We start from the raw sequence: 287,408 nt of genomic DNA, 5'->3' as shown, positions 1-287,408 counted from the left end.
ATCAGCTTTGTTGTTTTTGAAGTTCCAGTATGCAGTCGCTTCTTATTTTCTCCCTTTTTTCTTTTTGTTTGTTTGTTTTGTTTTTCCTTAAATAAGCACACCTCCTCGAGATCAACCCCACGCTTCCCCATTACAGGGACACTGCAAAATGAGGAAATGAGGACGCCCCATATAACTTTAACCACCACCATCAAAGGGTACCTTCTTAGGAACACATCAAGAGTTAATATTGATGGCTGAGCAGGTTCAGATACCTGGTGTTCCTTTAAGGTGCCCTCGGGAGTACGACGCTAATGCAACACCTGATGGGCTGATGGGCTGGCGTCTTGATGTGGGTTCCCCTGAAAGCAGAGCCTGAGGCAAGTTGAATGTAGATGATGTCAGAGAAAGCAGGAGTGAGGAGGGGGAGGAGGAAATCCCAGAGATGGGCTAATAAACTCCTTACTACCAGATCAACAGGAGCTCAGTCCACAGGGGATTTTCTAAGAACTCATAGAAAAAGGATCTCAGGATTGTCCAGCTGAAAGGTCAGGAGCCTGATGTATTTTTCCACCAACTTCCATTCCTCGTTGATAAGGGACTGTGGATCCTGCAAGTCCCATCTGAGCTTGTAAATGGTTGACTGTCCTGTGGCTTTCAAAAAGTCCGGAGGCAGACAACCAGAAAGAGGCCATTGTACAAATACTTGAAGTAGGATGGGATAGGAAGAGGAACTGTCCATCTCAACTAAACTGAAAAAGGTGGGTGGAGGGAATGTGACCTGGGCATAACCGGTATCTACGACTTCCGGGAAGAATCTCATCCAGAATCATTTAGGGAAGGCTTGTTCTGTAGGGAACAGGGTGTCACTTTTGCTATTTGCTAGCTATGTGAGCTTGGGCAAACTTCTTTTTCCTCTGAACCTCAATTTCTTCATCCACAAAGTAATTATAATGGTAACTATAATTAAGTGCTCTTCTAAATAATAAATGTGTTAATATATGTGAGGTGCCTAGTGCAAGGAGGAAAACACATTAAGTTGTTATAGTATTGTTAATAAAATAATAATTATAAGAGTAATATCTCATTTGCCTCACTGGTCTCCAATTCTGGTTCACATTTATTGACTGCATTTTAGTCTTGCTCTTCTTTTGTAGCTTCTGTTTCTTCAGACAGATGATCGTTCCTTTTGGTTTATTTCCTTTCTTCCTTCTTCCTTCTAAATGCATTTGTTGAGCCCAAACTGTATTTCAGAACTTGTGCTCATTTTAGTCTATAATTCTGCTTTGTTTCTCCAGCTATGTTTAGGATTCCTTATCTGAAAAACTGGAAATTCATTGTTCACATAAATACTGACCCCAACTAACCCCTATTCTGGGCCACACAAATACTTTAAAGTCTCAGCATGCCACACTTGAAGTGCAGCCAATAGACCAGAACTGACATCCAAATGAGCATTGTTCTGTTAAAACAGTCACCTTGCAAAATTTCAGAGTTCACCTCCTCGCCCCTTCCACTCCCATCCCATGTGCACTTAAAGAATGATGCAGAGTTCGAATGTTATTTATCGTGTATTTTAAGACAAAATTGTGTTGTTTTATTTATAGGTACACGCAACAATGCAAAGAGTTACTGTACACTAAAGACCACATCTTATTCTTCTTCTGCAACCCTATCTAACCTTCGCTTAGTAAGTACATAATATTAGTTACTGAATTTATCCATTCATCAAATATTTTAAGCGCCTAATATAATGGATGCACCCCGTGCTGAGAAAGGACACAAAAGTGATTAAAATGTGATTTATGATCTCAAGATCACCATGGTCTACCAGAAGAGATAATATTAAATGTCTTTAACTATAAGAATGTGTGTCATGTGTCTGTCTTCTCTAGAAAATGGTTGAATCCTTTAGAAAAGAAACTAACTCAGGCTTGTATTCCCTATGGCATGTGGTAGGTGCCTAATAAATGTTGGTAGAAGAAGGAAATAGAAAACTCAAGTTGCTTCAGGGGAATGATGATACGCTATAAAGGCTCTTAGAAGAGTTTTGCTACGATCTGAATGTCCAAAAAACAAGAGTGGAAATTTAGTTGTCATTGTAACAGTGTTGAGAGGTGGGAGAGAGCCTTTGAGGTTATTAACCACCAGGGCTCTGCCTTCATGGAAGGCATTGCTGCCAGTATAAAAGGGTGCATTGAGCCCCCTTCTGTCTCTTGGCTCCTCTGCTCTTCACCATGTGAGGAATAATTGGTCTTCCCTCTGGAGGATCCAGCCTTCCATGCTCCATCTTGGGAGCTGTTTTCGTCAGCTTTTTCACGGTTGTAACTGAAAGACCTGATAGGAAAAATTTTAGAGGAGGAAAGGTTTACTTGGGGGCTCACGGTTTCAGAGGTCTCAGTCCATAGACAGTCCGTTGAAATCCTGGGTGGAAGCCAGCTCCATTCCTCTAGGCTCAAGGTGAAGCTGAACATCATGGCGGAAGAGTGTGATGGAAGAATGTGGCCCAGGACATGGCCAGGAAGCAGAGAGAGAGTCCACTCGCCAGACACAAAATATATAGCCCAAAGCCACACCTACCTGTCTTCAGTTACCACTCAGTCCCATCCAGGGATTAATTCACTGATTGGATCAAGGCTCTCATAATCCAATCATTTCACCTCTGGATGTTCTTACATTGTCTTACACATGAGCTCTGGAGAGACTCCTAATATTAAACCATAACAGGAGCAGAGATCAGACCCTCACCAAACACCAAATGTGCCAGTGCCTTGATAACAAACTCCCCATTCTCCAAAACTGAGTAATAAACTTCTGCTCTTTGTAAATCACCCAGTTTGCGGTGTTCTATTATGGCATCACAACATGAACTAAGACAAGTTTTATGAATGAAGTTGAATACGAAGGTGAGTAGTATTTCAAAAACCAAAAATGTGGAATAAAGAATATATCACTAGTAGAAGGAACAAAGAAAGGCACAGAGTCAGGAAATATTTATGCACACCCTATGATAAGATTTGCAGTATGATGAGAATTCAGAGTATCAGGAAACAACAGAAGAATAAGCTAGAAAGACAGTTTTAGGTTGATTGAAAAATTGAATTGTGTATAGTGATCCACTGACCATCAAGTGCAATTACCAGGGCACTGTTGAAGAAAGATTTATTACTTAACACAGAAAGGCTGCATTTTTGCTCAGTATGGAGAGGACATTGTCTGAAACAGTGATTTCTACAGTGTAGCCAAATGTTCATGAAGAAAGCTCTCTAGATATCACACATAGGAAGTGAATCTTTAGCCACAAGATGTAGTCTACAGAATTATTGAGAAATGTTTTGAACACGGTTATAATATCTATATAGGAGATTTTAATAAATAAAACTTTTCATTTAAAAATGTTCGACAATTTTTTTCTGAATCAATGCAAAACAAAAATTTTGCCACCATCTTAGCACTAAAAAGAGGTCTAAAGGTGGCCAAATAGACAATAAAACAAAGACCTGGTCTCCCTGGACATCTAAGATCAAAATAATTTGGGAGCAAAATGGCCTCGTTGGTTTGTCCATTCCCTGTTGAGAGATTTTTGAGTTGTTCCTAGTGTTGAGCAAAGATGAGAAAAGCTTCCAGCCAGGCATTATCACACACACCTGTAATCCCAGTTACGCTGGAGGCTGAGGCAGAAAGATCACAAGTTCATCCCTGCCTGGATGTATATAGCTCAGTGATAACTTACTCTTGGGCAAAGATCTGGGTTTAATCCCCAGTACCAAAAAAATAATAACAATAGTTTGGGGCAAGGTAACCAATACATCAGCAAAGTTCCTATTGTTCCCCCAAATTTAGTAATAACCACTGTTTGTCAGGCAGTGTTTTCGAAACTGGATGGAAAGAACATGGAAACCAGTTTGGTGACTATGACAGTGATTTAACATCAGATATAATGAATGGCTAAAGGTAACAACGGAAGAAATAAGAAAGAGGAAGCAGATGGGAGAGATTATGTATTAGTAAAATTGAAAAAGGATGAGATGAATAAGATCAACTGAATGTGGAGATGAGGCACAAATTGAGAACATTTCCTAAGTTTCCATCATGGATAACTGGGTGAATTATGATGCCTTCTCCTGTGTGTGTTTTCATACCTGTGGGTGTTGACAAGTGGGAGGAGGTGAGTCCAGTTTTCCTGACTTGAGAAGCATTTGGAACATCTAATAGAGACTTGAGTACAACTAGCCCACACACGCCGTGACAACAGCTGCGCCAGTTTAGACTGAAGTGGACCCTGTGTAACAGTTTTAAGAACAAAATTTGAATTCTCAAGAAGAGGTGGAGTATTTCCTCCATAAGTCTGAACAAAGAGCTCCCAGGAAGTCAATTCACTGAACATTTTTCTCTAATGCTTAGCTCCTCCGGGCCAAGTGCTCTCATTTGTCTCTGTGTCATGAGAACCAGGGCATTTGGGAAATGTTTGTTGAATCAACTAATTAACATTAGAATAAATCTCTGTCCTGTTCTCTTGGATTTAAACCACTGCTGAAGAGGAATCCAAGCCTACACACAGGGTTCCTTGGGAATCTGTAAAGAGGAAGGAGCTAGAGCAAATATCCTTTTGATTTTAAAAAGGTGAGATATCCGGAATCTTGTCAGTGGTCTCCTCCTACCCACAGCTCCTGCCCCCTGATGCCCCATGTAGAGTCTTAGACCTGAGATTAGTGCATGTTTGGAAGATGGAGAAGGAGAGGAAAGGGAGAGAAGAGGAGTAGAAAAGCTGCCATGGTTCTCATCATTGTTTGAGTGTCTTCATTCCACACAATTATGAGGCCTGGTTTTTCATTCTTTCATTCATCTTTCTCCCTTCCCTCTCTCAGCTTAATGAAGCCTAGAGTGCTTACATCTTGAAACCACGTTAATGAACTTGGCTCATCGAAGATTCTCAAAGCTGATGAAGAGGAAGAATGGAAGGAAGGGCAAACAGAAAGAAAGACTGTTGACAAAGACGGGCTCATCTAAGGGAATTTTGAAGCCCACTGAACATCAGCTTTTCCCAAAGCACTCAAGTGTTCCTAGAGAAGCTCATTAGATCCAAAACTGAGACCAGGAGTAACATTTGGAGAGAGAGAGAGAGAGAGAGAGAGAGAGAGAGAGAGAACGCCTAAATTTGGGGTCATGACAAATCTGTTCCCGAAGAATGGCCCAGTCACTAGAAGTTGAATCTGTTATGGGAAAAAATAGAAAGGAGACCTAGTAGGGAGGGAAAACTGAATGCTGAGTTAGACAGTAAGGAATAAAAATGGGCCTGAAGGCTGAGTAGATTCATATAATCTATGGAATAGATAACTGGGGGCCCCTACTAAGAGGCATCTACACATAGGTGTTCACCTCCCATTTTTAATAACAATGAAGCTTGAAATCTTGAGAAATATTCATTCCCAAAGAATTCTCTGTTGGAGCTGGAAAATCGCCTGCCTATAGCTGGTTCCCTGTGTACATGTGAACAAAAGGTTCAGTGCTCCTATTACTTACCAAAAAAAAAAAAAAATGATGAATCTCCTTTTCCACTAGGGAATGAAGGAATCAAGAGGTAGACAGCCCAGTACTTCTCCATATCCAGATGTGAAAACAGAAGTGCCCTTCATCCATATTCACTGTGCTCTTCCACAGCTTTCCTCCTGTCCCCATTCTGTACACCAATCTAGCACTTTAGAAAGAAGTAAAATTCATATTCACCTTGTTTGTTTGTTTGTTTCTGTTAAAATCCTTGAAGTAGAAAGTAGTGGGGCCCAAACTTTCTAAGCCAGGCACATGGTGGATAACTATACCTTTCTTCTCTCCAATATTGAAAAGTCCCCTCCTCCCTACATTCTCCCATATCATCTAAATAATGCATTTCACCTCAATGAAATCAGGTCATGGGGTCATCAAACTGTCCGCAGCCTTTACCTTTATAATGTCACTAGGATTACCTATCTGTACTGCCCTTGGTTGTGGTTTCATTTTTTATAGCTTAGAGCCTTGCAATTCACCTTCCCATTTACAATTTCTACTCTAGACTATAATTTGAAATCATTGCCCAGTGTAAATATCCCACCAGATACAACACTGCTCACTTCCCAATGGCCACCATGAAGGACTGTCTAGAACGTTCACTCCAAATGATGTAATGCCGAATAGGATTCCAACTAGAATATTCAAAATTTCTGTTCTCCTGAAAATCATTTATGTTTAGTCCTGTAACAATGAGCACTTGCAATGACTTAGAAAATGTGGAAGAATAAAATTATTGAGTGACATGCAATAAGCAACTGTCTGATAAACCATTAATAAGGTGCTTTACGCTTAAATCATACCATTTCATCCTGACTCCCTGTAGAGTTGCTATTGCCATCACCACACCCCTATCTCATTATGAAAACATTAAGTCTGATCACTCCTAGAGCACAGACAAAAATCTATCATAGCTCAGGGAAGGAAAAATAAAAATAAAAACCTGTACTCCTAAGGTCAGGGCAGGAACACATGCTAGACCCAGCCCATTAGCTATCTCCTCTGGTGGAAGGGAGAGAGGACCAGAACCCTAGAACCTCATGTTCAAGACCCAGGACAGAGTGCTGCCTGCGACTGAGAACTAATCAGAACAAGAGACTATGTGCCCCCCACTTCTTCCACCACCAGGTGAACAAACCCCAAGTAATAATAACAGCTGTCTGTGGCTGGAGAGGCATGATAGGGAAGACCTAAGAAGAGCACATGCTAAGAAAAACTCTGGCAAACCAGCTTAAACATAAAGTAGAGCTGGAGGAATTTGAAAGCTATTGTACATTGAGGGTATTCTAAGTTGAATCGTCCCCTTTCTCACCCAAAAAAAATAGGTGCCCTTCATAATATGACCTTATTTGGAGATGGGGTCTTTACAGAGGCAGTCATGAGGTTTTTAGGATAAGCTCTAATTCAATATGGCCAGTACCCTTATGAAAAAAAAAATAGGGACAGACACACATAGAGAACAAGTCAGAGGAAGACACACAAGAAGACGGCCATCTACAAACCAAGGATAGAGGTTAAGAATAGACCTCTATCCTCCCTGTCCAACCTGCAGACACTTTGATTTTGGACTTCTATCCTCCAGGACTATGAAATGATAACTTTCTATTGTTTAAGCCACTCCATATACAGTGATTTATTATGGCAAACCAGGACAGAGGGTGACCACAGAAAAATACAAGCCCAGGTTCAGGCCCTGACTAAATTGGCTCGCCCACTCTAATAATACCTAGGAGAAAGGAAGGCATGCCAAATATAAAGACTACTCACTTTAGTCTCTAAAGTTCTAAAACTCTCTGGCTTTTAACCAAAAACTTCTAGGCATATTTTTTAAAAAAATACAAGAAACAAAAACATTGTCAAGAGATAAAGTCCTCAATAGAATTAGATGCAAATGACACAACTGTTGGAACTGAGAAGGAATATTAAATACTGTATTAAGGGTTATAATGGTAAGGTAGACAGGATGAAAGATCAGATGAATTACTTCAGGAGAAAGATGGAAATTATAAGAAAGAAAGAAATGAAGATTCCAGAAAGAAAATACACAGCAATAGAATGAATAATGCCTTCAACAGGCCAGTCATTAGACTCAACATAGCTGGAGGGGAAAAAAAAAAATCAGCTAACTTGAGCCTAAGTCAATAGGAATTACCCAAAATAAAACACGAAGACAAAAATAGAATGATGCATCCAAGATCTGCAAGTCGATGTTAAGTGGTCTGATATACGTGTAAGTGGAAAGTCTCTAATCATTTTCCTGGAGAAGAGAAAAAGAATGATGCAGAAAAATATCTAAAGAAATAATGGTAAAGAATATTCCAAAATTAGTGACAACACCTGTCATTTGACAGGGTGAATGCCCCCAAAAACCTACCTATGCACAACATACCAAACCAAACTGCTGGAATGGAAAAACAAGGAGAAAATATTAGTAAGCAGCTAGGGAACATTCCATAGATAGGAACACAAACAAGAGTTACAGTGAACTTCCTGTCGGAAAGCATGCAAGCTAGAAGACCATGGTGCAACATTTGTTTAAGCGGGTAGCAGGAGGAATGGCCAGCCCATAATCCTACATCCAGTGAAAATACCTTTTGAAAAGTGAGGGAGAGGGCGGGGGCGGGGGCTCAGTGGTAGAGCACTTGCCTAGTACATGTGAGGCACTGGGTTCAATCCTCAGCACCACATTAAAAAAATAAAATAGAAGGTATTGCGTCCATCTACAACTGAAAAATATTTTTTAAAAAAAGAAAAATGAGGGAGAGATAAAGATTTTCTCAAACAAAAATAGACAGAATTTATTAGAATCAGATGTACACTATATGAAATTTTAAAGGAAGCTGTTCAGGTAGGAGTACGAAGCCAGGCAGGAACTCAGATCTACACAAAGAAATGAAGAATCCTGGAAATGGAATAAATAAAAGTCAATATACAATTAAATTTTGATTTTCATTGTCTAAAGGAAAACTGACTACCTAAGGCAAAGATAATAGAAATATGAAATAGCATATGTCAAAATAAAGTTTCAGTTTGCAATTGTGGACTTCAACTTACTCTCTTAGTGACTTATAGAACAAGTAGACAGAAAATTAGTAAAGATATGGAAAACCTGCACAGAGCCATCAACAAATACTAGGTAATTGATATTTATAAAACACTCTGCCCAACAAGAGTAGAATACACGTTCCATTTAAGTAGACAGGAAACATCCATCAGGATGGATTATGTTATAGGTCATTAAACAAATGTCAACGAATGTTAATAATGAATTAAAGTTATATAAAATATTTTCTCTCACCATAATATAATCAGGAAAAGCCTATACCAGAAGGATATTCGGGGAATACACCAATGTTTGAAAAATAATGTGCTTCTATATAACTCATATGTCAAAGAAAAAAATCACAAAAGAAATTAGAATGTATTTTGAGCTGAATTAAAATGAAAGCACAATACAACCTTTCTGGGGTACAGGTAAAGAAGCCCTCTTGGGGATATCTGGTAGAACTGAGGACCCACAGTACAAAAAAAAGAAAAAAGAAAATCCCCAAACCAATGACTTTCAGCTTCTACTTTAAGAAACCAGAAAAGGAAGAGAAAAATTAAATCCCAAGTGAAAGAAAAAAAGAAAGAATAAAGACTAGGGTAGAAAAAATCAATAGTTTAAAAAAAACAGAAAAGCAATAGAAAAATACATGAAAAGAAAACCCTATTCTTTAAGAAGATCAATAAAATTGACAAACCACCTGTCAGACTGATACTGAAGGAAATGTAACCCTGTGCCTATTAAAGAAATTAATTGGCAGTTAAGAATCTTCTTAAAAAGAAAACTCTGGGCTCAGATGGCTTCACTGGTGAATTCTACCAAGTACTTAAGGAAGAAATGGTATCACTCTACACAGATTTTTCCAGAAAAAAATGTAGAGGAAACACTTCTTAACTCCTTCTATATGTCCAGCTTTACTCTAATGCTCTGACAAAAGTAATTACAAGAAAATTACTGAACAATATACCCCAGGAATATTGACACAAAAGCCCTCATCAAAAATTCATCAAGAAATTCACATAGATATGTACAATTTGTATCCATTAAAATAAATTTTTTAAATAGAGAAAAAAATCAACAGTAAGTCAAAAAATACCAATTGGAATTTATCTCTTGAACCCAGAGCTGACTTAACATTTGAAAATTAATGTCATTTGCAAACCTGAAGAAAAAAACCATATGATCAGCTTGACAGATGCAGAAAAATCCTTCGGAAAAATTCCAAGTTACTCAGGACAAAAACCTTCAGCAAACAGGAATAGAAGGGAACCTCTTAACCGGATTACAGCTAATATCCTATTAGTGAAAGGAAGAACACCTTTCAGATTGGGAACAAGGCAAAACTTCCACTTTTACCACTCCCAATCAGTGATGTGGAAGAAAATATTTGCAAATCACAGATCATTGTCTTCATAACATATAAACAACTCTCAGAATGTAACAAGAAAACAAACAACTTGCTATGATGTGAACGTTTATGTCCCTCCCAAAAATTTCACCTTGAATCCTAATCCCCAAAATGTTGGCAATAAGATGTGGGACCTTTGGGGAGGTGATTCAGTTATGGGTACAGCCCTCATAAATAGGATTAGTGCCCCTTATAAAAGGGGACCCTGCCTTGCCTCTTCTACCATATAAGGACACATAAGGAGCTGTCTATGATCCAGAAAGCTGCCCTCTCCAGATGCAGACGCCTAGTCTGCCTTTGTCTATAATCTACCCAGTCTATGATATTTTGTCCTAGCAGCCCTGAAAGCACTGGAATGCAACAATATAAAGGACATGGCAAACATCTGATCAAATTCACCAAAGAAGCCATTCAGACTGAACAAAAAACCAAAATGAAAAGATTCTCAACATGATTGACATTAAGCACCTACAAGTCACAACCACAGTGAGATATTTACTCCTATTGGAATGGCTAAAAAGAAAAGAAGTAACATCACCAAGAGCTGGTGAGAATGCAGAGCAACTGGAATTCTCCTGCATTGCTGGTGGGAATGCAAAATGCTACTGGAACATTGGAAAATTATTTGGTAGTTTCACATGAAGTTAATCGTATACTTTCAGATGACACACTTACAGACATTGACACCTTCAAATGAAATGAAACAGTATGTTCACACAAAAACATGCATACAAATGTTTAGACTACTAGGGATGGAACCCAGGGCCATGTGCATGCTGGGCAGGCACTCTACCACCGAGCTACCATTCCCAGCCCGTTTTCTTTTTAATTTTGAGAGAAGATCCAACCTAAGTTGAGAAGGCTGGCCTCAAAATCGCCATCCTCCCGCCTCAGCTTCCCGAGTAGCTAGGATTACAGGCATGCACCACTAAGCCCAGCTAATAATTTTCATTGTCTTTACCAAAAACAACCCAAATGTGTCTCAACTGGGGGATGGATAAACAAATGAGGACATTTTGAGCCAGTCCTGCACGACATCTGCTCAGACAATAAGTTAGACAGACTGCTACAGTAACAAAGGAGATCTCAAGTGCTCAGACATCTGGAATATGATATCCTCAGCTGTGCAGGAGGCTAACCTAAGAAAGCTAATTACTGAGGAAAGGGGTTGAAAGATTTACCTTGTTGAAAAGAAGTCTACCAGTCTCTCTGAGACTTAGTCTAATGTAGTTTTAGAAATCATAAAAAGATACACAGATGCTGGCTTCAAGGAAGTGGATTTTGGACTCATATTGCACTTACAGTGTTTTCTCACAAGCACTTAATATGAAAAGAACTGTCTGAGAACAGGGGGAAGCCCCATCTTTCCAGGAAGAGGTTGAGTGGCCACAAATCAGGAATGCTGTAGAGGAGTTGGATGTCTACATTTTGGAGGAGACGGACTCAAATGACCTCAAATTTATCTTCCAATTCTGTTTCACCATCGCTGTATCAAGTTCTAAATGTTATTGATTTTAAGCGATTACTACTTTTTAGAATTCACTCTGGATATATTTTCTATTACTAATTGCTTTAGTTAGCTTTTGCATTGCTGTGATCAAAATTCCTGACAAGAACAAATTAGAGGAAGGAAAATTTATTTGGGACTCAGAGTGTCAGAGGTATCAGTCCCTAGATAGTCAACTCCATTGTTCTGGGCCCAAGATGTGGCAGCACATCATGGAGGAAGGACCTGTTGGAGGGAAGCTGCTCAGCCCATGTCAGAATCAGGACACAGAAAGAGAGAAAGGGGTGGGGTGAGGCCCCAGGAAAGATGCACTCTCCCAAGACACACACACACAATTACCCACCTCCCCTAACCATACCCTACCTACAGTTACCAACCCAGCCAGTCCTTTTAAGCTAGGATGGACTGATTGATTTATAGCTCTCATAATCTATTTAATTTCACCTCGGAATATTCCTCATTAACAGGATCTTTGGGGAAACACCTCATTCACATCCAAACCATAACAGAAATATTGGAAGAGAATTGTAATCTTTATTCTTCCAAAAACACTATATCTAAACAACTTCAAGCAGAAGCCATGTGCTCACTTGTAAACCATTTCCAAGAAAATTTCCTCCAGTAGTGTCTAATCATGATGTTTCAAACTTCTTTCTCAGTGTGACCTGAAATCTTCCTGATTTCTGTAGCGTGTGGGCCTGCTCTTTTGAATTCAGTTATCTGGAAGAGATTAAGAGGGTAGTTTGGATAGCTAAAGTATAACCCCATAAAGGCCACCCAGGACTTCTCCACCCCAAAGCCCATCAATGTAGAATAAAGATGTTAAAGGACAGGAACCAGGTCAATCAAGAGAGCATCAGATCTCAGTAAGCAAATCAGAATACCTTCAAGCAACCTAAGCTCAGAATCTGATGGGAAATTTGACCAAGTGCTGCCTGATTCCAAAGTCAGGCATCTAACTGCTAGGCCAGTAGTTCTCCATCAAGGGTGACTTTGCACACCATCCCAGGGGATATTTGGCAACACCTGAAGATATTGTTGGCTATCACAGCTGGGGAAAGGAAAGGGATGCTATAGGTCTCTAGCAGATAGAAGTCAGGGATGACGCTAAACATCCTGCAGTGGGCAGCAGCCCCTACAAGAAAGAATTATCCAGCACAGAATGTCAATGTTGACAAAGTTTAAGTAACCCTGTATAAATTTCACCTGAGTATGAAAAAAAAAAAATTCAAATTTGGGCACTCTTTTACTTCAGTGTGGTCTCTTTTTATACTCCATATTCTTAGTCCTGGTGCCATGCCCTTCCTTCAACACATCAACCCGGGGTCACCATATATCTGATTTCTGTCCTTTAAGAAACCGAAGTTTGCCAGGTGCAGTGGCACACACTTGTAATCCCAGAAGTTCAGGAGGCTGAGGCAGGAGGATCACCAGTTCAGGCCCCATATCAGCAACTTAGCAAGGTCCTAAGCAACATAGAGAGATCCTGCCCCAAAATAAAACATTAAAAGTTCACGGTTAAGTGCCCTTGGGTTTAATCCCTGGTTCAAAAAAAAAAAAGAGAGAGAGAAAAAAAAAAGAGTTTTGAGATGATACTCGGATCATTTTTGAAGATACACCACAGGAAGGAGAGATCTTGAAATATCTGACCCCAACTCAAAAATGCAATTAAAAATCCCTTAGCTCGGGGCTGGGGATGTGGCTCAAGCGGTAGCTCACTCGCCTGGCATGCGTGCGGCCCGGGTTCGATCCTCAGCACCACATACAAAGATGTTGTGTCCACCGATAACTAAAAAATAAAACATTAAAATTCTAAAAAAAAAAAAACAGTTTGTTTAAAAAAAAAAAAAATCCCTTAGCTCATGCAGCAGGCAGTGTGGAGCACTAAGTCCCCGGGAAGGTGCAGGTAGGGGGATGGAAGTTATGTCACCATTATCCACAAAGTGAACATTTACCTGACAATAACACATGATTTCAGAAGCAATTTCAAAAACAAGCATCTTTCCTCCCAAACTCTAGAGCTTTTCTGATTTTTATCAGCAACAAAAGAAATTTCGTTTCCAAATGCAGGTTGCATCTCTGAATATTCAAACTTCCACCTTGGGAAATTTTTTAAGCCTTCAGACAATCTCTTTTAAAGTTATAAATGAAAGTCACTCAACAGACGACAGTGCTCATGGGCCTCTTTTATCTACTGAAGAAAGACCACAGAGTGATAACTCAGGAGCCAGAGACCAAATTACTGACCTTGGGTCACCTTCCACACCACGTCTGGCCCAACCAAGATAGAAAGTCAAAAGCTTTAACTAGTTAGCAACAGCAGATGATGTAATGTGATGATATAAAGAAACCCATCAAGGGAGAATAAAAAAGCCAGGTCATATTATTCATAGATCTCTTGGAGTTTAAAAGGAACTTAAATTTGCCTTCAACCAGGCCCTTTCATGCTAAATCAGACATTCAACTTTCCCCTCCTGTCCAGAAAACAGGCAATTCCACAACCAAAGAACTGGCCCACTGGAGCTTAGAATGTCCAAATGGGTTTATTTTTCATCTGTGCATAAAGCCGAATGGGTTTTATATTTAGAGCCGCATGGGTGAACACCTAAGTCATTTCCCCCAGCTCTGTAGCTCTGATTTTCCTTTTTTATGATAATCATTACTACACCACACGGATACCTATTCACCCTCATCTTCAGTTTGGTGTCCTGGGTTCCTCCATACCAGCTTTGTTTCCCATGCAAGCCAACTCTGAATCTTTCTGAATTGCCACCAAAAGCATCAAGTGTGTAAATGACATAAATTGCCATAGCAAGGTTGTGCCATAATGGTATGTGTTATGTTTTTTCCAGAACTCACAAATTACTATCTTTATGCTCAATTCTGCTTCTCTCTTCCTTATTTTTTCTCTAAATCTGAACCATACATATGAACTATGCATTCTGAGGTATTCATTATGTACTTGGCATTGGACTACGTTGTCTTACAAATACAGTTTTTTTAGTCCCTGCATCATACCATGAGATATGCACCATTACCTCTATAGGTTCCCCCCCTCTGCATTGGGAAAAAAAAAATCACTTGATTCTATTTAACTCACAAATGATAACATCATAAGAGCTGTTTTAAGAAAGAGGGCACATGAGCATTTTGCCACCCCCCAAACTCTGTACCATCTCACTGAGCTTCTGTGCAGTCAGAATATCTTCTTTCATTGCCGTTCTGAAACAAGGGAGTTACTAATAATGGAGGAGAGGTTTAACTGATGGTTTTACACTTTATACTTTCACTATCAATTACATTTTTATGCTAACGTAACTTGGTGGTGAAAGCCGATTTTTCATTTCTTTGAAAATTTTAAACTTCAAAGTTTCATTTTGAACTTCTTAATTAGACAAATCCTCTTGCAAGTCTGCTGTGTCTCAGCACCTCATTCATATGCTCACAGAGCTTAATGTCACCCTGGCTCTGTGCACACTCCAAAACGGTTTTATCTCATGGAAGCAAGGGCCAAACTTAGGTTGCTGCTGCTGTGCAGGCTGTGTTCCCTGAGGCTCCTGGGAAGTAATGTCAGGCCTTGAGGGCTCTGCGTCACTCCTTCCACTGAAGCCCCCAGTGATGGCATGGTGCGGCCTGGGCCTGGCAGTAGAGCCCACAGCCACACCATCTGCAGCAGTTGCCATCTGAGCCGTCAGACCTGACTGCTGGGGTGCAGCAGCAGGTGTGCCAACTGCAATGGGCATGTCTATCGCCGGCAGCTAAGCTGGCGGGTTCTGGCCAGGGCCCAGCTCACGTCGGAATGGCCTAGCTGGTCAGACTTACACAGAGCATTGCAAATGCAAGGTGGCTCAGCCTCTAGAAGCGCCTCCCTCTCTAAATAAGAAAAACAAAACAAGAAAGTTTAGTAACTTAAAACACAAAAAGTAAGTGGCAGGCTTAGTTTCAAATCTATCCAACCACCAAAACCATTTTTACTACATTTTGCATACAAAATTTGTGGGTGGAAACGCTAAAAAAAACAAAAGTTATCAGTAATTGTTTCTAGAATATACATTGATGATTAATTTTATGTGTTTTTTAGTTATTGTCTATATTTTCCAGTATTTAAAATTGGGCATATGAGAGGCAGGGGATGTAGCTCAGGAGTACAGCATGTACTTTAGCAAGCACAAGGCCTTGAGTTTGATCTCCACCACCAAAAAAAAAAAAAAGTGGGGTATAAAAAACATGGTAGCAGAGACTGAATTTATGCTCACATCTAAACAACAAAAACACAAACCAGGGCTAAAAATATAGCCTTTACCTGACCAGCCAGAATAGAAATACACACGACTTACAGATCACTGGGCAGAGTACACAGCACGGTCTAGCTTCAGTGGTGGAAAATAATTATCCCTAGACTGATCACTGCTCCAAACCCACCTAATACTGCTTAAAAGCAATACCTGAGAGATTCAAGATGGCGGATTAGCAGAAGGCTGCATTTCCAGGTGGCACATGGCTCAGAATTCAAGCTGCTGCAGGACTGCTTCTCAGTAAGGTGGGTGAAAGGGAATTTACTAAAATTCAACATTGGGCAGTTAGAGAGTCTTAGAGACTAGAAATTCTGGTGCATTGAAGAAAGAATAAGAAAAATTATCTTGGAGCCAAGCCGTTTGTGGCCGTGATAGCAGCTCTAGTTCACCACAGAGGGGCGAGACAACGCAGAGAGAGAAACACAGCAGACAAATTTAGCATGGAAAAACCTGTAGAACAGAAAAGCAGCCTGAATCTAGCTGACATACAGGCCGCACAGCAAACTGGTGTTTGAAAAGCAGTCTGTGTTTCTCAACTGGCCAGGGGTGAGCTGTGGCCAGGTTGCACTCCAAGGAGACCATGCTGCAGATTGGTAATGGAGAAGTCCAGGAGATCATAGCAAATATTGTCAGACTATCCCGGGGGAGAAGTGGCGTAGAGTAGCAGAGCAGCAGAGTGGCCGACGAGGGCATGCCATATAGGTGCAGGGGCCCTGAGGTGTGGGGAGCCAGCGCCAGGTGAGCCAAGGCAGGCTGACCTGTCATCCTTTGGTGACCAGGCCTGCACACAGTACTGACACCTGCTGCAGAAGCCTATCCACACAGCACTGCGGTCCCATCCAACAACCTCAACCTCCCACTTCCTGATCTATGGCAAGAAAATGACAGTGGAGCAGACCTGAATGGAAGTCCAGACTTAAGAGTTGGCCGATACCATTAGTACCTTTCCAAACCCTAATTAGCATAAACGTGGACCAATAGCAGCGAGCCAAGTGCTATATAAAACCCTAGACTAGCACCACTGGGTCTGAGAAAAGGTATTGGCTACCCCCTTGCACTGCAAGAGTTCTGTTCCTGCTTCTATTCTTCAATAAATCCTACTCTTAAACTCATTCATCTTGGTCTGTGGATTTCATTCTTTGAATTCATGAGACAAGAACCCAGAAAGAAGAAGACATTGACAGCGAGCTGCTGAAGTCTGCTGCAATACTTCTCTGCAGCAGGGACCTGCCACCTTATGCAAATCCCACCCACCAGTAGATGCAGGAAATCAAGTTTCCTCTCAAAACTCCAGATTCCCCAGCAAGTGCCTATCATTCAGCTTAGGGTAGACCTAGCCCGTGATTGAAAGAGGCACAGAGAAGATTGTACCCAGAAGGAGTCAAGTCAGAAGTGGACCAGAGTGAAATCCACTTTCCCTTTGAGTTTGGCGGCTCACATGACCAGCTGAAGAGGGTCAGCAAACTGAATAGGTGGGCATGGAGACTGGGCATGGAGAAGTCATATACATGAGTGGTAGAGTGAGAGAGACCTGTGGAGAATTGGCTTCCCTGCCCAGTGAGCAGAATTCTAGGAAGGCTCCTGAGATCCAGACTCCTAGCAAAGATGGGCATCTGCCTGGTCCCGGGGATGTGTTGATCTAATCTCTCCAGAGCAGATACCCCTCAACAAAGTTCCAAAACCCTGATTAGAACTAAACTCCGGTTGTAGGAACTCCCCACTTAGAATTCTGGGCATGTAATCAATTCAGTCTGTCTGGACAGAACTCCAAACAGCAGTATGTCCCATTCTGTCCTACCTTATACTGGTAAGAAGGGAAGCTGGGAGCTGTTTCAACCAGCTTTAATTTTAGGTCAATCCTGCTGGCAGTTCAGTGAACATCACAAAAAGAAAAAGGAGTTAACAACCCTCAGCCCTTGGTTTCTCTAAGGGGTACATACCCCAAGAAGAAGCAGAAGAAGGACAGTGCATGGGCACTGGTCATTCATTCTCATTGACAATTTTCACTTCAGTGAAGATAATTCTTTCATTTTTCATTAAGAATATTTTTCCTCGTGTGTGTGTGTGTGTGTGTGTGTGTGTGTGTTCTTGCTCTGATTGGTTCATGAATGTATATACATAGACAGATTTGTTTCCTTTTTTCTCATTTTTAACATTTTTTTATAATTATTATTTTTCTTTGTCTTATGTGTTTTAAACTTTTTTAGTTAGAGATGACACAATATTTTATTTATTTATTTTTATGTGGTGCTGATGATTTAACCCGGTGTCTCACAGGTACTAGGCAAGCGCTCTGCCACTGAGCCACAGCCCAGCCCTTTGTCTTATCTTTTGAGGGTTAAGATTTTCACTTGTTTATTTTGGTTGGGTTTTTGTTTTTGTCTTTCTCTCCTTTTTTCTCCCTCTAATAGCCAAGTTCCCTTATTTTCTTTTTCTTTACTTACTTTGTTTCTTCCATTTATTTTTTTCTCCTCCTTCTTTATAGTCATTACTCGCTATATCTCTTCTGCTTCTCCCTGTTCACATTTGGAAGATTCTGAACATTCTTTTGCCTTCCTATCACATTTTCTTTTCTCTTAATGAACTTTATTTTTACCATATTTTAGAATTATTTGATTTATATAACTCCTGCCCCCACCATTAATGATGCTGCAGTTATTAGCATTTTGGAGGGCATAGTGAACACCTGATGTTTAATGTCAGATCTATTTCATGGCTATTTATTGTTTCTTCCTTTTGGTAATGGCTGAACCCACCATTCCTGTTTTTGTGGGAACTGGTGTTGTAGATGTCATAATACTTGTTTTAATACTGTATGTTGTTTGCTTCTGGAACACTACAAGTTCACAGGTAGAGACTCCTCTGCTGAGCTAACTCAGCTAACAGACAGTGCAACTTGCTCCACACACAAACTAAGTATGCTTAATACAAAAAAAAAAAAAATAGAAGAGACAAATTTCAAACTAATGACCAGGCTCTAAGTAGGGCCACCTAGAGAGAACCTCAGGTCCCACTCATGGACATCCATTCATATAGGGAAAAAAATGGAATTAACACACAGATTATGGACATCACACTTACAAGGGGGTCTCAATTTAGATCACTCCCATATCCCTTCAGAATGTACAGAGTTTTAAGTAAAACAAAGCAAATGCAGAAGATGTACCCTACTGACCCTGCTATGCACAACCCCATTGCAGATCTACAAAAAGGACCCTATTCTTTTGATACCTACTAATAAAGTGAAATCCTTAAACTCTGACACAATATATACTGTATCAAAATACACTAATCATCACCAAAGAACAAGCAGAGAAACTATAATTAAAAAGCCATTTGGAAATACATTGAAGAAAATCACAGCAACATAATATCCCAGAACATTTGGCAAGAGAAGAATATACCCTAAAAAAGGCTCATATATGAGAGCCATCCATTCCAACAGATACATAAAACCCAACACAGGAATACAAATTTTTTGAAAAAAACAAGGTAACATGATGCCTCCTTAAGTTCATAATTCACCAGTAACTGATTCCAAAGATACTGAAGGGGATTAAATACCAGTTAAATGATTCAAAAGAATAGTTCTAAAAATGATCAATGATGGGCTGGGGTTGTGGCTTAGAATAAGGCACTTGCCTCATATTCAGAAAAATAATTGAATTGATTAAGGATGTCAGTTCAGGATATGAATGAGAAATCTAATCAGAATATAAAGATATTGAAAAAGAACTGAACAAATATTGGAAATGAGAAAATCAATAAACAAAATAAAATATTAAGTTGAAAAACTCTCTAATATGACAGACCATGCTGAAGACACAGTCTCAGATCTGGAAGACAAAGTGGCTGGCCTTGAACATTCAGACTCTAGCTAATAAAATAAAATAAGTAACTATGACCAGAATACACAAGAACACTAGGACATTAAGAGAACATATTTAGGAATCATTGAAATTGAATAGTTATGCAGACTAATATCATGGATAACCTCTGCAGGGAAATAATAACAGAAAAGTTTCCAAACTTTGAGAATCAAATGGACATCCAGATGTAAGAGGCATTTAGAACCCCAAAGAGTATCAAAAAAGTATCTCTCCACAATATATCATATCATGTTGCCTAACATATGGAACAGGATAAAATTTTAAAAGCCTCAAATGAAAAAAGTTCAGGTCACATTTAGAGGAAGCCCATCAGAATTACTTCTGATTTCTCAGTACAAACTCTAACATCCAAGACAGCTTGAAATGATGTGTTCCAAGCCCTGGAAAAAAAATACTGTCAACCAAGACTGCTATATCCATCATAATTATCCTTCAGAATCAAAGAAGAAATTTTAAAAAAACTTCCACGATAAGCAGAAACTAAAAGAATTATTGACACCTAAACTGGCACTACAGAAAATACTTAAAGAATTACTACACACTGAAGAAATTTAAAAAATAAAAGAAAAACAGAGCTTTCAAATGGACTATTGTGATTTAGATATTAGGTCCCCCAAAATTTCATGTGTGAGACAATGCAAGAACATTCAGAGGTAAAATGGTTAGGTCATGAAAAACCTTAACATAATCAGTGATTTAATCCCCTAATGGGGATTAACTGAATGGTAAGTGAAGACAGGTAGGGTATGGCTGGAGAAGGTGGGCATAGGAGGGGTGTGCCTTTAAGGTATATATTGTGTATCTGCCAAGTGGACTCTCTCTATTTCCTTGCCATTCACACTCTTTCACCATGATGTTCTACCTCACTTTGAGCCCTGAGGAATGGAGTTGGCTATCTATAAACTGAAACCTCTGAAACTATGAATCCCCAAATAAACTTTCCTTCTTAAAATTGTTCTTATTTTTTGGACACAGCAGGGAAAAAAAGCTGATTAAAAGGAACAAATCTTATCTGAAGAGTATCTAAACAAACGAGAAATAGAATCAAATTCAATATTATAAATAAATCAAAATGTCAGGAAATACCAAACATGTCTCTATAATAACATTGAATGTAAATGATCTTAACTCTTAAAATTAAAAAACATAGGCTCGTCACTTTTCTTCCTTCCTGTTCTTCACAAATCAGCCTTCACCTCTCAGTGAGGTACCCATTCACTGCCTTGGCATTGTCTTTGGGCTTGATATATTAGAATTCTGGGTCTCTACCTAGTGGGAAATATCACTGGAAACTTGCTGGTACCCAGAAAAGGACAAACTGTACCTTGAAGAGCTTGACAGAACCCCAGAACAGCCAGTTCAGCCCCAGGCTTCTCAGAGGGCCCCCCAGACCTTGGGAAGAAGAGGGATTACTCAGTTTTCCGGGCAGCTTTCCTATGAGTAAAGCCAGGTTTGTACATTAACTTAAGCTTAAAAAAAAGTGCCTTTTTCTGCTTTAAAAATTGGAGTATGTTGTGTGAAGCAGCTGTGAACTTTTATTTTCCTAGTCTCTCTTGGCTGGTGATTTCCTTATGTACATATGCCAGAAGCAACCACCCCTCCCCACATGCCCATTGTGTGCAGAGTTGGGGCGTTCAGCGTGCTTCCCCACTGGCATACTGGAAAAGGTCTGAGTTACACTGAGCACTTTAAAACCAAAACATCTCAAAGTATGATGGGTCATTCCCAGCAAGAGCAACATGAAAGAATGTGATGCAGATGGATTAATCTAGAAAGTGATGGGTTCATTAGGACAAAGGAAAATTCTTCCAGGATCCAGAGGTGACAAGATGACAAATATTCCATATTATCCCATGCCAAGTTTGTGCTCTTGTCATATTTACAAATGACAGCAGCCTCTGTGTCTCCAGCCACAAGCACTCAAGCCTGCTTGTAAATCTAAAGATGGCAAGAATTAGAGGAGCTGGGGATGACCCAAGACCACAACTCTGGATCCCAGGAAGCAGGTATTTGCCTGTGTTGTGGCCTAAGGAGAAAGTTTGTGCTATAGCTTTGCTCACACCAGTATTCTCCCTTGCCGTTGAGAAGAAAGCATTATCTATTTACCACTTAGAACTCTGAAGCAGCCCCACCCTGTGGCTCAGTGGTTAAGCACCCCTGGATGGTACAGAGAGAGAGAGAGAGAGAGAGAGAGAGAGAGAGAGACAGACAGACAGACAGACAGACATAGAGTAGCAAAACAGAATAAAAAATAAGACCCAAGTGTATGTTGTTTGCAAGAGACTCATCTTATAGGCAAAGACAGACAGGCTGAAAGTAAAAGAACAGAAATTGGTATACCATGCAAATGGAGCCCCAAAACAAGCAGAAGTAGATACTGTCATATCTGACAAGGCAAACTTCAAGCCAAAACTAATCAGGAAAGACAGAAGTCACTTCATTCTGGTAAGGGACAATGCAACAAGAAGATATAATGACAGTAAAATTTATGTCCCAAATAGCTTGTGCACCTAGTTACATAAAAGAGACACTACTTGATTTAAAGACTCAGATAGACACCAGTACCACATCTGAGTGATTTCAACACACCTCTTTCACCACTAGATACGTCATCCAGACATAAACTCAGTAGAGACACTTCTGACCTAGAAAAATATATATATTATAAATTAAGTGACTTAACAGATATCTATAGTATGTTTAATAAAAAACAACCAAATTCATTTTCTTCTCAGATGTTTTTATGGAAATTTCTCTAAAACAGACTATATTTTAAGCTACAAAGAAACTCTTAGATTATTTTTCCTTCATCTTATCTGATCATAATGGAATGAAAGTAAAAATCAATGCCAAAATATTGCAGAAAGCAATATATACACATGGAGACTGAATAATACACTTTTGAATGATGAATGAGTGATAGAAGAAATCAGGGAAGAAATTTAGTGATACAACACACCAGAACCTCTTAGACACTAAGAAGGCAGTTCTAAGAGGAAAGTTTATAGCTATAAGTGCCTACACAAGAAAATCAGAAAGCTACCAAATAAACAACCTAATAAGACACTGCAAGGTCCTCGAGAAACAATAACAAACCAATTCCAAAACCATCAAAAGTCATGAAATCATTACTTTCAGAGCTGAAATCGATGAAATGGAGAAAAAAATATGAAGGATCAATGAAAAAAAGAGTTGTTTCTTTAAAAAAAAAATAAATAGGATTGATAAACTCTTAGCCAAATAAGCTGAATGACAAAGAAGACCCAAGTTAATAAAATTAGAGATGCAAAAAGAGAAATCAGCACAGATATCACTGAAATTGAGAAGATCATTAGAGATAATTTTGAAAACTTATACTCCAATAAATTGGAAAGCCTAGAAGCAATGTATCATTTCTAGAAACATAAGACCTACCAAAACTTAATCTAGAAAACCTAAACAGAATGATCACTAGTAATGAGATAGAGGCAGTAATAAAAAGTTTGCCAATAACAAAAAAAAATGTCATCAGATGGAGTCTCAGCTGAATTCCACCAAATCTTTAAAGAAAAACTAATGCCAATGTTTCTCAAATTATTCCATGAAACAGAAAGTTATGGAACACTTCCAAATTTACCCTATGCAGCCAGTATCACAATCATATCAAAACCAGAATAGGACACATTAAGGAAAGAAACTATAGACTAATATCCCTGATAAAATTAGATGTAAAAATCTTTAATAAAATGTTAGCAAATCATATTCAACAACATATTAAGAAGATTGTACATTATGACCAGGTTCATTTTATCCCAGGGATGTAAGAATGGTTAACATATGCAAATAAATAAATGTAATTCATCACATAAATAGAATTGAGAAAAAAATCACATAGTCATCTCAATAGGTGCAGATTAAGCCTTTGGCAAAATTCAACACCCATTCAAGAAAAAAAAAACACTGAAGAAATTATGGTTAGAAGAAAATTATCTCAACATCATAAAAGCTATATACAAAAAAAAGAGAAAATATCAGTGAAAGGGGAAAAAACTGAAAACATTTTCTTTAAAATTTGGCACAAGAAAAGGATGCTCACTCTCACCACTCCTATTTAATATAGTACTAGAAATTCTAGCCAGAGCAATTAGGCAAGAGAAGGAAATGAAAGGGATAATAACAGGAAAGGAAGTAACCTCCAAACATCAATAACCAAATTATTACTGTTTACAGATGATATGATACTATACTCAGGGGTTCCAAAAAGTTTCACCAAAAGACTACTAGAGCTAATAAACAAATTCAGAGGAAGAGCAGGAAGAAAAGATTAACATTAAACAGAGACATGAGTTGGGAGGGAAAGGGAGAGAAAAGGGAAATTGCATGGAAATGGAGGGAGACCCTCATTGTTATACAAAATTACATATAAGAGGTTGTGAGGGGAATGGGAAAATAAACAAGGACAGAAATGAATTACAGTAGAAGGGGTAGAGGGAGAAGATGGGAGGCGAGGGGAGGGGGCATAGTAGAGGATAGGAAAGGTAGCAGAATACAACAGTCACTAATATGGCATTATGTGTAACCGATGTGATTCTGCAATCTGTATTTGGGGTAAAAATGGGAGTTCATAACCCACTTGAATCTAATGTATGAAATATGATATGTCAAGAGCTTTGTAATGTTTTGAACAACCAATAAAAAAAAGAATAAAAATAAATAAATAAACAAATTCAGCATGGTAGCTGCTTAGAAAATCAACATACAAAAACCAATACCTTTCCAATATACCAATAATGAATCTACTGAGAAAGAAGAAATCAGGAAAACAATCCCATTCATAATACCCTAAAAAAAAAAATACCTAGGAATAGGGCTGGGGCTGTAGCCCAGTGGTAGAGCCCTTGCCTAGCATGTGTGAGGCACTAGGTTCTATCCTCAGCACCATATATAAACAAATAAAATAAAGATATAAAAAATACAACAGTGTTATTTTTTAAATACTTAGGAATCAGTCTAACCAAGAAGGTGAAAACCTCTGCAATGAAAACTAAAGAGAGTGGAAGAAAGAAATTGAAGAAGGCACAAGATGATGGAAGCACCTCCCATGTTCATGGATAGGCAGAATTGATATTGTTGCAATGGCCATATTACCAAAAGCAATATAGAGTCAATGCAATCCCCATCAAAATACCAATGACATTCTTCACAGAACTAGAAAAAAAAAAAAAAAAAACAGTCCTGAACTTTATTTGGAAGAATATAAGACCCAGAGTAGCCAAAGCAAGTCTAAGCCAAAAATTAGCAATGCTGTAGGCTTCACGATACCTGACTTCAAACTATACTATGGATCTATAGAAAGGAAAACTGCATGGTACTGGCATGAAAAAGAAGAAGGAGAAGAAGGAAAAGGAGAAGGAGAAGAAGACAACGAAAACCAACCCTTATACATTCTCCTTTCTTAACCTCCAAATACTTTACTTTGCCCTAAACAATATACTCCTTTCTCTCCCCTCTTCTTTCTTTATATAATTTGCAGTGATTGGTTGTGAAATATTCTGAATGTGCAATATTTTTGCACACCAAACTAGGAGAGTCTCAAGGCCTAGAAATATGTTTATTTATATACACAGATTCTAGCTTTTCCCAAGACAGACACTCAGGTATTTGTTCACTGAGCTGATGTGAACAAGGGCTTCATAAAGTATTGTGGGATTTAATGGAAATGGCAAGTCCCTGTTTTTGATTTTGCCCTTAAATCAAAAGTTACAATAGAAGAAAAGAAAAAAAGAAAAACTAAGCACCTCCCACGTGCCAACTCTGAACTAATTATTGTGAAACTGGGAATGACTTCATAATATAAAAATATCTATCCAACGGGGTAGGTTTTGATATAGTCAAAGACAAGAGAAAGATTTATTTTATAGATTTTATAAATTTAAATATTTTTTTAATTTAAGGGAATTAGCAAAGGACATGAGTTCTTTGTTAACTTCAGCACACCAAGACCAGACAGCATGGACCTGAGGGGTTTGGGGTTCCCATGGAGTTTCTTTCAGGGAGAAGGGCAACTGTGTGGATACTCATGAATTCACCCCTCTCTGTGTTTTGCTCCTGCTTGGATTCCTTCCTTTTACTCCATAATAGCATCCAGGAATATTCTATTCACTCTGAATTCCACAGTGACCACTAAGTGTGTTCTGTCTGTCTTGAATAGAGCAGGGACAGGCTGGTATATTCAAAAATAACTTCAATAGCCATCAAAAATGGGAGAGGAAGGAATAAAGGAAAATATAATAGTGGAAATTGATGGTTACATTTCCAAAGTAAAGGTTTGTGAACCTCCAAACATCAAAGAAAGTGTAAACACACATACACACACATACACACACACATACACACACATACACACACACACACAAACACAAACACACAGAGTCCACTGAAAACAGTGGGAAGTCTTGGCTGCTAAAAAGTGACAGCATCCTCTAAACAAGTCTGTGAGGTGGGCACATGTTATATACAAGGAAACTGAGACTCAAGAGTGATCAAGAGAATTGTCCAAAGTCACAAGGTTCGTTGGGAGACAAAACCTAAACCCGTGTCTGTTAGCTTGCAGAGTCTGGGTTCTTTTCATGGCACTAAGCTATCCACTGAGTCTGCTGTGTTTTGCTACACTTGCAATAGATTTCTCTTCTAATCAATACTACCTATTTTCTTAAACTAAGCCTAGTAAGTATTGATTCGTGCATAACCTTCCATTGGCAGAGGCCAGCCTTGCTGCAGAGAGGAAGATGGTCCAAAATAAATCCACATGCCCTGCATTTGTGTCCCATGTTGTGTTTGACTTGGTTTTTCCTGATGGCCAAGTCTAAATGACTCTCATCAGCATCCTAACCTGACTGTTCCATGAAGATGGGGAAAAGGTCTGAAAGAGGGAATTATGTACACTTAATCCCAACACTTGACCAGAATAACCAAGAGATGGTTTGGAAACAACGGGAGACTATATTCAAAGGCCTAAAGTTACCATTCTCCACCATGTAACATAAAACAGCAATTTTAATTCTCATCCCAGAAAGACAAAGCATAAACTCCAGTGTCTGATCCAGGACTTAAAAGGGTGGAACTGAAAAATCTGTTTCCTCATCTGTAACGGAGGCTATTATCAGGATTTAAAATAATACATATAACTTGCTCAACCCATTGTAAGATAGGTTGAAAACTGTGAAATAAATGATAGTCATTATTGTCACTGTTACTATTATTAATATGAGTAGTAGCAGTAGTAGTAATACTGCTTCAGCACGTGGACACAAGTAGTAATAGGGATGACCTGAGTGCATTATATGGGAACTTGGGAAGCAGCTCCTACCTGGGTCCTTTCCCCTTAACATAAAACTGTGTAGAGACATCTTGCCCAGAGATGTCTCTTGCCTAGAGACAAAGCACATGTACAAAGAGACAACCTCCCACTTCTCCTCGAGGGGCCACCAATCTTTTGATGAGTGATGAGGACCAGTGTCGCTAATGAGGCAGAGTGGCAGGAAGAGCGGCACGTTAAACATTCAAATCCCTGCTGCCTTTGCCAGAGCCCCAGAGTCCACATTCCCAGATCCGAAGCAAATGAAAAACAAGAGAGCAAGTAATAAGTTAACAACCCACTTCAGCGATGACTGCGTCCGTCCTGTGGAGCAGCCACTTACGTTCCTATGGTTCCCGCTCATTTGCCGGTATGTAATTCTAATCAGAACGAAAGTCTTTAATCACAGCGCCATTACAGAATCTTCTACTCTGAGCCGATTAGGACTCTCAAAAGTAAATAGCTGGTGCTTGCCAGCCTCTGCAAAGGAAACTGAGTCATCAGTTCAAAACTCTGTTCCTGATAACGCCAGGCTACAAGGCACTCTCTGTGTCTTTGCTTCATCTGAGTGTGACTTGGCCATCCACCCACCCAGGCCCCCTGATTACAGGTCTTAAGTGTCCTCCCTCTTGCTCTGACTCAGGTCAGCACACCTATCCTGGGTCTATGCTGTGCTGATCATTTAACTTCTATCTCATCTTTTCTCACTTGCAAACAGTTGGTCAAAGCATGGTGTCTCATCAAGCACTTACTGCCCCAACACAGGACAGGGCCTCTCAGGAGGTTAACCTGAGGGTGTCAGGGGGAGGGTTTGGGTGGGAGATAACAGCTTGTGGAGCAAACCAGAAAAGCAACTGAGTTTGGGTTATTTTGACGTTTGATTGAGAGTAACAAAAAGAAGAAGACCATGCTCCTGGTCTACCACATCTTTCAAAATTATTTAAAAGGGAAAATGTCATATTCACTAAAAATTCCTTTCATTGGGCCAGTTCCTAAAAGTCCACCTTGGACCCTCATCCAATGCATTGTTTGAGTTACCGTAGTAGCCCAAGCCTCCCCATCTCCATTCCAGCAGTTACCCAAGCTGAATATTCTAGATCTAGTTGACTCCTTCTTCAACTATCAAATCCTTCATACACCCACTATTTCATATGCCTTCTCCATTCAAATCATCCGTGAAATATTCCTGCCCTATATCCCCTCTCAATGGGCTCATTGAGAAAGTATTTTCTTTGTTCATCCTGCCGTTAGTATCCCATTTCAGTGGATCAAGTCATCCCCTTTGATTTCTAGAACCCACATGCTAAAATGATTTTTGAACATGCCCTGGCTTCCTCTCCTCAAATATACGTTCATGAGTTTCCCACTTGCAAGAAATCCTTAATTCACAGATTTGTTCATGAGTCCATCATCCTTAAGCATCTAGGTCCAACTCAAATGCCACGGTTTTGTTTGTTTGTTTGTTTGTTTTGTTTTGTGGTGCTGGGGATTGAATCAGGGCCTTGTGCATGCAAGGCAAGCACTCTACCAACTGAGTTATAGTCCCAGCCCACCACTGTTTTTTTTTTTTTTAAAGACATTCCTGAACTCCCAGGCAAAAGGAATCTTTCTTCCCTGAACCCTCTCTCCTAGCATTTATTATAGCGATGATCACAGACTGACCTCTTAACTGTTTCACTTTCAGCCCAACAAATCAGACTCCAAGGAGTTTGAACCCTGACAAGGTCATTTATTAAATATTATTACTTCTATATATTTATTGCACCTCCACCAGCCTTCTTTTGCTTGCTTATAAAATGGGCATAAGGATGATTCATACTTCACTGGGTGTGAGAATTTCAAACATATAAGGTCTCACGAGATCGTACATGGGAGGTACTTGACCGTCTGACACAAATGCTCACTGAACTTTAGTTGTGGTTCTTATCTAGTTGTTTCTGTGGTGGATACTCTCCAGAAAGAGTCACCCACAATTCCCTTCCTCCCTATCAATGTCCCACCTTACCCATTAAGTCCCTTACCTTCCTCTTCAGTCAGGACTGGCATTCTGACTTTCCTTGACCAATAGTATCAGAAGTGATACTATTTCTGACCCTCTCCTCAAAGAAGTATGGCAGCTTCTACCTTCTCCTTGATGAAGCTGATCATCTGGTTATGAAGAAACCTGGACTAGACTGCTGAATGATGAGACACCACAGGAAAGAGGAAGGCCACTGGAGAAATACAAGTGACGCCATATTGGATCTTTCACTCTAGCCCAACTACCAGCTCAGTGCATCTGCACGTGACACCACAAGGCAAGACAAACAGAAAAGCCTCCCAACTGAACCCCCCAAAAACCCATTTAAGGTTTGCAGGAAATCATAAATTATTACATAGATGACTAAACAATGTCCATTTGTTGTCTTTCTTATCAGGCCATAAGCTCCTTCAGAGAAAAGAGCATATGGAAGTATATCTGGGGCTGGGATTGTGGCTCAGAGGTAAAGTGCTCACCTGGCATGTCTGAGGCACAGGGTTTGATCATCAGCACCACATTAAAAAAAATAAATAAATAAAGATATTGTGTCCACCTAAAACTAAAAAACAAACATTAAAAAAAAGAAAGTATATCTGTATTGCTAACACCTGGACAGATCTAAATAAACTCATACATCAGTATACCGGGGGGTTGAGTGTCTGGGGTGACTTAGGCAGAGCATTTCAACACAAAGTTGTCAAATGAATTACTGATTTTTTTCTTCTTCTTTCCCCCACCCCTCGTACTGGGGATTGAACTCTATGCCTCCCTCAAGCTAGGCAAGCACTCTACCACCGAGCTATATCCCCAGCCCTTCTTACCTTTTTATGAGAAGACTCTACCTGAAAAATCAACACTCAGTGTAAGTAAACATCAATGCAATCTGATAGCAGAAGTGCAGAACCCCATCTTTGAAAAATCTAAGCTCAACCTCTTGGCTGAACCGGTCACTTCCGAAACAGTCTGGCTGCCTGTCAACTTCTAAGACAGAGGCAACTTGGGAAGCCTAAGAAGGAAAAGTGGAGAACTTGGATCTGTGGCAACAAGTTGAAACTGCAGAAGGAAACAGATGGCAGATAAAATGCTTCATGGAGTTTACACTTTCTACCCATTCGTTCAGTGATTGTTGCTCACCATCTGTCCTGGCTCTGTAAAGTTGGATCTTTAAGCAATGAAAGAGCTTCCTTCTGTCACTACTGAAGAAGGACACCAAATGCACCACCTCTTACCATTATACCTTCTCTGCCAGAGCCAGGCTCTGTCCCTTTAAACCTGGTGGCCCCTCCTCACATCACAAGTCCTAAAAAGAAAAAAGTCTCCGGCAGTTTTTTCTCTTTCTCAAGCTTCTTCCTGGACCATCTCCCCTTTGCTATGTTTTTGCACCTTGCACCGATGGTTTTGTTCCTAAGCTCTCTGAATCATGGTGTTTCGTTTTCCTGTAAATTTTATTGCTTCTTGTTACTATACACAAAGTAGAACCCTCATTCGTGACAGCCTAGCCAAATATTCAGAGTTAGGCCTTTGCAATCTCTGTAATCCCATATGAGGCCTCATCCCATCTGTTGGTTAACTTTGTATTGGAGGCTTTGGAAAGGGAAACTAAAAGGATCAGGGGTATGAACCTCTTAATTCAAGTAGATGTGACTGAAACCCAAAGTCAGATGTGTCCATCAGATTCACTCTGCTTTTTCTACCATATGAAAAGTCACAGCCTTCCCAGTAGTTTTGACTGATTTCCAGGGTCCTTATATTCCCACTGCTATCCTTGCTTTTAAATCCCCTGACTCCACTGAATTCTTGCTCCTGATTTGAATTATGCCACCTGTTCATTTACTGCACCTTTAAATTTCTTTCCTACATCATCAAATATTTCTCAAGTTTTTCACATGCGAATATAACTAAATCTAGTTACTGTCCTTGAAAACATAATGATCTAGTCATGGGACAGAAAAACTAACAGGCCATTAAATACTGGGTGGTAAGGGATTCTACAAGGAAATAGAATGTGCTTTGCAGGTAGCTCCTTCTGGGGTGAGCTGGGCGGTGAAAAACTGTTTCCCAGGGTAATAGAAAGCAAGGGATTCTTGGATACTTGCTACCCAAAATATAGTCATGAAATGGGCAAATCCACAATTATTAGAATTTCCAGTATCTCTCTTAATAACTTATTGATAGAACAACTGGACAGGAAAAGAGCAGAGATATGGTAATCGTGAACAACTGTCAATCAACTTGACCTACTTGACATTTATGAAACACTCAACCCATCAACTACATGATAAATATCCTTTCAAATGCATACAGAATGGTTACCAAAAAAAAAATCTATTCTGGGCCATAAATCAAGTTTCAATTATTTTTAAAGAATTCAAATCATACAACCCTCTGACCACAAGGACATTTAATTAAAAATAAATAACAGAAATATCTCTAGAAAATCCCCAAATATCTGACAACTAAATCAAACACATTTAAATAGCCCATAGGTCAAAAAAATTAAAAGAGAAATTAGGAAGTATTTGGGGCAAGATGACTATTAAAACGCTTCACACTTAAATTTGTGGAATGACACTAAGGCAATAGTAACAGAAATTTATACTAAATGCCCACATTAGAAAAGAAGAAGTTTCTCAAATCAATAACCTCTGCTTCCACCTTAGAAACTAGAAATAAGAAAAGAAAATTAAATCCAAATTAAGCAAAAGAAAGGACATAATAAAGATCACAGTGGAAGTCAATAAAATAGGGGAAAAAAACACAGTAAAGAAAAACATTGAAACCAAAAATAGCTCTTTGAAAAGATCAATAAAATTAAAAATTCCAGCCAGAATGATTAAAAGACACAAACCACTAATATCAGGAATGAGTTAGGTCACTAAAACTTCCATAGCTATTAAAGATAAAAAATAAGAATGAACAGCTTTTTGCTAATGAGTTCAAAACCTTTTATATGAAATTTAAAAAAATCCCTAATAAGACACAAAATTACTAAAGCCATTTAAAAAAAAAAAAAAAGATAAACTGAAAAACTCTATCTATGAAAGAAATTGAAGTTGCAATTAAAAAAAAAAAACAGGGCTGAGGAAATAGTCAGTGATAGAGCACTTGCCTAATACGCGTGAGGTTCTAGGTTCAATTCCTAATTTCACAAAAATAAAAATAAAAACACTCCCACAGGTGTTAAGAACAAGCTTTGGAGAAAGAGCACTCTCTTCAATAGTTTGATTTTTAAAAAAATAATAAACCAAACTTAGAAAGTCAAAGGACATGTTTTCTCTTATATATGAAAGTTAGAGAGGAAAAAGGTGGGGGGAGTGTGAAGGGGAATCTCGTGAAAACAGAAGGGAGACAGTGGACAAGAGGAGGGGGGAGGGGGAGAGAATGAGGAAAACAATAGGGAACAAAATTTGACCAAATTACATTGTTATATTGTATGCACGAATTGCACTTTTATGCATAATTATAATGCATCAATAAAAAGTTAAACATACAAGCAAGGTGGAAAAAAGTACTGTCCAGGGATTTAAAACCTTTGGACCACACTGGGCTCATCAGCTGAAAGAGAAGAGAGAGGAATGGAAGGCTTGTTAGAATTTGATGGAGATGATTCGATTCTTTAAAAATTCCCAGAAGACCTAAAAGAGGGAGGAGACTTTCAAAGTTGTCTTTAAAGCCCTTGCCTCTTTTCTCAAAGAACCTCCTTTGAGAGGAGGGTGATTCCAACAGGCAGATGGGAACTGAGCACCACAGGTAAATAAGTCATTTCACAGTTTCTTGTTTGCTTGATTTGTTTTGTTTGTTTTTGTGAAGCTGGGAATCCAATCCAGGACCTCACACATGCTAGGCAACTGCTCCACGGAGCTACATGGCCAGCCCACCCCGCCTCCATTTTTTTTTTTTTTTTTTTTTTAAGACAGGGTCTTGCTAAATTGCTCAGAGTGTCCTCAAACTGAGATCCTGCAGGTGTGCGCCACTGCAGCAGATACTTCCTAACTTTTGACTCATAGTAGGAATGCACCTGATTTTTAAGTCCCTACTATGCATGCTTCTACCTAAAAGCAATTCTTTTTCATTTTGATTTGTATATAGGTCACAAAGACCCTTTTTCATCTGGGTCCAGCTAGGATTACTATAACTTGTGTTTTGGGGATATGGGGGGTTGGGGGTTTTGTTTTATCAGCAGAGGAGTTTGGGATCTGTACTCCTCGGTCTAAGGAGGAAGTCTCCAAATCTCTAATAGGTCGAGCCAAACTCTGTGTTCCATCCAATTGTAACAGAACCCAGATGCCCTACTTTCTGTGTACTCACACACACAAACACACACACATACACACTCACCCATCCTCTAATGTACTTTTCTAACTTGCTTTTTCAACCTTTTCAATCTGCTTTTCTTAACCAGCAGCTACTCCACCCTGGAGCATGGTAGTTATTCTGGAATTTGCTCCAGACATCAGTGTAGACATACATTCAGGCCACCATCATCGCCGCAAAGATTTCCCAGTAGAAGAAATATAGCAGAATAATAGTTTGAGATATCTCTGTGAACTCTCTCCAATTTCTCTTCCTTGGAAACAAGTACATGATTGATCCTATCATCATTGCCTCAAGAGAAAAGTGATTCAAAGTAGACAGCAGATATATTACGAATCTTCCCGACATTTTTATCTAAATTTTCAGCCACAGAAAGAAGAAGTTTCAGAGGTATGGACTCATACCTCTGGACACTTTTAGCCAGATAGCTAAAAGTAAGACAGAAAATAAAGAAGAGTCCTCTTAGAGTAAAAGTCATTTATTTCCACTGGAGTGAAGGCAGAGGAAAGTGGGGAGGGAAGTGGAGAAGGAGCCCTGTGTTCCAGCAGCAATGCCTAAAAGCTTCCCGACCCTAAGAGGCTGGGTCCAATGACACATCTAAGCAAGCATGTGTGTGGGAAGCATTGGCCGAGTCCTGTGGCCTGAACATGCCAAGGATTGACCTGGAGGCACTTAACCACTGAGCTACATTTTCAACCCTTTTGTGTTTTATTTTGAGACAAGGTCTCAATAAGTTGCTCAGGGTCTCACTAAATTGCTGAGACTTGGCTTTGAACTCATGATCCTCCTGCCCCAGCCTTCCAACTCGCTGCACCACCATGCCTGGCTTAATTTTAAGGGTTAATTCTATAGACTGAGGCTATGTGCTCTTTGTCTTTCTTTGAAGCAGCTCACACAAGGCCATTCTTACCCAACTAGGGTCATAAGGGTTGTTCTTCCTTCTTGGGACTGAGGGGTACATGTCCAAATAATCATCCGCTGATTAAAAAGCAAAGCAAAACAAAACAAAACAAATTTACCCTGATTTGATCTGGACCTGGACGAAAAGGGTCTTTGTTCTTTGTTTTGTTTTTTGTTTGTTTGTTTGTTTTGTTTATTTGTTTTATTGATTTAAAAAAAAAAGAAATGACAGCAGAATGCATTACAATTCTTATTACACATATATACCACAGTTTTTCATATCTCTGGTTGTATATAAAGTATGTTGACACCCAATTCATGTCTTCATACATGTACTTTGGATAATGATGTCTATGACATTCCACCACCCTTGCTAATCCCCTGCCCCTTCCCTCTCCCTCTCACCCCTCTGCCCTATCTAGAATTTATCTATTCCTTCCATGCTTCCCCTCCCTACCCAACTATGAGTCAACTCGAAAAAGGTCTTTGCAACCTATACACAAACCAAATTGACCAGAGCTGCTTTTAGGTAGAAAATTCTACTGTGAGTCAAAAGTTAGGATGTAGCTGGGTGTGGCGGTGCACACCTGTAATCCCAGCAATTTGAGAGACTGAGGCAGGAGGATCACAGTTTGAGGCCATCCTGGGCATCTTTAAAAAAAAAAAAAAAATCACCTAAAATGCCATAAAACACCTAAGAGACATCTAAAATGCCAGAAAACATGAGCATCTCCAAGATTCCCTGGGAGAATGTACTACCAAAGACCAAATCCTCTCCTGATAATGAAGATAAGATGATTCCTGAGATAAGATCCTACTGAAGATTGTGCTGTGTTCTCTGCCTTGGGTCTTCACGTGGGAGAATTTCAAGCAAGATGAGAGACTTAGTGAAAGTACAGTAAAACTTATTAGAAGAAAAAAGAAGGGGATTAAACACTCCCAAGGGAGACAGTAGGTCTCTCAGAGAGGAGAGTGACAGCTCACTTCTTTGAGAGTTCAGCTTTATTGGGGTAGGAAGGGAGGGTTCTAGAGAATCCTGCCCAATCACTTCCTCTTAACTTTTTTGTTTGTTTAGGTTTTGGATTTTTTTCACTACCTGTGATTGAAGCCTTAGGTACTCCACCACTGAGCCACGTCCCCAGCTCCTTTCTTTTTTCTTTTTTTCAAACAAGGTCTCATTAAGATGACCAGGATGGCTTCAAACTGTGATCCTCCTGCCTCAGTCTCCCAAATTGCTGGGATTGCAGGAGTGCACCGCCACACCCAGCTATATCCTAACTTTTGACTCACAGTAGAATTTTCTACCTAAAAGCAGCTCTTGGTCAATTTGGTTTGTGTATAGGTTACAAAGACCCTTTTCATCCAGGTCCAGACCAAATCAGGGTAAATTTGGTTTGTTTTGTTTTGCTTTGTTTTTTAATCAGCAGAGGATTATTTGGACATGTACCCTGCAGTCCCAAGAAGGAAGTATGACCCCAGCTGGGTAAGAGTGGCCTTGTGTGAGCTGCTTTAAAGAAAGAAAGACTAAGAACAAATAGCCTCAGTCTATAGAAGTAACCCTTAAAATTAAGCCAGGCCTGGTGGTGCATGCCTATAATCCCAGGGAGTTGGAAGGCTGAGGCAGGAGGATCATGAGTTCAAAGCCAGCCTCAGCAGTTTAGCAAGATCCTGAGCAACTTATTGAGACCTTGTCTCAAAATAAAACATAAAAAGGGCTGGAAATGTAGCTCAGTGGTTAAGTACTGAGACACAAGAAGAAGGAGAAGGAGAAAAATTAGCCCTTTAACTCCAGTTCCCACTGCTCCCATCAACTGCTACCCCGTGTTGTTCCCTCAAGAACTGGAGACCCTGAAATCCTTTAGGGAAGTGGACATCATTGAGGTCTTTCTTTGGCTGCTTCCTACTGGTGAGGATTGTTGGCCTTGGGAACAGGAGTCTCCTGTCCTTGCTGTCTATCAGTGGGACATGGATAATTAAGAGAACTTAAGGCATTCAAGAGGTTCTTGTTAAGTTTCAGGAGCATCTACAGATGAACCCATTGAAGTGCTAGCTGAGTCTCCCCAGCTCAGGCTGATTGAGAGAAACATAATGATCAAAGAGGAGAAAATCTTAATTGCACTGTGCTATATGTAAGACAGCAGAGTATGACTTTTGTCTTACAAGTAATTATTGCCAGAATAATTAGTCACTTTTTTACCAAGATGTTTTGGAGGGCCAAGAGGTTAGTAGGTCTGTTAGATCAAGCTCACGTGGACTCAGGACAAACTTGTGATTTTGGCAGTCGTTCGTGACTAGTTACTTTTAGTCATTTGTGATAGTTATTTTCAGCCTTCATGCATAAGAACCCTTCCTTTCTACCCTCCCAGTTCTATTTCATTTTCGTGGATTGACATGACCGTCTCCATCTTGAATTTAGGATCTCTTATATCTCCCCACCTCTCCATCTTTGAGAGGTTTTTTTTCCTCAATACATTGCTGATCGATCAGCCTGTAGTAAGGTTTATGTTGTCTCTCGTTGCTGTGACACATCTGCCCCCCTCCTTGGTCTCACTCGGTCCCATGCTGCAGAAAAAGTGATGGGTGACTCTGAGTCAGTGTCATAACCCTTTTGGCCACATTTGAGCAACAAGGAGGTTTAGAAGGGGTGACTCTTAGGCCAAGCTCACCTGGATCCCACTGATAGTTTTCACCTTCTCTGTTCTGTAGGTGATGGCTAGCATCCAAAAACATGGGAACAGGTTATGTTATTAGCTGTGATACTTTCATAGAATGTTAAGAGGCAACAGTTGCACTATTTTAAAAGGAAAATACAAAGTAAAATCAATAAGAGCAAAACAAATCTAGCTTATATAGTGGTTTTGAACAGAGAAACATCATTTTTATAATGATATCAATTTTGTCACAGACTTCTATAGAAAAACCAACATGTTTGAAAAAAATGAGTCTACCCTTATCAGGAAGCTGTATTTAAGACTGGTGAGAGTCTTTTCCACAAACCTGTTTAGCAGGGTTTTAGAGAAGAATCAAAACTGTAGGTGATGGGGCAGTGATATTGGCCAAATTATATTGTTACATTGTGAGCATGTAGACATATGTAACAAATCCCACCACTAGGTACAACTATCATGCACATTAAAAAAAATGTGGAAAGAGGAAAATAAAAAAAACTGTGGATGACAAAAGACTTAGAATAGCCATGGCTAGAATTGTGATGAGAGTTTAGTAACTGAGAAGACAATTTACTTGCTTTTACCATGTGCAGAATTTTGATGTAATATGCATGACTGACAACATTATGCCAGGAGCATCAGACTTTTATAAGTTTTATGAAGTCTTTAGAATACTTATATTAATACCATGTATCATATAGCATGGTAAAATAAGAGTTGTTTACATAACCAGAGTTATAAATCAGATTTAACCAGAATTATAAAGTGGTCATTTAAGAAAATTTTAAATAGATATTTAACTTAGAACTTTAATTTGTTTTGTTTTTGTTTGTTTGTTTGTTTGTTTTTTAATATTCAGTTTTCATGTCCTTTGGGTATAGAACAAAGAGTGGGATAGCTGGGTCAAATTGTGATTCCATTCCCAGTTTTCCAAGGATTCTCCATACTGCTTTCCATATTGGCTGCACCAATTTACAGTCTCACCAGCAATGTATAAGTGTGCCTTTTTCCCCACATCCTCGCCAACACTTACTGTTGTTTGTATTCTTAATAGCTGCCATTCTGACTAGAGTGAGATAAAATCTAAGAGTAGTTTTGATTTGCATTTCTCTAATTGTTACAGATGTTGAACATTTTTTCATATGTTTGTTGATTAATTGCATATCTTCTGAGAAGTGTCTGTTCAGTTCCTTGGTCCATTTATTGATTGGGTTATTTGTTTTTTGTTGTTGTCATTTTTTTGATGTTAAAATTTTTTTGAGTTCTTTATATATTCTAGAGATTAGTGCTCTATCTGACGTGCATGTGGTAAGAATTTGTTCCCAATTAGTAAGCTCCCTATTCACCTCACTGATTGTTTCTTTTGCTGAGAAGAAGCTTTTTAGTTTGAATCCATCCCATTTATTGATTCTTGATATTAATTCTTATGCTATAGGAGTCTTATTAAAGAAGTTGGGGCCTAATCTTACATGATGGATTTTTGGGCCTACTTTTTCTTCTAGTAGATGCAATGTCTCTGGTTTAATTCCTAGATCCTTGATCCACATTGAGTTTTGTGCATGGTGAGAGATAGGGGTTTAATTTCATTTTGTTGCATATGGATTTCCAATTTCCCAGCACCATTCATTGAAGAGGCTATCTTTTATCTAATATACATTTTTGGCACCTTTGTCAAATATAAAATAACTGTAATTATGTGTGTTAGTCTCTGTGTCCTTTATTCTGTACCATTGTTCTACAAGTCTATTTTGGTGCCAATACCATGTTGTTTGTGTTATTATTGCTCTGTAGTAAAGTTTAAGCTCTGGTATAGTGATGCCACCTGCTTCACTCCTCTTCCTAAGGGTTGCTTTAGCTATTCTGGATCTCTTATTTTTCCAGATAAATTTAATGACTGTTAAATTCTATTTCTATGAGGAATGTCATTGGGATTTTGATACCCAAAGGACTTAAAAACAGCATTTTACAGAGACACAGCCACATCAATGTTTATAGCAGCACAAATTTACAATAGCTAAACTATGAAACCAACCTAGATGCCCTTCAGTAGATGAATGGATAAAGAAACTGTGGCACATATACACAATGGAAGATTATTCAGCATTAAAAGAGAATAAAATCATGACATTTGCAGATAGATGGATGGAGCTAGAGAATATAATGCTAAGTGAAATTAGCCAATTCCAGAAAATCAAATGCTGAATGATTTCTCTGATTTAAGGGTGCTGATTCTATTCTGCTGCCAAGGGGTCGGCAGTGGGAAGATTAAATGAACTCTAGATAGGGCAAAGGGGGAAAAGGGGAGGGAAGTGAAGGCAGGGGGCAGGAAACATGGTGGAATGCGATGGTCATCATTACCCTAAGTACATGTATGAAGACACAAAGGATGTGACTCTACTTTGTGTTCAACCAGAGATATGGAATTTGTGCTCTATACGTGTAATATGAATTGTAATGCATTCTGATGTCATATATAACAAATTAATTTTTTTTTATTTTTTAAAAACTCAGTTCTCCCAAGAAATTAAAAGTTAATCAAAACATTAGAAAACACAAGAAATTGCTGGGCACAGTGACTCACACCTGTAATCCTAATGGTCTGAGGAGGCTGAGGCAGGAGGATGACAAATTCAAAGCCTGTCTCAGCAACTTAGGCTGTAAGCAACTTCAGGCAATCTTGTCTCTAAATAAAAAATAAAGAGGACTGGGGATGTGGTGCGGTGGTAAATCGCCCCTGGGTTCAATCTCTGGTACCAAAAATAAATAAATAAATAACCAAGAAATTATCTTAATGATAAGATATAAAACTTTTGTTTCCAGGTCAGTTTTTATAAACCTTACCAAGAGAAAACCCATATCTTTTTTACACATTTTTATTGGTGCATTATAGTTGTACATAATGGTGGGATTTATTGCTACATATTTGCACAAGTACACAATATAACAATATAATTTGGCCATTATCATTCCCCAGTATTAACCTTTCCTCCCCTTTTCCCCCGCCCTGGTCCCTTTCCTGTACTCTACTTATTTCCCTTTGATTTTCATGAGATTCCCCCACATTTCTTTTCCTTTTTCCTCTGAAGCGTCTACATATGAGAGAAAACATACAATCCTTGACCTTCTGAGTTTGGCTTATTTCGTTTAACATAATGTTCTCATGCTCCATCCATTTTCCCGCAAATGATGTGACTTTATTTTCTTATGACAGAATAAAACTCCACTGTGTATTTATACCACATTTTCTTTATCCATTCATCTTTTGATGGACACCTAGGCTGGTTCCATAGTTTGTTTATTGTGAATTGTGCTGCTATAAACATGAGTAGGCACGTATCACTATAGTATGCTGACTTTAATGCTTTAGGACAGAGGCCAAGTGGTATTACATCTGGGTCATATGGTAGTTCCATGCCTAGTCTTTTGAGGAACCTCCATCCTGATTTCCATAGTGGTTGTACTAATTTACAATCCCACCAATGGTGTGAAAGTGTTCCTTTTTCCCCACATCCTCTCAGCATTTGTTATTCTTTGATTCTTGATGACTGCTATTCTGACTGGTATGAGATGAAATTTCGGTGTCATTTTGATTTCTCTAATGATGTATTTATTGGCCATTTGTATTTCTTCAAATACAAAGTGTTGATTTTTTGTGCAGGGTGAGAAATAAGGGTCTAGTTTCATTCTTCTACATATGGATAACCAATTTTCTCAGCACTATTTGATTTTTTTTAAAAAAAGCTGTCTTTTCTGTATGTATGTTTTTGGCATCTTTGTCAATGATCAGATGACTGTATCTATGTGGGTTTCTCTGTAAAGAGAAGAGCAGTATTTTAAGAAAACCTTGGCATTTTAAACATAGAAAAAACATTTATTAGGCTCAAATATGTTATCTTTTGTTGTATTTAGCAATTGACGTAGTATTTAACTTGCTTACAAATGACTTAGATGATATCTTCATCATAGCTTCTAGAATACCTATGAAAATCAAGATATCAGACAAGCATAGTTAACATTTAAAGTCATTTTTTGGTCAAAGAAAAACTCTATAAACCATGAACTTTGAATTATAAACAGTTTAACAGAGACAGATACAGCCCTGACTGGCTAGCTACCTGGAAAAAAAAAATGAGTAAACTAATACTTTTAAAGACATCTTTACTTCTACCTTACCAACCAATTTAAATTAACTTGTTTGCCAAAGATTTATTTAAGTCACATAAACTAAAAGGCATTTGGCTTATGTCTTTTTATATTTCTGAGCATGCAATTATCTATAAGCTAATTTGGTACCATGCAGGAACAACAGATGAATATATACATATACAAACATCATAAAAATAAAAAACAAATTTTGTGGTTGATTTACCAGGTATCAGATCCCCACAGGTAGGGGACAAGAGAATTATAGATGCTTATTACACAGAATATCTGCCATATTTAAGTTTTTAGAAACCAAAACAGAGACTGCTGTAGACTTTCATTATATGACAGAGACTATACAGGAAGGTATGTCTGGAGCAGTATAGGGTATTGATGTAACATCTGAGCAGCCATATTAAATTTTAACCGACATCTTATGTTTCGCTTTCCTGTATTTCCTCTTACCCAAACTCCCCCACCCCCATAAGTGACCTACCATAACCCTAAGCCAATCCCATGCTATTCCCACACACCTAGCTCTGATGCAAGCACCCCCAGCCTATCCCATAGCACCACAGCTACAACTCCAAACCCTACCCCACAAAAGCTGAAGCCCCTATCATCTTGGGGCCTCTCTCCTCCGTATAGAGAGATTGTAGTGGCACCTCCTTTCTCCACAGAAAAGTCTTAATTGGGCTTCTCCAGAAATCTTCACCATGGCTGATTTTAGGACTGTCACCTCAAGAGTCTCTACCAAAGAGTTCGATGTAGATAAACTTCCTATTTTTGTGTTGCCCTGTTTTACTTGGCCACTGGCTGGGAAGAAATCAGCTCTCCAGGTGCCAGACACCCCCTTACTAGTTTTTTACAAACATGTATCCAGTATGGTAGTTTGTAGGAATGTGTAAACAAGGCCTCTGGCCTTGAGCTGGGGCTTCACAGAGATGTCTACATTTCTAAGATAAGAGAAGTTACCAATTGGGCTCCATGGTAACAGCTGGCAGGGGGAGGAAAGAAAGGGGAGAAGAAACTCTCCCCTTCGCAGGTGCGGTCCTTGAAGGGACAGGAGTCCCCATTTCCCCAGAGTGTTGTAACTTTCCCAGAACAATAAGGAAAAAAAATGCTTTTGTTTGAATTTCTGCAGACTGTGAACTTCTAAGCCTCTCCTCTTACACGCTGGGTATAAAATTCTGAAACTACCTGAACTCGGGGTTCAGGGGATTGATTGATAACAGCAAAAGCTGTGCCCTCTGAACCTGGCTGCAGCCAAATAAAACTGTTTCCTGCTATCTTCAGCCTTGCCTCATCTGTCCCTACAACACGATGGCCTTTATTTGTCAGCTCTGACAAACAAACTTTTGGGTGGATCTCTGTCTGGTCCCCGTCTTCATTTTTCGCTCACCATGTAGACAAAACAAAATAAATCGGAAAAAAAGTATATTAATTTTTTTGAATAACCAATAAAAAAAAGAAATTTAAAAAAAAAAAGTATATTAATTTAGTCATGCAGAACCAAAGGTGAATTTACCCAGAAAAATCATGAGCTCAAAAAGGCAGATGTTTTTGCCAAAGAATGAAACAGCCACGTTGGCTCCAGTAAAAGAACGTGGAGCACACTTATATTAGACCAAAGTGCACTTGGAATCAGGGTAGCATCAGTCCCAATATTTTAGAGTATGAGAGTCCACCAGGTTGTAGTGGGGGTGTCTAGCAAATCAAAAAAACCTCCATCCAAATGATACAAAGTTTCTTTAGCTCAAGTTTTTACTATGAGTATCTGTGCCACAGGGGTCCACCAAGGACACTCTGACTCCCCCTTTTTTTATCAGAAAGGGGATAAGATGAAAAGCCCTAGAATTCAATCATTAGCTCCTCAGAGAATAAGGAAGTAAACAACAGGAGAAAATGTTTTAGAAGACCTTTGTTAAGAGAGAGAAAACAGAGAGAAAGGGATCCAAATTATACTTTGCAGCATAATGAAACAAATTAAGATCACTGGTTTAAGTCTTGGAGCAGCTTGAATTTTAAAAGACACTTTGTTCTCTTTGGTCTGAGACAGTGTGGGAGTTAATGCACAGATGTGTACATTCCAGCTAAGCCCTGGTCAAGATAAGCAATCCTGAATAATAAATGATCGTGGTGTCCACAGTAGGAGAAAGAGAAAGAGGGGAAAATAAAATAAACAGAAGAGCAGAAGCTACAGTAAACTGCTTTTGCAATTAACCGTATAACTTCAGTATAAAAGAAAAACCAAGCATATCATCTAGCCTTCATTTCCCGAGGGAAAAAAAGAAAAGGAAGACAAGTCCATGCTTTGGCAAGGCATCTCTTGGCTTTCAAATGATATCATGAGATCTTGGACAGTGTGATCCTAGTCCAGTGCAGGATCCTCGTTCAATCCGGAAACAGGCATCATCCCTGGTTTCATGAAGAACCACGCAACCCAGAAACAGGAGTCTCCATTTCCCCAGGAGTGTTGTATCAGGACCTGAAGCATCCCCAAGGATCCAGTGCTGTCGACTCCATTCCACTTGTGCCTTCAAAAGATCACAGGGGAAAGAAAAAGAAAGAGAGGCAATTTCTTTGAGGAGCAGAGACTGGAGGAAAAGAAGTTGAGTTTGGCAATAAGAAAAAGGTAAGGGGGAGGAGGCAAAAAAAAAAATCTTGTGAGTCAGAAACATAAAAAAGTTCAAGCGGAAACTTGATGATTGCCTTATCATTTATCAGACCGAGTCACAGCACCAGATGATGATGAAGATAAGATGGTACCTGAGAAAGACAGATCTCACCTGAGACAGGATCTCACTTGAGTTTGCATTGTGTTCTCAGCTCCTGTACCTTCACATAAGGGGATTTCAAGCAGGTGCGAGACTTAGTAAAAGTATAGCAAAGTTTATTAGAAGAAAAAGAAGGGGCAGGGGTACACCCTCAAGGGTGTTCACTTCTTTGTGAGCTCAGTTTTATTGGGATGGGAGAGAAGGTTTCTGGAGAATTCCACGCAAGCACTACCTCTTAACTTCCAACTGACAGTAGGATGGTATCCAATTTTTAAGACTCTACTGCCCAAGTTTCTACATAAAGGCAGCTCTTGGTTATTTTGATTTGTGTAAAGATCACAAAGGCCCTCTTTCAACCAGGTCCAGCCTGGATCAGGTAACTTGTTTATTTTTGTTTTGTTTTGTCTGTTTGTTATTGTTTTTGTTATCAATGGAGGAGTTTTTGGACAGATATTCCTAAACTCTAAGAAGGAAGAACAATGCTAAAAACCACAAGCTTGTTAGTCAAGAGTTGTAACATAACCGTTATCTTCCTAAGCCACCGGGGAGTTGGAATGGCCTCTTGTGAACTGCTTCAAAGGCAGAGAGCACATAGCTCAGTCTGTAGAATTAACCCTCTAAACTCCATGTTTCCTCCAGGATGTCCACCTGCTACCTCAGCAAACCCCCAAATCATAACATGCAAAGAGTTATGCTGCAGATAGTATGCATACAGAATTAGCCACAGCTGCTATAAAACAAGCTTAGGGAACACTATGCAAAATGATTCTTAGGAGGCCACAGTTTGCACCAACATTTTAAGATATGGTCTCAAAACAGAAAATAATTTTGTTCTGGATTGGGGTCGTTGCTTAGTGGTAGAGGACTTGCCTAGCCTGCAATGAGCCCTAGCCCTGGGAGGAGGAGGAGGAGGAGGAGGGGGAGGGGGAAGAGGAGGAGGGGGAGGGGGAGGGGGAGGGGAGGGTGGGGGAGGGGGAGAAAGTAAATAGGAAAGCTTATCTTGTGGGGCTGTAGAGCATAACTCAAAGCCTGTAGAGTAGAGTGCTCCTCTAGCACATGTGAGGCCCTGGGTTCTATCCTCAGCACCACATAAAATTAAATAAATAAAATAAAGATGTTGTGTTCAACTGCTTCTAAAAAATAAATTTAAAAAAAAAAATAAAAGTTGATCTTGTGATTTTGTTGGTTTAGTATGTATACAAGTCTGTATTATAAAGGTATGGGATTTTATTTTCTTAAGTAGGCACATTGCAAAGCCTAGTGAACAGGTTTATCAGGGATTTGGATAGACAGCATTAAGTGACTTGGCATTCTGAGAGATGACAAAAGAAGAAAAATTTAAAAACCCTAAAAGTAATGAGACCGGGGTTGTAGCTCAGAGGTGGAGGGCTCACCTGGTTTGTACGAAGACCTGGATGCAATCCCCAGCCCTGCTAAATAAATAAATCTAGCATACATTTCACTCCATCATACATCTATCTTTGTTCCAATTTATAAAACATTATAATTACTTTTTTATAAAATCGCTTAATTCTCTTCCAAAAGCAGAATCCAGCCTGTTGAGAACCCAGGAAGCCTGCTCATGGGTCTTGCAGCGTCTTACCGCGAGCATTCTGAGACTTTCACCACCAGATGGCAGCATCGGTCCACGGATGCTACAATCAGCCACGGCGGGACAAACAAGTTGAGAATAAGGGGCTGATTCCAAGAGCATCTTCCGATGAACGCCAGCCCTTTGCACCCTCCAGAAGTACACACGCTTCTCCCTTCATCACTGAGAGACCCTGTTACCTACATATAGGTATCGCACGTGTGTGTGTGTGTGTGTGTGTGTGTGTGTGTCGCGTTCAATCCAGGACCTCTTGCATGCTAGGCAAGAGCTCTCCTGCTGAGCTACCCCAGTTCCAGATGTGGCTCTTTTAAACCCCACCTTACACAAGACCCCTGCACTACCAGCTCTGAAGATTCAGAGAGATCTTGCCTTTGTTCCTTATTTCCTACGTTAAATACAAGTCACTGGGAATGTTGCTCATTAAATTACAGGTTGCGTGGCAGGATCTACCCACGGTCCACTGCAATGCAGGGTTGTACCCCACACATCCAGGACCTGGAGGAAACTACTAAGAGGACAGAGCAGGTGCTGGAGGGGCCAGGAGCTGCGTGGGAAATTGACTCCTTTCCTCACTTCTTCATGCAGTTTAGTCACTTCTCCATTCTCATACAACTACTAGTGGTAGAAAAGACACTTTAGTACAAATTTCATTAATTCTACACCTATTCTTTGTCTCAGCATTTCCTATAATACTGAAAAAACGAGACTATTCAGTTCTCTGAATTCAATTGCAATTGTTTTCCTTCTACAAATAGGATCCAGTCTAATTGTGTAGAAAATTTCCCACAAAAGACAAGCCCTGGTTAAACAGAATGGAGTGAAATTCTAGGCAACATGAAGTCTCACACATTCTGCCCATGAAGCCAGATTACCATCATCCCAACAGCATTTCAAATGCCTCGCACCACCTACATTTTTTAAAGTGACATGAAAGTAGCTTATTTGTTCTTAAAAGGATTAATCAATAAAATGAATTGTGCATTCTTAGTTTCAAAGAAGTCTGACCCAGAATTCTTTCTTCATGTATGTTACTGATGGCCACAGGGCTGTTATAATCAACAAATTTGGATGTGCTTAATTTGCATTAATAAAAACAAAGTTTTAAAGGATGGAAGTGATCATCTCACCCCGCTCCCCTGATGGTGCTAGATTCTTATTATGACATTTTAAGATATATTTTCTGCTTATGCATCTGGGTTTTGTCAACCAGAGAAGAGAGGTCAGGATGACCCAGGATTCAAGGTCAGATACGCCCAGAGTCTTCAGTTGTGATTCATGCCATGGGCTGAAAGAGAGGTGATTAAAGGAGATCAAGAACCTGCAGGGGATTTTTTTCTGTCTAGCTCTAGTAGTCAGATGTAGCCTTAGGAACAAAAAATAGCCTTAGTACACAGGTAGTTTATTGCACTATAAGGAAAAGCTTTGTCCCACCAGCACTGACCCACAATGGAATAGGTGGAGAACATCAATGAATCTTCGATGACCTGTAAAGCTCTGTCCAGACTTCCCGATCCACAAGCAGAAAAACTCTTCCATAGATGTGACAGGCTGTGCCAGATTCTGAGTGTTCAATGACTGCAGCTTATGATGGGCTCTGTCTGGGCCTGCTCAGGACTTCACAGGGAAAACCGACCAGGGAAACTAGGAAATTACATTTAATTTACATTATAAAGTTTAAAATATACTGTAATGCGTGAGTGACGGAATCTCTGGGTAGTCAGGGACTTTCTGAAATAAGGTTATCTCATTTGAGACCTCAATAGTGAATAGGAGTTAACTGAATAAAGAAGGCAGGGGAAAGATGATATCTCCTCTGAGAACTTTTCCTTCCTAAACAGTTTCCCATGATCTCCTTTAGACGCATGACCTTCACAAACACTAATAAAAATAAGCTGTTGTTATTAGTTATCTACTGCTGCATAAAAAGTCACCCCCATATTTTGTTACTTAAAACCACAACCGGTGATTTGCTCATGATTCTGTGTTTGGGCTGAGTTCACACGGGAGTGTCCCCCCGCTTGCCTGGGCACATTCGTGGGGCTGGGGTCTTCTGAGAGCTTGACTGGGATGGAGTCTCCTGGTGGCCTGGCATGTTTGGCAGTTGGTGTGGCATCAGCTGGGGCACCTTGGCTCTCTTCCACATGGCCATTCCCTCTCTGGAAGGCTGGACAGAGCTTTCCATGGTGGGCTCAAGTCAGGGCAGATTTCCAAGAAGGCAAAGGAGGACATTTGCAGGCACGTAGGGCCCAGGCCCTGGGACTTGGCTAGCATCATTTCTGCCACATTGGAGTGATTCAAATAAGTGATAAGGTCTATCCAGATCCACAGAATAAGGAAATTACCTCTTCCTTTCGATGGAAGGAGCTGCAAAATATTATGGTGTGTTTTCTCACTGAGAAAACCCAAATCAGAGGGATTTGGGGAAGACTCCAGAGAAGAGTAGAGCTTGAACTCAGTCCTAAAAGATGAACAGGGTTTTGTTGAGGAGAGCCTAAAAGTGGGATGGAGGGGACCTCCAAGAAGACCATGGGGATCGGCATCAAAGGATCAGGGACAAAATCTGGGGGAAAGTAGAACATCAGGAGAGCATGGTCACATCTAGTACTGCCCCCAAATGCATTTGGCTGCCTAGGTAATGAGGTAATGATCAAGTACTGACTGTTTCCCAACAAAGACAAGATCCTGAGTGATTATGTAATAAATATGGTCAATGTACTTCACCAAGAAGAAAGTTCTGGGCTGGGGATGTGGCTCAAGCGGTGGTGCGCTCACCTGGCATGCGTGCGGCCTGGGTTCGATCCTCAGCACCACATACAAACAAAGATGTTGTGTCCGCCGATAACTAAAAAATAAATATTAAAATTCCCTCTCTCTCTCTCTCTCTCTTCTCTCTCTCTCTCTCTCTCCCTCTCTCATTCTCTCTTTAAAAAAAAAAAAAAAAAAAAAGAAGAAAGTTCTAACCGGGGAAGTTAGGCGATCAAAATTTTCCTTGTGGATCTGAAATGCGATTTCACAGACACGTTCTAAAGTAGCATTCAAGCTATTGTTCCTATGAATTTGACCCAAACTTCAATCACCTGCACAGTCTCTGCTCCATGACTTGTGTGCCCACATCTGTATGAATATTGAGTCCTTGTTTTGTTTTTGTTTTTGTTTTTGTTTTTAATTAATTTTTATTGTAGGTTGTTCAAAACATTACATAGTTCTTGATATATCATATTTCACACTTTTATTCAAGTGGGATATGCGCTCCCATTTTTACCCCATATACAGATTGCAGAATCACATCAGGTGCACAACCATTGATTTACATGTTGCCATTCTGGTGTCTGTTGTATTCTGCTGCCTTTCCTATCCTCTACTATCCCCCCTCCCCCCTCCCCTCCCCTCTTCTCTCTCTACCCCCTCTACTGTAATTCATTTCTCCCCCTTATATTTTTCCTCCTTTCCCCTCACTTCCTCTTGTATGTAATTTTTTATACCCCTGAGGGTCTCCTTCCATTTACATGCAATTTCCCTTCTCTCTCCCTTTCCCTCCCACCTCTCATCCCTGTTTAATGTTAATCTTCTTCTCATGCTCTTTGTCCCTACTCTGTTCTTAGCTACTCTCCTTATATCAAAGAAGACATTTGGCATTTGTTTTTAAGGGATTGGCTAGCTTCACTTAGCATAATCTGCTCTAATGCCATGCATTTCCCTCCAAATTCTATGATTTTGTCATTTCTTAATGCAGAGTAATACTCCATTGTGTATAAATGCCACATTTTTTTTATCCATTCGTCTATTGAAGGGCATCTAGGTTGGTTCCACAGTCTTGCTATTGTGAATTGTGCTGCTATGAACATGGATGTGGCAGTGTCCCTATAGTGTGTTCTTTTTAGGTCTTTAGGGAATAGACCGAGTAGGGGAATAGTTGGATCAAAAGGTGGTTCCATTCCGAGCTTTCCAAGAAATCTCCATACTGCTTTCCAAATTGGCCGCACCAATTTGCAGTCCCACCAGCAATGTACAAGAGTACCCTTTTCCCCACATCCTCGCCAGCACTTGTTGCTGTTTGACTTCCTAATGGCTGCCAATCTTACTGGAGTGAGATGGTATCTTAGGGTGGTTTTGATTTGCATTTCTCTGACTTCTAGAGATGGTGAGCATTTTTTCATATACTTGTTGATTGATTGTATGTCCTCCTCTGAGAAATTTCTGTTCAGGTCCTTGGCCCATTTGTTGATTGGGTTATTCGTTATCTCATTGTCTAATTTTTTTAGTTCTTTGTATATTCTGGATATTAGGGCTCTGTCTGAAGTGTGAGGAGTAAAGATTTGTTCCCAGGACGTAGGCTCCCTATTTACCTCTCTTATTGTTTCTTTTGCTGAGAAAAAACTTTTTAGTTTGAGTAAGTCCCATTTGTTGATTCTAGTTATTAACTGTTGTGCTATGGGTGTCCTATTGAGGAATTTGGAGCCCGACCCCACAGTATGTAGATCATAGCCAACTTTTTCTTCTATCAGACGCCATGTCTCTGATTTGATATCAAGTTCCTTGATCCACTTTGAGTTAACTTTTGTGCATGGCGAGAGAAAGGGATTCAGTTTCATTTTGTTGCAAATGGATTTCCAGTTTTCCCAACACCATTTGTTGAAGATGCTATCCTTCTTCCATTGCATGCTTTTAGCCCCTTTATCGAATATAAGATAGTTATAGTTTTGTGGATTGGTTTCTGTGTCCTCTATTCTGTACCATTGGTCCACCCGCCTGTTTTGGTACCAGTACCATGCTGTTTTTGTTACTATTGCTCTGTAGTATAGTTTGAAGTCTGGTATAGCTATACCGCCTGATTCACACTTCCTGCTTAGCATTGTTTTTGCTATTCTGGGTCTTTTATTTTTCCATATGAATTTCATGATTGCTTTCTCTATTTCTACAAGAAATGCCGTTGGGATTTTGATTGGCATTGCATTAAACCTATAGAGAACTTTTGGTAATATCGCCATTTTGATGATGTTACTTCTACCTATCCATGAACAGGGTATATTTTTCCATCTTCTAAGATCTTCTTCTATTTCTCTCTTTAGGGTTCTGTAGTTTTCATTGTATAAGTCTTTCACCTCTTTTGTTAGGTTGATTCCCAAGTATTTTATTTTTTTTGAGGATATTGTGAATGGGGTGGTTGTCCTCATTTCCATTTCAGAGGATTTGTCGCTGATATACAGGAATGCCTTTGATTTATGCGTGTTGATTTTATAGCCTGCCACTTTGCTGAATTCATTTATTAGCTCTAATAGTTTCTTTGTAGACCCTTTTGGGTCTGCTAGGTATAGAATCATGTCATCTGCAAATAGTGATAATTTGAGTTCTTCTTTTCCTATTTTTATGCCTTTAATTTCTTTCGTCTGTCTAATTGCTCTGGCCAGTGATTCGAGAACTATGTTGAACAGAAGTGGTGAGAGAGGGCATCCCTGTCTTGTTCCAGATTTTAGAGGGAATGCCTTCAGTTTTTCTCCATTCAGAATGATGCTAGCCTGAGGCTTGGCATAGATTGCTTTTACAATATTGAGGTATGTTCCTGTTATCCCTATTTTTTCTAGAGTTTTGAACATAAAGGGATGCTGTACTTTGTCGAATGCTTTTTCCGCATCTATCGAGATGATCATATGGTTCTTATTTTTAAGCCTATTGATGTGGTGAATAACATTTATTGATTTCCGTATATTGAACCAGCCTTGCATCCCAGGGATAAATCCTACCTGATCATGGTGCACAATTTTTTTGATATGTTTTTGTATCCGGTTCGCCAGAAGTTTATTGAGGATTTTTGCATCTAGGTTCATTAGAGATATTGGTCTGTAGTTTTCTTTCTTTGAAGTGTCTTTGTCTGGTTTAGGAATCAGGGTGATGTTGGCCTCATAGAATGAATTTGGAAGTTCTCCCTCTTTTTCTATTTCCTGAAATAGCTTGAAAAGTATTGGTATTAGTTCCTCTTTAAAGGTTTTGTAAAACTCTGCTGTATACCCATCCGGTCCTGGGCTTTTCTTAGTTGGTAGTCTTTTGATGGTATCTTCTATTTCCTCAATTGATATTGGTCTGTTTAGGTTGTCAATATCCTCCTGACTCAATCTGGGCAAATCATATGACTTAAGAAATTTATCGATGCCTTCACTATCTTCTATTTTATTGGCGTATAAGGATTCAAAATAGTTTCTGATAATCTTCTGTATTTCTGAAGTGTCTGTTGTGATATTGCCTTTTTCATCCCGTATGCTGGTAATTTGAGTTCTCTCTCTTCTTCTCTTCATTAGCGTGGCTAAGGGTCTGTCGATTTTATTTATTTTTTCAAAGAACCAACTTTTAGTTTTGTCAATTTTTTCAATTGTTTCTTTCGTTTCGATTTCATTAATTTCAGCTCTGATTTTAATTATTTCTTGTCTTCTACTTCTTTTGCTGTTGTTTTGCTCTTCTTTTTCTAGGATTTTGAGTTGAAGTATTAGATCATTTATTTGTTGGTTTTTTCTTTTTCTAAGGAATGAACTCCAAGCAATAAATTTTCCTCTTAGAACTGCTTTCAATGTGTCCCATAGATTCCGATATGTTGTGTCTGTGTTTTCATTTATCTCTAAGAATTTTTTAATTTCCTCCTTGATGTCTTCTATAACCCATTGATCATTCAGTAACCTATTGTTCATTCTCCAAGTGATGCATGATTTTTCCTTACTTCTTTTATCGTTAATTTTCAATTTCATTCCATTATGGTCAGATAAGATGCATGGTATTATCTCTACTCCTTTATATTGTCTAAGAGTTGCCCTGTGACATAATATATGATCTATTTTTGAGAAGGATCCATGTGCTGCTGAGAAAAAAGTGTAACTGCTTGATGTTGGGTGGTATATTCTATATATGTCAATTAAGTCTAGGTTATTAATTGTGTTATTGAGCTCTATAGTTTCCTTATTCAACTTTTGTTTGGAAGATCTGTCCAGTGGTGAGAGAGGTGTGTTGAAGTCTCCCATGATTATTGTATGGTGGTCTATTAGACTCTTGAACTTGAGAAGAGTTTGTTTGATGAACATAGCTGCACCATTGTTTGGGGCATATATATTTATGATTGTTATGTCTTGTTGGTGTATGGTTCCCTTGAGAAGTATGTAGTGTCCCTCTTCATCCCTTTTGATTAACTTTGGCTTGAAATCTATTTTATTTGATATGAGTATGGACACTCCTGCTTGTTTCCGAAGTCCATATGAGTGATATGATTTTTCCCAACCTTTCACCTTCAGTCTATGTATGTCTTTTCCTATCAAATGCGTCTCCTGAAGGCAGCATATTGTTGGGTCTTGTTTTGTGATCCATTCTACTAGCCTGTGTCTCTTAATTGGTGAGTTTAAGCCATTAACATTTAGGGTTATTATTGAGATATGGGTTGTTCTTCCAGCCATATTTGTTTATTTATGTTACTAAACATGGTTTGTTTTCCTCTTTGATTATTCCCCCCCCTTTACTGTACTACCTCCCGCTGTTGGTTTTCATTGATATTTTCCATTTCCTCTTCCTGTAATATTTTGCCGAGGATGTTTTGAAGAGATGGTTTTCTAGCTGCAAATTCTTTTAACTTTTGTTTATCATGGAAGGTTTTAATTTCATCTTCCATCCTGAAGCTTAATTTCACGGGATACACGATTCTTGGTTGGAACCCATTTTCTTTCAGTGTTTGAAATATGTTATTCCAGGATCTTCTAGCTTTGAGAGTCTGTGTTGAAAGATCAGCTGTTATCCTGATTGGTTTACCCCTAAATGTAATCTGCTTCCTTTCCCTTGTAGCTTTTAAAATTCTCTCCTTATTCTGTATGTTGGGCATCTTCATTATAATGTGTCTAGGTGTGGATCTCTTATGATTTTGCACATTCGGCGTCCTGTAGGCTTCTAGGATTTGGGATTCTGTCTCGTTCTTCAAGTCTGGGAAGTTTTCTCGTATTATTTTGTTGAATAGATTGCTCATTCCTTTGGTTTGGACCTCGGTACCTTCCTGTATCCCAATGACTCTTAAGTTTGGTCTCTTTATGTTATCCCATATTTCTTGAATGTTCTGCTCATGGTTTCTTAACAGCTTTGCTGAGCTGTCTATGTTCTTCTCCAGTTGAAATACTTTGTCTTCATTGTCTGATGTTCTATCTTCTAAGTGTTCTACTCTGCTGGTAGTATTCTCAATTGAGTTTTTAAGTTGGTTTATTGTTTCCTGCATTTCCAGGATTTCTGTTTGTTTGTTTTTTATAACCTCTATCTCCCTGTATAATTGATCTTTTGCTTCTTGGATTTGTTTATGTAATTTATTGTCAAAGTGGTCGAAGTGGTCTTTCATTGTCTGATTTTGCTGTCTAATGTCTTCCTTGAGACTCCAGATCATCTGAAGCATGTATATCCTGAATTCTTTATCTGACATTCCATCTGCTGCAGATATTACCTCTTCTAAAGTTGAGTTGACCTGCATTGCTTGTGGTCCTTTCTTTCCTTGTCTTTTCATATTGATCGCGTTTCTTTCTGCTTGGTGAAACTGTTGTGTTATTGATTTTTCCCCCTATATATTTATATTGCTCTTGTATAGCTGCAAAGTCTCCCTCGCAGGCTTTGGCGGTGGTTCTGCCCCTCCTCCAATTGAGGCAATGTGCCTACCACGCCGGGAGGCCGCTGTGCCTGTACTTTCGATGTGCCTGATCTTTCGGTGGTCACAGGTCCGCCTACCTTGCAGGCGTGAGCAGCGGCTTTGCCCCTCCACTGGCCACTAGGCCTGTTCTGTCGGTTGCAGGTCTGTCTACCTAAAAGGCGCTGGTGGCGGCTCTGCCCCTCCCCCAACCGGGGCGATGTATCTGGCGGGCCACTGGGCCTGTTTTGTCAGTGGTCACGGTTCCGCCTACCTTGCACGTGCGTGGAGCAGCTGTGTCCCTCCGAGAGTTGCTGGGCCTAACCTGCCGGTGGGTGGCAAGTGCGCCTACCTTGCAGGCCCGGGGCTGGCTCTGCCGCTCCGCGGGTTGCTGGGCCTGATATGCTGGTGAGACGCAGGTTTGCCTACCTTGCAGGCGCCTGGCGGCTCTGCCCCTCCCCCAACCAGGGCGGGGCGATGTGTCTGGCCGTCCTCTGAGCCTGTTCTGTTGGTGGTCAGGGTACTGCCTACCTAGCAGACTCGTGGGGCAGCTGTGCCCCTCCGCAGTTTGTTGGGCCTGACCTGCTGGTGTGTGGCAAGTGCGCCTACCTTGCAGGCCCGGGGGTGGCTCTGCCGCTCCGCGGTTGCTGGGCCTGATCTGTTGGTGAGTCGCAGGTCTGTGTAACTTGCAGGCTCCCGGCGGCTCTGCCCCTCCCCCAACTGGGGCAGGGCGATGTGTCTGGCCGGCCTCTGGGCCTGTTCTGTCGGTAGTCAGGGTTCTGCCTACCTAGCAGACTCGTGGTGCAGCTGTGCCTCTCCGCAGTTTGTTGGGCCTGACCTGCCGGTGGGTGGCAAGTGCGCCTATCTTGCAGGCCCAGGGGTGGCTCTGCCGCTCCGCGGTTGCTGGGCCTGATCTGCTGGTGATTCGCAGGTCTGCCTAACTTGCAGGCGCCCGGCGGCTCTGCCCCTCCCCCAACCGGGGCGGGGCGATGTGTCTGGCCGGCCTCTGGGCCTGTTCTGTCGGTGGTCAGGGTTCTGCCTACCTAGCAGGCTCGTGGGGCGGCTGTGCCCCTCCACAGTTTGTTGGGCCTGACCTGCCGGTGGGTGGCAAGTGCCCCTACCTTGCAGGCCCGGGGGTGGCTCTGCCGCTCCGCGGATGCTGGGTCTGATCAGCTGGTGATTCGCAGGTCTGCCTAACTTGCAGGCGCCCGGCAGCTCTGCCCCTCCCCCAACCGGGGCGGGGCGATGTGTCTGGCTGGCCTCTGGGCCTGCTCTGTCGGTGGTCAGGGTTCTACCTACCTAGCAGGCTCGTGGGGCAGCTGTGCCCCTCCGCAGATTGTTGGGCCTGACCTGCCGGTGGGTGGCAAGTGCCCCTACCTTGTAGGCCCGGGGGTGGCTCTGCCGCTCCGCGGTTGCTGGGCCTGATCTGCTGGTGATTCGCAGGTCTGCGTAACTTGCAGGCGCCTGGCGGCTCTGCCCCTCCCCCAATCTGAGCGATGTGTCTGGCAGTCCACTGGGCCTGTTTTGTCGGTGGTCACAGTTCCGCCTACCTTGCACATGCGTGGAGCAGCTGTTTCATTAGTGCCTGGGCACACTCTCCTTGTTTGCCTCCCTCAGGCCCTAAGTTTGTAGAGCTTGGGGCTGAGAACCCCCAGCAAATTTGCTTACCTTCTGGTAGCCACGCCCCCGTATCTGATGCAAGAGACCTCAGTTGTCAGCACTAGTGGGAGCGGTAACCGTGAGTCCCACGCCAAGGCGAGTCGGTGTAAGAGACCTCAGTTGTCAGCACTGGTGGGAGCGGTAGCTGGGAGTCCCGCGCCGCACGGTTCCTGCCGGCTCCTGTGCCAGCGCCGCCGCGGCTCCCACCGGCTCCCGCGCCGCTGCTGCGGCTCCCGCCGGTTCCGGCCGGCTCCCGTGCCGCTGCCCCGGCTGCCGCCGGCTCCCTCGCCGCAGCCGCAGCTGCCGCCAGCTCCCGTGCCGCCCTCGGTCTGGCTATTGCGCTCACAGGAGAGCTGGGAGGGGCCCTTAAGTTTTCCCCGCTGATCTATAGCTGAAAGAGCTGTGATCAGTCAAAAAAAAAAAAAACAGAGATGATGACGTCAGCTCTCCAAGATGGTGGCCGCTGGCTTCCTCTGTGGTCTGACCGATGTGGAGAACCGAATTGGATGGCTTCCTTCCCCGTCTCAAGCCCAGAATTCAGCTCTGAGTACAGTATTTGCACAGCTGGCAGGAGCCTGCAGAATCCGTAGCGCTGTATCTTTGCATTGTTATCTTACTGTCGTTTCCCAGCGAGCAGCGCAGACTCTGGCCGCAGGGCGTTTTGCTGCATACGCAGCGTGACCCTCCCCCTTGTTTTGTTTTATTGTTGTTTGTTTGTTTGTTTTCTGGTTTTTGCTGTTGATGGGGGGAGGTTCTGTGGATTGACCCCAGGGCCACTGTATCACTAAGGGCATCTTAGCTCTCTTCCACATGGCCACTAACTATACCCCCAGCCCTTTTCATTTTTTTCTTTGGAGACAGGGTCTTGCTGAAGGGATATGAAAAATAATATTCCTACAAGACAGCTCCCCAGGAAAAACAGAGGGACAGTGTGACTTGGGAAGAGGGAGGGAAATTAGCCACACATTAAGCCTCTCCCGGTACATCCTTTCCCAGTAACACTGGACCCTGACGGAAAACGCAAACTTTCATCCTTTCCCAGGTTCATGCCCAGCATCTCCAAAACCAAACATTTACTCCTTCCCAATCCCAGCGGGTCCTGAAGGGAGGAGGCGAATACTGAAACACTGGGCCCTGGACTTTTACCCTTTCCCATTGCAGATGAGTCCTGGAAGGAGAAAAGCAAACAGTGAAGCTCTCGGTAACAGTGAGTCCCAGAGGAAGGAAGATAAGCAGTGAACACTGAGTTGTGAGCTTTTCCCACTGACAAGGAGTTTCAAACTTTTTACAACTAACTTCCTGAGTTACAATTTTAGCCTGCACAAGTTGGTCCCTAACTGTCCAAACTGCACGCCTACAGTTTCCAGTGATTAATCCGCCCTCTTTGTAAAAACCCAGATTTTCTGTAACCTGGGGGGGTCATCTTCGTACCCATAAAATGAGCCCTCCTGTGCCTGATGATTGACTTTGCTGCAAAATAAAGGAAAGCTTGCTGATCCGAGGTTTCCGTCTCCTTCCTCCATCATTTGTGTGCCATGCACTTACACTTACTAAGTCGCTTATGGCCTGAGACTGGCCTCAAACTTGCAATCCTCCTGCCTGAACCTCCCAAGTCTCTGGGATTACAGGCAAACACCACTATGGCATGAGTCCTTGTTTTGACAACATCAAATCATTTAAAGTAAAAGGAAAGGTGATATATGCTCAGCAAGTTGCAAAGACTCCCTCTGACATTATCATGGACGCTGAAACCTCAGACTCTGAGGACTATATTAAGAGAGCAGATTCAAAAGCAAATCACTAACATCTAAGCCAACACTCGTGATCCTCCAACCCAAGCTGGATTTACATGGGATTTTCTTTTTCTATTTGTCCTCAGTCAATAGGAAAAAGGTATTTTGTTGCTAAAAGATTGGAAAGAGAAAGAATTCAGACAACAAGTTCTGTAATTAATCCACTTTGGCAAAGCCCGGTTGGAAATGACAGTCTGGCAGGGTCACATGGGTCAAATGATTTAAGCCACTTAGGAGCAATTGAACATTTCTTCACATTTGTGATTGCTTTGTGAGCAGGAGCTACCATGACTCATGATTACATGCAATCACAAAAGACCACGCAATATATGATTTCACATATATGTAAAATCCAGAACACACAAATCTATAAAGTAGCTTAGTGGTTGCCTAGAACTTCAGGGGGAGGAGAGATGAGAGGAATGGAGGGTGACTACTGAAGAATATAGGTTGCCTCTGGGAGTGATGAAATGCTCAAAATCTGATTGTAGTGATAGTTGTACACTGGTGAATAAACTAAAAAATATGCATGTACACTTTGCCAGGCACAGTGGCTCATACCTGTAATTCCAATGGCTTGGGAGGCTGAAGCAAGAGGATCTCAAGTTCAAAGCCAGCCTCAGCAACTTAGCAAGGCCCTAAGCAACTCAATGAGACCCTGTCTCTAAATAAAAAATACAAAAAAGGCTGGGGGGGTGTTGCTCAGTGGTTAAGCACCCTGGGTTTAATCCCCAGTACCCCCCCAAAAAAAATTATACCCTTTAGCTGGGATAATTGTATTGTGTGTGAATTATAACTCAATAAAGCTACTCTAAAAAATTAAAGTGCAAACTTTCTTTTCCCACAATCCTGTCATTTGTGGACTGGCTGGCAACCATCCTCCAATCTAACCTTCATGTTCAGAAAGTATTCGAAACAAAGAGAAGACATATCCTCCAGGCTAAAACAAGCATAATAAATATCTTCCTCTTCCTAATTGTGTCCTTGGTTTGTTTAACCTCAAAAGAGCATCTGTTGAAGTGCTGGGCACAGTGGTGCATGTCTGTAATCCCAATGGCTCGGGAGGTTGAGACAGAAAGATGGCAGTTCAAAGCCAGCCTCAACAAAAGTGAGGCACTAAACAACTCAGTGAGATTCTGTCTCTAAATAAAATACAAAATAGGGTGGGGTTATGGCCCAGTGGTCAAGTGCCCCTGCGTTCAATCCCCAGGGCCTCCATCGAAAAAAAAGAATCCAATAACTTGAAAACTAAATGAACTGGAATTTACATTATTCAATTAATCTTAATGCTGGCAAAAGATTACCCCCTTTGTCTTGTTTTGTGGAGAGAAGCAGTCTCTTGAAGGTGGCAAGAATAAAACCTGTTGCTTCAATGTTTCTTGTGTTAGATTAGCAAGACTTAAAAGGTCATGTCCCTGGGTCTCAGTTTGACTGTTTTGCCAAAATAGGAAAGAAATCCATCTGGCACACACAGGACTAAGACTAATACTGCAATGTGAATGTGTTAGTGAATCACTTTTCTAACCAAGACTAATTACTACAACTCCAGTAGAAAGTGCCTTTGCCTAGGTCACTCATCCATTAATTAATTTGTTATTTTTTAGAAGGCATACAGATTTATTAACATGCCAAAGAAACAAGAAATCACAGGATTCTGATTACCCACAAGCCTGAAAATCCAGAATTGTACAAAACCACTTTTTCTATAGGAGAGGGAAGAATAAGACATTTCAAAGAAATAATAAATGGAAGAATTCACTTGGGATTGGTGATATACAGTGGCCTGGGACACAAAGTCCATTGAGCTTGAAGAACAGATGATGGTTTATAAATGGTTCTCTCTGGAGCCAAAATAGAGGACAGTGGCAGTGTGTCCAGGTGTGCTGGCAGACATTAACCTTTCCTCCTGCGACGGGAGCTGAGTTGGAGAGGGCTCAGAGGAAGGACCAGAGTCGTCATTTCCTCTTTGGCAGGTCTGGACTTTGGGCAAACTTTTTGAGAAAGTCTCTCCCCGCGCTGGGAAAGAGAGGAACAGGGGAATTCAGAGGGACCTTGATTCTGAGACGGGTCCTTTAGAGAAAATTGCTCAGGATGGAAGGTAGGAAGGCGGGTAGCTCAGGGGAAGAACAGTTGCTTTAACATGCAGGAGGCACTGGGTTCGATTTCCAGCGCCTGGAGGGGAAGAGCAACAATAACCCCATTAAAAATTCCAAATTGGGCTGGGGGTATAGCTCAATTGGTAGAGTGCTTATCCCTCATGCACAAGGTCCTGGGTTCAATCCCCAGCACCATAAAAAACGAATTGGAGCCAGGCATGGTGGTATGTGCCTGTCATCTCAGCAACTCTGGAAGGGGATGCAGGAGGATAGGAAGTTCAAAGCCAGCCTCAGCAACTTAGGGAGACCCTGTCTCAAAATAAAAAATAGAAAGGGCTGATGATGAGCCAGGCACTGTGGCACATGCCTGTAATCCCCAGCAGCTGGGGAGGCTGAGGCAGGAGGATCGTGAGTTCAAAACCAGTCTCAGCAAAAGCGAGACACTAAGTAACTCAGTGAGACCCTGTCTCTAAATAAAATCTGAAATAGGGCTGGGGATGTGGCTCAGTGGTTGAGTGCCCCTGAGTTCAATCCCCAGTACCAAAAAAAAAAAGAGAGAGAGAGAGAGAGAGAGAGAAACAAAGTGCTGAGAATGAGATTCAGTGGCAAAGCACCCCTGAGATCAAGCCCTAGTACCAAAAGAAAAGAAAAACTCCAAATTGCCCAGTATGCAAAAAGAAAAAAAAAAAAAAAAGCCACACTTTGGGGTTGTAGTAATAAGCTCCACCAGTAATCATTTGTCTCTCTCTTTCACTCTGTTTTTTTGAAACTCACCATGTTGTTTATCTCATTTCTTCCTTATTGTTGGAAAGCATCCCTTGTATATAAAGCATTAAAAATCATCACAACCCATGTGTTATCTGTGTCTAACTTCTCTGTCTTCTTTGCACATATAAGGAGTCAAGAGGAGTTGGAGTGAGGCTCGGAGAACAATCTTGAGATTCTGATATTGGATGGAGGCAGTATACACTAGGGTCTTGCAGCAGCTAAATGAAGTATTTTGTGGCTCCCAGAATGACCTGTGTGAACCTTAAAAGGGGGGCATATGCTGAGTTGGAATGAGGGTGTCCCACTGTTCCTGGAATGGGAGCTACGAGACAGGCGCTGTTGGGGCATCTGGGTGGTGTGTCCACATTTCTCTGGGAAGGGCTGGTCTTGATTCCAGACTCAGGAAACCACTGATGTTGAGCCTCTTGCTTTTGCTGAAGATTACATTTTTCTTTTCTGAGTGTTGCTCTACGGTTCTTGAACCAAACCTGCAGTGCTGTTGGATCTATGTTCATTTTTAAGGTCCTACCTTTCTTAAGGCTAGGATCTGGGTCTTGGTTCCTTCAGGAGAGTCCTTGGAGCCTGACATCTTGGAACCTAGATCGATCCCCTGCTCAGCTCCCACAGTAAGCCCATTCATTAATGTGTTTTCCTAACACTTCCATATACCCAAGATCAAGTTGTTTGTACATTAAGCCTCCATGTCCATATTGTTGTTGAGAATAATTCTCTCTGGATATCTCACATTTCTGCATGATCTGTATCTTCTGAGCAAAAGAGATGTTTGAATAGAAAATAGCCTTGGGAGTAAAAGGTCACAAATCTCGCCTGAGTGAGTTGGAGATGAACCTCCCTGGGAATGTCCCAGCATAGTAAAAATAAACCTTCTTCCCCCTCCCTTGGTAGACATTGGCTGACATTCCAGGGCAGTGAGTAATCTCTCTCCTCCAGAGGAGAACATGGAGAGGTCACCCGTTTCCTAATTTCAGGGTTCCTCGTCCATCAGGCACCCCCCACTGCATGTGCACATAACATCGTGTCACCCCACGGAAACTGGAGCTTGGAGAACTGACCTGGATACTGTCCTGGCTGGTGTCTCACTTTGACTCATAAAATCCTCTGTGCCACTGACCCAGGGGGTCTGTGACTTCTGACAGTGTATGTACATAAAACTGTGATAAGCTAACTGGCAGGGTTTTAAGTACAGAAAAATCTCAGACCTTTCACAATTCCTGACTTACCATTTTCTAAAATGGATAATTACAGTGCCCGTCCCTTAGGGTTTTAATCAAGACCATGTGAAAAACGCACATAAAAACACGCTGAGCTGTTATTTGTCAGTCACTGTGACCCGCTGTATTATTAATCACTCTATTAGAGACACAAAGCTAAGTACTAGGAACTCAGCAGGAACGAGGAAGGGATTTGGTGCTTGAGTTTCTAGCAATCCATCTGTGTCCTGGTTCCTCCAACCCCCTGTTGTGTAACCTAGGACAAGCCAGTTCTCCTTGGAGCCTTTGTATTCTCACCTGTAAAACTAAAAATTGAAAGAGTTTTATTAAAAATTTTTAAATGGGAGTTGGGAATTTAGCTCAGTGGCAGAGCACTTGCTTAGCATGCGCAAGACTCCAAGTTCAGTCCACAGCCCTGAATAATAAAATTAAATATAAATTTAATTTTTTTTTTGTACTAGGAATTGAATTCAGGGGCATTCAACCATTGAGACACACCCCCAGACCTATTTTGTATTTTATTTCTAGACAGGGTCTCACTGAGTTGCTTAGCACCTTGCTTTTGCTGAGGCTGGTTTTGAACTCTCTATCATCCAGCCTCAGCCTCCAGAGCCACTAGGATTATAGGCATGTGCCTCCACACCCAGCAAATTTAAATTTAAATTCAAAAATGCTCATTCTTTGGAACACGAGATTCATGAGATTATTCTTTTATAATATTTATTTTTTGGTTGTAGTTGGAAACAATACCTTTATTTCACTTATATATTTTTTTTTCATGTGGTGCTGAGGATAGAACCCAGGGTCTTGCATGTGCGAGGTGAGCGTTCTACCGTTCTACCGCTGAGCCACCATCCCAGCCCCTGAGATTATTCTTGAGGGGAGGGGCTCCATGGACACAAAAATCTGGGAAACCGCTTCTTAAAGTCTCCCATAGAAATATCTATCATGCATTTAGCAAAAGATCTGACAAGCCCTGCAAAAAAGAAACCCATTGATTTGAATTAAATCAAAGTTTCCAAAAATTATTTGACCATAGGATCTTTTTTTTTCTCGTGACATCATCATCCTGTGGATTGTATGTGGGAAATGCCAAACTATGAGATCTGATAATCTTTTTTCTCTTTATCATCATTACTTACATTGAATTTTCTTTCTGTAGTTTCAGGCTCAGATGCAAGTGGGAATGGGCTTGTTGACAAGGGCCACACTCGTCACTCGTCACATGGCACCCACAACTGTGCTGTGCAGGTCAATACGCACTCACCACTGAGCACACAAACAGGTCTCTGAGCTCCAGCATTTGTGTCCCTGCCAACTTCCCTTGTTTTCCCGTGGTTTCTGGGAAGCCCTTTTTGAGTAACCATGCTCCTGTTTTCTCACCCAGATGGAAAGCAAAACGTGGAACCAGAAGCTTTGCACTGCTTTCCCAGCAGCTCAGCCCAGTAAGAATGATAGACTGGGATCTGGAAGGTTGATCCCACTTCTGCCTGTGCCATGAACTCACCTTTGACCTGAAGCAAGTCACCTTCCTATTCAAATCCTGCATTTTTTCCATCTGGAAGGTAGAGAAGCTGAGCTACGTGGTCTCTGTGTTCTCAACCAACCTGAGAATGTTGTTCCACTCTGAATAAATCGGTTTGTCAAGACAGCCTCCTGCGGTGGCCATCTGATCCCGTGTGGCATCTTGCCCAGCCTCTGACAAATAACAACAGGAGGTGGGAACCGCTCAAGCCCTTCTGGGTTGCTTACCAGGCCAGCTCACCCCTCTGGTCAATGTCCACACCGATGTGATTATTACTCTTCAGGAAATGCTCTCTCCAATTTGGGGCCCACCCTGTATTCATGAAATCAATGGCTCGAACTGTTGCAATTCTCATATTGTCTTTCTCTTTTAAGAATTAAAAAATAAATAAATAAAAATTTAGATTTTAAAAAATAATTTAAGAATTTTTTTAAAGAATTAAAAAATTAGGGGTCTGGGGTTGTGGCTCATTGGTAGAGCACTTGCCTAGCATGTGTGAGGCACTGGGTTCGATTCTCAGCACCACATATAAACAAATAAATAAAGGTCAATCAATAACTAATAAAATTTTTTTTAATATTTTATTTACATATTAGTTTTCAGCAGACACAACATCTTTGTTTTTATGTGGTGCTGAGGATTGAACCCGGGCCGCACGCATGCCAGGTGAGCGTGCTACCACTTGAGCCACATCCCCAGCCCCAATAAAAAAATTAAAAAAAAAAAAAATTAGGGGCCGGTAGTGTGGCTCAGTGGTAGAATACTTACTCAGCATGTGTGAGGCTGAGTTCCATGCCCAGCAATGAAAAATCAAAATAGGTGGACTGAATTGGAGCAAGTTATATTCCATGCTTTTATAATTATGTCAAAATGAACCATAATAGTGTATAAAACTATACTGAACCGATAAATTCTCATCAGATCTTCAAAAGAAAAATCAGTATGTACTTTCATTTACACGTTATGTGAAGGGGTTTACTTTAACCCACAAAAGCAAAGAGAGATATACCTGGGCCTAAAAGGATAACCAGACCTCATGGCTTTGACTAAGACAAGAGAATAAGTGCATGTGGTGGCACAAGCCTAATATCAGTGACTCAGAAGGTGGAGGCAGGAGGATCGATCTCAAGTTCAAGGCCAGCCTCAGTAACTTAGTGAGACCCTGTCTCAAAATAAACAAGTAGCTTTGTGGTACACTGACTCTAGGTTCAACATCTAGTACTGGGAAGAAATAAAAAATGATACTAGAATAGCTTCAGTTCTGAGATTAAAATGTGCTCTTCATGGCTCTCAGGTGCTCAGCATGATTCAAACATAACTTACTTGGGGGAACTAAGCATTGAGGACGTGTATATGGTGCTGATTTGTTTATCCAAGTTGTACTTAGGAGGCCTGCGGGGACCTCAAATCCTTTAACTAGTGAGTACAGAGAATGTCTCCCCAGTAGAACCTCAGGCCACACGCTTGCAGGACTAGGAACACCCAAGACCTGAGTTGCATCTCAGGTTGACTCTGACTTTATTCATCTAGGACCTTGAGCCAGTCATGTGACTTCTTTGTGCCTCAGTTTCCTCTCTGTGAAATGGGGCTGATACCCCACCATGAAAACCTCACCAGGCTGCCCATCTCTCCCTGCTCTCCATACTGTACCATCTGGGGGCAACTTGACTTTGTACCTCCTTCTCCAGTGCCTTCCAACATTGACAAAAGTTGTTCCTTCTCCTGCTCAACTCCCTGCCCCACCCCCACATACACACACCACAAATAAACCTTTCCTCATTCTGCCACACTCAGCTCAAGTGTTCTTTCCTCCAGGTGGCTTTTCTTGCATCCTAAGATGGGTGTGTCTGTTCTGCACTCCTCTGCCAGTGTCCCTGCCATGTGTTACGACGCTTAGAAAACCCAAAATCAGAGTTCCCATCTTCAAGAAGCTCCCAGGCTTGTGGCAGATGCAGCGTGTTCTTTTATAATTGCCCCCTTTTGCAACATCCTCAAGGGTGGCTCCTGAGAGGCACATGGGGTTGACTGTTGAGAGTGAAGGCAAATGAGGAACAGGGACACTGAGGCACCTGAGGGACCTCATGGATGTGGGTGGACTACTGACATTATCTGCCAGCCCCTGCTTCTCTATCAGTGGGCAGACCCCACAAGGCCTCCTAAAGAACTGTGTGATGGACATTGTACTCTGTGCTGAAGGACTAGGGAGCCTCTGAAGGGTTTCAGCAAGGGAGAGGCATGATGGACTGGGTGGTTTAGAAAGATCTGGATGGATGCTCTGTGGGGAATGTCCTAAAGGGACAAGACTGGAGTCACACAGTCCAGTGAGGGGCTTTGGGTATGGCCCCAGAAAACACTGGTGGTGGTGGCCATGTGGATGATGACAAGCAGGCAGCTTACTCTTCCTGGGGTTAGAAGGGGACAGCTGGAGCCAAATCACTGCTCTGCCCCTCCCTGGCTGTGGACCTTGGGCACCAACTTCATAGGATCACTGTGAGGAATAGACAGTGAATGTTATTACTACTATTATTCCAGACATGCTCTGGAATTGACTGGGGAGTACAAGAGGTGAGAAGGAGATCAAAAATGACTCAGATTTCTGGTTCAGAGAAATGGGTAAATGCGTCAGAAATGACTCAACAATGAGTGTGTCAGGTCTTGGGAGAAGTAGGAGGACTTATTTGAGATCTGTGGGTGAGATACGTTCAAACCCTCGAATCAATCCTGGCGGCTCTGGGGCCTGATCCTTGCCCCCACAGGCAGGGCAGGGTGGGTCTAGCATAGACAGTCAGAGAGAGCAGAAATGGTTAGCAAAAGCAGTGGGCCAATAAAAAAAAAAAATGTGGCCTACATACACAATGAAATATTACTCAGCAATAAAATAAAATTATGGCATTTGCAGGTAAATGGATGGAGTTAGAGAAGATAATGCTAAGTGAAGTTAGCCAATCCCCACAAAACCAAATGCCAAATGTTTTCTCCCATATAAGGAGACTGGTTCATAGTGGGGTAGGGAGGGGGAGCATGGGAGGAATAGACAAACTCTAGATAGGGCAGAGGGGTGTGAGGGGAAGGGAGGGCACATGGGGTTAGAAATGATGGTGGAATGTGATGGACATTTTTATCCAAAGTACATGTATGAGGACACGAATTGGTGTGAATATACTTTGTATACAACCAGAGATATGAAAAACTGTGCTCTGTATGTGTAATATGAATTTTAATGCATTCCTCTGTCATATATAAACTTTTTAAAATTAAAAAAAAAAAGCAATGGGCAACTATCTGAGAGCCTGGCTAACAGATGTTCTGTGTGGCTCTGGGTAAGTCACTTCACCCTCTAGGGCCTACACTGGTATTATGTGGATAGGGGGTGGCAGTGTCCAGCCCTCATTTCCCAGTTATTACAGATGTGAAGCACAGTCTCTCTTCCTCTAAGTCCCTGCTAATGTGCTGCCCACTCCATGCCACCTCTCTGGGCTCCCTGGTCAGAAGCAATCTCTCTCCACTGCAGGCTCCCAGAACCTCTGCAATGAGCACTTCAAAGCTGTGTCTGGCCTCTACATGCCCCACAGCCCCTGGCACAGCATGAGGCATGCACAAGGACTCATCAGCCCATTTGCTGCTCTGCTCCCTGTCCCTGCAAGCAGCAGCGCGTGAGCCCAGGGCTAGTTCAGCACCTGCAGCTCCTGTTTTCATGACCTCAGTCAACAGGAGCCTGGAGTACTTCTAGTAAAAAGTCTGAGTGTGAGGCAAAACAGAAATCAGGACATACCCAGGAGCTGCATCACAAAGAGCCACAGAAGGACACTATTAGTATTTTTTCAATCATTTATTAAATGAAGTACAATGGCATGCACCTGCAGTCCCAGCTACTCAGGAGGCTGAGGCAGGAGTGTTGCCTGAGCCACAAGTTCAGAGCCAGCCTGGGCAACATAGTCAGATTCTGTTTCTTTAAAGAAACTTATTAAACTCCTTATAATTAGGTGGGGTGGGTGGGTGTGTTTATTTTTTTCTGAATAACTTTACAATACAGAGAAGTGTTTGAAGATGTTCTGTGGGTTAGTGGGAGAGGTCTCCAGATGGGTCACTGCCAGAGACCAGTATGTTCTAGGGGGCTCAGGCGATGCTCTCCCACCCCGAGGAGGGACAGAGTCCCCAGAAACTCCCCCTCCCACCTCACCCTGGACTGAGACTCCTGCAGTGAGGCAATGGCACCCCCAACACCCTTAGCTCTTCTTGGGAGACTTCGCCTCTGCCCTTGGGCAGGCTGGTGCCTTAGCATATTCTCTGCTGCTATAACAGGATAACGCAGATTGGGTAATTTATAACCATAAATTTGTCACAGTTCCTGAGGCTGAGACGTCCAAGAACATGGTGCCAGCATCTGGTGAGGGCCTTCGTGCTGTGTGGTAACATGGCGGAAAGGCTAGTGAACATGCCTGAATAGGGCTAAGAATCATGCTGAATGCATCCTTTTTAATCAGGAACCTATACCCGCCCCCAACTCATAACTAATCCACTCCCATTAATGAGTCATGATGGCAGTGTCCCTAGGACCTAATTATGTCTTAAAGGTCCCACCTCTTACAACTGTTTTAATGGCAATTAAAGTTCAATATGAAATCAAACTATGCTGAGATTTCATCTCACACCAGTTAGAATGGCGACCACAAAGTATACAAATAATAATGCAGGAGAGAATGTGAGGGGAAAGAAATATTTTCACACTGTAGTAGGATATTAAATTCTACAAGCTCTATGGAAATCAGCATGGGAGTTCCTCAGAAGTTTAGGAATTGAACCACCTATACCAATGGACCCAGCTATACCACTCCTTGATATTCATCCGAAGAATTAAAGTCCTCATACTACAGTGATACATGCATACCCATGTTTATAGCAGCACAATTTACAACAGCCAATCTATGGAACCAGCCTAGGCGCCCATCAACAGATGAATGAAAAAAGAAAATGTGGTACATATACACAATGGAGTTTTATTCAGCCATAAAGAAAAACGAAATGATGTCATTTGCAGGAAAATGAATTCCTTCAAAGCATTATGTAAAATGAAACAAGCCAAACTCAGAAAGCCAAGGGTCATATATTTTCTCTCACATGTGGAAGCTAGAGAGGAAAAAGGAAACAAGGGGGGGAGGTCTCATGAAAATAGGAGGGAGACCAGCAGGACAGAGAAGGAGACAAGGAAGAGATGGGAGAGAAGAGAAAGGGGAGGTACTGGGGACAAAACTGACCAAATAATATTATTACTGTGTGTGCATGTGCAAATATATAACAATGAATCCCCCTACTATGTATAATTATAATAATGCACCAATAAATTTAAAAAAAATTTTTTTTAAATTTTCAACATGCATTTTGGGGAAACATTTAAACCACAACATGGGGATACGAAAGGTCCTGGTCCAAAGAAAGGCATACTCTAAATTAGAGCGTCCTTTCCACTAGCACAAGCCCCTTCCCACCCAAAGCCACTGAGGCAACCCAGCAGCACCACCACCACTGTTCACCTGGTGGCTCAGCACAGCCTCCTCCATCCTCTTCAGGCACAGGAGCACACAGGGACTCTCTCTTGACAGGTTTAGAAGCTGGCACGCATCCATTCCCACACCTCTCACATGGAACACATGTGTCCAAACATGCACACATACAGACATCTGCATGGAGACACACACTGCTCACTGATTTGTGTGTGCACACAAATGTGAAAAGTTAAGGTCACATGCAATCACCCAAGTACACACCCATGCCCTCCACAGTCTCAATACACAGCTACTCACACTCACACACAGCTACATGGGCACCTCACGCTCACTCTCCTTACACAATTGGCACATTTATATAGTACATGCTGCTCAGATGCCCTGCCACACACACCATCCCCAGCCTCCTTTCCACTGAAGCACTCACTGGCCCAGTCACTCAGCAGGAGTGGGTGGATGGGATTGGGGGGAGGGGTGTCACTGCAGAGATTTAAAAGCCAGGCCCCCTTTCTCCAATTCAGGACCACTCTGCAGGGCCATTCCAGCTCCGGAGCCTGTGTCACTGAAGCAAACCAGCTCCCCGCTTCTCCCAATCTGCTTCTTCACTCCCCACACAGGCTCATCTCCAGAGCACTCCCCAGCAGTGGGAGTCTGCGCAGAACACTTCCTTTCAGTCTTCTGGCCCTGGGGGAGACTTTGGACTTCCTGCAAGCTGAGGCTGAATTCTAGAACTGACCCTAGAGCAGGGACTAGAGCAGAAGCCCCTTGATGACTCCTGGACAGGACACCAAAGCTCAAGGCTGGGCACATATCAGAGGATCTTCACAGAGGTCCGTTTTAGTGTTAAAATTGATAAAAAGGGATCTACCCTTCCCTGTGCTTTTGTTACTGGTCTCAAACCCCAGTTTGCTCTGTGACCTCTTCTGTGGGGGTTTTTAGCCCCGCCTCCGTTCCCTCCTGACCTGTGGGAGAGATTAGGGGAGCATGCCCCGACCAGGACAGGCCAAGAAAGGTAAAGATCGACTGGCCGCCCACACCCAGCCCTCCCTCCCTCCCTCCCCAGGACAATCAGGCGGACCAGGGAGAACTGTCAAAGCAGGATCTCGTTTAATGAGAAAATATACACAGCTAATGTAATGTACAGGAGCTAATCAGGGTAAAGGTCAGCAGGGTACGGAGAATTTACATCTACACCCATCCTACAGGCAGTAAGGGGAGACATGAGCTGTCCTTGAGGGCAGAAGGGTTCTGAGCCTATCCTAGAGGTGGTCACAACCCATGGCAATGCCTTCTGGCTAATTGCTAAGTGCTCTCTTAGCCACCTATGGCCCCAGGACTGGGAAGTTGCATCTTTTGTGATGCAACATGCCCCATGTTACATTATGCCCTACACTCTTCCCCTCCTTTTTTTTTTTAGTTGTAGTTGGACACAATACCCATATTTTATTTATTCATTTTTATGTGGTGCTGAGAATCGAACCCAGGGCCTTGCACATGCTAGGCAAGCGCTCTACCGCTGAGCCACAACCCCAGCCCAGTGCTACCCTCTTTTAGCCTTGGGTTTCCACACATACACTGTAGTTGGAAATCTGGAATTTGGGACCCAGGCTTCCTGTCTCTGGATCTCCATCCAACATCTATAAATGGTTGTCAGGGAATAGACTAGATCTACGCTACTTAAAATGTGGTCCCTTGGCCAGCAACAATGGCCTTACCAGGGAGCTTGTTAGAAACGCTGAATCGCAGGCATCTGGTCTGCCCAGACCTGTTCAATCAGAATCTGCATTTTAACAAGATTTCTGAGTGAATCCAAAGCACTTGACAGTGTGAGAAGCCCTGTTCTTAATGAGCTCCAAGAGCCTCCTTGGATTCTAGGGTTTTTATACTCTACAGCTTCAACAGAACTGAGGTAGGAAGGGTGGCTTTAGGTTGAGAGGAGTTGTGAGAATGGTAAAGGAGGGCTGCTCTATGACTAGGACCCCCTCACTATAGGACACTCCCTACCTCTTCTCTCTGAGGACAGCACATTACACATATATCCACCCAGAGCCCTAGACAGGCCTTTCTGAGCTCATCCTGGAAACGCTTCCTCTAGGCCTGTCTGGGGGCCAGAAGGAAATAAGAGAGGCCTGGATAAGCTCCAGAGTAGGAGAGCACTGTATCTAGTAGGTTCTAAGTGCTGGAACCTGGCACTACAAATGCCCAAACTCAAGGTCACTCAGAATGCCTAACCCAAAGACTTGCACGTTATTTTATTAAAACAACAGCAAAAAAATAAATAAATAAAACTGATAAAAGATGAATGTTTACTCCATGTTGTAAAATGCAGACACATAGATATGTCATGGTTTAGTCTGAGGGTTGGGGCAGCTGCCAGAAGCTCCTGAGACTACAGGGGTAGGTATGGCTTAAAAGATCTGCAACTGCTAAGTGACAGATCAGGACCAAAACCTGAAATGCAAAATTCAAGAATCCAACTAGAGGGCTGCATTCCTGCCCTGTCTGGTTCCTTTTTCATACCAATAATTCAAAATACTCTAATGTGTACATATGTGAATGTAATCATATACATGTATAAAATATGTGTGTATATACATGCACATCCACACGTATACAGAAAAGTCAGAGTCCAGTATAACAAATACCCACCCCTTAAATAACAAATATTAATCTTCTCTGAAATTGCGTGTGTGTCTGTGTGTGTGTGTGTCTGTGTGTGTGTGTGTGTGTTACTGGAGATTTAACCCAGAGGCACTCTACCACTGAGCTGCACCACTCAGTCCTTTTTTATTTTTATTCTGAGATGGGTCTCACTAAGTTGCTGAGATTGGCTTTAAACTTGCAGTCCTCCTCCCTGGGTCACCCACATTGCTAGGATTGCAGGCATGCACCACTGTGCCCGGCAAGTCTGTCCATTTTGATATCTATTGAATTTATTCATGTCAATCACTCTACAATGTTCCAACATGTGACTATAACAGAATATACATTTAGTACTCCACTGATGAGCATCAAGTTTCCTTCTATAAGCAATACTTCACTAACATACTTACAAATGTGTAAGGCATTTAGGGTGTATACTTCAATGTTTAATTGTTGGGTTTGGGGATAATGGTTGTTATAGGTTGAAATGTGTCCCCTAAAAAGATAAATATTCAAGTTCTAACTCAGGATCCCTGCTAATGTGATTTATCTGGAAATAGGGTCTTTACAGATGTAATCAAAGGGAGTATAGGTTAAGGTCCTGAGAGAGAGAGAGAGAGAATGTGAGTTGGAGACAGTCTATTATGGTTGGACTGGAAGGACCTGCCATGTGACCCTATGTAGCTATCTGGACTTCATCATACAGACAGTGTAGAGCCACAAAGAATAAATTAAGTTGGCAATGGCACAGTTCTATCTCAGTTTTAGAGAAGAGTGTCAGAAAATGGCACTTTTAATAGTGGACCTGTTTGACTTGCAAACTTTAATAGTGGACCTGTTTAACTTGCAAACTTTTCTCAAATTAACTCACTCTATCCTTTTAAAATTTTGTGTAGCATTTTAAAATAAATCCTTTTTAAAAAGAAAAAAATGATTTGTTCCCTTTCACACAAAATTATAAGGATCTAGCATACACCGTTTGTCATGAGTTAACCATGAGTTATTTTGTGCTTACTAAATCAGACCCTGTTTTTAGACATAATCTGCTAATCTCGGTTAATCTCACAACTGCCCCACAAAATACCCCCGCTATCCTCTCCATAACAGGGATAAGGAAGCATTCAGGAAGGTGAGATGACCTGCAGTCGGGCTGATGGTTGAGAAAGTAAGGCCACCTTTAATGACTGTTAGGGACTTGAGAAAATGTTTCACCCGTGTCAGCCTACATTTCTCACTCTTCAGATTGGTTACTAGCTGCTGCCTCTGCGCACCGGCATAATGAACTAAAGGAAGCCTGGCAAGCTCTTGGGCGCAGGGAGTACTCAACCAAGATACGCTAAAATAAAAGGGTTATCGATTTTTTTCTCCGGGACCTCTGCGGAAGTCTCGCCGCTCCACTCCCGGCCGCCAGGGGACGCTGTGACGTAGCTCAGGCACCGAGCGCGGCCGCTCTAGCCTCACCCAGGGAAGTCGCGGTCCTCACCTTCTTCAGGAGCCCGCGCCTCTGTGTCTGCGGCCACTTGCCCTCCGCTCTGTCTTGCGCTACCTACTGCCCTCTTGCCATCCACCATGGCCCTGCTGCACTCCGGCCGCATCCTCTCCGGGGCCGCTGGCGCCTTCCATCCGGGCCTTGCCGCCGCAGCCTTTACCAGAGCCAGGTAAGCGCGAAGGGATACTGAGATGGAGCAGGACAGGCCTGCCCAAAGTCAGGGGCGCCGTAGGTCATCTAGCCCTCCCCGCTTCCAAACTCAACACACACACACACACACACACACACACACACACATCTCCCTTTGTGCAACCTCCATGGTTTCCCTTCGCTGGAGGCTGAGAATTGTGTGTCCACGCCTCACAGTGATCCTCAGAGCCCCACGTCCCTTCTCTCTATTGCACCAGGCATCGCAGGAGAGCGAGCCGGCGCAACGCTCTGAGAAAGGAAGTGTGGCCCTCTGCGGCACCCGGACTCCCATTCAAGGGAAAGCGCGGTGGGGGGTGGGGTGAGGGGGTCCGAGATACCCAGTCGGCCGGGTGGGGGGCGGTGCGGGGCTGGATGAGCATGCTTGCTGCGGCGCTCGGGCCAGCCCCGCACCGATTGGCTGTGGCGCCGGGGCTGCCTCGCGCCGATTGGCTACGGCCCTGGGGGGCGCGCGTGCCCTTGACCGGCTGCCCTGGGGGGCGGCCGGGCGCACCGGTCTTAGCCTTGCTGGAGCCGGGGCGAGTTGAGCTGGACAGGGCGGCGGCTGGCTGCTGCCTGCGTGCCAGGGGGAAGGAAACGTCCTGGAGGAAGGTGCCCAGAGTGCCGGCTCTCGGACCTTGCTTTTCTCACTGCATCCCGTGACCTTGGCGTGCGGCATCCTCCAGTCGGTTTTACCACCTGTGTCCCGGCTGACCCTTTTGGTCTTTGGATGGGAAAGGACTGAAGTGTAGTGTACCCCCCCCCCGCGACTTTTTTTTCCCTAAACCCTTAGGAGGTCTGGCCGTAGGGAATCCACAGTCTTCCCATCTCTTCCATCTCGCTGTGCTCATTCATTCCGTATTTCGTAACCCCAGTTTCTCCAGGCGCTATTCCAGATAGATGCTGGCGATACAGCCGTGAACAAGTTAGAGGTAAAGACATACTTCTCTCCAAAAATGACAAGTATGTAGTTTCAAATTGTGATATGTAGGACAGAAGGAAATTTCAGAGCATAAAATAAAGTAGGAATTTCTAACTAGTGGAAACCTGATCCAGGCGATTAATTCACACAAGCCGATTTGGGGCTGCCACTTTTAAGTACTACCTAATGAGGAGCCCAATCTTAAAACCACCTCCAAGCAGATATTAACTACCAGAAGCCTATTATACGTTCTTTGACCTTTCGTTTGAATATATGCACAAGGTCTTTAAGTCAGCAGAACAGCCTGTCCTTTCCAAAGCCCCACACTCTTGGCAGTACAGTTTTGCCCTGGCTTTTCCACGTTCTTCTTCTCTCTCTGTTATTTGGTTCCTTCTTGGCTCGCTGTCAATGTGTGCTCTTTAAGCTTACCTACCTAGTGGGCCATAATTAAGAGTGATTTATGAAGAAAAATTGGGGAGCAAAAAGAAATGCTTAAAACTCTAATTAAGAGAAAGTCCATTTCACTATATGGTAATCTTAAAATAACTCTATTTTTATGGGTTTGGCTGGATGACCTGAGCTCTAGAACTAAAGTGCTTGGTGAAGTTCTCTTTTTGGTGTGACGTTTTAGTTATTCTTTCCCTTTTGAGAGCTGGTTTTTTTTTTCTCTTCTGCCTTTTCCCCATTAGAGTGCAAGTTTCATGAGCCAGGTGACCCTGCCCACACCTGTAACTTTAGCTTTTCTGGAAGGTGAGGAAGGAGGATCACAATTCTAGACCAGGCTGGGCAACTTAACATGATTCTCAAAAATTTAAAAGGGGAATGGAGGGTATATGAGAGCAGAGACCTTACCTACTTTGTTCAGTGTGGTATCACAGAACTTATATAATAGTGCCTGGCAGGTCTTTGAAAGTGAATGTTCAAATCCTATTTTTAAAACAAATATGGTATAAATGTTGAATTTTATATCAAAATCTAAACACATAGGAGGCCCATATGCTTCAAATTATGGAACAAAAAAAAGTCTTAAAATATTAGAGTATCTGATGAGGAGGAGCTGCCATTCAGATTTAAACAGTGATCTAGGATTGGGTGATAGATGCTCTGTCTGGTGGTTGTAACTATTCAAACAAGGAAGTGAGATCCTTCACTCCCTCCACAGTGGAAGTGATTTTTACTTAAAGCCAAATGCTAGAAGTGGTAAACATTAACAATTCCCACTTAAAATTTAAGTGGAAAACCCATTGAAGTTTCTTTTATTTTATTTTTAAGATTCTTTAAAAAAAAAACTCATTTTAATACGATAAAACCTAAAACCTTGGCAATTGATATTCAGAAGAACTCAGGATTTATCCAATGAAATACTTTTCATACTCAGATCATTTATGTGAAATGCTTTCTAAATTTAATATTTCATTTAGCCAAATTGTTTAAAATGAAAACAATGAACATAACTTTTGTGTTGACCTATGCATAGTGACATACTAATGTATTTTTATTTATAATGATTTGTATTTATTTGTGGTGCTAGGGATAGAAACCAAAGCCTTATGAATTTTAATTCTTATTATTTAATGTTTTTGTGAAATGACTGAAGGACCCCTTTGAAAGGCAGTGTGCAATAGTGGTACAAGAACCAGTAGTTAAAAGATCACAATTGTTGTATGATTTGTGGCTTTTTTAGCTCTGTGATCATGGGCAAGTTAATTAACTTCTCGTTTTAAAATAAGAAGAATGTGAGGAAATGCATTTTTAAAACCAGAGCACTGGATAGGCTAATATCTCCAAGAAATGCAAGGCATTTGAACTGGAAATGTTTATCTGAATACTTTGTACCTAATGTCTTTTGGTTGGCTAGTCAGTATTGCTCAAATATTGTTTGAACTGGTCAAACATTGTTTGAGGCTTTGTGCTTACGTCCAAAGGGCCTTGATAGGAATCAGTTTGTAAGCCATAGGTTATCAGCATCAATTTTATCTCCAGAGCACACTGTTTCATCTAGTGCAATTTCTTAAACATCTGCATAGTCTTTTGCATTTTAAGGAGTGGCATAATGAAGGACATAGAGGACCTGAAAAATGATTACTAAAGAAGAGCTGATCAAATTGAGTTATTGCTGCTCCTATATACAGAGTGCTTAAAATTCAATATTTTGACATTACTTTTAGCATTATTCTTAAGAGACCAGAAGACTGAAGGCAGTAGTTTCTGAGAGAATGGATTTATATGCTGAACATTTTAAAGAACTTGACAAATAAGTGCTTTTCACACGATTTAATGAGAATGGCTGGACTGGGGTTGTGGCTCTGTGGTAGGTATATGTCCATCTACAACTGAAAATATAAGAAAAAAAAAAGAAGAAGAAGAAGGATGCCTTCTGTCCTTGTGGCTAGGGACAGCTCTGTCATCATTGTATAAGAGCCTTGGAGGCAGACCACCTTTTTAAAAATGAAAGTTACTGGGCTGGGGATATAGCTCATTCCGTAGAGTGCTTGTCTCATATGCACAAGGCCCTGGGTTCAATTTCCACCACAAAAAGAAAAGAAAGTTACTTTCTAGAAGTTGCTCTTTTATAATCTAATATGCCCTTGACATTCAAAGTATTACTTTCACTCAGCAGTTAATGACAGTGATATAGATAGGCAGATGGCTACATGTTTTTTCAGGATCTGAATTGTGGATAAGAAATAACCGAGGTTTTCTTCAGGCCCAATTTAGAAGTTGTTTCAAGGTATCTGTGTTTCTTACTATTGTTTAGGTGCTAGAAATGGCCAAGCAGCCTGAAGCAACAATTAAAAAGTGGGGGGAAGTGGGGATTTTGAATTCTGACACTAGAACTTGTGAGGGGGAAGGATGATTATGATAATGTCTCCTGAAACAATTGCGGGGGGGGGGGGTAAGTAGAAGTAATTGAAAGGCAGAGAAGACCTGCACTTGATTGTGTAGTCCTATGACAATATGTCTCTTGAATTCTCAGCTGTCCTCATGAAGCTCCAAATTAGTGGTAGGGTAGTTGCAAATGAAAGTGCTGTTGTGATCTAATAACAAAATACTTGCTAACATCAAGCACTTGTTGTGTGCCAGCCTTTGTTCTGAGCTTTTTCATGCTTATATCCACCCTGCAATATAGGGGTACCATTAGGACCCATTTTATGGACAAGGAAAGATAAGACTTAAGAGGAGTCATTTCATTGCCTTCACTCATTTAGCTGGTAGGTGGCTGAGCTGCTGTTTGAATCCATGCAGTTTTCCCAAGGCAAGCTACTAAAGGAGACCATTAAAAGAAGTAAGCATCTGGGTGTGGTGGTGCACAGCTGTAATCCCTGCTACTAGGGAGGCCAGAGCTAGAGGATTGTAAATTCAAGGCCAGTCTCAGCAAAACTCTGTCTCAAATTTTTTTTTAATATTTATTTTTTAGGTGTATGTGGACACAACACAATGCCTTTATTTATTTTTTTTATGTTGTGCTGAGGATGGAACCCGGGTCCCGCGCATGCTAGGCGAGCGTTATACCGCTGAGCCACAGTCCCAGCACCCTGTCCCAAAGTTTTTTAAAATTAAAAAAAAAAAAAAAACAGACCTGGGGATGTAACTGAGTGGTATAGTGCTTGCCTAGCTTGCATGAGGCCCCAGGTTCCGTCCCCATTACTACCGTTAAGTAACAGAATTAATTGTATATACCAATCACAGCTATTGACTCTAAGGCAATTCCGAACCCAGCACAAGAGCATGAATACAACTCTGTACTGCCACGTAATACCTGCCATCCACGTGCCTCATTGGCTTGGTAGAGATTAGGTAGATGTTTACCAAGAGAACAGGAGCTGTTCAACCTGAGTGATTTGTACCCTTGCTTCCCGAGCTTTCACTTTCAGTGCAACACCAAGCTCTTTCCCATCTTCAGACATTATTCTTAAGCCTCTTCCTAGAATGGCCTTTTCCCCTTCTTTTATCCTTAGCATTCGCTCATGGGTCACCTCCTCCTGGAAGCCTTCCTAACCCTATACTCTCCTCCCTTTCCTTAAGCTCTTAAGTCCTCTCCTCAGGCTCCTATAAACCATATGCAGTGCCCTAGGCCTCTCCTTGTCTCTGTGAATCCTCTTCTCCTCGCCCCCCTCCTCCACCACACACATACACTTCTAACCTGCATTGTTTCGAGCTCCCTCAGCTCCCTCAGCTCCCTCCTGGCCATCCCCTTGGACTGCCCTGGTGGTAAGGGATGATGATTTTACATTCCCAGCTCTTCGCACATGTTAATGCACACAAATTTGGGGTTTTTTTTTTTTTGTTGTTGTTGTTGTTGTTGTTTTGTTTTGTTTTGTTTTGTTTTTTGCATTTTGATTTTTTGTTTCAGGTTTTGTACCAGGGATGCTTAATCACTGGGCTACATCCCAACAATTTTCGTTTTTTATTTTAAGACAGGGTCTCCTCAGTTGCTTGGGGCCTGGCTGAGTTGCTGAGGCTGGCATCGAACTTGCAATTCTCTTGCCTCAGCCACCTGAGTTGCTGGAATTATAGGTTTGCACCGCCACACACACTCACCCACAAGTTAATGATTAATCTAGGAAATCTGAAAGACTTTGTTTTTGTTTTTTGTGGTACTGATCATTGAACCCAAGGGCGCTTCACTATTGAGCGACATCCCCAGCCCTCTTTATTTTTTATTTTTTTATAGGGTCTCACTGAATTACTGAGGCTGGCCTCAAGCTTACAGCCTCAGTCTCTGGAGTCATTGGGATTATGGGTGTGCACTACAACACCTGGCAAGATTTCATTTTATGTAATATGAAACCATGTAAAAAGCTTCTTTCCTATTTCCTCTGAAGAAAAGGAGTAAACTAATCTTTTTAGCTTACAGCTAAAGCGCCTCAAGACCTTTTATTTATGTGGGCATAATATTAATATTTACCATATTACTTTGCTCAATATTTAACATGAGGTAAAAATCTTCATGGTAATAGTTTCATATATTAATGTATCTATTCTGCCAGAAGACTATTTGAAGAAAAGCCAATACTCTCTAGGGGCCCTCTGGAAAATATTAAAGATAATTTCAATGAAAGTCTGAAAATTTTGTTTGAATTTGATTTTTTAAAAAATTGTTATCTGAGGGGCTGAGGTTGTGGCTCAGTAGCAGAGAGCCTGCCTCACACATATGAGGCACTGGGTTCCATCCTCAGCACCACATAAAAATAAATAAATAAAATAAATATTTTTTTTTAATTGTTACATGATATTTGGCCACTTAATTAAGATAGGATTGTGAGTTCCTGAGAAATAGTCAATCAATGGTTTTCTATTTAACCAAAATGACAATAAATTTTTAAAATTAAACATAAAATTGGGCACCTTTGGAAGCCTGAGAAGGAACATTAGCTCTTTCATGCATGAAGCTCTGGGTTCAAGCCCCAGCACCCACTGCAAAAAAAAAAAAAAAAAAAAAATTTATTTATGCTAACATAAATAGCAGTTTGCAGTGTTTTCATCATTGCTATTTTCAAGTGACTCAATGATAAGTACAACAAAGTTCTTGAGTTTTAATTTCTAGTCTAATAAACATAATTATACCACACATAAATAAATGCTCTTTGAGGGGCTTCAGCCACAGCTCAATTGGCTTGCCTTTGTCACTCACCCGAGCTCCCACAATGCCAAGGGTTTGGGACCCTGCCAGCCAAAAGCCCAGGCCAAAATCCAAAAGACTCAGGCTAGGGCTTCAGCTTCAGTTCCTTCTCAGGCTTCCAAAGGTGCCCAGGCTCCATGGTTTCGGCCTCTGCCTGCCAACCTGATGGCAGAAAGACTGCTGTAACCCAGCGGCTGCCGCCTGCATGGTGCTGATGCCCTCTTGTGCTGTTTGCACAAATGAACTTAAGGCAGAAAAATAAACAAACAAAAGCTCTTTGGAGTCCTCAATAAGCTTAAAGAGTATAAAGGGATTTAAATTCAAAAAAGTTTGAGAACAACTGCTGCTTTTTTTCCTTGGAAAACAAAACACAGTCGTGTTTCTCTATCACTATTGATCCTAGCACAGTATGTTCTCAACAACATATTGATTATCTTTTAACCAAAATAACTTCTATTTCATAGAGAAAACTAAGTAGGGAGGCAATGATGCCAGCCTCCCGCTAGTTTGCATTTTAAGCAGCTCATGAACACACTGAGTACAACTTTCACAGCCACACACACACCTTCTATTCCCTCTGATGTAACAGACCATATTCTTATAATAACTCACAGCTACCCTCCCAAGAGCATGTAAAAATAAGCAAAAAATATATAAACTTTAAATTATGCTTAGTACTCAATGTGCCTATATCCTGTCTTAGAAAGAAATTATCTGAATATCCGTTGATTAGTTAAACCATTAATTAACTCATTCTAATATTAGTCTAAGATTTAGTTACCTAAAGAAGCCTCATGTGGCAGCTTACCCTTCTAATCCCAGCAATTTGGGAGGCTAAAGCAGGATTATAAGTTCAAGGCCAGTCTAAGCAGTTAAGTAAGACCTTGTCTCCAAAAAAAAAAAAAAAAAAATTTGAAGGGCTGGGGATGATCAGACTTGGTGATGCACACCTGTAATCCCAACGGCTTGGGAGGCTGAGGCTGAGGCAGGAAAATCTCTAGTTCAAAGCCAGTCTCAGCAACTTAGGCACTTAGCAACTCAGCAAGACCCTTTCTCTAATAAAATATACTTAAAAAGGGCTAGGGATGTGACTTGGTGGTTAAAAACCCCTGGGTTCAATCCCCAATACAAAAAAAAAAAAAAAATTACCTAAACGATCTTAGAAATTATCTTTCAGCTGACATTTTATAAAGTATAATTACTATTCTCCAAAAAATCTATAACCCCAGTCTAATCTTGAGAAAAACATCAAATACCAATAGAGGAATATCCTACAACATACAACCTGACGGACATTCTCCAAAACCATTCAAGGGCATCAAAAAAAAAGAGAGTCTGAAACTATCACAGCCAAGAGAAACCTAATGAGACAAGACAACTAAGTGTAGTGTGGTAAACTTGAAGGAACTCTGGAACAGAAATAAGTAAAACCTAAGAAAATTTGAATAATTAGTGGACTTAATAATGTATCTTTATGGGTTTCTTAATTGTAACAAATGTCCTATGCTAATATACAATGTTAACAATGGGGGAAACTAGGAGTGGATGAAAATTATGATTGATTTCCTATAAATATAAACTTGTTCTAACAAATCTATTAATAAGAATAGAAGTAGCTGGGCACGGTGGCACATGCCTGTAATCCCAGCAACTTGGGAGGCTGAGGCAGGAGGATCACAAGTTCAAAGCCAGCCTCAGCAGATTAGCAACTCAGTGAGACTCTGTCTCTAAATAAAATATTAAAAAGCGCTGAAGCTGTGGTTCAGTGGTTAAGCACCCCTGGGTTTGATACCCAGTACAAAAAAATAAAAGAAAGAGTAGAAGTATATAATTACTATTGAAATTAGAAGTTTGAGAGATTAATTGGTGTAATGCAAATTTATGTTTTTCATAATTTTACATTTATTTTTTTTTTAAACTGGGACAAACCCAGTAGAGCTCTAACTCTGAGCTACATCTTCAGCCATTTTTTATTTTGAGATAGAGTTTGACTAATTTACCTAGTCTGGCCTCAAATTTACCTGCCTCAGCTTCCTGAGTACCTGGGATTACAGGCTTGGGCCACTGAGCCCAGCAACATTGTTTTTCTTAAATGAATTCAGAAACACTTTAGGAATTCAAGTTCACATGAATAAATCTTTGATAATTTTAATTTAATGAAAACAGCTATGACTTTTCATGTTAAGTATAGTATAGCATTCATTTTATAACTCAAATCTTTTATTTGAGACATTTATCATCTAATTTATCTGTACTCAGAGATAGAAAGCATTTCACATCAGGCACTCAAAGTTTTTTTGTATTTTTTTTAATTAAATTAAAGTTCTGAATAACTTATAGATGCCAAGGTTATAGCTCTTCAGATACACTTTTGGTTATAGGACAACAGTAAACAAAACAAAATATTCAGGTCTGAATTTTTTTTTTTAAGCCAAAGAATTCCTAGTTGATTTAAGCTCCAAGTTTTAAAAGAAAACTAAACAAGAAGACCTAACAAAGCAGATCTCTGTCATTCTCACCCAACAGAGAATCTTTCTCTGCCGTCCTTCTACTGAGAACCTACTCATTGCTACTATAAAACAGGAACTAGTTTGTTGGCCATAACTGAACCAAAAATAAAATCAGAAGAGAGTGGGGAACACACCAGAAAAGTCATTTGAAGTTGAATTGTGGGCTGGTGTAACCCACTGGTAGAGTAGCTGCCGAGCATGTGTAATGCCCTGAGTTTAGTCTGGGGTCAGGGGGATTCTATTGCATCTTGGGCTTCACATTCACTCTGGGAGCCAAGGAAAGGTGAGATCCACTTCCCCAGCAGCACAACTCAGCCGGCCCAGTCAGGTGATTCCATTGGCATCCAGGGATGGTCTCTAAGACTGTTATAGAATGGTTGTTTTGTTTGGCTTTGCTAAGTTAAAATCATGACATACAAATATAAAATGATGACTATGTCAAACATTTTAACCCTTTAAGTATAATGGAACCAGTAGGATGTTATAACCATTTCATCCTGCCAATTTTAAATTTCTAAGCATCTTTCAACTCTCTCTCTCTCTGCCCCTACTGTCATGATCCTGGTTCTTGTCCTCATCTCTTTGTCTTAAACAACCAGCTTCTTTGTTGATCCTTCTGCATCCACTCTTACCACTCATGATTTAGTGCCCTGCTCCAAGTTCACTCACTTTGTCACTCCCCTCACATAATCACTGTCACCCTCAAAAAAAAATTTCATGTTTCTCCAGGTGTCACTACATCTGAGGCAGATCCCAGGGTGTTTAGCAAGCATCCCTAACCATGCTCTAACAGATTTGAGAACAGGACCAAACCCAGACCCCTCACAGAGGCACATGAGATTCTTGAACACCCTTTGCTTCTCTTGTTCCATCTTTTACCACTCTTAGCTTCTCACTGCCAGATGACTTGAAGTATTCTTTGGATGAGAATTCAGGTCAGGTTTAGGATGCTTTAAGAGCTTACACATGTGCCCCGTTCTCCCATAATAATCCGGATGCCCCACCTTCTGCATCTCATAGTATCTGTGTTGAAATTATTGCTCTCTACGTTTCCACAAAGTGCTCTGAAGTCTTCTGCATTCTTGGATTATCAGAACCTGTTACTGGACCCTGTGCGTAGTATGTAGACATTTGCTGAAATGGATCTTTGGCAGATCAAGGATGACTCTGCCCATGGGATCTCACTAAGTGACTGAGACAAGGTATTTCTCATTTCAGCTCTTGGTGGGCCCATGTAGAAATGGGACCCCCAGATCCCATCCTGGGAGTCACTGAAGCCTACAAGAGAGACACCAACAGCAAAAAGATGAACCTGGGAGTTGGTGCCTACCGAGATGATAATGGAAAGCCTTATGTGCTCCCTAGCGTCAGGAAGGTGAGCTTGCCATCTCCCTCAGCTGGTTAAGAAGAATGAACGGAGGGGAGCACCTGACAGCCACGGAAAGAGTACAGCCACAGCCCTGGGCTGTAGTTCCGGCATGAACTGTGTGCATTGCTTAGGTTTTCTGGTTTAGTCCTGGCTCTAAAGATGAGAGATACTGTAGTGCATGCCTGTAATCCCAGTGACTTGGGAGGCTGAGGCAGGAGGATCACAAGTTCAAGACCAGCCTAGGGAACTTAGTGACTCAAAATTAAAAAAGGCTGGGAGAAGTAGCCTTGTGGTAAGAGTACCCCTGAGTTCAATTTCCATTACTGAAAGAAACAAAAGGCAGAGGGTGGGGGTGCTAGAATCATACTGTCTTTTCCAAGATTTTAAAAACAGGCAGTGTTGTATTTAAATGTGAGGGTACACAAGAAGACCAAAAATTTAAACATTGTCTCTTGGCAAAAGGAAAATAGCCCTCTATACATGAGAGTTACTATTGTTATTTTCTGTTTCTCCCATTTTGTTTGCCTTAGAAAAACCATTGTCCACAGGTATGCGCTGTCCATCTTTCTTGCTGAACTACAGTTTTGTTTTTTGTTTTTTTTCATTCATTCTCTTAGTGACTTGGTTTCTATTTTAACTTTCATATAATTAACCCACTTAGAACAGGTTTTAAAAATTATTCATGGCTGAAATTGTAGCTCAGTAGTAGAATGCTTATTGAGCATGCACAAAGCCCTGGGTTTGATCCCCAACACCACCAAAAATATTAATTTATTTAATTTACATTCGCTATTGTTACAAGCTCCAGCGCCACCAAGCACCGTTGAACATTGCCTTATTAACACCCACTTCAGCCACGTGAGATGTAAAAACAGTTGTCCCACTGGGCATGGTGGCACATGCCTATAATCCCAGTGGCTTGGGGGGATTATGAGTACAAAGCCAGCCTCAGCACCTTAGTGAGAGGCCCTAAGCAACTCAGTGAGACCCTGTCTCTAAGTAAAATTTTTTTTTAAAGTGCTGGGGATGTGGCTCAGTGGTTAAGTGCCTCTGGGCTCAATCCCCCCAGTACAAGAGGGAAAAAAAAAAAACAAAACAGTTGCCCCTCTGTTTAACAAATGAGGAAAATGGGACTCAGGAAGGTTAAATAACTCATATAGTTGGTGAGGGACAGCCAGGCCTCTGACTCTAAAGCATGAAAATATGTGGCTATGACTATTAACTCTTGGAAGTTCCTAGACTGGCATACACCTTGAAATGCTTCCCTTTCATGTATTTAGTTTTGTCACCTTATATCTACTTTAGCTATTGCACCTAAACTTTGTTTTTGTGCATTCCAGGAATGGCATTTTATGTAAATGATTATCAGGAGAGACTGTATATCTATCCACAAAAAAATCTAGAACATAGCAAGACTTTTCTCAAAGCAAGATGACTTCCAGAATTTAACTGTAAAATATTAATTGGTAATCTTAGTTTCAGGTAGGAAGAAGAAACTAAACAGATGCATTCTTCTTTTATCTAGGCAGAGGCCCAGATTGCTGCAAAAAATTTGGACAAGGAATACCTGCCCATTGGTGGACTGGCTGAATTTTGTAAGGCATCTGCAGAACTAGCCCTGGGTGAGAACAGTGAGGTGTTGAAAAGTGGCCGGGTAAGCCAAGCACACTCTGGCATCATACAGGGTCTGCTTTTATATGTAACAAATTTAAAGTAATTTAAGCAAATTTATTAACAAATTTAAAGTAATTTAAACAATTTTAAACAAATAGGAAAAGATTTATAAGTGTGTGGTGATTGAGGTGGCTACACTTGCTATAAAGTTAAATTGGCAGTAACTAAAAAGATTTCATATAATATCAATTCTAAAAATATACTAATAATCCTAAAAATGATAGATAGGTTTGGCCCTACTTTTGCTATTAGTGTCCATGTATTTGTTCTTCTTACAGTAACTGTGCTTTAGAACTGCCTACCTGGGACTAGTTTTAACCCTATAATTAGTCCCCACACTGGTGTGCTAAACTTCCAGCTTAGATGAGAGAAGCAGGTAGAAACCACCCACAGGTGGACTGTGGGAGGCAGAACCGATCTGGTTTTGTCAGCATCCCTGTCCCAACCAGTTTGGGCATTGAAAGAAAGAAGAGCCATCCCTTGCATAAACAAATATGTAACAGATTGGGCACAATAGTACACACCTGTAATCCCAGTGTCTGGGGAGACTAAAACAGGAGAAACTCTAGTTCAAAGCCAGCCTCAGCAACTTAGTGAGACCCTGTCTCTTAATAAAATGTTAAACAGGCTGGAGATGTGACTCAGTGGTTGAGCATCCCTGGGTTGGATCCCCAGTACCCCCTCTACCAAAAAAAAAAAAAAGGTAACAGTGAGTCCCACTATTATTTGTGATTATAATACATTAATAAAAAATACAGGAAAAAATTTTAAAAGATTAAAAAATAAAAACAAAACATGTGACAAACAAAAAAGAGAAGACCACGCTCCCAGCATGTGAACTTAAGTGCATTGTGGTTTACTTTTTCTTGAAGAAAAACATGTGCTTTTTAAAGACTATATTTGCGTATTTATTTTTCTGGGTAGGCCTAGAAGGAAGACAACATATATAGGTTGGGAGTGTGGTCCAGTAGTAGAGCACTTACCTGGCATGTGCAAGACCTTAGGTTTGATTTCCAGCACCACAAAAAAAATAAATAAATAAAACATATAAACATTCTAATGTACTTACTGACTTGATTTTCAAAGAACGTTGATATTCAGAGTATCAGTTCATTTTATATAATTCTAGAGTAATAACATAATGACTGTTCTTGGTCTCTTATACTTTTTTGTGTAAATAATTCCTTCTGTATATTGGAGGAATTTTTGTGTTCTAGAAGTTTTCCATGTAACATGGATAGTACTACCAGGCCATAAGGAATTAGCTTCTCAAGAACAAAGGGTATTAAGCCAGGTGCTGTGGTGCACACTTGTAATCCCAGCAGCTTGGGAGGCTGAGGCAAGAGGATGGCAAGTTTAAAGCTAGCCTCAGCAAAAGCAAGGTACTAAGCAACTCAGTGAGATTCTGTCTCTAAATAAAATACAAAATAGGGCTGGGGATGTGGCTCGGTGGTCAAGTGCCCATGAGTTCAATCCCCAGTGCCCAAAAAAAAAAGCACAAAGGGTACTGACTAGACAGAGTAGATCCTCTCTGTGGCTAGCCACATCACTGACCACCGGCATCTCTCCAACAGTTTGTCACCGTGCAGACCATTTCTGGAACTGGCGCCTTAAGGGTCGGAGCCAATTTTATGGTGAGTCTGGAAACTCCTTTAGAAAAGAACTTTTGAGAGCAGCAGGGCTTCCTGTCGTGTGTATTTGACTGCTGACTCAGAAGTAAGTTTCCTCTTTCCACAGAGTTGGCAGATTTCTTTTTCTCTGATTTAAAAAAGAAAGTACTTAACAGGGCACCAAGAGCATTCCTGTAATTCCAGCAGCTCAGGAGGCTGAGGCAGGAGGATCGTGAATTCAAAACCAGCCTCAGCAACATAGAAAAATCTAAGCAATTCAGCGAGACCCTGTCTATTAATAAAATATTAAAAAGAGGTGGGGATATGGCTCAGTGGTTAAGTGCCTCTGGGTTGAATCCCTGATAACAAAAAAAAAGAAAGAAAGTACTTTGGAGAAAGTACATGGAAGATATAAGAATAATGAGAAATTCAGTTTATTGACCACATACTGTTACTAGGGAGCTTTGTATTTTTAACTCATTTAATCCCTGTAAGGGAAGTTCTGTTAACCCATTTTATAAGTGAAGAAAGTGAGGCCCAGATAGTCCTTGGCCACACAGCAAGGGTAACTGTCAAAGCCTGAGTCACCCACACAGTCTTGCTGCTGAGTCAGTGCATCTCTCCACCATAGAATTAAGCTGGGTTTCAGCAGAAAAAAGTGTTCTCTCAAGGAAACATACCAATGTTTTTACCTCTTTTTTTCCTTTATTTTTTCCATTCCCCTTCATCCCATCTCTTAGGAAAGATTTTTTAAGTTCAGCCGAGATGTCTTTCTACCCAAACCGTCCTGGGGAAATCATACACCCATTTTCAGGGATGCTGGCATGAAGCTACAGGGTTATCGGTACTATGACCCCAAGACTTGTGGTTTTGACTTCACAGGCGCCATAGAAGACATTTCGGTAAGTGTGGCACTCAGGGTGGGAAGGGTGAAAGAACAAGGCATAAACTTCCTTGTGGACGGGGCTAGGGAGGTGGCTCAAGCGGTAGCGCATTCTCCTGGCATGCGTGCAGCCCGGGTTCGATCCTCAGCACCACATACAAAGATGTTGTGTCCGCCAAAAAACTTAAGAAATAAATATTTTTTAAAAACTTCCTTATGGACATTTGATGTCTCCCAGCTGGGTCTTAATATCTTAAAATACTGAGAGGGAGCTAATTCCTAGAACTCAGGTTTCCTTTATTACTTACAAAATAGTGACCCCGTGGAACCTAAAAAGCTGCAAAACAGAGTCATCTCTTAGTTCCCTTTCTCTTTAGAAAATGCCAGAGCAGAGTGTTATTCTCCTGCATGCCTGTGCCCACAATCCCACAGGAGTGGACCCTCGTCCTGAACAGTGGAAGGAAATAGCGTCTATGGTAAAGGTGAGGAGAATGAACCAAAGGTGACAGTTCTGTTAAGTAACTAGCCTTGATTCTTGACTAAGTCTTAACAATAAGAGTTAATTAACCTTGAATCTGTACAAACTTTCTTCACATGATAAGCTGCCAGGAAGGGTCTCCTCATTTGCATAATTAGTAGTTCTATAATTGATGATACATGAGCAGTTTGAAAATAATTTTTGTTTCTCAGCCCAGATGTAGTGAATTCTGATAAAACCTGTCATTGGCCCATTTGCACAACAGACTGCTGGCCCAGGGTGTCTTCTGGTGGTGCCTGTGGCTGCCCTGGGCAGTGATTACTGGCACAGCCCTTATACTTTTTTTTTTTTTTTTCTCCCCTCTCCACCCTGAGTGCCACACTTACCACTTTTCCTTGGCTTTGTCATTATCACTCCCAGAGTGTAGCTGGCTATCAGAGAAGGCATCAGAATTCCTATAGAGGAAGGATTATTGTTATTCCTATTATCTTGTGTCCCCATTTTCGCTAACTTTTGTCAAATCTAAGCTGCAGAAGCCTGGCATAGTGGTGTGTGCCTGGAATCCCAGTGAATTAGGAGGCTGAGGCAAGAGATCACAAGTTCAAAGCCAGCCTCAGCAATTTAACAAGACCCTATCTCAAGATAAAAAAAAAAAAAGTCTTGGGATGTAATTCAGGGACAGAGCAACCCTGGGCTCAATCTGAGTACCACACATACACATAAACCTAAGCTACAAACAGAGTGAGACAAACAGCATGCAAAGCCATTTCAGAATGAGATGGTTCTAATGAGGCTACCCTGTGAGTCTGCCAGAATTAAGTTAATCACAGAAAAGTTTGGTCCTGTGCTACTAGACCAAAAATAATTACCCAGACTCCTCCATGGGCCTTAGAAGAGTCTTCTGTTTGACTAAGCAGCATTCTGGGTACACTTACATTAAGATTCTTTTCTTAATGTCTTTTGATTAATATGCTGATACTTAATTCTGGGAAAATTAAGACATCTTCCAAACTGCATCTGGTGAAGAAATAGGATTGGTTTTATCTGGGTAGAACAGGTGTGGTCCCAATAAGCACAAGTAACTACATAGTACATCTTCAGATGGCTACCTAAAGCTTTGGTCTTCTCATTCCTTCCCAGAAAAAGAATCTCTTTGCATTCTTTGACATGGCCTACCAAGGCTTTGCCAGTGGTGATGGTGACAAGGATGCCTGGGCTGTGCGCCACTTCATCGAACAGGGCATTAATGTTTGTCTCTGCCAATCATATGCCAAGAACATGGGCTTATATGGTAAGCTAGAGGACCCAGTGTGCTATATGTTCTGATGAACTTGAGTTTGGGTTGCATATGTATATATCCATGTTGCTCCTTACCTAGGGAGGAAAGATTGGTATAGTGGATTTTACAGATTTTTCTTTATCTTCTTCAGTGTCCTTGAATTCCTCCAGCTAAGAAAACTGATTACTGTTTCTCTAAACAAAAAGTAACTAATGCAGGAGCCAAGAAAATAGATAAAATGAAAAGAAATCTTGAATACTCAAACTTTCTGGTCACCTCAATTCACCATTCTGTCTGTTAAAAACTTTAATAAAAAAAAATTATTTTCATGGTCCCTTCTGGTGGAAACAGATAATATTCAACAAATTTAATCATGATTTGCTTTAATATATTAGATGGGAGAACTAGAAGACAAGATCCATTTTGTCTTTTCAGGTGAGCGGGTGGGAGCCTTCACCGTAGTCTGCAAAGACGCTGATGAAGCCAAAAGGGTGGAGTCACAGCTGAAGATTGTGATTCGCCCCTTGTATTCCAACCCTCCTCTCAACGGGGCCCGAATCGCCTCTACCATCTTGACTTCCCCGGATTTGCGAAAGCAGTGGTAAATATTCCTTGCCACTCCCCAGCCACCTAGGTGTTCTGACCACTGCTCCTTCAGAGCTAGTTTAAATTGACCTCTAGTGATACACAGAACCTTACAGGTTCCACATGTGAAAGGGGATAAGAAGAAAGAGAGAAGTGTGCACTTTGTCCATAGAAATAAGAAATTTCGTAATTCAGAAATACCAGTTCCTCTTACTCTCTCATCTCTATTTAATAAAATCTGCCTTTCCCTAAAATCAAGTTCAAATTGAAGTAGCATATATAGGAAAACTTCCTTCAGAAGATCATATTTTAGTTTTTGTTTTGCAGTGCTGGGGATCAAACCCAGGGCCTCACACATGCTAGGCAAGCATTCTACCACTGAGCCATCCCCAGCTCCCACATTTTTGGTTTTGTCCCAATAATACCTAGCATTGCATCAATATTTTTTCATATTTTTGGTTTTGATTCTCTGTCATCTAAGTCTTAGTACCTGTTCTCTAAATTAGTGTTACTTAATCTTTTGCGGGGGCAGGGGGCACCAGTGATTGAACCATGAGCCCCATCCCAGTCCTATTTTGTATTTTATTCACAGACAGGGTCTCACTGAGTTGCTTTGCGCACCGCGCCATTGTGGAGGCTGGCTTTGAACTCGAGATTCTCCTGCCTCAGCCTCCCGAGCCACTGGGATTACAGGCGTGCACTACCGCACCCAGCTTAATTTTTTTTTTTTAGTTGTTGATGGACCTTTATTTATTTATACACAGTACAGAGAGTCAAACCCCGTGCCTCATACATGCTAGGCAAGTGCTCTACCACTGAACTACATCCTTAGTCCTTTGTATTTTCCTTTTTTAATTTTGAAACAGGGTCTCTCTAGGGCTGGCCTGGAATTTATGATCCTTCTCCCTCAGCCTTCTGAGTTGCTGGGATTACAGGCATGCACCACTGTGCCAAGCAGATTTTTATCTTAATATGTGCATTTCAGTACATGTTTGAGAACCTATAGTGAATAAAGCTAACAGACACTGTGCTAGTAGATAACCAAAACACAGTTTGTACCTTCAGGAAGTTTAGAATCCAATGAAAAAGGTACACATGTAACATTGATAAGACAGAATGGAATAAATGCTGACTATAAGAGAGCTGCCGATTCAGGTGGAAGTTGAGGGTGTAGTGAGGACTGCTGTGTGAGCTGTGCTCAAGAGTGGGGGTTTTTTCCCTTAAAAGAAATGAAAGGACAGGGAAAATGAACAGAGAAGCCTCCCTGAGAAAAGGCACAGACAAGGGACATGCTTTGAACAGAGTGTGCATAGAAAGTTCCATGTGGTTTCTGTGGTGAAAGTACTGAGATGAAGAACATCAAAGCTGAGGGGTAGAGCCAACAAGGAGGCACCTTATTGATATTGTGAGAAGTGGGCTGCCGTTCAGTGTAGAGAGCTTGCCTAGCGTGCATGAGGCCCTGGGCTCTATCTCAACACCACAAAAAAGTAAGAGAAAATACAGATAATGTGTTTATCCTCTGGACAACAGGGAGGGTGGGGGGACTTTGCTATGGTAGCGCCACATGGGTCATACTCTTGGTGCCTTTAGGACCTGGGCCTTGAAGTGAATGGAGCAGGAAACGTACAATCATATGCCAATTGGAAAGAGGCCAGGGGTTCCACAGGCCCAACCAGTAATCACACACTAGAATTGTGCTACCAGCTTCTTGTTTTTTAGGAGAAATACAAATCTAAAATTATATGTGCCAGTTTTTTGTTTTGTTTTTCCTGGTACTGGAGATTGAATCCAGGGCCACTCAACCAAGGAGCCACATCCCCAGCTTGTTTTATTTTTTATTTTGAGGCAGGTTTTTGCTAAGTTAGAGAGGCTGGCCTCAAACTTGTGATCTTCCTGCCTCAGCCTCCTGAATTCCTACAATTACAATTACAAGTAGGCACCACTGCCCAGTGCAAGTACCCAATTTTGAAATGTTTCACTGGGTCAAAAAAACATTCCTAGGACTCTATATTTAGCCTTTTAATTGACAGTTCGTAAACTCTGTTCTAGCCATTGGGTAATATGGTCATAGAGAGATGGTTTAGGAAAGTGAACACATAACACCAGGAAGATAAACTTCATGCTTTTTCCATGGTCCAGTTAATAATCTCTGACAAGAATTTCCCACAACGCCATGAGAATGAAATAGAAGGGTAAATTCTGAGAAAGAAGAAGACTGTTTAGAATCAAGTGAGTGGTGCAGGGTGCAGTGGTCCTATAATCCCAGGAAGCTGAAGCAGGAGGATCACCAAGTTGAGGCCAGCCTATGCAACTTAGTAAGACCCTGTATCAAAATAAGAAAGGACTAGTGATGTAGCTCAACAATAGAGAATCCCTGAGTTCATTCTCCACTACCACAAAAAAAAAAAAAAAAAAAGAATCAGTGGCATGTGTGCACAGAAGAGGGCATTATCTAGTCCCCAGAACAAATTCACCTTTCTTCTCTTGTAGCACAGCACTGTTACATTAGCATTACGTTATGTGGCCCTGTTCCATAGCTGATTTTTTTACAGATTTGGCTCCTATCACCCTCTGTTAGCTTTTACAAGCAAGGACCATTTCTCAGTCCTCAGCACCTAGCACATGGCTTGGCTTGTTGTAGGTTCCCAGTGCATTGTCTTCATTGTGAAGCAGAAATGTTTATTCCACCCATGTAAAGAATAATGTCATTGGGGGCTGGAGTTGTAGCTCAGTGGTAGAGTGCGTTCCTAGCACATATGAGGTTTGATCCTTAGAGTCACATAAAACTAAACAAATACAATGAAGGCATGCTATGCATCTACAACTACAAAAAAAAAAGGAAACTTCTGGTTAAATACAGAAATTTTAAAAAAGAGAAGGAGAATAATGTCATATTTTGTTTAACCCATAGCTTTTGCCTCGGTCTTCCTAAGTTTTTGAGTGATACCTTTGCTTTCCTTAATATTCAAGTGTGTTAACTATTTTAGCTGTGTGATCAAAGAAGTACTATAATTTAAAACAGTGCTATAGCTGGACGTGATGTCACATGCCTGTATTCCCAGCTACTCAGGAGCTAAAGCAGGAGGATCATAAGTTCAAGACCAGTGAGAGCAATTTAATGAGACCCAGTCTTAAAATAAAATTTTAAAAAGGGAGATATATGTCAATGACAGAATACTTGCTGAACATATGCAAGACCCTGGGTTCAACTCCCAGTACCAAAAATTAGAAAAAACAGTGCTACAAAATAGTTTACTTCCCTGGCCAATGACAACATGTCTCCATCAAGGACTAAGAATTGAGGCAAACAGGAGAGGAACTCGGGAGGTAAAAACATTGTTGATATTTGGCAGAATGAGCTACCTCTTGGGGTCTCCTTGCAGGTTGCAGGAAGTGAAAGGCATGGCCGACCGCATCATTAGCATGCGGACCCAGCTGGTCTCTAACCTCAAGAAGGAGGGCTCCTCCCACAACTGGCAGCACATCACTGACCAGATCGGCATGTTTTGTTTCACAGGCCTAAAGCCTGAACAGGTGAGTGGACTCTAATTTCCCCACAGTTGACTAACGGATAGGTCCTTATAAACCAGAAGAATTCTGTGTAAGTTGCCTGCATGTTCAGGGTTACCCTGAAAATGTCTATTTTGGAGCCCTTTTAGGTGAAGTTAATATGTAGCTTTCATGTGTTGTTTTGGGCTTTTTTATTTTTGTTTCAATATTGGTGATTGAACCCAGAGCCTCACACATGGTATATAAGCACTCTACCACTGAGCTACAGCCTCAACGGGTTTTTTGTTTGTTTGTTTGTTTGTTTTTAATATATATACTGGGATTTGAACCCAGGGATGCTGGACCACCACTGAGCTATATTCACAATCCTTTTTATTTTTAATTTTGAGATAGCCTCACAAGGTTACTATGGCTGACCTCAAACCTGTGATCCTTCTGCCTTGGCCTCACAAGTCGCTGAGATATAGCATGCACCACCACACCTGACTTTTTTTTTTTTTTTTTTTTTTGAGACAAGGTCTCACTTAAATTGCCCAGACTGGCCTTGAACTTGGAATCCTCCTGCTTCAGCCCCCTGGGTAGCTGGGTTCACAGGCAAAAGCCAATGATGTTGATGTTTTAAGATGGAATCTTTCACTGTGTTGCCCAGGTTGGTCTAGAATTGGGCTCAAGTGATTCTTCCATCTTAGCTTCCTGAGTAACTGGGACTACAGGCATGCACCACATGCCTGGCCTGTTTTATTGCTATTGATTGCTTACTTATCTGTATCCCCCCTATAAGGCTACTTACTTCTGAGGCCCACATAACCCACCAGCTTGAGAGTTTTGAGGTTCTGGTGATGGAGTACAGGCCTGTGCATGCTAGGAAGCACTGTTCCACTAAGTTGCACCCCTAGCCCACCCAGAATGTTTTGATTGCTTGTGGCCACTGCTGGTTCTTCAAGGAAAGGTAGGAGAAATGGCTGTTCCATCTCAGAATTCATCATATCTTCTTCTGATTTTACTCTAATTTGGCTCACTGAATCTGGGAATGGGGCATAAGTGAGTGAGAAAAGAGAGCTGTTATTCTTTTTCCATTTAACAAGTTGGCTATTGGGATGTGCCAGAGCTGGGAAAATGCCCTGACGGGTATCCAAAATGTTTTCTTTCCACAGGTAGAGCGACTGATCAAGGAGTTCTCCATCTACATGACAAAGGATGGCCGCATCTCTGTGGCAGGGGTCACCTCCAGCAACGTGGCCTACCTTGCCCATGCCATCCACCAGGTCACCAAATAATTTCCTGGTGCGAGAACAGAGACAACCTTTCTGTCGTCAGCCCCTGCCGTTGTGTGATTCACATGCAGGATGAGGGAGGGTGGGGTGGATGGTGGAGAGGGTCATTTCTTTCAACCACAGTGCATAACACTTAGTGATTGGATGTGTTTCTCAGAAAAGAACATGTAGTGAGATAGGGCAGAGACATCCATGGCTGGTGTCTGGAACTCTGTGGCTTTAAACCAAACTCCCCCATCATCCTTTTATCTCCAACTTTTTTGAAAGAGTTTACATGTATAAGAAAGTCACAGTACCAAAAACCTGTCATGATGTTCAGAAGCTTTAATGAAGCACTGTGTGGTGGAAGGGGTTCCTTTACGGATCCAGCTTGAGACATAGCTCATGCTATAGGCTGAGTTGTCCCCCCATGGTGGAACATCCTATCAACAGACCATATTGCACAAATTGTGCTTTACGAAAACCAATGAGTCTGTTGCCACTGCAGCAAGGAAAATAATAGATGTTGTTTCCTGTCTTATTTAAGAAAATAAGGAAAATGTCTGTCTCTTCTTACCATTGCTGTTCTTTTCTTTAACACAAAGACCTATAACTAGCCTAGATTTCCATCCCATTCTATTGCTTGATTAACCATGAACCCCATCGTATCAGGATCTATTTAAGAATGGAGAATATAATTTTCTGCTCATGCCATACCCTCTCTTTCTTGGCAAAGAATAGTGGAGGGTAGGTGACTGCACTTTATGCCGGCATCCTCATCAGTGACTGTAATTGTCTCTTCCTGGGGTGCTGCCTCTGCCCAGCTGGACCTCTTCCTTCATTCTTTGTGGTTGTGCAGCCACTAACCTCACATCATGAGTCAGGCAAAACAGGTTAGGATCAGAAAGGAGATAGTCTGGGGTTTGTGTGCTGCCAGCCAGGCTTAGGCTTCACCCTTGGAACGATAACCACCATCTGCTCTAATCATGTAGACTTACTGCAGCTTGGTTTCTCTGTTACAATAAAATTACTGTAGCTCCAACCACCGTCTACCTTTTTCTTTAATGGGAGGAAGGGGTAGATGTCAGTGTATATTCTAGAAGTTTAGTCACATCCAGCTGACTGTAAGCCAGAGATGTGTTAGAGGTCCCAAATGATGACTCAAAGTACATCCTTTTCTTCATCATGCCATTGAGGTAAGCCAGCCCAAAGATGTCGAGAATGTGGGTGTAATTCCTTGGACCTTGTAAGACAGGTGGAGCCACACTCTGGATCCTATAGAGACAGGCAAGGGATGGAGGGGAGATGGCAGCTTCAGATGTCTAGGGGGCCAAGGAGATGATAAATAAAAATCGAAAGCTGGGGGGAAGATGATGGTTGGTAATCAGCCCTCATCCACAGAGGGAGGTGACAGCCGTGAAAATGAAAGCGCTCTGTTGTAGGTCCTAAATTTTAAAGGAAAAAAATGGAATTTTTTTTTTTGGAAGGTCTATTGATGCTTGAAAATTGGCAATGAAAAAAAAGGCAAATAATTCAGTGTTTTAAAAGTGATTTGAAAGCAAAGTCCAAACAGTAGATTGCCAATCTGCAAGCTCTGGTGTCTGCAGACGTCTAGCAGTGGCACCTGCTTGGCATCAGTCCTGCCTATAGCTATTGTGTCCACTTCTTAGTGCCAGAGGCCATTCAGGATGGGTCAGAGAAGCAATGGAGCAGGGTTCAGTCAGGCCCAGCAGCCATCTGTCAGGTTCTGACAGTTGCTGGGTAGGGAATGCAGGCTCAGCATGTGTTTTTCCCTTGCTTCACATTCCTGAGGGACAGTGCAACAGGCGAGTCACTCCTGGCCCTTTGCTCTTCTGGGTTCCTATTACTGATAGGTGAACGGGGTGGTGAAGGCGGCAGTGAACAGATTGACTCATTTGATGTCTTTTCAAAAGTATCTTAAAAGAGAAAATTAAATAAATGTATTAGCCACTCTGGAAGAGGAATACCTGCCTAGATTAGGAGAAAGTGCTTTAAATTCTCCCTGTCTGGAGCAAGTATGGCTGAAAGTTGGGTGCCAAGATCTCAACTAACTGGAAAAGAACTTCACAACCCTACTAATCTTGTTTTAAATATAAGGGTCATCAGCTCACTCTGCATTGAGCCCGATTCCTCATATGGTGTATGAACCCATACAAAAGTTCAGGCCATTTACCTACAACCCTTTTCTAGTTAACTTCCTAGTCCAGGTCTAAAGTGTCTAATGTTCTCCAACCTAATGGAGTCAGGTAGTTTGCCTGCTCAGAAAGAATAGCCATGCCTTTTATCATAATTTAAGGTAGATTAGTACCCAAATTGAGATTGTTCATTAAGAATTTTATTTGTTGTAGCCAGGTGCACCCCTAAACTACCAGCAGCTAGCTGGGGAGACTGGGCAGGAGGATTGCAAGTTCGAGGCCAGCCTCAGCAACTTAGTGAGACCCTGAATCAGAATACAAAGGGCTAGGAATTTAGCTCAGTGACAAAGAACCTCTGGGTTCAATTTTTTTTCCCAGTCTACAAGGTGATAACCAATTTTACTTATAAATTTTGATGCAGACATTCTAAGTAAAATATCAATTCCATGAATATATAAAAAGAATAACAAAAATAGGTTTATTATATCATCAATACATTATAAATAGGCACGTCTTTGAAATAGTTCTTTTCTCCTCTCCCCTTTTGCATTTCCAGCTGGGTTCAGTCACACACACACACACACACATATATAAAATTTGTTGCAGTGCTGGGGAATAAACCCAGGGCCTTGTACATGCTGGTCAAGTACTTAACCACTGAGCTATACCTCCAACCCTTTTTTTTTCTTTTTTTTTTTTTTAACGGTTGTTCAAAACATTACAAAGCTCTTGACATATCATATTTCATACATTTGATTCAAGTGGGCTGTGAACTCCCATTTTTACCCCGTATACAGATTGCAGAATCACATTGGTTACACATCCACGTTTTTACATATTGCCATACTAGTGACTGTTGTATTCTGCTACCTTTCCTATCCTCTACTATCCCCCTCCCCTCCCCTCCCATCTTCTCTCTCTACCCCATCTACTGTAATTCATTTCTCTCCCTTGATTTTTTTTCCCTTTCCCCTCACGTCCTCTTATATGTAATTTTGTATAACAATGAGGGTCTCCTTCCATATCCATGCAATTTCCCTTCTCCCTTTCCCTCCCACCTCTCGTCCCTGTTTAACGTGAATCTTTTTATCATGCTCTTCCTCCCTGCTCTGTTTTTAGTTGCTCTCCTTATATCAAAGAAGATATTTGGCATTTGTTTTTTAGGGATTGGCTAGCTTCACTTAGCATAATCTGCTCTAATGCCATCCATTTCCCTGCAAATTCCATGATTTGTCATTTTTTAGTGCTGAGTAATACTCCATTGTGTATAAATGCCACATTTTTTAATCCATTCATCTATTGAAGGGCATCTAAGTTGGTTCCACAGTCTAGCAATTGTGAATTGTGCTGCTATGAACATCAATGTAGCAGTATCCCTATAGTACGCTCTTTTAAGGTCTTCAGGGAATAGTCCGAGAAGGGCAATAGCTGGGTCAAATGGTGGTTCCATTCCCAGCTTTCCCAGGAATCTCCATACTGCTTTCCAAATTGGCCGCACCAATTTGCAGTCCCACCAGCAATGTACAAGTGTACCCTTTTCCCCACATCCTCGCCAGCACTTGTTGTTTGACTTCCTAATGGCTGCCAATCTTACTGGAGTGAGATGGTATCTTAGGGTGGTTTTGATTTGCATTTCTCTGACTGCTAGAGATGGTGAGCATTTTTTCATGTACTTGTTGATTGATTGTATGTCCCCCTCTGAGAAGTGTCTGTTCAGGTCCTTGACCCATTTGTTGATTGGGTTATTTGTTTTCTTATTGCTTAATTTTTTGAGTTCTTTGTATACTCTGGATATTAGGGCTCTATCTGAAGTGTGAGGAGTAAAGATTTGTTCCCAGGATGTAGGCTCCCTATTTACCTCTCTTATTGTTTCTCTTGCTGAGAAAAAACTTTTTAGTTTGAGTAAGTCCCATTTGTTGATTCTTGTTTTTAACTCTTGTGCTATCCTCCAACCTTTTTTATTTTTATTTTTTTATCTTTCTAGAGCTGGAGATGTAGCTCAGGGGTAGAGTACTTTTTTTTTTTTTTTTAAATAACCTTCTATACAGGGGTAGAGTACTTGCTTGGCACACCCTAGACCTTGAATTGGATATCCAGCATTGGAAAAAAAAAAATTAAAACTTCCCAAGTGATTACATATAGCTGATCAATGGACCAACCATTAAGAACTATTAAACTAAACCGTTACATCTAAATAACCAAGTTCAGCCCATTCAACCAGCTTGAGAATTTTGTTTTAAAACTTTTTCTTCAGGGCTATGGATATTTGTTTTTTTCTATAGACATTATTGTGATTTATTCAGGTTCAGTGGCACATGCCTATAATTCCAGTGACTTGGGAAGTTGAGGCAGGAGGATCATAGATTCAAGGCCAGCCTCAACAACTTAACAAGGCCCCAAGCAATTTCATGAGACCCTGTCTCAAAAAAGATCTGAGGATGTAGCACCCCTGGGTTCAGTCCCTAGTATGAAAAAATTTTATTTATTTATAGCTAGTAGTAACCGAAAGGCCAATATTTCTTGTTCAAAATGATACAAAAATGTTGAGAATACTATTTTTATTTTTATTTTTTCTCAATGATTGCAGTATTTTATATTTGTTTTAGAAAGTAAAAAAATTGGGGGCTAGAGATAGAGCTCAGTGGTAGAGTGCTTGCCTAGCATGCATGAGACCCTGTGTTGTTCAATCCCCTGCACTGGGGGGGGTGGGGATGGGGGGACAATTTCACAGAAAGTGAAAAATTCCCCTGGAGATAACAATTGGCTATATCAAATGGTCTTCCATTGATTTTCCTATGCAAACTTTTCGTGGTAGAAATGTACTTCTGTATCCTGATTTTTTCACTTAGCATATTATATACCTTTTCCCCATAAAATAAAAAGAACTCAAGTTTTTTGTTGTTGTTTTTGTTTTGTTTTGTCTTTTTGTTTGTTTTTTTAGAACCGCTTGGTGCATTGTTTAGCTTTATTGTAATTTTTTCAATTTCTTATAACAGTCTTTTTCCAGTCTTCAGCATTAGAAATAATGCTGTAGGGATTGTGGCTCAGTGGTAGAGCACTCACCTAGCATGTGTGAGATACTGGGTTCAATCCTCAGCATCACATTAAAAAAAAAATTAAGGTATTATGTCCATCTACAACTAAAACAACAACAACAAAAAGAAATAATGCTGTGGTAAGTAGGCTGCACATGTGTCAGTTGGTGCACAGCAAGTATAGCTGAAGAATTCAAATTAATTAGGGTTAGGGTTAGGGTTAGTGCTGGAATTGCTGAGGCAATAAGGTAAGTACATTTTGGAGATGTTGCCTCACTCTCCCATCACATATAAGTTGGTTTCCTTCTAGTAGCAATACATTATGATTGACTTTTGCTGATCTGGTGGGTGAAATTCTACATCTCAGTGTAGTTTTTATATGCATTTCTCTTGGAAGATTAAGCATTTATCATTCTACCTTTCAATTTTCTGTTGAAATACTGGTTGTCATCAATTTCAGGAGCTCTTAGGGATAAAAGCCATTTATGAAAGAATTGTTTTGATTCTTGCTTTACAAAAAAAAAATTTCGTGAAGGCAAATGTGATGGCACATGCCTGTAGCCCACTAGGGAGGCAGAGACCAGAGGATCATTTGAGCCCACAAGGTCAAGGCCAGCCTAGGCAACATAGCTAGACTTCCTCAAAAAAATTCTATGAAGCAAATTTAGCCAGGCACTATGGTGCACACCTGTAATCCCAGTGGCTCAGGAGGCTGAGACAAGAGGATCATGTGTTCAAAGCCAGCATCCTCAACTTAGTGGGGCCCTAAGCAACCTCATTGAGACCCTGTCTTTAAATAAAATACAAAAAATGGACTGAGGATGTGGCTCAGTGGTTAAGCACCCCTGGGCTCAATCCCCAATATTAAAAAAAAAAAAAAATTTACACAAAGTAAACCCCCTGATTAGACACTTGTGCAGTGATGTCTAGACATTTATAACAGTACTCTCTCAGACACTACATCCTTCTTCCTCTCAAAATGCGCATAGTTCCATTGTTTGCTCCACATGTAAGAAGATTGTAGATCCTGATACACAACCCAAGACCAGTTCACTCATCTGGACAAATAGGTTCCCTCTTATAATTTAAGTCTCCTTGGAAGGAGAAAACCCCAGGGCCTCATGCATACCACACAAGCACTCTATCACTGTGCTGTACTATCAGTCCTCTCCCTGCCTTTATTTTATATAGCTAGATACACTCTTCAACGTGACCTCTTAGGGCACAGAAGAAGAGAATTTGACAAACCATGTCAGCAACTGCTGACCATGAAGAGGAGGAATGGCACACCTGCAAATTTGTGATCCTTCTGCCTCAGCCTCCACAGTCACTGGGATTACAGGTGTGAGCCACCATGCCAAGCAATCTTTGTGTTATTTCTTACAATTGCTTGTAAATCTACAGTGATCTCAATAGCATTTTCTTTTTGGGGGTAGGGGAGATGAGGACAGGGGATTGAACTCAGGGTGCACAAGCACTGAGCCACATCCAAACCCTATTTTGTATTTTATTTACAGACAGGATCTCACAGTTGCTGAGGCTGGCTTTGAACTCACGATCCTCCTGCCTTAGCCTCCCTCCCTTGCGCTGGGATTAGAGACATGTGCCATCGGGCCCCAGCTCAATAGCATTTTCAATTTAAAAAATAAGACTTGGGTGTCTGAGGCATTTCCAGTGTCTCCTCATCACTGAGGATCTCTGATGCCTAGAAAGGTAAGCGTAGTGGACAGCCAGTCCCCAAAGCATAAACGAGGGAATTCTAATGCCAGAGATGCCGGGCATGGTGGTGCACACCTGTAATCCCAGCGACTCGGAAAGCTGAGGCAGGAGGATTACAAGTTCAAAGCCAGCCTGGGCAATTTAGCGAGTCCTAAGCAACAGTAATACCCTGTCTCAAAATAGAAAATAAAAAAGGGCTGGGGACTTAGCTCCGTGATAAAGCACCACTGGATTCCATCCCCTGCAGGGAAGGAAGGAAGGAAGGAAGGAAGGTGGGGGAGAAGAGAGAGAGAAAAGAAAAAAGAAAGCAAGCAAGCCAGAGATACTGTGGCACACTGCCAAGGACAGAAGCCAGGGCTCTGGACACTCATTCCTTCATTCAACAGATATTTATTGAGAGCCTACATTGCCTCAAAAACTAGTCTAGAATCTAGGCTCTGGGGTCATGGTCATGAACACTCAGGACAGCCCTCTGTTGTACAGAAGACCACAGCTCAAGGAGGTGAAAACTGACCCCGCCCCCCAACTCCTCGGTAAAAGAGACTCCTGGGTCACTGGCCCAGGAACATAGGGACACATGGCAGGAACATAGGGACAGAGACCAGTAAAAATAATGAGTCAAGCAGTTTTAGCTCGCTGGGACTCTGGACTGACAAAGATGCCAAACCTCCTAATGCTCTTCCTGGGAGGGAGAGCGGTGTTCGGCTCGGCCAAGGGCCAAATCTAAAAATAACGGGATAAACACCGGCTGGCGGGCCGCCCGGTGGCAGCCGACCACTGCGGTCAGGTTCAGGGCTCCCGGGTCGGCCAGGATTGACAGCTGCCGAAAACTACAACTCCCAGGGTGTCCTGCGCCCCGCCCAAGCCGGGCGGTCACGTGACCGCACTCACGTGGCTGCCCCGCCGGCTCGGGACCCCGCACCGTAGGTAGGTGCTGAGAGGTAGAGGCGGCGCGGGGTGGGAGCGTCAGGTTCCCGGGTGCCCGAGTGACCCCGCCGCGGCCGAGCTCTGCGGGGTCGGGAGCCGGTCCTCGCCGCGCCCAGCCTTTTGTTGCGCCACCCCTGCGCGCCTTAGCCCGGCGGGACTCCACCTAGTCCTAGGCCGGGATCGAGTCCCCCGATCGCCTCCCCAGTTACCCCCAAGTGTCCGGCCGGTCTCGCCTCAGGCCTGGGACTCGGCCCCCGCCCCTGACTTACCTCCCAGTGCAGCCCAACCCTCGTATTTCAGGGTTCCAACCCCAGGCTGGGCTGAGAACCCCCTGGGAATGGGAGCTGAGGGGCCTACTGCATGTAGACATTAGGCTTCCACCTTGACTCTGCCAGCTACCCACCGTGACCTTAGTTTAGTCGCTTTCCCTCCCTGGGCCCTTTTTCCGCTCTGATCTGGCCCTCTGTTCCACGAGTCTGTGTCAGAGCCTGTCAGGGCCCCCACCCCCTGCTGCTGAAGCCGGCCCAGAAACAGCCCACACTCTTCTCTCTCTTGACTGCAGATTTTGAGTAACATCTTGAGAAAGAAGAACTTGAGACCAGAGAGGGAAGTAAAAAGAATCTGATACCAGCCCTTTGGGGAGAAAAAGCATACTTCTTTCACCAGAATCAAGCAGGTGAGCTGGAACAATGGAACTGAGTAATTGGAGGGAGGGAAGGAGAGATCTTTGACCAATTCAGAGTCTGCAGAGGGTGGAAACTCTCAGCCTTTGAACTGATCTCCCTGAGGATCTCAGGCTGAGGTCCTGTGGTAGGAGAGGCTAGGCAGATGGTTCAGGGTTGGGGCAGGGGTGCCAAAGGAAAACCTACTGTCTGGAGAGTCAGGAAGCTGCACTGAGCTGTGTGACCTTAGACCAATCACTCAGTAGACCTCTGTCTGTGGTGTGAACAGGGACCAGGAGTTGATCTTGGATCTCCCTGGAACTATGCTGGAAGCCTGGGAGCCGCCAAGAACCTGCTGTCGCTAGTCACTGCTTTTTTTTTTTTTTTTTGCTGAGTTGGTGGCTGGAGGGCAGGTTGCATAAGAGGAAGAAGTCCAGTGGCATAGACTGATCTTTCTGAATCTGGTGCCAGCAGAGGGATGTTCCCTCTGGGACTGTGTCCCTTGGTTACATTCTTGATGATAGACATCTGAGAGCAGCTGAACTTTCCTTCTCATGAGGGGACTATTCCCAGTCTGTTTGTTCATCATGAGAAAGAGATATTGGGAAGCATTTCAAGGGGCCTTATTAACCATTCTAGACCACCAGTGGACTGATAGTATCAGAAGGGATGGCCCTACAATGGACAGTGTTCAGGTTGTCATTATGAATCTGATCAGTTCACTTCTTTTTTGGGGGGAGGGGAGGTACCAGGGATTGAACTCAGGGGCACTCAACCAATGAGCCACATCCCCAGCCCTATTTTGTATTTTATTTAGAGACAGGGTCTCACTGAGACTCTAAGCGTCTCGCAGTTTCTGAGTCTCCTTTTGCATTAGTGATCCTCCTGTCTCAGCCTCCCCAGCTGCTGGAATTATAGGTGTGTACTACCATGCCCGACTCAATTCACTTCTTTATGAGTAAGTGGGGTACAGTGTCACACACCTGTAATCTCAAAGATTTGGGAAGATGAGGCAGGAGGATCACAAGTTCAAGGCCAGCCTCAGCAAGTTTGAGGCCAGCCTAAGCAACTTAGTGTGACTCTGTCTCAAAATAAAAAATGGGCTGGGGTTGTGACTCAGTGGCAGAGCGCTTGCCTAGCATGTGTGAGGCCCTGGGTTCAATCCTCAGCACCACATTAAAATAAATAAATAAAGTAAAGGTATTGTGTCCAACTACAACTAAAAAATACATATTTAAAATAAATAAATAAAAAGGTCTGGAGATGTAGCTCAATGGTAAAGTGCTCCCAAGTTCATTCCCTAGCACAGGGCCAGGACTGGGTGGTGGGAGGGGGTAAAAACAAGATAGTAGAGAATAAAATGTAGTTTTGTGTTAATACCCTGGGATCAGGATTCAGCAAGGATAGGAAAAGGAGCTTTTAGCAGATTTTGCAGCCTGGGAGGTAATAAGCCAGAAGCAGCCTTTGGGACAGAATGCTCCTGACTCCTCACTAAGCACTCAGCCCTACCCTTTCTTGCCTTTTTTTTTTTTTTTTTTTTTTGGACAGGCCTAGTTGTTAGGGATTGAACCCAGGGTGCCTCATGCATGCTAAGCACACATTCTCTCACTGAGCTCCATTTCCCAGCCCAGCCTTTGGCCTTGATCTTGCTTTTCCTCCCAGTAGTTATCCCAGTGCCTGTGTACCTCATGCTACCTGACCAATGGCACCAGGCCAGTGTTTGATGAGTATTCTCTCTGCTTGCTTAGGATTGAGAATCATAGGCATGGTATAGGATGACAAAATGGGAAGGGATATTTCCAAACATAACAGAAGCAATGATTTGAGGTACAGAGATTATTAATGGAGATTGAGCCCCAGAATGCCCTAAACATGCACTCTGCCACTGAGATGCACCCTCAGCCTGGTGACTATTTATTGAGGACTAAGCCCTTACTATTATTAATAGACTCCATAGATGGAAAGACTCAGAGGTGAGGCAAATGCAAATGGACAGAAGCTCCAGGGCCAAACAGGCCTAGTTTTGAATCCCGGCTCCTCCACTGACTGCTATGTGACCCAGGGTAGAGTGCTTCATACCTTTGGGATTTGGTTTCCTCTTGGTAAAATAGTGATAGTCATGTCTAATCTACTTTTTAGGGCCACATTGACAATTGAATGAGATAATGCATCCCCTAGCCACAGTGGTAATGATCAACAGTGCAATGAAGACCACACATTGAGTCCCCCCAGTTTTGCGGTGTAGCTGAGAAGAGCATCCCAGGGCTGTGTAATGGCAGCACAAGAGAATGCCCGAGTGGTGCTGGGCCCTTGGGTGGCTCCAAGGAAGGCTCAGTGAGTTCTGAAGAAAAGGGGAAGACATAAGCCAGGGTGGCTGGCCAAGAGGGGCTGGGAGCATTCCAAGCATAGGATTAGTAATTATTTTCCTGGGGACACAAATGTGACAGATGTGGGGGTCTTGTCTTGTGGCAGAAATTGAAGATGGCCTGAATTTTGAAGGGCCTTGAAAGCCACACAGAATTTAGGCTGTGGGCCGCAGCGAGGCTTGCTGGGCTATAGTGCATTGAAATACCCACGGTCCATGGTGAGAGCACCAGGATGCTGCAGTCTAGAAACAGGCTGGGAAGACAGACAGGTCTGGATTCAGATCCTGCACCACAGATTCCTAGTGTATGATCCTGGGTCAGTGATTTGATCTCTCCAAACTTTTTGACCATGAGGTTGTCACGGGATTGAATGAGATAAGATAACATCCATGACACACCTCCCCCATGGTGTGTCATGGGGGCCCCTCTCCCATGCTGACATGTTAGTACTCCTGTCTTTTATGTTTAGGACTTATTTATTCTACTGCTCTATAAGGCTCTATAAGGCTGAAACAAGCAAGATTTGTACCTGATATTTCTTTCTTTTAATACTAAGGATTTAACCAAAGGATTTATAAAGCACCAAGCTACATCCCCATCCTTTTTTATTTTTATTTTGAGACAAGATCTCCTTGAGTTGCTTAGGGTCTTGCTGCATTGCTGAGGCTGGCCTTGAACTTGCAATTCTCCTGTCTCAGCCTCACAAGTTGCTGGGATTACAAGCATGTGCCTCCACACCTGGCTTGCATCTGACATTTCTGTGTCTGCCATCCCACACTGTGGAACCCATTGTGATGTTCTGAGCGGAAGTGCTCCTCAGTTTGAATCCCTGACATGTTATTTCACCTCTCAGCCTCCCCATCTCAGGATAACAGCAGTACCTGTCTTTGTCCCATCTAGGTTGACAAGAGTCCTTATAAGTTAACAGCTCTGAACAGACATTCCTTCAGCTACCACAGGATGTGGCTGTGAGGCAGAACTTTCCAGAGCCCTTGCAGGAAGAAAGAAGGCTCTGGGCCATGGCCCAGGTCAGCATCAACAGTGACTACAGCGAGTGGGGCTCAAGCACAGATGCTGGGGAGCGGGCCCGTCTGCTGCAGAGTCCCTGTGTGGACACGGCCCCCAAGAGTGAGGGCGAGGCTTCCCCAGAAGGTCTGGACAGAGGAACCACTTCCACACTTGGAGCCATCTTCATCGTTGTCAATGCCTGCCTGGGCGCAGGGCTGCTTAACTTCCCGGCAGCCTTCAGCACCGCCGGGGGCGTGGCAGCCGGGGTCACGTTGCAGATGGTGAGTGTGATACTGGCCAGAGGCTCAGCACAGGTGGGCCCTTTGGATCAGAGACAGTCAGCAGGAGACAATCTGCCCTTCTTCCTTCCCTTACACATGACAGATACTACCCATCTATTCTAGTACCCTTCACTCAGCCCAAATGAGATAGCAGAAACCTTCCTGACTATCAGATTTGGACATCACCATATTTAATTTTTTAGGCATTTCTGTGATTTTCTGGTTATGTTAAAAGAAAGGGGGTGGGGGCTGGGGTCGTAGCTCAGTGGTAGAGCATTTGCATAGCATGTGTGAGGCACTGGGTTCAGTCCTCAGCACCACATTAAAAAAATAAATAAATAAAAGGTATTGTGTTCATCTACAACTAAAAAATAATAATAAATAAATAAGTAATGATGCCAGTAGCTGGGCTCAGGAGGTTCAAAACCTTGAGGTCAGCCTGGGCAACTTAGCAAGACCCTGTCTCAAAATAAAATGTGCTAGCTGGGTGTGGTGGTCCATGCCTGTAATCCCAGTAACTCATGAGGCTGAGACAAGAGAATCACAAATTTGACACCAGCCTCAGCAACTTAATGAGACCTGTCTCAAAATTAAAAGGGCTGGGGATATGGCTCAGTAGTTAAGCACCACTGGGCTCAATCCCCAGGACCAAAAGAAGAAAAGAAAAAACAAAGAACGGGGTTACATGAAGCTGTAGCTCAGTGGTAGGGTGCTTACCTAGCATGCACAGGGCTCTAGCTTCAATCCTAGCACCACAAAAATAATATAAAATAGGACTCTTATCTTTCAGTACTACTGAAATATTTACTGACAAAATGACACATATTGGCTTCAAAGTAATCCCGAGTAGGAAGGGAAATAAAATGTAACAAGATTGTGAATTGGTTATTTTTGACGCTAAGTAATGGGCACATAGGGAACTTTACTGTTATTTTATTCTGTCTGGTCTGTCTACTTTTGTATGTTTGAAAGTTGTCACAAAACTTTGTTTAAAAAAAAAAAAAGTCTCCCCTTGGCAACCTCTAGCAATCCATTAAAATTGCCATGCAACCCGAGATCCATTCGCCGAAGCCACTTTGGGCATTGGCCCCTTAAGTGCTCAGGATGCCCTTGGCTGCCAGCTCTTCCCACACCGTCTCGCTCTGCCCCTGCCTTAGGGTATGCTGGTTTTCATCATCAGTGGCCTCGTCATCCTGGCCTACTGCTCCCAGGCCAGCAATGAGAGGACCTACCAGGAGGTGGTGTGGGCCGTGTGCGGCAAGCTGACGGGAGTGCTGTGCGAGGTGGCCATCGCCATCTACACGTTTGGCACCTGCATCGCCTTCCTCATCATCATCGGGGACCAGCAGGACAAGAGTGAGGTTCTCCCTGAAGCAACTACCTTGTCTCTCCCCCTCAATCCTGGGGGTGCTGGGGTGGAGGGAAAAGGTATTGAACATTCATCTAAGAATCCTGCCCGGCTGCTGGGTTCATCAGAGGGAGGTCCTGGGGCCCAACAGAGCAGGAGGGCTTCACCCTGTGGTGGCCTGGCATGACATTTCCTCTTTCCTCCGTGTGCAGTTATAGCTGTGATGGCAAAGGACCCCGAGGAGGCCAGCGGTGGCCCCTGGTACACAGACCGAAAGTTCACCATCAGCCTCACCGCCTTCCTCTTCATCCTGCCCCTCTCCATCCCCAGGGAGATTGGCTTCCAGAAATATGCCAGGTTTGGAGCCCCACCCCAGCCTGGGCAGGACAGAAGCTCTGCTCGTGGGCGGTTGGAGACCCTCTGTCTACTGGGCAGCTCCTTCCCTCCGTGACAACTCACCTTCTCAGGGAGCAGACGTGGGCCAGGCAGAGTAGACCAAGCTTTGCAGGGTTTCAGACCCAGGACCTTCTTTTTCTGTCACCACCAAAGGAGACAGTGGCCCTTTGCTTGGATGCAAGATGCAGTTCTAAATGTCCTTATTAAAGACTGGTGACAGCCGGGAGTGTGAGGGCAGCCTGCGGACCTGGCCTTGGCTCTCTCTTGGGGGGTAGAATTTGAGTCATTCGCGGTTGTGGGCCTGGCAGCATCTTCCGTGTGGCTCAGTGTGAAGGGAGGAGACTGGCTGCCCTGCTCGGTACCTGGCAAGCTGTGGGGTCAAGGCCTTTTCCAGGTGTAAAGGGAAGGGGCACACTTGGCTCTCCCCATGATCCCCTCACTGTCAATGTTCCAGTAATTGAACTCTCACCCTTGACCTTTGGTATCTCCTAATTCTCAAGGCCAGACCCAGAGCATGGCCTGCTGGTAGCCCTTGCCAAGTCTGACCTGCTCAGATTGGAGTTTCAGGAGCACTTGGAGCTCTGTTCTCCACCTCCACCATGATCTCTGTGCCTTAGGGCCAAATGAGTGCATATCCCAGTGGCCAGAAATGCTGATCAGGTCACTGTTGGCCATCCAGCTCCCTCCTAGCTGTGGCAGGTCTCCCTGGGACTCATTTCTCAGGCATTTCCTGAGTCTTTGCTTGGCATAGTCCCCCAGTGTTCAGGAGATGCTTGTGGGCCCTAGAGCTGAGGGTGGACCATCCCTACCCACCCAGGAATGGAATCAGACTAAGGGCAGCTGAGGCTCTGAGGAAGAAGAAATCAATCTCTCCTTCCTGGCAGCTTCCTGAGCGTCGTGGGCACCTGGTACGTCACTGCCATCATTATCATCAAATACATCTGGCCAGATAAAGAGATGACCCCAGGAGACATCCTGACCAGGTGGGTAAGGGTCCCTGGGGAAACACGAGAATAGAAGCTGCCGCCTGGGACCCAGGAGGTATTCAGAAGCCACACGGGTGCTCCTTAGCTCATCAGGGATACTTCATCTGTCACTAGGAAGGAGCGAGAGGACCTGGTCTCTTTTTGCTGGAGGGAAGAAGGAGAGCTAGAGGCAGGAGGAGACTCTGCCATGAACATCCAACAGATGAGCTGGCACTAGACCAGGCCTCAGCTTGTGGAAACTGCCAGGTGGAAAGGCACATTTTTCCATCTGTGTTTATCATCTGTATGAGGATGAAGCTGCTTTGTCATTTTTTTCCCCCCAAATTCCCCTTTTAAAGGGGGAAAAAATACATAAATAGAACAAACCAGAAAAACAAAGCCCCAATTCAGGAGCCAGGCATTCTGGCTTTTGGTCCAGGAAGGCCTTTCAGAGCCTCAGTCTGTTGGGCTGGGAAAGAAGATGTCTGTTCTTACGTATGGAGGATGCTGTCGGCCAGAGGGCAGGGTGAGCGAAGGAGGGTTGTGCTTGGGCATGGTCGACGGCTCTGAGAGGTTCACGAGCAGCTGCACTCTGTGTTTGTCCACAGGCCGGCTTCCTGGATGGCCGTGTTCAATGCCATGCCCACCATCTGCTTTGGATTTCAGGTGCCAGCTACAAGGTCCCTACTGTCCCCTTAATTCATTCACCACCGGGGCTGTAACCCATGTTACAAACAGAATGGGGGGAATCCTGGGAGGAAGGATAAAGTGGGTGCCCCAGGACTTGTCCTTTGTCCCTGGGGCCTTTGTCCCCAAGGTACATTCCTCTGGAAACTGGGGATGTGGTCATTTCCCCACCGTGACCATGCCCTTCACCCGGACAGTGCCACGTGAGCAGTGTGCCCGTCTTCAACAGCATGCGGCAACCCGAGGTGAAGACTTGGGGTGGGGTTGTGACAGCAGCCATGGTCATAGCCCTGGCTGTCTACATGGGCACAGGTAAGTACACCCCTCCAAGGACCAGGCTTTGAGTGCTCCACTCCCCCTCGTGTCGCCACGTCCTCTGGCCCAGCTTTCCTGAGGACAGCCTGCATTTCCAGTGCAGCAAGCACCCTGTAGAGATTGGCTTGCACTTGGGCTGCCCAGGGGCCACGCACTGTCAAGATGAGAGGGGCATGTCCATGCATCCATTCATCAGTTCCAAGTCAGAGCCCAATAAGTGTCAGGAGCTGTTCTCAGCATGGGGACGCGTGGAGAAAGGAAGATCTAGTCCTGCCCCTGCGAGGTGGATAGTGTCATTGGAGAGACAGTTATGAGCGAGTGAATAAGGAATCAGAAGTAGCAAGTGCCATTGTGACAGTGAAACCAGGAAGGAGTGAATGGGACCATGTGGGTGTAGCTTTCACAGAAGGCTTCTCTCTAGGAGGTGGCATTTGGGGGGATCCAAGTGACAAGAAAGTCAGAACATGAAAAGTCAAAGAGGAGTTTCCAGACCGAGGTGCTGCAGAATGCCAGGTCTCTGAGGCAGGGATAGAATGGGGCTGTGTGTAGCTGGGATCCAAGAAGTGGGGCAGGTGGCAGGAAATGGGGTGGGGGCTGGTGCTCTGGGGAGGCAGAGAGGAAGCATTTCATGGGGGGGGGGGGGCACTGCTGAGAGGCGGAGGCTCTGGCTGCTGGGTGGGTGGTTTGTATGAGGATTAGGACTGAGAGCCCTAGAGGAAGAACCCTGCCACCCTCCCTTGGAGGGGAGGGCACACACAGCTGCTGGGCCAGAACTGTTCCAGCCTCTGAAGTCACAGCCAACAGGCAAACTGGCCAAGTCCCTTGTTCTCTTGGGACTCATGTTCTGCGTGGGGAGACAGACAATACACCAATTAAAAAGACAATTCAGAGGGAGCCAGGATGGGGTGCACATGCCTGTAATCCCAGCAACTTGGGAGGCTGAGGCAGGAGGATCACAAGTTTTAGGCCAGCATAGACAACTTCTCAATAAATAATAAGGGAGCCAGACACAGTGTCACACACCTATAATCCCAGCAGCTCAGGAGGCTGAGGCAGGAGGATCGTGAGTTCAAAGCCAGCCTCAGTAACAATGAGACCCTAGGCAATTTAGCAAGCCTCTGACTCTAAATAAAAATATTAAAAAGGGCTGGGGATGTGGCTTAGTGGTAAAGCATGCCTGAGTTTAATCACCCATGGCCCCCCAACACCCCCCAAAAAAGATAATTCAAAGAGTTGCGTGATGTGAAGAAATAGAACTGGGTGACAGCCAAGTGCCTGGGGTGGGAATGATTGTGGGTACGCAGGGCAGCATTCCTTCAGCAGGGGACATCTGAACTGAGACCTGAGTGATGAGATGGCAGCGTGAAGACTGAACAGTTAGTGCAGAAGTCTGAGTCAGGAATGTGCTGGGCAAGTTCAGAGAAGGGGCATGTGGGGGGCTGGCAGGCTTCCAGCAGAGGATCTGCAAAGGCAGGAGGAGACCTCTGCTCCCAGCTCAACGCCCCCGGGACCCAGGCTAAGCCTCCAGAGCTGCTCCAGCTGCATTTATCAGGAGAGGACAGTCCACCCCGCTACCCTCGCAGGATGGCCCCAACCTAGCCCCCTGTCCCTGCATTACAGGCATCTGTGGCTTCCTGACCTTTGGAGCTGCTGTGGACCCCGATGTGCTCCTGTCCTACCCGTCCGAGGACATGGCTGTGGCTGTTGCCCGAGCCTTCATCATCCTGAGCGTGCTCACCTCCTACCCCATCCTGCACTTCTGTGGGCGGTGAGCCCCCTCCCCACGCCACCCAGACCCCCTGGAAGCCCATGGGCTTGTGTGGAACCTGTTCTGTGGAAGGAGAAACTGAAGCCCCTAGAAAAGAATCCATATCTAGGATAGTCCCCATTCCAAGCTGGGGCTCAGGAGTAGGTTTTGTCCCAGGATTACCAGAACATTCTGAGTCCTCCAGGAACCACTAACCCTCATCTTTCATGAGCTTTTAATTATTTTTTTAAATTATTCTTTGTAGTTGTAGATGGACAGCGTGCCATTATTTTATTATTTATTTCTATGCAGTACTGAGGATCAGACCCAGTGCCTCACACTTGCTAGGTAGATGCTCTGCCACTGAGCTATAGCCCCAGCCCCCGAAGTGTTCCCTTTAAAGAAAATAATAGTGTCAGTCTCCATGTGATGAAGCAAAGCACTAAGTCCTTCACAGTCACCCTCTCATCCAGCCCCAGGGTGCCCAGGACAGTGTGGGTAAGCCCAGAGATTAGGGCCTTACCCACAATCTTCCCAGTTTATGGTTTGGCTCCTGTGAGCCAGAGGTGGGGGGTTTTGAGCAGAGGTGCCCCTGAACCCCTCCTCCTGTGGACAGGGCGGTGGTCGAGGGCTTGTGGCTGCGCTACCAGGGGATGCCAGTGGAGGAGGACGTGGGGCGGGAGCAGCGGCGGCGAGTGCTGCAGACGCTGGTGTGGTTCCTGCTCACCCTGCTGCTGGCGCTCTTCATCCCTGACATCGGCAAGGTCATCTCGGTCATCGGGGGCCTGGCCGCCTGCTTCATCTTCGTCTTCCCAGGTGCGCACCCCTGGCATCCCTGTCTGATGGCCCTGTAGTACCGACTCCAAGGACCCGCTGGCCTCAGCGCCCCATGGGCTCCAAACCTGCCGGGGGGGGGTCACCCCCAGCTCTTGCACTCTCCCTTGTATTGATGAGAAAATGTGAAGTTCAGAGAGAATACAAACCTTCCCAGAGAGGTTAATGATCTCAACGAATAAGTAACAAGTCTTTTCCAACCCAAGTCAGTGGTGCCAGAGCCTGTACTTCTATGTGTTCTTCCCTATTAGAATCTGGCTGGTTCTGCTCAATACAGCCCGGAGGTCAAAGAGGCATGGTGTTGGCACCTGGATGTATAGGTAGACACGGGTCTTTTGCAGATCCCTGGGAAACAGCCCCACCTGTTTCTGTGCAGGCAATCTCCTTGAAAGCCCTTCCCACTGCACACACAGCAAGGGAGCTGCTGCTCTCTGCGTAGGTGTGCACTTGCTTCTTGGCCTGTCCTTAGAAAGCAGAGGCCAGGCTCCAGCCGGGTGTTAAGTCAGGGGCCAGAGGCAGAATTTCTGGGAGAGTAAACATGACTTTCTCTGCCACTCTCTTGGTAAGAGGGGTCTGGGATGAGGGTAGAGCCTCTGCTTCCTACAAACTCAGAGCCCACCTCTTCTCCTCCAGGTCTGTGCCTCATTCAAGCCAAACTCTCTGAGATGGAGGAGGTCAAACCAGCCAGGTAAAGCAGGGCCAGCTTGGGTCCTCTGGGAGGTGGGGTATGGGAGGCAGTAGGTGGGAGTCAGTAGAAGACAATAAGGAGTCTTTTGCATGTTTTTAAAATAATGGACTTTTAAAGCTGGGCATGGAGGTGCACACCTGTAATCCCAGCTACTCAGGAAGCTGAGTCAAGAGGATTGCAAGTTCAGTGCCAGCCTGGGCAGCTTATCAAGATCTTGTCTCAAAATAAAAGTTTTAAAAAGGGCTAGAGAATAACTCAGAGGACTTAGAAGTGGTGCATTTGTCTAGCATGTGTGAAGCCCTGGGTTCAGTCCCCAGCACTACGAAGAAAGAAGGAAGGAAGGTAATTATAGAAAACTTTAAAAATACACACAGGTCTAAAGGGAAATGAAAATCACCCTTATTCTCAGTACCAAGTAATAACCCTGTTCTGGTTTTGATACATCTATTTGCAGATGTCTGCATCCCCAGTCCTTTAATTTTTGAGACAGGGTCTCGCTAAGTTGCTTATAGTCCCACTAGGTTGCTGAGGCTGGTTTTGAACTTGCTATTCCCCTGCATTAGCCTCCCAAGTCCCTGAGATTACAGGCATGTGCCATTGCACCCAGCTTGATTCTTTTTTAATGAAATGGATCACATCTTATGTAGCTGGCTTTTTTCTGAACATCTTCCCATCAGGAGGCCTGTGCACTAATCCTGGTCCTGCCCTTAGCATCCTGTGACCAGTCAGTTCATCCATAGGTATTGGTCTCCTTACCTGTGGACTAAAGATAATACACCTGGCTGAACACACATGCCTTTTTATGGAAAAGTCCTTGACAAGTCAGAAGTGGAATAAGTAATAATGGTACCTAACTTCCATATATATGTAAGTCAGAAGAGACGTGAACAGGATGACTGATCGATTCCTTTTCATCCTCTGTTCTTCAGCTGGTGGGCATTGGTCAGTTATGGAGTCCTCTTGGTCACCCTGGGAGCCTTCATCTTTGGCCAGACCACAGCCAATGCCATCTATGTGGATCTCTTGGCATAACCACTGCCTCCCAGGAAGCACATGGCCTTGACTATTGGACCCAGGAATTCTCTCTTAGAGCTATGGGGCCACCCAAGTCCAACATCATTCCAGCTGGTGGGATGACACCAGACATCCTTTTCCAGGAATACTTCTGGGGCAGAATCAGGCCCCACACCTGTGGACAGTTCAAGTTTAGCTCCCTTCCTGCTCCCCAGCCATGGCTGCGCTATGGGTGGTGGCAAGTCTGTGTCACAAAGGAACTTCTTTCTCCTAACTCTCAACTTCATGCCTGGAACCCCCACGGGTAGAGGATCAGCAGGTACTAGAAGAACCAGTCTGATTTCCCTCTGGAGAAAGACCACATTTGAAGGGCCAGTGTCCTCCACAGAGTAGCCTGTCCTGAGTGGGGGTTGGGCATATACCCTCAGGCTCAGTGCTTGCTCCAGCCCATCAGCAGCCGTGGCCAGTATTGGCTTCTTCTAGGATCTGGCAATTTCCAAAGGTAGAGCTGGAGTCTTACAAACCGGAAGAAATAGGTAGATGCTGGCCTTGTCCATTCCCTCTTGGACCCCTGGTCAGCCTGATGGTCTCTTTCCCATGGCTAATTGGCATTTCCCAAATCTTTAGGGACTGACTTTCTCCAAACCTGATGGTCCAGGTTGAGCACCCTCTCTTCCTCCATCCCCAGGTCTCACCAACTCTAATGTTTACAAATGGCGCCAGCCTGGTTCTGAAGCCAGGGGCCGCCCATGCCACGGTGCTGTGAGTACTCCTCCATTAGCTTTCCCCACGGGCAGAGGGTGGGGTCTGCTGCTGCTTTTGGATTTCAGGTGGGCCACTCTTTTCAGAAACTCAAGGTGGGTGAAGGAGAAGGCTGGGAGCCTTTCAGACCCTCCATGCAGGCTGGGCTGGCCAAGATCCAGGTGAACCTCTGACCTCTTTTTCAGGGATTGCTCCTCTCCTCGCCACTGTTCTGCCCCCTCCCCAAGCCAGCCCTAGTCTGATGTCCCAGAGAGGACAGTGGGGTTGACATTGGTAGGCCTGGTAGTTTCCCTTGCCAGGTGATCTTGGATCACTTTCCTTTTTTGTAGCTCCATCTCTGATTTATGAACGTGTTTTGTTTTGTTCTGTCATGGGACATGGGTGCCAAGCCCTCTCTCAGTTTCCTTAGCTCCATACATCCTTCACACTTGCCCTCAGCAGCCTGTCAATCACATCAAGGTCACACCTTCATTGTCGCTCCTTCCATATTCCCATTTTGACCTCCTTGGCCCCTCACCCGCCCTTGTTCACTGTGGCAACTCCCAGGTACAGAATCAGGCTTCCTCCTCCAGGAATCCCCATATTTCCTTGATCCCTCCTGCCTAAAATCTCTGAACTGGGAGTGAGAGGGGCCCCCACCCAGTAGCTGCCACTCTGGGCAGTCCCACCTAAGCTGCGCAGGCCGGCTGGAGGCTGGTGAGGCTTTGTCCAACCTGAAGACTGGATAAGCTGCCTTTCCATGCATCTGCTCTTGAGGCCCATGTCCCTGTCCCCCGGGACCTGCCCCTTCTGCTGCTTGCTCTCGGGCTCCCGCCTAGTGGCAAGCCCCATCAAGGCTAGGAGGCCAGCCTGCTGGCAGCGCTGGGGTGCCTCCCAGTGCTGCATTTTAGGGTTGGGGGAATAATGTGGGGCCGCTGCACAGACATGGGCCAGCCAGGAAGCAGAGCTGGATCTGGCCCCTGGACCTAACCTCAGGAGCCTTCCCCGTCAGGGCCTCCCAACCTTTGTTTTGTACTTTGGACACTCTCAAGAGGGAGGATGGTGAATAAAGGGAACCTGTGCTGCTGAGCTGCATCTCCTGTGTCTGGTGCCAGGGCTCAGAGTCTGGGCCATGGGGGGAAGGAGAAGGGGCTGGGGTGAGAGGTGTGGATGGCACTTCTCCATCTGTGACCCCTGTCCCAGGAGTGGCAGCACCTCCGTGCTCTGTCTGCCCAGCTGGAACCTGAGTGACTTGGATGCCTCCCTTTTCTTCCAAGATAACTTAAAGAAAGTCTTATTTGAAGTTTCACCTGCAGTCACTTGGCCCTGTTGCTTTGGGCCGTGGTGCCCCGGTACTTGACAGGAGCACACAGCAGAGGAGGCCTGTTCATTTCATGGCTGCTGGAAAACCAGCAGGGACCTGGGTCTCAATATCCCCTTAATGGGCACACCCACAATTATTTCTCCAGCTAGGCCCCACCTCTTAAAGCATACCACCTTTTTAGATCCATAGGCTGAGGACCAGAACATGATCCTTTGGAGGACATTCTAGAGCCAAACTAATAGGCTTTAAAATTTGGGGGATACAGAAAATCTTCCTGCAGGAGGTAATGTTTGAGTCGGCCCTGAATGATAACTAGCAGTTAACTAAGTGGGGAGAGGTGGGGAGACCTCTCCAAGCAGTGGGAACTGCATGTGCAAAGACCCTGAGGTAGGAAGAACATGGCTTGAACTGAGAAGTGGACATTGTAGAGGAGCATTGCCTGGATGTGGGAGCACAGTAGAGATGAGACTTCTGGGCCTGCCTTCTGTGTCTTCTCCTTTGAGTCAAATCTAGCCATCACCCCCCATCACACTCTCCCTCTCTGTTCCAGTCATATTCAAATGAGGGTAAGGGAAGGGACTCACCCTTCAACTAGGAAAACACATTGGAGGAATTAAAGGGGGTAGAACAGCTTTGGGCCATATTCACCCTTGACTAGGGGGCCAAGAGCTAGAAGTTGGGTTTCACTTTTTCCTCGTGAACAGGGGGAAGGAAAGGTTACTTCTATGCCAAGGGCAAACTCCAGTGCCAACAGCCAGATTCATCCATTCATATTTGCACATTGTGCTCAAGACATCCCCACTTTGGTGGGCAAGGTGGTGCACACCTGTAATCCAGTAACTTGGGAAGCTGAGGCAGGAGCATCGTAAGTTTACGGCCAGCCTCAGCAACTCAGTAAGAACTTCAGCGACTTAGCAAGACCCTGTCTCAAAATTTTTCTTTTTCTTTTTCTTTTAACCAGGGATTGAACCCAGGGGCCCTTCTACTGAACCACATCCATAGTCCTTTTCATATTTTATGTTGAGACAGGGTCTTGCTGAGTTGCTGAGGCTAACTTTGAACTTGCAATCCTCCTGCCTCAGTCTCTCAAGCCATTGGAATTACAGATGTGCACCACTGTGCCCAACAAAATAAGGTGTTTTTTTTTTTAAAGGATTAAGGAGTCAGGTGTGGTGGCACACGCCTGTAATTCCAGCAATTCAGGGCCAGCCTCAGCAACTCAACTCTCTCAGCCTACTCACTGATCTCTGAACCGAAAAGGCAAGCCCAGGAACCTACAGACCCCATGCTACAAACCCCAATGTCAGATCTCAGAAGCCTTGGATCTTCTCCCATCACTCACATGGAGTGATGGGGTACACTTTACCTCCAGGCCTGTTTCTGTCTAAAATGGAAATGCCTGGTGACCTCATGAGGGAGAAGGGAGCTAGCGTAGAGAAAGTTCTTGAAACAGAATACAAGGGCTTTATAACTGAAGACCACATTTAAAAGAAATGTGAAAATTCTTTCCAGGAGGACACACACTGGGGCTTCCCTGACCACCTGGAGGATCAGGGTGCTTTTCAAACTTTAATGTGCATTCAAGACCCAAATTGCCTAGGATCTTCTTAGATTGAAAATTCTGATTCAGTAGGTCTAGCGCGGAGCCTGGGGTGCCTGTGGCTAACACTCCCAGTGAGGACAGTGCTGTTGTTCTCAGAAGCCCTCTGAGGAGCAGGGGCCTGATGGACAAAGCCAAGTCCTTGGCATCACTGAGTGAAATCTCAATGCTGCCTCTCACACTGTGAGAACTCAGGGAGTTGGTTCACCTCTCCGAACACCATTTAAGTCAGCTTTAAGGTGGGAGTTATGGTTTCCACTTTGCAGAGGTAGATATTGCAAATCCAGGGCATAATAATACATGTGGAAAGCCTGGCAGATGGAAGGAATTAGGTTGGACATTTCATTCTACTGGAAGTGTGTCAACTGCAGTTTCTTCCTTTGGTCAATAGAGGTCGCCCTTGCATAATTTCTGCTTATGGAGGAGGGGAACCTGTCGCTGAAAGGAGATTCCAAACAATTGAGTCACTAGGGCTCCTGGTGATTTGGCTGCTGCTTGGTACATCTGAGCTTTATACTAGGGCAGGGCCACCTCTAAATTATGGCCTCCAGTGTGGTGCAGAACTCAGACCAATCAAATAATCAGATACTAATTGTGTTGGTACATGGGTTAGGTAGATACAGATATTACAAACCAAGATTTGATATGGTATGATTTGATATTCAGACTGGGCGTAGTGATGCACACCTGTAATCCCAGCAACTTGGGAGACCAAGTCTGAGGATTGCATGTTCAAGGTCAGCCTCAGCAACGTAGTGAGACCCTTAGCCACTCAGCAAGACACTGTCTCAAGAGAAAAATGGTTGGGAATGTAGCTCAGTGGTAAAATGCCCCTGCCCTCAATATCCAGCACCTGCCCCCAAAATTGATGCATTAATTAAAGAGATGTTACTTAAAACAGATAAACCCTAGAATCCCAGTGGCTTAACACAATAAACATTTATGTCTGATGCAGGTGATCCTGGTCAGTACATGGACAGCAAGGCTGAGGCTTAGGTCTAGCAGGTAGGTGGTTGAAAGTTTTAGATCAGTGGTTGGCCCCTGGAGTGAATAAAGTTGAAGTCCCACCCACACCCTATTTGGGCATATCACTAGACTGATTCACCCAAGTACCCAGTGGCTGCCAGTTTGGCTCAGAGCCCAGCATCACCTTCTTCTCAGTTAAGTAGCCTTCTCTAGAAAGAAACCTTGGAGAGCCAGGCATGGTGGTGCACACCTATAATCCCAGCAGCTTGGGAGGCTGAGGCAGGAGGATTGCAAGTTCAAAGTTAGCCTCAGGAAAAAGCGAGGCACTAAGCAACTCAGTGAGACCCTATCTCTAAATGAAATACAAAATAGGAATATGGATGGGGCTCAGTGGTCCAGTGCCCCTGAGTTCAATCCCTGGTACCAAAAAAAAAAAAAAAAAAAAACCCTTGGAGAGAGGTTGCTGCCAGGCCTATAGTTCCAAGCAGCTCTGGAAGCTGTGGCAGGAGGATCACAAGTTTGAGGCCAGCCTTGGCAACTTAAGAGAGACCCTGTCTCAAAATAAAAAATTTTTTAAAAGGGCTGAAGTGGTTCAGTGGCTAAGTGCTCCTGGGTTCAATTCCAAAGTGCTCCTTTGGTTCAAGTACCAAAAATAGAAAGAAAAAGAAATTCTCATAAATGAATGATAATCTCTGATCTTATTTACCTCACCCAGGGAAGAGAAACCAATACAAAGAGAGTACTTAAAATGTAACATAAGCGCTTTAAAACCGAAGGCCATACTTATAAAAGAAATGTTAAAACAGTGTCTTCTCAAGAGGACTCCAGTCTCAGCTGGGCCCTGGCACCAGCACTGATGACTGAGATGGGCACCCGCTGCCACCTCAGCAGTGGCCTCTAAGTGAAACTAAACCATGGTGCCCCAGTGTACTCTCCGGATCAGGCTGGAGCCAGTCTCCGGCTTAGGACACTCACGTGCCCCATCCTGCTTTCCCAACTCCATCAATAAGTCAAATTTACAAGAATTCCCATCTTATCTCAGGACTTGCTTCTGGGGAGTCCACCCAGTTTTAAATCCCCTTCCTTCCTCAACTCCAGGCACATTCCAAGGATTGTGTATTCTCTACAGGGTAGCTCCTGACTCAGGAATTTGAGGCTCAATAGAGGTCAGGGGAGAGGTGGGGGGCCCAAAACAGGAGAGTGATATGAAATTCTACAGCCTGAACTAATAGGACCTCCCCTTTCTACTCTGCCTGTTCAGAAAGAATGATAATCAGAGTATAGATAAGTGCTTTATCAGGATAAGATCCTCTACCTCTGGAGAAGTTGAATGGCCCCAGAGGAAAAAACCTACAGATACCCCAATGCAAGGGCTGGGTCCTCCCTGACACCCTGTAGGGATGGCTCCAGTTGACAAATGAGCTGCAACAAACCACACAATTTCCAGCCATCAGATTCTTGGCTATGGGTGAACAAACATAGATTTTCAGAGAGCTTTAGGGAACACTTCCAACATGAGACCAAAGTAGTAATCTGAATGCAAGGCACCTCGGAGGGACAAAGTCCACACAGAAAGGAAAACCTATAGTTAATATTCTCAGAAAAGTAAAGAAAATATTTCAATTATAAAACAAGAAAGAATGCTTTAAGAAAACAACAAATTAAAAACTAGCAACTGAAAATTAAAAGTATGACAGCCAGCCAGGCACAGTGGCACATATCTGTAATTCCAGCAACTTGGAAGGCTGAGACAGGAGGATCACAAGTTTGAGGCCAGCCCAACAACTTAGAGACATTCTGCCTCAAAATGAAAAAAATAAATAAAGAGGGCTGAGAATGTAGTTCAGTGGTAAAGCAACCCTGGGTTCAATGCCCTAAAAATAAAATCAACAACAACCAAAAAGCCATTACAGAGAGATCTGGGTGTCTGGCATTACCGAGAAATTTGGATATCCAGCAACACTGTCATTCCTACTTGGAAACCATTATCTACAGTTGGCTGCACTCCCGCTCTCCAGTAAAGTTCCAACCTGGAAGCTTTGTTCGTGGATGTGCCCTGCCTGGCTCCTGGGAATAGCTGGGTTTTGGAGACATGCAATTAACCTTTAACCAAATCAATTCTAGTCTATATCAGTCCCGTCGGTGTCGGCCCCCACCCCACAACCCAGCATTCTCTGAAATGCCAGTCCATGAGCAGATGCCAGCACCAGAGCCAGCCAGCTAGCTGTCTCCCCAGCCTCTGCCTAGCAGCTCAGGTCAGGGAAGAAAGGGAACTAGCCAGAAACATGAGCCAGGGCTGGGCGAGGCTGTGACATGGACGTTACCTCTCAGCTTCACCATGAACTTTGGCAGTTCATGAATCCCGACCAACATCCTTCCTGCTTGTCTGGCAGATAATGGTTAACAGAGGCCCTGGGAGAAACCAACTTGAGCTTCTCTTGGACTGGTCCCTGGGGCACCAATATTCATCTAAGATCTGGCTGGGCCTGGTGACTCCTGCCTATAATGCCAGCAGCTGGGAAAGCTGAGGTAGGAGGATCCTGAGTTTGAAGCCAGCCTCAGCAATTTATTGAGGTACTTGCAACTCAGTGAGACCCTATCTCTAATTAAAAGACAAACAAGGACTGGGGATGTGGCTCAGTGGTTCAGCACCCCTGGGTTCAATCTCTGCTACCAAAAAGAGAGAGAGAAAGAGAGAGACAGACACTTCTGGGTGCTATATTTATGTAGCTGGACCTCACTTGCTATAGTGGCCCATGCAAGTAATTTCAGAAACCTGGGAGGCTGAGGCAGGAGGATTGCAATTTTGATGCCAACCTGGGCAATTTAACAAGGCCCTGTGTTACAAGAAATAAGAGGACTGGAGATGTATGCTTACCTAGCATGTAAAGGCCTTGGGTTTGAACCCAACACACACACACACACACACACACACACACACACACACACACACAATGTAAAAATAAAAAAGACTTGAGATATAGCTTTGTGGTAGAGTACCCCTGGCCTCAACCCCCAATACCAAAATATTAAAAACTCAAATTAGTAAAAGAAAAAAATAATTTTTTCAGTACTAGGGATTGAACCCAGAAGAACTTTACCACTGAGCTCTATCTCCAGCTCCTTTATATATATATATATTTTTTTTTTTTTCAGAGTCTGGATAAGTTGTTGAGGGTCTCCCTAAATTGCCCAGGCTGGCCTTAAACTTGCCATCCTCCTGGCTCAGCCTCCTAAATCACTGAGATTACTGGTGTGTGCCACTGTACCTGACAGTAAAATAAATAATTCCAAAAGGTGTTAGGAATACTTTCTCCTTGAGGAAAGAACATTTCATGAATGTAACTGAATCTGACTCTTTCTTTGCTAACTTAAGTTCTGGCAAAAATCTTTCTTCTTTCCTTCCTTCTCTCTTTTACCTCCTTTCCTCTCCTCTACCTCTTGCTAGTCTATATGCCTACTTGCTTTAAGACAAGCTGTCTTAAAGCACCTATGGTGTGTCACCCTGTGTCCAGGTGTGGGGACAGAGAAAGTATAGGCAGTGAGCTGAAATAGGCACCAAATCATGGAATGTTCCTGAGACATGGCCTTATAGACTAAGTTCTGAATCCTAGTTTGTTTCCTGAGGATTACTTTTCTTCTCCTAAAGGTCAACCTAACTGAGTTCTAGGTACTTTGGTTCAAGTTAATGGAGGTTTAATTGAACAGGGCTCTGACACCAGGACAGTTCTGATAAATCACAGCACAGGTGGGAATTGGCTAGACCTGGATTTGAATCCTGGTTCTTACCATTTCCCGCCAGTGGAATGTTATATAACCAGTCTTTCTGGACCACCTACTATGCACTTGGCACTGTATTGAATATTTCACAGGCATGATCTCAGTTGATCACTGAGCTCTGAAAGTATTTCATGAGAAATCCCAGGAAAAGATCTGGGTGTGGCGGTGCATGCCTGTAATCCCAACAACAGGAGGCTGAGACGGGAGGATGGCAAATTCGAGATCAGTCTGGGAAATTTAGGGAGAACTTGTCTCAAAATAGAAGGTTAAAAAAGGGCTGGGGATGTGGCTTAATGAGAGAGCGCCCCTGGGGTTCAATCCCCAGTATCAGGAAAAAAAAAAATCCCCAGGAAAGTACCTTACCTCCCAAGTTCGAATTTCTACAACTACAAAGGGGAAAAATTAGTATCTGACAGGTTGGTTCAGTGGATGAACTGAGCTCAGCATTAGAGCCCTTGGCACTATCGGGGTGTGTCACAGCAGGCATGGCGGCCACAACACACCAAATGCCACCTGTCAAGGTGCTCTGCTGAGTCATTGGGTTGTTCTTTCGTTTTCCTTTCGATTTTTTGGAAGTACTGGAGATTAACCCCAGAGCCTCATAAATGCTCTACCACTAAGTTACATGCTACACTCCCAGCATTTCTGTTGTTGTGTTGATTGTTGTTCTTTGTTTATTTTTGTTTTTGTTTTGTTTTGGTTTTACTTAAAAAATGGGAGAAGGTGGGATTTCCTCCTTTTACTTTGTTTATTTTTGTTTGTTTGTTTTGGTACTGAGTATTGAACCCAGAGATGCTCTACACTGAGCTATAACCTCAGTGCTTTTAATTTTCTTTTATTTTTTAGACAGGCTCGCTAAATTAATCAGGTTGGCCTCCTCCCGCCTCAGCATCCTGAGTACCTGGGATCAGTGTCCCACTGCACCTGACATTGAATCCCAAGCAGGGCTGCTCCCTGCCCATGAGTATCCTGCCTACCAGTAGCTAAACCTATCTTCACACAGTTAAGAGGACAGAAGTCCTCGGGTGGGGTGTGGGGGGGCCAGCCCAGGGCTACATGAGCCCTTCTTTTCACTGTTTGTCTGCCCTCAGCAGGATACAGGTGGTAAGGAAAGACCCAGCTTGCTAGTCTCCATGCCTACTTGCTGCTCAAGCTCATACAGTCTCTTTCCCTCTCTGGGCCTTGGGTATCCTTCCTCTCCAGTGGGAGAGTTGCAGCAGAAACTGCTCCATTCGGTGGCTCCAGTTGGAATTCACCACTCAGGGTCCTGCAGACACCTCCACCCTTCCCCATCACATGGCTGGCAGGGCAGGAACCAGCTGCAAGAACAAGGGCAGTCTGTTCTCAGTGAGAACCCCAGAAAGCAAAGGGAAGACAACCTACCCTTGCCATCACAGGAGAGGCCCACTTCTAAGCGGTAGGCAGTTTCCTGATCACAGCACTGGCAATGGAATTCACTGGATCTTTGTTTATTAAGAATTGCTGGGAGCGGTGGTGCACACCTGTAATCCCAGTGGTTGAGGAGGATGTGGTTCAGTGGTAGAGTGCTTGTCTAGCATGTACTAGCACACACACACACAATATCAAGAACTTTAAACCAAGAGCAAGGACCTTCTAAACATAAAGCATGTGTAACTTGACAGGTCACCCACCCTTTAAAATGAGCCAACCTAGTCACCCTGGGCCACAATGCCAGAGGACCACTTTCTCTTGTACCCCTAGGCCTGTAGGTTCTCAGAGGAATTCCTCATAGGACCCTCTGGTTCTGGCTGAATGACAATCCTGGCTGTAACGCCTGCCTAGAATTCACTGTTGGTGGGACAGGAGGAATTGACCTCCTGGCCTTTTTCCTTGATAATACAAGCTGCGCTCTGGTGATGGTCCCTGAGGGGCTCAAGTTGATCTACTTCGGGTGGTAAGGGGTGGAGGCAAGGCATACTCAGACCTTCAGAGCCAAGAACTTGAGGATGGCATAAGAGCAAGCAGCTCAGAATGGAGGAAAGAGCTGGCCATGGACTCCAGAGACCTGTATCTGCCTTGATGCCATCCGGGCCAGTCACTTCCCCACTCTGGGCCCCAGTATTTCAATTGCCTGATGGTTATTTCAGGATGAGGCGAGTACAATCCCATGGAAAGGAAACATCCTGAGCGTTACTAAAAACAAGTCGGTCCACATACTTGAGTGACACAAAGATTGTGCAAATCTCATCTCCAACACCTCCCAGCTGTGGTGCCTGAGCCAGTCATTCCATCTGTAGCCCTTAGTTTCCTCATTTGTGAAATGCATAATAAGAATAGCAGGGCTGGGGATGTGGCTCAAGCGGTAGCGCACTGGCCTGGCATGCGAGGGGTGCTGGGTTCGATCCTCAGCACCACATACAAATAAAATAAAGATGTTGTGTCCACCGAAAACTAAAAATAAATATTAAAAAAATTCTCTCTCTCTATCTCTCTTCTCTCTCTCTCTCTTTTAAAAAAAAAAAAAAAAGAATAGTAGTAGCCAGGGTGCACACCTGTAATCCCAGTGACTTGGGAGGCTGAGGAAGAAGGATCACAAGTTCAAAGCCAGCCTCATCAATTTAGCAAGGCCCTAAGCAACTTAGCAAAACCTTGTCTCAAAATAAAACATAAAAAATGGACTGAGGATGTGGCTTAGTGGCCCCTGGTTTCCATTTCCAGTACCCTCCCCTCAAAAAAACCAACAACATCAAAGAAAGGATATTGGTAGGGAGAAGTTTCCGTGATGGGAGAAGTTTAGCCTAATGTGTGTCCTGGAAATAGACTGATATGAGTTCAAATTTGGGCTCTGCTATAATGTAGCCTTAGGCAAATAAACCTTTCTGAGCCTTGGTCTTCTCATCTGAAAAATGGGAATATAAATAATAATAATAATACCTACTTCGAAAGGTGTTTTGGAAAGCAGGAGGTAATTCCACATTGTATTTGGCATAAGACCTGGAAGACAAGTTCTCTCTCCACAGAGCTCCTCTCCAGAGATCCAAGGAAAGAACAGAGCCAGTAAGGAATAGTCAGGGGGAATTTGTTCTCAAAGAAACACCTCTCTTTCTCTATCTCTCTCTCTTTTTTTACTTATTTATCTTGGGGGGGGGAGGTAGGGGGTGTGTGGTGCTGGGGATCAAACCAGAGCCTAGCAGTCAGGTGCTCTACCTCAGAACTGTATGCTACATTCCCCTGCTCTAAAGAAGTCAATACACAGAAATCACTAGAACACAGAAAGCACTCACTGTTTGCTGTCATCATCTTCATTCCTGAGACGATCACGGAAATGAGACTGTGTAGGTGGAGGAGACACTCCATGCAACCTGGAAATCAGTGTTGGCTGGCTCTTCAGTTACTTCTGTGTGACTTTGGGCATTAACTTACCCCTAAACCTGAGTTTCTCACTGCGTGAAATTAAAGAGTCAGACAAAATTATCTCTGGACCTTCATCCATCTTCCTTTCTCCCTCCCTCCCTTCCTTCCTTCCTTCCTTCCCCAGGGCCTGTCTGTATTACTCAAGCTGCCAAGCTGGCCTTGAGCTCCTAGGCTGAAGCAATCCTCCTGCTTCAGCCTCCAGAGTACCTGGGACGACAGGTGCACACCACCATGCCTAGTCTAGCTTTTCTTTTCTTTTCCCTTTTCATACCAGGGATTGAACCCAAGGGCACTTAGTTTTTTATTTTCTAATCTGAAATTGGATGCATTTTTTTTGTTTGTTTTTTAGTACCTTACCATATGCCACGTCTAGGTTATCCTTGGGGGATGTTGGTAAAGGAGGCTGACCTCATGGAACCTACAATCTAGTGTAGAAGCAAACATCAAACGAGTCATTAAAAGCGTAATCAGCCAGGCACAGTGGTGCACATTTGTAATCCCAGCAGCTTGGGCGGATGAGGTAGGAGGATCATGAGTTCAAAGCCAGCCTCAGCAAATTAGTGAGGCCCTAAGCAATTCAGTGAGACCAACTCTTAAAATAAAATATAATAAAGGGCTGGAGACATGGCTCAGTGGTTAAGCATTCCTGGGTTTGCTCTACAGTACCCCCCACCCAAAGTGTGAGCAGTATGATAAAAGAGGAGGTCCAAGGGACCCCAGCAGCAGCAAGCAGGGAGATACATTTCACAGGGCCTCAGGAAAGGAGAGGGCATCCCAGGGCTGGGGATATGGCATGGGGGTCGGGGAGCACCTGCCTAACATGCATGAGGTCCTGAGTTCAAGTCTTAGTTGGAGGAAAAAAAGAAAGGATATCCAAGGCAAAGGGTGCAGTGATAATGGGGATAATGAAAACGGATGCATAAGAGGTGGGGGTGTCACATTTACAAGGGAGAATGGCAGAAGATGGAGCTGCAAGCTCTGGAGGATCTTATAACCTCACCAAGGTTAAGGACCATGAATGATACCATGTAAAAAGACCTCCACCTGGCTGCAGAGGAGCAAGAAGGCAGCTGGGGAGTCCAATACAATATGCAGATGAGGAACCTTTTGCCCCTCTGACAATGAGGGACCTTTTGCCCCTCTGACAATGAGGGACCTTTTGCCCCTCTGACAATGGAAATCTGCCCAGGCTTTTATTAGGGCTTCCATTTAGGAGGGGAGACACAGAGGGGAGACACAGCTCTAACAAGAACACCTCAGGCTGGCTAGTGAACAAAAGAAGAGAGCTTGTTTTATTGGTTCCTCGAAGGGGTGCGGATGTTAATGGCCTAAGGTGAACTCAGCCCAGGCATTTTGTCCTGTGTTAAAGATAAATTTACTGAGCAATTAAAGAGAACACATACCTAGCCAGGCATGGTGGTGCATGCCTATAAGCCTATAATCCCAGCAGCCTGGGAGGCTGAGGCAGGAGGTTCACAAATTCAAAGCCAATCTCAGAAATTTAGCGAGGCCCTAAGCAACTTATTGAGACCCTTGTCTCATAATAAAAAGTCGGGGGGAGGGGGAGGGACGAGATGTGGCTTAGTTGCCCCGGGGTTCAATTCTTGATACCAGAGAGAGAAAGAGAGAGAACACATACAGGGCCTGACCCTGACCTACATCAAGCCTCCTGCGATCTGCTGTCAAGCCACAAACCAAGGCCCAGAAGTGCTTTTCCCTTTGTCCTGAGGGTAGTTCCTGTCTCAAGTACAGATTTCACTCGCCCCTTGCCTGGGGTAGGAGATGCTATCTGGGATTCCATTTGGTCTCCGTTTGGAAGCTGCTGACCACTACCAAGCACTGCTTCGCTCCTTTAAAACATTTCCCACTTTTCCCAAGCAAGCCTTCCGTCTTTGGAGAAAGCTATGGGGGTCTGTATATGCCTCCCTGAGTGAATGAATTATCAAGGGTCGATTCTCCATCAATGTCAAGGTAAGGCTCAGACCCTGGCTAGCTGAGTGGGAGCCAACACCCTCCAAATCCTTATCCCTTGCTTTGAAGCTTCTACCATTCTACAAACTGTCACTGATCACCCAGTCGAAGTGATCAAGACACATTCTCTGCCTTCTTGGTGGGGGGCAATAGGCAATAAACATGAGCAGATATGTATTTATTTGCAGGGGATCAAACCCAGGGCCTTATAATCGCTAGGCAAGTGCGGTACCACAGAGCTGCACACCCAGCCCGGGCACACATAAACAAGTAAGGTTGATGCACAGGATGCTAAGGACTGTGAGAGGGCCACTTTAGACAGCAGGGTTGGGAAGGCTTGTGAGGAGGAAACGGATGAGCTGATTAGAAGTGGTGCAAAAAGAGCTGAGTGGTCAAGGCTGAGAGAAAAATAAGTGTAAGCAGAGGCAGAATAACCTGGTGTTGCTGGAGAAGAGAGGCTGCATGGCAGAGTGAGGAAGTACATGGGATGTGGCTGCATGTGGGTGGAGAGTGGGAAGGAGCCACATCATGGAGGCTTTTTTTTTTTTTTACAGTACTAGGGATTGAATCCAGGGTGCTCTGTCACCGAGCTTCACTCCCACCCCTTTTAATTTTTTACTTTGCCACAAGGTCTTCCTAAGTTGCTAAGGCTGGCCTCGAACTTGCAATTTTCCTACCACAGCCTCCAGAGTTGCTACGATGACAGGCATGGGCCATTGGTTTCAAGGAGGTTTGTAAACCATGACAGAAATTCTACACAAAGCCAATGGGAGAGTCTCAGCGGGATGATAGATTATGGAAGAGCAGGGAGCATACTAAAAGGAAGACCAGATAGGGCCTACACTTCAGTGGCTCAGGCAAAGAAAAGGAAGACCCATGGACTTTGAGCCGGGCGTGGTGGTGCACCTTTAGTCCCAGCTACTGTGGAGGCTGAAATGGGAGGATCACTTGGACCCAAGCATTCAGGACAGGCCTGGGCAAACATGGTGAGAGTCTCCCTAATCCCTGGGCTCCCCTGTCTCAAAAAAAAAGAGACTAGAATAATGGACTAGAATAAGAGTTTAGAGCAGAGAATAAAAAGGATTGAGCTGGGTGTGTTGGTGCACATCTGTGATTCTTTTGCTGAAAGCTCAATTCTTGTCCCCAATGTCAATCCATTAACAAGGACCCAGTTTTGAGAAAAAGGAAAAGGAAGGTTTATTGCTTTGTTAGCAAAGGAGAAACACGGGGGACTCCTGTCCCAAAGGATGTGATTCTGCCCATCGGCAGAAACAGGGGACTTTTATAGAGGTGATTCAGAAAAAATGAGATTAGGGAGGAGAGATCAGGAAGGAGAAGGTTAGGAAAAAGAAGATCAGAGAGGAGAAATTTAGGGAAAAGACGATTGGGAAAAAGAAAAAACATGTAAGTTTCAACACCACAAGGGATATGGTCAAAGCATCAAGTGAACCTTTGCTACAATTCTAGGTACTTGGGAGGATGAGAAGGAGGATCACGAGTTTGAAGTCAGCCTCAGCAATTTAGCAAGATCCTGTCTCAAAATTTAAAAAGGGTTGAGAATGTAGCTCAGTGGTAAAGCATCCCTGGGTAAAATTCCCAGTATCCCTAAATAAATAAATAGTAAAAACGGAAGTTTATCAAAATATACTCTGCTGTCATATATATCTAAAAAGAACAAATAAAAAAAATGAAAGGATAACTAATCTCTTTCTCATCTGTAAATGAAGCTAATCTGAGATTCTAAGCATGGTTTAGTGTTCATTGTGCAAGAGGCAATTCAGTTTAGTTTTTTATGTTTGGTACTGGGGATAGAACCCAGGGGGAGCTTCTACCAAGCCACATCCCCAGCTCTTTTAATATTTTATTTTGAGATAGGGTCTTGCTAAGTTACTTAGGGGCTCACTAAGTTGACCAGGCTAGCCTCGAACCTGTGATTCTCCTGCCTCAGCCTCCAGTGTTGCTGGGACTGCAGCATGTGCCACTGTACCCAGCACACCAAACTGGGTTTGAATCCTAACCCTCTCTCTGACTATGTGTCCTTGAACAAGTTCTTTATCTTCTCTGTGCCTCAGTTTCCTCATCTATAAAATGCAGCCAGGCATGGTGGTACATGCCTGTAATCCCAGTAGCTTGGGAGTCTGAGGCAGTCAGATTCAGAGTTCAAGGCCAGCCTTAGCAACCTATGGAGACCCTATCTCAAAATTAAAAAATGAAAAGGGCTGGGGTGTGACTCGGTGGTTAAACTCCCCTTGGTTCAATCTCTAGTATCAATCAATCTGTAAATAAATAAATATGCACTCAATAAGCTCTGTTTCATGGAATCATGGTGAAAAGGACTCAAAGCAATTTCTGCCGCAAAGTGATTGCTCCATCAAGGTTTGTCATCATCTTGTCACTGTCAGATGGGGACATTTACCTGTCTTTTCAGGTTTTAGAGCTTTGGAGTTGGAAATGAAATACTGACTACCAGTTGACAGAGACATCGTGATAGAGTTCAGTGACTGCCAAAACTCTTTGGCCATGATAGTCTGTGTCCTCCTTGTCCTTGTTTTGAGTACCTTGTGGCCCATCTACCTTTGAAGCAGTCGGCTTTCTGTAATCCTTGGGCCAGAGGCAGGTGATGCCACCAGGCAGGGGATTTAGATTGAACATAGTTAAATTGAGAGGGGCAGGAAGGATTTGGGGGCCATGTGGACCATGCAGTGGTCATAGAGGTAGTTGCCACTGCTGTGCTTGGTCAGAGCCTGTGTCTTTCCCCTCAGGTGCCCTCACTGACGATGTCCCCAGGCTCTGGGCATCCCCCAGCTCATCTTCTCAGGGCTTACAATTCTCCTAGCCCAACCCAAGAGGCAGAAGCACATGGTGCTTTGGCTCTCCCACTTCTAATGGGCATCACCTTCATCAAATTCCCCCTTTCAGGACCAGTTCTTTCCCAGCTCAGTGAGTTGGGTCTTCATGTTCATTAGAGCTAGTGAGGTTCCTTATCCAGCCTTGGGCGGAAAAAAAAGGTTAGTTTTGAAAACTAACTGAAATCTGCCACACTTCATTATGAGTTGACTCATCCTCCAAATTGGTAGAGGAACCTTGGTGCCTGAACCATTCAGCACTGAGTTGTGTATGCTGAAGGTCTACAGATGCAAGGATTCCTTGAAAGAAGATTTTCAGGGCTCAGCTCTTATTATTAGTCATGCAGATGCAAAAAGGTGTTTGGAGGTTGTTCGAAAAGGCAAGCTACCTGTGGTCATTTTAAATGAAGAGCCGGCATGGTGGCCCATGCCTGTGATCTCAACAGCTAAGGCAGGAGGATCACAAGTTTAAGGCCAGCCTCAACAACTGAGCAAGGCCCTAAGCAATTTAATGAGATCCTGTCTCAAAATAAAAAAATAAAAAGGGCTGGGGATGTGGCTCAGTGGTTAAGTGCCCCTGGGTTCAATCCCTGGTACCAAATAAAATAAAATAAATGAAGAGTTAGCAAATGCGGGATGGGATGTAACTCAGTGGTAGAGCACTCGTTTAGCGTGTGTGAGGTCCTGGGTTCGATTCCCAGCAGCACTGAGCAATCATTTGAAATTGGCCAAACAGCTACACAAAGAGGAGCCTGCAGGACTCTCTAGGGTAGCTGCAGTGAGAAGCCACTGGAGCTCTTAAAGCAGAGAAATTACCTTATGGTAAAGAGCACTGTTTTCTACAAGTATATTAGAATTCAACAAGAACTGATCGACACCACAGTAGCCAGATGAAAACTGCTGATTTGTTTTGCTTTTTGCTTTCTGAGTTCTTCCTTGAGACACTAGAAGCTTGCTAAAAGGCCAGCATATTTTCCAGGTTGTTACAGGACACAGACTTATCAACTCTGAAATGTTATCCTCCTCACCAGCTAGAAAGATTTTCTGCATTTTTGGATAAATCATTAGATTAAAAACAATCACTAAGCTCTGAATATTGTAAAAAAAAAAAAAAGAAAAACAAGCCTGGCGTGCCACCCACCTGTAATCCCAGCTGCTCAGGAGGCTGAGACAGGAGGATTACAAGTTCAAAGCCAGCCTCAGCAACAGAGAGGTGCTGAGCAACTCAGTGAGACCTTGTCTCTAAATAAAATACAAAGTAGGGCTGGGGATGTGGCTCAGTGGTCCAGTCCCTGAGTTCAATCCCTGGTACCAAAAGAAAAAAATACACAAACCTTCAAATCCAGCCTGTGGAATGTAGTTAAAGAAAAAAAAAAAAAAAAGAAAAAAAAAAAAATATATATATATATACACATACAGAGTAATAGAAATTAATAAACTTCCTACATCTATTTTTAAGAAAAAGAGAAAGAAATACAGAGGAAATGGGGGGACTCTCGTGGGACTGGAGGTGGCCCAGGTGGCCCCTGCTCACCCTGCCTGACTACACTCTGCCCACAGCCATGTGGCAGCCTGCAGCACTTAACCCAAGCTGCTCTGAGGACAACTGCAACCTCTTCAGCAACACAGAGGAAAGGGGCTCCAGTGGTGAGTCACCCTTTCTCCTGGAGTCTCTTTTCTTCTCAGGGGGCAGGAGGACAAAGAGGAGCTTAGAACCCCACGCTGTCCTTCCATGTCTGTAAGTACAGCACGTTCTCTTTGGTGATGTGCAGCAGGAAGATTGGTGGAGTGCATATTAATGCTTCAAGAAAATCTTTATTTCAGGACTCAGTGGTAGAGCTCTTGCCTAGTACGTGTGAGGCCCTGAGTTCCATCTGCAGCACTGCAAAACAAAAACTTATTTCCTAAGGAAAAAAATAACTGGTTTTTTTTTTTTTTTTGGTCCTGGGGCTGAGTTACTTCCCATCCTATTTTTTTTTTTTTTTTTTTGAGGTAGGGTCTAGCTAAATTGCTGAGGCTGGCCTTGTGATCCTCCTGCCTCAGCCTCCTGAGTAAAAGGATTATAGGCATGTGCCACTGCACCTGGCAAAACAAAACAAAAAACTTTTCTGAGGTGATAGTATATTGCAGGGACTCAGGAGGCTCAGGTAGGAGGATTACAAGTTCAAGGCCAGACAGGGCAATTTAGGAGACCCTAAGCGACTTAGAAAAAAAAAAAAAAAATATATATATATATATATATATTTAAAATTTAAAGTATATATATATTTACAGCAAAATTTAAAAAAAAAAAGAAAGAAAGAATAAATTTTAAATCGTATTTCTTGGGTGGTACAGTATCCAGGGATGGCAAAGCACAAGGATGTTGAGCAGAATCCTGTGGCTCTCGGGTCTCTAGGAGCTGCCAGGCAGCCCTGGATCATGATAGAGAGAGTGCTAGAGGCTTATGATTTCATTTGAACCATGTGTGACCCAGAAAAATCACAGTACTTTTCTTTGGTATTGGGTATTTGACCCAGAGATGCTCTACCCCTGAGCCACATCCCCATCCCTTTTTATTTCTTATTTTGAGACAGGGTCTCACTAAGTTTCTAAATTGCTTAGGGCCTCACTAAATTGCTGAGGCTCGCCTTAAACTTGTGAGCCTCTTGCCTCAGCCTCCCAAGTCTCTGGGATTACCGGCATGTACCTTCATGCCCAGATAGAAAAGCCCAATACTTTCAAAGAACTGGGAGTGGTAATAGAGAGTTGCCTGGAGGTCCAGGAGACAAATGAAGAGGGCCATCTGGTTATTATCAGGTTCAGGCCAACAGTACCTCTCTGTTCTTTGGAGACTCTTATCCTTGGAATCTACATTGCTGAATAAACTCACAGAAAACATCAACAAGCAGATAAAGACAAAAAGGGAGTGGCAGCTGCAATGGAGAACCTCAATTTACAGGAAATTATGGAACAGTGTGTCCTTGAACCTGACTAATAGCTGTTTAAAAAGACACTGAACTGTAATTGTTTGATATATTTGTTTAAACTCTTGGTAAAATGTAAAAGACTCATGTTTAATACATAGATGATTTGTACCTCAAAGTATTTTTAAAAGGATTATTTCTGAGCAAATTTTAATTATATAGTAGGACCTAATTTGTTCAGTGATTAACATTCTCAGAATTTGTAACACTTAAATGATCAGGCAGAAAAACATTTTCTAGTTACAATTTTGAATAAGATGAGTTACAATTTTTCTGATGCCTATTCTAATACAATTACTTTTCATGTCAAATTTCTACTGTGCCCAAATGTATTTATTTTAAATCATTACTTAGAAAATAAATAAAGTAGATGATTTTCTTTTTTTTTGTACTGAGAATTGAACCCAGGGGCACTTAACTACTGAGTCACATCCTTAGCCCTTTTAATTTTTTTATTTTAAGACAGGGTCTTGCTAAGTTGCTTAGGGCCTCACTAAATTTTTGAGGCTTGCTTTATCTTGAGATCCTCCTGCTTCAGCCTACTTACTGAACCACTAGGAGTATAGGTGTGTGCCACTGTGCTCAACCATTCTTTAAAAAAATAAATAAATAAAAATACAAATTTTACTTCTTTTTGTCTTTTAATATTTTGGGGGGGGCAGGGCCACTGGGGTTGAACCCATGTATCTCACCACTGAGCTACATCCCCAGTCCTTTTTTATTTTTCATTTTGAGAAAAGGTTTAATGCTGGCCTTGAACTGGAGATCCTCCTGCCTCAGCCTCCCAATTGCTGGGATTACAGGCATGCACCACTGTGCCCAGATGCCTTTTATGTTTGAAATGAAATATATTTTCTTCATTAACAATTCAAGTATCAGATGTGGTGACCACCTGTGGTCCCAGCTGGTCTGGAGGCTGAGGTGGGAGGATCATTTGAGCCACAAAGTTCAAGATCAGCCTGGGCAACATAACAAGACCCATTCCCCCTCACAAAAAAAATCCCCCAAACCAAAAAAACAAGCAATATAGAAGTTGGATGTGTACCATACTTACTTTTGATGTTGTTCAGAATAGCTATTATCATCCCTGTCCTGAAGACTGAGGAACAAACTCCCTTGAAGCCTCCTAGCTAGTAAGAGGCAGAGTGTGGACTAAGATGCAAGGCTTTTTATGTGTGTCCAAGAACTAGTTTGTCCCTGTGGCTGTGCAGCCTCCCAGCAGGCCCTCTCCTCCACCCTAGTCAGAGGCCTTGGCAGAACACTGAGCAGACAGGCTCTGATCCACAGAAGAGATAACATTCACTGTGCAGCAGAAGCTGGGACTCCCCCCCTCCTCCAGCAGTGTCCCCCTCACTCCCTCCTGCCTCTCCCACCGGAGGGTGGACAGATCTGAATGCAAATGACTGAGAATTCACCTGGAGGTGACTGATTTTATCACGTAAGTGACTTTCGCAAACTTCACCAATTTAATGAGACCCTGCCTCAAAATAAAGATAATAGTATTAATCATATATAATAACATACCACTATAATGATAATATTAATTATATTAATATTAATGATAGTGATCATTATATTAATAATATTCATATATTAGAATTCGTTATAACATTATTATAGTTATCATATTAATTATCAGGTATTAATATGTTAATTTTATTATATTGATTTTGTTATATTAATTATAATCATAATTATATTAATGTATGACTGCACACATGGTGTGACGCTACATCGTGTACTACCGATAAATGAAAAGTTGGGGGCTGGGATTGTGGCTCAACAGTAGAGCGCTCCTCTAGCACATGTGAGGTCCTGGGTTCGATCCTCAGCACCACATAAAAATAAATAAATAAAATAAAGGTATTGTGTCCAGCTACTTTTAAAAAATAAATATTAAAAAAAAAGTTGTACTGCAATTATGTACAATGAATCAAAATGCATTCTGCTGTCATGTATATCTAATTAAAATTAATTATTTAATGAAAAGATAATACTAATCATATATAATAATATGTTACTATAATGGTAATATTAATCATATTAACATTAACAATAGTGACAGTTATATTAATATATTTTAATTCATTATAATATGTTGTAATAGTTATTATATTAATTATTATATTAATATAATTATATTAATATATTGATTATGTTAATTAACACAATATAATTATATCAATAAAATATAATACCATAATTAGATTGTTGATCATATTAATAATAATATGTTAATATTAACAACAACAATAGATCTGGAGGTATAGCTCAGTGATAAAGCAGCCCTTGGTTCAATCCATAGTACCACAAAAAAAGGGAGGTCTATTAGAGCCAAAAAGTAGGGTCTTCTTATCTCACTCCACTCCTAATGGTATCCCCTCTGTCACCACTGGGACATGCACAGCAGAAACTTTTCAAGGCTGCATGGCCTGGCAAATTATATTGAAATAAATACATGGAAATATAAATATAAACAGCATAAAATAAAACCCAAGAAAGTGAAAAGGCAGGCTGTCACAAAGAATGGTGACAATTTAGAGGCGATGGCTACCCTAAAGCTGTGACTTGGACTAGGCTTCTTGTGCTGGTGCTTGGGTCCAAAAGTTCTGATTAGGCATTGCCAGAATACAAATATTGCACATGCCTCAGACTTCCATTTGACCCTTGACAAAGGGTAATTGTACACAGGGAGTTACTATAGATCATCGAATTTTGGTTTCCAAACAAGAATTAGCACTTCAGAGATGTTTACTGAATACTCTTTTTTTTGGTACTGGGGATTGAAACCAAAGGCACTTAACCACTGAGCTGCATACCCAGCTCTTTCTGATGTTTTATTTAAAAACTGGGGTTGTGGCTTAGTGGTAGAGCATTCGCCTACCATGCGTGAGTCACTGGGTTCTATCCTCAGCACCACATAAAAATAAAATAAAGATGTTGTGTCCACCTATAACTAAAAGATTAACATTTTTTTTTTAACAAAAGGGGTTTCCCACCAGGCTCGGTGGCAAATGCCTGTAATCCCTGTGGCTCAGGAGCCTGAGGCAGGAGGATTGCAAGTTCAAAGCCAACCTCAGCAACAGCAAGGAGCTAGCAACTCAGTGAGACCCTGTCTTTAAATAAAATACAAAATAGGGTTGGGAATGTGGCTCAGTGGTTGAGTGCCTCTGAGTTCAATCCCCACTACCCAGAAAAAATAAAGAAAGAAAGAAAGATAAAAAGTGTTTCACTTAGGGCCTCATTAAGTTTCTGAGGCTAGCTTTGAACTCATAATCAGCCTCCTCTGAGCCACTGGGATTACAGGCATGTACTACCATGCCCAGCATTTACTGAGTACTCTAACATAGGTTTCTGCCAAGAAGTTTGGCTGCCATGATGCCACAGTCTGGCTGGGCAAATAACCTGGAGGTGACAAGCAACTTGTGAAGGTTGAAACAGCGGGAGCCTCTTTATTGCAGGACAGCAGAGGTATATATACCTAACTGATTATACACAGCTTCTTTCAATTAACATAATCTAGATACAGCAATCAGCCAATATGGAATCTCCATCATCTTAATGGCTCGATGGCGTAAGCTCACAAACCACTCCTCCTGGCAAACTGCCAGGCGCCATCTTGACTTGGTTGTGGCCCTCAACACCATGAAACCTTGCACGGTTTCTGCTGTGCATGCCCAAGTGGACATGGTAGGGATACCTCTAGGAGTAGAATGGGTGACATGGGAGAACCCTAGATTTTGGGGCCTACCTAGTGGACCTCCTCTTATTTATTTATTTATTTTAAAATTTTTATATGTATAGTACTGAAGATTGAACCCAGGGACACTTTATCACTGAGCTACACCCATGGACCCTTTTCTTTATAAAATCTTTTTTTACTATATTATTATTATTATTATTATTATTATTTTTAATTTTGAGACAGGGTTAGTTTTGCTAAATTGCTGAGACTAGCCTCAAACTTTCGATCCTCCTGCCTCGGCCTTCTGAATAGCTGGGAATACAGGCATAGGTCATCATACATGGCTCAAAAAAATTTTTTTTTTAGGCTGGGCATGGAGGTACATGCCTGTTATCCCAGCAGCTTAGGAAGCTGAGGCAGCAGGATCACAGGTTTGAAGCCACACTCAACAATTTAGTGAGGCTGTAAGCATGTGGACCAGGTTGGCCCCCAGCTTCTACACTCAAGCAATATTCCTGCTTCAGCCTCCTGAGAAGCTTACTTTAGGTGTGTACCACCATCTCCAGCTTAATATTTTTTTTTTATCTCCCCTTAATATATTTTTTTTTCTGGTGCTAGGGATTGAATCCAGGATCTTGAGCATGCTAAGTGGGTGCTCTGCTACTGAGCAACATACCCAGTCCCCCACTTAAAACAACAAAAACAAAAACTATAAACTCTGGCCCATATAACATAGTCAAGCCCCCTCGCTTGATGGAATTGGGAGAATCACTTCAGTCACCGGAATTCAAGACCAACCTGGGCAATATAGTGAAGCCCACATCTCAAAAAAATTCCCCAAAACAAAAAACAAGCAATAATGAAAGTTGGATGTACACCAGACTTAATTTTGTTGCTTTTCAGAATAGGAGTTATTATCCCCATCCAGGGTTGTTGATTTCCCCACTCCTGCGGTATGACTTGGATATGGCTCCTGGCGCCAGCTCCAAGACTGCCCTCTCCTCCAAAAAGTCAATAGGCACAAATTCAGATCTCACCTTCTTTGCTGACAGCTCTGTCATTATGGGTGTCAAAATAACGGGGACCTTATCCAGAAGTATATTTGACCCTCAACCCTGAAAAGACCTCGGACTGATTTTGTTTTTGGGGGGGTACCCAGGGGCACTTAACCACTGAACCACATCCACAGTCCTTTTTATTTTTTGAGACAGGGTCTCCCTAAATGGCTGAAGCTGGCTTTGAACTTATAATCCTTCTGCCTCCACCTCCTGAGCTGCTGCAAGTACAGGTGTGCACCACCGCACCCAGCTGGACTGGTTCTTTTTAAAAAAAAAAAAATTATTTATTTTTAGGTATAAATGGACACAACACAATGCCTTTACTTTTATGTGGTGCTGAGAATCAAACCCGGGTCCTGCTTGTGCTAGGCAAGTGCTCTACCGCTGAGCCACAACCCCAGCCCCAGGACTGGTTCTTCTCTGCAAGTCCTGGCAACTTCTACAAACCTACTCTGCTCAGCTAACTCTGTTAAGAGGACACATAGCCAGTAGGGACTTTATGCTATCAACATAACAGTCACTTCCAAAGATACAGTGCTGGATGTATGCGCAATTTGGCTGCAACATCCATCACACCATTGATTCCAGGGTTGATTTGGCTGATCTGGTTGATTAGGTGGGTGTCCCTTTCCTCCCTCACTTCATGTGTGTCCCTCCCAAAGACGATGACCTTCCTCAATAGCAGGACAGTTATTTGGTCAAGGGTATGCAAGTACCTTCATTCCCCTGCTAGAACCTCCAAACAAGCTTGCAAGATCCAAAGGTACAGAACTACGTCACTACTCCAGAAGTAGTTCGTAATGTAAGATGGTGAGAGCTGGGGCTTGTAGTCTGGAAATAATCGTTATAGGTAATATGTGTTTCTACCTTTGCAACAAGTCTAATCCACAGTAGTTTCTTATCTGGACTACTTCAATTGTTAAAAAAAAAAAAAAAAAAAAAAAAAAAAAACAACTACAGGCTGGGCACGGTGGTGCACACCAGTAATCCCAGCAACTGAGGAGGCTGAGTTAGGAGGATCGCAAGTTCAAGACCAGCCTCAGCAACTTAGTGAGATCCTGTCTCAAAGAAAAAAAAATTTTTAAATGGCCGAGGATGTAGCTCTGAGGAAGAGCATGTACTCAGTAAGCATGTGTCTAGCTTGTGCAAGCCCTGGGTTCAACTACAGTTTGGGAGTGTGGGGAGGGAAACCAAGGCCAGGTTGTTTCATCCTCAGTTTAAAATCCGGTCTGGCTTTTCTTACTTGTTGAAAGCCAAAGTCCTTGCCACGGCTTCCAGGGCCAGCTTGTTCTTCCTCCTCTCTGACCATATATCTGCCACTTTCCTTCTCCAAGTCATTGCTCTGAGTCAGCCTCACCAAACTTCTGCACTTTCTGGTCTCCTGCCTGAAACTCTCTGTCACCAGATGTCTATATGGCTCCCTTTTTCACTTCATTTAGGTCTTTGCTCAAATCCTCTATCACAGAGAGGGAGTGGGGGCGGGGAGTACGGGAGAGGGAGAAGGAGAGCTATTGATTCCAAAAACAAAAATTATTGCCCACCTCTCTGTCATAACAGTACTTTGTTCTTCTTTATTATTAGTGGTATTATTTCTTTATAATTGTTTATACCCTTCCCATTCTGCCTTCCATTTAAATGCATGGCTAATGAGTACAGGAACTTTGTTGGCTTTTTTTTTTTTTTTTTGCTGCTACATGTCCTAAGATCTGACACATAGGAGCCACTAGCACACAGGTCGGCTGAATGAATGACTGAATACCTGATTTCTACTATGCAAAACATTGAATATTTTACATGTTGATCTCACTTAACCCTCACTAAGATGCTCTGGGATAGCTAGTATCACCATTGCTATCCTCATTTGCAGGTGAAGGAACTGAAGCTCAGAGAGATGGTATCATTATGGGTGTCAAAGTAACGGGGACCTTAGGTTAGCTAAGGCAGAGCTGGAATATGAACTTCAAAGGTCTGACTCTGGAGCCCAGACTGACAAAGAGTTATGATCCTGGGAGGGTGGGTATGCTACCAATTATTATTATTATTATTTTTTTACCACAAACCACAAGCTTACTGGGTACATGCTCTTCCTCAGAGCTACATCCTCTTTATTTCCTATCAGAATTATGGAACCAATAACAAGACTCAGCCCCAACTGAGCAGGGAAGATCTTTAATCTTGGCCAAGAATAGGAGAAGTGGAAGACAGACTTGCAAATCAACTTTCTGACCCTTGGGAGGTCAGGTGGTTATAAATATAAAGTAAAAGAAGCCAGATGTGGTGGTGCCTATAATCCCAGGGGATCCAGAGGCTGAGGCAGGATGATCACAAGTTTAAGGCCAGCTTCAGTAATTTAGCCAATTAGATTCTGTCTCAAAATTAAAAATAAAAAAGTCTAGGGATGTAGCTCAATGGTACTGGTGGGAAAAGATAGAGGTTAAAAGAAATGAAGGGGAGGGAAGAAAGATACACTTATAAAAGGGAGAATTCATGTATTTTCTGGTAATGGGGGAAGACTTTTCTGAAATTTGAGTGTCACTTCTTTTCATTCCTATTATGTTTCTTTCTAATCATGTCATGGTAATTGTCAACTGTCATGGTGCTGGGAGTGTCATTTAGCATGCACAAGGAATTAGAATGGAGCTAGAGGTTGTCTGGTGATCACTTTGGGAGCCATCTTAGATCCACCTGGTTTCAGCCTACCCACCTAAAGAGGGACTTCTGGTCTACAGGCATTCTGTCCTCAATGATAAATAAGATCGGGGCCGGGTAGATATTCAGCCAGATCATTGAGGCAGTACAAGGTTAGGATGAGGGAACAGGGAGGCCCAAGCAAGAAGCAACTTTTGGCTGGTTGGGAGACTAGGTTGAAAAGGGACCCCAGGAATCTCAGTTCCCAAGTTCTCTAGAGTAGACACTGTCATCCTCGGCTGGATCTCTCTGCAACCCCTGGGTTAGCTCGGGAGGGAGTATATAGACTGACCCCTTTCTTGCAAGAACTGCTGTTGGGTGGCCTGTGGGCCCTTGTCTGTAGGGAGACCAGCTTTGCTTGAAAGAAGGGAGTGAACAGATCTGTGGAAGCCCAGTTCCCTGATAGAAGGAGAAGGGTGAATTCTGGGGAATCCTGGAAAACTACAACCCTTTTCACTTCCAGAGGCTAGAAGTAATGCTCCAACAGGGTACTTTCCCTGGAAGCATTCTGCCTCAGGGAAGAAATGTCAAGAGTAGGAGGGCCTGGGAGATGATCAAAGACAAGGTATTTTTTTTTCCTTCCTTCTATGAACAAAAAAGGAGACTTTGTCCCTTCCACTATCTAAAGTTAAACTCCACCCTGATCAACCTGGCAACTCATGCATGCTAAGCAAGTACTCTACCGCTGAGCTACACTCCCAGACCAGAGATGAATTCTTTCCAAAAGACTGTCTCATTAGCAATGAAACGTGCCAATCTCTATCCCATGGGAGATAAGATTGGCACATACTGGGCAAATGCTCTGCCATTGAGCTACACCACAGCTCCAATCTCTCCATTTTCTTTCTTTCTTTCAGTATTGGGGATTGAACTTAGGTTCTTCACCACACAGCTACATCCCTAGTTCTTTTCATTTTTTTTTCTTTTTTAAAGAGAGAGAGAGAATTTTTTTTTAATATTCATTTTTTAGTTCTTGGCGGACACAACACCCCTGCCTGCATGAGGATTGAACCTGGGCCGCATGCATGCCAGGCAAGTGCGGCACCGTTTGAACCACATCCCCAGCCCTCTTTTCATTTTTTATTTTGAGATAAGATCTCACTAAGTAGTCTAGGCTGACCTCAAAATTGCCATCTTCCTGCCTTAGCTTTCCAAGTTTCTGGGATGACAGGTGTATGCCAGCACACGTGGCCTCTTCATATTTAAAACAGAGCCTTCCCATTCTCTAGCTTTAGCTCTCCTCCCCTCTCCTGGACTTACAGCCCACTTGGATCTGATTTCAGTCATGCCACAGAAATGGCTCTCTCCTCTGGGCTCAGTGGGGGCATGCCTATAATTTCAGAGACTTGGGAGGCTGAGGCAGGAGGATCCAAGTTAGAGATTAGCCTCGGGAACTTAGTGAGACCTTGTCTCAAAATAAAAAATTAAAAGAACTAGGGATGGGGCTGGGGATGTGGCTCCAGCGGTAGCGTGCTCACCTGGCATGCATGCGGCCTGGGTTCGATCCTCAGCACCACATACAAACAAAGATGTTGTGTCCGCCGAAAACTAAAAAATAAATAATAATAATAAAAAAAATTCTCTCTCTCTCTCTCTCTAAAATTAAAAAAAAAAAAAAAAAAAAGAACTAGGGATGTGGCTCAGTGATTCAGTGCCCCTAGCTTCAATCACCAGTAGCATACCACACCCTTCCCCTCCCCCCCCAAAAAAAAAACCCCCCAAAACAGAATGAACAATGGCTCTCTGCAGGATCACCATTAGCCCAGTTATCACATAACGCCAAGGACCTGGTCAGTCTCTTCCTTGCTTGACTTCCTTAGTCGCTCTGTGGCCTCTGCTTCCATAGTCCTTGAGCCTCCCGGGCTGGGCAGTTCCTCTTTTCCTTTTTTTTTCTCTGTAGACTCTTCCCTCCTGTAGCCTTGATCGCAGGTACAACTCTGTTCAGGTCTCAGGCTTCTGCTCTCTGCAGGTTCCACCAGGGCAGCTGCTACATCATTCTGTCACTCTGTTGTCCCCAATTCCCAGAGTTTTAAATCCATGGGGACCTCCAAACTCCTCTACCTGGGTGAACCACAGGTGCCTTCCATCCCCAAACTGAATTTCTATTCTCTGTCCCCAGACTCCTCCCATCTTTCTGTCTTTTCCGTGGAAAAGCACGAGTGGCAGGCAGCCCTTCGTTCTTCCCTCTCATCTTTCCTTCTCCATCAATTGCTTCTCCATCAAGTCTGATGGTTTTACCCCCCATATCTCCTGTGACTCCAGTTCTTTCCATTCCCACGGACCCCCTTCCCCTGAACTCCTTGCAGTGGCTTCCTGGCTAGTCTCCCAGCAGCTTCTCTGAGGGGTGTCAGTCCTTTCTCCACATCACAGCCAGTGTGGCCTTAAAACAGGCCACTGGGGTAGGCTGTTCAGCCCACATTTGGGGGTATAGGGAGAGGTTATTCTTTTAAGAATTCTGAAGAAAACAAAATTTCTCCTGGCTTTTTTTCTAGCCTTGCAATTTTTTCTTTTATTTTCTTACATTTTTACTTAAATTCATTTTCCATATTTTTATTGGTGCATTATAGGTATAAATACTGTTATATATATGTATATAACAATATGATATGGCCAATATCCTTCCTCAAAATTTCTCCTTTCCCGTCCCTTTTCTGCTAGCCTTGAAATTTTTGACTCATTTATTCCATAGGTAACATAGGGCCTCAAATTACTTGCTAATTACTACTTATTCTGATTTTTGCTTTTCCAAAGATTTAGAGTTAGCTCACCACTGGAGGTTTTGGATATGCCAGAGAGTCCTTTCCCTGGCCCATTTTTATGTTTTATTTTGAAACAGGGTCTCACTAAGTTGCTTAGGAACTTGCTAAATTGCTGAGGCTGGCCTTGAACTTGCCATCCTCCTGCTTCAGCCTCTGGAGTTGCTGGGATTATAGGCATGTCCCACTGTGCCCAACTAAGACAGGGAGTGCTACCTAGGTAGTCAGAACTACTGTAAATTGGGGGGATTGTGGCTCAGTGGTAGAGTGCTTGCCTGATGTATGTGAGACACTGGATTCAATTCTCAGCACCTCATACAAATAAATGAATAAAATAATGGCCTATCAACAACTAAAATTAAAAAACCTACTGTAAACTGAAGTTAAGACTCATCTGAAAAATAGGATTGAAAAACAAGATCATGAAATAATAAGGCCATGTGCTCTGCTCACCTTTTAAGCACCTCTACCTATTTTATTATTCAATTTGCACATAACTCAAGGTTCTTTGTCTTCTAGGTATCTTTTTTTTTGCTCCTCTCCCTAAACAATAGGATAAGGCTTTTGTTTCCTGGCACTTACATTTCCCTCTCTAGACTATTTTGAGAAGCAAAGAGTTTTATAAAATTCCTTCAGAGTCTGGGATGCCTAGTTAATTGCACAATGAAGGACTGGAATAAAGGCCAAGGAAAGGAACCAGATGAGTAATTAACAGATGACTAAATACTTTTGAACTTAATTATTGAGTTAAGAGGTGATTGCATCGATCCTTTGTGAAGGTCTCCAATAAAATAATTTGGGTGTGAGTTCCAGCTATGTCTTTCAGAGAAAATGAAAAGGTGCACCAGGTAATTTCCACTATCCCTTTAATGTGTAAACATTCTGTAAGTCTTTCAGCTTTCTAGTAAGGAGCCACCCAACATTCTGACACAGTTGAAGGACTTCCATCTTCAGGTTATTATGGTAGGGTACTTGGCTGAGTCCCCATGGTATGTCAAATCCTAGGAGCGACATTGGCATAGCTCCAGTGGGCACAAGGGTAAAGCTACATCGGATCCTTTTCCTGGCAAAGACAGGCTGAAGCAGAGGAAAGCAACTCAGCTTTAGTTCAGTTTAACTTTTTTTTTTTCTTTTCTTTTTTCTCTTTACAGATACTGCACATTGAACCCAGGGCCTGGAATATGCTAGTCAAGTGTTCTAACACTAAGCTACATCCTTAGTCTCTCTTTCCCCCTTTATTTATTTTAATCAATTAATTTATTTATACTTGAATTAAACTCAGAGGCACTTTGCCACTGAGCTACATCCCCAGTCCTGTTTTCTTTTTATTTTGAGACAGTGTCTAAGTTGTTCAGGGCCTTTCTAAGTTATTGAAGTTGACCTTGAATTTGGGATACTGCTGCCTCAGCCCTCAAGTTACTTCGATTACAGGCCTGCTGTTTCTACAGCATCATGCTAAGTGGCCAGGCATGGTGGTACACACCTGTAATCCCAGTGACTTGAGAAGCTGAGGCCGGAGGACCCCAAATTCAAGGCCAGCCTTAGCAAATTAGCCAGACCGTGTCTCAAAATAAAAAATAAAAGGGCTGGGGACTTAGCTCAGTAGTAAAATGTCTCTGGGTTCAACCCCAGCACCAAAAGGAAACAAAACAATATACTAAGTGAAAAAAGCCAGTCAGAAAAAGACAAATTCCACATATACAACAACTGAAATAAAAAAAAAATGGGTTATTTTTCCTTCCAGAAATGGTCCACACATTTGTATTGTATATGTGTATTCATTGATTTACCCTAAAAGCTTCTCGCTCCCAAGATGAACTGCCTTCTCCCTTTCATATGTATCTTCTTTCCTAAATAAATCTGTCCTGTTCCTGAAAAGAAATAAATAAAACGAATAATTCTGATATCCCAGGGGCTGAGGAAAAAGGGAAATGGGGATTTATTAACAATAGGCTACATCCCCAGTCCTTTACTTTTTATTTTTTGAGACAGGGTCTAAGTTGTTCAGGGCCTTACTAAGTTGTTGAGGTTGGCCTCAGGTTTTTGTTTTTGTTTTTGGTACCGGGGATTGAACCCAGGGGCATTTAGCTACTGAGCCACATTCCCCACAGTTTCACTTTCTGCAAGATGGAAAAATTTTAGAGATCTGTAGCACGACAACGCGCATAAAGTTAACACTGCTGTACGGTATACATTAGAATGATTAAGATGGTAATCATCAATTAATCAATTTTGGGTCTTGCTGTTTCCCTTGTATTCCTGAGCTCAAGTGATCCTTCTGCCTCAGTGTCCCAAGTAGCTGGGATTACAGGAATCGCTCGGCTCTACAATTTTTTTTTTTCCCTACCACAATTAAAAAAAAAAATAAGTTTTAGGCACAAAAAGTAGTATAAAACAAGATGAGCTACTGAGCCTAGCCTGAGGACAGCAGTGAGGGGGCAGAATTGGTTTATTTGAAAAAGTGCTAATCAGTTCACACTTCCTTCTCCATCCTCTCACTCATAAAATCTTACACAGATACAAATCAAGCAAAAGATGTCTTTTATACTGAAAGCAAATGACATTGAAATCCTTTTTCGTTTTTCTGTCCAGGGCTTGAGCAAGGAGAAGAGCTTGAGTTTTTACCTCTCTGCAAGGATTCTTTTCTTGAATAGAACCAGAAGAGAAAGTTCCCTCATTTAAGAAAAGCTAGCAAAGACCAGGTGGACTCCTGCGAGACTACATTCCCCAGGATGCACTGCTTCTAAACGGCGCAGCCAGTGACGAATGAAACGCGTTACTTTTGCGACAGGAATGGGGCGGGAAGCGTGACTACATATCCCAGGATGCCAAGAGCCCCAACTCTAGTACGCGCCTGGCTTGCTTTCTCCTAGCTGGTGTTCCCCGCTAAAGGAAAATGAGGTCAGGGAACCATTTCCATTGGGAATCCCCGCAGTCTACTGGACCGTGACGTTTCGAAAGAGGAAGGAAAGTGGAGGAGGACTGCTTTACTCTAACTCAAAGTAGTTCCCGCGCTGAGTAGCCAAGAGTTACGGGTCCCCTCCTGTATTTTTTGTTTCTCAAAGGGAACGCCATGCCCCCATTGGTCGAAGACCTCGAGGGCAGGTGGGAAGTCGTGGAGCCCCAAATCGAAGTTATCAGTGTCTTCCCATTGGCCCCCTCCTCGAGCGCAGGCGCGAGGACTCCGACTCCCGTCCCTAGGGGCTGGTGAACCGCAATTGGCCAAAGCCCGCGAAGTGGGAGCCTGGATTGGTAGTTGCTAGCAGAAGCCTGGTTTCTTCCTCGACTTATGCAAGTGATAGTGTGTGATTGGTTTAAATCCGCGGGCACTTGTCGGTGATTGGGTGGGAGCCAGGGGCCGGGTGCGGTCATTGGCTGGTGCTGGGGCCATCCCTCCTCAGGCGGGCAGCGAATGATGAAATGGGAACGGGGAGGGGAAAGGCCGAGACGTGAGCGCGCGACCTCCGGCGCCATTTTGTAGAGAAACAAGCGGAGTTAACCGAAGAGGGGGTCGAGGAGAGCCGGAGTCGGGGACCCAGGAGTTTCCTGTGTCCAGCGCCGCCGGAACCGCCTGAGGTGAGGTGGGCTGGAATCAAGGGCTAGGGTAGGCTGGCGGTGTCAGCCTCGGAACGCGAGTACTGGTGGGAAGAAGAATCGGGGGTGGACCTGGGGCCATTGGAAGCGTTTCCCGGAGCTCCGAGGAAAGAGGGACCACCGGGACCGGGAAGTGGAGCGAGGCGGGACAGGGCGGGCTCTCTCCCCACGGCTCGCGGAGGCTTTGCACTCTTCAGAGAAGAGGCCGGCGCAAAGGCTCCAGGAAGCTGAGGGCTGGGCGCGGGTTGAGATCCGGGGTGGCCCCCAGCTTGCGCTCGGAGGTTTAGAGGATGGCGGTGGCGGCAGTTCGGGCCCTTGGGCCTCGCTTCGCTCCAGTTGTATCCTCTTCAGACCCCACAAGTTCCTCAACTCCTTTCTCTGGGGCTCCCGAACGGGTGCAGTGGGCATCGGCCCCCGAGGCCTACCTCCTTGGGCGGCGGGGACCGTGTTTGGAGTTGTTGCAGGCTCCCAGTTCTTTTCCCGGTACTCGGAGCAGCCACTCGCCCCCCTCCTCCGTCCCCAGCACGTTGTCAAGCCCCGGTGTTTCGGGTGTCTGCGGGTGGGAGGGGCGGGCGGGAGCGAGCACTTCCTTATTACTTCTAGCCACAGGTTTTTGTTCCACTCGCGCGCCCTACTGCTTACACTTTCTCCGAAGTTGGCCCCCACCCACTCTTCCCGATGTCCGTGCAGTGGTGGCCGTTCTGCTCACCCAGGGCAAGTGTCCTCCTAGTGTTATGAGCGCTTAGGCCGGAAGGCTGGTGAGAGATTTGCTGCAGGTCTCAGATACCTTTTGCAGTACCACCCCCTCTGCAAAATTCACCCACCTGTGCTCATAGAAGTTTCTCCGCGAAGAATGTGCATTGTATATTAAAAAACCAACCAGCCAAACACTTGATATTTGTGGTTTTGAAAGTGTTGTATTTAAAATAAACTTTATATGGGAAGTGAACTTTTCCCCTGAAGTCACTGATCAGATGTCACCCCCCCCTTTTTTTTGGCGGGTGCTGGGACTCAAACCCAGGGTCCCCTAGCGTGTCGAGGAAGCCCTCTACCACTGAGCTACATCTCCAGCCCCAGATGTCACATTTTCTCGGATCTAGTAAATAGTCTTTGTTATATCTATTTATTTAGGAACTGGAGATGTAACTCAATGGTGGACTACCCACTATAAACCCAGCTCTCCCCTTTATTTTAGATAGGGTCTTACTAATTTTCAAAACTGGCTTTGAACTTGCTATACCCCTGTCTAAGCCTCCTTAGTAGCTGAGATTACAGGCATTGGCCACCACCCCCGAGATTTTCTCCCTGAAAATCGGGTAACAATACTTTATATTCCCGCCTGTTTCTCTATAATTCAATTGTCTGTTACTACATGGGGATTTTTTAAAAAATCGAGTGAGTAATTGCACTTTTTTTAAGAAACCACATTTCTCTCATGTCAGTCCCTTTGAATTCTTAAAAAAAATGAGGGAGGTCAAGTAAAAGATTTGAGAAGTAGGTCAAAAAATAAGAATACATTTGTTTTTAGTGACATGTGGATTTGATACTTCACTAATGTGTAGTCCAGGTTGGGATTCCTGCCTTTTCAAAGATTGGCTGCACAATATTTAGCGATTAATAAGATATGGTAACAGTTTAAATAATCATGTTTTAGGACATTACAAATTGTTACCTTGTCTAAAGAGAAAATGGGTTGATGATACATGAAGTTTTAGGTGGTTAGTTGTGCTTTCACTGAAATGGTGGCATACTGATAAAACTTGTTTGGAGAGTTGGTTCCTTTTCAACAATTAAGGGTCCCAGTCTTCTTAGTGAAAACAAAAGTATAGAATTCAGCACAAAGACCTGACCATTAATATCTTATCTTGGAAGTTTTAAGGGAGAGATTTTTGGAATTATGGTGGAACAGAACTGGAATGCTCTTGGTTCCTAACTCACTTGAATGGATTCCTGGCTTAGTTTTCTTTTTTTCTAGTCTCTGAATTTCTACCCCGGTTTAAATCTTGATCTCTTTAAATGGACCTTGTCAAGCTAAATACTATGACATCCTCCTTACTTTGGGTTAAACCATTTAAAAAACAAAACAAAACTATGTGAAGACAGTAAAGGAAATGCCTGCTATCTCTTCAAAACATGCTTTAAAGCCTAATCTCAAATGCCTTCATGTAGCTTTTGGTAAGTATGTTTTTGGTTACATTCTGATCTAGTTGTTTGAAGCTTTCTTTTTAACCAGCTTAAATTTATGAACTTGATCATTTCATTGTGTTAGGTAACAGATCTTTGATACCTTCCATGAAAGAGGATTTATACTTGATAATTGTGAAGGCAAATTTTTTTTTCCACCTTTTGGGTCCTGCAGTCAAACCCAGGGCCTTATGCTAAAGCTTGCACTCTGCCACTATGCTATAACCTCAGCCTGCTCTTAGTAGTGTAACTTTTTCTAAAGTATTATACTTTTTAAGTTAATGAAAGCACTAGTCTGCCATTTTGAAATACTATATATTATGAACTTTGTATATTCTTTCTTTTTTGGGGGTACTGGGGATTGAACCCAGGGGCGCTTAACCTCTGAGCCACATCCCCAGTTCTTTTTATTTTTTGAGACAGTGTCTCACTAAGTTGATAGGGCTTTGCTAAGTTGCTAAGGCTGGCTCTGACCTCCTGCCTCAGGCTCTTGAGCCTCTTGCATCTTGCAGCACCACGCCCTGCCTATTTTTCAAATGTAATGTTTTACTTATAAATTTGTAAGCATGGCTAGGAGCATTGGCACATGCCTGTAATCCCAATGATTTGGGAGGCTGAGGCAGGAAGATTGCAAATTCAAGGTTAGCCTCAGCAATTCAGTGAGACCCTCAGCAATTTAGTGAGATCCTGTTTCAGAATTATAAAGGACTGGGGGTGTAGCTCAGTGGTAAAGTTCTCATGGGTTGAATAGTGAGTACCAATAAAAAAAAAAGTGAGCATGAACAAAGCGAATAATATGAATTATTCATTGAAAAGTGTTGTTTGAGAAGGCAGTAACGAGAGGTACAGACTCAATCTGAAATCCTTTGTTGAGATTTGAAGGAACTGCAGACTTTGGGAATGTAGAACAGTACAGATTTAATGAGCACATTGCAGTTTTTAAATTTTGGAATGCTCAACATTAACTTGCAGGATACATGTCTTTTTTTTTTTTTAATTTTTTTTTAGTTGTAGATGTACACAATACCTTTACTTTATTATTTTTTTTTTAAATTTTTATGTGGTGCCGGAGATTGAACCCAGTGCCTTATGCATGCATGCTAGGCAAGCACTCTACCACTGAGCCACAACCCTGGTTCCCAGGATACATATGTGGCTTAATTTTGTTATCGTTAGAATGAAATTCCTAAAATGGTGAATGAGACATTAAACTGTACCCAGGTGCCTCAGTGACTCAAGAGGTTGAGGCAGGAGGATTGATTGCAAGTTCAAAGCCAGCTCAGCAACATAGCAAGGCCTTAAGCAACTTAGTGAGACTGAGTCTCAAAAAAAAAAAAAAAATAGAAAGGGCTGGGATGTGGCTCAGTGGTTAAGTGCCCTTCGGTTCAATCCCCAGTACCAAAAAACTAGGTGATTTTTGGTTGGGGTTTTTTTGGTGATGCTGGACTAATTATATGAAATAGGAAATGGGATGAAAGCAGTTTTTGTAAGAATCTTGAGTATTTTTAAGCTTCATATTATGATCTCAGCATTTTCTTTTTCTGAAAATTAGCTTGAAAGTTTTGTCATTTTTGATTCATAATTTCTAAACTTTAAGTGTTTTTATTGTTTACGGTGTGTTTAGATTCACAGCAAAATTGGACAGAAGGTACAGAAATACCCTACGTACTGCTTAGAACTGCTTACCCTCACATACTCATAGCTTCTCCCATTATCATTAAAACAATCATAACAACAGGGTGGTACATTTGTTACAATTGTTGGACCTAAATTGACATATTATTATCTCTCAAAGTCCATAGTTTGTTAGGTTTTACTCTCGATGTTATGTATGTGGGTTTGGAAAAATTATAATGCCTCATTTGACCATTATCAAAATAGTTGTCATAGTTGTGTGCAGTGTACACACTTGTAATCCCAGCACCTTGGGAGGCTGAGGCTGGAGGATTGCTAGTTTGAGGCCAGAGTGGGCAATTAGCAAGACCCTGTCTTGGGGGGGGCGGGAAAGGAGGGAGCGCTGGCAAAGCATTCTACTGGTGAAGTATACCTGGTTCAATCCCTGGTATTGCACATACACAAAAAATAAAAGTTGTACTGGGACTGGGGGTATAGCTTAGTGGTAGAGCACTTAACCTAGTATATATGAGTCCCTGGGTTTGATATCCAGCACCAACAAACAAGCATACAAAAAAAAAAAAGTTAAGAATAGTTGTTCTGTTATCTACTCCATAGTTATTAGGTTTCTCTTTATTACCTAAGTTACATGAATATGGTGTAAATAGTTCAATATTCTAGGAATAGTTTTTTTTTTTTCTTTTTGTGCGTGTATGTGCGCGTACTTGTATATGCGTTCTGGGAATTGAACCCAGGGGCGCTTAACCAACAAGCCACATCCCCAGCCCTTTTTATATATTTTATCCAGAGATAGGGTCTGCCTTAGTGCTTTGATAAATTGCCGAAGCTGGTTTTGAATTCTCTTATTCTCCTTAGCTGCTGGGATTTCAGACATGGATCACTGCACCTGGCTCAGTTAATTCTTTATATTATGCCAAAATGCCTCTTAAATTATTGCTTCAAAAGTATCCTTTCTCTGTTCAAAAGTCTTTCAGATACCTCCCTGTCTGTGGCAGGATTCTACACTGTATTATAGTGAAAAGATTGTTTTGTCGTGGTTTCCAAATAGGTCTTTGCTACTTTTATCTGTAATGTCATCTTCTACCAATAATATCCCTTATTGCAGTTCAAGCATAAGTGTATAGTCCATCTGTGTGTGTGCTGAGGATTGAACTCAGGGTCTTGTGCATGCTAAGCATCCCTAGCTATTGTTAATTTTTTCTTTTGGCAATGGGGATTTAACCCAAGGATGCTTTCTTTACCACTGAGTCACATTCGCAGCCCTTTTTATTTTGAGACAGGGTCTTGTAAAGTTGCTTAGGGCCCTGCTAAATTGCTGGGGCTGGCCTCAAAGTTGTGATCCTTCCAATCTCAGACTCCCAAATGGATGGGATTACAGGCCTGCATCACTACACTCAGCTCCATTGTTACTTTTATGTATAGTTTATGTATACTTTTATGTATATCACATCCTTAATCCTTTTTTTGTGTTTTGTTTTTGGCATTGGGGATTGAACCAGGGGAACTTATTCAGGGGGTGACATCCCTAGCCCTTTTCATACTTTATTTGGAGATTGGGTCTCACCAAGTTGCTTAGGGTCTACCTAAGTTGCTGAGGCTGGTTTTGAACTCTCAATCTTCTGCCTCAGCCTCCTGAGCTGCTGGCTTGTCCACTGTGCCTGGCTGTACTTCATCCGTTTTTAATTGTAAAAATGCTACTGGGAAGATGCTTCTGAATACTTGATTCCAGATTGGGAACTAGGTTCCTTTCTGATTCTGGAGTGATTCTTGCTCTTCTAGCTTATTTTTTTTTTTGGTTTACTTTTCTTTTTAATTTGCAGTATTGATTAATATTAATTAATTAATATTGCAGTACAAGTTGAACCCAGGGCCTTTTACATGCTGGGTAAGTGCTTTACCACTGAACTACACTCCCAGCCCTTTTTTAAATTTTAATTTTGAGATAGGGTCTTCATAATTTACCCAGTATGGCCTCAACTTGCCATCCTCCTTCCTCAGCCACTTGAGCAGCTGGTTTATAGGTGTAAATCACTGTGCATGGACCACTTCTTCCGTGTTTTTTTTGTTTTTTTTTTAAAGAGAGAATTTTTAATATGTATTTTTTAGTTTTCAGCGGACACATCTTTGTATGTGGTGCTGAGGATCGAACCCGGGCCGCACGCATACCAGGCGAGTGCGTTACCACTTGAGCCACATCCCCAGTCCAACTTCTTCAGTTTTTAATGATGAAGAATTTAGCTGGACACAGTGGCCCATACCTATAATCCCAGTGACTCAGGAGGCTGAGAAAAGAGGATCGCAGGTTCCAGCTTCAGCAACTTAACAAGACACTCAGCAACTTGATGAGACCTTGTCTTAAAATAAAAAATACAAAGGGCTGGGAATGTGGCTTAGTGGTAAAATGCCCTGGGTTAGATCCCCAGTACTTAAAAACAAACAAACAGTCTAGCTGGGCACAGTGGCATACTCCTATAATCCCAGCTTCTTAGGATTTGCAGGAGGGTGGCAAGTTCAAGGCCAGCTTGGGCAATTTACCTACAACCTGTCTCAATTTAAAAAAAAAAAAAAAAAAGGTGCCAGGTGCAGTGGCATGTACTTACAGTCCCAGTGACTTGGGAGGCTGAGACAGGATGACAAGTTCAAGGCCTGGCTCTGTAACTTAGCAATTTAGCGAGACTCTGTCTCAAAAAATAAGAAGGGCTGGGGATGTAGATCAGTGGTAAAGTGCCCCTGGGTTCAGTCTCCAGTACCCCCCAAAAGGGGGGAGGTAGCTCAGTATTTCCAGTAAAAATAAAAGAATGATTGGGGCTGTAGTTCAGTGGTAGAGTGCTTGCCTGCCTAGCATGTACAAGGCCCTGGTACTAGTACTGCAAAAAAATAAAAAGTTCTTAAAATGTTTACCTTTTTGTGTTGTCTGTTACTTGGCAAAATAGGTCTAATAATAACCCCAACATAACAAAAAGCCCCAAGATGTCACCTGCTTTAACAAAATAGAAATGTATTTTTTCCCCAAATAACTTTCCTTGAAGAAGTTCAATAAGTTGCTTTCTGTGTAGTAGTTCAGGAACCCAGGCTTTTTAATTTTGTAGTGTTAACTGGCAGATGGTAAAAGAACAAAAGGTTCATAAGTAGGTTGTTTTATGAGCCAATTCTAGAAATGACAGATGATTTTTGGTATTGTCTCAGTGGCTAGAGCTAAATCACATTTGCCACATCAGTGTAAAGAATCTGAGAAATATAGTCACTCTCTCTCTCTTTTTTTTGTTTTTTTTGGTTGTACTGGGGATTGAACTTTAAGGCATTATACCACAGAACTACATCTCCAGGTGCATCCCTCCTTTGGTACCACATATTGAACCCTGGGGCACTTAACCACCAACCCCACCCCTTTTTATATTTTATTTTGAGGCAGCATCTTGCTACGTTGCTGAGGCTGTCTTTGAACTTGGAACCTGCCTCAACCTCCTGAGTAGCCAGTCAGGTGTGTACCACTATACTCTGCTAGTCTAGTTCTTTACCCATGAAGAAAAAAGAGATTTGGTGAGCATCTAGCCAATGTATGCTATAATCTATTCCTTAAAATACTGAAACCATTCAAAATAGTTTCAGGATTGTCTTTGTCATAAAATCCAAAATTTTGTACGTACTAGAGAGGAAATCTATAGTTTGGTTCCTGTTACCTCCAGAAAATATTTTATCTTGGCTACTTGCCCAGATGACGTTTTGTTGGCGGTCCAGGAGCATATAGTTGTACTCAGGGCTGTTATGCAAAAGGGAAATCAGCAAAGGGAAAAGATGTATAGGGTAAAACCTGGAAGGTACCAGGCTCGTGCTTCCAAGTGTCTTCTTCCAGTGGAAATGAACTTAATTCCTCCCAGCAAAGAATTGATGCATCCTATGTGTGTTAAATATTGTGTAATAGCGAAACTTTTTTTTTTTTTTGGTACTAGAGGTTGAAACCAGAGGTGCTTTATCACTGAGCCAAATCCCCAGCCCTCTGTATTTTTTGAGACAAGATTTCCCTAAGTTGCCTAGAAACTCACTTGGTTGCTGACTTATTAGTGACTTAGGAGAGTAATATTAGTGACTTGGGAGAGCAGGAATATCACAAGTCTAGCCTCAGCAATTTAGTGAGACCCTGTCTTAAAATAAAAAATTAAATAAAAGGGCTGAGAGTATAGCTTAGTGGTGAAGCAAGCACCTCTTGGTTCAATCCCCAGTATCAGTAGAATAACAGCAACCAAAAAAAGACTCTGCCTAGGATTGTTACTCAGTAATAGTTATGTAGGTACTCTCTACCTACCACATAACAAAATTCCATCCTCCCAAAGGAAATGTTGATGTTTATATTAAGCTACATTTTGGCAATACAAGTTAAGCACAGTGAGTTACTCTTATTAGTTCTAGGGAATTGTCAGAAATCCAAGTTCTCCCACACCAGCCAAGGGACAACCTCATGAACCTTTATAAAAGTACAGTAGTCTCTGGCCATCCATGTTAATTCTTTTTCTCTATAGTAAAGCCATGTAACATCCATAGATTGGGATTTTACATAGAGAATCTTGGAATATGTAAAACTTCACTAACTTAATTTTTTTTCCCATGGTGCTGAGTTATTACATTCCCAGACCGTTTTTTTTGTTTTGTTTTTTTAGACAGGGTCTTTCTAAGACTGGCCTACCTCAGTTTCTGAGGCTGGCCTCAAACTGATCTGTTAGCCTTCCAAGATGCTGTGATTACAGGTGTGCACCATCATGCTCAGTTAATCTAGTTTTTGGTTTGTCTGTGGAAAGTTAATTTTTCAGTTTCCTCCTTTGTTATTTTCCTTTTTCTTTCTGTGGTATTGGGGACTAAGGGGTTATCTACATTCTTAGCTCTGTTTTTAGTTGTCAGTGGACCTTTATTTTATTCATATGCGGTGCTGGGAATTGAACCTAGTGCATCACAATGCTAGGCAAGTGTTCTACTCCTTAAAACCCCAGTCCCCTAGCTCTTCTTAATTTTTTATTGAAAATTTGATACTGAGTCTCCCTACATTGCTCAAACTGGCTCTGAACTTGGGATCCTCTGCTTCAGCCTCGAAGTTGTTGGGATCACAGATATGTCTTTTTTTTTTTTTTTTTTGTGGGTACCGAGGATTGAATTCAGGGGGGATGGTGGCACTCAACCACTGAGCCACATCCCCAGCCCTATTTTGATTTTATCTAGAGACAGGGTCTCACTGAGTTGCTTAGCACCTTGACATTGCTGAGGCTGGCTTTGAACTCTGGATCCTCCTGAGCTGCTAGGATTACAGGCATGCACCAGTCTTTTTTTCTTTTGTACTGGGAATTGAATCCAGGGCCTCTCACATGCAAGACAAATGCTCTGACCACTAGACTGTATACCCAGCCTTACCTGGCCTGTTTCTCATTTTTAAGAGAAACTTAAGTTTCTGACTTAAAAGTAAAGTCCAGTGACAGAATCATGCTGTTGTTCCTTGATGACTTTACTACTACCATTTTTTTAGGTTCATATAAGAGGACTAGATGGTTTAGTACCAGAGATAACCAGGTGTGAGCCACTGCTTCCTGCCCTTGCCCCATTTTATGGAAGAATTTTGATAGAGTTTCTTTAAGTTGCCCAGGCTGATCTTGAATTTAAGAATCCTCCTGCCTCAGCCTCCTTAGTAAACTGGGATTACAGCTGAGCATGCTCAGCTGTGGAGAGCTTGTTGGAAAGTGTTTTTATAGCTTTGCATTATAATACTTGGAATAAACATGGGCTGTAAATTGTTATTGTGATCCATATTTACATGTACATGATGAGGCTAGGAAGTCTTAACTTGGTGCTATTGGTATGTGCTATTGAGATTGATAAATTAAGTCATCTGTTATTTACTTTTGTGATTGTTGTATCAGATCAATAAAATTTCAGTGGGTTTTCCTGCTATTTTGTGCAGTGGAACACTTTTTTGGGCGGAGCTGGGGCTTGGGATTAAACTCAAGGCCTCATGCATTCTAAGTGCATATTTTATATCACGAGTTTGTTCCTGCCCTGTCACAGGTTATAAAGTTGTAAGCTATGTATGTATTACATAGAAGCTTTAATGAGTTCTTAGTATGGACCTTTTAGTACTTAAAAATAAATTTGTGAATAATAGATAATAGACGGTTACAATCACCAATCTCATGGGACTTACATTCTAATATGAAAAGATAGGCAAATATAAGTATGTTATACATTATGTTAGGTGATGAGATGTGGAAATACGTGGGTCACAGATGTGGTTAGTGGGTGTTGTAGTCTTGCATAGGATATTCAAGATGGTTCTCCTGGAGAAGGATTCTGCATCATTTGATGCAGAGACCTTAAAATGGACTTTTTTTTTTTTTTTTTTTTTTTTTGAGAAATAGCAAGGATGTCATTGTATTGTGGTTAAGAGAAAATAAATAGTAAGGTAGTCAAGAGTAGGAGAGGAAGCCAAGAGCGTGTCAGTGGCTACATAAATCCTGTATAACTGTTCCTAGGCTATTGTAAGGACTCAGGCTTCCACTCTGAGTCAGTGGAGGATTTTGAACTCTGCTTGACAAATCTTGAGTGAGTTTTTATATTTGAAAAGTACTTTTGTCTGGCTAGAACCTGAAAGAACAATTAGAAGGCTAGTATAGTAATCCAGGTAATAGATAATGGTTTTTAGATTATCATAGATTTGGAGAGGGTTAGAACTAATTAGATTTGGTATAGCTGAAAGGATTTCTTAAGAGAATGGTTATGGAGGAATGGAAGAGTTCAAGATTTTGACCTGAGTAATGTGTTGTTTTTTTTTTTTTTGTGGTGGTGGTACTGGGAATTGAACCCAGGGCCTTGTACATGTGAGGCAAGCACTCTACCATCTGAGCTACATCCCCAACCTTCAACCCCCATACCGGAGTAACTTTAAGATGAAATTAGTATCGACTGAGATAGGGGAAGGCTTTGCAGTCTTGTAACAGACTGTGTATGAGATGTCAGATAAAAAATTATATAGTACAAATATGGATGCCATGAGAGAGGTTTGAACTAGAGATAGAACTTTGGGAGTTGCTGGTGTATGTGTTTGTGGTACTAGGGATTGAACCTAGGGCCTTATACATACTAGATTAGTGCTCTACTATTGAACTATATCCCTAGCCTGATGTAGATAATTTGTAAAACCATAAGATTGAATTACCAAGAAAGTGATAGTCCAAGGACTCCAAAACATGAGGCCAAAAGCCTGTAATGGAGATCATCTAGGGAGGAGGGAGTGAGCCATGAGAGGTGATAGCCTGGATTACACCTATTGTTTCCTTCCCTGTGGTGCCTGGGATCCAACACATAGCCTTGTGCATACTAGAACTCTACCACTGAGCTATATCCCAAGGCATATGTAAATTGTTAAGGGTGCCCCCTTCACTTACAGAAGTGTCTAGTTTGGTTAATAAAGTATGGTTTACTGTAGTAGTAGATCCAGTAAGAGCTGAGAAATGATTATTAGTTGAATGTATTAACTTTGTAATAAAGGTGGGCTTGTTGAAATTTGTGTTTTACTATTTAACAGTCTTTAATTGTCAGTGTGGCAGTGATATAGCCCTGGGCATGGGACATTTTCTTTTAGGGAAGTGTATTGAGGATTGGACCCAGGAATGCTTTACCACTGAACATCCCCAGGCTCTGCCCCCTCCCCCTTTAATTTAATTATTATTATTTAAATTTTTGAGACAGGGTCTCACTAGGTTGCTGAGGCTGGCCTTGAATTTGGGATCCTACTACACCCTCAGCCTCCTGAGTTGTTGGGATTACAGCCGTGTTTTACTGTATCTAGTCTAGTGAATACTTTAAACAATGTAGGAAAGAATTTGACTTATGGAGTATTTACTTTCTTCTAAAGTTTCCAGTAACATTTTAGTTGCTGAGACAGAGATAAAATTTATTTAACCATTCCCCCGTTTCTAATTCTAATTTAGAATTCTGGATTTTTTAAATTACAGGTGCCATGTTTCAGAACAGAGTAAGACCCCTGGTAAAGAAGAACTGAAGACATTATACAGACACCAGATATAGTCTAATTACAAAAGAAAGCATTAACCTGCCTCTGAGGTGACTAAAGGGGAATAATGGTGATTTTGCGCCGGGCTCGGCCGCCTGCTTCCGCCCCAACCAGCAATGAATCTTGACTCGCTCTCGCTGGCCTTGTCTCAAATCAGCTACCTGGTGGACAATTTAACCAAGAAAAATTACCGAGCCAGCCAGCAGGAAATACAGCATGTAAGTAATCAAGTCAGAAAAAGAAATACCATTAAAGGAATGAGTATGCAGTAGGAATAAAGCTGTAAATTTATATGGATATGTTGCATGAAAGTTTACCTTTGCCTCTGTAAGTGATTCTTTTCACTGTAATATGTTAAAAGACATCTTATTCGAATCTTTTAAGATATTCAATGTTTTGTTAAAAAATTTTTTTTACTTGTAGATGAACATAACACCATCTATCTATCTCCTATGTATCTGTTTATTTTTATGTGATTGAACTCAGTGCCTCACACATAGTAGGCAAGTGCTCTACCACTGAATTACAACTGCAGCCCCTTTACTATTTTTTTGTATTAAAAATATTTGACGTTTGTGTGCTAGTTTTCCTTCACATAAAGAAAAGTTGAGAATACTCAAACCATAAAACTCAAATTTAAAATTTTTTTTTCTTGACTTTTATTTCTTATTTTTTGCTCCTGGGGATTGAACCCAGTTGTGCTTAATCACTAAGCCATATGCCCAGAACTTCTTATTTTTTTGAGACAGGGTCTCACTAAACTTCTTAGGGCCTTGCTAAGTTACTCAGATTGGCCTTGAACTTGTGATTGTCCTGCCTCAGCCTCCTAAGTTGCTGCGCTGGAATTACAGGCGTGTACCATCATGACCTCGTCTTTTAATTTTACTTATTTTTTGTAATTCTCTGCTACTAAGATATGTACATCCCTAGTCCTGTTAATTTTTTATTTTGAGATATGATCTTCCTGAGTTGTTCAAGCTGGCTTTGAACTTGCCATCCTGCCTCAGTTTCTCAAGTCCCCAGGTTTAGATGTGTGACATCATGTCTGTCTAAAACTTATGTATAATTCAGTAGCTTTTTAGTAGATTCAAAGTTGTGCAAATCACCACCACTATGTAGTGCTAAAACATTTTTCATCCCCCAAAATAAAGCCCTTGATTTGTTAACAGGCATTTTCCATTTCTTCCTTTCTGTTGTTGCTGACTACTAATCTGCTTTCTACTTCTGTGGATTTGCCTATTCTGAATATTATGTATGAAAGGAATTATATGCTGGGTACAGTGGCACATGCCTATGATATTAGAAACTTGGGAGGCTGAGGTAGGGGGATTGCAATTTAATAAGACCCTGTCTCAAGATAAAAAATTAAAAGATCTGGGGATGTAGTTCAGTGGTAAAGTGCCCTGCGTTCAATCCCAGTACCCAAAAAATGAATTACATTATACCGTATATGGCCTTATGTGCTTACCTTCTTTCAATCCCCCACCCTCACCCCAATGGCACCATATTGCGGAGTTATCTCCCCAGCCCTTTTATTTTTTATTTTGAGACAGGGTTTTGCCAATTTGCTAAGGTTGGTCTCCATCTTGCAATCTACTTGCTTCAGCCTCTTCAGTCATAGGGATTACAGGTGTGCATTTCAGTGCATGGCTTAAAATTTATTTACAATGTTTTGTGTGTACATTTTGCTTTTTCAGGGTCTCTTGTGTATGTATGTAATGGAATTGCTGGGTCCCATGGGAACTGTGTGTGTGTGTGTGTGTGTGCGCGCGCGCGCGCGCGCGCGCTCCTGCACGTGTGCACCCGTGTGTATATGTGCATGTGGTGCTGGGGATAGAGTTGAAGACTGTTGCCTGCTAGGCAATTTGTTTACAACTGAGTTATACATACCACCAGCCCATATTTAACATTTTGAAGAATTGCCACTTTCTCAAAGCACTGCATCATTTTTCATTTTCAGGAGCAGTGCATGAGGGTTCCAGTTTCTCCTCAAAGTCACTAACAGTCGTCATATCTGTCCTTTTTCTTTTAGCCATTCTTGTGGGTTTTGATTTGCAAATGATAACTGAGTTTTCATGTATTAATTTTTAATGTATTTTTGCAAAATACCTATTCAGATTTTTGGCTCTCAATCTTTTTTTTTTTTTTTTTGTACTGGGGATTGAACTCAGGGGCACTTAACCACTGAGCCATATCCCCAACCCTATTTTGTATTTTATTTAGAGACAGGGTCTCACTGAGTTGCTTAGCACCTCACCATTGCTAAGGCTGGTTTTGAATACACGATCCTCCTGTCTCAGCCTCCCAGGCTGCTGGGATTAAAGGCTTGAGCCACTGTGCCCCGATCGATCTTTTTTAAAATTGCTATTTATTTTTTTTTCATGATGCAGGGGATTAAAGCCAGGGGTGCTCTACACTGAGCTGCATCTCCCATCTTTGTGTGTGTGTGTATGGGGGGCGGGGGTTGGTACTGCCAATTATAATAAAGAACCCAGGGTGCTTTGCTACTGAGCTACATCCCCAACCCTTTTTTGTTTATTTTTTATTTTGAGACAGTGTCACTAAATTGCTGAGGTTGGCCTTGAACTTGCTGTTCTTCTGCTTTAGCCTCCTGAGTAGCTGGAATTATGGGGGTGCTCCATCATGTCCTATAAGTAGAATTATGGGGGTCCTGTAAGTAGAATTACTTTTTATGTAGGTTTGATTTGTGAAGTATTTCATTTAGTCTTTTTAAGACAGTTCAGTAGTATGTTTAGTTTTAGTGCATAACACTTATTTTTGTATGTATGTTTTTTTGGCCCTGGGGATTGAACTCTGGGGGCACTTAACCATTGAGCCACATCCACAACTCTTCATTCATTCATTCATTCATTCATTTTATGATATCAGGGATTGAATTCAGGGGCACTTAAACCAGTAAGCCACATTCCCAGCCCTTTTTCTTTTCTTTTCTATTCTAGTTATTTTTGGTACCAGGGATTTAACTCAGGGGCACTTACCCAACTAAGCCATATCCCCAACCCTTTTTATATTTTATTTAGAGACAGGGTCTTGGTTCAGTTGTGTAGCGTCTCGCCTTTGCTGAGGCTGACTTTGAACTCGAAATCCTCCTGCCTCAGCCTCCTAAACCGCTGAGATTACAGACGTGTGCCACTGCACCTGGCACTAGTTCTCTTTCATCTATGTATAAAATGTAATTGTACAGGTAACTTCTAGAGTTTAAAATTGAGGTTTGTGTAAGCATATACCTTTTGTTTCATTTTTCTTTCTTTTTTTTTGGTACTACTGGGTGCTTCTTTTTTTTTTAAATTTGTTTTTACGTGGTGCTGAGGATCAAATCCAGGGCCTTGCATGTGCTAGGCGAGCGCTCTACTGCTGAACCACAACCCCAGCCCCTCATTTTTCTTTTTTTTGGTACTGGGGTTGAACCCAGGGATGTTTTATCACTGAGCTACATTCTTTGCTGTTTTTTACTATTTTGAGACAGGGTCTCTGTAATTGCTTAGGGCTTTTCAAAGTCACTAAAGCTAGCCTTGAACTTGGAATCCTGAGTTGCTGGGATTATAGGTGTGCTACTGTGTTTGGCAAGTATGCTTTTTAAAATTTTTTTATTTTTAGTGTTCATGGAAATTGTGGTTATGTTTAATTTTATTTTTAAAGTAGATTATACATCAGGTTGATTAGTCTGTTTTTCCCATTTCTCTACTCCCCACCCCGTTAGTGATTAATGGGCTTCATGTGTCCTCAGATAGCCCTTTACACAGAGCTACATCCAGCCCTCTCTTACATCTAGTCTTAAAAACAGTTCCTGGAATAAATACTCATCTTGCAAGCATCAAACCTAGTTCTACCAGTATCCATTAAAGATTTTCCCTATTGGGGCTGGGGATGTGGCTCAAGCGGTAGCGTGCTCGCCTGGCATGCGTGCGGCCCGGGTTCAATCCTCAGCACCACATACAAACAAAGATGTTGTGTCCGCCAAAAACTAAAAAGAAAAATAAATATTAAAAAATCTCTCTCTCTCTCTCTCTCTCTCTCTCTTTAAAAAAAAAAAAAAGATTTTCCCTATTATTCCCTTTATTTGAATTAATTTCTTAGATAAATTCTAAAAGCTGTGTTGGTCAGTGTTTGACATAACAATTAAATGCACCTATTATTTAAGTATTTACTCTGTCTTGCGCAATTAGTTTTCAAATATTTTATGTACCTAATATATGTCTGTGTGTGAGCAAAACAGTGTTCTGTCGTTTTGTTCAACTTGGCCTTAAATTCCTAGACTAAAATGATCCTCCTACCTCAGCCTAAATAGTTGGGATTACACCCTCTGAAGTGTTGGGACTGCAGGTGTGCACTACCACACCTAATTAGTCACCTTTTTTTCCTTCCAATATTGGGAATTGAACCCAGGGGTACTCTACCACTGAGTTATATCCCAGGCCCCCCCCCTTGTTTTTTAAATATTTATTTTTTAGAAGTCGTTGGACACAATACTTTCATTTTTTTATGTGGTGCTGAGGATCGAACCTAGGGCCTCGTACCTGGTAGGCGAGCGCTCTATTGCTGAGCCATAACCCCAGCCCGATATCCCAGCCCTTTTAATTTGAGATATAGTCTTGCTAAGTTGGTGAGGCTGGGATATACTTGAATGTATTATTCTTCTGCCTCAGGCTCCTGAGTTCCTAGGATTACAGTCATATACAACAATGGTTAGGCTTAATCAACTTTTTATTGAAGTTAATGTGCACATAGAGCAATTCACAATTCATGCATACAGATGAATTTTCTTAAAACAAACATGTATCTGTTAAAACCATGCAGATCAAAAAAAATAAAAGCCAACATCTTCTAGCTTTCCTCTGTTATTTGACATACCAGTTATAACCTAGCAGTTCCACTTCGCACTTGTAGACCTGCATGTGCTCTATGATCAAAAGACATGTATCATAACATTCTCAAACTAGAAAACAACTTTGTCATCCATCAACAAGGTGTATATTATGGTGCATTGAGATTATTAACGGCACAACACGGATAAGTGAAAAATACTAAGCATTCTGTCATTTCAGTCATTCTGTGTGTAAAGTCAGTTTTCCCATTTTTATAGCAACTGTTCCATCACAGTGTTCCAGGCATTATTTTTAATGTGATTTAATAGTATTTTTCACATCCTTGCTATAGTCTTGTAGGATAGGTAGTATTGTCTTATTTTTTGTTTTTGAGACAGGGTCTTGCTAAATTGCTTAGGGCCTTTCTACATTGCTGAGGCTGGCCTCAAGTTTGTTATCCTCATCTTTCAGTCTCCGGAGCCACTGGGATTACAGGCATATACCACTGTGCCTGCCTTTGTTTTGGTTATGTATCAGGGATTTAACCCAGGGCCTCATGCTTGCTGAGCATATAATCCATCACTGAGCTACACATCAATCCTGTCTCATTTTATATTGAAGTTCAAAGATTTTATTTTGTCCATTGGTAAATGTATAAAATGGCAGATGCTAAATTTTTGTCCACAGTATTCCTTTGATGAATCCCTTTATATTTGTTCGTAGATGGCAAAAAGCAGAAGAAAATAATTCTGGATCACAAGTAATTTTTATCCCAAGTCGTCTTAACACTTGATAGCCCTACTGTAAGACATCTTCCCTGTATTGTCAGAATGACCTTTCCAAGATGTATAACTGATGATGTCTCTCTACAACTCAAAAGCTCCAATTGTCCTTCCATCCCCTTTGGAGCCAATGATTGAACCCAGAAGTGCTTTTGCCACTGAGCTACATCCCCAGCCTGTTTTATTTTTTATATATATATTTATTTATTTATTTATTCATTTTTTTTGGTATCAGGGATTTAAACCCAGGGGCATTTAACCCCTGAGCCACATCCCCAGCTTATTTTATATTTTATTTAGAGACAGGAGCTTGCTAATTGCTTAGAGTATCACTAAGTTGCTGAGGTTGACTTTGAACTCAAAATCCTCCTGTGTCAGCCTCCGGAAACACTGGGATTACAGGTGTGTACCACCACGCCCAGCCCATTTTATTTTTTACTGGAACAGGATCTCACCAAGTTACTTAGGGCCTCATTGAGTTGCTGAGACTAGCTTCAAACTTGCAATCCACATGCTTCAGCTTCCTAAGTTGCTGAGGCAAAAGTTACAATTCTTAACCTGGGCTTTTGGTGTGGTTCGTTATCTCTGAAAATGCTTTGAAATGTAGGGCATTTATAAAGTTGTAGTACCTCTGGGAGCAAGGAGGCAGACAGGACACGATTTTGGTAGAACTGTAATGCAAACTAATAAAACCTGGGACAACCACATGAGGAGTGAGTTCTATATCATACATCAAAGATGTTTCACAGTGTGCCCAAATGACTAAGCCTTTAGTGACCTGTCTTTGGATGGGGCCTGCTCCAGGAGGAGTGTGCACTTAGGCAATAGGATTCTTTAGCTGAACCAGGCATGTTGGCATCTGTAATCCCAGAGACTTGAGGCTGTGACAGGAGAATTACAAGTTTGAGGCCAGCCTGAGCAACTTGGTGAAATCCTGTCTTTAAAAAGTAAAAAGGGCTGGGGATGTGGCTCCAGTGATTAAGCGCCCCTAGTTCAGTTCCCAGTAAAGCATGTGTATATATACATGATTGTGCAACTGAGGCACATCTTGGAGGAACTGACTGTTGGGACATCTAGAACTATTTTGGAGGAGTGAATGTGGTGGTACATGTCCAAGCACTCCAGCAATTGTCTCTGTGATCTGGTTGCCTTAATGCTACATTGTAAATTGATTTATTCACCTTTCTTGCTCCCAAGTTCTTGAGGTATAGGGCTTTTTTTTTAGTTTATGTCTCCTGTTTCTGATTTAGTATTTAAATAAAACTGGAATAAAATAAGGAATAAATTAGTCATTAATTTTGAAGGTAAAACATAAGAATGTTGGTTTCAATTGATGACTGAGGTTTCAGTAAGTTTTTTTTTTAGATAAGTAAAATTTGTGTCTTCAGTAGTACCTTTGCAGACAGTCATTTAGAATGTTTAGGAATTTAGAACTGGGGTGGGAACAAAGTTCTAGTTCTTAGCACTCTCAGTTTCCTTTGGTGACAAATAAAAAAGGCAAATCCTTGGATGCTTTGTCCTAGTTTATGAGACTGATGTGCTGTAGACTGCACTAAGGAGACAGGTATAATTTATTGCCCTGCTTTGGTTGTAACTTAGTGTGATCAGATCTCATTGCTTGTCTAGGATGTTGTTCCCTTTGTTATTTCTCCTAGTGACAAGTGGGAAGGAGGAATGTTTATTGAATTTGTTAGGTATGTACATTCATTAAACACATGAGCTAGTTGGTATTGCCCCTCCCACAACTAGTGTTTGAACCCAAGACTTAACACATGGTAGGTGAAAAGCATTCTACTACCGAACTACATCCTTATTCTACACCGCCCCCACTTTTTTTTTTTTTTTTTTTTTTTTGGTTTGTCTTTGTAGTAAGGATTCAACCCAGGGGTCCTTTACCACTGAGCTACATCCCCATTTTCCCCCTTTTTAAATTTTGGGATGGGGTTCTCACTGAGTTGCCAAGGCTTGCTTTGAACTTGGGATTTTCCTGCTTCGGCCTCCCAAGTCAGTGTGATTACAGTGTGTGCCACTGAGCCCTGCAGATGAACTGTTTTTTAAAATAAAGTAACCCAAACTTAATTCATGCAGGTAATACATTAAAATTAAATACATTTAAAAAGGTAGGATGTGTTAAAAAGTTAAACATGGAGCTGGGTATGATGGCACATGCCTTTAATCCTGATTCCTTGGGAGACTGAACTAGGGGCATCACAAGCTCAAAGCTAGCCTTAGCAGTTTAGTAAGAACATCAGCAGTTTAGCCAGACCCTGTCTAAATTTAAAAGGGACCAGGGATGTGCTTCAGTGGTAAAGTGACCCCTGGGTTCAATTCTTAGTACCAAAAAACAAACAAACAAAAGAAAATTAAATATAGAGTTGTTCCTTTATTTGTATGCATATTTAGATATTCACTTAGGTATTCCAGTTACTAATCATTGTAATTTAGTAGGTTATAGTTTTCAATTTAAATGAAGGAATTTGGTACATATTTTAAAATAGAATCTTGAGCATTCTTGGGACCTTTGAGATCATGTATTAGGTAGGTGCTTTTCCATTGAGCCACATACCCAGCCCTCATCTTGGTCTTTTGAGGGAAACATTAGTTGGCCTAATAATTGTCTCTCTTTTTTGTAGTACTGGGGCACTGTACCATTGAGCTATACCCTGACCCCCCCCTTTAAATTTTGAGACAGATTCTTATTAGGTTACTGAGACTGGCTCAAACTTGGTTATTTTCAAGCCTCAGCCTCTTGAGTAGCTGGGATTACAAGTGTACGCAGCCATGCCTGAATTGGAAAGGTTCTTATTGATGGTCCAATATTTTCATCTTCAGAAGCTTGTAGAAAAGCTTTTATTTTTTAAAAAAATTTGAGACAGGGCCTCCTAAGTTGCTAAGGCTGCCCTTGAAATTGCTTCCCCCTTAACTCATTTTTTGGATGGAGGAAAATGGATATTGAAATAAGTTAAATAACATACTTTTGCATAAACTATGCTACAGGAGGATCATAAGTTTGGGAGTTGGACTGTAAATCCATATTCCTTTACTCAGAATGTTGGATTTTAGGGTAGTGGAATCTCTGTGTATTTCTCCCTATCCATCTCTGTAATGTTTGGCAGAGTTGAAGATTAAACCAGGAAAGTTTAATATGATATCCAGCCCAAAGTAGGTAAATGTGTTATTTATCTATCTATTTACTTATTTTTTGTAACAGGGATTGAATTCTGGGGTACTCAACCACTGAGCCACATCCCCAGCTCTATTTTGTATTTTATTTAGAATCAGGACTGAGACTGGCTTTAAACCTGTGATCCTCCTGCCTCGGCCTACCAAGCTGCTGGGGTTACCACGCTTAGCTATTTATAATTTTCTAATAAGGTATTGAGTAAACATTATCACTCATCAGTTTGATAAGCTCTTTTCTAGACTAGATGTGCAAACGTGAGCACAACTATATCAGTTCTTTGTTTTCATGTAACTTCTAATGACTGAACAAATTCTGACACAGTGGCAAGTGCTGTGGAGAAAAGTAAAGTAGATCTAAGGGGTTATGGTGGAGCAGGTCATGTTGCTGTTACAGGAATGGTAGTTATAGAAGGCCTCACTGAGCAGGTGACTTTAGAGCAGAAGCCTAAAGGAAGTGAAAGAACAAACCATATGTAGAAATATAGAGCTTTCCAGTTAGAGGAGATAGGAACTGTTACAAACACCGGTAGGTTTGAGGAACATCAAGAAACTAATGGAGCCCAAGTGCAGCATCTAAATCTATAGAGAGTCAAAGTTGTTGCCAGGTGTGGTGGAGCATACCTCTAATTCCAGTGACTCCAGAGGCTGAAGCAGTAGGATCGAAAACTCCAGGTTAGTCTGGAAAACTTATGAAGACCTGGTCTCAAAATTAAAAAAAATTAGGGCTTGTGTTGTAGCTCAGTGGTAGAGTGGTTGCCTAGTATGTGTGAGGCACTGGGTTTGATCCTTAGCACCACATTTAAAAAAATAAAGATATTATGTCTATCTACAACTAAAAAAAAATTAAAAGATTGGGATGTAGTTTAGGGGTAGAATGTCCCTCAATTTAATCCTCAGTGCTGCCCTTCCCCCTCACAAATAGTGAAGGTTGAGTTCATAGAGGGAATTAGAGTTACATGAAATCATTGCTTTAAAAACTCCCCTTCCTCCTAGCTGCTCGGGAGGCTGAGGCAGGAGGATCACAGATTTGAAGCCAGCCTCAGTAATTTAACAAGACTGTAGGCAACCTAGTAACACCCTATCTCACAATGAAAAATAAAAAGGGCTGCGAATGTGGTTCAGTGGTTAAGCTCCCCTGGGTTTAATCCCTGATGCCCCAAAACCAAAAAACTCTCACCTTTGGTACTGGGGGTTGAACCCAGAGGTAATTTACACTGAATTAATCTCCAGCGCTCTCCCTTTAAAATAAGTTCTTTTTTTTTTTTTTTAAATTGGTTGTACATGACAGTAGAACCCCAACCCTTTTTCTTATTTTGAGACAAGGCCTTCCTGAGGCTCACCTAATACTTTGTGATCCTTCTGCCTCAGCTTCCCAAGTTATGGTGGATACAGGCATGAATTACTGCTTCTGTCAACATTAAAACTTTGAGAAAAACTTTGTATTATAAGGGATAATCACTACTTGTTTTGCTGGTTTTCTGCCATTGACAATAGACTATAAAAAAGAATATAATAGAGAATAGAAAATAAAATAGAATCATTATATGCTTTCATCTTAATCTTATTCTAGAATGAACAAGTAATGTAATTTGGGATTTTGCCCTATGAGGTTGTTTTTTTTCTTTTCTTTCCCCACCCACACTTTTTTTTTTTTTTTTTTTTTTGTTACTAGGAATTAAACCCAGGGGTGCTTTACCACTGAGCTACATCCCCAGCCTTTTTTATTTTGAGATAGGATCTCAATAAGTTGATATGGCTGTCCTTGAATTTGCAATCTTTCTGCCTCAGCTTAAGTTGCTGGGATTATAAGCATGTGCCACTTTACCGGTCTTTTTTTTTTTTTTTTTTAACTTATTTATTTGCTTGCAGTAATGAAAATTGAACTATGGGTGTTATACTTGCTAGGAAGATTCTCTACTGCTGAGCTATACCTCCAGCCCTGTTTTGATTTTTCTAAAAACTCTTTTTTCTTTTAAACTGTACTTTTGTTCTTTTTAGATTGTGAATCGGCACGGTCCTGAGGCAGACAGGCATTTATTACGCTGCCTATTTTCTCATGTGGATTTCAGTGGCGATGGTAAAAGCAGTGGCAAAGATTTCCATCAGGTATTTGGGGTTACAGAGCTTATGTCCTCTTAGCTCTAATTGCAAATTGAATTATAGTTTTGAGCATAAAGTGCGTAGCTAACAACATCTACAGAATAGCATCCAGAAAATAATCTCAGCCAGATGACTTAATGATGTTGGGTGAATTTCCCCTTTTTCTGTCTGTCCCTTCTACCTGGGTGTAGACCTAATTTAGATTAGGAAACTGGGGCCAGGGTTGTCTGAAGCAGGAATTTGAATGTCCTGCTTGACAAGTAAGTAATGAAGAGAGGATATCTCATGTCTTTGATTGAGTCTCTTTAACTTGATTGTAAATCTTGCATAAGTTTTATCATATTGTTTGTTTTACTAATCTCAAAAGATTCTATTTTGTGTATAGGCTTTTTGCTAATAGACTTTATGAGGTTTTTTTAAAATATTTTTTTTAGTTGTAGTTGGATACAATGCCTTTATTATTGTTATGTGGTGCTGAGGATTGAACCCAACGCCTGGCACTTGCTAGGCGAGCCACAACCCCAGCCCCGACTTTATGAGTTTTAAAGAGCTGATTTTGATAATAATGTTTCTATTTTGATAACACTTTTTTGTGTGTTAGATGATGGTTAGTGCTAATGAAAACTCACTTTTTATTTTTAAAGACTCAGTTTCTGATTCAGGAGTGTGCGTCGCTGATTACAAAGCCAAATTTTATCTCAACATTGTCCTATGCCATTGATAATCCATTGCACTATCAGAAGGTTGGTATTATTTTTATCTTTAGTAGTCTTAAGAATGACATCTCTTACTAGGCTTTCCTAATAAAAAGACTCTAAGCCTTGATTTTTTAAAAATATTATTTCTTAATTAATAATTTTTAAGTAGTTACTTTGGAGTCTTTTGTACCTTTGTTATGAATTCAAGCCAGTTTACTTAATAAATAGGATCTTACTAACACCGGGTCATTTGAAGGCTTAAGCTTATCATTCCATAGTTTTAGGATATGGCATATTGTTTCTAGCAGCACCACAGGTTCTGTTACTAGTATATATTGCCATAATTGTTTGCAGTGATAATTTTAAATCTTTTTGAAAATTAAGCTTTTTTTTTAAAAAAATTTTTTCCCCTCAGAGTTTAAAGCCTGCACCCCACTTATTTGCCCAGCTGAGTAAAGTTCTCAAGTTAAGCAAAGTACAAGAGGTAAGTGATTTAAGAAAAGTAGGCAAAATTAGAATTAAAAATAGCCATTTGACTCTTTGGTTAACATAACCCCCTTCTTGTTTCAGGTGATTTTTGGTCTTGCCCTCTTGAATTCTTCCAGCTCAGATCTCAGAGGTTTTGGTGAGTTGCTTTTACTGTAAGAGCAAGATGATTGTCAGATTTTATTTTTGTGTCTGGAAAAAATATATTTTTTAATTTGCTGATGCACTTTAATTTAATTTATTTATTTATATGTGGTGCTAAAAATCGACCCCAGTGCATTATACATGCTAGGCAAGTGCTGTACCACTGAGCTATGACCCCAGCCCCCAAAATGTAAAATTACCCCTCAGTTTTTGTTTTTTTTTTTGAGGGGGGTTACTGGGGAGTGAACTCAGGGTTGCTCACCACTGATCCACATCCCCAGCCCTATTTCATATTTTATTAAGAGAGTTGCTTAGTGTCTTGCTTTTTGTTGAGGTTGGCTTTGAATTTACAGTTCTCTCATCTCAGCTGCCTGTGTCGGTGGGATTAGAGGTGTGCCATTGCACTCAGGTACCCTCAGTTTTTCATCTTTTTTTTTTATCCAAGGTATTTAGTGTTTTATTTTTGATGATTTGCAAATGATCATGATAGAGATTTTCATCTTTATCAAATGTCAGTGAATCTCTAAAGAATATTTTTATTCTTTTTTTTCCCCCCCTCAGTCCTTTTTAAAAATACAGTTCTATAGTGTTACTGTGTAACAGATCTTGGGAAACTTTATCTTGTAAAACTCCCCTGTCCCCAGCAAGCCCCTGGCCATTGATCTCTTTATACCTGTTAACTATCTCTTAAATAGAGCTATGAAAGTGTTAGAGAGTTACAGAGTGAATTGGTTGAAATGATATTACAGTGAACTAGGCCAGCCTCCACAACTCAGCAAGACTTTGTCTCAAAATAAGAAGTTGGTGAAAGAGAAGTATATTTAGATTTTATGTGGTTTTTTCCCCCCCATTGTGGTGCAGAAATAACCTGTGGTATTTTGTTTGTCTGACTTTTAGCTGCCCAGTTTATCAAACAGAAGCTTCCAGATCTTCTGCGTTCCTACATTGACGCAGACGTCAGTGGAAATCAAGAAGGTGGCTTCCAAGATATAGCAATAGAGGTCCTACACCTCCTCCTCTCCCATCTCCTCTTTGGGCAGAAGGGAGCCTTTGGAGTTGGACAGGAACAGATAGACGCTTTTCTCAAGACACTGCGCAGAGGTAAGGGGATCTTTGTAAACTATAGTAGATGATTTCCTTGGATGATCATGAATGTGTGAAAAAAATCATGGTAGAATGAGTGAAGGCAATGATTCACTTTGTTGCATGTTTATAGGTTTTGAAAGAGGAAGAGATTATTTTCTAAATTAAAATATGGAAGCCTTAGAACTTCATTAAAGGAAAAGTATAAAATAAACATTACCGCCAATAATCTTGTTACATAAGTACCGATCACAGATGAAACTTGGCATATTTACCTGTAATCATTTTTTCCCCTTTAGGGAGACTATATTATTGAGACAGGTTGTTTTAGTTTAAAAAGTTTAAAATTCTCCCCCTTTTCTGGGGAGGATTAAATTCATGGCTGTTTTACCACCAAGCTATATCCCTAGCCCCTCCACCCCTTTTCTTTTTTCTTTCTTTTTTTTCTTTTCTTTTTTTTTTTTTTTTTTTTTTTTGAGACAGGGTCTCATAGTTGCTTAGGGTTTCACTAACTTGCTGAGGCTGACCTCAGACTTGTGATCCTCCTGCTTCAGCTACCTGAGTTGCTGGGATTACAGGTGTGTGCCCCTGTGCCTGGTGGTGGTGATTTTTGATATACCTATGTTACTTCCTTTTCATATACCATTATTATTATTATTGGCATTGTCATTCCAAGTTTATTCCTCATTCTGTTAACCTCACTTTAGAGAGAAAACTATTTAAAAACAAATCTGTGATGGAGCACTGACATTATTAATCTCTATAGTTTTTGTTTACTTGTAATGTTTATATAGTGTATATAAATTCCATTAACTTTTTCAGTGAGGGGATGCTTTCTATTTGTTGATGAAATAAACAAATTGATATACTAATTGTTTCTAGTGTCTGCCTTGTGGGGGATTGATCATCCAATTGTAAAACTTAATATACAGGTTGTGAAGTAGTTAGTACATGCTGGAAACAACAAAAACTAAAAGCCTGCATATGGGCAGTTTTTGTGATATAAAACAATTTAAATTCTGGATGGTGTGAAATCATAATTTGGGTTAGCAGGTTGAAAAAATTAAACTTTATTTTGAATATGAACTTTGTGGAATATTTGGGTTTAGAAGAAGGCTTTGAGAGAGTAAAAGAGAATTGATGGTATTTCATCAGTATGGCAATTGTATGCTTTTTCTTCCCTCAGATTTTCCTCAAGAACGCTGTCCTGTGGTGCTTGCACCACTTTTATACCCTGAAAAACGGGACATTCTAATGGACAGGATCCTGCCTGATTCCGGAGGGGTTGCTAAAACCATGATGGAGAGTTCTTTGGCTGATTTCATGCAAGAAGTAGGCTATGGCTTTTGTGCAAGGTTGGTAGCAATACAAGTCAGACTTTTGATTATTCTTGTACCAAGCACAATGTTATTTTTTAATGCAAATTCCTTAGATTCTCTTTTTTAAAAAAATATTTTGATTGATTTTTGATTCAATTTGTGGTGCTGGGGATTGAACCCCGGGCCTCATACATGCCGGGCAAGTGCTTTTCCAAGTGGGCTATATCTCTTTCCCAAAGTCCTTAGATTTTTTTTTTGTTGTTGTTGTTTGTTTCTTTGTTCTTTTTAGTTATACATGACAGTAGAATGTATTTTGACTTACTATACAAACATGGAGTACAACTTCCTCTTCTGGTTGTACGTGATGTGAAATTACATTGGTTGTGTATTCATATGTGAACATAGGACAGTAATGTTTGATTTATTCTATTATCCTTCCTAATCCCATTTCTCTTCCCTTCTCTTCGTTCCCCCTTGTGTAATCCAAAGTACTTGTGTTCTTCCCTTCCCTTCCCTCATTGTGAGTTAGCATCCCCATATCAGAGCCATTTAGCTTTGGTTTTTTGGGATTGTCTGATTTCACTTAGCATGGTACTCTCTAGTTCTGTCCATTTCTGGCAAATGCCATAATCTATTTCTCTTTATGGCTGAGTAATATTCCATTGTGTATATATACCACATTTTCTTTGTTCATTCACCTTAGATTCTTTAATGTTATCTCTCAAAATTTTTGCTTTTTTGTTTTTTTGACAGTATTAGGGATTAAACCGAGGACATACATAGTGTGTGCTAGTCAAGCACTCTGTTACCGAGTTAGTGATATTTCAAGCCCTTTTTTTCTCTCTCCTCTCTATACTGCAGATTGAACTCTGAGTCATTTACATGCCAGGCAAGTGTGTTTCCACTGAGCTACATCTACAGCCAGTTTTTAAATTTTATTTTGAGACAGGGTCTCCCTATGTTGCCAAGAATAACCTTGAACTTATGAATAACCTTCTGCCTTAGCCTTTTAGCTAGTATCACAGGTGTGTGATACTATGCCCAGCTCTTTGCTTGAAAACTTTGATCTTCAACATATTAGTATTGGATCTACCTATAAACATTCTCAGGGCTATCCCTACCAGTTTCTCAAATTTAGGAATTGGAGGCTTATTCGTTTATTTGTTTGGGCTTATTTTTTTTGGTATCAGGGATTGAACTCCAGAGTACTCAACCACTGAGCCACATCCCTAGCCCTATTTTGTATTTTATTTAGAGACAGGGTCTCACCAAGTTGCTCAGCGCCTCGCCATTGCTGGCTTTGAACTTGCGATCATCCTGTCATAGCCTCCCAAGCCACTGGGATTACAGGCATGTGCCACCATACCCGGCTTTTTGTTGTTGTTGTTGTTGGGGGGGGACAGGTGGGTAACTGGGGACTTAATCCAGGGGTGCTTTGTTACTGAGCTACATCCCCAATCCTTTGTATTTTTTATTTTGAGACAGAGTCAATTCATTAAGTTGCTGTACTTAGGCTTGCAATTCTCCTGTCTCAGCCTGTGCAGTTGCTATGATAACAGGCATGTGCCACCGTGCCTGGCTCCTGAATCCAAGGTTCTCAGCCTAGTTATCAGAGTAAGCATATTTTAACTTTTGGAGAGTAAGAGAATGTTAGGCCAATGTTAGGGAACTTTGCTCTTAGTGCCTAATTTTCTCCTCCCATTCCTCAGTTTTCTCATCATGTCTTCATTTCTTGTCAGCCTTCTTTCATAACAGTGCCACTACCTCCTCTGGCAGTACTGGGGATTGAACCCAGGGACCAACCATCTACTCTAACACTTGACTGTCAATGTGACTCCTGGCCCATTTTAATTTGATTTATTTTGAGGCGGCGTCTTGCTAAGTTGCCTAGAGTGGCCTTGACCTCTTGATCCTCATCCTTCTTCCTTCACAAGTAGCTCCAATTATAGGTATATGCTATCTCACCTGGCTTTTCCTCCTGCTTTGTACTTTTATTTTTTCCTATAATAATGATTCAGCCCAGGGACACTCTATCTCTGCTATATCCTCAGCACTTTTTATTTTCTTATTTTGAGACAGGGTCTTGATCAGTTGCCTAGGCTGTCCTCCAACTTTGCAAACCTCCTTCCTCAGTGGCTGGGATTACACCTGTGAGCCACTGTGCCTAGTTCTATCCTTTACTTTTCTGTTTTCCTTACCTGTCAGGACACCAAAGGAAATTTTTAATACATTATTAGTAGCATTAGTATCACTTAGATCTTTGATATAGTGGACTGTTAATGTTTTTTCTGAGAGGAAGTTATTTTTATTTTTATACTGGAGATTTAACCCAGGGATGCTTTACCCCTGAGCTACATCCCAGCCCTTTTTAATTTTTTGTTTTTGAGACAGATTCTTGTTGCGTTGCTGAGGCTGGAGTCAAATTTGTAGTCCTGCCTCATCCTCCCAAGTCAATGGGATTACAGGCATGTGCCACCACACCTAGCACTTTTAAGTATAACTGTTAATGTTTCAAAAGCTGTTATATAAACCCACTCCCACTTATATTTGAAAAAATGAATTTATAAGTTTTAGGCATATGTACTCACTTTAATTTTTTCTAATTAACTTTCAAGATGCAGAGATCTAGGATGTATTTGCAAGGCTTTTTACATGTCAATAATCAAATTCACCTTCAGTGTAGAAATGACTTGATTTATACTGAAATTAGAAGATGCGTTAATTTCTTTGAGAAAAACCATTACTCTTGTCTATTTTCTTCTACTTCTTTACATTTCTGCCATTTTCTCATTTAAGTGGGAGATTATTATGTTTCTGAATATATAAAGGTAATAAGAAATGGATTCATTAATCTGCCTATATTATAAAACTGGTGATCCTCACCCAAGTGTTTAAATTTGTGTGTGTGTGGGGGGGTGGGTAATGGGGATTGAATCCAGGGCCTGGTGCATGCTAGGCAGGTTCTCTGCCACTGAACCACATCCCAGTCCAAGGACTCATTTATTAACTGTATTTCTTAATATTTTGGTTTTTGAGGTTGGTAGCATTTTAAATTTATATTTCTGTTTCAGTATTGAAGAATGTCGCAATATAATCATGCAGTTTGGTGTTCGGGAGGTCACAGCTGCCCAGGTTGCAAGGGTTTTAGGAATGATGGCTCGAACTCATTCAGGATTAACAGATGGTATTCCATTACAGGTTTGTTGAGTTTAGCTACTTTATTTAAGTGGGTTAATGTCCTGTTCTCTTTATTTTGTTGATTAAATTATAGTGTGATAGATAGTTGGATAGTTGGATTTGTTTAATGCAAGTTTTATTTCTACAGAGTATCTCTGCACCTGGCAGTGGGATCTGGAGTGATGGGAAAGATAAAAGTGATGGAGCTCAGGCACACACATGGAATGTGGAAGTCTTGATTGATGTTCTTAAAGAACTGGTAGGTACATGTAATCAGTTTTTTGATTTATTAATATTATATGTTTTATTAAAAAAAAGTTAAGTTTTTACAAATTCCAATTGAATAAGAGCAGCAGTGTGCTGTAATTCTCTTACTTTATAGCTTCAAAAAATAATGATGCAGGCTGGGGTTGTAGCTCAGAGAGAGTGCTTGCCTAGCATGTTTGAGGCACTGGGTTTAATCCTTAGCACCACATAAAAAATAAATAAATAAATAAAAGGTGCGTGTCTATCTACAACTAAAAAAAAAAATTCTTTTTTTTTTTTTTTTTTTTTAAATAATGATGCAAGCTATGTTGGTACACACCTGTAATCTGAACGATTTGGGAGACCAAAACAGGAAGATAGTCAGTTTTAGGCCAGTCTTAACATCTTAGACTCTGTCTTAAACTTTTTAATGGTACTGGGCATTGAACCCAGAGCTTTATTCATGGTAGGCAAATGCTCTACCACTGAACTATATCCATAGCCCCTTTTCTTTTAAAATACTTTTGTCTTTTTTTTTTGTTTTTACTTAAAAAGAAATATATGTGTGTGTGTGTGTGTGTGTGTGTATATATATATATATATACACACACATATTTATTTATTTATTTTAGTTGTAGTTGGACACAATATCTTTATTTTTAAGTGGTGCTGAGGATTGAATCCAGTGCCTCACCCGTGCAAGGCAGTTGCTCTACCACTGAGCTACAGCCCCAGCCCGTTTTTACTTTTTATACAAATATTTTTTTTAGCCGGGTGCAATGGCACACAATCTCTAATTGACACTGAATAACAGTATAGACTTTTAATTTTACCATAAGCTTTAAACTAGATTACTTTTTCCCTGGTATTTATGCCTGTAGCATTATTCAACACATGATCCATTATAGAATTCTGAATATAATATATACACTCCAACCCCTATGTTAACCACTTCTTCAAGTATCTATTAATATTTCTCATTGCTATAATAATTCTAATCACATGTAATAATCTGTTCCAACTTTTAATTGGATGAGAGGGAGTAGGTATATATCATTCTTGCTGATTGATTGATGTTACAGTCAAACAAGCACTAATATGGCAGCCCTGAGTTGCTTAGGGCCTTGCCAGGTTGCTGAGGCTGGCTTTGAACTTGTGATCCTTCTGCCTCAGCCTCTTGAACTGCTGAGATTATAGGCATGAGACACCACGCCCAGCACCCCCCACACCTGTTGGGTGTTTTTTTGTTTGTTTGTTTGTTTTGTTTTGTTGTGTTTTGTTTGGAGACACCATCTTGCTAAACTGCTTAGGGTCTTGCTAAGTTGTTGAGGCTGACATTGAACTTGAAATACTCCTGCCTTAGTCTCCAGAGTCACTGGGAGTAAAGGTGTGCATTGCTGCTTCTTTTTTCCTTTATATATTTAATTGTAAGATGATAATGCACCATAAATATTACTCTGTATTAATGAGAACCTTTGTGTGATGCATTCTGTTTTGAAACTTTCTAAGAGCTTGTGGAGGTCTTTCAAATCTTTTCAATCCTACAATATTTTTTCTTGTGTGTGTATATCTGTCGGCCTGTCTGTGTGTGCTATAGTGGGTATCAAAACCAGGGCCTCTAACATGCTAAGAACATGCTGTATCACTGAGCTACACCCCAGCCAAATTCAATAACTTACTTAAATTTCAGATTTTACTTGACCCTTCATTTCATGAAAGTTTGCATACATTAAACTTTGGAATGCTTTTTTATTTATTAGAACCCGAGTTTGAACTTCAAGGAAGTAACTTATGAACTGGACCATCCTGGATTTCAAATTCGTGACAGTAAAGGACTTCATAATGTGGTTTATGGCATTCAAAGGGGTTTGGGTATGGAAGTATTCCCAGTTGATTTCATATATAGACCTTGGAAACATGCGGAAGGCCAGGTAAGTGAACGGTATTTAACTGTAGAAGAAGAAGAAAAAAATTATTGCTATTGTATCTTCTACCCATTGATAAAGGAGTATTTGTTTTGCATAGCTTAGAAAAGCAGGCATCATCATAAATATTGAAGAAATAGTATAGTTTATTATAATCCTTTGAGGTTTTGAAATCAAGCTACTTTCTGAGTAGTTTAGTAATGTTGGTCTTCAAGATCATCTCATTTTGTACCTTTGGTCTTTCTGAAATGCCTGTTTTAAAAAAATGACCCATTATTATTATTATTATTATTGTTGTTGTTGTTGTTATTATATTATTATTATTATTGTAGTTACAGATGAACAGCATGCCTTCATTTTATTTAATTATTTTTATGTGGTGCTGAGGATTGAACCCAATGCCTTACACATGCCAGGCAAGCACTCTGCCACTGAGCCCCAGCCCTATTGCCCTTTTTTTGAGGGCAAATTAATTAAGATTTTTAATTGGAAATGTCTAATAACCCTGAGGTTAGCTTAAGGAAAATATTTTAAATTTTTATAGCATTCACAATTATGTTTGGTAGTTAGGAGTCTCTTTATTTTTGTTTCAGCTATCCTTCATTCAGCATTCCCTGATAAATCCAGAGATTTTCTGTTTTGCTGACTATCCTTGTCATACTGTTGCCACTGATATTTTGAAAGCACCACCAGAGGATGACAATCGTGAAATTGCCACATGGTAAATATTCTCGGCTCCCTCATCTTTAAAGGGTCACTTGTGATTTTTTTTTTAAATATAATCTTAACAGTAAGCAAGTATGTAGTTAATAATAGAATTAAATTAAAACAGTATTTTTAGGAGCCTACTTAAGTCTTTGTAGAGGGTGTCAGTGAATAAAATTCTTTAGTTCTCCTTTATACTAGTTACATCTCTATTTTTATAAGGTCTGCCATTAGACATTTTCTAAAGCATCAGAAATTTAGAACTATCAAATACTAGAAGGAGATTTGTGATTCTCCCTTGGTGTTAGAAGCTTATTCTTCTGTGTAGATTTGCTTGCTTGCTTTCTTTTGTAAGTTGCTCAAGATGGCCAATTTATACAGCCTTCTACTTCCAGCCCAATTATCTAGTTTTCTAAGTTCTAGTTCTAAATTTCTGAGGGAATCTGACTCTGAAACAAACTCTGAATTAGGTTCCTCGTGGTTCTCTTTGTCCAGAAATTCCTCGGGGAATCAGATAAGGATGGTGAAAGTACTTCCACATTGTTGAAATCATTCATGGCTTCAGGGAGGGGACATGACCTGGGTTATTCCAGAGGCACCTGCTTCACTGTTTCTTCAGATGATTTGTAACTGTAACCAGCTTCCTGTATCTATGGGTTCTATATCTGTCATTCAATAAACTGATGATTGAAAATATTTGGAAAGCAAACATTGTTTCTGTACTGCATAAGGATAGACTTCTGAGCAATATAGTAATAAAGTTATTTACATGATGTTTGCAGTTTAGCAGGTTTTACAAGTAAAGTAGAGATTATGTAAAGTTTTTTGGGGGATCTAGGTAGGTTATCGCCCCCTATCCCCTGCCTTACCAGGGATTGAACCCTTAGGTGCTTTCTTGTATTTCATTTACAGACAGGGTCACGCTGAGTTTCTTAGGGCTGTGCTAAGTTGCTGAGGGTGGCTTTGAATTCAGGATCCTCCTGCCTCAGCCTCTTGAGCTCCTGGGATTACAGGCGTGTGCCGCTGCACCGAGCTGGTTTTACTCTAAAGTCTCAATAGTCAACATCTTACATCTTCAACTTTACGTGCCACATTGATCTCTGTAGTAGCCACTTAACTCTGGTAGTACAAGGAATAACATGGTTGTGGCCAAAATATTATTTTTTAAATAGTCTGTGGGTGGGATTTCCCTTTTGAATATTGTTTACAACCCTGGTTTTGATAAATTGACCCTTACAGTTGTTTATTCTTCTCCCAAGTATAAGCTATAACATTGGATTTATAAGCTGGTTGTTCTTTTTCCTGTTACTCTTAATGTGTGTAGTAGTGTTTCTTCATTTTAACAGATAGACCTCTTCAATTTTTGTAAGACTTAAAAGGCATGATCACAATTGAACAAGTAATAATTCCTTAATATAGCTATTAGATTTAGGTTTCCCTCATTGGCTCAAAAATGTCTTTTACAGTTTCTGTGAGAATCCATACAAAGGTGATATAGTGTCTTTAATTTCACAAGCCTGTTTCTCTTTCCCTGCCTTGCCTCTCCCCTCTCCTATCCTGTCCTGTCCTGTGTTTCCTCATGGTGTTCAGTTTGTTTCTTTATCCACATATCCATCATGTACTCTAAGGGTAAATTTAGATCTTCAGACTTGATTTAAGTCAACCAGGCCAGGTACAGTGGCACATACCTGTAATCCTAGTAACTTGGGATGTTGAGACATGAGGATTCTAAGTTTAAGCCCAGCCTTAGTAAGTTAGTAAGACCCTGATTGTCCCTAATGAAAAGATGAAAAGAGCTAGGATATAACTCAGGCCAGCTTCAGTAATTTCATGAGACCCTGTCTCTAAAGAAAAAACTAAAAGGGTTAGGTATGTGACTCAGTGGGGATGGTAAAACACTCCTGGGCTATATCCCCATTACTGCCCCCTCCCCCCCCCCAAAAAAAAAAAGCCCAAAACAATATAATAATAATAAACCAACCAGATTGAACTTTGGGCCAGGAAACATTCATGGTGGGCATTATGGGCTTCAAACTTGGCATCACACCAGAAGTTCACACTTTCTTAAAATTTTGCATTACCAGAGTGATAAGTCTAAATTTTTTGTGGAATTTTTCTTGTGATTTGTTTGTTTGTACCAGGGATTGAACACAGAGACACTTAACCCCTGAGACACATCCTCAGCCTTTTTTATTTTGAGACAGGATCTCACTAAGTTGCTTAGGCTGGCTTTAAACTTGAGATCCTCTTGCCTCAGCCTCCCAAGTAATTGAGATTTCAGGCATGTGCCACTGTGCCTGGCTAATTTGTTTCTTTTACTTCATCCTAATCGTAAAAATTTCTCTTAGGCTTGGAGGATCTGTGGTTATGCAAACATGAAGTGGATTCATCCTGTTCTTCATCAGTTATTGCCTTTTAATGATTATGGCTTTTACTTTTCTTGGTTGGTGCTGGGAATTTAATCCAGGGCTTCCTGCAGCCTAGGCAGGTACTCTACCACTGAGCTATATCCGCATCCCCAAAAAGCACATATTTTTGAGATAAACAGAAATATTTTAAGTAATTCTCAAATGTTAAAGCATGCCAGTAGTTTGCTTTTCTTTTGGTGGCTGGTATCACTTATTTTCAAGTATATATGGGACTGGGATGAGGTTCTATTGTCAAGCTTAAATAACATATGTGGGGCCCTGGGTTTGATCCTCAGCACCAGAAAAAGAAAAGAAGAAAATGAGTATTGTAGGCTTTATATTTTCTTTGAAAAAGTATCTTTCTTTCATTTTTGTTAGGAAGAGCTTGGATTTGATTGAATCTCTATTGAGGCTTGCAGAGGTTGGGCAGTATGAGCAAGTCAAACAGCTCTTCAGCTTCCCTATCAAACACTGTCCAGACATGCTGGTATTGGCCTTACTACAAATCAACACTTCCTGGCATACCTTGCGCCATGAACTCATCTCCACTCTGATGCCAATTTTCCTTGGAAACCATCCTAACTCTGCCATTATTCTGCACTATGCGTGGCATGGGCAGGTAAGACATGACAGTTTGCTCATCATTTCTTCATCTAAATAATTGACATTCTTTGAAATCTTGAGGGATTTTCAGTAGACAAATTCATTATTAATTTTTAAGTTAGTATAAGATTCTGATGAAATCATAATGCCCTAAAATGTGTTGTATCTTTTAGGATCATGCTGGCCTTAAAATATTCCAAAAAGCAGAGAAATAAAGATAAATTTTTAAAAAAATCGAATATTAAAGCACTCTTTTGCTGGAGCACCAATATCCTTTTATTTCTTTTTTGGCACTGCAGATCAAACTCAGGGCCACTGAACTGTGTCCCTAGTGCATCCCCTGCCGCCCTCCCTTGAAGGGGATTAGATACCAGGAATTGATCCTGAGGGTACTGAAGCCACATCTCTATCCCTTTTTATTATTTTAAAACAGGGTCTCATTAAGTTACTTACAGCCTCATTAAGTTGCTGAGACTGACTTAGAACCTGAGATTCTTCTGCCTCAGCTTCCCAAGCTGCTGGGATTATAGGAATGTGCTACTACATCCAGCACCTAGCCCTTTAAAAAAATTTTTTTTTCTTTAATTTTCTACTTGATTGCCCAGGCTGACCTTGAACTTGTGCTTCCCTTGCCTCAGCCTCCCTACTAGCTAGGCTTACATATATGCTATCCATGCCTGGCTATATCTATTGTTTCTTCTTAATAACATTTTTAATGTGAAAAATATAGAAATTTTTAAGAAAATACAGTCACTTTCTCCCTATGCTTTAACTCTTCCTCTTAGTGGCTTAAAATTATTCTTATATTAGTTTATATTACATAGAAGCATATTAAAAATTAAATTTATAAAGAAAGCTCTTTAAAATAAATGAAAAATATTAGCTGTTTCATGCTAGTTACTCCTCCATCTCCAGAGACTTAATTCATATGGGAGACTTAATTTACAAAATGTTTAGCCAACCTTAAAACCAAGCATTTACAGAACTTTTCCTGATTTTTTCATAGTTCTGAGATGAAAAGGGCAGGCTGAAAGGAGCTGTCTCTCTTCAGTCCTGGTTCAGTGTTTGTTCTAGTTGGAAGATTTGCTACCCTGGATCTATTAATAGAATATTATGATTTGGATATAGTAATTGTAAGTGCCTTGTTGTGGCTTCTATGAGAACATTTCAAATGAGGACGAACTGTTTTGTTTCCATCTTCAACTGCTAGTCTTTTTTTTTTTTTTTTTTTTTTTAAATTTGGTATTAGGGATTGAACCCAGGGTGCTTAACCACAGAGCCACATCCTCAGTCTTTTGTATATTTTATTTAGAGAAAAGGTCTCACTGAGATGATTAGGGCCTCACCAAGTTGCCAAGGTTGGCCTTGAACTCCCAATCCTCCTGACTCAGCCTACCAAGCTGCTGGGATTATAGGTTTGCCCCACCATACCTGACTTAGCTGCTAATCTTTAGGTTGTTTTTTCATTTTGGCTCTTTCAGGGATAGAAGTCAAGGTCTTGCACATGTTTGGCAAGCACGCTACTAGTGATCTTTTAGGTCAGTTATGAAAGCAAGCCTATTTGTGGGTTCAAAAAGAAATTGACTGGCCATGGGGACACATGCCTGTAATCACTGTGGCTCAAGAGGTTGAGTGAGGAGAATTGCGAGTTCAAAACCATCCTCAGCAAAAGTGAGGCACTGAGGAACTCAGTGAGACCTTGTCTCTAAATAAAAATACAAAGTAGGGATGGGGATGTGGCTCAGTGGTCAAGTGCCTCTGTATCAAAAAGGAACGAAAGAAATTGAATGATTACTACGAAATGAACATGCTTGAGTTGGTTATGGTGGTGTACCCTATAATCCCAGTGATTTGGGATAGCAGTGACTTAGGATAGCAAGTTTGAGGCCAGCCTCATCAAATTAGCAAGGCCGTTAGCAAGTGTATATTATCACTTCCCAAAATACTGATACAGCACTGTATGATTCAACATGAAAGGTAATTTCCTTATAAACTATTCTTATTTTTATTTACAGACTGGTGATTTGTAGCTTTCCTTAATTTTATATGGGAGTAGTGGGGAGTGAACTTAGGGGTTCAGTTTAGTTTTACTCATCTCCAGCTTTTTTTTTTTTCTTTGAGACAGGGTCTTGCTAAGTTGCAGAGGCTGGCTTCAAACTTGACATCCTTCTGTCTTAGCTTCCCAAGTTGCTGGGATTATAGACATGTGCCACCATGCCCACTTTATAGCTTAATTTTAAGGAATTAATAATTTTGGTGCACCCACATGTTCATTCCATATTACATCTTGATCCTATCAACCTGGGAGAACAGAAGTTTTAGCTTTTATAGTGTTTATTAAAGAGGAAATCAAGGAAGAAACAGTTGAATATAAAGGCTGAAGGAAACATTCTACAGAATATGCCATGGAACTTTTGGGAAAGTTCAAGAATTTTATTTTCATTTCCATTTTGTCTGAGAAATGTCATTGATTATTTATTTTTCCACCATTGTCTTGAAATTTCTATTTGAAGGTTCACATGTTTAATTTCAAAGAGCTCATTCTTGACATCTGAAAAATTATTTTTCATACATCTTAAAGACTGAGCATGTTCTACCTTTCTGAGGAAATAAATTTATGCTTTTAAAGTTTAAAAAAAAAAAAAAAAAAAAAGAAAATGGATAAGCAGACTTATAGACACATGTAATTTTGTTGAATGATTATGAACTCGGTTTCAGAGCCATTTAGGGGAAAATAACTTTGCTTTCCCCTAAACAATGTTAATATAAATTGTATGGCCTGAACTTAGTGTTTGTACTGATACATCTGAGTTTTACCTAAGGATAACAAGAAAATTTATACCACCTATCAAAATGGATAGCAATTTATCTATTTACTTTTCTTCTTTCTTTCTTAGGGACAGTCTCCCTCAATTCGCCAACTCATTATGCATGCAATGGCAGAATGGTACATGAGAGGGGAGCAGTATGACCAGGCCAAATTGTCTCGAATACTTGATGTGGCCCAGGACTTGAAGGTGATTTCAGAATGAAATTGATTTATTCATTAATGATTTAAAAAGCTATAGATTCTTAAGGAATAATTTATATGTAACTAGGTCTTGGATAGAATGAGTTGATATAGAATTTTGCCTTTATATTCAAAGGAATAGGAAAGAGTAAATGTTTTAGTAAATGTGTTCACTTATTTTTTTATTTGTCCTCTGCATATTGCAAGGCTGTTAGCAAGTGGTAATTAAGGTTCTTTCATAAGTAATCCATGAAGTGTAATTTTGGAGAAACTATTTGTTTGTACTCTTAGCTAATTTATTAGAGTCAATAATATCTAAGAAATAGTCTGACTAAATATCATTACTCATTTGGTACATTAGTAAAGGGGATTTTGTTATGTTTATGTTAGTCTAAACCTGCATTTAGATTTTAAAAATGATTAAAGATTATTATTCAAGCTTTGAGTCTTACTTTGTTCTGGGTTTAATTATTTGTAAAAACACAGGGTAAAATTTATTTTGAAGGTAGAGTCATGTTGACCTTTCAGATATCTTATTTTAAGTTAAGACTGTTACCACTGAATTTATTAAATTGTGAACTCCCTTGTCTCACTGCCTTGCACGGTGACCAGGGAAATATTAGCATTATGTTTTATTTAGACTTGTGTGCAAAAAAGCAGAAAATAGAAAGTAGGCTACAGGAATATTGCTTGACTTGGCATTTCTATTATTCTTTTTTCTTTAGGCCTTGTCTATGCTGCTAAATGGTACTCCATTTGCCTTTGTTATTGACCTTGCTGCACTAGCTTCACGTCGTGAATACCTCAAACTTGACAAGTGGCTCACAGATAAAATTCGGGAACATGGGGTAAGCAAGTTTTATGCATTTATTTCTTCTTTGAAATTTGGTGATTAAAATGCTTAAGAAACAAGTTTTCTTTTTGTTTTTTAAGCGGTGGTAGGAATTGAACCCATGTCCTGGCTAGGCAAGTGAGTGCTCTACTAGTGAGCTACTTGTCTGACTCCAAGAATCAGCTTTATAAGATGGCAACTAAAATGTCATTTATTCTAGATTTTAGTCATATTTCTTAATTATTGTTAATGTGAAAGAAATAAGATCAATTTTAAATAAACTGAGAAACATTTCTGTTTTTAGGAGCCTTTTATTCAAGCATGCATGACTTTTTTAAAAAGACGGTGCCCTTCTATTTTGGGTGGACTTGCCCCAGAGAAAGACCAGCCCAAAAGTGCTCAACTTCCTCCTGAAACTCTGGCAACAATGTTGGCTTGTCTACAGGCTTGTGCGGGGTAAGGAGAATGTTCTAGAAAATGGATGTTTTATACTTGAATTGGATTATATTGATAGGGTTGATTTGGGGTAGGGGAGATTGAATAAAATGACTGCATTTAAAAATAATTCAGTGATTTTTAAATCCAAGTTAGTTTACTGTTTGCAGTATACATTAGATCAATTGTGTTAATTTTTTGAACGTAGTATGAGATAGGGATCCACATTCATTTTTTTGCACATGGGATATTCAGTTGTCCCTGCACCATTTTTTGAAAATACCAATAACTTTGTGGTGTCTTTTTCTTATACATGTGTTGCCTTTGATATGCTAGTATTAAAATTGCTTGTCTGTTTGCTTTGCCATATCTTAGTTTGGATGTATTTTTGACAAAATAAAGATATGCCAGTGTTCAGAAAATTCTAGTAATGAATGACATACAAAGAGGTGGGAGTATAATAGAAATTTAGCCATGTGCTCAAAGAATGCACACCTCTCCAAACCCTGCTAGGGATTATTTAACTTTGGTCTTGAGTCTCAAATGCTCGGCAAGACCTCTACCCATAGTCCCACATTTTGATTTAAAAACCAGGTTGGTTTATTGAGGTGTTGTTTTAGAAAGTAACAGGTATGTTTTTCATTGTTCTTCTCTTCTTAGGAGTGTTTCTCAGGAATTATCAGAGACCATCCTCACCATGGTAGCCAATTGCAGTAATGTTATGAATAAGGCCCGACAGCCGCCACCTGGAGTTATGCCAAAAGGACGCCCTCCTAGTGCTAGCAGCTTAGATGCCATTTCTCCTGTTCAGGTAAACTAATGCTAATGTGTCTGCATTTGTTAGTAGGCATAGAATAAAATAAGTTTCTATAGCTTCCTTAATAGTTTATTGCTGGGTAAGGTAATGTTGAGGCAGGGGGATTACAAGTTTGAGGCCAGCCTGGGCAGCGTAGTTAGACGTAGTCATGTTTCAGGCCTGGGAATGTAGCACTGTGGTAGAGTAAGCACCCTTGGGTTTGATTCCTAGTACTACTTTCACCACAAAAAGTTACTACATTTTATTTTAAAAAAATTGTTTGTTTTGAAAGTGGGAATTTGCATTGGGCTAAACCCCCGGAACCCCCACCCTTTTTGTGATATTCTTGTTGATTTGCTTAATTTGGTCTTCACTAAATTACTTAGGATATTCCCCAACTTGTGATCCCTCTTGCCTCAGCCTCCTGAGTCACTGAGATTATAGGCATATGCCGTCGTGGCACCCAATCTTTCATTTTGGACATTATGTAAATTATCTGCACATATTAATAGTATCTGTGTATATTTTAAAGAAGATCCATGAGTAAGTATGGTAGTTGAAAATAGATTTTTATCATCAACAGAACATGATTCTGACAGGAAAGAGACAAAGCCACTTAAATAGTTAAATGAAAAGGATTTCTTTTTAAAAATGAGAACTGCTTATATTCTTGAAGTAAGCACTGCCTGTGAACCTGATGTGTCTTCTTGGGTGTCATGGGCCAAGTAAAATGCTAGAGCCTAGCAACTTGTGATAACTAGGGCTCTTCAGCTCTCAATTGAACTGCTCCTTTAAAAACAAGGTACATTTAAGTTCAGTTCTCTGTCATCAATTACCCTGTTCCTTTTGGGAGCTTCTTATTCTGTTTGTTTCCGGTGGCATTGAATGGCAGATTGGGGTTTAAGGAAAGAAAAAGTTACTTATAATTCTTCAGTTGTTACTTTATAGAGGAATTTATTTCATTGTTCATAGTAATAAAGGTACAAAGGAGTGTCATAAGCTAGGAAGAATTCAAGTTTTGGTTTTAATTATCTTTAAAAAATATTTTGGTTGGATAGTATACCTTGTTTTTTTGTTAGTTTGGTATTAAAGTTAGAGCTAAACTTCACCAATCCTAAAATTCTTTTCCCCCCATGTTTTTTCAATATGTGCATTATGTTTGTAAATAAGGGTAGGATTTGTTTTTACATATTCATACATATGATATAACGATATAATTTGATATTATCCCAACTGAAGATTCTTAAGATTTTGACTTCATGTTTTGGCTGGAAGATTTATTGCTAATTTCTAATGGTTTTAGTGTATTGAAAGTCAAATAATTTGCTTGATAGATTGTTTTAAAGTAGCTTACTGGAATTTACAATGATAATAAGTCCACCAAGTCATTACTAAATAATTCGTAGTATAGCAATGGGTTAATTTATCTTTTTTGTTGTTATTATTTTTCTTTTTTTAATTTTTGTTTTTGACCTTCTAAGTTTGGTCTATTTCGCTTAATATATGGTATCAAATTCCAAACATTTTCAAATGACTTAATATATATATATATTTTTTTTAGTTGTTGATGTTTATTTTATTCATTTATGTATATATGGTGCTGAGAATTTAACCCAGTGCCTCACACATGCTAGACATGGGCTCTACCACTGAGCTACAATCCCAGCCCTGTTGTCATCCTTGAAAGTATGATAGCCTTGTTCTGTGGCTTTGGTATATTTGGGTAGGGACTAACTCTTTAAACCTATTCTTTATACATAGTTTAAAATGACTCATTTGAACAAGGGTGGTGTATGCATATAATCTCAATGAGTGAGGGAGGCTGAGGAGTATCACAGGATTGAGGCCAGCCTCTGGAACTTAGCAAGATCCTGTCTCAAAAAACAAAAACAACAAAAAAGGGCTAGGGATGTTTATTGATAGAGTCTCTGGATTCAATCCCCAATTGGGGATTGGTGGTGGAATATAAAGAGCTATTGTTAACAATTGCTTTACCCATGTCATGTCTGCCTTTCCTTGAAATACACTTTAATACACTTTTATGATATTTTTCCTTAGATTGACCCTCTTGCTGGAATGGCATCTCTTAGTATAGGTGGTTCAGCTGCCCCTCACACCCAGAGTATGCAGGGCTTTCCTCCAAATTTGGGTTCTGCATTCAGTACCCCTCAGTCACCAGCAAAAGCATTTCCACCTCTTTCAACCCCAAATCAAACAACAGCGTTCAGTGGTATTGGAGGACTTTCATCACAGCTTCCAGGTAAGGGGGAGTTGGGCACGTGCACAGATTATTTATAAATTTCATTGTGCCTTTGTATATGGTTAAGGTGTTTTGGAGTGACTGGAATGATCTACTTAATTGAAATTGTTAAAGCTGCTTCAGTGTCCCAAACTGGGAAGAGAAAAGCATACTATTTATTATTACATTCAATTCAATCTACCTGGAATGAAGAATTAGGTTATTTATACTTATGAAGTTAATTGAGCTATTCAGTAAGGATTCTGTGTTACCAAACACCAGTATGTATAATGTGTTGATCACATTGTTTTTAGATTTTGTTTGTTATTTTTTGATGCTGACGATTGGACCCAGGCCCTCCCATATGCTAATCAATATGAGTTTTGCCCCTAAATCATATCCCTCATCCATATCACAGATTTTAGAACTCCTAGCTTTATGTATCTCTCCAATTGGTGTAATTATGGTGGAAATTTTTGTGTTTATGTATAAGATTCAAGTCTTTGCCTTCAAATGATAATAAAAACCATAGAAATTTTTTTAAAAATATTTTTTCAAGTTGTAGATGGACACAATACATTTATTTATTTATTTATTTATTTTTTTGAGAGAGAATTTTAATATTTATTTTTTAGTTATCGACGGACACAACACCTTTGTATGTGGTGCTGAGGATCAAACCCGGGCCGCACGCATGTCAGGCGAGCGTGCTACCGCTTGAGCCACATCCCCAGCCCCAAGACATTTAAATTGATGGTGCTGAGGGTCAAACCCAGTGTTTCCCATGTGCTAGGGGAGCAATTTACCACTGAGCCATAACCTCAGCCCTACTTAGAACTTTTTCAGATATTCACTTTGTAACTTTACATTGAAGTAAAGCTTTACATTGAAGTAAAGGCTATTTTTTTTTGGCTTGTACCTACTTCTCTTGAGCTACAATGTTCAGGCTGTAAGATATGATTCTAAAAGTTAAGGAAGATATATTTATTATCTTGTAACATTGTTAATAGTGCTGCCATATGGTTCTAGATCTGATGGTTCACTTACTTCCTCCTATTTTATCCTATTGTCCTTGTTGCAGGACACCTATAAAAAGCTAAATATAGTATATAACACAATTTGTATTATGAGATTGAATATAATTATGGTATTATTATTACTACTACTATTTCTATATTAGTGGCTCAGAGGCTCACACATTCTAGGCAAGTGCTCCCATTGAACTATACTTATACCCAACCGTTTTATTTTTTGTTTTAAAATAGGGTTGCTCAGTTGTCATCCTCAGCTAGCGGAGTAACTGGAATTACAGTTGTTATTTACCACACCTGTGCCAGCTGCTTTTATTTTGAGTACCTTGAATAGTTTTAAATTTGCATAGTCAGAAATAAAAATGAATTAATAAAATGCTGAAAATTTTAATCATTGTCTATTTTTGTCCCCTCTTAAAGTTTTTTTTTTTTTTTTTTTTGGGTAGGGGGTGGTTGCTGGGGATTGAACCCTAAGGATGCTGATCCTTTGCTCTTTTTTTTTTTGTTGTTGTTTTATTTTGAAAAGGGTGTCTCATCTTGCTTAGGGCCTTGCTAAATTGCTGAAGTTGGTATTGAACTCACATCCTCCTTCCTCAGCCTCCGGAGTTGGAGTTGCTGGGATTACAGGTGTGCACCACCATGCCTAGCTTAGTTAGATTTTCAATAAAATTTAGATGTCTATAGAGAATCAACAATCTGACTTTTAAAAAATGAGAAGCTACATCTAAGTTGTGAATAGATTCAAGAACCCGAGTAATGATAGAAATTCTGGCTGCCTTCATTCTCTCTAGTAGGTGGTCTTGGCACAGGCAGCCTGACTGGTATAGGAACCGGGGCTCTTGGACTCCCTGCAGTGAATAATGACCCTTTTGTGCAGAGAAAACTGGGCACCTCTGGACTGAACCAGCCTACATTCCAGCAGAGTAAGATGAAACCTTGTAAGTGGTAGTGTTGTCTGTGATTGTGAAGTGTGATTGAGGTACATTAGAAATTTTATTGTGTGTCTGCTTTGTTGTCCCTAGTGTTGTATAAACAAAAACATTGACTTATGTAATGTATTGTTAGTAGAGCCATATATTGGTGTGCATCCTAGAACAATGAGAATAAATTCACAAATATGAATTATTGAAGTAAAAATTTGAGATATCACTCTACCTTTGTTTTGGATTGCCAGAGCAAAGGTAAGAAGTTCCATCTTCAGGGAGTTATTCTAAAGAGGAGGTATGGTGTTAAAAAAAGTTCTTTCTTTTTTTAAAAAATATTTTTATTAATCGATAGACCTTTATTTATTTAATTGTTCATATGTGGTGCTGAGAATCAAACACAGTGCTTCTCACATGCTTGGCAAGTGTTCTACCATTGAGCCCCAGCCCCAGCCCAAGAGCAAAGTTCTTTAACCTAAAAATTTTCTAGTATTGATTTTTGACAGCCAGAACAATGTCCTGTTTGTTTCAGTTTGCCAAGTTTATAAAGCAAAGCCCTCAAACTCATGATCTCCTTCCTATCTTTCTTAATAGCTGAGTTTTATAGGTCTCTGTAACTGTTCCCAGCTAACTTTTCTAATATAAGGAGCAGTAATTTTCATTTATCAATCAAGAAGTGCCAGGTCTCAAAATTACATGTTAATAAATCTCGTAACGACTATATATGAAGTCAAAGAGTAAGAATTGGAAAACAGTTGAATTCATTGCAGTTATCAATAATTGGTAGGAAAATGATGAGATGGAAAGGTGTATTTATCAACTTTATGTTGCTTGACCAAAAATAAAATACATAACAATATTTAACTTATTAAAGTACATTATAATATTTAACTTATTTTAAGATTATAGATTTATAATATATATATACTTTATTTTTCATAAACACTGCTATAAAATGTGTATGGTATAATTTACAGCCAGTTGTCAGTTTCACCTCCTTAGTTATAATACAAGTCAGAAGTTATCTTTATAAACCCATAAGTTTAATTGACCCTTATCTTTCTTTTCATTGGCAATAAATATTTGTGATAATAAAGATTAAAATATCAGCTGACTTGCAAATGTTAGTGTGAAAGGCTTGTCTGAATGTTATGTTTTGTAGCATGCTGTGTGTTAATAGCAGGGTGTTATGTACTCGGATTGCTTATTCTAATATGCTAGAAGATTTTTATTATGAAGTAGTAAGAATTACTAACCTCAAGTGGATTATATTAAGGGTAAGTGTTAGGAGTTTGAGCCTAGTGAACTTTTCATGTCCTGAAGAACGTTATTGAAGTAGTACTATGCAAGATAATTAATTGAAAGTCTTTTCTGTGTACCTAAAACACCTTAATATTTAAACTTGACCATATAATTCTTTGTGCATTTTCTTTCACCCACCCCACCTCTCATCCCCCTGCCCCCAATAAAGTTAGAACTGTGTTAGTCTCTCTGGCTATTTGTATTTTATGGGGAGTTGAAAAATTACTTAAATGCTTTTTTGTTTCTCACAGCGGACTTGTCTCAGGTGTGGCCCGAGGCAAATCAGCACTTTAGTAAAGAGATAGATGATGAAGCAAACAGCTATTTCCAGCGAATATATAATCACCCACCACATCCAACCATGTCAGTTGACGAGGTGAGTATTTAAAAGGACCTAATTATGAATTGTAGAGACAAATCTTGAAGAAGTGACCCTTTCAGGTTTTTTAGAAATCCAGCTTAAAGTGTTTTGTGATGTATCTGTGTATCTTTTGAAACCTTAATGTATGTCTCAACCTCTGTTTATTGATAAATGTTCTTTCTGCTTTACAAGTTTGCTGTTATAAGAATATTTGAGGAATGCTGTTACTAATAGTTTATGTATATGTTGTTTTTGTTTTGCTTTTATAGGTATTAGAAATGCTACAAAGATTTAAAGACTCTACTATAAAAAGGGAACGAGAAGTATTTAACTGTATGCTAAGGAACTTGTTTGAAGAATATCGGTTTTTCCCCCAGTATCCTGATAAAGAGTTACATATAACAGCCTGCCTGTTTGGTGGCATAATTGAAAAAGGACTGGTCACTTACATGGCTCTGGGTCTGGCCCTGCGATATGTTCTTGAAGCCTTACGCAAGCCTTTTGGATCTAAAATGTATTATTTTGGGATAGCTGCACTAGATAGATTTAAAAATAGGTGAGTGGATAGTTTTTCTGTTAAGCCACTTTCTCTTTCTCTTTTGGATATATATCACTGTTTTGCCCAAGCTGTCTTCAAACTTGTATGAGTTTATTGAAGGGATAGTAAGGGAGGGAGCACTCTCAAAGGAGAGATTGGGTCTTCTCACATAGCAGGAGGAGGCATGCCCTCAGATTTAACTGGGAGTCCCACAGAAACTTCTAGAGTCCCATTCAGGTTCACCTTTGCGGGGGTGGTGGTACTGGGGATTAAACCTAGGGGTGCTTATCTACTGAGCCACATTTCTAGTGCTTTTAAAACTTTTTATTTAGAGACAGGGTCTTACTCTGTTGCTTAGGGTCTTGCTACAGCTGGCTGTAAATTTCTGATCCTTCTGCCTTACTACCCCCCCCCCCCATTACAGGAGTGTGTCATTGTCATGGCTTATCTTTTTACTTTGACTACAGCATAGGAACTGCATAGATAGCCTCTGAGGGAACATGGTGTGGTGCTCACATAGTTGGAGATTTTAAGGAAATTGAGTTCCCCTGTTTTTTGCCTCAATTTTTTGCCCCTTCAGTCATTTTACTATCCTTTGAAAAACATTCAGCAAGTGTTTTGTTTTTTTTTTTTTTTTGGTCAGGGTGTTGATGGTTTAGTTGCCAGGGTGATTAGGGGTTTTAATAAGGTTGGGTCCTGGCTACCTGATAGGGAGTGACATGATCCTGAAATACTAGTTTTTCTGAAGGGGATATAATTATGCCTTGGGGAGATCTTAACATTTCAATCCTTGTCTTCTAGGTGCTTATCTAGCAGATAAGGCTCCCTCTGGTTTATAGTAGCCTTTCATTGTTTTTTATCTTGCTCACCCATTCAGACTGACTCGCTACTTAACATTTGTGCCTTAAGGACTTGAATCCCTAAATTCTTTTAGGGTATTTGGGCATGGTCTGGCTGCATTCTGCTGATAGAGGGCTACTTTGAGGGGAGTGGCTCAAATTCCTTGTCCTCTGCCTGGCCGGGCATGGAGAGTTAATGGTATGTAGCATCAGGGCAATCCAGAGGTCCATGTTGGTGATTGGTGGGTGACTGGACAAGGCATGTGTAGGGAAGAGATGATATTTAGATGTCAATTAAAGTTCCCAATGACTTGAGCCTTGAATGAAGCCCCACAATATTTTCTATGGTTCCAGAGATAAAGATGAGGGTAAGAGACAGAAAAGAGATCTCTTTACCCTAATGGGTGTCAAGGCTTAAAAGCTTATGATTGCTGGCCTTCAGATTCCGCAGAGGTATTGCCATCCACAAATGATAGTTGGCAAGCTTTGTTCTCCATAAGAACTGAGGGGAAAAGCTTCAGTTTTTACCCTTCAGGGGTATAGCATCTTGAGTTCTAGTCAAGATCCTTTGGTTCTCACGAAAGTGTGCTGTAGCCAAAGAACCAAGAATTAGCTCAAGATTTTAACCTCCGGTGAACAGAATCTGAAGTAGAAAAAAGAGATTTAGAAAAGGCTGAACAAAAAAAGGAACAAGATAAGAACTGGGGTAACTTATGATAAAGAGGTAGTTAACACCAAATGTTACAGGGGAGAGGCCTCTGCAAAGCTGAGGCAGCCAGAGTACCCCTCTTCAATACCAGATTCATGCCAGAAAGATTTCAGACATGTGACTCAGAGTAACAGGCTTGATGAGTTTAGTTTATTAGAGGAATAGGGAAAGGAGGCACTCTAAAAGGAGAGAGTGGGTTCTTTCAGAGAGGAGGCAGACCCTGACATACTGAAATATTCCATCATCCCTCTCAAGAAGTTCTCTGGTTTCCCTTGTAGTCAGTCTTTATACCCCACTTCTTTTTTTTTTTTTTTAAATATTTTTAATATCTTTATTTGATTATTTTTTATGTGGTGCTCAGGATCAAATCCAGGGCCTCACATGTGCTAAGCAAGCAATTTACCGCTGAGCCACAGCCCTATACCTCACTTCTAATCCCTAGAATGATCTCTCTCTCTCTCTCTCTCTCTCATATATAAATTAGTTGTAGTTGGACACAATGCCTTTGTTTTATTTATTTATTTTTATGTGGCGCTGAGGATCAAACCCAGGGCCTTGCACATGCCAGGCGAACACTTGACCACTGAACCACAACCACCACCCCCCCATTGATCTCTCTTAATTTTGTCTCAGGGACTTCCAGAGTATCATTTAAATATAGTCACAACTATGTAGCTTTGAGTCTAATGCATGTTGATACTTTTTTTTTTCTATGTAATAGTGAGGTTCATATGTATCTAACTTTAATGTTCTTCCCTTGGAATTCTCTTCAGGTTAGGTATTTATAAGTAGAGTGGGGAAAATGGCTTAGACTGAGATATGGAAGAAAGGTTTTTCTGTTCTTAATGATGAGTGAAAAAATGAATTTTTTGTTGGCAGGTTGAAGGACTATCCCCAGTATTGTCAGCACTTGGCTTCTATCAGTCACTTTATGCAGTTTCCACATCATTTACAAGAGGTAAGTGCCCTCTACATCTAATACCTTGGAGAGTGGATCTATTTTGATTTGTTTTTTGAGATTTTCAGGCATTGGCATTAAGATTCCTTAATGATTGACGTGATTTGGTTATACATTTCTTTTTGCTTCCTTTGCATCTTGACCTATTGTGTCACATCATTCTAGATGTGAAGCAACTATAAAAACTTGAATATTCTAGTATGTAGTGTATAATATAATTATATTATAATAATATTAGTCGACCTGACAATATATTTAAGCTCTAGGTTGTGATTTCCAAGCTCTGTATGCACCCCAGGTGAATTTTACTGAACACAGAATTGACAGTGTTGAACTTAATGGGTTAATAATGGAATGTGAGATTTCATTATTGGATTAACTTTCTGTATAATGATTTTGATGATTTGACTAAAGGTTTTTCTAGCTCTTTAAGCCCAATGAGGCTGGTTTTCTAGTAATTCTTTGTGTTAGTATTTATGGAAACCCGCCTGATTCTAAAAAGGATTTGGAGTGTGATTGTCGGGTATAAATTAAGAGGCAGCCCTTGACAATGGAGAATAGTACATTTTAATCTGTTTTGTATGATCTTGAAATTTGAGAACCATTGTTTTAATGGTTCATTTGGGATTTATAAACTGCATACAATTATCTTGTATTATTCAATCAGTTTATAGGACAGGAAAGCTGATGAGTCTTTTTCGAATTATATTTTCAGTTTTTTATTTTATAAAATAGATCAATTTTAAGATGTTATAAGGAATAAGAATGATAAAAAGATTTGAATTTTTTCTTTTCATCACGGTGCTGGGGATTGAAACTAGGCATTCGCTACTACTGAGCTGCATCCCTAGCCCTACAGAGCCCATTTTAAAAAAATATTTTTATTATGATAATTTTAAAATTATTTTATATATGGATTTAGTTTTTGTTGATAAGGTCAGTTGAAATAGTTTGGGAACCCTCTGTCAGCCCTCTTAATTTGTTGGGTAGGAAGGAGAGAGATTTAATATCTGTGAAATGAAAAGGAAAAAAGAACAACCCTACAGTATCCATTACTGTGTTGCTTACTGTTTATTTGGATTGGCAATGTGTAGTATTTTTTAAAATTTTGTAGTAATAGCTTTACTGAAACAAGTAACAACAGTGTTTTAGACTTACTTTTCTCATGAGGATCTAATAAAGGAGACCCAACACCCCCTGCCCTTTGGTTGTGCCGGGGTTACTAAAACCCATGTCTATGTGATTGCTAGACGAGCATTGTACCACACTGAGCCCAGTGTACAATATAAAAGAGATGAATTTACTATACAAATTTTGAAGAATTTTATAGTTTTTAAAAATAATTTATATTTTAGGTGTAGATGGATACAACACAATGCCTTTATTTTTTTGTGGTGCTGAGGATCGAACCTGGGTCCCGACCGTGTTAGGCAAGCGCTCTACCGCTGAGCCACAATCCCAGCCCAGAATTTTATAGTTTATTAAAGGGGTTAAAGAAATTTATATGCAGATATTTTATGCTGCTGTTTTTAGTTGTTTTGTTAGAATAGTTCTTAAAAAAATCTTTCGACATATTAATATTTTATCTTCAAAGGAGTTCATGGTATCCACTTAAATTTATGTGCAAGGATGAGGCAAGGGTTATGGTAGATAGATGAACCAAAGGAGTACTCTGAAATTATTTTTTACCTTCCCTCAAATCAGGGGCATATATAATTCAAAAATTTCGATTTCTATTAAGAACTCTTTTTTAATGTGTTTCTCTTTCCCTACGCTTATAGTATATCGAATATGGACAGCAGTCTAGAGACCCTCCTGTGAAAATGCAAGGCTCCATCACCACCCCTGGAAGTATTGCTTTGGCCCAGGCCCAGGCCCAGGCCCAGGTTCCAGCAAAAGCTCCTCTTGCTGGTCAGGTTAACACTATGGTAACCACTTCAACAACTACCACTGTTGCTAAAACGGTTACAGTCACCAGGCCAACTGGAGTCAGTTTTAAGAAAGATGTGCCAGTAAGTAGGTCTTTTTTTCTACCAGATTTTAAAAAAATATATTCTGATGTACCTCATAGTGAGCAGTATCTTAATTTTATTATGATACATGACTTAAAAAAGACCCTTTTGTATCTCCCCTCCCTGTATTTCCCAGAGATAGGCACTATTAATAGTATTATATGCTTGCCCATACTTCAGATGCAGTCATATCAGGTAGAGATTTCCTATAAATGAAATGGATATTTCAGTCTTCTATGGGCTTTTTTCCAAGGAAGCATTTCAACTTATTTACTTTATGTACTTTATTATTTCTTTAGCCTTCTATCAATACTACAAATATTGATACGTTGCTTGTGGCCACAGACCAAACTGAGAGAATTGTGGAGCCCCCAGAAAATATCCAAGAGAAAATTGCTTTTATCTTCAACAATCTCTCACAGTCAAATATGACACAAAAGGTGAGCGTGATGTCATTTTATAAAGGCCTTCTCCTTTTTTTCTTCTGAGTTAAGGGATTTATTTTTAACCCCCACCCCCGTTTCTTTCTTTCTTTTTTTTAAAATGACATTACTGAGGATTGACTCCAAGGTATTATGCCACTGAACTAGATCCTCATTCATTTTTATTTTTCATTTTGAGTCAGGGTCTTGCTAAGTTGTTGCCGATGGCCTTAAACTTGCTATCTTGATTTCATGTTCCTGAGTGAGATTATGGGTATATGTCATTTTGCCTGTCTTTTGACCCTAATTTTTAATATTCACTTTAAAAATAAAGGTAACAAAATCAAAGTGAGGGGAGTGTGGATCTCCAACTTGTGTTTGTGGTTTTTGTAGACACCATATAATACCAGTTTCAAATGTTCTGTTTTGCCCTGTATTGTAGACTTTTTCAAATAAACTTTGTGTATTCATGATGATGGAAGATTTTATTTGTACCTCTAGTCATAACTCAGCTCCTCCCAAAGACAGTTTATTTCTTAGATTCCCAAGAACTCAGACCTTGCAAAAAGCATAAAGAACCATGGTTGGCTTCCTGAGATAATACTTATGAATGGTAATGTTAGCCTCTAAGATTAGCTTTAAGAAAATGTGTTTAAAGATGTATGTACCTATTTTTAAATCCCAGGATAATTGATTGGGGGCAAGAATTCAGGCTTTTAGTATTTATTTGAAGAGAAGCTTCAAACTTGTAGGTGGTTCCTGGATATAAAAATACGGGAAAACACAATTCTGGTGTTAGATGTGTAATGGCAGGTAGTAGATTAGTAAATTAAGATTAGATTAGTAATTTAAGTTTGGGCATGGTGGGTGGGTGGTAGCAGCAGGAACTACAAGTTTTATCATTTATTTATTTATTTTTGGTAGTACTGGAGGTCAAACCCAGGGTCTCACACATGTCAGACAAGTGCTGTACCACTGAGCCACATCTTCAGGCCTATTTTATAGTGTTTTTTTTTTTAATTATTTATTTTGTTTAGTTGTAGTTCAGCACAACACCATTTATTTTTTATTTGTTTGTTTGTTTATCTATCTATTTATTTATTTTTATGTGGCGCTGAGGATTGAATTCCAGGGTCTCACATGTATGTGTGAGGCAAGACCTCTACCGCAGAGCCACAACCTAAGCCCCCTGTTTTTTAGTTTTAATGCTGAAGGTGATTGTAGATGTTGCAGTCCTAACCATCTACAAACTACATCTACAGTTTTAGAAGTGGTTGATTACACTACCATAGAATTGAACATACCGTACTGCATATTTCTGTCATGGGGAGAGATGAAGTGTGGTGCTTTAGTGTCATGTTAAATTTTCAAAGAGCCCTTTGCTATAGTATGATTCACAGAAACCAGACTTTATTTTATCACAGTGTGATTCTGAGCTTCCTGTGTCCTATTAATTGGCTAGGTTGAAGAATTAAAAGAAACTGTGAAGGAAGAATTTATGCCTTGGGTTTCACAATATCTAGTTATGAAGAGAGTCAGTATTGAACCAAACTTCCACAGCCTTTATTCAAACTTCCTGGATACATTGAAGAATCCTGAATTTAACAAGATGGTTCTGAATGAGACCTATAGAAACATCAAAGTAAGAGTTGGTTCTTATATTTAATTTATTTATGCAATAAAGTATAATTAGAATTTGGGCTGTATTTTGTTGCTTTTGTATATATTGTCTAGTTTAGGTATATATGGACATTGTTTCAAATGTGGAAATAAATTTCACAGAAGAATTTCAGTCATGGGTGATATTAGGTGTGCTGTTTACTTTGAATGTTATCTCTTCTTCATTTGTTTTCATCATCTCATGCATGTATTTTAGAACTTCATCATCTATTACAGTAACTCTTAATATTGCTTAACATGTCATATGCATCACCGACCGTCTTTTTTTTTTAACTTGATTTGCGGACTCCACCCCCACCCCTGTTCCTGGAATTTATTTATAATACGCTCTTAGTGCTAGCACCCTCCTACTCTTTCTTTAAAAGATCTTTTAGAAAATCATTGCATGAATATATTCTACTAGTGGATATTGAGGTTATTTATCACTATAACTGAAACAAACAATATTGTAATGGTTGTTTTCATTTGTCAAGTGCCAGATATCTCTAGACTCCTTACATATTTGTGGCGTAGTTTTGTCTTAGAGTCCTATATTATAATCTTAAGACCAAACTCTTATTCAATAAAGTTTAAGTGTTTTAATTGGTAAGCAGTTGCTTATTCTTATTCCTTAGGAGATAAAATTTGTTTTCATAAGACACTAAACCAGCATACATCTGTGATCATTCTTTTTTGAATAGTGTGGGATTGGCTTAGCATCCAGCACTATATTTAAACCTGTGGATGGGAATTTTCCCCATTCTTGGTTACGCTGTAGTGCGAAATAATTCCTGTCTCTTATGTTGCACAGCTGACTTGTATAATTCTGCTGTTGCTTTATGGAGTTAAGGAACATGACAATATTCAGGTTTTATTATCTGATAGCAGGGATAATTGAGTTACATGAAAGTTACCTCATACTTTGAGGCAAAATTTAAGGTCTTTTGACTTTTTTTAGACAAAAATTCAAATATAGCTATTCATTTAGTCAAATGTAGTAGATGCTTGTCTATTGCTTGTCTATATATGTGTTTGTGTGTGTGTGTGTGTGTGTGTGTGTGTGTGTGTGTGTGCGTGCCCATTCCCAAAACATACTGTGTAATTGTGTGATGTTTTGGTTTTCCTAGAAAAGCTAGCACTGAAGAATCCATTAAATGAATTTTAAAGTAATTCAAAAGAAGTGAATAAGCAATTTTACACTGTATTTCAGAGAGTTATTTTAGTTGACTCTAGAGATACATAATGACCTGGATATGCAGAAGACTGTAATGGATAGCTATTTTGGTTTTATTCCTCCATGTGTCTGCTGCCTCAAATAAAGGACTGATAAGCAAAACTATAATCTTGAATTTAAATCTTCATTTATGTTGAATTTAGGTCTTCAAAATAGATTTTTTTATTGAGTCTACTTTAAACATAGTTAAGGTTTTCCAGTACTTTTCTGTGGGACAGTACCCAACATTTTAAACTTGTATCCCTTTTGAGTCTTTTTTTTTTGTACCGGGGATTGAACTCGGGGCACTCAACCATGGAGCCACATCCCCAGTCCTGTTTTGTATTTTATTTAGAGACAGGGTCTCACTGAATTGTTAGTGCCTCACTATTGCAGAGACTGGTTTTGAACTCACAATTCTCCTACTTCAGCCTCCTGAGCTGCTGGGATTACAGGCATGTGCCACTGCACCTTGCTCTTTTTTGAATCTTGGACACTATATTTGTTTTATAGGTTGAGTATTCGCCATCTGAAATACACAGTACCATATTTTTTTCTCCATATTTTCCCAATATTTACATATATAATGAAATACCTTGGGGTATGAAGCCCTCATATAAACACCAGATTTATTTCATGTATACACAAACATAGAGCATGAAGATAATTTTTTATATTTTTATCATGTCTGTTTTTTTAATTGCAACTCATTACATGAGGTCAGATGTTAAGATTTCTTTTTTTTGGCTATGTCAGCCCTTTTCAAAAAGTTTCAGATTTGGAGCATTTTGTAGTTTGTAGGTTTTCATATTAGGGCTGCTCAATCTGTAACTATTTTTTAAAAATAAAAGTACTTTTGTTCTTGTTTTGCATTACTAGTGATCACACCTAGTACCTTCATACTCTAGGCAAGAGATCTACTACTGAGCTATACTTCCAGCCCCCAAAGAGGTCTTTTAAAGATAAAACATCACTGCTAATGAATACAGCAAAATATTGTTAATAAAATGTGTGGAGTAGATTTACTTTTGAGGTATGTTTTAAAGAATTGATGGTTTATTTTTAGAATAGGATAATAGAATTCTCAAACATTTAGTTTATAATTTTATTTCATAAATCCATTCTTACTTCTTAATTCTATACTGTTTCAGGTGCTCCTGACCTCTGATAAAGCTGCAGCCAATTTCTCAGATCGTTCTTTGCTGAAGAACTTGGGACATTGGCTGGGAATGATCACATTAGCTAAAAATAAACCCATCTTACATACTGTAAGTTTCAGCTAACAGTTCATGCAAAGTTTGGTAATGTTTGGGCAGTGTGCTTTGTCTAAAGATCTTGATTTATGGGGACAGTTTTAGTGATTACGAGATTTTGTACAATTTTGCCCCATGTTTTAAATTCCTCATTCTGTGCCCACAGGTCCTACATCTTTTAGTATAAAGAAAAGTCAGCATGGTGTGGATGTCACTTCTTTTTATAATACAAAACTGAAATTGGGGCTAAGATCATGGCTCAGAGGTAGAGCGCTTGCCTAGCATGTGTGAGGCCCTGGATTCAATCCTCAGCACCACATTAAAAAATAAATTAACTAATTAATTAAATAAAGGTATTGTGTTCAACTACAACTAAAAAAAAATTAAATAATAACTTAAAAAACTGAAATATTATGTTGATTGCTATTTGGGTTATGAACTTAGTGGGTTTTTTTTTTTTTTTTTTTTTTTTTTTTGGTGCTGGGGATTGAACCCAGGGCCTTAAGCATGGGAGGCAAGCACTCTACCAACTGAGCTATAGCCCTATCCCTTAATACTTTTTGAGGACTTCCGGTGTACATTGCCAGCTTTTGAACATTTTTTTTTAATTCCTTCAATCCTAGGACTTGGATGTGAAATCTTTGCTGCTAGAGGCTTATGTTAAAGGACAACAGGAGTTGCTCTATGTAGTACCCTTTGTTGCCAAAGTCCTAGAGTCCAGCATTCGTAGTGTGGTGAGTAGATGTTAATATTTTATTCATGGCTAATTTGTTAAGAGTTGGATTGTTTCAGCACAATGTTCAAGAGATTGTGTTTTTAGTTCTTATGAATTGTAAAACTAGTTTTGTTAGTTTTCCGTAGTGGATCTTAGCCAACTTTAGAAGGTGAAATTAAAATACTGACTTGGTATGGTTTGGGGTTTTTGGTGTTGGTCTAAAATATGCTATTGGTAGAAGGTTTTGTTTAGATCACATAGGTTAAAAATGTTTATCTTTTAAATATTCAAATTTAAAGTTGGTTTTGGAGCCAGTATGACATAGCTTTTCATTAGGTTTTTAGGCCACCAAACCCCTGGACAATGGCTATTATGAATGTATTAGCTGAACTACATCAGGAACATGACTTGAAGGTAAATTTGTTTTTTTATTCTTTGCAACCTTCTCTGCCTTCATATTATTAAAATGTACAGTAAAGACAGCACTATCAACAGTTGGGTTAAAAGTAGGGTGTATTTTGAATAAACTTAAATTTTCTTTTCAAAATTCAAATCAAATATTGGAATTATGCAGTTAAACTTGAAGTTTGAGATTGAGGTGCTCTGCAAGAACCTTGCATTAGACATCAATGAGCTAAAACCTGGAAGCCTCCTAAAGGATAAAGATCGCCTAAAGAACTTAGATGAACAACTCTCTGCTCCAAAGAAAGATGTCAAGCAACCAGAAGAACTCCCTCCCATCACAACTACAAGTAAGTTTGGCAGCGTATTCTTCTATTAATCCGAATGCTTTTGGTATGCCTCAATGAATACATCAAACTGTAATCGTTCCACATAGTGTGTTGCTGAAATTTTGTACACTTTTTGGTGGATCCCCTAAGCTATGAAGTAAAAGATTGTCTAGGCCCAGTCTTACTTTATTAGATGCCATCTTAGTAATTCATTAGATAGTTTTAATTAAATGTGATTTAATCAGTTGTTCCTTGTGTCCTAATCAGGCCAGTTTATCTTTCACATTGTTTGAAGTATTAGGAGTAATTCTTTGGCCTGTGTTATCACTCAGAGGAAGACCAAACCACATCAACTTACCAGGGAGACATTTTTTTTTTACCTGCATCAATATGATTGGAGGTATTGGACTGGAGTATAGGGAATGTTCATTTGTGAGGTATGATTAGAATAAACTAGCTTTTCTTTCTCTCTCAGGAACTAAGACTCTCCAGGTAAACCTAGGATTAGGCTAGATTGAAAGAAAATTTTGTCATATAGGCTAAATCAACAAGGAATGCTTGAGCCTGCTAATGTAGCTTCTCTCTTCAATTGATTTCTGTGCTTTGAGGCACTGTGTTTTGGTCACATCTTTTATATAGAATTTTGTTTTCATAATGGGAAAGTTATTTACCATCACCATTACCCCTTCCAAGAGACTAAAACCCAATTAGTTAGATAATTACCATTTAATAATACTTAATTTTATTATAAATTCAACAGATGTGACCTTTTAATCTCTTATTTTGTCACTTTACATTTAGCCACTTCTACAACACCTGCTACCAGCACTACCTGTACAGCCACAGTTCCACCACAGCCGCAGTACAGCTACCATGACATCAATGTCTATTCCCTCGCAGGCCTGGCACCACACATAACTCTTAACCCAACAGTAAGTACACACTGTTCCATTTCCCCAGCTCCTAGTTTCTCACAAAGTGTTCGGTCACTTACCTTTCCCCTTCCCTCTGAATTACTGTGTTGTAGGGTTTTGTCAGAAAGAACAAAGATCTGGAACTGCTTTGTAGTATAGTTGATTTTTTTTTTTTTTTTTTTTTTGGTCTCAAAAAAATAGTCTGAGTGATAAATAACATTCATATTGGCCCCTCTTATCCCAACCCATGATGATTAAATTAAGCCAGCAATAAAATTGTGATCTTGGATATTTCTTAAGTCAACAAACTTAATGAATACCATGGGTTTTTTTTGCTTTCATTTTTATTATTATGTCACTTTAGCTTTATTAGCCATTAGCCATTTGTTTTTGTTTTTTGTTGTTGTTGTTGTTGTTTTTTTGTTTTGTTTTTCAGATAACTGAAACTGAGCTGACATGTATATGTATATATACATATATATATATATATATATGGTTTTAAATGGGACTTAGTTTCAGTTAAGTTGTTTTGGGTGGTTGCAGGAGGCCGCTTGATCTAAATTCAATCCTTTCCCTATGCTTATTCTGTATACTTAGGGTGGTAGTTTATTGTTTTCCTCAGTCTTGTTTTCTACTTGATAACGGATTAACTGTTTTGTTCACTGACCTTCCTTTTTCAGAAACCAAAAATGTTTACAAATACAGAAGTAATATTAATACATTGAACTTTTTTTATTAAAGGGACTTTGAAAGGACTTTAAAGAGATCATATTAAACTTTTCTCCTCTCCCCCTCTGTGTAGACAAGACAGATAGGATACAGAGTGGGTACCCAGATCTAAAAATTGATTCCTCTTTGGAAACATGCCTAGTAATTTGAATATTATGTGTTCATTGTAAGAGTTCAGTAAGTTAAGGGCATCCAAGTAAGTATTAGGGCATGGTTTATACTGGAAACAAAATCGGCAGCAGTCTTTCAAATGAAGCAAGAGACCTCAGCAATCGCTATAAAATGCATACTGTTCTGAAGAATTATTTGTGGCAATAATAGTTTTTATAGGAAGCTCTTTCTCTGAAAATTTAGTTTTCCAAAGTTAATAGAGATGTTTCTTTCCAGAAAACAAATTTCTTAGGTATTATTTTAGCTTAGCAAGTAATGTGTCTATAAGTAGGTAATGGATCTTGTAAATAGTTTGCCTATTAAACTTGAATTTAAAAAGTTGACATATCTTTAATCATGGGTCACAAAGTATACTGAATCCTTAACTCTGTGTAACCCAGTTTCTGTTTCCCACCGTTTTCTTTAGTTAATTTTATGTAAAAGTCTAGTTTCTGTTAATCTTGAAGTAATTCTAAAATGTAGGTTGATTGCATATAGCTTGCTGTCTTATTTAAACAAACTGTTAAATCAATTTGTTTGCCCCTCCCTCAGATTCCATTATTTCAGGCCCATCCACAGTTGAAGCAGTGTGTGCGTCAAGCAATTGAACGAGCTGTCCAAGAGTTGGTCCATCCAGTGGTGGATCGATCAATTAAGATTGCCATGACTACTTGTGAGCAAATAGTCAGAAAGGATTTTGCCCTGGATTCTGAGGAATCTCGAATGCGAATAGCAGCTCACCACATGATGCGAAATTTGACAGCTGGAATGGCTATGATTACTTGCAGGGAACCTTTGCTGATGAGCATATCTACAAACCTAAAAAACAGTTTTGCTTCAGCCCTTCGTGTAAGTTGGTTACTTACTTAGTGTTGTAAGTTGGTTACTTACTTAGTGTATCAAAATTTATTACTGTTCATCTGTCAGAGTTTTTCGTGCCTTTGACAGTGGATGTTAACACTTGATCTTAAAATCGCCATGTTTATTTGATGTCTTCCTATGTTTGATTTTAAGTTTTGTAAGGTGAAGCACTGTGCCCTTTTTTTTTTTTTTTTTGCTTATTGTTGTATCCTCAGTGACATTTGGCAGATAATAAATAACCAAATATTTGTAAGATTTTTTGTGGGGGAGGGTACTAGGGGCACTCAACCACAGAGCCACATCTCTAGCCCTATTTTGTAATTTATTTAGAGGCAGGGTCTCAACCGAGTTGCTTTAGCACCTCACTTTTTGATGAGACTGGCTTTGAACTCATGATCCTTCTGCCTCTTTTAACAGAATAAGCTAACCATCTTGCTTCTGAGTTTTAGGTGTCATGGTTAACGATTCATTTGTTCACTGCTTTATTATCTTTACTGCATTCATAAGAAACTGAAAATGTGTAGGATATTTTCATCTTAATAGATGAGGAAGCTAATTTAAAACTATATCAAGTAGAGGCAAAACTTAAAATGAATTTGTTGCCTGCATTTCCTACTGTCTACAAGAATTGTTTTCTTTCTTTTCTTTTCCTTTATGTTTCAAATAGACTGCATCCCCACAACAAAGAGAAATGATGGATCAGGCAGCTGCTCAGTTAGCTCAGGACAATTGTGAATTAGCTTGCTGTTTTATTCAGAAGACTGCGGTTGAAAAAGCAGGCCCTGAGATGGACAAGAGATTAGCAACTGTAAGTGTTTAGCATTTGCTTTTGAAGTTGTTTTATTTTTAATTTAAGAAAATGCCTCATAACAAGAACCTCAGTGACTTTTTTTGTTTGCAGGAATTTGAATTGAGAAAACATGCTAGGCAAGAAGGGCGCAGATATTGTGATCCTGTGGTATTAACCTATCAGGCTGAACGGATGCCCGAGCAAATCAGGCTGAAAGTGAGAACTGAGGCTCTGTCTCTTCCCCTGCTTCATCTGTTTTCTTTCTTTCTTTTTGTTTTTGTTTGAACTCCTCAATGGGACTAGGATAGAAAGGCTAAATGTTGTTTCTGAGAAAGCATCTCAACTCAGTAGCACTTGTCTTTAAAGCCATCTGTGAAGGAGCTATGGAAATAGTTTAGATTCTGCCACCCTCCAAAATTGTTAAAGTGTATCGTAAAGAGTTCCTGTGCCTGTGAAGTTTTGTTTCTCAACTTGTGCTTACTCTGCTCACATTTTCTGGTACTTAATTTTTTTTTAATAGTTTTTTATTGGTACTAGCAAGTTGGTCCAGAGTCTGATACTATTTGCCGACTCCAGGGAAGTTATTTTTCAGTGGAGGCCTTTATCAGTGGAATACTTCTTGATAAATTTATGAATGAGGGTAACTAATAGGAAAATGGGAAAAGCCTCTTCTGAGCTGTTTATGGACATACATGTTCAATTATACTGTTACATGTTGTAATGACTCTTCCCAGAACCTCTGTGGTTAACTCTCTTGCAGACTTTTCAATTTCAAGAAAAGTCTTATTTGTGTAGGGGCTCCTGTTAAAATTGATTTTCTTCTTTTAAGGTTGGTGGTGTAGACCCAAAGCAGTTGGCTGTTTATGAAGAGTTTGCACGCAATGTGCCAGGCTTTTTGCCTACGAATGACCTCAGTCAGCCCACAGGATTTTTAGCTCAACCAATGAAGGTAAATACTTGCCTTGGATTAATGCATTTTATACTGTAATTTTGAATTGTTTTTGCCAGTAATTGTGTCACTTTCTTTTTTGGAACTTGAATTGTAGGTATTTGTATCAGATCAGTATGGAATATAGAATTTTTGTTAAATCTGTGAGATTGATTTAACTTTAATGGGTAGCTTAATTAGAGGAATTTGCATGGTAGACTCATGACTTACGTGGACTTGGGAGAGGTTGGAATTTTTACAAAAACAGGTGAAAATATACTGAAAACATTTTCTACTTTAAGCACTTTAGAATAAGTTGCATGCCTGAGAACTTGTTATCCTGAATCCTATGATGTGTGGTGTGTGTGTGTGTGTGTGTGTGTGTTTGAGATGTAGTCTCACTGTGTTACCCAGGCTTGCTTCAAGTCTCAGCCTCCTCCCAAGTAACTAGGATTAAAGGTGCATGCCACTGTGTGCCCAGCTGATTTTGTTTTTTTTACAAAACCATTCTCTTGTGTGACCACTATGCAAACATTTAAAATCAGGAAATTACATGAATACTTAATACCTGTCTAATTCTTAAGCCGTATTTAAGATTCAGCGAGTTGTCCGCAGTTAAAAGACCTGTTTTAGAATTGCGTAATTCATTTAAAATATTTTCTGCAATTTCCTCTTTTTTCTTGACTTTGATACCTTTGAAGATTATAAGCCAGTTAATTTTCTAGAATGGCCTAATTTGGGTTTGTCCAATGTATTCTCATGGCTAGATACTTTGCAGGGGTTAGTGGTTACGAGGGATTGAGCCCAGTGGTGCTTAACCACTGAGCCACATCCCTAGCCTGTTTTTTTGTTGTTTTTTTTTTTTTTTTAATTTTTTTTTTAAGTTGTTGATAGACCTTTATTTATTTATATATGGTGCTGAGAATTGAACCCAGTGCTTCACACATGCCAGGCAAGTGCGCTACTGCTGAGCCACAGCCCCAGCCTCCTAGTCTGTTTTATAATTTATTTTGAGACAGGGTATCCCTAAGTTACTTAGTGCTTTACTAAATTGCTAAGGCTGGCTTTGAACCTGCGATCCTCTTGACTCAGCCTCCTGAGTTGCTGGGATTATAGGCGAGTGCCACCACGCCCAGCTGGTAATAAATGTGTGTGGTTCTGAGGATCCAACTTGGGGCCTTACTTGTGCAAGGAAAATGCTCTGCCATTGAGCTACATCTTCATCCATAGGCAGCATTTTTGGTAGGAATATCCTAGAAGCGATGCAGATACTTTTGTCTTAGGCTTTAACAGTTGGTCTAAGTACTATATTTTTCATGATTAGAACTCTTTAACTTTTTTTTACCCTGTAGAGGACTTATTAGATGCCACAAGTAGTGCTGCCTATAGTCTTCTTATTGGTGTTCCTTTCTCTGATCACTTCATTTGTGTTGGTGTCTTTCAGGCTTCATGATCTTTAATACCTCTGCCCTGTGCCTGCCTTGCATCGCCTCACTTAATAGTGTTTAGACTGAATACCTCAGGAAGGGGGAATGGAAGAGGCCCTCTGTGTTTTAAGAGAATAAATATGCTAACAGAACTCTATTATGTACCTGTGTTAATGAAAAACCTTAAAATGTTTATTTTCTTCTCTAAAACAGCAAGCTTGGGCAACAGATGATGTAGCTCAGATTTATGATAAGTGCATTACTGAACTGGAGCAGCACTTACATGCCATTCCACCAACTCTGGCCATGAACCCGCAAGCTCAGGCTCTTCGAAGTCTTTTGGAGGTTGTAGTATTATCTCGAAACTCCCGGGATGCCATAGCTGCTCTTGGATTACTCCAGAAGGTTGGTTCCTAAGCTGTTACTCCTAGAAGCAGCTAGGTTTGTAAACATATAGTGATTTGTCATTGTCTATAAGCTCATACAGTTATACTTAAGATTTAAAAAAATAATAATATAAATGAAATTCTGTTACATAAATCAATAATTTTTCTCAGTATAGAATGACGTCTATAATGTCATGGCATACACTGAGATTTCTTCCCACTCCAGTCAGAATTGCAACAATCAAGAATACAAATAACAGTAAATGTTGGCAAGGATGTGGGGAAGAATATATTCTCATACTCTGCTAGTGGGATTGCAGATTGGTATAACCATTCTGGAATGCAGTATGGACATTCCTCTAAAAACTTGGAATGGAACCACCATTTGACCCAGTTATCCCACTCCTTGGTATAGATCCAGAGGAGTTCAAATCAGCATACTGTAGTGACTCAGCCATATCAACATTCATAGGTGCTCAATTCACTATATGGAACTAACCAAGGTGCCCTTCAACAGATGAATGGATAAAGAAAATGTGGTATATATACACAATGGAATATTACTCAGATTATCATGCTAGGTAAAATAAAGGTCGAAAGTTCTCTCAGATATGTGGATGCTAACCCACAACAAGGGCAAAGGGATAGAGGTTCATTGGATTAGACAGAGGGGAATGAAGGGAAGGGGGTGGGGGACATAGAACTTGGAAAGGAGGTAACAGTCTTAAGATTTTAGAAGGTCTTTTCCTGGTTCACATTGAGGTTTGATTTTGAGTTTTCATAACTGGGCTCACTACTGTGTTTCCATGGTTCTGAACTCTTTCTTTGCTCATAGGCTGTAGAGGGATTATTAGATGCCACAAGTGGTGCTGATGCTGACCTTCTGCTGCGCTATAGGGAATGCCACCTCTTGGTACTAAAAGCTCTACAGGATGGTAGGGCTTATGGATCTCCGTGGTGCAACAAACAGATCACAAGGTTAGTAGCCATTTATTTAATTAGTAATTATTGGAGTGATTGAACCCAGGGGCATTTAACCACTAAACTACATCCCAACCCTTTTTACTTTTTATTTTGAGACAGGGTCTTACTATGTTGCTCAGGGCCTTGCTAAATTGCAGAGGCTGGTCTTATACTTGGAGATCCTCTTGTCTGAGCCTCCCAGGCTGCTGGGATTACAGGCCTGCCACCAAGCCCAACTAAAGTGAATTTTAATATGCATGGTCTTGTTTTTGACTAGAAGTTTCCCCTTTTTTCTTGAAAATAAGGGAAATATTTGCATTTCCAAATTCTAAGAAGTGAGAATTGGTGAATGGTTCTTTTTTTCCCCAAGTAATCTCAACCTTTTGCCCACAATAGAAAGCCTTTACCTTGTTTTGGGACATAAAATTGTAGGTCATTTGTTTCTATGATTTCACAGCAGTAATATTCATAGGTAAATATTTTAATGGAATCTCATTTCCTAACATGTAAAGCAAAGCCTGGGCTATCTTAACATGGCCTCAAAGCATTGAGCTGTTCTACTTATATTTGTTTATGTGTGTGTATGTTCTGTTTGTTTTTTCTTTGGTGCATGCTGAGAATCCATTGTACCCCTTAGCTATACCCCCCAAAATCACTGGCTGATTTTAAACTTGGGTACTTAGTTTTGCAATTGACTCTAAATTGAAGTCATCTTTAATTTAGGAAATTTGCATTGAGTAAAATGAACTTTTTGTTTACCTGATACAATATGATTAAGCTCATGAATAAAATCATAACTTTTCTTAGGTGCCTAATTGAATGTCGAGATGAATACAAATATAACGTGGAGGCGGTGGAGTTGCTAATTCGCAATCATTTAGTTAACATGCAGCAATATGATCTTCACCTAGCTCAGGTATGGTAGGAATTTATTTGAGCCAACAAAAGGACTCGGAGTATTTTTACTCCCAGGTGTCATCTCTTTTAAATTGCATTTTCTCTGTTGTCAGTCAATGGAGAATGGTTTAAACTACATGGCCGTGGCATTTGCTATGCAATTGGTAAAAATCCTTCTGGTGGATGAAAGGAGTGTTTCCCATGTTACTGAGGCAGATCTGTTCCATACCATCGAAACCCTCATGAGGATCAATGCTCATTCCAGAGGCAACGCTCCAGAAGGGTGAGAATGAAATGCTTTGGGTTCCCTGTGCATTAGCAGTCTCCTAAGAAAGCTTTAGAAAGGAATGTGCAGACTTACTAAAACTACTGTTTAATAACTGCTTTCTACTTAGAAACACAGTGAGAGTGATTGTCACAAGTATGGAAGCTTAATTAACTGCCAGACCTTCCTGGTATAGAGCAGTACACATAAGAACTGAGTTACTATCAGAGCTGTGGTTTATACCTGACACTTAAAAGCTTTGAGTTTTTTTTTTGTTGTTGTTGTTTGTTTTTTAAACCCCAGTGAACTTAACAGAGATGAAGCATGGCACGTAACAGGCAAACAGCAAACAGTGAAGTGTTTGTTGACTCTGAATATCAACTCTATTTCAGTGGGCAGGGTTTTTGGTGAAGATAATAGCTTAAGTCTTACCATTTGTATAAGTAGAGAAGAAGAGACCAAAGATAGTTATATTTAAGTATGGAAATGCTCAAGTGAAGTGATCATTCCTTTGTGGTTTCTGTTAAATAATCAAATTGTCCAAATGTGTCTGTGTGAAATCACAATCTTGAATAGACCGATTTTTTTTCACTCTGGATTTATTGTATTAGATTGCCCCAGCTGATGGAAGTAGTGCGATCCAACTATGAAGCCATGATTGATCGTGCTCATGGAGGCCCTAACTTTATGATGCATTCTGGGATCTCTCAAGCTTCAGAGTATGATGATCCTCCAGGCCTGAGGGAGAAGGCAGAGTATCTTCTGAGGGAATGGGTGAATCTCTACCATTCAGCAGCTGCTGGCCGTGACAGTACCAAAGCTTTCTCTGCGTTTGTTGGACAGGTAGAGCTTTTGGAAAGAAAGGTGCTTTTTATTCAACATAAGTAGGATGTGATAACCTCCAGTAGTAAAGCTCAGTTATTATATACCTGTGGCTAGACAGTTATCTCCATACTCATGTAAACCAAAAATGTCACCATCATGCTTTATGCTTTACAAAATAGCCTTTGTGTTTACTAATTGATCACAGCAGTAAAGTGAGCATCCCCACACCACCCCCATTTAGTCCTATTTATCTCATTCTCGGTATGATGTACAGTGGGGTCAGATAATAACAAAGCTGCCAAATATAACTTAACTAGTTTGATAATCTAGTAGTGATGGATTATAGGCTACTAAGTAATTGAAACTCTTTTATCTCATATAAAAAATAAGGTAAAATAATTATTTAAGTGATATAGTATTTTTTATTTTTAAAGTTAAAGTAGGTTATCTCCCTAAACATGTTCTTTTGGAAAATAGTTTTAGTATTTCCATTCATAAATTGGTGCAAATTGGAATTTTAGTGTTAGAAACCAAGCCAAAAACTAGCCCACAACCAAGGTTTAACAGGAATTTTTGTGGATAGGATGAAATAAAATATGGAACATAGTATCATTTAGTTTCTGTTTTTTATCATCACTGGCTGCTTAGCAAATGTAAGAGATTAAGAGCACTACTAGTCAGTGTGTTCTGATTTTAATATAACTTGGCAAGAGTGGCACTTTCCTGTACTGGCCTTAGAATTACTTTAGTGGAATTAATGTTATTCAGGGTAAACTATCTGCTTATTTCTCCAAATTTTTAAACTGAAAACAGAACTTGGATAAGTTGCCAGAGAAAGATTACTAATTAGTTCCGTTTTTAAGTAAATGATATTTCAAAGTGGAAGAGTTGATTTTAAACATACAAGTTGGGTTTTCTTTTCAACATGATTGTTTCCTAGTAAAATGTACCAGGCAGATTTATCTCCTAAAAGAACCCAGGGAATTACAAAACATACCCTACTGAAAAGATGTTACTGCATGTATGTAGTTTGATATTTTTTTATTTGGATGGAGAAAAGAATTGAATTAGCTGGTTTTTATGATCATTGCTATTTCATGGGGATGGATATGGCACCTATCTCAGTTTTTTCTGCTGGCTTATTTATTTACTCTCTTTTTCTGTTTCTCTTGGAAAAAAAGATAATGTATCATACTTTTCTGTTCAGTTGTGCACCCTTTTGAGAATTCTTGTTTTCCCTTTTTGTGCTTCCTCTTTACTTTTTCGGATTTCACTGTAGATATTGAAGGCCCTTTGTCTTTACTAGGGCACATTATTATCATATTCCTACCAATTCAGCTGTCTTATTTCTTTTGAAGGGACAGGTAAATTGTTTTAAAATTTCCAAGATAACCTCGAAGCTTTCCCTCTGGGCTTGGTTTCTTTATTAAGTGAATACTGGCCTCCTTCCTCTACCTTTAAATGGGCATTTCCCTGTGGTGGTGCTGATGTGGCCCCACCCCCAAATAACACATTTTCAGCTTCATTTACAGATATCTGTCATGTAATTTATAGTTTTTTTCTATCTTTTATTTTTCCCTTTTTAAAAAGTGATTTTATTTTTTTAAATACATGATAGTGGAATGTATTACAATTCTTATTACACAGAGCACAATTTTTCATATCTCTGTTTGTATATAAAGTAGGTTGACACCCAATTCGTGTCTTCATACATGTACTTTGGATAATGATCTTCATCACATTCCACCATCCTTACTAATCCCCTGCCTCCTCCCTTTCCCTTCCTATCTTATAAATAGGCTTTCCTTTTCTCCTTTAATGTAACAATTTGTTACATTTAAGTAGCTAGACATGATCTGAGTTTTTTCATAACATACATACTTTATATAAATCAGTGATTGGGGGGTTACCTAGATGGAGTTTTGGAAGCTTTGTTATTGGGTAAGTCAGTAATTACTGACAATTATCTTTAATTCTATGAGAAGCAAAAATATATGTAATTTATTTTCCTCCTGGGAGAAAGATGAATTGTCCAGAACGGTTTATTATGACCTCAGGAGTTACTACTGAAAGTTTATTTTGTTTACATAGTTAATTTTACAAATTATTTGGTGATACCCTCATATTCAAAATAGCCGTAATATTATCTCTCATTCAATTTTCATCTTTTCATCCATGAAACTTAAAAATCAGAGGAATTCTGTCATGATTTCTTAATGAGAAGACATTCTCATGGCAGCTTTTCTTTTTCTTTTTCTTTTTTTTTTTTTTTTAAGTAAGAATTAGAAATGTGATAATAGAACGAATTAGTATTTCTTACTCATGAAAATTAAGGTGTACAAAGTTTGTGTGTATTGTCTCATTGTGTCTGTTTTTGTTCCCATAATATAGATGCACCAGCAAGGAATACTGAAGACTGATGACCTCATAACAAGGTTCTTTCGTCTATGCACTGAAATGTGTGTTGAAATCAGTTACCGTGCTCAAGCTGAGCAGCAGCACAATCCTGCTGCTAATCCCACCATGATCCGAGCCAAGTGCTATCACAACCTGGATGCCTTTGTCCGACTCATTGCACTGCTAGTGAAACACTCAGGGGAGGCCACCAATACTGTCACAAAGATTAATCTGCTAAACAAGGTCTGAAGTTTTTTATATTCAAAGTCTATATCAGTGTGTCTGTGATAAGCCCTCCCCAAATTATTTTGTAACAGTTCTTTTCTGTCCTGAAATTAAATTCAGAGATAACATGTGAACATATCCAACAATTATAGAAGATATAGTTCTTACCTGAAATTTTAAATATATATTTCAGTATGTTAATGCTTTGTTAATGATTATAGTAGAAGATATTTTGGTAGTATTAGATTTAGATTTGCCCTGTGCACAATGTCATTGGGAATTAATTGATAGCTAGAAACATCTATGGCTAACAGATGGGCAATTCCAATACAAAGGATAACATTTAGTCCTTGACCTGATATATAGAGAGGGATTTTTGGAAATTCGATTATTAAAGTAGTGTAAAAATATATGTGAGCTGGGTGCAATCGCACATGTCTATAATCCCAGGCAGGAGGATTGAGAATTCAATGCCAGCCTCAGCAATTGGCATTTAGAGACCCTGTCTCTAAATAGAATACTTAAAAAAGTGGTGGGGATGTGGCTTAGTGGTTAAATGCCCCTGGGTTCAATCCCCAGGACCACACACACCACCAAATAGTGGTGAAAGTGTACTTAAGCTTTTGGTCTTCAGGAAATAACAGATGGGTTCTTCATGTCCTTCACTGTTTAATGAGCAAATCTAGCAGCATTCAAAGTTTTGTGAAACACCTCTGCAGCCTATGCAACAACAGCTCTACTGACAACTACTAAATACCAGTAGGGTGTACACCTGTTTGCTAATTTGTCAACTTCAGATCAGACCAGAAGAATTAGATTATTGATTAGGTTGACATGGTAAAATGTGAGGGGCCATCCTGATTTTTAGAACTCTTAGAAGAACCAGTGGGCATTTGTGGAGAATTTCCAGGTCTGATCCAAGGATATTGAAATTCAAAGAAAACACATAGAACACTGCAGGCCAAGTCAAACTAATGTATATCCCCTTCAGTTGCCAGGATATAGTTTTACATTTATATAGTTTGTATCCTCTCCTTTAACATACTTCTTATAAACACAGAGCAAAAGCACCATAACTTACAAGTGACAAGTGAATTGAAATGAATTATGTGTACAACTTAAAAGTTATATTCTGTGTATTGTACACAGGTCCTTGGTATAGTAGTGGGAGTTCTCCTACAGGATCATGATGTTCGGCAAAGTGAATTTCAGCAGCTTCCTTACCATCGAATTTTTATCATGCTGCTCTTAGAGCTTAATGCACCTGAACATGTGTTGGAAACCATTAATTTCCAGACACTCACAGCTTTCTGGTGAGTATTGTTGGGTTTATTAGAGACTTAAGTTCTGCTGGTTTGAGTGTAGTAAAATCATAGGAGTAGAAGGAACGTCATGTGTTTTGAGGCATGTGGATTGTTTTGATTTGTAAATCAACATGCACTTTTAAGTTTTCATGTAGTTTTTGCTATATTTCAATTTGGGCTTCTAACTAAAGAGTTTTTGTTTTGTTTTGTGTTTTTCTCCCTTTCTTTCAGCAATACATTCCACATCTTGAGGCCTACCAAAGCTCCTGGCTTTGTATATGCCTGGCTTGAACTGATCTCCCATCGGATATTTATTGCAAGAATGCTGGCACATACGCCACAGCAGAAGGTGTGGCTGCAGTTTATCTCCTCCAGATGAAGACTGTAACTACCCGGGGCTTATATATCAGTACTGCTTATAGATTGCTATTAGTTATTTAGTAGTCATTGTACTTCTTCCAACCTTATTTGAGAGAATTATTTATTTTATTTAATGTAGAGTCAATGTTGTAAAAACAGGCTTCATGAGTACTTGACTATCTCTTCCTGAAAGCTATTCCTTGGTTATTCAGTGTTACTTTTCCTTCCAACTTTGTTGTGGACCACTTGTGATAGGCTTTTGTTGTAATGTATTGTTGCTTCATACATAGCAATGATTCTAAAACATGATTGTGAGAGTTGGATTTTGGTTTTGTTTCTAAAATTGAAATCCCTCAACAGCTAGATAAAAGTCTCTAGGTAACAGGACTCTGGAGCTTGCTAGTTTCATGTTTGTATTCTTAAATGCTGAAAACTCTCATAATTAAGATTAAAGAGTATGGTAGTCCATGTTGTTGTCCCATCCCAACCCCCAACCCCAACTCTGCATGTGCATGCTTAAGATTAAGGACCATGGTGCTAAATTCCCCACTGTCCCCCTACTGTGTATTGAATTCAGGGCCTGCTAGGCAAGTGATCTATCAATGAGCTACACTCTTCACCCTAGTTTGCTTTATTTAAAGGACTAATACCAACTTCTGTTATAGGGTTTCTTAGTCTAATTGGGAATATGTACCACAGCTAATAAAAGAAGTATTTTTCTTATCTTGCAATAAAATGTCAAATGAGTACTATAGAAAGTACCTTTGTTTGCCCTGTCAGACCAGAAAAAGATGTGACTACTGTGTGCTAAACTGAACTTGGCCAAAACAGGTGAAAGATAAATGAACTTGTTTTATTTGGAGAAGGGCATTCCAGGAGGAGGGAACACAGAATATTGAAAGAAAGTATACAAAAATGAACCTGAATGGTAGGGTTGGGAGACAGTAATCAAGCCAATTTTTGCTGAAAGAAAATTCATGTTGTAAATTAATGGGAGTAGAAATGGAAATAGTTAACCCAGGACTTAATTAAAAGAAGGACTTAAGAAAACAGATCTCTAGCTATCAGTTTCTCAGGGTTTTTCTTTTGTGTGTAGTGCTGTGGATTGAACCCAGGGCCTTATGCATGTGAGGAAAGCATTTTACCAATTGAGCTATATCCCAGCCCCAGTTTCTCAGTTTTATATCTGAAATTTCTTTGAGATCTCTCCTCTTCTTCCCTTTTTAATTTTCTTAGGCATGAGGACAAATAATGTCCTGAAACCTATGGAACCAGTTTGTTCCAAATACCATTTCCCACTACTTTAATAGTCACTTAGGCTTTTCTAATGGCAATCAGTCTGGGAGAAATACTCACTAGTATGCCCTATTTACATTAGTATGAAGAAGAAAAATCACAGTGTAGCTGCTTGGGCATTTTTTTTAGTGGCTATACAACATCTTGGGTATAATTATGACTTATATACATTTCTTTCTTTCAGGGATGGCCCATGTATGCACAGCTACTTATTGATTTATTCAAATATTTAGCGCCTTTCCTTAGAAATGTGGAACTCACCAAACCCATGCAGATTCTCTACAAGGTAATTTGGATTTTTAAGATAATTTTCAGAACTAAAAAAACCACTTTAACCTAGAAATACAAAGTATAATTGTACGTTCAGAAAAGTACTAAAATCCAATGTACTTATATAAATGAACTCCTAGGTCCTAGGGTATTCGAATGTTGAACTTCATTAGAGACTCTTTTTGAAATTCAAGTATTAGTTTGTACTTTTCAGCAATAGATCAATTACTCTTTATCCACATCTTGTCATATCTGATATATACGTGTGTGTGTGTGTGTGTGTGTGTGTGTGTGTGTTTGTACAAGCCATTTAGCCATGCAGTAGAATTTCATTGTTTTAATTGGCATTTTCTTAATGATTTTTAAACGAGATTTTCATGTGTAGGTCAGCCTCTTTGTGATGATCCTCTTTTAATATTTTATTCCTGTTTTGTTGATATTGTTGGGTTTTTTATTTTTATTAACTTTTAATTTCTTTCTAGGTTTTGTTTTTTGATGGTGCTGGGGATTAAACCCAGGGCCCCCAAACCCTGCTTTTAAAAGCATATCTTAGTTTAACTGGGACTAAATCACAGTTAATAAAAGTCTCTCTCATCTTGCATTTAAATGACAGTTGAATTCTATAGAAACTACCTTTGTTTGACCCTTGTTTGTGAAGATCCTCTTTAAATACTTTGCTTATGTTTGTATTGGATTGTTTTGTATTTTTCTTATATATTTTTCCTGTTATTTTCTGGTGTTTTTGGTTTACTGCAGTGCTGGGGATCAAATCCAGGGCCTTGTGCATACTAAGCAAGTGTTCTACCACTGAGTAATGCTCCCAGCCCCTTATTTTATTTCTTAAATAAAAATTCTTCATGTATTGTGGATATAAACCTTTTGCTGTTATTGTTCAAATATTTCCCACTCTTAGGATTGTCTTCACTCCCTTAGAGGAAGATATTATTGGAAGAAGCTTTAAATTTACTCTAGTCAAAGCTAACCAGTTTTCTAAACTAAATATAACCTTTTGTGATTTGTATAAGAAATCTTTGCCTGTCCTAAGTTCTGTGTACCGTTTGTGTATTCAAATTTTCAAGTTCCTTAGCATACATTTATTTAATATTCTTAAACTGTTTTTTATGTCTTTAAGATCTGTAGTAGTTGTTCTTTTTAATTTCCTGATAGTATGATTTTGGGGTTTTCTCCGGTCTTGATAGGATTTATCATTAACCCTTTAAAAGAACTTTTGGTTTTATTTATTTTCATACCCCTTTTCAGTACTTCAAAAATTTTTAAAAACAGTATATTTTAGGTTCTTTGGTTTTAGTTAGTAGTTCTTTTTCTGCCTTCTTAAAATAGATGCTTAACACTATTTTAATATATATATACTTCAATGATGCAAAAATTTATGGGCTTTAATTAACACTAATTAATTTATTAAAATATTCACATCCAGAAATCATGAAAAACTAGACATTAGCAGTCTATAGCCTTAGTTAAAAATATATATGTTAGCTTTTTTTACTTGAGATAATTCATAATAGAAGAATTGTTACTTTTTTATTGTGGGTTGTTTTGTTTTAATAGGGTACTCTAAGAGTGCTGCTGGTTCTTTTGCATGATTTTCCTGAGTTCCTTTGTGATTACCATTATGGGTTCTGTGATGTGATCCCACCTAATTGTATCCAGTTAAGAAATTTGATTTTGAGTGCCTTCCCAAGAAATATGAGGCTCCCAGACCCTTTCACTCCTAATTTGAAGGTAAAGTTCAAGAAAAAGTTCTTTTCTCTGATAAGAAGTCAATTTCACTCCCTTCTCCCTGATATGTACACATTGTGTTAGATAAGGGGGGAAACTATTATGTTATTGTGCCTGTTGAGTAACATTGCTGCAGCTGAATATTGGTTCACAGTATTTTTCTAGTTGCTATTTAAAAACTCATTTTGATCGTGAATTTAGCCATATTTTCAGAGCCCCAACCTAAAAATGGACCAGATATTTCCTGTCAGACTTCCCATATGACAGAGACTTATAGGACAAGACTTTCGTTTGTATTTTACATATTTCATGGTATGTGCGCGTGTATTTAAATTGTTGATGTAAGGAGAAGGAGTCATTTTGAAATGGATACTAGAAATTTTTATGTATTTTCTATTCCCTTCACCCCGCCCCCATCTAAATTTCTAAAAAATGTGTAATATCTTCTATTCTCTAGGGCATTGGGTGGTGAGCAAGGAAACTCCTTCTGGACTCTTAATTTTGAAATCTAAATTTAAGAAAAATTGGTTCATGGTACTAACTAGACCTCTCCACAGTACTATCTTGCCTTATTTTAGAAAGGAAAAACATTTTACAGACTAAGGAAATTCCTATCATTTTTATTTTGTATTCTAAGGGAGATGAAGTAATAGAAAGTGACAGTCCCCTCTTCAGAATATTTGTTGTGTAATTTTAGGAGGAAAAAAACCAGCCCTGTCACTTTCTAGTATAGATAAAATTTGTTGTCAGCTCCTGATTGATCTGGTTTTGATTTTTGGCTTTTGTGGCAGGTGGACATGTTGAGTGAAATTAACATTGCACCTCGGATTCTTACCAATTTCACTGGAGTGATGCCACCTCAGTTCAAAAAGGATTTGGATTCCTATCTTAAAACTCGATCACCGGTCACTTTTCTGTCTGATCTGCGCAGCAATCTACAGGTTAACTGGTTTGGCTTAACTCTGCTATGTCTTCCATAGAAAGCATCATTCTGTGTGTCGTCCGTTTCAGGAGTTAGTATTTTCAGCCTGATTTAAAGGTTTAGAGACATTTTCATATTTCTTAGTTATATATTTTACTGGTTGATTTCATCAGTGAGATAAGGCTATAGCTTTAGATTAGACAACCTGCAGTGGGATTGTTTTGGGTCCACCCTCCCCACAAGAATAGGCCATTTAGTCATTCCCTGTTTGTACTCTCAAGATTTTCCTAAATAAATGAATTCTGGTTCAATTTGGTATATAGAAAGAATGACTTCAATTATCTTTCCAATCCTGCCACACCATGTGACCACAATTTTCTCCCTATCCAAATCTTTTTTTTTCCCCCCTTCTTCTTCCTTTGCAGTACTGGTGATGGAGGCCAAGGGCCCTCTACCACCACTAAGCTCCATCCCTACCCCATCCGCCTTTGAGTTGGGGTCCGAGTTGCTGATTCTGGCCTTGAATTTGTGATATTTTTGCCTCAGCTTCCTATGTAGCTAGGATTTTAGGCATTTGTCATCAAATCTGCCACTGAGATCTTCATTGTAACTGCATGTTTTGGCTTGATAAACTTTATTCAGAACTGTGCCATAAACATAGTGATGATATTTGTTTGGATTCTCTTTTTTTTTTTTGGGGGGAAGAACCATTATTAGGGCAGTTATATATTTGTTAATGATCTCACTGAATTAAGCAGGGTTCTATTAATTAAATCACAAAGAACACAGAGAGTAGTTTAGCCTTTCTATGGAGGCAAGTTTAGAAATATTGGTGCGAGAGTGACTTCTGTGAGTAAGTTTTCTGTTTTGCTCATTTAGGTATCCAATGAGCCTGGCAATCGCTACAACCTCCAGCTCATCAATGCACTGGTGCTCTATGTAGGGACTCAGGCTATTGCACATATCCACAACAAGGGCAGCACGCCTTCAATGAGCACCATCACCCACTCGGCACACATGGACATCTTCCAGAACCTGGCTGTGGATTTGGACACTGAGGGTGAGTGAAGCCAGCCAGACCACACAAATTTTCTGGATTTTTTGGTGACAGTCTGATCACAAAATTTAAAAATGCTTTAAGCTACAATAAAAGAATATTCTATCAGTATATTTATAGGTGTAGCTGGTTATTTCATCTTTCATTGGACATTATCTGTTCAATGTAAAAGACACCAAAAGAAATTATTCAAAATTCTGCCATATCAGTTAATATTTTGGTCTCTGTGATTATTCTAATATGCAAATAACTTAGTAGTCTATTAAAACATTGGCTTATATTACATTATTAGTCTGCTGTTTCCCAGCATTTATTGGCGCCTGCTTTCAAACATACTAAATGTGAGGTATAAAAATTTTAACAGGGGGCTGGGAGTATAGCCCAGTTGGTAGAGTGCTTGTCTTGCAAGCACAAGGCCCTGGGTTCAATCCACCAAAAAAAAAAAAAAAAAAAAAAAAAAAAAAATTTAAACAGGACTTTCCTACCTGTTTTGCAGGAAGTTCACTGTACAATTCCTATTACTTTGCATCTTTCCTAGTTGAGCTACATTTCTTTTGGTGCTCTGTATTCATTCTTACATAGTGGGAACCCCAGTTAGCTGCTAAATAACTGTTATACAGTCCTACTCATTTTAGCATATTGTACTTTAGAAGTAGTATTACTTTTCACTTTGCTGTGGATTCTTCAGAGACTAAGGAATCTTGAGTATATATATACTGCTTATTTTAGAAGGGATTCAAGAGAGCTTAAAATCAAGATTTGATGAAATTGAATATTATTAACATCCAGACCTTAGCACTAAAAGGAGGACAGCCATTAGGGAAGTGTGCAGGGTGACTATGATAGCTTCATAAACATGAGTGACATCCATATATGACTGCATGAATGCTGTGACTCTACATCATGTACAACCAGAGAATTGAAATGTACTCTATTTGTGTACAATGAATTGAAATGCATTCTGCTGTCATATATAACTAAGAGAACAATAACAAAAAAACCATGAGTAACATCATGCATGGCAGACATACAAACCCAGTTAATACTAATTCCAGTATGGCTTATTAAACTTATCATTCTCAAAGTGTGGTTTTAAAACTTTGAGGGGGATTTTCAAGACTTTCTTAGATGGGCTGTGAATAATAATAAGACAAAATTTTATTGTGGTCTGTCACAGCATATAGGAAAATTTCTGCATAGACTGCATGAAATGTGCTACAACTGATTAATTCAGTTTTCTTCCATGATGACATTAAAGGGACATGTAAAATGTTAAAACACCTTTTCACTGAATTTTTAGGCTAATTTTTTTTAATGTTATTTACATTAACTAAGTGGATTTTATAAAAAGTATTCAGCTGGGTGTGGTGGCATATACCTATCTACCAACTCTGGAGGCTATGTCAAGAGGATCATGTCTCAAAAAGTCTGGAGATACCAGTTCAGATGTAGAATACTCCTGGGTTCAGTCTCTAGCCCAGCACCACCTACCCCAGTTTAAAAACAACACAAACAAACAAAAAAAACTTTAAATTTCTAATGTTGGAATTATCACAGTAAAAACCCACGAAGAGAAACTTTCAGGGAGACCGAAAGCCTCTCTAAGAATCCCAAATCTTATTTTTCCTTCCTACATTGACCTTTTAGAGCAAGTCCTCATTAATTTCTTTAATTTCTAGGTCGGTATCTCTTCTTGAATGCAATTGCAAATCAGCTGCGGTACCCGAATAGCCACACTCACTACTTCAGCTGCACCATGCTCTACCTTTTTGCAGAGGCCAACACTGAAGCTATCCAGGAACAGATCACAAGGTAAAGAGTCATTTTCAAATTGTTCGAAATTGGCTCCTTTCTCTTCATTTAGAATTCTTAAGAGTTCTTTTCTTTGCATTCAAGTGTTTGGATATTTTTCACATGTCTAAATACCATGTTAAGTATGGGATATAGTTGTGATCAGGATCCATGCCCTCTTAATACTGTTGTTAAAATGTTAACTTTTTGTTTAAAGGGCACATTTTTATTGAGAGGCAGGAATTTCTTTGTGGTAGTGGCAGCAGTATTTTTGACAAGAGTTCTGAATCAGTACAGGCCTAATAAGTACCTCACCAAAAATCCTGATTTTTTTTTTTTTTTTTTTTTAATTATTTCTGGGTAGAAAGGAAGGTCTTAAGCAGGAGAAATAAAAGGATATATTACTAAAATACAAATCTGTTTCAGATTGCTCGGGTTATATGTAGGATTAGAGATTGGGAAATAGGTAGATTCTGGTGATATATATACTTTAAAAACTTGTCGATTCACTTAATAATAGTAATACTTGTGCTAAGTATGGTTTCTTGGATTTATATTCCAATACTTGATTTTATTATTGGATGCTTAGATGACAATGTGCCCTTTTGTGATTGTATATGAATCTGCAGTAAAGTCTTGTTCTTAATCTTCATTCTCTTAGGACAAATTTAGAATTACAGTTGGTAAGTCAAAAGACATGACTACTTAAGTAAATACTTTACACATGCACTAGTAGACTAGTAGTGTTAGAATTTTTTCCACAGCTCTCATTGGATGGTCATTTTTTGGAGGGCTATGTATTTTATGGGCTTTCCGCCTTTCATCCTATTCTGATCATCTTTCAGATAGGAACCATTATTACTTTTAGAGCTCAGGGACAGGATTCAAATCCCCAGGTATACTAATTAGTTACTGCATGCTTTACTATGCTGTGTAGGTAGGTAGATTAATTCATCTGTTTTGTTTTAATCTAGCTTTCTATTTTTATTATTTACATTAGTTATAGATGGACACAATACCTTTATTATTTATTTTTTACGTGGTGCTGAGGATTGAACCCAGGGCCTCACATGTGTGAGGAAGATAACTTTTTTTCCCCATGAAATCAAATTTTATGAAATAAGGTAATAGGCATGATCATACTTCTGTACATATTCTCTGTGTTTTAACCAACCCATTCTTCCTTTCTCCAGGGTTCTGTTGGAACGGTTGATTGTAAATAGGCCACATCCTTGGGGTCTTCTTATTACCTTCATTGAACTAATTAAAAATCCAGCGTTTAAGTTCTGGAACCACGAATTTGTACACTGTGCCCCAGAAATTGAAAAGTGAGTTAAAAGTAATTTTTAATTATCTAGCAGTGGAATGGGACAGATTTCGTTTATTCTGTCTAGCTTGGGTCATTATTAAGAAGGCAGTGGCAGCTAAAACACTAGTATTATTAGGACTAAACTTTCCTCTCAAGTAAACCTGTTATTGTTTCCATTCTTCAGGTTATTCCAGTCGGTTGCACAGTGCTGCATGGGACAGAAGCAGGCTCAGCAAGTAATGGAAGGGACAGGTGCCAGTTAGATGAACTGTATCTCTGTTGTGTCAGCCTGGTGGTCCCACTGCACCAAGTCCATAAACTGAAGAAGCCTCTCAGTTCCTCCTGACTTTTCCAGCCCTTTGGTTCTCAGGCGCCTGCCCCAACTACTGTTGGGATCAGCCTCCTGTCTATGTGGGCACGTTCCAAAGTTTAAATGCATTTTTTGACTCTTGGCCAAAATTTAGAAGATGCTGTGAATATCATTTTGAACTTGTGTAAATATATGAAAGAGAAAACTTTTGTCTGGAACTTTTTGAGTTTGTGCAAAATGTGTTCAAGGCAAGTACATAAACTGGATCCTTCAATAGGCAGCTAATGCCAATAACTTGCCAAAGGGCATAGTTCCATGTCTTTGGACACTCTACTGTCCCAAAGAATAGTTAAAAAGCCAGTTTAAGTATTATGTATTTTTGTTACCGTGGATAGGAGACCTTAAAAAAAATGACTAAAAAGATATGGATGTGATAGAATTGATATGCCAGGGCTCAAAATTGAGATGAGTTTAGCTTTGGGAAGAAGCATGCCATAGGGAAAGCAAGTCCTGCTTGAGAACATGCACCTGAGTGAGGCCAGCTCATGTTCTTATGAAGGGAAGCCAGCCCAGGCCTAAAGCTCCTATGTTTGTCCTCTCCTGATACTGGCAAACTCTGGAAAAAGGAACTAAACCTTACCAAATTGCCCTTCATAGTCATTTTACTTAGGAATGACTGCATCTTAACAAAAATCTTAAGGACCATGCAGTCCCCTTTTTATAAGGATCTTAAATGTTTTGTTGGCCCATGAGTTCTATTTTGTAGACTTCCTAGTTCCTGAGCTCTAGCTCCCCCACTTCTGGACTGAAGTTAAACATTAAAACTCATGACATACATGTTAGTCCCCTGTGCCTTTCTCAGTAGCAGCAGCTGCTAGGGTTGGTGAGAAGGAAAGTGGACAGCCTAGCCTTGAATAGCCAAGAGCCATTGGAAAACATCTTTGGAGGCACTCGGGGGCTGCGGGTGGGGCAGTACTGGAGATGGAACCCAGGAAACTTCTACTTCCTGAATGACGGCACTTTCCCAAGAAATTGTTTAGTATTTGTTGTTTCAATAGGAAAAGATAGTTGGAACAGATTTCTGTGATCAAATTGAATTATGGATGAGTCGGTATGTAAAACAATCTCAATTAATTACCCTACCTTTAATTTTGACCCTTTTTTCCCCTCCCTACCCATAAAACAACAGAGGTCTAGGGGACTGTCCTTGGTATCTTCAGGTTTATCCATTGGAAGGCATGCCATCCAGACTAAACTCAGACAACTGAAAGACCAAGTAAAGCCAATTTCAGTGATATTACTTACTAAAGTGACTTCCTCACCACAGACCCAGATTTAAATCTGCTCTTCCTCCAAAGTCCATGTTACTAAGTGCTATGAATATCATCTTTCTCCTGGCTTTTGTTAAAGTGGCTATAAAATGTGCTGTTCTTAATTACTAGCAGTAATTCCCAAATCTGTTGATTCCAACCCTAAAGTGTCTCACCTTCAAGAGTTTAGAGTAGCACCTTTGCTTCTTTTCCATTTGGTATTTAATACATGCAGAAGATCCAAACCTTCCCCTTCTTGAGCAACAAAGTGTCAGTTTAGACTAAGAAGTTAAATTATCTGCTAACTTGTCAGTTCCAGTAACTGATGTAAGATCATCTTCTGACCATACCTAACCTGTAAGGCCTGCTTTTCCCTCCAGCTGAGTTTTGCATAGGCCTCCTTATTACTGAGTACATCCTCCTCAGTTTTTAAGTCTGTGGCATAGGTCTGCAGAGTCAAAAGAACACTGTCTCGTAGAAGCTGTCTCCATGATGCTTTGAGCTTGGGGATATTTGTGACTGTTAGTCTGTCCTCTTCCCATTCATCTTCTCCCCATCCATCTCGGTCTTTAAACTCTCTGAACTCCTCAGCAGGCATGCACAGGACCTGAAAACAACCATGGGTCCGGGTCATTTAAGTACTTGCTCGTTAATCACCATTAGGGGACAATTCTCAGCCCTTTACCTTGAGTGTGGCGGCCAGTTCCTCTTCAGTTAGCACCTCCTCACGACCAATCACAAATGCACCCTCTTCCCCTACCATCTCCAGTTTGCATAAGAAATCCCAGCGCTCATATAGTCGGAGCCTTTCAGCTTCACCTTTTGTTCCTATAGATGAAATAACAGGGCCAGTCTTGGTATACGCAGGAGTTTATTTTCAATAAGTCAACCACTATTTAGCAAAGCTATTATAACCTAAGCTGCATGGGTACAGACACAGCTGTGGTTGTCAAAAGACAAATTAATGAGACAACTCACCCCGTACTGCAGCTTCACGGACAGTCACCATTTGAATGTCTGCTGTGTCATCCGTGTTGTCAGGATATGGTTCAACAAAACCATACATGTGAATAAGTTGCCAATTAGCCATTTGTCCATAAGTGTTGAAAATCTCCTGGCCTTTAGGAATGGGCCGGGTAGCCACCATCCGAAGATAATCCTGGGATGAAAGGGAGAAGCTGGAGCCATGGCCTTCTGAGGCCAACCCCATGAAGATCACACTCCTCTTAGGAAAGCCTCCAGCAGGTATACTCAGCCAGGGAATTGAGCTGTATCTACCCCCATTCTGCTTTTAGTTCCTGTCATACCCTATACTAAGGCCTAACTTTAAAAAGGTCACAACCTGTGATATTAGGTAAATTTTGTTCGTTCATCTTCTGCACTGAAAAAGTTAACTTTTAAAAATGAACTATTAGTATGAAGATGTGAAAAAAAAATGAACGATTAAACCCAGATCAATATATTAAAAGACAAGTGAAACTATTAATAGCAACATTCACTGATTTAATCAGTGAATGTTTGTCAAATATTCCTATAGAATAGAACTGACCCAAAATGGGGTCATCTTAGACTTGGGCTTGTGAACATTCGCACCTCTCCTCCTGAAAAGTACTGAGACCATAGCCATTCCAGGCTGATGTCCCCAGGGCTAACTGAGTCTTGACTCACTGACATGGCCAGAACAGCCAGTGGAAAAGGAAACATGGCTATGTATACCACCCACCACGGGCACCAAGTAAATGGTGGTAATAACGATTTATGTGAGGATTTCTTTTTTCTTTTTTTTTTGCTACCAGGGATTGAACCCCAAGGGTGTGAGTGAGCCACATTCCAAACCCTTTTAATGGTTTTTGTTTTGTTTTGTTTTGAGACAGGGTCTCACTGAGTTGCTTGCAATCCTCCTGCCTTAGCCTCCCGGCCACCACACCCAGCTTATCAGGATTTCTTGAGGGCTTTAAAATGTTTTGTGTACAGATGACTTTACTGCCTTATGTATACCACAATTACACAGAAGTTCCTTTCACCCACTCATATTTAGTACGAGTAGGAAAACTGAACCCAAGGACACTAGTTTGAATCTGATGCTCAGTCAATGCACATAACAGAAACTAGGTGGGATCCACTCACTGCAGAGTATTCTAGATTGGCATTGTGATTGGCTAAGTGGTTTAGTATGTCTGCAGCAGGCACCATCAAAGGGGAATTCGGCTCCTTTTCGTCTTCCTCTTCCTCCAGTGGTTCTTGAAAGCTGCCACAGAGAGAACTTGGCTAAGGCCCAGGTTTGGGTGGGGGACTATGAGTGGAGCTCACTGTCTTCTTCCTCCACCACCCTTATCCCTCAATGGTGTTCTAAAGAGTTGGGTCCTCCAAGATTTTACTCGCTGACCTGTAGGCCATCACAAGGGCCACTAGCTGGTGGTAGAGTTCCAGGGAGCGAACGCTGGGGCCAAAGAGATCCGGATGGGCTTCCATGAAGGGAAGCACGATGGAATAGAACTCGCTGCGAATGTTGGCCAAATCCTTCTCCACTGCCTCCGGGACACCTGTGCCTTGCAGCAGGCGCTGGCGCTCCTCTTCTGGCCTGCAGATACACCCCAGAGCAGCTCCCTTCACACCCTATCATGACCAGTGCGTGGGGGCCTTGTCCCCACCCAGGGCAGGGTGGCTGGAGCAATTAGTGAAATCGGAGCTCTTCAACCCCTCCCACTGCGCTCACCAAAACATGGGATGCTCCAAGCGGTCCAGCTGGGGCCACAGCGCAAAGTAGGGGCTCCACAGCGAGGCTGGGGCCTGCAGCTCATGGAGCAGCGCCAGCAGCAGCGGCACCCAGCCCGACTGGCTCTGCAACGTGTCTCGCTCTAGAGAAAGCACAGGAGTGAGCGCCCCGGCACGGCTCCAGGGCCTGCCTCGATGACTCCGTCCGCCAGCGTGCCCACCTCGTTCCAGCAAGCCCCGGATCGAGCAGGTGTGTGGCGACAAGAGCGCTGCCCGCGGCACCGCGAATAGCAGCTCCCCGGGCAGCACGCTTTCACGAGTCACCATGCCGTAACCGGCCACAGTGCCCTGCCGGCTCACCGCCACCTGCGAGGGGAGGAGAAACGCCAGTCAGAGCAGTCGGGGACGCGCGCCCCTCCACCCCGCCGCACTTCCACTCACCTTGGGGCTCAGCTCCAGCCCTACCCGCCCACACCAGCTCAGGAAGCCAGCCACAGGGTCGGAGTCCGGCTCGCCTCCGCCCCCCGGTTGCGCCACCTGAGATAAATGAGCCGAGTGACGAGGCCCCGCCCCGGGGAGCCCGCGGGGATGGCGGCGCGCGCGCGCGGGAGACGCGCTTTGCTTGGGGGAGGGAACGCGGAAGAGGGGAACCGGACCTGCGGCTGGGGGCGCAGTGGCGCGCGCCGGCTGCCTCCGGCCGGGGCAGAGCAATGGGCCGGGTGCCGGCCGCCCGCCACTCACCCGCGAACGCTTGGTCCGGGTCGCCATGGTCCAACTCGTGGCCCGCGCCACCGCTCCGCGTGCCCGCGCCCGCGCTTCCGGCGCTGCTGGCCCCGCCCCAACAGGATGCCGGCGGGCGGGACGTGCCGGAACCACGTGGGCCGGGTTTTGACGTCCGCGCCGAAGAGGAGTGAGGGTTTCCATCTGTTCCCAGGGCGTCCGTAACTCCGATTTCCAATTGGATTTAGAAGACGCGCAACCCGAGTGCAGGCCTATCCCCAGCCGTCTGGAGCCTGGACCCTCCGCTGCTTGCTTTCGGTCTGACCCCGAGAGCCGAGGCTTCCTGCGGTAGAAGTCTGCGTGCGAGAACAAAATCGGGATTCTTTCCGAGGGCGTGGCGGCTGTCGGTTGGCGGGCTCCCCTCAAAGGTGTCCCGGATCTCCGCCCCCGTTACCGAGGGCCACGCGACCGTGATTTGTCTGGTTGGGAGAGTTTGCGCGTTTGTTGGAGAGTGGCGTGCCCCAGCTAGCTCCGGAGTCCGCAGAACACCCCCGCTGCCCGATTTCCATCTGCCTACCGCTTGGCGGGTTTACTTACTTTCTTTTTATTAGCTGACGTGTTAGGAGGTATGTGTAAATGAGTAGTGAATGCAGCCAATTGGGATTAAACATGGAGAAGTAAATTGCTGTTAATTTTGGGAAAACGAGGCCCTGAATGGGTTACAGGTTACAAGTTTTGTAGCCAGATAAGGCCAAGTTAATTCGAGCTTGGCCTCACATGGGGCAGATCCTTTATCCTAACACGGCCAAACAGATTATCCATTATGTAGAATTGATGTTAAGATTGGTAAGGGATAGGTGGAAATGTAGAGATGAGGAAACAGCCCCTGCCCTCAACCGGCACCCTCCACCCCACCCAAGCCCAAGAAGCACTGGCCCCGGCAGCATGAACATTCTGTCTCTCGGAAAGCTTCCACACAGCATGGCCACACTTAGGTTCTTCTTAGTTTATTAGTTTTTCAGTACAGGTAACTCTTTCTACATTGACAAGGGTTTTATTTGTTTTACATTTTGTCTTCTCAAAGTCTTAGGACATCAGCCACCAGAATACACAAAATTAGGCTCTTCACTTTGTACAGAGAGGAAAATAATAAACTCCCCATTAAAAGTTCACCTTGATCAAAGAAGAGACAACCTCCAATGAAAAACCACACGCAGGAGGACCCAATATACATATATATATATATATAATGTATAGATATTTATAGATATCAGAAAGAACACAGCAAAAAAAACAAAAATACTTGCAGTTGTATCTACAGTACAAGGGTTAATTCTACCAGCTTTAAACAGTCACATTCAATATTCAAAGGAAGCACGTGAGTCAACAGAACTGAGGACAGACTACACTCCACCAGGCCCTAGAGCAATCTAGTAATGGCTTAAGATTATAGAAAGGAGGCTATGTGTGTGAGGAAATGCAGATGTTGGAGTCCTCAGCCTCAGAACATCCACATACTACCCTACTCCTTCGCAGCCCTTCATTTTTCCAGTGCTTTCCTTTCTGGGGGGAGTGGGGGTTGTGACAATTTAGTTAGGCTGAGACAAATGGCTCTGTTTTCTGGGCTGGGAGATTATACCTGGTAAGGTGGGTGGGTGGGAAATAAATGGCAACAGTCCTGGGCTTCAGGTGGCAGGAGGGGAGTTTTTCTGTATATAGGGAGCTTTTCTCTGCCTGGCCCCTTGTTTACTTCAAGAACCTTCATCTGCCACCCCAAGACCCAGCAAGCCCAGCCCGTGCCCACTCCAGCAGGTAGAGTTGGTGACATGGGGCTTTGGAGTCTTGCCGCCCTGGACCAACCTCTCCAGATAAACTTGCCTCCTCAGTGATGCCTGCTGGAGATGCTGCCACTGCACAGGAGCTCTGCTGGACAGCACGCTGCTGCTGAGTGGGTTCCTCTCTGGGACTAAGGCAAATGGGTCTAAGGAACTCTAAGCTACACTGCCTCTGGCCACCTGCTGGCTCCCACAGGTGGTAACCTTGAAGTTCTTGGGAATACAAAACATACAAGAGCAATCCCAGTCCTTTCCCTCTGTCCTCATTCAGGTCACTAGAGAGGGATAGGTAACTTCTGTCTCAGGGAGGCCTTGGCTCAGAATGGGACAGGGCCAAAAAGTGGCAGAGTATAGCCTAGAAAGCGACTGTGTTGGGGTTCCTGCCCTCAGGATTCTCTATGTCCCTAGGCCAAAAAACTCCCTTCAGCCCCTGTTTAGCCTGGGCGCTGCAGCAAAGCCACTGCTTGGTCAGAGTGCCCCCTTGTGGTCACTATCCCGATGCCTAACACCTGTACTACAAACCAGAAATGGATGTGCTTGGTGGAGTGGAGTGCGAGAGGCCTTCAGAGCTCCAGGGTCCCTGGCTGCTCTTTCCTGGCCCCCACATCAGGGTCTGAACCCAACACTGACCATCTCAAAACCCTATCCCTTCTCCAAACCTGCCTGTCCAAGGGTGGAGCCATATTCTTCCTTTAATCCAGGAATGATCCTAGATCCTGGCCCAAGAACTCCAACTCTTTTCTCATCTAACCCCATCCTCCCTGAGGCCCAGCCCTGACTGTGTCCAGGCTGTTTGTTGGATGTGAGGGCCTGATAAGCCAAGTTCACATGGGGAGTGAGATGAGGGTGGGGGATGGGGACCCCTCAAACCATCTGTAGACTTATGCTGCAGCATCTAAGGTGGATCCCCTCATTTTTTAAAAGAAGTAGCCCCATTCCCCGCCCCCCCTTTGCCCTCACAAAAATAAACTAAAGGGAAAATGAGCCGGTGCAGGGATGGCAGTGGGACCTCGATGCAGGTGGGTAGGTGTCTTGAGTGGAGCCCAGGGATTCAGCAGGATACCTCCATGGTGTGGTTGACCTGGCCCAGCCCCTCACTGCTCTCTGAGTGGGTGCAGGCCTGTGGGCGGCTGCCATCCACTGAGCTGGCACTGGTGAGAGAAGCGGTGCGAGAGCGTGCGAGACGGGTCATGCTGGCCGAGGGCACTGTGAACAGAAATGGAACAGGTGTGAGGACCGCCAGGTAGGGCGAGGCAGCAGCGGCTGGGAAAAGGATAACACAAGCAAAGCGGCCAGCGAGACCCAGTCTTCCATTGACACAGGTCCATCCCAAGCCAGGGAACTGGCACCATCAGGCCTGAGGCATGCAGGGCTGGCAACGGTGAATGGGCCAAAGGGGCTGTGGCCAGTGGGGCCTTGTGCCAGAGCTATGGCCAGGACAGGGAAGGTGCTGACCAGCCACCCCTGTTTCCAACCAGGCCTCCCCCAAGAGGATGACGGGAGCCAGATACAGTGACACCTGTAATCCCAGCTTCTGAGAAGGCTGAGATAGGAGGATTGCAAGCTAGAGGCCAGCCTGGGCAACTCAAAAAGGGCTGGGGATGTAGCTACAAACCCCAGTACTAGAATTAAAAAAGAATGATGGGATGGGGAAGCAGGATTGCTTTTGTAAAGGAGGACATATGTCATGGTTGCAAGCTGCCCATTTTTGCTCTCATTCTCACAGTTGAGACTTGCAGCCAGCAAACTTCACCCGCCTGAAATCACCTGCCCAACCACCCGCCTGCCAGCCTGTTTGGCTTGGCCAGGGCCAGCATGGCTGCCCTCAAGGCCAGACCTGGGCTCTACTTCTGAGGAAGTTCTGTTTCTAACTCCCAGAGCTCTAGAAGCCCCGCAGCCCATGGCATTCTAGAAGCAAGAGTGCTCTGAGACCCAGCCCTGAACAGGATAGAGCCCACAGTGGACCAGGATCTGCAGAAGAACAGGAATCTTCTGAGTTTTTGAGTGCAGCAGGACACAATAAGTTTCCAAATCACAGCAAGATGCAACCTGGCTGCAGCACTGCACAGAGGAAGGAGCAGGGGAGAGGCTGGAAGGGGTGTCCATGCATCAGGAGAGGGGCCACAGGGCTACCTGCTCCTCCACTCAGCCTTCGGTCCTTCAAGTATGCAACTAAGAGAGAAGAGCCAGAGAGGGGGTGGGGACAGGGAGACACAACACTGTGAAGATCATGGCTGGGCTGAGGCCAGGGCATTGAGATGGACCAAAGAGATCAGACAAACACACAGGGCCAAGCCACAGGAGCCCAGTCCTGCAAGCCCACCCAAGAGCAGCCCCTGGAAGGACCTACAGCAGGGACTAATCTCAGTCTGGCCCAAGAGAGCCTTTGGATGGGGGTTCTTATCTACCCCCCTCCCACCCTGGCCAGGGACAATGAGAGGCTCATGTGGACAAGACCTTCTGGGCCCATACTCTAGGCCTAGTGCCTTCACTATTCTGTGGGTGAAGTCTCCCCACTTACAGAACTGGGGCGGCCTGCACAACCTCCCAAATCCCTCCCAGCTCCAGCTGTCTGGTGGATTTCTTTAGGGCCCCTGAGGTCACTGGGGCAGGTGCTCATTCATCATCTCCAGAATGTTCACAGAGCTTCCTGCATGCACAGGGCCCAGCCTCAGACCCTGGAGGTGCCTCCCTGTTGGCCCTGGCCTCTCTGCTCTACTTCTCAGAGAGGCTGGCAGGCCCTGGGGCCAAGGGCTGTTATTCCTGGCCATGTCCCCACTATCTCCCAGACTCCCCCAGGTCAACCCCATCAGTTCTTCCAAAGTGATACACGCTCCAAAGACAGGTGAGGTCTGAGGAAAAAACAAGCGAGTTGGGGACAGAAAGTTTGCTTCCTGCCAGTGGGTGTGCTGGGGACGGAGATGAGAGGCGAGGGAGGGTCCCCCAGAGCCACTCAAGAGAGTGTGCATGTCTGCGTGTACCGGAGTCTCACCATCCCTGCCCCGAAGTTTCAGAAAGGATAGGGAACAGGAGCTGGTCCTTCATGTCCTGTTTCCTCAGGGTCTTCAGGTGTTCCTCCCCAGGTTTGGCTGTCTTCAGGTCTCCTAACACCCAGATGGGCCCACTTGACTTCCCTGGTCCCCAGACCCCAAGCCCACTCCCATAATGCCACTAGGTACCACCCTCCACCTGTGACAAAGGGCCTTCTCAGGTGCCCTAAGAGTCCTTATGTCTCCCGGCCCAGCAGGGGGTGAGTGACTCACCTCAAACAGGCTTCCTGGCAGGACTGAGCTCTAGGCCCTGGACTGGGAGAAGAGGCCTCTCTTTCCCAAACAGGCCAGGTACTACCCTCAGAAGAGTGCCTGAGGCTGCCTCCAAGGCACAGGGGCCTCAGCTTGGCCTGGGACATACAACTTAGAACACAGGTATAGTCCAGAGAGCACGGCTCATGGTCTGGGGTCCAGATGTATGCACTCATGTGCCCACAGGTTCCTCAGCTCCCAGATCCACCCTGTGCCAGCATGCCCCCAGCCCACCAGCCTTAGGTCGGGGTTGGGTGGAGGGATACTTACTGTAGCCCATGCCTTGCAGGAAGTATTTGAAGGCCTCAGTCAGCTTCCCTGGCTGCAGGAGAGTGGGACAGCGTAAGCTTTGATAGGCTGCCTGGGGTATGGGGGGAGGCCTCCCTTGCTCTCCCACAACTGCCCAAGTGGGCTGAGCAGGTGGTGTAAAGACAGGAGGGCAAGAGTCTCACCTGTGTGACTTGTGGGAGCCCCCCAGAATCTGCCATCTGCAAGGGAGAGAGTAGGGAGAGCTGAGCAGCCCCCACTGAGACAGGCTCTGCTGACTAGACACACTGTCCTGCTTCAGCCCTGGGTAGGACCCCAACAGGCCCCTCCCTGAGGCCATGACCACCTTGGGGGCTGGGAGGCAGGGCTCACCTTCAGGAAGGTGGTGGTGGTTGGGTCCAGTTTGGAGTTGCACTCCACCTGGGAACAAGGAGCCAGCTTCAGCAAGACCCCACCCCACCCCTGCTAAGGTGGGTTGTGTGCCCACAGCAGAGGAGGGAGGTACAGGTAGGCAGAGGCAGCCATTCCCAGGTGCTTTCCTTTCAGGCTCCCCAAGTCCTGGAGATCAGTTGGCATTCCCCCACCACACCAGGAGGGGCCCGACATCATCAGGTCCTGTTCACAAGTGCTAGTGGGACAGGGAGAGCCAGGGCCACTCAGGTGGATGGGTCTAGGGAAGCCTCAGGGTCAGGGCAGTAAGGCAAGAGGTGCTGGGGATCACCGGGAGACTGAGGCCCTGCCTGGGTCAAGATGGCAAGCGCAGCCTCATATACTGTGGTTTGCTATTTCCCAGGCACATGGGGGCTACTCTGGCTACTTCTGTGCTGAAGGGCACCCACCCCCAGTCAGCCTGCTGCCAGAGTTCCAACAGGAGAGATGACACATGGCTCCCAACACTGTGGGTGCCTGTGGTGGTCAAGGGGAACAGTGGGGTTGTGCTAGTGAATCTATTTCATAATGGGTCAAATTTTAGAAGAAGAGATCTTAGGCTCTGGGCCTAAGTGCATGGAGTCACGCAGGACTGCGCTGCTGGAGGACCAGGCTGCCAGCCAGTCCAGCCCTGTGCCAGCTTCTTCTTCTCCCCAGCTCCTTCCACCTGCAGGACGAGGGAGTGTGGCAAGATGCCTGGGAGGTAGATGGGAAGCCACCATCCAATGCATGTCCCTGAGGTTACCCTGGGCTGTATCAAAACATCGGCCCTGCTGGCCAGAGCCCAATGAGCATCCAACTCTGAATCCCACCTGAGTCAGGACACAATCCCACACTCACCACCCCATCCTCAGCAGGTGCGTTATCCCCGACTACCAGCATCACCGGGCAGCTGCGGACACAGAGGAAAAGGCTGTCTGGGCTGGGCATGGGGGACAAAGTCCAGAGCAGGCTGGAGGGCCAGCGTTCACTCACCGGAGCGTCTTGGCATTGGGCACCGTCCCAGGCCGGTTAATGTCTAGGTCTCTGCGGCTGCAGGGGAGGGGCAGAGGCAAAGGTGGGCAACCCAGGGCTGGAGGGAGAGTGCCAAAACCCAACACTGCCAACTGGTAAAACAGGGAGCCGTGAACCTGCTCTGCAGAACCTGGGCCCTTGGGCTTCCCTCGTGTGACTTCTAAACCCGACTCAGGCCAGGTGGGCTCCCAGATTTTGCCCTCTATCTCCCTCAGAGTGCTGGGATCACCCCTTTTTTTGTGATACTGGGAATTGAACCCAGGGATGCTCTACCACTAAGCCACCTTTCAGTTCTTTTTTTCTTGGGGGTGGGTACATGGATTTAACCGGGAGGGGCTTAACCACTGAGCTAAATCCCCAATGCTTTTTACGTTTTATTTAGAGACAGGGTCTCACTAAGTTGCTTAGGGCCTCGTTACATTGCTATGGCTGCCCTTGAACCTATGATCCTCCTGTCTCAGCCTCCTGAGCCACTGGGATTACAGGCATGGGCTACTGTGCCTAGGCCCAGTTCTTTTTATTTTGAGACAGGATCTTGCCAAGTTGCCCAGGCTGGCCTTGAACTTGGATTCTTCTGGTCTTAGCCTACTGAATCACTGGGATCATAGGCCTGCACCACCACACCCCAATTGGGCATTGCCATTCTTGTGGGGGAGTTTCTGCTGCTGGCCTGGCTCCTGGATCATTTGAAAGGCAGGACTAATTCGCTCTTGGTTTTCCAACTAATGTTTAATAAATACTTGCAAAAGACAGGGAAGGGAGGGAGGGAGGGCAAGTGGTGGGGGCCTGGCTACCTTCCCAAAGGACAACCCCCAAAGGACTGAAGAGTATGGCTATAATGCATAATCTCATCTGACCTCCTGCAGCTTATAGAGGTCAGCACCCAGTCTCCGTGTCTTTGGGTTGGGAATGTTGCTAATGACCCCCAGAGCTCCCAGTCAGCAAGGCCCTTCAACAAAGGCCCCAAACCCCTCTCCCCTTTATCCCCCAGGAGGGTGCACCCTGGGAAGGAAGCTACCGCTCTCTGAGGCTCCACAACCTGCTCATCATCTACAAATGGGGCATGTTGCCTCCCTGTCTCCTCCTATGGGTGACTACAGGGAGGGGACCCCCTGGCCCAAGTGCCTGCCACACCTGTTGTACATGTTCCAGAAGAGCTGCAGGTTGGCTTGGTTCACCACGTTCCCGATCTGCTGCCGGTAGCTCTGCACCAGCTCTGTGTTGTTCACAAGCTCCTCCTGTGCCCGGGGGCGCGAGGAGGGGACAAGGAGGGAGCACAAAGGGAACCTGTGGGTGTCACCTCTAGAGCAGCCCTGGCCCTGCTCCCCATGGGGGGGGGGGTGGGAGGCGGGGCCTCAAGAGGAGAGGAGAGGGGAAATCTCCCACTCCTGTGGGTCTTTCAGATGCTGGGCATCAGGGATGACAACAGAATGTGGCGCAAGACAGGTCAGATGCCAAGTAACCACGTTTGCCTCCTCCTGCTGGATGGGACGAGGGATGGTGCCAAACAGCAGCTTCCCAAGCCTCAGTGACCTTCCTCGCCCAGCCTCCCCTGTTCCGGTTTGAGGACAGCTAGGGTCTGCAGAAGCCCCCTCCCCTTACCTGGCTGAAGAGGTGGGAGAGCACCGTGTCCGGTAAAGTGCTGGTCAGGCCGGACAGCTGCGGGAGGAGGCAGCCAGTGTGAGCACCGCGCAGAGTCACCACCCTGTCCCAGGGACACCGCGCTCACCTTGGTGGCAGCCCAGTCGATCCAGCCTTTGCCATTGGGGTCAATGTTCATGAGCACCAGCCCCTCCACGAGGTCTGGGAAAATGAGCTGCAGGGAGAGGGGAGAAGGGCTGGGGGACGCGGGGAGGGATGGGGTGCAGGGAGCCCCCTTCTTCCACCTAGAAAATGGGCTGTCAAAATCCTGCCTGTCTCACAGGTGGTTAGGAAGTCAGAGGAAATTAAAATGCTTTGGAAAATCTTCAAGATGCCCTTCTTGAAGGATGGATCAACTGGCTGCAGCTGGGGATGTGCGTGGGCTGCCATGGCCCAGCCCCTATACATTCTTTGATTTATTTAGAATATATCACTGTTTCTCACCCCTTTCTTTGTGTGTGTGTGTGTGTGTGTGTGTGTGTGTGAATACACATATACTATTTATTTATTTATTTATTTTTTGCCATGCTGGGGATTGAACCCAGGGCCTTGTATTTTGGGCAAGCACTCCACCACCGGGCCACATTCCCCAGCCCCTGTTAATGATATTTTTGAAGGTGTTGCAATTGAGAGTATTAAACATCTTAAAAGTCTGAAACATGTTGCTTCTTTGCTCTTATAGAAAATAAAGCCCTTGTGGTATCAATTAGGAACTTGACCTTTTCAAAGCCTGTTCTGTATCAGACGTCATGAAAGGGATCTGAAGTTCCTGATCAACTGTGGGTCTGTGTTCAGGAAGAAACAGAAACACACAAACTCCCAGGCCTGTGCAGCCTCTGCAGGAGCACAGAGCAGCGTCCAGCGGCCACGTGATCAAGTGCTGAAACCGGGAACTGAATGAAGTTGAAAACTCTTGCTTCTTTATTTATTTATTTATTGAAGGAAAAAATGTTTTGAATGCTAAAAAATTAAGTTTGTTTTTAGAGATGAAAAGTTTTCCTGAACCCAAACATGATGTTTTTGAAACATGACTTTAAACCTCATGACCCTAATACGTGTAATATTTTGTTAAAAAATTATTCATGTTCAAATGTTACCTTAACCCTTATTTAGTGGTAGAGCAACTGATGATGTAGTAAGTTGCTAATACAAATTCTGGCTTTGGATAATCGTGAAGCAAATTATAGTTAGTAATCTTTTGAAAAAAATGTATGGAAAAAGTATCCTCTTTTTCTTGTTATAAAGTTGATTTCCTTGGAAGGAAAAAATGAAAAGGGGCTTTTCTAATCAATCAAGAGGCCAGGTGCGGTGGTACATGCACACCTGTAGTCCTCGTGACTCACAGGCTGAGGAGGAGCCTGAGTTCAAGGCCAGTCTCAGTAATTGAGTGAGACCCTCAGCAACTCAGTGAGACCTTGTCTCAAAATAAAAAGTAAAAAGGGCTGGGGACACAAGTCAATGATAAAAGGTTCTTGGATTCAATTCCCAGTACCCCCCCCCCAAAAAAAAACAACAATCTAATAAGTGAGGAGTGGGAGGAAGAAGAGGGAGAAAGGGCACAGGGAGGGGATCCTGGGTGGAGGAGAGAAACTCACTGCAAACTTGGCCAGCACGTAGGCTCCGGCTCCCACGCCAATGCCAATCACATACTTGAACCTGGTGCAGAGGACGGGTGGTCACTCTAGGGCTGTGGGTGCCATTTCCCATGACACCCATCCAGAGCGGACCCCACCCTCAACCCTCAGCTCGACATGTGCAGACGGCTCCACAGTGTGGCAGATCAGGAGGGAACTCACCCAAAGTGCTGCACCACACTGGGGAGCATGGCGGCCAGCTGCTCCATGGAGGGGAACTGGTACCTGCAGGCAGGGCAGGAGGTCAGGCCCAGCGCAGCCTGCGGGGTGGACTGGACACAGGAGAAGGGGCTCCAGGGCACCTACCCCTGAGGAAACTGCGACGCCCCCACCTGCTGTCCGGGGGCATCCACGTGGCATACCACAAAGTGCTTGGTGATCTCCTGCATGTCCTCAAAGTTGAAGAAGGTGTTGAAGCACAGCTTGTCTGCAAAGACACACCTCTCAGCTGGCTGAGCCGATGGGTAGGGGAGGGAAAGGAGGCCAGCAGCCCTGTCGGCTTGCAGCAGATGTGATCAGCCTCAGGGCCCAGCAGGGAAAGCCAAGCCAGAAGAGCTAACTGTGAGCAGGGGTTTACCAGGCCCTGTGGGAGGGCGGAGAGGGGAGGCCGTGCTGAGGGGAGGGCTGCGTGAAACCAGGCTGCACTTACGGTTGAGGCCAACATCATGGTAGGTGAGGATGGCCGGGCGGTTCCCTTTGGGGGAGCCCCGGATCACCACGTGCAGAAGGCCATAGGGCGTCTCAATGTCATGTTCCTGGAGAGAACAGATAGTGCCAGATGCTCTCAGCAGCCCCCACTCCTGGCTCTTCTGGGGAATGTGGTGGTTGGGACAGCCCAAGACTTCAGGGACTTTGGTGTGGCCGCCAGCTAGTGTCCTGTTCCCATCACCCAAGCAGCTCCCACTCCCGGGAGGAAGGGTCAGAGGCAGTACCCGTTCTCAGAGGTACTCAGCATAGCAACAACAGCAATTGCAAGCAAAGTTCTGGTCCCCTTTGTAAACCAGTCAACGGATAGTGCTGCCCGGGCCAGGCCCAGCCCCGTACCCTACACTCAGTCCTTCAGGGGCCAGGAGGCCAGGTTTCTGCATCCTGCTGCAGCCCCTCGGGATGGCTCTGCCACCCAAGCCCAAGTCCCCCACCCCCCCAGAATCCTCAAGGGCTCCCTGCTGCAGAAGGGGAATAGCCTCAGAGGCCTGCCTGGCACCCTCAGAAAACACCCAGCCCTGCCCCACAGCCCTGCCCCACAGCCCTGCCCAGGTCCCCGCTTCAGGGCCCTTGCTCCTTCCACCTTGAATGCCCTTCCGGGTAGCCCCAGCATCCAAGGTCCCCCTTCAGGCAAGGCAGGGTTAGACACCCAGCCCTCCCCCAGGCTTCTGCAGTGCAGCTCCTGCTCCTCCTGAGTCCTTGGCCTGGGTTTTGCTGCTCAGGGTCACCAGTCTTGCAGGAGGACCTGGCTTTGCCCCTTACTATGTGACTAAGCAGGGCACCTCACGGATTGCATGTTCAGCAAGGAGTGACGAGGTGCCATCCCAGTGGCCAGAGGCCACACCCTGGAAGCCACATTCTGCCTGGAGGCCTGTTCCTTTCCCGTGGTCCTCCAGGCAGCCCTCCCTGTCCACCCTCAGGGCGCATCAGATCAAGGCCTGCTCCCTGGCCACTGACTAGACACTTTTCATGTGTTGTCTCCTCTATTCCTCGAGCTGAATAGAGGCAGAGGGGGAGGAACGGAGGCCAGAAAGGAGAAGTGACTGGCCCAAGGTTGAGCCCTACTCTGAGCCTAGAGTGAGGCCGGGGCAGGGGTGGGAGTGGAGGGGTGGCATCCTTGCCACAGCCTGTCTCAGAGGCCAGGGTTGGCACCAAGGGCTGTTTTCTAAGAAGATCAAGTTTCGCCCAAGAGACCTCCTGAGCAGGCAGCCTCTGCACAGCAGCAGCCCCTGTTGGGGCGACCCTGCCACATCCACCAGTCACTCCTGTTCTGCTGGCTGTCAGCTCTGGAGGGATGAGGTTGGGGTGCACGGGGAAAAGCTCTTTGGCTGGGGGGGGGGGCTCTCTGCAGCCTCCGGGTCAGCCCTTGCCCTGCCTGGCAGAAACCAGGGCCTGAGGCACCTTCCAGATACAGACCCCCGCCCCACCCTCTGGCGATTGTGGATGAGGAAGCCCAGTCTGTCCCCTCCCTGCCCTGGTGTGTCTGCCGAGGTCCCGAGACACTCGGCAGCGGCCGCAGAACCGCCCTACTGTGTCCCACCTCCGCGGGGCGACAGGGTCTGTCCGGGAGAGGGCTGGCGGCTACCTTCCCGCGGGGCCGAGTGACCTTGACCGCTCAACGACCTCCCAGCGCTTCCTCTGACCCTTGCGGGGGAGCTCAGGCCCAACACCCCACTCCGGCAGCTCAGAGTTGGGGGTCTCCCCAAGGGCCGCAGTCTGCAAGCTCAGAGCCCCCCAACTCTCAGGGTCTGGCGCTCCCATTGGCTCTCGGTGACGTCATGCCAGAGCCCGCCCCCCCCCAGGTGGGCGCCGAGGGATGCACTGCGGCAGCAAGAGAGGGGGCTCTGACATCCCTCTCGGCCTGGCTCTCCTCGCCGTGACCTTGAGGGCTGGAGGAAGTTGGGGTCTGAGCTGGGCCTTAGCACACTGCGGGTGGTGCTGCGACTGTCAGCCGCATCAGTTATTCAGGGGACAGGGTCTGCAAGGGCGGTGGATGCTGACGTAGTGGCAAATGCAGTGGGCCATGCCATGGTCTGCCAACGGACAGGCAGGTGCGGTGGGGCTGGCCTGTCTCGCTTCTCCCTCCTTAAGGTAAAGTGGCACAGGGCCTGGGTACCTGCTGCCCTGGGGGGCAGGAGGAGGTGCCCTGGGCCCCCCACCTAGGGACATGTAGTCATCCCTCCAGCGCTGCCTTCCCCAACCTACAAAATAAGTCAGGGTCACTCCTTTTTGTCCCCTTCCCTGCAGGGTCCCCTGCCTGCAGGTCCAGATCTCTGCCCCTCTGTGCCCTGGAAAAGCAGGAGCAACTCCTAAGGTGGAGGTTGCCTGTCCTTTCGATGGCACTACTGCAGCCATCCAAACTCCCAGCAACGCCTCCAGGACAGGACCACAGTAGACACCAGGAGCACAGCCTCGGGCTCACAGCAGACCACCCTTCCCCCACTGGGTTGAGGTGGTCCCAAGGACCCAAGCAGCCACTCAGACAGGCACATGGCAGGCAGAGAACACCCACCAGGGTGTGCACACACTGGCACACAGGTCCGCACAGGCAACGAGAAGACTCGGACAGTACACTCATTCCATTTCCTGTAGATGCCACCCCTCCAGGCCACCCCCCAGGACCTGAGTAGCAGCTGCCCCCATGCATCTGCAGACCAGGTCACCAGGAAGACTGGAACCTCCTGCTATGCCCCAGTGTTTCCAGGCAACTGAGGGCAGAGCTGTCACCAGACATGGGCAGAGGATGCCTTGTCCTTCCTGCAGGTCACAAGGATGCCCTGTCCTCCCTGCGCAGCTGGCTGCCCCCAGGGCCCTCACTCACCCCATCCCAGCACTCCGGCATCTTGCCGAGGGAGGGAACTCTTCGATCAAGGAGGGCAAACAAAGGCCTGAGTCACTCGGGTCCGGAGGAAAGGGTGGCTGAGTGGGAGACAGTCTGCTCTGTGACGGGGCACAGCTCCCAGGCCATTTATATGCAGATCCTGGCCCAGCCCAGGCCCGCCCCTCCTCCCTGCAGCCACTAGCTCTCCCCGAGTCCCTGCTCTGAGATTGGCTGTTGGAGACAAACCTGGCTCCGATTGGCTTCTGAGGTCCTCGCTCACCCCAGCCTCATTCCTGCTTCTCCCGCCCCAGCAACACCTCATTCTGGATGGTCCCCAGTCCCTGCCTCGATGTTCGCCTGCCCCCCAGCACCCAGGCGCCCTCCAACAGCAGCAGTGTACATGGGATCCCAAGAAGATGGGAGTCAGGGGCCACCCTGCATTAGGTACCCAGGGGCCTCTCACAGACGCACACTGGGCAGGACCCACGGTATACACCCCAGAGGCAGAGCCCCTGACTCACCCTCTGGGAGCAAAGGGCCCAAGGCCAGACCCTAAGCCCCAGCTTCCCCAACAGGAAGGCGTGGATCTTGAGGAGACCTGAGGAATTGCTTGGGGGACAACTGGGTCATCTCCCTGCTTCAGGAGAACTGATCCTTCTCCCCTACCTGCCAAGGGCTCTCTCTCACTCTGCCCACATATATGCCCAGGGCTTGCCCATACTGCTGAAGGGAGCTTTGGGGTGGGCGTCCTGGGCAGATTGCAGGAGCAGGGCGTGGAGAACACACCAGTTCTGTACCCCACCCCGCCCCATGTAAGGGGCTTGAGGTTTCCAGAGAGAGGAGGAGGAATAGGAGGCCTTCAGTCCAAGCTGACCCGTGCCTTCCACACGGCCAGCCAGACCCTTCTCCTGGAGTCAGTGGTGTGGGGCATGGTTCCCGGGCACAGAGCTACCTCGGGCCGCCATGCCCTGGCCTCCCGGGGAGCAGGAATCTGGGTGGGGGCTAGCCTGGGACATGCAGGCAGAGGCCACAGAGGAGAAGGACAGTTGAGGGGAGCAGAGGAGGAGGGAAGGTAAGCCAGGGAGGAGACCAGAGGAGGGAGCCCTAGGGCAGAGAATGGGAGTGACAGAAAGGGCGGGTGGTGCCCCGGTTCTGTCTCACTGGTGAAGGAACACGCTGCTCACCCCAGCCTGTGCCCACAGCCCTGCTCTCGGGCTAGCCCCACTGGAAGGCAGCGGATGCTCTGACCACCGTTGCCTGCTGACCTGGTCAACACCTGCCATGTATACTATTCCTGGCCGTGTCCTCCGTCTCTGGGCACCAACAACTTTCCCTGCCCCATCTCTGACCTCTCACTTCCTAGCAAGAGTGCAGTGGTGTGGAACGGGGTCTCCCCCAGCCCCTCCAGTCTGTCCTTGCTCCCCATTTCTGCAGATACACGACACAGGAATGAGCTTGGACAGCTGAGGCGGCCTGCACAGGCCCAGTCCTGCCTGTCTGGCCCTGAGTCCTCCCATGTGCTTCTTCAAGGTGCTGGAGTTCTGCTCCCCATGTGCCCACCCAGTCCCCTCCCCACCCTTCCTGCAGGTGAGAAGCTGGCTTAGCACTGCCCCTGCATCTACCCCCAATTCTGCTCAGCTCACTGGCTGCAAATCCACAGACCTGGGCACAAGTCCTGCCCGGCCCCTAGGTGGGTCCTTGGTGAGGTTTCTATTTTCTCTGTGCCTCAGGCTTTGCAGCTGTAAGGGAGGAATTGTGCCTTCCTCGCTGAGTCGCTATAAGAATGACCACAAAACTGCCTACTTCACTCTAGACCTGACTCCACTCTGCCTCCCCTGGTAGGGAGATGAGACAATCTGCCAGCCTCTACAAACTGCTGGCCCCTACCCGGAGGTGGTGGCACAGGCCTATGATCCCAGCAACTCAGGAGGCTGAGACAGGAGGATCATAAGTTGGATGTCAGCTTCAGCAACTCTGCAAGACCCTCTCTCAAAATAAAAAGTAAAAAGGGCTGGGGATGTAGTTCAGTGGTCAAGCAACCCCTGGTTCAATCCAAAACAAAACCAAAACTACAAAAACACTCCAACTGCTGACCCCTTCTCTGGAGGCTGCGCAGTTGTGTCTGAACAAGACAGATTCAGCTTTTGCTAGCCAAATCCTGGTGCCAGCCATAGCTCTGCCACTTCTTTGCAATGTGACCTTGGGCACATCAGTCAACCTCTTGGAGGCTTCCCATCTGTAAATGGGAGAAACACGCAGCCATATGTAACCCATACAACCCTCACAAACCTACGGGAAAGGATGAGGAGACCAAGGCACAGAGAGGTCAGGTAATTTTGCTACCCAGCTAATAAAACATGGAGCTTACTAGTGCTTGGCACACTGGGCCCGAGGTCACATCACCGAGTAGCAAACACATCAGAATGTCTCCCACGTGCCAGGCTCTGTTCACGGACTTTGCACATTATCTCACTTTATCCTTTTAACATCCACTTTGCAGATGAGGCACAGAACGGTTTGGTAACCTGCCCAACACCACCCAGTTAGGTGACCACAGAACTAGGGACATACTCAGGCATCTGGCTCTGACTCCATGCACTGGTGGCCACTTGTCAGTCATTCAAGCATCTGAGGACTGGATCTATGGGTCCCGTCACCTTACAGACACTCAGCTGCCTGTGTCACTCTACAGATGAGTGACTGACTTGTGCTGGAGGCCTCATGGCTGATAAGTGGCAGGGCCAGGACCTCGGCTCAGGCCTGTGTGGTGCTTGCTGGTCTCTGTCTTGGTCCATCTCCCCTGGCTGAGCCCACCGAGGCCGAGGTCGTCATACAGCCTGCCACTGTGACTTGGGATAAAATCCATGTCGGATCCTGATCCAGATGGCGGCCATCTTTGTGACCACTTTCCTTAAAAACTAAAAAGCTGTCTCCAAGCTGTGTGACTGCGGGAGACAGGAAGGTGCCTTTTAACACGTGCCCTTCACCAAGCAAGGGGTCTTGAGAACCTGGGTGCCACTGCCAGGAGTGGAGTCCCGGGCGGGGCTTGCCTGTGCTCAGAGGCTCAGCTGAAAGGGAGCTTCCCACGCAGCAGGGGCCTCCTCCAGGCCCAGCTCCCCCCATCGCTCCTGCAGCAGGGGTGAGTGTGGCAGGGCTGGGCCTCCCCCACTTTAGGACTAGCCTGGGGGGCCGGGGCTGGCTGCTCTGGGGTTTTATCTCACCAGCTCCCTCCTCAGGGCCCATGTGCCCACCTAGTCCCTCATTGGGAGCACTGAGGACAAAGAGAATGCCCTGTCCTGTCTGCTCTGATTTCCAGCCGTCCCTTCCTATCAAGCTGGGCTGTGTCCTGGCCACATCCCTCCCATCCCTCCTCCAGGGACAATTAGTCCCCCACTGCTGAGTCCCATCCTTTCCTTCCATCTCTGAGCCCTTTGTGTTTGGAGATGGTGTTCTGGGGGGATCTGAGCATATGCATAGTGTGCCCCAAAGCCTCCCCTGGTGTCCTTGAAGAGGCGCGTGACCAAGGGACCAATGCATAGGCCCAGATCCTCATCCTTGCAGGGAGCTGCTTGCTGGGGGAGGAGCCAGAGGCAGCCCCACCTCCTGCACGTCATGCCGACGTCCAGACCACGAGGCCGGTGCTGTCATGGGGCTTGGAGACTGACCCACATCGAGGTCAGGCAGAGACAAGGACAGTGGCCTGGGGGCTATTTCCGTCTATCAGGAGGCAGGGTCTGCGTTGGTTCAGCACATTTGGATGGACGGTGGGATCTGGTCACCCAGGAAGGTTCCCCTGGTGACGGCTGTTAGTCATTTTCTGAGACCTGGAGATAAATGGTCACTAGGGGACCCAGAGGGGAGAAATGACTGGCCAAGTGAACACAGTCATCATGCAGGGGAATAAAAACAGAGGTGCAGTTTTCATGGAGAATCTGGCATCAAACTAAAGAGGACATGGTTGTCTAGGCAACTGCTGCCATGGAAACAGGAGCTATTTCAGAGTCAACCTGGCTCTCATTGGAGGAAAATGCTGATTCAGATGACAACATCCTTCCCTCCCTTCTCCGTCCTCTCTTCCCCAGGCCTCCCCTGGCTTCCCAACTGTCCTGTTCGGAGGGTCCCACTGCCTCAATCTTGGGCATCTCTCCACTGGGCAGGGGTCAGGCAGAGCTGCTGTGAGCAGTGACTGTGGGATGCCCAGCCCTGGCCACTCCAGGATGGGGGCACGTGGAATGAAGGACTAAGACATTTTGAGGCCTGGACAGGTGGGAAGAGAGGCTGGCCAGTTGTGGGTTCCATATCTAGGGAGGCCGAGCCTCAACCTACCTTCCAGTCTGTGTCCACAGCTGAGAGGAAGGTGTCAGGGTTCTCCTGTGGGAAGGCAAACAGAAGGGGTCAAGTTAGGTTCTGGTTGGCATGAGAGGCCTCTGGCGGCTCTTCCTGGAGCAGGCTGGCTTTCTGATTCCGTCCATGTCAGTGACAACGAAAGTGGCCACCAGCTCCCCAGGTGCCAGGTACTAGGCTGTCCAGTACTTAGTGGATAAGCCTATGGGTTTGCCAATTCAAAATGCAAAGATTTCTGTTATATAGGTGACAAGGATGAGACTGGGCCCAGGGCTAGAAAGTAGGAGAATTTTGGACTCCAATCCTGGCTGCTGGGCCCTCCTGCCCCCACAGACGTTCCTCAGGGTCAGACCATCAGGACACAGGGGCAGGGGCAGGAAGAGGCGCTATGATGGTCACACAGGATGGGCCCACTGAGCCCACGGGGCACAGAGTGGAGGGACTTTTCTAACCCATTAGGGGCTGTCAGGGCCCCTGCTGTGCACTCTCAAGTCATTTGAGCAAATGTGACACTGAGCCATATGCATCTTTGCTCAGTGCGGGTCCTGCCACTGGACTCCAGGTGCCACAAGGACAGGGCCATGTCTGACTGTGCTCTCAGCGCAAAGCCTGGTGGGAATGGCTCCCAAACACCCGGACCTGCATGAACAATCTGACTTCACGCATGAGGGTGACTTGGCTCAAATGCACCTGCAGGTCACCAGGCTGCGTGGACGGAGAGCCGAGTGGAGAGCTGAACCCGGGGGTGTGGCGGGGTGTCACCAGGCAGCCCTTGGGTACTGTGCCACTGGGCCTGGTTCTAGGGTGTAACTTGTCCTTTCTGGGTCCCTTCTCCTCATCTGTATGACCAGGAAGCTGGGCCAGCTCTCAGGGCCACTTCAGAGACCAGGGAAGGAAAGCCACCAGGAGACAAGCACCTGCGCAGGTAAGGCTGAGCTCTGGGCCTGCTGTGAGGAGGGCCAGACTGTGCCCATCCAGAGACCTCAGGGCAGCACTGCTGGAGCTCCGAAGGAAGGGGACGGGACTGGGAGAAGGGAACACGGTTGGGGAAAGGGGCTGGGGCTGGTTATTGATGAACCTTCTCACTCTAAGCCTGGCGGGAGGCAGGCTGGGGAAGCAGACGTGGGAGGTTTTATACCAGAGACTTTCCCTGGGGCAATTAGCTCAGGGAGAGGGGGAGGCAGCAGTTTTGTTAAAAACAAAACCTGACAAGAAGGATGAGGCAGATAATGGCGTGAGCTCTCAGGGCACGGCCCCAGGAGACGAGGCACGTGGGGGGATGGCCCCCAAAAGCAGGGAACTTGCAGGGATAATGTGAGCCAGTCTGAATCCCCCTCCCCCGAGCCATGGGAGGTGAGCCCGAACCCCAAGGAAAAGAGCGCAGTGGAAGGTCCAAGAGTGGCGTGTGGGAGACAGGGTGGCCCCCAGGCCCAGGAGAAGGAGCACCCAGCCTCCCACTGATCCCTGCACCCACCAGGCCCTGGAGTCTCCAAAGCAAGCCAGTCCAGAGAGGCAGGAGGGACGCAGGTCAACGTTAGAAGCACAACAGTCCCTCCTACCTGCAGGACATCGTTCCAGGACCCCCCTGGGACATCAAGATCAGCAGACGTTCAAATTCTCTCTACAAAGTGGTGTAATATTTGCATAGAATCCATGCACATCCTCCAGCACCCTTTAAATTAGTTCTAGATTACTTATAATACCTGATCTAAGGTAACTGTTATGTAAATAGTTGTTATACTGTATTGTTTAGGGAGAGAGTCTGCACCCACTCAGTACAGACAGGATTCTTTTTTCTAATACCTTCTCTCTGTGGTTGGTGTGGAACCTGCAGATACTGAGCTGACTGCATTCACTGCTCACTGGACTCCCAAGATTTTGCACCTGGCAAATTGCAGGAGATTTAGAAAGTGACAAAGGCAGGTCCGTTCACATGCAGCGGCAGGAGAGGCGGAATCTGTGTGTGAATGTCACAGCCTGAGAGAGAAACTGAACAGCTCTCGAAGGCACAGGGCCCCCAGTGGGCTGATACCCGATACCTGAAGACCTCGCTGGGGCCACAGAGGAGACTTCATTGGGTCTTGGACTGGGCTTTAAATGTGCCTTTGTGTCCAGGTCCCCGGCACAGGGTTATGCTGACTCAAGAAAGTAGCGAAGACTCCAGGACAGACGGACACACTTGATTCTTACACGGAGGGGTTGAGGGGAAGGGGTGTCACAGTGGCTAACTCTGGTCTGGTCCTGGTGGCCCCCAGGATGAAGAAGAGATCAGCTGCAGCAGAAGGATGGCAGGGGGGGCAGAGGGGGCAAGAGGGCTTACTGAGCCAGGAAAGGAGGGCAGCAAGGGTGGGCCAGGCAGGTAGAGGAAGGGCAGCATCTCTCTGGGCACCTTCCAGGAGAGCAGTGGAAGCCACAGGCACAGAGGTGTCAGACCAAAATGTCCTCAGTTCTCCGCACTGCGCCAAGGGGGCTGGTCAGGGTCACAGTCACATGTCTGGTCCCAGCAGCCAGAGCCTCTGTAAGCCACCCCCTCCAGCAACTGTAGTGGGCACAGAGGTCCCAGGGGCTCAGCATGAACCCTTCCAGAGTCTCACAAGAGGTCTTTGCTCATGTGCCTCAAAAGACAAACTGGAGCCAGGCGCGATGGCACATGCCTGTCTGTCATCCCAGGGCTCGGGAGGCTGAGGCTGGAGGATCTCGAGTTCAAAACCAGCTTCAGCAAAAGCGAGATGCTAAGCCACTCAGTGAGACCCTGTCTCTAAATAAAATTCAAAATAGGGCTGGGGATGTGGCTCAGTGGTCGAGTGCCCCTGAGTTCAATCCCCAGTACCCCTACCAAAAAAAAAAAAAGACAAACTATCTTGGAGAAGAAGAACTTCTCCAAAAGTTCTAAGAAGTTTCTTTCTTTGGAGCTTATCACAATCTGTGGCTCCCATCTATCCCATCTCTTTACTGAGGGATGACTGTGCGAAAGGTGCTGTACTAGGTACCGGGGAGACGTGGGCATAAAACAGACCAGATGATTGCCCAGCAGCTAGCGGGTGGGGGCTGATAGTGGTTGGTGCTAGGGCCAGGGGAGAACGTGGCAGAGTGTCAGTATTAGACCCAGTGGTCAGAGAAGGCCTCTCTGAGGAGGGGACCCTTGAGCAGAGGCCTGACTAAAATGAGGATCCAGCCCTGCACGTGCCCATATTAGAGCCTCCAAGGCAGAGGGAGCAGCCCAGAATAAGATGGCAATGTTCAAGGAAGCCAGAAGGAGTGAACCAGGAGGGAAGGGCGGGAGATGGGGTGGGGGCAGGTGCAGGCCACACAGGAAGGCCACTGTGGATGTAACTGAGCGAGATGGCAGTCACTGACTAGCTCCGGGTGAAGCGAGGTGATGTACTGTAAAAGGGTCTTACGTAGGAAGGGCAGAAGGAGACCAGGAGGAGGCTCTTGCAAGCATATGCATGGTGGTGCACACCTGTAATCCCAGAGACTCGGGAGGCTAAAGCAAGGATTGCAAGTTCCAGGCCAGGCTCAGCAACTTAGTGAGGCCATGGGGCTAGGCCTGGGGATGTAGCTCAGGGGTAAAGCATCTTGGGTTTAATCCCAAGTATTGAAGTTAAAAAAAAAAAACAAGATGGGAGTTTGGGTCAGGAGTGAGTAAAGTAGGAACAAAGGACCTACTAAGTGTGCAGCTCACCTGCCAACCCCTAATAGCTGCCTTCAAATAATCTAGGCCTCAGAGGTTTACTCAAGATCTTGCCTTTGTGGACACAGGATCGCGCTGGGAGGGGACAGAAGGGAAGGCAGACGGGGAGTCACTAGAAGAAGGTGTGGGGTAGAAGAAGACTCTGAAATCCAGCATCTGGCCTCCCAACTGAGGGATGTTTGGGACAAAATTGCCATCTTGAGTTTTCTCAGTCCCCTGGATCTTGGTGGCACTATTGGTGAACCTTGGACCTCAGAAGCTTGTGACAGAAAGATAGGAAGATATGGGCAGGCCCTGCCAGCAGGGCAGCCTCCACCCCTTGCCAGAGGAAGCACTCGGCAGCAGTGACTCTGGGGGGGGGGCTGTGTGGTGCCCAGAACCCAGGCTTGTCATGGTCTCCTCTAACTGTGTGACCCTGGCTAAGTGTGTTCACCTGCCTATGCCCAGGTCTTTACATCATTCACATGGGGACATTGATCCTGCAAAGCCCCACCCTCAAAGAGACCCGTAGCCACAGCGAGGTTGTCTGGGTCTTGGTTGCTCAGCTGTCCCGGGAACTCTCAAGGCAGGGACTATCAAGGGCTGCTCCGGGTGGCTTGCCCCACCTGAGCCCCCTGAGAACCATCAAGACGGCAGGGAAGGCACCTGTTCCCCTTTCGCCACGAGGTGGCGCGCTTGCCTCCAGGATCGCCAAGGGGCAACTCACCAGCTCAGTGGCGTCCTGGCCCCGGAGCAGCGGCTTCTCCTCGGGGAATCGCAGCTCCTGCAGTCCCGCCATGGTCACGTCGTGGAGCAGCAGCCCTAGGAGGGAAGGAGGGCGAGGTCGGGGCGGGCTCTGACTCTTCCCGGCGAAGAAGGACGTCGCAAGCCAGAGCCGGGGCGGGGGCAGGGGCACAGGCGGGTTTGAGGGGATCGGATTGACACTCCGAGGGTGTCCTTTGTGTATTTGCCCTTAAAAGTTGAACTGTGTTTTGAAAAAATAGGCAACACGTGATGATCCCCAAGACATTTCAAAACAAAATCCTGCATTATGGGGAATCACAGGGGTGTGTGAGGAGGCCCCGGAGGGCCAGAAGAGGACATGAGGTTCTGGAGGACACACAGCTGGAGAGGGACAGAGCTGAGCCTCCCCAGGACTGGGAGCTCAAGCCTAGGAGGCACGAGGGGACATGGCCAGGGTGGCAGGCCCTGAAGCGCGGGATGAGCTGTCAGGACAGGTCACCTGCATTGAGAGTCTCAGCCCATAGCTGGGAGGTCCCAGAGCCTCTGAACCTCAGGGCAAGAAGGGTCACATTTTCACAGCTGTGTACCCAGCATGCCCCTGAATGCGTGTTTGGAGGAGCCAGCAGCAGGAGAAGGAGGTTGGGGTGGGGGACCAGGACCCACATAATCATCCTGGTACAACCATCCCTTACTCGGGACTTCAGGATGGCAGAGGTGAAAAACTTGTCAAGAATCTGGAAATTCATAAAAGAATTAAAATGGGCCAATCAAAACACAGAAAAGCATTCAAGCTCATTAGGAGTCAAACTGTAAAATAAGATCCTCTTTTTCTTTTTGGCTAATAGAACTGGCAAAGTTTGTGGTGCTAACTAGCCAAGACGCACCCAAACTGGCACTTTCTCATATTGTTGATGGGTGATACATCTTTCTGGAAGGCAGTTTTTAAAGTTTGTTTTGTTGTGGGTGTATGGGTTACTGGGGACTGAACCCAGGGGTATATACCACTGAATTACATCCCCTGTCCTTATTTTTCATTTTGAGACAGGGTCTTGCTAAATCGCCCAGGCTGGCCTGGAACTTAATCCTCCCATTTCAGCCTCCAGAGTAGTTGGGACTATAGGCATATGCCATTGTGCCCATCTTGGAAGGCAGTTTTGTAAAATGGATTAAAATTATTTTAAAAGGTTCCTATTCAGCAATCCCCCTTCCTAGGAGAAACTCTCTTAGGAAACGAGGGAGGGAAACTGATGGCTTAGCTCCAAGAATGCCCACCAGGGAGAACAATAGAGAAAAACTAGAAGAGGATTGATGTCGGGTCACTATATACATACAGTATGGGTCACTAGTTATAAAATATAATTTAATAATATGGGGGAAATGCTTGTGTCACAAACAGGAAGAGAAGCTACAAAAGTAATATACAGTATTATCCCAAGTGTGAGAAATATGCATGGTTCCCCCACAAGAAGTACAGAAGTCTATATATCAAAAAGTCCCCAGGCACTACATGAGGGAAGGACAAACCAGGACCAATTGTGTGAAATCAGGGAAAACATTTTTTTTCTTTTAAACTATTTGGTTGAAGGTCAGTAACAATTCTTTTTATTATTATTATTATTATTATTATTATTATTATTATTTGGTACTGGGGATTGAACCCAGGGTCACTTGACCACTGAGCCACATCCCCAGCCCTATTTTGTATTTTATTTAGAGACAGGGTCTCATTGAGTTGCTTAGTGCCTTGCTTAGTTGCTGAGGCTGGCTTTGAACTCGTGATCCTCCTTCCTCAGCCTCCCAATCAACTGGGATTACAGGCGTGGGCCTCTTGCAAAGCATTTCCCAGGTCATAAAGTGCTTGCTGAAGCAAGATGGGGAGACTGAGGTTAATGAGCAATTACTTGCATAGGTGGGGCCAGGACTGGGCTCATGGACTCCTGGGCTGGTGCTCAATGCTCTTTCTAAAAAAAATTTTTTTTTTCTTAGTTCTACCACTCAGTTGCCTCTGGACCTTGGTGCTCATTTTGTTACAGCATGGCTGCCTGCTTTGGAAGGATGGCTTCCTTGATTGATCCATTCATTCCTGGCTCCCTTTTTTTCCAAAATCTAATTCGAGCCTTTCCTAAGGGTGAAGCCCTCAGACTTTTCCTGCTGCCCTGAGACGGACCACGCCCACCAGCCGGTTGGGCATCCCGCGTCCCTGCCCACCTCTGCACTCTTGGTTTCTCCCCATGGAAAATCCAGCAAGTGCACACAGCCCAAGGGCACAAGAGGGAACCCACTTCTGTATCAGTGCTGCTTTGGCAAGGCCAGGTGGCAGCTCGGGGCTTCCCTGGGCCTCCATCAGAAGCAGGAAGCTCAGCCCTCCAGAGGTGCCAAGATGGTGCCTCATGAGCTCATGGGGACTCCCTGCTGGAGTCCGGGCTGGTATGGGAGCTGCTGGGCACTCAGCCTCACAGAGGCCCAAAGGAGAACTGCGGGGCCTCCCAGGTACAGGGGCCAGGAGGGCTGGCTGCCACCCACCCAGGCCCCAGATCACTGCACGACTGCGCCCTGCCATGCCCCAGCTCTGTTCCCAGTGGTTTCAGAGGAAACTAGCTAACACGGTGCAGATGGGCTGTATTTTTAGAAAGGCGTCCTCTCCCCTCTCCTGCCCCTTCTCCTGCCTCCTTTCCGATGTGCGCACACTCCTCCATCCATCTGGGTGGGGAGCTGCAAGAAGGGCCCCCACCCTGGGAAACTCTTCCCCCACTAGGACTATTTTAGCCACCTGCCTCCCGGAACAGCCGACTCCATTCCAGGCCTGGGCAGCCCTGGGATGTCCCCACCCTCCCCCCAGCCTGTTATGAAACCTCCCTGGGGACCATCCTCCCCAAGGTGGTGCTATTAAAAGGGCTGTGAGTGGGCAGCGCAGGGACAGATGGCCTGTGCTGGGGAGCGGTGGGGAAGGGGTGGAGAGAGACCCTGTCATCCAGAGAACTGGGAGTGGCTCTGTGGATGGAAAACAGGCAGCCTGGGGCGGGCTGGACATTGTGGGGCTCCTGGACAGAGGCCAGAGTGGACATTCCCACGGTGGGGGGCAGAGAAGTTTCTTTTCAAGAAAGTCATGATTTTTTTTAAGGCACTGGATGATGTCATGAAACTGCCATTGACCTTCCACCATGGAGCCCCACGTTCAGATCAGGGAGGAGTGAGCAGCACCGAACAGGGTGGAGGGTGGCCCCAGGGGTCCTCACGACCACAGGGATGGCTCTTTTGGCTCTATCCCCCACCCCCACCTTGATCTCTTATTCCCTGAAGGGAATCCTTAAAACCAAATGCCCTGGGATGAACCCCAGTCCCTCCAGGCATCAGTGGCTGGGCCCGGAATCACCGAAGTCATGGCAGACAGATGCTCACCGCCTCGCTCCTAGTCAAAGGGCAGTGCTAGCCACCCTCCGCCCACCGCGGAGAGCTCCGGGGAGCAAAGAGACTAGATATAAAAGTGCCTTTTAACTGGAAGATTTTTATACATATTTGAAGGGACATCAATGATTTAACATCGCTGAGCAGGGCTTCCTTACCTTTCCCTGCTAATTTAAGGCAGCTTCCCCGCCCCCCACTCCCCATCTTTGTTAGAGGAAAGATTCTTACCTGCTGGCTCAGGGGCTGAGCTGAAGCAGAACAGGAGGGGAGAAGGTTAAGGGAGGGCAAACGGCCTCTTTGGCTGAGTGAGAGAGACTGTGAGAAACTCCGGGGCCAAGGAGAACCAGGGAGTGTTGAAAGCAAAGAGGGTGAGTTCATTAGGACGGCCTGCATTCCAAGTTCATTGCTTTTGTTTGCTTGTTTGTGCTTCTTCAAATGTGATTTTTCTTTCCATTTATTTATTTATTTATTTATTTAGGAGACAGAGTCTTGCTAAGTTGCTGAGGCTGGTCTCAAACTTGTGATCCTCCTGCCTCAGCCGCATCCTCCTGAGTAGCTGGGATTATAGACATGGGCCAACCTGATTCTAGGATGAGACCTAAGACGTGAACTCTTGGATTTGCTTGGGTTAAAAATATTAATAACTGAGGTGCACACCTGTAATCCCAGTGGCTCAGGAGGCTGAGGCAGGAGGATCTCGAGTCCAAAGCCAGCCTTGGAAAAAGTAAGCTGCTGAGGAACTCAGTGAGACCCTGTCTCTAAATAAAATACAAGATAGGGCTGGGGATGTGGCTCAGTGGTTGGGTGCCCCTGAGTTCAATCCCCAGGACTCCTCCCAATATATATAATTACTACGATTGTTCGTAAAACTATTCAATAAATACTTAAATTGACCAGTAGTAGTTACTCATCCTCCAGAATAAAGCAGTTGCTTATTGTTTTTCCCCGCTTTGTTATTTTGTCTCTTATTTAAGCAATTGTCCAGTGGGAAGCATTAGACAGTGGAGGAGATGGTAAGGGGACATCTGGAAATACCCGTGGGGTTTGGCTGTTTCAATGGAGGGAGGCTCCTACCAACCTTTAGTACCTGGGGCCCAGGTGAGAAGGGTCCCTATGCAGGGGTGGTGCTTCCCCCCCCAGCCATGCCTGTACTGTCCCACTGAGACACTCTGGGGCCGAAAGGCAGGACCCGCACACAGGAAGTCAGCACACTGAAGCCGGCCCATGAACCAGGCCTGTGGGGCAGGGAGAAGGCAAAGAGGGAAGGCGCACAGCCGTGGAACGGCTTATAGTTTTTTCAACCATAGAGTGAGGGGGACCAGGGCAGGTCATGGTCAAGGTCCAGACCAAGCTGCGCGGTGTAGGCGGCACTCCTGACAGCTGTAAGATCCCATGGTTACAAGAAAAGCCACAGCCATTGAAATTTGTCCCACCCACTGTCTCAAGGGGCCTGGCTGGCTGCGCCCTGGGGGAGGGGGATGGCCAGGGAGAGTTGAGGGAGGGTGCTGTGTCACAGAGAAGGAATGTCATCGCAGTGACGTCATAGATACGCACAACCTACACAGCTGGCCTGGGTCCCCCACCGTGGCTTGAAAGAGTGCAGGAGACCTGAGACTCCTGAGATCAGGGAAGCGCCTTCTAGTTGCACTCCCCTGGGGGCTTGGAGCCATCTAGGGGGCTGGCCCTGGGCCACTCCCTGGTGCTATCCGGACCTCAGGGCTGAGATAGTGCTGGGCCAGGGGCTGGGATGAGGCCTCCCTTTGGCCTCCTTTCTTCACAGACCAGAAAAAGACACAGAGGTGACAAATGCCATCCCCCTGCGGCAGATCCAGGAAGACGGAGACAGCTGGACACAAGAACGCGGGGACAACATTTCTGGCTCAACCTCCATTTCCTCCCTCTAGTCACAGTTTCTTGATCTAGACCCAACTTGGAAGAGACCAGTTCTGCTTTCCCCTGGTTCCTCTGAATTCCTATCCCACAACAGCCATGCCTGCCTGCTCTCTCTCTCTCTCTCTCTCTCTCTCTCTCTCACACACACACACACACACACACAGTGCTTAAGGCTACCATATTTGTGTTCTAACCCTTACAGCGGAAGCCCCAGCTGACTCTGTAGGACATCCTTCCACAGGAAGCAAAGCCCTTGCCCATCCTCTTCCCCTGCTTGGAAGGTCCTTCCTCTCCATAACCCTATCATCATTAAAAAAAAATCATTAATATTTACTGAGCACCTACTATGTTCCTGGCTCTGTTTTAGCACTTTGTGTGTGTGATTCATTGAATCCTCTCAATGCCTCTCTGAGGCAGGGCCTACGATTGTCCTGGATTCGTAGCTGGGGAAGGGAGGTTCAAACAGGTGAAATAACCAGACCAAGGTTTTACCAGGAGTAAATGATAAAACCCAGACTTGAACCAACCATGTCTGGGTCTACGGCCCGTAGGTCAGTCTGGGCTGCATGACCTCAATCACCCCGGGATGCATGGATGAGTGGCTCCATCCTCCCATTGTAGCCTCCCTGAGGACAGAGGCCTGACCCTGTTCATCTGTCAAACTTCATTAGCCCAGAGGCTGAGGCTCAATGATTTTCAAATCGAACAATTCACCAATACGAGGACAAACAGGACAGACTGAGGTTGACCTGCCCACAGAAGGTCAACATTTTTGTCACTCGTATTCCACCGTTCCAATGTCACTTAGAGGCATAAAGCAGTACTTGCATGCACACCACCAAGGCTTGGAGACCTCTGGAACAGGCTGGTGAGGTTTCCCAGATCTTGGAGGAAGCAGTAAAGCCTCAGCTCGCCCCCAGCTTATGCACCCTCCTCTGCTGCTCTCCTCATTCTCAGTCCCTGCCTGACTCTCTGGTGTCTCCAGGGAGGCTTGTCACAACCCCCCAATAGAGGAACAGGCTTAGGAGCTCCCGGAGCCAGGCTCAGCCAGAAGGAAAAACCAGCGTGAATCCGGCAAGAAGAGGGGACTCAAGTCTGGGGGAGGGGGTCAGAAAGCCACGCCCTGAAAACCAGGGGGAAGCACAAGGCGTATCCACTAGCCACCAGGGACATGCAGGGAACTACCAGAGATTCCTCAAGGACCAGGGCTTCATCTGTTCTGGGCACTGGGCGAGCAGACACTTTGTTCGATCTTTGCTCAGTAAAATGAAATGAATGGATGAAGGGAGGCTCACTGTTCACTCTAACTGCGAACTACTGATAGCACCCAGAGTTGGCAGGCAGCGGGGTACAGGCACACGCGCTCTGCCACTGTTGGTTGGATTACGGTGGGTTCAGCTTTATTTGGGGGACAACTTGGTATAATCTGTCAAATAATTGTCAACTGTGCAATTCATCTCCAGGTATTTATCCTAAAGAAAAACACAGGTGGGTACGGCAGGAACTGGTGCACAAGAGACTCAGTGCAGGGGAGTCGTTCAAAAGGGGAAGCAACCTAAATGAACATCAGGAGAATAGTTAAACAAATTATGGAGCATCTGTGCCCCCGAGTACCAAGCAGCTTCAAGATAAAAAATAACATCAGCCAAGCGTGGTGGTGCATGCCTGTTATGCCTGCCACTCGGAGGCTGAGGCAGGAGGATTGCAAGTTTGAAGACAGCCTGGGCAATTTAGCAAGATCCCGTCTCAAAATAAAAAAAACTGGTTGGGGATGTAGCTCTGTAGTAGAGCGCTTGCCTGCCTAACGTGTGAGCCTTGAGTTCAATCCCCAATAAAAAAGCAAAAGGGACGTTCCACTCACACACATAGGGAAAACTTTCTAAAATATACAGGTAAAAGAAAAAGGAACATCGTACAATAAGAAGTCTAAGTAATCTCACTTATGTAAAACATACACATACTGGACAGGTACACCTAACACATACTGGAAAATTCAAGAAGAAAATCCTCAAATGATTCAAGGTAAGCTCGAACAGTTCCTTTCTGGGGAAGGATAGGGGTTTGGAAGGTTATGAAAGGGAATTTTTATTCTATACACCAGATTTTATCAAATCTTAAGATACCACGGAGTATAAGTAGCATATTTTATATATCGAAAAGAAAATGTTTCTAGTTAAGATAGAATATTTCCTCCCTTGTATTTTTTTTTTTTTTTTTTTGGAAAAAATTCTGCTTGCAGAGAAATCGCAAAACAAACAACAACAACAACAAAACAGAACTTTTTCAGATACCTTAACCTAGTTTCCTTCAAAGTTACACAATTGTGCTTTTTTGGGGGGTGGGGGCAGTGTCAGGACCTGATCCAAGACGTCACACTGCACTTAGTTGTCAAGCCTCTTCCACCAGGGACAGTTCCTCTGTTCTTGTCTTTTATGACTTTGACACTTTTTTCTTTTGGGATTGAACCTTGGGGCTCTTTACCACTGAGTCACATTCCCCAACCACTTTTTTTTTTGGTACTGGGGATTGAACCTATGGGTGCTTAACCACCAGCACACATCCCCAGCTCTTATTCATATTTTTTAAATTTAGAGACAGGGTCTCACTGAGTTGCTTAGGGTCTTGCTAAATTGCTGAGGTTGGCCTTGAACTTGCGACACTCCTGCCTCGGCCTCCCAAGTGGCTGGGGTTACAGGCGTGCGCCACTGCGCCTGGTGACTTTGACATGTTTGAGGAACGCTGGTTGCTTCATCTGGAGTGTCTTCGGTTCAGGTTTGTCCATTGTATTTTTTTTTCACCATTCGACTGAAGCCAGACCTTGTGGGCACGAATACAAAGAAACCACGTGTCCTGAGCACCAGACCCAGGCACCGGCTGCCAATCTGTCTTATTACTGGGGCTGTTAACCTTGATCACATGACGAAGGGGCTGTCTCCCTGCAAAGTGACCAGTCTCCCCTTTGCAATTAATAAGTGTCTGTGGGAAGCTGCTCGGACACTCAAAGACATCCTGTCTCTCCTCTTACTTCTACCTGCTAATTTTAACAACCATTGATGACCGCTGCCCACAATCACTGTGGGGTTTGTCTAATAATAATTTTCTATTTCCATTATTAGTCTACGTTTGTTTGTTGGAACTCTCCTGTAAGAAAGAGCTCTCCCTTCTCTTCTACCTCCTCATCTATTCCATTGTTTATTTACACCACTGTGGGCTCATGGATATTGATCTGATGGGTTCAAAAATCCATTGCTAATTGTTTTTAATTTCCTGGTTCAAACTGGGTCATATTTGGCCTTTGGGAGTCTCCTAGGGTTGGCTCTTGTGTCCTTTCAACATGTACCCATCATTCTTTGAGTAGTTTCTGATTTTACAGAGTTAATAGATGTTCCAAACTCATTCCCTTCTGCCTCAACCCTGGAATCAACCCCTTCTTCGAGTTCCCTGATTCCTCTTTGGGGAGACTTAGAAACCAACATCTGGATAGTGAGGGTGCTCACTGATACGGGGTGTCCTTCACCTAGGTCCCTCCACAGGTAGGGCAGGAAAACATAAGATACCAAAGCACATAGTTACTTCTGAATCTATCCATCTGTATAGATGTTGAAAATCTGGAATTTTTATTTCTATTTCCTTTGTTTCTAATTCAACACCAGGGTCTGTTCTAACTTTCCTCCTTATCCTGATTTACATGTTTTTCTCCAATGGTGAGAAACATGGTTCTCATTACCCATAATATTTTTGCTTATTTGTCCATTCCTAGGGTACACACAAAGAAGTTCTGGACTTGCCACCTCATGACGAGTTCTTATTTTTCATTTTTTTCTTTCTTTCTTTTTTTTTTTTGTGTGTGCTTATTGAAAGTGTTCTTTTAGACTTACATTCAGATTTTTTAAATCATCTCACTCATGTGAATTCTAAAAAAAAAAAAAAGGAAAAGGTCATTGAAATCAGTTGAGGAAGGTCTTCTTAAAATGTCTTGGCACTCTGGAGTCCAAAGCCTGTCGATCGGTCCTGGAGTCTTGACACCTGCGGTTTCTATGTAGTCCGGGCTTCCCAGCAGCAAAGACGCTGGTGACGTGCTCTGTGTGGTCTCCAGGATTCCCTTCCAAGATGCTGACGTGCACCCTGCACATTCTGATGCTTGTGGGACAGCAGTGACAGCAAAGTCACGCTGCCCACTTTGTCAGCAGAGACTAGAGAATGCATCCCAATTTTAGAAATGTTCAAGTGTGAAAAAAAAAAAAAGTGCATGTTAGAATAGAAGTAACGGAGCTCTCCCAGTTAGATGCTGAGGCCCGGCGCCCATGTGTGAGCTCAGTTTTTCTACACACTTGGCTCTAGGTGTTAAACAGACATAATAATAGATTCCCGAATTTTAGATACGTGGGAAGATGATGGGAAAAATCTTGGGACTAGATGCTGTTCTGCCATTGAAATGTAAAGGAAAATATGTGACTCTGGGGCATTGTTCTTCAAAGAAGAGACATGCCAGTCTTGACTCTTTCTCCTGCCAGCTGGCTAGAATATAGATTTAATGACAGGCGCTAGAGCAGCCATTTTGGACCTTGAAGCAGGACATTAAAGGTGGCAGAGAGGCAACATAGGAGTCTAGACAACTGAGGATAATGAAGCCATGATTTGTGATGGTCCGTTTCCAGACCCTGTTTGTGAGAGAGGTCAATACACGTTTATCTTAATCTATTATTATCATGAGTGTTTTGTCATACAGTTGAAGCTAATCTAAATTTGGGACCTTTTTTTTGTGTGTGTGTGGAGGGGAAGATTCAGCCTAATATGCTAAAGGAAGTCAAGGCAAAGGGCTTTCTGAAAGAAAATAGGGACACACTAGAGCTAATCCAGAACCTGCAACTTCCTCCTTGCAGGGAGCACAATAATCCATGAGATCTGTGATGTGATTTTCTCCAAGAGTAGTTTTTTTGGTTGTTTTTTTTTTTTTTTTTTTTTTTTTTTTTTACTAGGGATTGAACCCAGGGATGCTTTACTACTTGGCTATACCCCCAGTCCTTTATGTTTCTTATTTTGAGACAGGGTCTTCCTAAATTGCCCAGGCTAGCCTCCAACTTGCGATCCTCCTGCTTCAGCCTCCTGTGAGACAGGAATTACCAGCGTGCACCACTGCCCCTGACTCTCCATGAGGTTTAAACAAGTTCACCAGCCCCTTCTAACCCACCACGGAAAAGTTCACAATCATCGTATCAACATGGGTAACCATGACCTACATTAAAAAGTTAAAAAGCTTTAGCTTGGTGCTTTTCTCGCAAATTCTCAAGTCTCTTTAACACAGGGGTCTCATTCAATTCAACTGTGTATCTTTGCCCAATTTGGCAAATTTCCCAGAAACAAAGCAACACTTGTCCTGGATCTTGCTGCAAGATTCAAAGAGGTGCCGGGCCACGCTTGTAATCTCAGCTGCTCGGGAGGCCGAGGCAGGAGGACAGCAAGTTCAAGGCCAACCTAGCAATTTAGCAAGCACTGTCTCAAAGTAAGAAAGGCGGGGGATGTGGCTCAGTGGTCAAGTGCCCCTGGGATCAATCCCTGGTATCCAAAAAAAAAAAAAAAAAAGGTTCAAAGAGGGAGGCCAAGGCAACCTAATGGGCATCTGCAACAGAGAGCAAGCCCAAGGGGGCATGGCTTACTTGGTCCTCGCTCACCAAAAGGCCTCTGCTCCTCTGAACTTCCCAATACACTGACACTTTGAAAAACAATGTTTGATTGGTGAGGAGGACTCTAGGCAGCTCCCAGAGTTTTCCGACCTCACATGCTTGCCGGAGGGGGCTGCCTATCAGTGCCCACCCAACTCCTAGGTCATGTCTTCTTGTGATGACACGATGCTCGAAAAACGTTTGGCTTTTGGAGCATGTTGGACTTCAGATGTTTGAATGAGGCCTGTGGATCTGGTAAAGTCTATGCCGTTATCCACAGAAACTCTGAAATCAGAAACTCTTCTGGCCCCAAGCATTTCAGCCCCAGGGATACTCTGGCTATATGTTTCTGGAACTATTCAAGGCACTGGAGATGACAGGCTGACCATCACACGCAAAGAGTCCCACTATTGCAGCGGTATTTCTTTGCGGGGGAGGGGAAATCAATCAACAAATGCAAGTAAACATATGGTGTTCAGATGTTCTAGGTGCAATGGAGGAAGTCAAGTCACAGAACGGGGCAGAAGCAGATTGGGGCACTGTGATCTAGACAGGATGGTTAGAGATGTCCCCAGGCTGACAAAGGTCACATGAGCACAGATTTGAAGGGAGATGGGCAGTGATTCCTGGGGATGCTGAGGAGGATGCTGAGCACAGAGGAACAGCACATGCAAAGGCCCGGGGCAGGTGCTTGCTGCATGGCATGTTCAGGACAGAGGAAGCCCAGGAGATAGAGCAGAGTGGCGAGGGGGAGAGGCAGGAGGTGAGGCACTGAGCTAAGGGGCAGAGTCCAGCTCACAGCCCTGAAGATCCATAGAAAATCTGGGGTTTTCACTCTGAATGTGCAGATGCATTGGACAGTCTGAAGCAGAGGAGTGACAGGAGGGGCTTCTCATCAGAGGGTCCCTCTTCCTGCTGGGTGATGCCTAGACCTGGGGCTGAGGCTGCAAACAGGGGGACCTGTTGCCTGCCACCCAGCACATGGGGGCAGGCAAGGTGGTGAGAGGCTTTGAGCTGGTTCCACAGACATTTGTTCTGGGGCTCTGGCCACTGGGGCGGGAGCAAAATGTCATTGGTGGATTAGAATCTGAAGGCCTCAGTGAGGAGCAAGAGGCTGGGGAGGCCCTGGGTGTGAGCTGGGCTGTCCTGCTGAGGTGACTGGGTCTGTCCCAGACTGAGTGGAGGGTCGCATCCATGCCCCACCCACCCTCTGGGCAGAGGCTACAGTAGGAGTCAGATCCGTAGCTGCTCAGACAAAGCTCCATGAACCTGGTGGTTTCTTTTTTGCAATACTGGGAACGGACCCCAGGGTGCTCTACCGCTGAGCTGTATTCCTGGCCCTGTGGGTTGTGTTTTTTTTTTTGTACCAGGGATTGGACCCAGGGGTACTTTCCCACTGAACTATATCCCCAGCCTTTTTTAGGGTCTTGTTACCGAGGCTGACTTTCAGGAGCCGCTGGGATTACAATCGTGCGTCACCGTGCCTGGCTCCCAGCCCTTTTTGAGACAGGGTCTCAAGGTCTCACCAAATGCCCAGGCTGCCCTTGAACCTGTGATCCTCCCATCTCAGCCTCCAAAGTTGCTGGATTACAGTCGTGTGCTATGGCACCCTGCAAACCTGGTGGTTTGTAGCAGCATACAGCTTCTCTCTCTCTCTCTCTCTCTCTCTCTCTTACATCCAACTATTTTTATTGTATTTTTTATTTGTTCTAATTAGTTATACGTGACAGTAGGGTGCATCTGACACACTACACCAATGGAGCATCCCTTCTCATTCCTCTGGCCGTCCACGGTGCATAGTCACATCCACAGTGTAATTACCCATGTACACAGGGTCCAGCTCTTAAGTTCTGAAGGTTAGAAGCTGGTGACCAGAGTCCAGGGCCACTCCACTCAGGGCTCAGCCGGGGAGCTGCTCTCCTGCCCTTTCCAGCGTTCCTTACATTCTTTGGCCGGTGGCCCTTCCCCCTCTTCTAGGCCACCAAGCTGCTCCGGTCACCACATCCCCTCTCCTGCTGTGGAACATCCTCTCCTCCTCTTACAAAGATACAGATGCATTCAGGCCCCATGGATAATCCTGGAATCTCTCTCCATCTAAGACCCTAAACTCAACGGCATCTGCAAAGTCCCTTTTACCACATAAGGCAAGTTCTAGGGATTGGATCAGAAAATCTTTGGGGGCCACCATCAGCCCAGCACAACCTTGCAAGAGGGAGACACAAAGATATGGCCTGTGCCTGTAGTTCACGGTGGGGAGCGAATTCCTGCTCCCTGGACTTGGGAGACTCAGGGGAGCATCCAGGGACCACTCCTCCCTCCTCTTCCTCTGCACTGGACCCCAGCGCTCCTCCCAGGTTTCCAGGGACCTGGTTTCACCAAAGTCTTTGCCTAGCACTCTAGCACTTTCCCCTATGCGTTTTCTGACTTTTAAGTCTTAAAAACCAGAAATTGAGCCAGGCACAGTGGCGCACGCCTGTAATCTCAGCTACTAGGAAGGCTGGGGAAGGAGGATCCAGAGTTTGAGGCCGGCCTGGGCAACTTAGCAAGACCTTGTCTCAAAATACAAAGTAAAAAAGGGTTGGGGACGTAGCTCGGGAGGCAAGGCCTCTGGGTTCAATGACCGGTACCACCATCACCACCACCAAAACCCAGAACTTGAACTTCATGTAGTACAAACTCACTGAGAAAAACAGAGGAACTAAAAGAAGAGGAAATTACAGAAAATCCTGTGCACTAGAGATACCCACTGCCAACGTCCCAGCACCTACCCTTTTGTTCATCTCCACTGGTCATCTAAACCTTGGAAAAGATATTTTTTTAAAGCAAGAAACATTGTTTTGAAATATCTTTTGGACTCCAGATCTAGAGACATGTTGTTTCAAATCCTGGCCAGCCACTGACCATCTGTGTGGCCTCTGGCAAATTACTTAAGTGGTCTGTGCCTCTGTTTCCTTATCTGTAAAAAGGAAGAAATAGCAGCATGTATCTCACTGTTACGACAATGTAGAATGTAGGGCTGTGCCTGGCTGTGGTTTGTGCCATATAACTGTGAGGTGTCTTGTATATGCAAAAAACCAAAAAACAAAATTCCTGGTTCATCATTATGTATTCTTTTTTGGGGGGGAGGGGTACCAGGGATTGAACTCAGGGGCTCTCAATCACGGAGCCCCATCCCCAGCCCTATTTTGTATTTTATTTAGAGACAGGGTCTCACTGAGTTTGCTCAGCATCTCACTTTTGCTGAGGCTGGCTTTGAACTCGAGATCCTCCTGCCTCAGCCTCCCGAGCCTCTGGAATTATAGGTGTGCACTACTGGGCCTGGCTCATCACTACTCTTTATTCACTTTTTCCATTTATTTCTTATATATAAATATGTGTGTGTGTATATACGTGTGTGTGTGTGTGTGTATATATATATATATATTTTTTTTTTTTTAGTTGTCAATGAACCTTTATTTTATTTATTTATATGTGGTGCTGACAATCGAACCCAGTGCCTCACACATGCTAGGCAAGTGCTCAACCACTGAGCCACAACCCCAGACCCTCCATTTATCTGTTTTGTTGCATAAGCTGATCAATAACTATTCATGGAACATATATTAGTCTGTTTAATAAAGAACTTGGACCAAGGCTATAAATGCCAGTTATGTTATTTTCAGTATTATTGGTAATATTTTAAAATTTTCTTGTAATAAAGCACACTTTTATAATTAAAAAAAACTGTGAGTCATCATCACCATTATTATTACACATATTGAGGCGGACACCATTCGGGTGGATAGATGACCCTCGGAAGCACAATTTGCAGCTACCTGTGAATTACGGTCCCTGGGGACGGCTGTGCTCTTCCACTGGTAGGCAGTTAGGTTGTTTCCACTTTTTTTTTCTTCTATAAACAATGACAGAATAAATATCCTTGAACGAACACCTCTTTATTTGTTCCTAAAAATTCAACTGCTGAGTCACAGATCACACTTATTTTTGAGCTTTGGATACATCATGGCCTTGCCCTTCCTAAGAGCGGTACCTGTTTCTCCCCTGTGCAGTGGAACGGCATGCCCCTCTCCCCACGCCACCCTAGCACATCCAACAATCTGCACATCTGTCCCCTGTCCCCAGCAGACATTCTCCCAGTGCTTATCTGTGCAGCCTCCACAGATACAGCAGCAGAGTGTGCTGAAGGGAGAAACTGGCAGTGAGGATTCCAGGTCCTGTTTTCAGCCTCCTGGGGGGCAAATCCATGCCTCAGTTTACCCCTCAGGTGAAATGTGGGCCAACAAACTTGCTGACCAGTAAACACGACTGCAGCGTAGCCAGTAAAATGGTGTGGGCTACAAATTCCACGCACGAAAAGAGAACCCAAATTCTACACAGAACTGGTCAAACTTTTGCTTTTTAATCCCACACCAAGTATGTTATTTTAAATTGCCAACATCCAATACCAAGGCTCCCAAGGGACCACTTCAGAGCCCCAAATCTGCCATTTTTAGAGCTGCCTGTGATGCCGAACCATCTTGAAAACATATTATTTGAGTACAAATCCACCAAAAACAATTGCTTTCTTATTTGCAAACAGACAAGCTACCAAGGCACCAACAATCTGCCCTCTGGGAACTGTAAGGAGTTTGTGAGCAGGTGACAGTGTCCCAGGCTCCTTCACCAGGGTGGTCTTGGAGCCTTGTCACAATGCTCCCATTTTACCGACAAGGAGACTGAGGCTCAGAGATGTTAAGAATTCGCCCAGGAGCTCAGAAGCAGAGAGGAGACCCTGAGAATCACATCCTCTGATGGCAAGATCACCACCTTCCTTGTTCCTATTGCAGCAAGATCCTGCCAGAGTCTGGCAACTGCAGGCCTCAGAGGCACTGGTTATCAGGGGAGCCTCAGAGTGGCCCCATGGCCGCCTCTTCTCTCCAGAACAAAAAGATGTGCTGGGCTTGAGCAGGACAGCTTGTGGGCATCCCTCCAGGTCCCACGTGAGGGGGCACCTAGCTTCTCACACCTGCTCTCAGAGCTGTGGATGTTGGGCCACAAGGGCCCAGATGCCATGGCCCACTCCAGCCCATGATGCCAACCTGAGACATATCCAGAGCGGCCTGGGTTGTGCACAGAACTCAGCAGAGGAACTGGGAGACCCTGAAGGAGGAGACTCTGGATCCTGAAGCAAAGCAGAGGAAGAAATCCTGGAATAATCTGATGGCAGCTCAAGGATCATGGCCCTGCGAATGCCATTTACCGCCTGCCTGCCAGATGCCACGCTCAACATCTGACACACACTCTCCCACCCAAATACTAACCAGGCCGACCCTGCCTAGCTTCTGAGATGGAATGCATTCAGGGTGGTGTGGCTGTAGACCTGACACACATATTCCATTCTACAAGTGAGGGAAATGACATGTGGAGAAGCTTCAAAACCAGGCATGGTGGCACACACCTGTAATCCCAGTGGCTCAGGAGGCTGGGGCAGGAGGATTGAAAGTTTGAGACCAGCTTCAGTAACTTAGGGAGGCCCTAAGCAACATAGTAAGACCCTGTCTCATACACACACACACACACACACACACAAGTTGGGATGTGGCTCAGTGATTGAGCACCCCTGGGTTCAATCCCCAGTACCAAAATTAAAACAAAACAAAACAACAACAACAAAAACTGGCCCAACACCAGGCAACACAGTTAGGAAGCCTGGGGCCACTCCAGATTGGCGCTGGGGTTTGACTTCAGAGCCAACTTCTCTCCAGCTGACAGAGTGACTGACCTCATTGGTGAAGTGGGCACCATAATAAAATAGAATGGGAAAACTATGAAGAGCTAAATCCATAGGAGGTTGTTTGTTTTTTTTTTAAAGGGGTGGGGGTGGGGCAGGGGGCAGAGAGTTAGAGGTCCTGCACAGCCTCCCTCAGGTGCAGCTGACTAGTGGGGCTATGTGAGCTCAGACTCGGTCAACAGCTATTGAGCACTTACTGTATGCTGCCACAATAAATGGGCCCCATCCTGATTGTGACCTGCTTATCATCCAAAGGGATGAATCAAATTCTCTCAGCTGCATGTGACAGGAATAAAGTAGGGTGGGGGCATATCTAGAGCTGCTGGCAGCCAATCAGCCAGGGCAGGTGGAGATCCCCATTAGGGGGAGATCCAAGATGAAGGAACCAGAGAGGACACAAAGCCTGAGAGGTGCCCACAGGACATAGGTCCCAATCATGTGTGCCACCTGGACTGTCTCAGCAGGCGTCACACCAGTTCTTAGATGGAGGGGTCAACAGCTGCATCTTGAAGCTGAGAAAACCAAAGTCAGAGAGGTTAAGCCACCTGTCCGAAATCACCCAGCTACTGGCAGGGGGCTGGAGTGTGAACCCAGATCTGTGAGGCAAGGAAGAGGCCAGGAGGGGCCCGGAGAGAGGGAAGTCTGGACAAAACAGCATCGGAGGGGACGTGCTGATGCCAGGCCTGGTGTAGATGTGCACTGGGAGCCTGTGACAGATGATAGAGACTAAGAGGGTCCTGCCCCAGCCTGGCCAGGGTCTTAATAAGTGCCAGAACCTGGTGAGCCCACCTGATAATGGAGGAGGGGTCCTGATTCCTGCACCCAGTTGAGATGAGGGCACACTATATGGGGACCTCAAAACATGGACCCCCCTAAAACCCCCACTCCCCTATCATTTCTTCTCCAGGATGAAGAGGGGGAGGAGGAAGGGCATCCAGGTCTGTTCTCCATGCAGGGCACTATGAAAACTCTCCTTCTAGGGACTTAACATCAAAGTTTTGTTGGGCCAGGCCTACCAACAAAAAACAGCTGGCAAGGTCGGGGGTGGGTGCTCCCGGAGCTTCCAGGGCCCAAGGACCGGTCCCTTCTCTATGAGCTGTCAGGGGCTGCTGTTGGTTTCAGAGCCCCAAACCTCCCCTACCCTACTCCCTCCACCCTATCTCCCTCCCTCCCCTCCCCCACACACTCAGGCCCTGCAGACACCACTCCACACCCAAAGCAAGTCTCTCTCACACTCCAGGCAGGGACCAGTTCCTTCAGTCGTTTGTCCTGTGATGCCAACTCCCTCTCCAAGAACAGAAATTCAGTATTAGTGTTTTCAAAGGCTGTCACATTTAACCTCTGCCCTCTAGCCTCATCCTATTTCCTAAGTGCAACCACAGATTTTTGTCCCTTCCCCACCTTTTAATAGGGTCCTGTCCTCATTCTCTTGTCCCAGACAGTAAGGGTCTCCAGGTGGGACCAAACCCCTGGAGTGCCAAAAGGTATCTACTGGAACGTGTCCCTTCCATGTGTTCATGTAACAGGCATGGGCTCAGCACCTGAAGTCCCAGCCTGGTGGGGTCTGGAATGGACCTCGCCTCCTGTCGGTCCATCTCCGTCCTGGAGAGAACAGAGAAGCCCAGGTGCTACCGCACTTCACCCCTAGGACTGTCTCCTACGCTTCAGACGCTGGCCCCTGTCCTGGCTCTCTTCTCCACCTCTTGCTCTGGGCAGTGGAACTCCAACCATTGCCCCCAGATGCGGGTTTCCAGCAAGGCACCTGGTCACTTCTCCACAGGGGTCCCAAATCCAAGAAGTCCCAGTCATCAGGGTCCAATCTGGCTTCCTACTTTTCAAGTCACTTGTCCTCTACTCCCAACAAGAAACTTCTCACCCCAGAGAAGAGCGAAGAGCGGCTCAGATTGTCACAGGGTGCAGGAAATAAGGGGCCCTGACCATGGTTCCTGCTAGGAGCCCAGAGAGCTCCTTTTTGGGGGGATAAGCGACATTAATCGGCGGCCTGGGGCTTCAGGCTCTCTTTCGGGGTTCTGACCCTAGCTCGACCAGTCCGAGACCCCAAGGATCCGCTCCTATAAGACTAGAGATCACGCCGCGCGCCGCGCGCTCCGCCGGCAGCAGGGCTCAGAAGAGAACCGAGCCGGGTAAGGCGCAGCCTCAGGTGCTCTCCAGGGGCCGGGCTCCGCCTAGGAACAGGTAGCACCCGAGCCAGCTATTAGTTGAATTAAGTGGTGCCCCGTCCCGCTCGGATCCGAGCCTCCCCAAACCCTGCCACCGCTCCCGGAGCCCCCTCCAACTAGAAAAGTAGCGGGCAGCGAGGGCCGCGCCGAGGGCGGCCGCGGGGAAGGGTCGCGGTACCTGCCAGCAATTCGATCTTGTGTCCCAGCACCTTCATCTCGGCGCCCCGCACTGCCCGGCTCGGGCTGCGGCGTCGGGGAAGTGCGCTGGGCCAAGCCGGGGCGCGACGAGGCGCGCGAGAGGCGCGGAGAGGAGCAGCGGGAGAGCCGGAGCCGAGCCGGAGCCAGGCAGGAGCAGCAGCCCGCAGCCAGGAGCGCTCTCGCCGCCCCCTACGCCGCGCGGCCCCCTCCACAAAGGTTTAAAAAAATCCACCAATTGCACGGCCGCGCACCCCCAAAAGGCGCCCGCCGCCACCTGGTCGGGGTGAACTCCAGGAGGCGGATGGAGTGCGCCGGGTGGGTGCGGGTGACAATACGGGTGACAACACGGGAGGGGGCCCTTGCGCCTGCTCCCCGAACAAAGAAACCTGCCGCCCCCGGGCGTCGCTGTAGGGGAGGTGCGGGAGGCTGCTGGGCGGTGGCCCCCTGGGGTCCGGTGCCGGGCCGGGAACGGGAGCCGGGGTGGGGTGGGGAGGACGGACTCCGCCCTCGCGTAGGCGAAATGGGGTCCCCGGGAGGCTACGCGGGGCTCGTAAGCCTGGGGCTGGGGGCGCGCGCAGCAGCCGCAATAGCAAAGGGAGCGGGGGCCGGGGCTGCAGGGGCGAGGACGCGGCGACTCACCGAGGGTGCTGCCAGCGAGACAGACGCGCAGGCGGGAGCCGGGCCTCCGCCGCCGCCGCCAACGCGCTGTGCAGGTGCCAGCAGCCCGCCAGCCCCTCCGCGGGTGCCTGGGGCGAGGGCGGCGCGCCGCGGGGCGTGCCCACTGGGTGTGGTGGGTGTGGGCGCTCGGCCCACCGTGAGCGCCCGGCCTGGTGGCTCGAACCCGGCCGCGGTCCCGAGCGCCCAGCTTCCGCCTCCAATCTTGGCCCGCGCGCCCGATCAGTTGGTGGGTGTGTGGGTGGGAGGGCCAGCGGGACGCCGCGACAAGCAAACCTATCGGAGACCCCGGCGATCTGCAATCCCCCGCCCGTTTCTCACCTCCTGCGGGCACCGGGAGAACGGCCCTGGCCGCTGGGGATCTGCCCGGTGCGGTGCGTGTGAGGCCTTGGCGGCCCCTCCTGTTCCCCAGTACCGCGAGGCGTCGGGTTCCCGGGGAGCGGGTGGCCTCTGCTTCTGTCTTTGTTTGAACTCAAGGCCCCGTAGAGACTCCCCACATCCCGCCGCCACTCCCCTCCCCACCCCTGTCGCTCGGCCCCACCCGCCGCCGCCTGGGAACCATTGGAGAAAAGCCCTGGAGGGTCGGGAAGAAGCAGGGCCTCAGGGTTCTTTGCGGCATAGTCCTGGGTTTTCAGAGCTCGAGGTAAAAATTTGGGCAAAGGTGCTCTGTCTGGGTTCTGAGGGTCCCACCCAGAGCCTGCGACAAGGTTCTGTTCTCAATTCACCTGACATTACCCCAGGTAGAGGGAACAGAGAGACCAGAGTCATTTTCCGCCTCACACTGCTTGGGTCCAGTGCGAACCGCCCTCGACCCCCAAAATGAGAGGGTCAGAGGCCCTGGATGGAGGTAAACTCTAGGAAGATCCTCCAACATTTATCTGGGCCAGACAGCTCGGCAGGAGGCCTCCTGGGGACCCAAGCTGTCTTCAGGCTCTAACAGTAACCCTGGTTCTGCCCCTCCCTGAATTCCAGACCTTTGAGGTGCAAAAAGCGTTGGATAGGTAATTTTGGGAATCCAGGATGGCGATGGGGTAGAAGGTCAAGAGGATCTTACAGCACCCTCTCTTCCTTGGGTGACCTTCGTGGGCTCTGTTTGTCATGAGGTCCTAGCTTTCCCTCAGCTCTGGGCAGACTGTGGCCCTGGTGAATTAACCCATCCTCCAGCTGAGGACCTGGGAAGAGTTGGTGGCTCCAGAAGAGGTAATATCCTTGCTTGGTAAACAGCTTTGTCCAGTTTGGGGTGCGGCTTATAAACTCACAGGAGGCAGCAAGTGTGGCTTCTGCACCTTGGGGAAATCCCTGCCTCACTTTCCTCCTTTGTAAAGGAGTTAGGAGGAGGTCAGTGACCAGAAGGAGCTTCCATCTCTGAACTGTCTTCCTTTCACTAGGCTGTGGTTCTGAACATCAAAATCAGGAGCCAGTCCATGAGAGCACCACGGGCTGGGTGGACAATTTCCAGGCTGTGTGAGGTTTGGTATCTTCCAGGTGACAGTCCATGAAATTGGAGTAATGCTGACCTCAGAGTATTCTTTGAGGAATTAAATGATGAAATGTGATGAAAATGTTGGTGATGAAGGCAGACACATGTTGTAAGTGTTCAATAAATGATCATTATTATTATTGATGGTGAGACCAACATGATTACATTAAAGATTCCTGAGTTCTATCCTTTTCAGTAATTTAAGATCTAGTCATTGGATAAAATTGATTGTTGGGGTTCTAGTGAGATAATTCCTGAGGCCTTGCCTGTTCTGAATTCCTTGGGGGAACTCAGACCCCAGAAGATATAAAGGGCTGCCTGTTAAGAGCTTCTACACTATGTCATGTCTGTCTGTGTGAGAAACAGCTCCTGGGATAGCCTTGATCTCGTGTAGACAATCTACTTGGCTTGGATAATTTGTGAACCCCAAGTGAGCCTTCCAGTGGGTCAGGTTTCTGAAATCTGAACCGGAAGAGACCCAGGGGCTATTGCATTAAGGTAGGCGCTCCAGGAATGGGCAGTGTGGCTCCTTCTGAAGGAGGCAGTCATGCCAGGCAAAACGGGTCACCGCAGAGTCAACAAAAAGGGCAAGTTGCAATCCCGGTGTGGTGGACTCGCTTCATCTTTCTCCCTGTGGGGGAGACATGCTGTCTGGGGCAGGCTGGATCGTGGGGTTTTTTTAAACTCAGGAAAGCAGAACACTGCAGAGGATCAAGCTGTTGCCTGAAACCAGGGGCTCTCCAGAAGGGTCCCCTGGCTTTGCTTTCAGCTCCTAAAAAGATGCTTTAAATGTCGCTGCCTTGCAAACTGGGCAGAAGTCTGGCTGGCCTGCACCTAGGCTGGAGGTGAGAGCCTTCCCCTCTCCGTCTGTAAACTCAGCTGATTTATTTGTTAGGGTGTTAGCTGCAGGAAACAGAGGCCTACTTCAGCTAATTTAAGCAGAAAATGACTTTAAAGGAGGGTCTGGGAGTACCCCCGCCTCAACCTGGCCTGGGGGTTTCAGGAGCCAGGCCTGACACTGCAGCCTTGGCCTGGCATTGAAACCACCACGGCTACTCCTGGGTGCAGATGCTGCAGCTGGTGCCGCCTACAGATGTGGACACTGGACATGGGCATCTGGACAGCAGCTGGCTCTGAGACTAGAGGCGTACTGCCGCCACTGCTACTGTCTTCACCAAAATGGATTCCCTGTGGTCTGGGCTTCCTCCTGCCACCAGTTTCTAATTCACAGTGCCGAGTGGGACCTCTGATTGGAGGAGCCCAGGTCACATCTTCCAACACAGCTGCAAGGAAGGCAGGGGAGGGGCATTTTCTGATTCTCTAGCGGGAGGTGGGCTCCCACTGCGTCATAGGAAGGCCATGTCAGATGCTGGTAGCCAAAAAGTGACCAGTGCCCACTTCAGATGACAGTGGACTTGTAAAACAGAAGACGTAGCACATGGATGCTTAACTCAGAGTCTGGCATGAAGGGACACGTGGTCCCTGGTCCTGTCTCTGGTCACTGAGATTCGCACCACACCGTAAATCCTCAGCATCAACCGGTGCTTCATTCTGATTTTTTCCGCCAGCAGGTGAAAGACAAAAGGACCTTGAAAACAGTGTGGCTTGCTGCCCTTCCAGATGCAGAGGCAGCTCTGGTCCTGCTGCCAGGAGGGCAGGTGACTGGGTTTTTCCATTGTGGTGATGAATTGGGCTGAGTCACACCATCCCTCTCCCATCCCCTGGTCCTCTCGTGACCATGACTGGGAGCAAATAAAAAGAATTAGCTGATGGGGTTGGGAGTGAAGATGCACCTGGGGCCACGGAATCTTTCTCTCTTAGCAGATGAAGGGGTGTCAGGAACCCCTAACCCCCTGCCCCCCACAACGCCTTATACTCACCAACCAGAAGCCAAGCAGTCTGTGGCAGCGGGGGTGGGGTGGGGGGGGTGGAGAAGAACTTTTCTTTCATAATATTGATTCAGTAGCTCCTAGGTGCTGAGTCCTGGGGCTCTAGGGTCCACTGGAGAACCAGAAGTGGCCAGGACATTGACCTTGCCTTTATGATTCATGCACTGATAAAAAGAAGTCAGCTCAGAGTCCCATGATGTGGGTATCAGATACACTGCTAAGGTGTGTAATTGAGGTCACTGTGGAATGCAGTGGAGACCTGGAGGGCCCAGCAAGGGCTGAAGAAAGAGGCATCTGAACCTGCAGAGAGGTAGAGGATCAGCAAATGGAGATGGAAGTGGGTGATTGGGAGAGAGCTCCATCCTTACACCCACCCATTTCTCCGTCTGTCCATCCATCCATCCATTTGTTCTACATTACACCAGCCAGGCCCTGTGCTAAGCTCAGGGAAGCACAAAGCTGAGCACACAGCAGCCCTGCCCCCCACCTGGAGCTCTGGTTGAGGTGGAGAAGGCTGGGTGTGCCTGAGCAGATGGTGCAGAAGCTGCACCAGGGAGGTGGGCGGGGGAGAGCGCTGGCCTCCGCCTGGCTCTGGAATTTCACCAGCCACCAGAGTGTCTGCTCCCTGTGCCTGGCCACTGAGGGCCATTCACTGGCTGTGTTGCCACCCCCTTTGCCTCATAACACGTAAGGATCCTTGTCCCTCAGCACCAGCCCTTTGCTCTTCAGGGTAACTCTTGATGTCCCACCCCTCCCCCTCTCCCAGAGGACAGCAGATCCCCTCCGGTGCCCTCTGAAGATGCCCCTCTAACTCCCCTGGGAAACAGAAGACACAGGGAGCCCTAATTAGTGCCAGGTCAAGGCAAGAGGGGGGGGGTTTGATAAGGTTCACAGAGAAAAAAATCATTCATAATTCCACTGCCTAAAGATAGCCAGTTTGGGGGGAACTTTATATTTACTCTAATAAAAGTATTCTTCTTCAACATAATCTTAATAACTGTGCTGTCTTTATTTTGTGGGTACATCACAATTTTTGAGTATTTAAGGAAGATGGGTCCATTTTCCTGTCATTGGAAACAATGATCTCGTAAGGCCATTTTGCAGTCTGGCTCTCTGGCCTCTGTCCTCCTGCCAGTGCTAGCCCATCCATCTCAGGAAGAGGCTGATGTATGCTTAAACCAGGCCCGTCTTCACACCTGTGCAGGTTCTCTGAGGAACCCATAGGAAGGAGTGGGCTTGTCACCAACCCCCATCTTCTCGACTGTGCCAACCTTTATTTTAAAGCCCAAGGTTTTGATCTTCTACTATAGTTACCTAAAGCCTTAGCTTTGAGGGAGATTGTGAGAGGGGACACCAGACTTTTCTACCATTTTTGCAGCTTCCTATTAATCTATAATAATTTCAAAATTAAAAGTAAAAACAATCCAGGCATGGTGACTCATGCCTGTAATCCCAACTACTTGAGAGGCTGAGGCAAGTAGAATGCATGTTCAAGGCCAGCCTGGACAATTTAGGGAGATCCTATCTCAAAATAAGAAATAAACTGGGCGAGGTGGTGCACGCCTGTAATCCTAGTGGCTTGGGAGCCGGAGGCAGGGGTATTGCAAATTGCAAGCCAGCCTCAGCAACTTAGTGAGGCCCTGTCTCGAAACAAAAAAATAAAAAGGGCTGGAGATGTGGTTAAGTGCCCCTAGATTCAATCCCCAGTATCCTAAGAGAAAGAAAAAAATTTAAAAAAAGAAAGAAAGAAAGGGGTTGGGGATGTAGCTCGTTGGTAGAGAGAGCACTCCTATTAAATTTCTAGTACCCAGGGCCAGGGTGGTGGCTCAGTGGTAGAGCACTTGCCCAGCATGTGTGAGACACTGGGTTCAATCCCCAGCACCACATGAAAATAAACAAATAAGATAAAGGTATGTGTCCATCTATAACTAAAAAAAAATTTTTTTTAAATTTCCGGTACACAAAATTTATTAAATAAATAAATAAATGCAAAACCAAGGCAGTCCTACAGACAAATATTTAGACTCAATCTCAGGAGCTAATGTTTTTAAGTCTACACTTTGTTACAAGGAGTAGATTAAGCCCACTCCTTCCTATGGGTTCCTCAGAGAACCTGCACAGGTGTGAAGACGGGCCTGGTTTAAGCATGCATTAGCCTCTTCCTGAGATGGACGGGCTGGCACTGGCAGGAGGACAGAGGCCATAGAGCCAGACTGCAAAATGGCCTTATGAGGTCATTGTTTCCAATGACAGAAAAATGGACCCATCTTCCTTAAATGCTCAAAAATATGGTACTGATTACAAAAGTTGTGATGTACCTACAAAATAAAGACAGCACAGCTATTAAGATTATATTGAAGAAGAATATTTTTATTAGAGTAAATATAAAGTTTTCCCCAAACTGGCTATCTTTAGGCAGTGGAATTATGAATAATTTTTATTATTTTCTGTGTACCTTATAAATGTTGTGTGTGTGTGTGTGTGTATTTTAAAAAATATCAAACCCCATGCCCATACCTCAATTTTCCCTGAAAGGTAGGAAAGTTACCCCTCATGGTGGGTGGGAGGGCTTCCAGGCTCTCCTCATCCTTTCACTCCTACCGACAGGCATGTGCTTGAAGGGGCTACCCAGAAGCACAGCTTGGCCTGTAAGTCCAGGGAGATAGATATCCCAGCAGATGGGAATCTCTCAAAGAAAAAAGAAAAGAAAAGATAGAGTAGCTCTTTGGAGCTGAGCAAAGCCATTCTCCTTCCTTAGGAGAACGCCCATGTCCAGAAGAGTCTTTGTCTTGAAGTGTCAGAGAGCTGGCCTGGCTTTCTGCAGCACAGGCTTCTTGAATGAATGGTCCCAACCCCACCCCAGGCCTGAGCTAACTCTTCCCATAGAACTGGCATGTGACACTCCCCAGGCTTGGGATGGATTGGGTCCCAGGGCTGGATCACTCAAAGATAAACTCTCCATCATGAGCTCAGCACCATGACAAACAGAACTGGGTTGAATCAGAGGTGTCAGTCAAGTTCCAAATACAGACAGTTCCCAGTTGGGTGGTTGGCTTATGATTTTTTTTGGACACGACACATTCAATAGACAGCACACATTCAGTAGCAACCGTAGTTTGAATTTTGACCTTTTCCCTGGGATGGCAATAAACACATGAAACTCGGATGCTGAGTGGTGGCAAAAGGAACAACTCCCAGCCAGCCACACCATCCTGAGGGCAAGCACTGGTATCCTATGCACCTGTGCAGGTTCTCTGGGGAACCCATAGGAAGAAGTAGGCTTTCACCAGCCCCCATCTTCCAATTGTGCCAAGCCTTTTTAAAGCCCAAGGTTTTGATCTTGTACTATAGTTACCTAAAATTTTACCTTTCAGGGAGATTGCATGAGGGAACACCAGACCTTTCTACTATTTTTGCAGTTTCCTATTAATCTACAGTAATTTATAGATTAATGGCTAAGCTCTGATGCTCAATCAGGTGCAGTAGATACATTTTCAGCTTATGTATAATATTTTCAACTTATGGGTATGTTGGGATATAACTCTATTATTAGTCAGGGTGCCTTTTTTTTTTTTTTGGTACTGAGGATTGAACCCAGGAGCAATCAATCACTGAGCCACATCCCCAGCCCTATGTTTTAATTTTAAAATATGAATTTTACAAATTGGAGTCTTGTCGAATTGTTTAGGGCCTCATTAAGTTGCTGGGGTTGGCTTTGAATGCTTGATCCTCCTGCCTCAGCCTCCCAAGCTGCTGGGATTACAGGCATGCACCACTGTGTCTGGCAAGGTGCATTTTTAATAGAAACTGAGGAACTGACTTTGGATACTGTGCTAAGAGTCTCCAAGAACATCCTCACACTTGACAATTTGCTAGACTGATTCACAGGACTCAGAGAACCCATTATATTCTTGTTTATTGTTTTTGCAGTGAAAGAGCACAGATCAAAATCAGAAGAGAAAAGGTGCATGAACAAAGTCAAGAAAACCCGATGTGCAAACTTGCAATCATCCTCTCCCAGTGGAGTCAAATTAGAACACACTTAATTCTCCTGGTAATGAAGCATGACAACACCTGTTAGGACTTACCCACAGGGGCCTCGGTGTCCCGTTTTTATTTTTATTGGGCGTCAGTCGTATAGGCATGCAGCATCCATGTGACTAACCTTAGCTACTCAATCTCCACGTCCCCAAAGGTCAAACTGATCTTTGTGGCCCAGAACCTCACAAATGCTAAATCAGGCCTTTACTATTCATTCCATTGCTAGCATAAATTCTCTGGTCAAATTGTTTCACTGTAACCAAGGTTGAAGACATGCAAAAACACTGATATTCCAAGAACACAGGAGTAATCTTGAGGAGAAGTCAAAGGTTATTCCTTTCTTTGGAATGTGCAAGGTTTGAGCAACCCCATCCAGCAGAGTGAACTCTTGTTTGAATGCCAATAGTATATTTTGCCACATACACACAAACCATCATCTATTAATCACTATTATTTCATAAAAGAAAGGACCTTTACTTAGTGCCTCGGGAGGCTGAAGCAGGAAGATTGCAAGTTTGAGGCCAGGCTCAGCAACTCAGAAAGGCTATAAGCAACTTAGCAAGACCCCTATCTCAAAATAAAAAGGATTGGAATGAAGCTCAGTGGTTAAGCCCCCTGGGTTCAATTCCCAATACAAAAAAAAAAAAAAAAAAAAAAAAGAAAAGAAACATGAATGTCAAGAAAGTAGTCTGAACATTGTAACAGGTCAGTGCTTCCCAAGAGAAAACCATTAGCCTGATGTTGCTAATTTTGAAGACCAAGGGGCCAGGAGCCACCAGTGTACACCTTGAACCTGACGATTGTTTTTTTTTTTTTTTTTTTCTATCACCAGATGCCCTACAATCCCTTTGAGCTCCTCTTTACAGAGTTCTTCCATAGGTTGCTTGATGCCTACAGCAAATACACTATTTGTTTTTCTTTTGTTAATTTGTCTTTTGTGGGTCCAATTTATAAGACTCCAATCAGAGGAGGAAAAATGGTTTTTTCTCCTCCCCTAAAGTCTAACCCGACCTCTGGGTCATACCTTCCTGTTGACAACACACTCTTGTCCTGCTTTGTCTCCCTCGCTGTGGCTGGTCACTGGGATGGGGGCCCCTGGCTTACGTTTTTGGGAAAGTTGCTGTGAGGGAGGCCCCCAGCCCGCGGAGCCAGGGGGTAAGGGTGGAATCCCCCCGGGTCTGCTGCCTTCAAGGCCAGGTGGCTCTCTCTGCCAGCTGCCCCTGCCTCGCCCTGGTCCATTATTTCTGGCCCATTACTCACCTCCCGCAGAGCCCAGATGCTGCCTGCCAGAAGCTGTGACCTCACTGTGTCCCCAGAGAGGCCCAAGGGCAGGTCCCTCCACCCCACCGAGCCTCATCCCTGCTGTCCCCTTCCCTTCACAGCCTTTCCTGGTGTGTGGCACAGCTTGTCCCCTGCCCACTGCCCCCCAAGAACCACCTGGGGAGCCCGGCAGCCTCCTTGCCAAGCCAGCCGACAACCGCTTCCTTAGCAAAGTGGCAGTGGCGGTGTGTGTGGCGCCGTAGGGGTGCGGACAGGACAGGAAGTGTGTGCAGGTGTGCATGAGAGGAGGGCACGTGTGCATACTATATGTGAAAACAGTGATTTGAGTCCTCACGGCTGAACACACCGGCGTTGGCTTTTTTTTAAGCTGAAAGCATAACCAGTAAGGATTATTTTCTTCTTCTCTCTCCCTTCCCGACCCCTACCCCGGGAGTGGGAAGTGGCACTTAGATCTAGAGTTCAGACTGGGAGCAGAACCCCAAGAGACCCGAGGGAGCCCACAGCTTTGGATCTGTGTGGCATTGAGTAGGTGGCTTAATCTCTCTGTGCATTATTTTCTTCTTTACCTCATTGAGTCATATGAAGATGAAACGAGGGAGTTATGTGTCAAGCATCCAGCACAGGATGAGGGACAGTAAACACTGAAAAAAAAAAAAAATGCACCAGTTAGACCCCACACTCCTGCCAGGAAGGCCATCTGGAGGGGAGGAGGAGCCAAGGGCTGGACGGGTAGAAGTGCTTGGCCCCTAGGCATTAACTGGGTAAAGGGCAGGAGCTGGGTCCCCTTCATCTCAGTCTCCATGTCTATAGAACGAGCAATGGCTGCATTTAGCAGTTGCTTAAAACCATGGCTAGGGCCATGGAATTCTGGAATAGGAAAGTGAAAACTTTGAAAAAAATCACAGAAATTTCCCTTCGGGTTGAACTCGCCCCTTTTCCCTGGGATTTAAGGCACACGGTAGTTGTTACACACAAAACCAGAGGGCACACAGCTCCAAATCCTCCCCACCCTTAGTCCTACTCCCCCTGTCCTGAGTGAGTGGCCAACTTCTCTAGAATCTTCTGGAGGCTCTGTGACACACAAAGTCCTTGAGTCATGACCTTGGGACCTGGTTGGGTAGGACAGGGGCACACATGATCCTGTGTCTTTAATGATTCCCTAATGATCACAAAGCAAGTGTCCACTGTGAGGAGTCAGACCAAGTGCCCTGCTGGAGATCCTTCAGCTGCCTCTGGGAAGAGTCCTGACCTTCCAGAGTCTTGTCTCCTTCTCCTCCACCCCCAGACCCTGAGAATGGAAGGGATGAGCTTCCCCAGGCCTCACCATCTCCGCTTCCTCCCACTCAGAATCATTGCTCTCTCTGTTGATCAATTTCCAATCAATCACCCCAACTGTTCGTGGGCCTAGAACAATTGACACTGGTTCTGCAGATGCCCTTCCTGGAGGCAAAGCTGGACCCGCATCAGGGCCTTCTCCAGAACTGGGAACACAGCTTAAAGGGCCCCCACACCCTGTTGGCAGGGAGATATCTGTGTGATCAGTGTCCAGGAAGCCATGAGCCCTCAGCGCTGGTCCTTGTACCCAGTACTAATGAGGACAGTCGGCAGTTGGTATCTGTTGGGGGTAAGGATAGGGGTGGTTTATGAGGCAGAATTATTGCAACTACACCTAAGTAGTTAACCAGAAGCAATTTTCCCCCATGCTGGGAGTGGAACCCAGGGCCTCATGCATGCCAGGCAAGGGGGTGTACCACTGAGCTGCACCCCCAGCCCAGGAGCAATCTATTTCCAGAGGCATCGACTGTTTTAAAACTCATGCGTGATTTCTCACCTATAGTGAGTCAGCAAGGCTAGTTCTACTGTCCCAAATCGTTTCCATGACCTTGGTGGTGCTCAGTGACATCCTACTTTGCAATCAGCTATGACTCTCATAAATGCCCGCCTGCCCTTCTTCCCTCTGGTTCATCATAGGAGCAACCAACCACAATAATCGCCACAGGCCTTGAATGCTCACGCGGACTGTTCATCCACTGAAATTTGTCACCACAATCCTATCAAGTCGGAATTTAGGTTATCCCCATTTTATAGAGGAGAATCCAAGGTGTAGGGCAGCAAGAAGCTTGCTAACAATGTTACAGCTGATCCATGGGGGAGCAGAGGCTCCAGCCCCGATCTCTAAGTGGGTCCTCTTAACCACTCTGCTGGAGAGCCTTCTCCTGTGGATAGAAAGGCCTGGTTTCATTGGGACAGCCCCTTCCCCAAGCCCTCTTCTGCACAGCCCAGGGCCACCCACCAGTTGGCAGCCCTGCTACCACTCAGTCCCTGCTGCCTGCAGTTAATTATTCCAAAAAGACATTTGCAAGCCCAGCTCTGTGGGTCTAATGTGTTCTCCCTTTTGCTAATTTAATAATCCTGTTTTCAGAAACGGGTGTGCTTTTAAAATTCGTTTGCTGGGCTGATCACTCTGCAGATACTTCCTGATGCTTGTTTTCTTCTTTGAACACAGGCTCACAAAGCCCTGTGGGTTTCAAGATTGAGACCCATGATTTGTGACTGGGGCATCTGCTCCTCGGCTCTCTGTTGTGGTCAGCTATAGGCGTCAGGCAGGGCCAGTCTGAAATCCTGAAAAATCTAACATACCAGATCGCCAAAAGAAGAGGCAGCTTGGCTTCTACTGGCGCGTTTAGGTCACGGAATGCTGAGTGGCTTTATCTGAGTGGTAGACTTAAAGGGGAGTTTTAGTTTTGTCTTTATAGTTCTTTTATCTGTTTTATTTTCCAGTTTTTTTTTTTTTAATTTACAAAAGTATAATTTCTTTTTTAATTGGGGATTGAACCCAGGGGACACTCTACCACTGAGATTCACCCTCAGCCCTTTTTATATTTTGAGACAGGGTCTTGCTAAATTGCTGAGGCTAGTCTCGAACTTGGAATCCTCCTGCCTCCCAAGTCACTGGGACTATTACAAGCATGCACCATTGAGCCCAGCACAAATGTACAATTTTAATAATAAAATAAGAATTAAATTATTATTAAAAATAAAGTTCAGGGCTGGGGATATAGCTCAGCTAGAGTACTTGCCTGGCATACTTGAGTTCCTGGGTTTGATCCTCAGCACCACCACCAAAAAAAAGGTCATTCAATAAAAAGAATCAGATCCTTCAGGCAAAGCTTCAGGCAAGTCTGGCTTTATGAAACTGCTAAATGAACTTACATGAACTTGTTAAAGCCATTCACAGAAGAGAACTCTAAAATGAGCAGAACTCTATGCAAAAAGAGAAAACAAGACCCAGGCTAATAATTATGTTCATAAAACAATTTCTCATAATTTAAAAAATGGAATAGAACTTGAGTTCTTAAAATGTTAATGCAACGATTTGTTAAATCTTAGATTTCACTGTTGCTTACCCTTGGGCTCGACTTGACTTGAATTTGCAAGTAGACTGTAGGGTGGGTCTGTTTCTAGACATTTGCATTCAACAAACCTGGATGGAGCTTTGCCCTGTGCCAGACAGTGCTCTAGGTTCATGAGATTCCAGAAGGAATGAGAATGAAGCCCAGCTTCAAGCAGCTCCCTGTCTGAGGGGAAAAGTGGTACAGACAGACAATCTGAAGAGGGCTCTGTGGGGGCGCTAGGGGTCCAGAGGGCTGGTCTTAGGCTCTGCCAAGGAAGGCAAGGAAAGCTTCACAGGTGAGGAGACTGACACTTGGAACAGGATTTACCAGGTGGAGAAGGTGGGAAGGCAGTTCAGGCAAAGAGAAGAGGATGTGCAAGATCACCCGGGGGTGGTGGCGGCCACGTGAGGAGCCTGGGCTGATGGGCTCAGAGGGTGATCTGGCTGGCCATGGGAAGCTATTGAAAGATGGTGTATTTTGTGTTCTCTATTAAAATATCAGATGCTGAGTAACTTATAAAGAAAGCAGTTTCCTTGAGCTCACAGTTCTGCAGGCCCAAGAGCAAAGCACTGGCGGGC

General features: G+C 43.2%; 5 protein-coding genes, 1 long non-coding RNA gene, 2 other non-coding genes and 1 pseudogene across 22 annotated transcripts; 6 read left to right on the top strand and 3 right to left on the bottom strand.

The window, feature by feature from the left end:
• Positions 1–42,957: 42,957 nt before the first annotated feature.
• LOC143384398 (uncharacterized) lies at positions 42,958–63,230 on the bottom strand. Its single transcript, XR_013089312.2, has 2 exons — positions 63,125–63,230; positions 42,958–43,588 (listed from the first exon to the last, which is right to left on the bottom strand). It is a non-coding gene; the product is annotated as an uncharacterized LOC143384398 (long non-coding RNA).
• Positions 63,231–72,726: 9,496 nt separating this feature from the next.
• Got2 (glutamic-oxaloacetic transaminase 2) lies at positions 72,727–95,702 on the top strand. The gene is made up of 10 exons (XM_076838710.2): positions 72,727–72,947; positions 83,238–83,394; positions 84,914–85,042; positions 86,637–86,696; positions 87,413–87,574; positions 87,933–88,037; positions 89,174–89,324; positions 89,748–89,913; positions 93,281–93,431; positions 94,562–95,702. Exons 1-10 carry the CDS (start codon positions 72,859–72,861, stop codon positions 94,682–94,684), a joined length of 1,293 nt encoding a protein of 430 aa, XP_076694825.2. The 5' UTR covers positions 72,727–72,858; the 3' UTR covers positions 94,685–95,702.
• A 6,734-nt stretch (positions 95,703–102,436) lies between these two features.
• Positions 102,437–116,583, top strand: Slc38a7 (solute carrier family 38 member 7). 5 transcript variants are annotated; one of them, XR_013089147.2, is made up of 13 exons: positions 102,437–102,497; positions 103,060–103,173; positions 106,426–106,814; positions 107,972–108,170; positions 108,375–108,519; positions 109,443–109,541; positions 110,132–110,189; positions 110,408–110,522; positions 112,146–112,293; positions 112,889–113,088; positions 113,740–113,794; positions 114,724–115,127; positions 115,497–116,583. XR_013089147.2 is itself a non-coding variant. In XM_076837962.2 (12 exons), exons 3-12 carry the CDS (start codon positions 106,545–106,547, stop codon positions 115,510–115,512), a joined length of 1,305 nt encoding a protein of 434 aa, XP_076694077.1. In that variant the 5' UTR covers positions 102,437–102,497; positions 103,060–103,173; positions 106,426–106,544; the 3' UTR covers positions 115,513–116,583. The 5 variants fall into 5 exon arrangements, 4 of the variants coding, with proteins under 4 accessions (XP_076694077.1, XP_076694075.1, XP_076694076.1 ...); XM_076837962.2 differs by lacking the exon at positions 114,724–115,127; XM_076837960.2 differs by having other exon boundaries at positions 114,724–116,583.
• A 17,190-nt stretch (positions 116,584–133,773) lies between these two features.
• On the top strand, positions 133,774–134,388 carry LOC143383222 (cytosolic iron-sulfur assembly component 2A pseudogene; annotated as a pseudogene).
• A 13,597-nt stretch (positions 134,389–147,985) lies between these two features.
• On the top strand, positions 147,986–228,011 carry Cnot1 (CCR4-NOT transcription complex subunit 1). 6 transcript variants are annotated; one of them, XM_076838734.2, is made up of 50 exons: positions 147,991–148,140; positions 150,134–150,333; positions 159,969–160,245; positions 170,817–170,924; positions 171,563–171,661; positions 172,032–172,100; positions 172,187–172,241; positions 173,144–173,347; positions 174,516–174,684; positions 177,720–177,846; positions 177,974–178,084; positions 179,832–180,002; positions 180,590–180,717; positions 183,488–183,728; positions 186,610–186,729; positions 187,448–187,570; positions 187,859–188,010; positions 188,650–188,800; positions 190,844–191,045; positions 192,847–192,993; positions 194,532–194,656; positions 194,911–195,197; positions 197,607–197,685; positions 199,467–199,697; positions 199,997–200,137; positions 201,582–201,761; positions 204,143–204,259; positions 204,868–204,978; positions 205,296–205,373; positions 205,534–205,711; positions 206,492–206,622; positions 208,036–208,332; positions 209,012–209,152; positions 209,246–209,350; positions 209,964–210,083; positions 211,703–211,894; positions 212,711–212,853; positions 213,646–213,754; positions 213,849–214,018; positions 214,612–214,843; positions 217,217–217,465; positions 218,597–218,760; positions 218,983–219,100; positions 220,592–220,693; positions 222,247–222,420; positions 223,209–223,358; positions 224,219–224,399; positions 226,076–226,208; positions 227,381–227,515; positions 227,681–228,011. In XM_076838734.2, exons 3-50 carry the CDS (start codon positions 160,144–160,146, stop codon positions 227,757–227,759), a joined length of 7,131 nt encoding a protein of 2,376 aa, XP_076694849.1. In that variant the 5' UTR covers positions 147,991–148,140; positions 150,134–150,333; positions 159,969–160,143; the 3' UTR covers positions 227,760–228,011. The 6 variants fall into 6 exon arrangements, with proteins under 6 accessions (XP_076694853.1, XP_076694849.1, XP_076694852.1 ...); XM_076838737.2 differs by lacking the exon at positions 150,134–150,333 and having other exon boundaries at positions 192,850–192,978; XM_076838735.2 differs by lacking the exon at positions 150,134–150,333 and having other exon boundaries at positions 192,850–192,993.
• LOC143384602 (small nucleolar RNA SNORA50) lies at positions 189,463–189,595 on the top strand. Its single transcript, XR_013089394.1, has one exon. It is a non-coding gene; the product is annotated as a small nucleolar RNA SNORA50 (small nucleolar RNA).
• Positions 202,501–202,636, top strand: LOC143384600 (small nucleolar RNA SNORA46). The gene has a single exon (XR_013089391.1). It is a non-coding gene; the product is annotated as a small nucleolar RNA SNORA46 (small nucleolar RNA).
• Positions 225,782–232,632, bottom strand: Setd6 (SET domain containing 6, protein lysine methyltransferase). 3 transcript variants are annotated; one of them, XM_076838739.2, is made up of 9 exons: positions 232,573–232,632; positions 232,273–232,368; positions 232,053–232,197; positions 231,833–231,974; positions 231,503–231,697; positions 231,244–231,364; positions 230,095–230,275; positions 229,802–229,944; positions 225,782–229,723 (listed from the first exon to the last, which is right to left on the bottom strand). In XM_076838739.2, exons 1-9 carry the CDS (start codon positions 232,597–232,599, stop codon positions 229,418–229,420), a joined length of 1,356 nt encoding a protein of 451 aa, XP_076694854.1. In that variant the 5' UTR covers positions 232,600–232,632; the 3' UTR covers positions 225,782–229,417. The 3 variants fall into 3 exon arrangements, with proteins under 3 accessions (XP_076694854.1, XP_076694855.1, XP_076694856.1); XM_076838740.2 differs by having other exon boundaries at positions 231,307–231,364; XM_076838741.2 differs by lacking the exon at positions 232,273–232,368 and having other exon boundaries at positions 232,573–232,613.
• A 910-nt stretch (positions 232,633–233,542) lies between these two features.
• Positions 233,543–275,194, bottom strand: Ndrg4 (NDRG family member 4). Of its 4 annotated transcripts, none has more exons than XM_076837640.2 (17): positions 275,066–275,194; positions 254,944–255,038; positions 250,526–250,570; positions 243,323–243,428; positions 242,980–243,100; positions 242,836–242,898; positions 242,635–242,695; positions 241,128–241,214; positions 241,001–241,057; positions 240,533–240,636; positions 239,360–239,416; positions 239,225–239,276; positions 238,328–238,375; positions 238,141–238,176; positions 237,959–238,010; positions 236,520–236,558; positions 233,543–235,592 (listed from the first exon to the last, which is right to left on the bottom strand). In XM_076837640.2, exons 2-17 carry the CDS (start codon positions 255,013–255,015, stop codon positions 235,438–235,440), a joined length of 1,155 nt encoding a protein of 384 aa, XP_076693755.2. In that variant the 5' UTR covers positions 255,016–255,038; positions 275,066–275,194; the 3' UTR covers positions 233,543–235,437. The 4 variants fall into 4 exon arrangements, with proteins under 4 accessions (XP_076693755.2, XP_076693756.2, XP_076693753.2 ...); XM_076837641.2 differs by lacking the exon at positions 275,066–275,194 and adding an exon at positions 274,709–274,804; XM_076837638.2 differs by lacking the exon at positions 275,066–275,194 and adding an exon at positions 274,050–274,201.
• Between the last annotated feature and the right edge of the window lie 12,214 nt (positions 275,195–287,408).

Source organism: Callospermophilus lateralis, chromosome 18 (genome assembly GCF_048772815.1).
Source record: "Callospermophilus lateralis isolate mCalLat2 chromosome 18, mCalLat2.hap1, whole genome shotgun sequence".
NCBI classification, from domain to species: domain Eukaryota; kingdom Metazoa; phylum Chordata; class Mammalia; order Rodentia; family Sciuridae; genus Callospermophilus; species Callospermophilus lateralis.
This window is presented reverse-complemented; position numbering and strand designations above follow the sequence as displayed.

Coding starts and splice junctions, on each gene's coding strand:
- Got2 (XM_076838710.2), top strand. CDS start 72,859: ATGGCCCTGCTGCACTCCGGCCGCATCCTCTCCGGGGCCGCTGGCGCC. Junction 86,697..87,412: donor GGGTCGGAGCCAATTTTATG/GTGAGTCTGGAA, acceptor CCCATCTCTTAG/GAAAGATTTTTTAAGTTCAG. Junction 89,914..93,280: donor CCGGATTTGCGAAAGCAGTG/GTAAATATTCCT, acceptor GTCTCCTTGCAG/GTTGCAGGAAGTGAAAGGCA.
- Slc38a7 (XM_076837960.2), top strand. CDS start 106,545: ATGGCCCAGGTCAGCATCAACAGTGACTACAGCGAGTGGGGCTCAAGC. Junction 108,520..109,442: donor GGCTTCCAGAAATATGCCAG/GTTTGGAGCCCC, acceptor CCTTCCTGGCAG/CTTCCTGAGCGTCGTGGGCA. Junction 109,542..110,131: donor CCAGGAGACATCCTGACCAG/GTGGGTAAGGGT, acceptor GTTTGTCCACAG/GCCGGCTTCCTGGATGGCCG.
- Ndrg4 (XM_076837638.2), bottom strand. CDS start 274,086: ATGAAGGTGCTGGGACACAAGATCGAATTGCTGGCAG. Junction 243,101..243,322: donor CCATGATGTTGGCCTCAACC/GTAAGTGCAGCC, acceptor GTGTCTTTGCAG/ACAAGCTGTGCTTCAACACC. Junction 242,899..242,979: donor GCGTCGCAGTTTCCTCAGGG/GTAGGTGCCCTG, acceptor CCCTGCCTGCAG/GTACCAGTTCCCCTCCATGG.
- Setd6 (XM_076838739.2), bottom strand. CDS start 232,599: ATGGCGACCCGGACCAAGCGTTCGCGG. Junction 230,276..231,243: donor CCAATCTAGAATACTCTGCA/GTGAGTGGATCC, acceptor CTTTCATCCCAG/GATTATCTTCGGATGGTGGC. Junction 229,724..229,801: donor AACTGGCCGCCACACTCAAG/GTAAAGGGCTGA, acceptor GGTTGTTTTCAG/GTCCTGTGCATGCCTGCTGA.
- Cnot1 (XM_076838732.2), top strand. CDS start 160,144: ATGAATCTTGACTCGCTCTCGCTGGCCTTGTCTCAAATCAGCTACCTG. Junction 187,571..187,858: donor ATAAAATTCGGGAACATGGG/GTAAGCAAGTTT, acceptor TTCTGTTTTTAG/GAGCCTTTTATTCAAGCATG. Junction 220,694..222,246: donor CCATGCAGATTCTCTACAAG/GTAATTTGGATT, acceptor TTGTTTTAATAG/GGTACTCTAAGAGTGCTGCT.